The following is a 243,793-nucleotide window of genomic DNA, read 5'->3' as shown; positions in this document are numbered from 1 at the left end:
ATTGATTACTTGTGGTGAGGGTAATTAGAAGTCAGCATATTTTCCAAAAGTTTAGTCTAGTATTAACAGATTTTTTTCTCTTCTGCACTTCAACTTGAAGGCAGCAGAGGGCGCCTGATCACACAAAAGATACACTCTAAGAGTTAGGGATAGATTAAAGATAATCCATTAGTTTCAACGATGTGAATTTTACTAAAATAGAGCCCTGTACTTAATCTTTTGACTGTTTTTAGGATCTGATCTCATTTTAGATGTTCTATTTGCTGTCTTTCTCAGTAATGAGAATTTCCATCTCACGTAAATCACCATGATGCCTGTAATCCAAGAGCCTTCTAATTTAGCTTCAAGCTTCTTTCAGATAATAAAAGTATTAAACCCCGTGTCCACCAGATCCTCCTAAATCTTCCATAGGTCGTACGCTCTGCCTCTCTCCGGCCTGAAGTGGGTGCCACTGTAATGTACTGCAGACAGATGAGCTGTGAATGAAGGGCCTTTCTGCTTCAAGTGCATGGCCTCAGGGTTACCCAGGATTTTTAGAAAAATGTTAAAGGATTAGGTGTGTTCTTAAAGTCATAGCACACTAGAGGGGACAGAAGTATTTCCCCAGGGCGATAGTGAGGAGTTAGCCTTTTGTAGCTCATCATAGAAGATAATCATGCCTGGATGCCCAGGCCGGCTTTCTGTGAAATTCTCCTGCTCCTTTCTGCTCAGCTTCTAACTGGTTCTTTTTTTTTTTTTTTCTCTACCACCACACAGGTTTCCTACAAGCAGTGCTGGAGACCATGGTGGCCTTCAACCCGTTCTATCTTTTCTTCTCATTATTTCCCTTAATTTCATTTTTCTTCTTGAAGAACTAGGTTTATGGACAAGGCTTGGAGTTGGTTGGAAAATCATTCCTCCTTGGCTGCTCGGTGACTAGTCATTGATTGGATCTAAGGTAACTTCTTTCTTTTTTTTTTTTTTTGAGACAGTTTCGCTTTTGTTGCCCAGGCTGGAGTGCAGTGGCACGATCTCGGTTCACCGCAACCTCTGCCTCCCGGTTCAAGCAATTCTCCTACCTCAGCCACCTGAGTTGCTGGGATTAGAGGCGTACACCACCGCGCCTGGCTAATTTTTTTGTATTTTTGTAGAGATGGGGTTTCACCATGTTGGCCAGGCTGGTCTTGAACTCCTGACCTTGTGATCTGCCTAACTTGGCCTCCCAAAGTGCTGGGATTACAGGCGTGAGCCCCTGCACCCAGCCGAGTTAACTTCTTCTTCTTCTTTTTTTTTTTTGAGACAAAGTTTTGCACTGTCGCCCAGGCTGGAGCGCAGTGGCGCGATCTCGGCTCACTGCAACTTCTGCCACCTGGGTTCAAGTGATTTTGCCTCAGCCTCCTGAATAGCTGAGACTACAGGTGTGTGCCACCACACCTGGCTAATTTTTTTTTTTTTTTGTATTTTTAGTAGAGACAATGTTTCACCATATTAGTCAGGCTAGTCTTGAATTCCTGACCTCGTGATCAGCCCGCTTCGGCCTCCCAAAGTGCTGGGATTACAGGCATGAACCACCGTCCTCGGCCTAAGACAATTTATTAAAGGCTGAGTCACACACAAAGTAATAAACTAGATTATTTCCTGATTTATGCTTTCCCGTTGCCAAATTTTGGCTTGTCCTTGTCCTTAATTTGCCTTATTCCTTGATTACCAGTCCAAAGATGACATCTTCTAAGGAATGATAAGCATTTTTACTCTGCTCTTTCAAATCATAACATTCCATACTCTGCAGATGATTTTGCCATTTCTTACATCATTTGAGGGAAATCCTAGAGTACAATTTCCTAGCAGGCATTTGGATCTTGCCCATCTTTATTTCTCAGGCTCCACAAATTGAGTACCCTTGCAGGGTGCTATCATTAGCTCTAGCCTACCAATGAAGAAACAAAAGTCCTCCATGTTAGGATATTTGAGGACATGTCCTTAGCACCTAACGGTGTCTGGCACATTTTAAATGGGAAGGTGGAAGGGGCCGTCTTTTTTCTTTTTTTTTTAAGATGGAATTTCGCTCTTTTGCCCGGGCTGGAGTGAAGTGGCTTGATCTCAGCTCACTGCAACCTCTGCCCCCTGGGTTCAAGCGATTCTCCTGCCTCAGCCTCCCAAGTAGCTGGGATTACAGGTGCCCAACACCACGCCCGGCTAATTTTTGTATTTTTAGTAGAGACGGGGTTTCACCATGTTGGCTAGGCTGGTCTCGAACTCTCGACCTCGTCATCCACTCACCTCGACCTCCCAAAGTGCTAGGATTATAGGCATGAGCCACCGCGCTCAGCCGGGACTGTCTGTCTTAGGGTCTGCAAACTGTTGTAACTGTATTAATTTTTTTTCTAGGAAATGAGGCCACAGCACTCATTTGATTTGTCCAAGGGGAAAAAATAGGGTTAGCTCAAGAGTCACCCACTTAGGCAGTTCTACACAGGGCTAAGCAACGTGCCTTCACAGGGTGCACGTGCACCCTGGGAAAGCTGAAAGAGCGAATTAGCCGGGCATGGTGGGCTCCTGTGGTCCCAGCTCCTCAGGACGCGGAGGTTGCAGTGAGCCGAGATCGCGCTACTGCACTCCAGCCTGCGCAACAGAGCAAGACCCTGTCTCTAAAAATAAAAATAAAATAAAACTCAGAGGGCACGTCTCCTAGGACACGGGGACAGGCTAGGTGGGGGCACAGGGCGTGAGAATGGCGAGCATGGCCCGAGTATGTCACGCCGGGGCTGCCATCTTTTCTGTTTTTTGAAACAGGATCTTGTTCTGTCGCTCAGGCTGGGGTGCAGTGGCGCATTGCTGCCTGGAACTCCTTGACTCAAGCGATCTTCCCGCCTCAGCTTCCCGAAGAGCTAGGACCACTGGCGCGAGACACTACGCCCGTTTAATGTTTGTTTTTTTTTTCTTTTGTAGAGATGGGGCGGGGCGGGGCGGGGCGGGGCGGGGCAGGGGTGGGGGGGTGGTTCTCGCTTTGTTGCCCAGGCTGGACTCGAACTCCAGGACTCAAGCGATCCGCCGGCCAACGCCTCCCAAAGCGCCAGGGTTACAGGCATCAGCCATTGCGCCCAGGCTGGGTCATCTTCTCCGAGGCCTTATGCAGAGTTCGAGACCCGCCAACCCGCTGCGGAAGACCGAGCTCCAAGACTGAACCCCGTAGGGCGCCCAGCCGCACCTCCACCGGAAGCGACTCGAACTCGAGGCCGGAAGTGACTCCATTTCTGTGCGTCGAGCTCCGCCCCACGAGCGCCCGGTTTCGGGCGGAGAGCGCGGCCCGTTTGGTACCTTGGTGTCCTATCGCGGCTTGGGACCCGACAAGATGGGCAAGAAGGGCAAGAAGGAGAAGAAGGGCCGCGGCGCGGAGAAGACGGCCGCCAAGATGGAGAAGAAGGTGTCTAAGCGCTCGCGGAAGGAGGAGGTGAGCGAGTCAGACTGGGCCTAGGGGCCCGACGTGGCGGCCGTGCAGCCTCGTCCGACTGCCAGCTCCGCCCGGGGTTGCGGGTCGCCGTGGGAGCTGCGCCGGCCCCGCGGGAGAGCTGGAGGCCGTAGAAACTGCCCCGGCGCCGCGTCCGGGCAGCCTGGACGGGGCCCGCCCCCTCCCGAGTCTCCACGTGTGTCTGGCCGCTTCCGGGAGAGCGACGGAGCTGCCTCCTTTAACGTGCTTGCTTTTCTTCGTGTGGTGTCACGGGCGTTTTTCTGCGTTTCCTCCCACTCCTCCCTCCCTCTAAAGGTAGGCTGGGTGGTGAGAAGACGCAGGGGTTTGGCGTAGGACGACCTGAGGTTGAGCCTGGGGCTGCCTCTGCAAGATGTGTGGCCTGGGAGTAAGACTCTTAACTTTTCTGAACCTCACCCTTCTCGTTTTTCTAAAGAGGACAGATAGTCATCACAGCGGCCCTGAGGAGTAAGCAGCAGATGGTTAAATGAAGAAGGCCCTGGAGCCACGGGGTATCCCGTAGCAGCTGATGGCAGCCATCACGGTTGTCTCCTTCCCTCTGGTCCTCAGCCCAGGGTCTGCAGGAGGATCCGTCCTGAACTTGGGGTTGAGTGTTCTGCGGCTGCTGCTCTTGGGTTCGCTAACCGGGGGCAGTTTTATGGCCTGCCGTGTACCAGGCACAGCTCCCTGGGCTTTAATCCTCACAACCAGGTCAATTCCCTAGCACTGATATTCCCATTTGACAGGAAGTCAGACCAACAGGTGAACCATGAAGTGATATGGAACTGGAGTGTGACCAGATGTCCTGAATCAGGAGCTCTTGACCACATTCCTTTGTCCCTTTTGTTCCTGCGTCATTGATCTCTCCATGTCCTCATCTCTTAAATAATGGAGTTGGACTTTTCCCCTCACACTCCTCTTAGGCTCTGACTTTTTTTTTTTTTTTTTTTTTTTTTGACGGAGTCTTGCTCTATCGCCCAGGCTGGACTGCAGTAGCATGGCCTGCTGGCCAGGGTTGTGGCACAGGAAGTCAGTTCATCTGTGTGGCATCTTCAGAATGGTGCTTGGCGGAAAGTAAGCACTCAGTAACCAGCTGTTATCTGCTTTCTGCTTTTTTTTTTTTTTTTTTTTTTTTTTTTTTTTGAGAAGGAGTTTCATCTTGTTGCCCAGGCTGGAGTGCTGTGGCGCGATCTTGGCTCACTGCAGCCTCCGCCTCCCAGGTTCAAGCGATTCTCCTGCCTTAGCCTCCCAAGTAGCTGGGATTACAGACATGCACCACCACACCGGCTAATTTTGTATTTTTTAGTAGAAACCGGGTTTCACCATATTGGTCAGTCTGGTCTCGAACTCCTGACTTCAGGTGATGCACCCACCTTGGCCTCCCAAATTGCTGGTATTACAAAGCGTGAGCCACCATGTCCTGCCAGTTACCTGTCATTTTTACTGATCTTCATGTCTCCCTCCAGTGCCCAATACTAAGGTGATTGTAACAGTAGCTTCCCTTAAGAGAGAGAGTCTATCAGTCCTGGGGTTTGTATGTTATCTTAATGAACCCTCAAAACAAACCTTTAAAATAACTGGTCGTCTGATTAGACTAGACCTACAGAAGATCATCTCTTTAAATTCAGCTGTGTCTGTAATGCAACCTAACCACAAGAGTGGTATCCTATTATTTTGCAGTCCTGGGAATTATTGGGGGAAGGGGGACCTTGGGGACAGCTTGGAATTCTGCTCCCACAGAACTCATGTATCAGGTCACCTGGTTCGCACCTTCACTTGGTGCTGGCCTCTGCCTGTCTTTCCACCTGTCTCCCTGGGCTCACTACAGCCACAATGCCTTTATTTTAGTGTCTCAAACATGCCAAGTTCTGTTTGTGGTCTTACCTGTACCCCAACCATACTCCGCCTGACTCGTCTTTTCAGCGTTCAGCTTATTGTCACTGTGGAGAGGCTGTCGCTGACTAGGCCACTGGTGTCACCCAGACCCTGCCACCTTGCTCTCCTTCAGCCCCCCAACGATGATGAGGTTCAGCCCAGGTTAAAGACTGCTGCCTTCCAGTAGCAGCAGCAGAGCTCTCCTGGCGCATAGATGCTGGGGTTTGAACTGTTTGTTTAACCTCGTTGAGCAAAACAAGTTGAAAGAATATACAGTATGATACCATTTAATGACATTTTATTTTTTGTTTTTATTTTTTTGAGATGGAGTCTTGCTCTGTCACCCAGAGCGAGTGTTGCAGTGGTGTGATCTCAGTTCACTGCAGCCTCCACCTCCCGGGCTCAAGCAGTTCTCCTGCCTCAGCCTCCCGAGTAGTTTGGGACTACAGGTGTGCGCCACGGTGCCGGCTAATTTTTGTATTTTTTACTGGAGACGGTTTTACCATGTTGGTCATGGCTGGTCTCGAACTCCTGACCTCAAGCAATCCACCTGTCTCGGCCTCCCAAAGTGCTGGGATTACAGGTGTGAGCCACTGTGCCCAGTCTGTTTAATGACATTTAAAAATGTAAAACAATACTATGGCTGGGCCGAGGTGGCCGCCATAGGTCAGGAGATTGAGACCATCCTGGCTAACAAGGTGAAACCCCGTCTCTACTAAAAAAAAAAAAATACAAAAAATTAGCTGGGCGTGGTGGCAGGCGCCTGTAGTCCCAGCTACTCGGGAGGCTGAGACAGGAGAATGGCGGGAACCCGGGAGGCGGAGCTTGCAGTGAGCCGAGATCGTGCCACTGCACCTCCAGCATGGGCGGCAGAGCGAGACTCGTCTCAAAAAAAAAAAAAATTGTAAAACAATACTATATGTTGCTTAGGGATACACGTGTGTAATAAAAGTGTGAAGAAAAGCTTGAGACCAATAAGCACCGAGTTCCAGGTAGTGGTTACTTCGGGGGGGTGTGGGTTTGTACATGCGGGCGTTACCCTGGGAACGGTGCACAGGAGCCGTCTTGGGTGAAGTTCCGTAACTTGTGTGTTCTAAATATTGCATAGTTTGGAATACTGAGCAGTGTACCCTGCTGCGAGAGCCTCTGGGAGGGATTGACGTTCACCCCGAGACTGAGGGGTGGGCTGAAGGAAGCACGAGGTGGGGCGTGGCGGGCTGAGGGAACCCGGTGTTTTCATTAAAGGAACGGAGAGGACGCCGGTGTAGCTTGGAGAGTGAGGCAGGGTGGGAGGTGAGGTTGGAGAGATGGGTGTGGGGGAGGGAAGATGGTCTGCAGGTGTGTGTAGCTGCAAGACGGACACCGAAGGCTAGAAGGAACTTGAAGTGTCAGGCTCGGGTGTGGTATGGGAGTGTCTCGTAAATGTTGGGAAATGGGCACTGGGACTGAGGCAGGAACACTGGGTTCCAGTGCTGCCCTCTGTGCTGGCACATCAGTGCCTCGAGTCACTCTCCATTGTAGTAAGAATTGACACCATCTTACACGGATCGACTGCAGCAGGTATTTGCTGAGCCCTTGCTGTGCAGGCAGTGTTTTAACCAGACACCGTCTTGCTCTGGTGGAGCTCATATTTTACTATTTTGTTGGGGTGGAGGGATGTGGAGGAAACAAGTGAGCAAGATAAACGTATCAGACCCTGCTCCGGAGACAGGAAGGCATGCAGGTGCGACGGCCCGGGCCTGAGCTCTGAGGTGCTGAGGGTGTCTGGTGAAGTCACGATGGGCTTGTCTGAGTGGAAGGTCTTGCAGGGGGAGCATTAGGGGTGTGGAGTGAGATAGTACTTGGTGCACACATCTACCCTTTAAGCAAACTGCCTTTGAGGTCAACCTCTGGTTACTTGTCAATGTGTCAAACTCCGCATTTCAGACGCAGGCACAGTATGTTACAATTCACAGACGTGACTGAGCCCAGTGGAATCACACTGACTGGGGGAAAGCTGGGCAGGCTGTGGCTCCCCGGCGGGTCTTAGGAACAAGTCTCATCTGTGCCTGCTTGCTTGCCCTAGGAAGACCTGGAAGCACTCATAGCCCATTTCCAGACGCTCGATGCCAAGAGGACTCAGATTGTGGAAACTCCGTGCCCCCCGCCCTCACCAAGGTGAGCAAGTAGCATTTTTCGCATTGTATGTGTTTCCTTTCCTTTTTTTTTTTTTTTGAGACGGAGTCTCACTCTGTCGCCCAGGCTGGAGTGCAGTGGCCGGATCTCAGCTCACTGCAAGCTCCGCCTCCCAGGTTTACGCCATTCTCCTGCCTCAGCCTCCCGAGTAGCTGGGACTACAGGCGCCTGCCACCTCGCCCGGCTAGTTTTTTTTTTTTTTGTATTTTTTAGTAGAGACGAGGTTTCACCGTGTTAGCCAGGATGGTCTCGATCTCCTGACCTTGTGATCTGCCTGTCTCGGCCTCCCAAAGTGCTGGGATTACAGGCTTGAGCCACTGCGCCCGGCCTTCCTTTTCTTCTATGCATTGAAAAACTGCTTTAAATAGCACCAGGTGTTGTAAATGATCAGGCACTTGGAACATTTTCATTATTAAAACCTGTTCTCGGTCACTTCTGAAGAAATGGAATGAGGCTGTTGAGCTTTACTGTCATAGAACCTGGGAGCAGGGCCTCCGGCACAGCCGCTGCCTCTGGACTCCTGTGCCAGCTTTGAAAGCTCCTCCACTGGTCATGATGTGTGGATGAAAGTGTTGACCCAGTGAGCTTTTCTTTGGTTCTTAAGGTATTTTAAAAGTGCGTATTGTAGGCAGAAAGCTGAAAATCACCTTGGTTTTTGCTGTGTTTGTAATGCTTTTAAATTCTCATTTGAAAAGTTTGTAAACATAAATTGAGTATGAGCCATTTTAAATGAATTTGAAAAGTACGTAGAAACATTCCGAGTCTGTAGGATTTCATACATATGTGGGATGAGCTGGAGTGAGAAATGATTTGCTTTATTTCCCTCTGTAGATTAACCTTGCAGCGTTTACCGTCTTAATAAAGCTGCTGCAGGCCTGAGTGGAAGCCGGGGTTGCCCGTCGGGAGTTGGGGGTCTTGGTTGTGCTGCGTTTGCATTAACGAGGCGCATGTGATGGCTCTGGTGCCCAAGTCCCACCCACCGGCCTCAGAGGCAGGGTTATCATCACCTGCCCAGAGGTGGGAGGAGCGCGGTGATCAGCCCCTGAGCAGAGTGAATGGTGTTGGGGCCACTCCCATAGGCCGATGTCCTTCCTGGTTTTCACTTAATATCCAGTAGGATTTGGGTGTTCTTTTTCCCTTTAGTTTGCATGTTGCCCTCAGGGCCAAATGTAAGTTACACATGGTAAATGTACTTTTTTTTTTTTTTTTTTTTTTTGAGACGGAGTCTAGCTCTGTTGCCCAGGCTGGAGTGCAATGGCCGGATCTCAGCTCACTGAAAGCCCCACCTCCCGGGTTCACGCCATTCTCCTGCCTCAGCCTCCCGAGTAGCTGGGAGTACAGGCGCCCGCCACCTCGCCCGGCTAATTTTTTTTGTATTTTAGTAGAGACGGGGTTTCACCGTGTTAGCCAGGATGGTCTCGATCTCCTGAACTCGTGATCCGCCCGTCTCGGCCTCCCAAAGTGCTGGGATTACAGGCTTGAGCCACGGCCCCCGGCCCTTTTTTTTTTTTTTGAGATGGAGTCTCACTCTGTCACCTAAGCTGCAGTGGCATGATCTTGGCTCTCTGCACCCTCTGCCTCCCAGATTCAAGTGATTCTCCTGTCTCAGCCTCCCAAGTAGCTGGGATTACAGGCGCCAGCCACCACACCCAGCTAATTTTTGTGTTTTTAATAGAGAGGGGTTTTGCCATGTTGGCCTGGCTCGTCTCGAACTTCTGACCTTAGGTGATCCACCTGCCTTGGCCTCCCAAAGTGCTGGGATTATGGTCATGAGCCACTGTGCCCAGCTGTAAACGTACATTTTCTTTTTTTTTCTGAGAAGGGGTCTTGCTCTGTTGCCCAGGCTGGAGTGCAGTGGCGCGATCTCAGCTCCCTGCAAACTCTGCTTCCCGGGTTCACACCATTCTCCTGCCTCAGCCTTCCGAGTAGCTGGGAGTAAAGGCACCCACCACCACGCCCGGCTAATTTTTTGTATTTTTAGTAGAGACGGGGTTTCACCGTGTTAACCAGGATGGTCTCATCTCCTGACCTTGCAATCCACCCTCCTTGGCCTCCCAAAGTGCCAGGATTACAGGCGTAAGCCACTGCGCCTGGCCACGTTTTCATTTGAGTTGTTGGAGCAAATGGCTTCTGACGTTCCAGCACTCTCGAGGAAAGCCACTTTGAATGGGGATTGGTTTTATTTATTTTTTTTTTGTAGAGACATTTTTTATGTTGCCCAGGCTGGTCTCAAGTTCCTGGGCTCAGGTAACCGTGCCTGGCCTTTTACATTTTGTTTTGTTTTTAAACGATATTTTAGAATTTTTCCATAAATAATATTGCCTGAAAGTCAGATGTCATGTCAGGATATAATTTAAGGTGTTGGCCGGGCGCGGTGGCTCAAGCCTGTAATCCCAGCACTTTGGGAGGCCGAGACGGGCGGATCACGAGGTCAGGAGATCGAGAGACGATCCCGGCTAACACGGTGAAACCCCGTCTCTACTAAAAAATACAAAAAAATAGCCGGGCGAGGTGGCGGGCGCCTGTAGTCCTAGCTACTCGGGAGGCTGAGGCAGGAGAATGGCGTAAACCCGGGAGGCGGAGCTTGCAGTGAGCTGAGATCCGGCCACTGCACTCCAGCCTGGGTGACAGAGCAAGACTCCGTCTCAAAAAAAAAAAAAAAAAAAAATTTAAGGTGTTGGCAGTTCCCTGGGTCAGCCGGAAATGCTTACTAATAGAAGGGAGCAGTTCTTGAAGCAGCTATCCTGAGATGAAGACCTTTTGCTTGGTAACCTAATAACTTCGAACCTCCTACCTCTTAATCGTATTAGTTGAGAACCTCGTGAGAGTGACCAGTTTCTAAATGAATATACCCTCAGGATTGGCTCTGATGTGACCTACCTGGAAAAGGGATATGACACCAGCTGCCTCAGTACCTCATCTGCCTGTGCGGCAGAAACACCTGGGCTAGTGCCGCTGGTGGCTGGGTGGAGGCCTCAGTTTGGGCCCCGTGTGGATTGTTTCCAAAGTTGTGTTTGGTACTTTTCTGCCAAAATCATTAGGTGTTCAGTGAGAAGAGATTCAGGGTCAGAGGAATTTGGGAAACACTTTATTCTTTTTTTTTTTTTTTTTTTGAGACGGAGTTTCGCTCTTGTTGCCCAGGCTGGAGTGCAATGGTGCGCTAGGCTCACCGCAATCTCTGCCTCACAGGTTCAAGCAATTCTCCTGCCTCAGCCTCCCGAGTAGCTGGAGTTACAGGCATGTGCCACCACACCTGGCTAATATTGTATTTTTGCTAGAGATGGGGTTTCTCCATGTTGGTCAGGCTGGTCTTGAACTCCCAACCTCAGGTGATCCGGCCGCCTCGGCCTCCCAAAGTGTTGGGATTACAAGTGTGAGCCAATGTACCTGGCCAGAATTTGCCATTTTAATCATTAAAACTGTACAGTTCAGTGGGATTACTTAATGCCACTTTGAAACCATTAGCACTATCCAGTTGCAACATTGTTTTATCACCCCAAATAGAAACTCTAGACCAACTTCATCTAACCCGTAGCCCAGGATGGCTTCGAATGCAGCCTGACACATATTCGTAAACTTTCTTAAAACATGATGAGTTTTTTTTTAAGCTCATCAGCTTTTGTTAGTGTTAGTGTATTTTGTGTGTGGCCCAAGATGATAATTCTTCCATTGTAGCCCAGGGAAGCGAAAAGATGGGACAAGTGTCTATACCCTTCAAGGGTCACTCCCTGTTTCCCCTCCCCCAGCCCCTGGTCACTTCTGGTCAACTTCCTGTCACTGTGAATTGGCCTATTCTAGGGATTTTGCATAAGTGGAGTGATAGAATTGTCTTCTTGTGACTGGCTTCCTTCACCTGGTATGTCCAGGTTCATCAGTTCTGTGGCATGTGTGAGAACTTTCTTAAGCTGTGTGAATTTCTTCTTAAGCTGAATCCTGTTCCATCTGTGGATATGCCACATTGAGCTTGTCCACTCATCTGTGGACCGACACTTAGGTTATTTCTCCTGTTTGGCTTTTGTGAGTGAGGCTGTAATGAGCATTGCATACAGGTATCTGAACCAATGCCTAGGAACGAATGGCCGGATCATGTGGTGATTCTTTGTTTAGCTTTTAATACTGGTTTCTTTTCTGCAGAAATTCCCAGCCTGTGATGTGTTTCTATGCAAATAAATCCCCAACAGAAAATAGAGTTCTCAGATTTCCCAAACTCACTTGACCTTGAAACCTGTTTTTCGTTTGAGAAGCATCTTTTGGAGCTGGCATTATGGAGCATGCCTTGGGGAACACCATCATAGAGGATTCTGAAGGGAAGATCTTTCCCAGTGACTCGCCAGATAGTCACTGTGTCTTTCATTGCTTTTGACTGAAGTGGTCCTATGTTTTTATTTATTTCTGTTTTTTTTTTTTTTTTTTTTTTTTTGAGACTGTCTCGCTCAGTCGCCCAGGGTGGAGTGCAAGGGTACAATCTCAGCTCACTGCAACCTCTGCCTCTCAGATTCAAGTGGTCCTTCTGCCTCAGCCTCCTGAGTAGCTGGGATTACAGGTGGCCGCCACCATGCCTAGCTAATTTTTGTATTTTTAGTAGACGAGGTTTCACCGTGTTTGCCAGGCTGGTTTTGAACTCCTCACATCAGGTGATCTGCCCGCCTCAGCCTCCCAAAGTGCTGGAATTACAGGTGTGAGCCACTGTGCCCAGCCCATAATATTATTATATAATTTCCTTATAGCTCTTTTTTTGTTCTCATGTGAAATAAATAGAAAGTTGTTTGTGTTGGCCGGGCACGGTGGCTCACATCTGTAATCCCAGCACTTTGGGAGTCTGAGGTGGGTGGATCACAAGGTCAGGAGAGTGAGACCTTCCTAGCTAACACTGTGAAACCCCGTCTCTACTAAAAGTACAAAAAATTAGCTGGACATGATGACAGGCACCTGTAGTCCCAGCTACTTGGGAGGCTGAGGCAGGAGAATGGCGTGAACCCAGTAGGTGGAGCTTGCAGTGAGCCGAGATCCTGCCACTGCACCCCAGCCTGGGGGACAGAGCGAGACTTAGTCTCAAAAAAAAAAAAAAAAAAAGAAAGTTGTTTGTATTTTCTAGATGGAAGGTATCTGGCATGTATATTGAAATACTTAAAATACTTAGATACTGGCCTTTTTTTTTTTTTTTTTTTTTTTTTCCCCACATGGAATCTCGCTGTGTCACCAGGCTGGAGTGCAATGGCACGATCTCAGCTCATTGCAACCCCCACCTCCTGGGTTGAAGCGATTCTCCTGTCTCAGCCTCCTGAGTAGCTGGGCTACAGGCACGTGCCACCATGCCCAGCTAGTTTTTGTATTTTCAGTTAAGACGGGGTTTCACCATGTTGGCCAGGATGGTCTCGATCTCTTGACCTCATGATCCACCTGCCTCGGCCTCCCAAAGTGCTGGGATTACAGGCGTGAGCCACTGCTCCTGGCCTAGATACTGAACTTTTTAGAACAATTTTGAGGTGATTTGAGAGAATAGGCTCTTAAAAGAGGACAGTTCTGAGGGCCGGGTGTAGTGGCTTATGCCTGTAATCCCAGCACTGTGGGAGGCTGAGGTGGGCGGATCACTTGAGGTCAGGAGTTTGAGACCAACCTGGCCAACACACTGAAACCCTAATCTCTACTGAAAAAATACAAAAATTAGCTGGGTGTAGTGGCGGGCACCTGCAGTCCCAGCCACTAGGGAGGCTGAGACAGGAGAATTGCTTGAACCCAAGAGGTGGAGGTTGCAGTGAGCCGAGATTGTGCCATTGCACTCCAGCCTGGGCAACAAGAGGGAAACTCCATCTCAAAAAAAAAAAAAAGACAGTTCTGAAACATCTGGTACATCAGTAGGGGCATCTGGACTTGTTCCTGCCTGGGGACTTTTTTTTTTTTTTTTTTTAAACAACCAGACGCTGTGCCAGCCCAGTTCCTTGGCTGTCCTTGGAGTGCGGCCCTGGGCACTGGTAGAGGGGTTGGTGTTCACGTGGCACCTTTGCTTCCTCTCTCAATGCCAGGCTCTGCTTTCAGGAAGTGCAGAGGCAGCCAGTCTGTGGTGACAGGATTCTGTGAGGAAGGGGACGGGGCTCTGGTGGTTGTTGGGGGGTGACCTTGCTGACCTGCCGCTTGTGTCTCTTGTAGGTTAAATGCCTCCCTCTCGGTTCATCCTGAGAAAGATGAATTAATCCTTTTCGGAGGTGAATATTTCAACGGCCAAAAAGTAAAGTATATATTTTTTCTTTTCTTCCCATATTGCATGAGTATCATTTGTTAGAAAGTTAACTTAAGGCAGTGACATCAAATACACGTTGGCCCCTTCACCCCCCTCGTATCACGCACTTGAGCTGTGAGGCCTGATGTGAGATGTCGCCAGCATGGTCCAGGCACTGGCATGGCTGTTGATGATGTCAGTGGTCCTGGGGTCTCCGTTCCTCAGACTTAGACTGAGCCCCAGTTCCGCCGTCATCACTCTTGACGGGTGCACCTGTCTTTGTGGTTGTCTGTGCTGTTCTTCCTCCCAGTGAGTTTCCAGGTTTCACACTCAGCTTTCAGGTTGTCTTAAATAGGGAAAGTACTAATAAATTGTAGGGCTAATTTTTATTTTTGAGCAGGCCAGAGAGACCTGTGTTTCACAATTGTGTGTGAAACACCAAAGCAGGAGCTCACCTTCCCTGCAGCCCGGGATGGGCCCTGGGGGTTCAACTGCTGGGGACAAACCTGGGGGTTTGTCCATCTTCCTCTCTCAGTTTTCGTGCATTTAGAAACTAGGCTTGATTGGGTATGGTGACTCATGCCTGTAATCCCAGCACTTTGGGAGGCCGCAGAGCACCTGAGGTCAGGAATTTGAGACCAGCCTGGCCAATGTGGTGAAACCCCGTCTCTACTGAAAATACAAAAATTAGCCAGGCGTGGTGGTGGGCGCCTGTAATCCTAGCTACTCGGGAGGCTGAGGCAGAGAATCACTTGAACCCGGGAGGCAGAGGTTGTAGTGAGCCAAGATTGCACCACTGCACTCCAGCCTGCACAGCAGAGCAAGACTCCATCTCAGAAAAAACAAAAACATAAAAACTAGACTTGAATTAGGAGAATGACCAGTCCTAGTAAACAACAGCAAGGGCTTTCAGTGCCTTCCAGATTCCTGGGCCGTGGGTCGTTTTCATTGTGTCAGCATCCCCGAGGGCCCCCCCGGGGACCCAGTGGCCTCCCTGCATTACTGGTATCGTTTCCATTGCTTTAGGATGTCAGTTTCCCAGGGAACTGTCATGATTAAGATTGTTCTCACCACTCTCTTGGAGGCGTATCGTTTGTGACACATTCTTCTTCCTTCCTGTAGACTTTTTTGTATAACGAGCTCTATGTCTACAATATCAGAAAGGATGCCTGGACTAAAGTTGACATCCCCAGTCCACCTCCGAGGCGCTGTGCTCACCAGGTAATGTCAGCACTGACTCTCAGCCGCCCTCTCTCCTCCCACGTGAGAGTCTGGTAGACACATGGAGAGCTGATAGGCAATGGGCGGCTGGTGCGGAGGCCTCGGCCTCCCAAAGTGCTGGGATTACAGGCATGAGCCGCTGCTCCCAGCCTGAGTGTCTGGATTTTTTCATCTATCAAACAGTGTTGCATTTTGTCCTGGCAAGTGATTCAGTTCCTTGCAGATCATCTGGATCCTTTTGAGACTCTCTCTAGGGCTGGCTTAGCCCTCAGTGGTGGCCTTTCTGCAGTCTTCAGTAAATGAGCTGTGTGGTCAGTGACATCTTTTCACCTTGTCTGGTTGGAACTTGCCTGTTTCTAAGCCCTGTGTAAGCTCAGATAGTTCTCAGCATCAGAAGATGCTTTTGTCTTCACAGTAGTGGTTCCTTGGTCTCCCCCGCCCAGGGTGCGGCTTAGTGTACAGAGACTCCAGGGGACGCCCCGTGCAGATTGCCAGGGCTCTTTCTCCCATGGCTTCCTCTCTCCAGTGCTCTGCCCTGTCACTTTTAGCTGCCTGCATGTCCCTGAACTCCAGTCCTTGTCTCCTCAGCTGTGCAAGACCACCTGCCCTGCCTGGGCCCCTTGTCCCTGCACCAGGGAAGAAGCTGCCTGCAGGGGCCGGAGTCGTGGGTCAGGGCTCCCTGGCATGTTTCCTGGCTCTCAGGTTCGCAGTCCTGCACTTCCCGCTTCCCGTTGTCTGGAGGTTGTTGCTTCATAGGTTTCGTCTGGTTTTTTCCTTGTTGACAGCGGGGAGCTAATGTGCTCCATCGTGGTCAGGAGTGGAAGTTTTACCTGTGGGTCTTCATAGTTTTAATCTTCCCTTGAATCATATTTATTTTGTTCCCTGGTGTTCATTATCTTTGGGGCGTAGGCTATACGAAGCTGTTAGACCGCTGATCAGCCTGCCTTTGTGTGGTCCTCTGGGTCGGACTGGGTCGGGCCTGGGATTCTAACTAAGATGGAGGAGAGGGTGTTAGAGCAGTGCTGTGGGTTACACTCTTGCCTGGAGTTTGACTTCATTTTTTTTGTCTTTGTTTGTTTGTTTGTTTGTTTTTGTGGAGAACAAGGTCTTGCAATATTGCCCATGGAGGTCTCGAACTCCTGGGCTCAAGCTATCCTCCTGCCTCTGCCTCCCTGAGAGCTGAGATTACAAGTGTGAGCCACTGCGCCCGGCCGTTTGACTTCATTTTTTAAGAATGGCTTTATTTTTTGTATTTTAGAAATAGGGTCTTGCTTGTTACCCAGGCTGGTGTCAATGTCCTGGGCTCAGTCCTCCCACATCAGCCTCCCATCGTGGTGGCGTTACAGGCATGAGCCACTGCACCTGGCCAGGAATGGCTTTAGGGCCTGATTATGTAAGTCGTAAGTATTCATTCCGTAAAAAATGAAAAGGATGAAAAGGAAAGTCTATTGTCCCTTCTCCCTAAACTGTGAATTTATATTTTCTGCATGTTTTCTCTGCACGTACAGTTCATATTTCTTTTCTTTTTTTTTTTTTTTTTGATGCACAGTCTTGCTCTGTCACCTAGGCTGGGGTACAGCGGTGCGATCTCAGCTCACTGCAACCTCTGCCTCCTGGGCTTAAGCGATTCTCCTGCCTCAGCCTCCAGAGTGGCTGGGATTACAGGCGCATGCCACCACGCCCGGCTGATTTTTGTATTTTTAGTAGAGACAGTGTTTTACCATGTTGGTCAGGCTGGTCTCGAACTCCTGACCTCATGATCTGCCTGTCTCAGCCTCCCAAAGCGCTGGAAGTAGAGATGTGAGCCACCACGCCCAGCCAGTTCATATTTCTGTGCATCTATTTCATGCAAACTGGAGCGTGCGTGTATGTGTTCTTTCTATAGTGTTCTCTCCCGTTGACGTATTATTGTAGGATTGTTCTATGGCATTGAATAGTCTTCCACGAGATGACATTTTAAAACTCTGTTGTACCGGGTGGCACGTTTGTGCCACCTAACTTCCTCTAGATTCAAAACATTTGTTAAGTTTCGGCCTTGAGCCAGTCATCATGTCCGCTGTGAAGGTGTAAATTGGTCAATTTCTTCCTGTGGGACTATTGGGCTTTTAGAATGATAGGAAACCTGGCCTGTCCTTTTACAGGTCAGTCATCTGTGCTGAGATGACAGATGCAAAGAACAGCTGGAAGTGGGTGGGTTGGAGAGGGACATGCCACCCCTGTGTGCTGCTGCTACCTGCCCCCGCTGTCTGGCCAAAAAGGAACCGCATTGGTGCAGAGGGGTGGCACTGTGGCCGTTTCTAAGTGTGGGCGGGCGAAGCACCACCTCAGAGGTGCTGGGAGGGAGCCTGCTGAGGACCACTGTCTGCCCCACCTGAGCACACTTGGCCTTAGGTTGGCACTCTCATTTGCCAGTCCTCTCTGCGCCCTGTGTGGAACCATTCTTTATCCTGCTAGATCCTCACTCTTACCTCGAAACGAGAGAGAATAAAACAACAGGCTTTTATGAAAGAACCAACTCTGAAATGACCATGGCTGAGCCGGGAAATGGGGCTTCACCTGCTGCCGGGGTGCTCAGGTTGCTTTTTCTCTCTGTCCCTTTTTTTTTTTTTTTTTTTTTTTGAGACGGAGTCTCGCACTGTCGCCCAGGCTGGAGTGCAGTGGCGCAATCTCGGGTCACTGCAAGCTCTGCCTCCCGGGTTCACGCCATTCTTCTGCCTCAGCCTCCCAAGTAGCTGGGACTGCAGGCGCCCACCACTACACCTGACTAGTTTTTTGTATTTTTAGTAGAGATGGGGTTTCACCGTAGCCAGGATGGTCTCGATCTCCTGACCTCGTGATCTGCCCGCCTCGGCCTCCCAAAGTGTTGGGATTACAGGCGTGAGCCACCGCGCCCGGCCTTTTTTTCTTGCTTAATTACACCACCAGGTGCATTGTAGTCACGTGAAGCTGGGCTGCGTGACCTGGGCAGGGTGGGCGGCTCTCACCTGTGGAGATGCAGCACTGAGGGTCCCCCTCCAGCGTGGTTACTGCTACGGACTGCCTAGGAGCGTGCTCTTCTCATCCTGGACCCCGGTCGCTGCTTAACTTGCAGGTTTGGAGGAAAGACCCGGTGGAGTCTGGTCTCCGCCTCTGTTGCTGCCCAGCAGTCAGTCCAGGCAGCTCTTCCCACAGGTGGACGTGGGCCTTCCCCTGAAGCCTCTGCCGCCCGCAGTTCTTGGGGCCCTGAGAGGGAGTGGGCCACGGAGGGCCTCATGTGGAGTAGCTGGTGGTGTCTGATGACCCATCAGGGATGCCCTTGTTTTTGGTTGGTGGTCTGCTGTCTCCTCGGCATCCCCTGCTGCCAGAGTGCCTTTCCGTGTGTGGCCCAGAGGACATGACTCCCACTGCGCTCCTTCACCTTTACTGTGGTGCTGAAGTCTTTAATCATCGTTCATAACGTCACGTAAGGCTGGGTGCGGTGGCTCGTGTGTGTAATCCCAGGGTGCTTTGGGAGGCTGAGGCGGGAGAATTAACTAAAGCCAGGAGTTTGGGACCAGCCTGGACAACATAGACCCCTTCGCTACAAAAAATTAAACAGCTGGGCATGATATCACATGCCTGTAGTCCGAGCTCCTCAGGAGGCTGAGGTGGGAGGGTCACTTGAATCCACGAGGTCGAGGCTGCAGTGAGTGATGACTGATGATTGTACCACCGTACTCCAGCCTGGGCGACAGAGCAAGACCCTGTCTCTAAAAGGAGAAAACATTACATAAACGCTTTCTTTTTTTTTTTTTTTTTGAGACGGAGTCTTGCTCTGTCACCCAGGCTGGAGTGCAATGGCGCAGTCTCGGCTTATTGCACCCTCCGCCTCCTGGGTTCAAGCGATTCTCCTGCCTCAGCCTCCGAGCAGCTGGGACTACAGGTGTGTGCCACCACGCCCGGCTAATTTTTGTATTTTTAGTAGAGACGGGGTTTCATGTTGGCCAGGATGCTCTCTATCTCTTGACCTCGTGATCCACCCGCCTTGGCCTCCCAAAGTGCTGGGATTACAGGCGTGAGCCACTGTGCCTGGCCTATAAACACTTTCTTTTAGGTGCACATTGTACTTGTGAGGCTAATTTAGTTGGTCCATAACAGCTAGGAAAGGGATTAACGAGAGCAGGCAGACAGCTTTATTGTAGATATTACTAAAAGGAAAACGCTGCTAGGTTGCACCACACCACTGTTAATATTTGAAGTAACCAGCTGTGTCCACTTTAAAGGGATATGGCATTGTCTACATTTAAATGGATGTTTATTTTGCAACCTAGGGATCCGTGAAAGTTTGTCAGACCCTTGACTGAGGACATGCTTTCCTACGAGGGTGCTTCTCTGGAATCCTCCCCTCAGAGGCAGGAGAGGACGTGGCTGAGTGTGGGGCCGGTCACGTTGCGGGGCAGCTGAGATAGTACTGAAGCGCTCACCACTGCCGGTCACCCGTGACACTGGCCCTGCTGCTGTGTGGCTGTGCCGTGACCTGTCACCTTTCTTTTCACAGGCGGTGGTGGTGCCTCAAGGTGGCGGACAGCTGTGGGTCTTTGGAGGGGAGTTTGCCTCTCCCAGCGGAGAGCAGTTCTACCACTACAAGGATCTCTGGGTCCTGCATTTGGCCACCAAGACCTGGGAACAAGTCAAGTAAGAAGCCAGATGAGAAGCTGAGCTCCAGGCGTGGCTCTTCTGTGCTTGTGTGCTGAGCCCGAGTGCTGGGAACAGACCTCAGAATACCAGGGCTCAGAGGAACCTGGGTCACAGTCCAGGAGTCCAGCCTCGCTGGGTCCTGGGAGACCACGTTTCTCTGGACCCTTCATAGAGAAGCCTGGGCCAGGTGTAGGGGCGCCAGCTGCCTGGCTTTGTTCTCCAGGTTCCTCTTGTCGTTGGCTGCCAGCCTCTCGCCTGTGTTGCAGCTCTTCTCCTGTGGTCTTCTGTTTACACCCTTGGAGGCAGCTCTGGGTGCCCAGCTTGCTGTAAGGGGAGCCCCAGGGGAGCCCCATAGGGATATGTCATTGACTAAAAGGGTGTCCTCTTTCTGTGTCGAGTTGGTGTAGAAACCGTGGAGCTGGTATGAGACAGGAAGGACATTGACATTTGTCTTTGAACCCCGCTCAGCCTCTGTTGATTTCCACCTCTGTCGGGAATGTCACTGACGGGGTTTCTGATGCACGTTTACCACGGGTGTCTCCCGTTAGTCAAGAGCTGCATGTCTGTCCGTGTAGAGAGCCAGATGGTGTGTTTGCATGTAAGTTAAGAAATCTGGTCGAATGACAGACTGAAGTAGAGTTGTTAGCGTCCTTCTCCTAGGTGTGGCCTGGCTCGATTGCCGCTGCCATGACCCACCCTTACACACGCCATCTCTCTGCCATTAAAGCAGCACAGTGGAAGTGCCCTTGCTTCCGGGAGAGAGGCCGCTGCACGCAGGCCTTCTCCACGTCCCGGGGCTTCAGCTGGAGGCCAGCGGCACTCCCTGGAGCCCGCACTTGGTTATGTCATGATGAGCCACTTCGGGGTGTTTCTTGGAGTTTGGGCTCCGTTATGTTGCGGTGAGTCTCATCAGGATGTCGAGGCCTGTTCTGCTGGCTCCACTGCTCCTCCTGGCTCTAGGCCGGGAGTGTTAACCAGTCAAAGGAAGAGTCCGCTGTGCATGGGGAGGGTGTAGACAGATTCCCTGTGCTGGGCCCACCTGCTGGAGGAGGGCTTGACCATAACCTTACAGTGGGACCTCGTTCCTCGAATGCTTGCTTATGGTAATTAACACAGGAGACTAGTTGTAAAGGTATATTGTAGAAGCTGTTAGACTTTTTAAAATAGTGATCCTGCAAATGTACGATGTAGTTGCCATTCTTAGCCCCCAGTTTCCGTCTCTACAGGGAGTGGTGGGGCAGGAACAGGATCATGATGTGCTTCACTCTCCTCTTTTTGCCAGAATCACCATTTGTGGAGGCGTCTGTGTCTCTCTTTCTGGTCTTGTCTTTCTCTCCTCTCTCTCTGTCTCTTCTCTGTCTCTCTTTCTCCTTCCTTTGTTTCTTCCTTCTTCAAGAGATAAAGTCTTACTCTGTTGCCCAGCCTGGTTACAGTGGTGTGATCACACCTTACTGCAGCCTCAAACTCCTGGGCTCAAGTGGTCTTCCTGCCTCAGCCGCCCTAGTAGCCGAGATTACAGGCGTGCACCACCATGCCTGGCTAATTGAAAAAAAAAATTTTTTTTTCTTTTTTTAGAGAGGGGGGGTCTTGTTAATGTTGCCCAGGTTGGTCTTGAACTCTTGACCTCAAGTGATTCTCCCATCTCAGCCTCCTGAGTAGCTGGGATTATAGGTGTGAGCCACTGTGCCAGGCCGAGCTGCTTAATTTCTGTATTTCTACTGCTCAGCAGGATTCGGTTACTGCTGCTTAACGTATTTGTGATTGGGAGATGCCTAATGTTGAGCCTCGTTAAGGCCCTGACGAGACGTACAACGGTAACAAATGGTCTGCAGGAGATGTTGTTTGACAGCTGATGTCCACATCCCTTTCTGCGTTCTCTCCCACCTTGTAGTCATCTCGGGGTGCTGAGCCCTTGCCCTCATAAACACCAGGCGCCTTGACTGTCCCCACAGCCTCAGCCTGCCCTCTCCCACACTGCCCCGATGTCATCTTGAAGACCTTCAATGTGAGCAACCCCCTCTCTTGCAGTGACAGTTGACTGCAGTCTGTTGTGTACCAGATCCAAGCACATCTTAGCTAAGGTTTTCTGAGCAAGACATTCAGCAGAATCTAGAAGAGGTGGATGGATTTGCCCATATAAAATAGGAAGGCCTGTGTGTGGAAAATGATGCCACAGGGAAAGTTAAAAATAGTGACCGGTGGGGAGAAAGTACCTGCAGCATCAAGCAGAGCTTACATTCAGGGAGGGTGGTGCCCTCTGAAGCAGAGCAGAAGGCGGGGTAGAGGGCATCACGAGGCAGGCCCCAGGGCGGGTGCTGCGAGAGCAGTGCTGGGCAATGGGTGCAGGGTGGAGAGAACATGCCCTCACTGCTCAGTGAGTGGCACCTGTTCAATGGAATTTTAAATGTGCGTGTCCCGTGACCCCCAAGTTTGCTTTAAGGATTATACCCTAAAGAAATGCTTTCTCTTATTTTGTACAAAAAACATGTACAAAATATGTACCAAAAACAGGATGCAGAACAACATATGCTTGGAAAAAAGCCTGCGTGTGTGCACCTGTGTGTGTGTGCATATGATTGCATGCATGTATGTGAACGTGTGAGCATGTGTGCCTACATGTGCCTCTGTGTGCCTGTGTGTGCATGCGTCTGACCATGCATACGCGTGAGCATGTGTGTGTGCATGTGCCTCTGTGTGCGTGCATTGCATGTGTGACGGTGTGTGCACGTGTCTGTGTGTGCATGTGTGTGCATGTGTGTGTGCATGCATGCATCTTTGTGCATGTGTGTGCCTGTGTGATTGTGTGCCCGTATGTGTGTGTGAGCATGTCTGCATGTGTGTGCATGCGTGTGCATGCTCTTGTGTGTACACTTGCAAGTGTGTGTGCACACTCAAACAGTGACCCAGACAACCTGGTGTGTGCACACTGTACGTGCACAGGAGAAGGTCTGTATTTTTGAGGTTTCTTCTGATTCGTTGATCTTTTCTTGGTATCATTCTTTATGCCATTTTAATTATGTAGCTTTATGGTATATTTTGATAGGTTGGAGGATTTTTCTCATTTACTTAAAGTGTATGCTTTTTCATGTATTTTTTTCTCCATGAGCTTTACCATCAGTTTTTCAAATTCTATTTTTTTTTTTTTTCTGAGACAGTCTAGCTCTGTTGCCCAGGCTGGAGTACAGTGGTGTAATCTCGGCTCACTACAACCTCCACCTTGCTGCTTCAAGACATTCTCGTGCCTCAGCATCCCGAGTAGCTGGGATTACAGGCGCCCGCCATCATGCCTGGCTAATTTTTTTTTTTTTTTTTTGAGACGGTGTCTCATTCTTATTGCCCAGGCTGGAGTGCAATGGCATGATCTTGGCTCACTGCAACTTCCACCTCATGGATTCAAGCGATTCTCCTGCCTCACCCTCCTGAGTAGCTGGGATTACAGATTCCTGCCACCACGCCTGGCTAATTTTGTATTTTTAGTAGAGATGGGGTTTCTTCATGTTCGTCAGGCTGGTCTTGAACTTCCGACTTCAGGTAATCCCCCCACCTCGGTCTCACAAAGTGCTGGGATTACAGGCGTGAGCCCCTGTACTCGGCCTTAATTTTTGTATTTTTAGTAGAGATGGGGTTTCACCATGTTGGCCAGGCTGGTCTTGAACTCCTGACCTCAAGTGATCTGCCCATCTCGGCCTCCTAGATTGCTGGAATTAACAGGCATGAGCCACCACACCTGGCCCCCAAATTCTAATTTTAAAAGTCCAGAATGATGATGATGATTTTTTTTTTTTTTTTTTTTTTTGGAGACGGAGTCTTGCTCAGTCTCCCAGACTGCAGTGCAGTGGGCGCTATCTCAGCTCACTGCAAGCTCTGCCTCCCGGGTTCCCGCCATTCTCCTGTCTCAGCCTCCCGAGTAGCTGGGACCATAGGCGCCCGCCACCAAGCCCGGCTAATTTTTTTTGTATTTTTAGTAGAGATGGGGTTTCACCATGTTAGCCAGGATGGTCTTGATCTCCTGACCTTATGATGCACCTGCCTTGGCCTCCCAAAGTGCTGGGATTACAGGCGTGAGCCACCGCTCCTGGCCAGAGTCCAGAAGGATTTTGACTGGATTGTGTTTGCTGATAAATCGCATTTAGGCAGTGACACCATCACACCCCCGGTCCTCCCCTCGGGAGTGTTGTGCATCTGTCCATTTAGTTGAGTTTATTTATTAAGAATTTAAACCTGGGCTGTGGTGGTAAAGAGTGTCAAATCCTAACCGCTAAACCCCCTGGGAAGTTACATTTTTTTTTTTAACCTTCAGTCAAGTTTAAAATGGCCTGAAGTAGAATTGTAGAGTCCAGGCCTGGTGTGGTGGCTCATGCCTGTAATCCTAGCACTTTAGGAAGCGGAGGTGGGAGCATTACTTGAGCCCAGGAGTTTGAGACCAGCCTGGACAACATAGTAACACCCATCTCTAAAAAAGAAGTTAGCTAGGTGTGCTGGTGCGTGTGTATAATCCCAGCTACTTGGGAGGCTGGGGTGGGAGGATCACTTGAGCTCAGGAGTTCAAGGTGCCAGTGAGCTGTGATTGCATCACTGCACTGCAACCTGGGCCACAAGTGAAGCCCTGAGACTTAACAGAACATCAAAATGCAAGGCATATATATTTAGAAAGCCTTTGACCTTTTGTCTAATGGTTCTCCCAAAAGCCTGCAGTTAGTGCCGGTGCTGGCATGTGGAGGGAGGGCTGACTGTTAGCGCTGATGCCTGTGCGGGCGCTCCTGTTTCATGGTTTTCCTCAAGTGTTCTCCGTGCTCATCCTCACTCCATAACTGTGGCAGACGGTGGACTAAGCTGTGGCGCCTTTGCAGAATGAGTCTTGCCTGCCCTGATAGGAGGACGCTGTGGGCAACTCGTCTGCAGGGGCTGTGTTTTGATTCTGAACTTAGAGAACAGTGGGGGGTTTTCCTGGCACGGTGGCCAGCAGTGCCGTCTGCTGGCAGAGAAGAGGACCTTGAGGAGTGGTTCTCCAATCTTCATACTCCACGTAGCCCCTAGGGAGCCCGGGAGAATGCTCCTTCCTGCCCTCGCGCTCCAGACATCAGTCCCATTCAGAGCAGGTTTGATGTGGGGTTGAGGAATCTGTGTTTTACCCCAACGCCTCCTTGTACCCTCTCCACGATCCCGATGCTGACGGCTGGTAATCCATCAGCCTCCATCACTGGTAGAAGGCATGCTTACTTTGAATACTGTTCAACTGATGTGAATTTTTTTTAGCTGCTGCTTGAAAGAAGTAAGAATATTCATGTAAAATACTCTTAGATCCTTAACAATGAAAGTAGTGTAGGTTTTGCTTTTGTAAGTTACTGATGATAGTAGAATGAAAGGATTCTCTGAATGGTTGTTTGACTGGTCAGGCTCTGAGTGCTGTGTGACCAGATCGTCATGGGCTAGTGTAGCTGGGAATGGTACAGGGGACTGAAGGGCGCAGGCGGCCTGTTGATTTCACGGGCTGGGCTGTGGTGTGTGCTGAGAGAGGACTACTCTGGCTGTTTTGCCTGTCATTTTTTTTTAATTGACCTAAAAGGAAAGGTCAGGAGATTCAGCTGCAGTGAAGACGGTTTTTGCCCTTTCTGGGGAAGATTGCTCTGGCAGGCCTCGTGTGGGAATCCCCATGGGGTGGGTGTATGTCTTTTGAGAAGTCCAGGAAGAGCTCGTCAGGAGGCGGAATAGACGTGCCTGCCGCGACGCAGCCCTGCACTGCGCTTTCGTTTTTTAGTGAATATGTTTTACTTCTGTGGGGGAGTTAGTTTTTCAGCTGAGGGACTGAAGTTGGGGGGAATTAAGTATTGGTAGAGGCACACGGAGTCTGAATTCAGTATCTGGAGTAGTCAGTCTCTTCTTTGTCTTTTTTTTTTTTTTTTTTTTTGAGACGGAGTCTTGCTCTGTGCCCCAGGCTGGAGTGCAGTGGCGCGATCTCGGCTCACTGCAAGCTCCGCCCCCCCGGGTTCACGCCATTCTCCTGCCTCAGCCTCCCGAGTAGCTGGGACTACAGGCGCCTGCCACCTCGCCCGGCTAATTTTCTTGTATTTTTAGTAGAGACGGGGTTTCACCGTGTTAGCCAGGATGGTCTCGATCTCCTGACCTCGTGATCCGCCCGTCTCGGCCTCCCAAAGTGCTAGGATTACAGGCTTGAGCCACCGCGCCCGGCCTCTTCTTTGTCTTTTAAGGGTTTTCTTGTAGGAAGGCAGAATAGATTCCCTCCTGTTACCTGGTCATTTTTAACAGTGATGCATATTTTGGGATGCTGATAATCTGATTTGAGTCGGGTTAATGTATAGTAGTGGTCCCCACCCTTTTCAGCACCAGGGACTGGTTTCATGGACGACGATTTTTCCCCCGATGGTGGGTGGCGGGGGGATGGTTTTGGGATGAAACTGTTCCACCTCAGATCATCAGGCCTTAGATTCTCCTAAGGAGCTCACAACCCAGCTCTTGCAACCTGGATCCATCGCGTTGCAGCTCACAATAGGGTTCGCACTCCTGTGAGGGTCTAATGCTGCTGCTGATTTGACAGGAGATGGGGCTCAGCCTGTGATGCCTGCTGACCCTCCTCACCTCCTGCTGTGCGGCCTGGTTCCTCACAGACCATGGACCTCAAACTGGCAAGCAGCAGGGTGCCTTGGCCTCCTGTCTGGGCGAGCACTTGCTGGGTGCCCTCTCCTGCCTGTTGGTTGGTTGGTTGATTGGTGAGTGTTTTTGTAGCACATTGGATGACGAGTGGATACTTCTTTTTTTTTTTTTTAGTAGAGACGGGTTTCACCTCCTTAGCCAGGATAGCCAGGATGGTCTCGATCACCTGACCTGGTGATCCACCCCTCTCGGCCTCCCGCAGTGCTGTGATTACAGGCTTGAGCCACTGCTTCCGGCCGAGTGGATACTTCTTAACAGTCTCTCATCGTCTTCTCCATTCTAGCAACAGACAGGGTGTCATGTGGATACTTTGTAACAGTCTCTCATCTCCATTCTAGCAGCAGACATATACTTGACGTCATAATGGTTTGGAAATGAGGGGGAAGATAGCAGTGCTGATGTCAAGACCAAAACTCAGGCGCGTGAGCATCCCGCCTCATTGGACGGCTGTGTGTGGCCCTCGCAGCTATTTTGAGATCTCTTCAGTCTCTCCTTTGAGTGGGAGTTGCCTGCAAAGCTGCCCCGATCCGACTTTGCAGCATAGATCTCCGTACTAACCGCTTCTTATTTTTGTTTCTGCGTGTTTTAAGTGTGTGCGCGCTCATGTGAGTTTGAAGGGAGTTCAATGCAAAGGCAGGAGCTGTGCCCAGGGCAGTGGTGTTAATCATGGAGGGCGTGGGAAGGGCTGGGAAGAGGAGGGGTTGTAAGACTCCCCTTTTCCCTCCCATGTAAACAGATGCTGGTGACTGAAAGTCTGCAGTTCTTGGCAAGAGTGACTGGACACTGTGAAACACTAAAAACGCCAGTATCTGGTGTTTGCAGAGCATTTTCTTTTAACGAAGGTGTGTCATGGTGGAGATGGGTCACAGCTGGGGGTGCAGGCAGCTGCCAGGAAGGCGGGAGTCACACCCCCTGTGCTGGGCTGGAAGGCAGAGAGACCCTGTTGCCCAGTCTGGCCTGGATCCTCCCAGCATCAGGCTCTGGAGCAGGAGGGGAGGTGGCTGCTCCTGGGAACCCCCCAAAGTAGGGTTTCCCTTCTCCTCACCCCCACAACCTGTCAATCTCCCATTGTGCTGCGCAGCCCGGGGCCTCTGGGAAAGGGAGCAGAGCCGGAGCGGGCGGTCCCCCTCAGGACGCACACATGTCGGGTGGGAGCGCTGGAGCTCTCGTTTGCCTCCTCAGTCACGGTGGGCCTGCCCTGCCTGCTGAGCTTGCGGGCTTGAATATTCACAGCTTGGTTAGGTCGGCCTGCCACACATGACAGCCAGCGTTTCTCCAGGCGCTCGCCACCTTCTCTTTCTGTCCCCTGGAGGAGGTGCAGGGGGTTGGGGGAGATTTGTCTGAGCCAGTGCCCTCTGAGGGATCATCTGTGATTCACAAACCACAGATGGAGGCCAGGCCACTTCGGGACCCCGCCCCATAGGTGTTTCTTAACAGCTTTTTCTGAGATGTGATTCGTATACCATCAAATCACCCTTTCAAATGTATAATTTAGTGGTTTTTAGCATATTCACAGAATTGTGCAACCAACACCGTGATCTAAATTTAGAGTGTTTTTGTCTCCCAAAAAGGAACCCCATCTTTCCTAGCAGTCACCCCACCATCCCCCATCCCTGCCGTCTGCGTCTGTAGATCTGCCTATTCTGGGCATTTCACAAAAGCGGAGTCAAAACACGTGGCCTCTGTGAGGGGCTCTTCTTTCCGCATGGTGCTGTCAGGACGTGTCCTGCTGTTGCGGGCGTCAGCGCTTCACTCCTGTGGCTATATGAGGTGCTGGTGTGTGGATGGATGAGGTGCTGGTGTGTGGGTGGATGAGGGGCTGGTGTGTGGGTGGATGAGGTGCTGGTGTGTGGGTGGGTGAGGGGCTGGTGTGTGGGTGGGTGAGGGGCTGGTGTGTGGGTGGGTGAGGGGCTGGTGTGTGGATGAGGGGCTGATGTGTGGATGGACCACGTTTTGTTTTTCTGTTCTCTGTTGGGCACTTGGTTTCCACTTTTCTGCTATTGCAGTGTTGCTGTGAATGTTCCTGGGCAGTGCATGCATCTTTGTGTGCACCGGAGCACTTGGGAGATGATTGATACTGTTTGGTTGAATGAAGATATAGATGTGATGCGCATGAATGTGTGTGCACATGTGTGTGAACGCGCGTGTGTGTGCGTGCAAGCATGAGCACTCTTTCCTCCTGATGTGAGGAAGGGGTCATCATTTGGTCCTCAGCTAAAGCTGCATCTGAGTGAAAGTCAATTTCCTGGAGAAGGCTCCTGGGCAGGATGATTCTGTTATTTTACGATTCTGTAGTGAAGGACAGCAACGAGTTAGCTAATAGTGACTGGCCTCTGAGAGTCGCAGGCATGAAGTACAGGTCACCACAGGAATGGACAGGCCCTGCTCTACCCTCTGGGCATGGGCGTGGGCGTAGGCAGGTTGGGTTACATGGTCTGAAGCTCTGACTCGCCGGAACCACCTGGGTTCTATCAACAGCAAACAGTAGGAGCTCATGAAGGCAGAAACTGCCCTGCTGGAAAGCCGGGGTGTGTATAGATTCCCCGTTGTGCAGTTTGCTGATGAATGATCATTTGTATCTGTGATAGGACGGAGGCGAGACCCATGTGTACTTAAAGAGACTGGGCTGGGCACGGGCTCATGCCTGTAATCCCAGCACTTTGGGAGGCCAAGGCGGGCAGATCACCTGAGGTCAGGAGTTCAAGACCAGCTTGGCCAACATGGTGAAATGTCATGTCTACAAACATACAAAAAAAAAAAATTAGCTAGGCATGATGGCGGGTGCTTGTAATCCCAGCTACTCCGGAGGCTGAGGCAGAAGAATCGTTTGAACCTGGGAGGCAGAGGTAGCAGTGAGCTAAGATCATGCCATTGCACTCCAGCCTGGGTGACAGAACGAGACTGTCTCAAAAAAAAAAAAAAAAAAAGAGAGACTGATTTGTAGAGAAACCGGGAAGGTGAGCTGGAGTGCAGTGGTGTGATCTCGGCTCACTGCAACCTCTGCCTCCTGAGTTCAAGTGATTCTCCCTCCTTAGCTTCCCGAGTAGCTGGCATTACAGGTATGCATCACCATGCCTGGCTAATTTTTTGTATTTTTAGTAGAGTCGGGGTTTCACCATGTTGGCCAGGCTGGTCTTGAACTCCTGACCTCAAGTGATCTGGCTGCCTCGGCCTCCCAAAGTGCTGGGATTACAGTCGTGAGCCATCGCACTTGGCCTAGGATAGATGGTTTTTGACCCATAAGTTTATATTGGTGCTGAGGCCTCTAACTTCATTTGGTGTAATTTAGTGTCTTAATCAGTGTTGACAGCCAGAACACCTTGGTTCAAATTCTGGCTGTGCCACAGACTGTTTTCGTGGGTTTCTTGACTTGTGGGTCTTGATTTTCTTTCTGTTTTTTTTTTTTGAGACAGAATTTTCGCTCTTGTCATCCAGGCTGGAGTGCAGTGGTGCCATCTCGGCTCACTGCAGCCCCTGCCTCCCGAGTTCAAGCCATTCTCCTGCCTCAGCCTCCCGAGTAGCTGGGATTACAGTTGCCTACCACCATACCTGGCTAATTTTGTAGTTTTAATAGAGGCAGAGTTTCACCATGTTGGCCAGGCTGGTCTTGAACTCCTGACCTCAGGTGATTCACCTGCCTCGGCCTCCCAAAGTACTGGGATTACAGGTATGAGCCACCGCGTCCGGCCGATTTTCTTATCTGTGAAATGAGAATAAAGGTAATGTCTGCACCACGAGTTTGCTGTGAGGATAAATGCACATAAAAGGACTGTGCCTGGCGTAGAATAAACAGAAATTGTGGTTTTTCTATGAGTGGTAGTCATTAAGATGAGACAAGGGTGCGGTTTTTAGGCTACCTGAATTCTGGAGACGGCTACTAATCATGCCACACAACGTGATTAAGTCTTTACTATGCCATCATTTATTACTTGATGGACTTGATACTTGGAAAAGCAGGGTGAAATTCCAAAGGCATGTGTTTGAAATGAAAGGGGAGATGCATGCACACGGCTCCCCCCTGGCTGCACTGTGACTGCTCTTGAAAGACAGGGGTTCTCTAGTCTGAGGATGAGCCACTAGACTGAGTTTCCTGTTGGCTCAGCCCCTGTGACCCGGACTCTCAGGGATCCGGCAGGAATTGCTCCTTTGCTCGGCAGCTGTCTCAAGGCGCCTGTGCGGCAGTGGTCCTGCTGTTGGGCTGCTTCACGACGTTTTTGTCCACAACGCACTGTGCATACAGTGGTGGTCCGCTGAGATGATCAGACTGTGTTTTTACTTCCTTTTTTGTGCTGAGACATATACTTGCCGTTGTGTTACAGTGGCCTCAAGTCTCTGGGACAGTACCATGGTGTCCAAGTTTGTAGCCTGGAAGCAGTGGGCTCTCCCGACAGCCCTGGTGTGTGGTAGGCTGTGCCTTCCAGGAGTGTGTGTGTGCACTCGGACAGCACAGTGACAAGGTCGCCTAACGATGTGTTGTTTCCCAGACCTGTCTCTGTCATTAAGCAGTGCGTGACTGCATGTTGTACAATTTTGTAAGGTGTAGACTAACATGTAGAGAAGCGTTTGCGTAGAGTGCTTAATTCTGATTATACCCTAAGCATGTAGAGTTACCTGGTGTGTATCTGTTTTCTGTAAATGTCACGGCAGTGGCCCAGTCGAGGGGCCTGGTGGTGACACTGCCTGGCAGCTCGCCCTGCTTGGAGCTCCATCCTGCATGCAGCTCCTGAGTCTCGAGGCAGCTGCCCCCACGACATTCCCCTGTATTTTGTGCTGTCCATAGGCCTCTGACTGAGGAGGACATGTGGATTTTTTAAGACTCCATATTTAGGAATGATAGCAGTTGAAAAGCCTGTTGGGGATTCAAATATAAATGGGCTTTTTAAAGTAGCTTTATTTTTCTAAAGAGGGACGTGGAATCTTTTTATAGAAAAATTTTCCCTTTTTAGGTAGAAAGCACAGTGATACTTGGCTACTGCCACAAAAAGTTAATTGAGTCCTTTGTGTCAGCCAGAGGATGAGACTCTGGTGGGATTCCCATGCAGGCAGCAGCAGGAGGCCCTGCCCCAGCACGGTTAGGGCAGCCGGGGGCACCCCTCAGCGACGGGGCTGCTGCAGGCCCCAGGCCTGTGTTCCTTTGCTGGATGGGGATGGCAGTGGCAGCACTCGGTTCTCCTGTTTTTTTTTGAAGCGGACTTGGATGCACACACACTGGTTTAGTTTTATTTTTGAGACGGAGTCTTGCTGTGTCGCCCAGGCTGGAGTGCAGTGGCTTGATCTCTGCTCACTGCAAGCTCTGTCTCCCAGGTTCACGCCAGTCTCCTGCCTCAGCCTCCCGCCACCTTGCCCAGCTAATTTTTTGTATTGTTACTAGAGACGAGGTTTCAGTACTGGTTTAGATTTGGAGGAAGGTCTGATCCTCAGATTGTTCTTATAAAGTAATGCATCAGGAAATTCGTCAGGAGGGGCGTTCGTTTCTTGCTCCGTATGTGTGGGGTTTTCTTCTCAATTGACTGGTGTAGTATGTTTGCTGGATGGCCGTGTCCCTGGGGTGCCCAGCCCGGAGGGGATGGAGCTGCTTTGGAGTCTCTGGAACTGTGAAGTGAGGCCAGCTTGCTGGACTCTAGAGAAACTTAGTGAGCTGAGATCCTGCTAGGTGTCAGTATGTGAGGGGCCACCCCAAAGGCTCTTGCCAGCTCCAGGTTGGATTAGTAGAATTGGTGTCTAGCAAAAGGTACTGACTGCTTCTGGTTGACATTCCATGGATGGGTGTGGTGGTCATTCTGAGTGATACATTAAAAGGGATGCTGATATGATGGAGGATGCTAGAGGAGAGAAGCTGGTGGGACCCTGCGTTTGAACAGTGAGAACCGAATTCATTCCAGCTTGGGGCAAGCAAGGATCCCTAGCAGTCACCCTGACGATGCAGTGAATTCTGTCTCTGAAGTCCAATAAACTTGGATGAGATCACTCAAGCTTCCTTTTACATTTGAGATTCCATGTCTTGATGTGTTTTCTTTGTGTGTGTGTGGTTTTTTTTTTTTTTTTTTTTTTTTTTTTTTTTTTTGAGATGAAGTCTTGTTCTCGCCCAGACTGGAGTGCAGTGGCTCATTCTCAGCTCATTGCAGCCTCCGCCTCCCAGGTTCAAGCGATTCTCCTGCCTCAGCCTCCTGAGTAGCTGGGATTACAGGCGCCTGCACCCGGCTAATTACTGTATTTTTAGTAGAGACAGGGTTTCACCATGTTGTAAGGCTGCGGCTGCTCTTGAACTCTTGACCTTGTGATCGCCCACCTTGGCCTCCCAAAGTGCTGGGATTACAGGCGTGAGCCACTGTGCCCGGCCATCTTGATATGTTTTTTAGGGTACCTGCCCATTGGTGGGCTTTTACATAAAACCCTGTAAGTGGGTTTTGGGGACAGTTGTGTAACATGCACAAAAAATAAATGGAGGAAGAATGCATTACCTAAATAGGCACTGACTTGTGTGATTGAAGCTGTAACCATCCTTTGCAGCCCAGAGTCGCTGTGACCTGTGTGGAGAGGGAGGAGGTCCAGGTGGAGAGCGGGTGTGAAAGCCACAGAGGATCCCAGGGAGGAGTGGATTCCTAAGTAGGAGGTGAGGCGGGTCATCAGTGAGGATCCCAGGGAGTGGCTGTAGTGACTGTGCCCACCAACCCTCCTTAAGGCCCTGCCCTGGTACTTGTGGCTTTAGGAGATTTCCTGGGTAGTCCCAGCACGCACAGCTTGTTCGGGCCGATGTTGCAGCCCAGAGCCATTCCTGTGTGCCCGGCCTCCTCTGTGCCTGGGCGCCCTGCACATCCGCGGCAGGCGTAAGCACCTCTGCGAGCTTTCTGAGCACCTGCTCGCCAGCGCCTCCTCCCCACCCCTCTCTGTTTCATTGCTCCTCTCTCTGGTTGTGACAGTTGTGCCTGTTCACTGGAGGACTGCTGGGAGATGCAGGAAAGAATCAAGATGAGAAAACCACTGAGAACCCTCCATGTAGAAGCTGGGATAGGATTTGCTTTGCACCTGCCTTTTCACTTATAGAAGCTGGGATAGGATTTGCTTTGCACCTGCCTTTTCACCTACTGCGACATGCAGTATTATAAAGAATCTGACTCTTAAACATCTTTGTCAAGTTGATAGAACAAAATGGTATCTCTGCTTTATTTGAAATTATTTGATTACTAGGGAGGTTGATTATAGTTTTGTTTTTATTATTTGTATATATTTTTAAGGTTTTAAATTTGATTTTTGTATTTTTTTAATGCCATGTATTTTTATATCAGTTTTATTGAGGCATGATTACATTAAAATTCAATAAAATGCACATGTACACTTAGATGAGTGTTAAGAAATATGCACACTTGGCCGGGCATGGTGGCTCACGCCTGTCATCCCAGCACTTCGGGTGGCCGAGGCGGGCAGATCACCTAAGGTCAGGAGTTTGAGACCAGCCGGACCAATATGATGAAACCCTGTATCTACTAAAAATACAAGAATTAGCCGGTCGTGGTGGCAGGCAGCTGTAATCCCAGCTACTTGGGAGGCTGAGACAGGAGAATTGCTTGAACCCAGGAGGCAGAGGTTGCAGTGAGCCGAGATTGCCGCCACTGCACTCCAGCCTGGGCAACAAGAATGAAACTCTGTCTCAAAAAAAAAAAAAAAGAAAGAAATATGCATACTTATGTAATTCCCACCACGGTCAAGATGTGGCCCCGTCTCACCACCCCAGAGAGCTGTAGTTGGTTCTCTCCCAGCCCCTGCCCCGGGCAGCCACCCTGGGCCAAAGACGGATCTCGCCTTTAAAACGCTCATGTGCATGGAGTCCAGCAGAACCTGCTTTCTATGTTTTTAAGATTCATGCACATTGCTGTGTGCATCAGTAAACGATTCCTTTTTTCTGAGAAGTCCTCCCCCATGTGGGGAGCACCACACGCTGAGGGACAGCTGGGCTGCTGGCGGTGACACTTACCAGAGCATCTGTAAACATGTGCACGTCCGTCTGTGCGGACCGGTGTTTTCCTTTCTCTTGAGTAAATGTCTAGCGTCAGATTGCTAAGCTGTGCGCTAAGTTTATGTTTCACATGACAAGAAACAGTCCCTGTGGTTTCACTGTCTTAGATTCTCACCGGTGGTTTCACTGTCTTACGTTCTCACTGGTGCCATGGCTCCAGCTGCCCCGTGTCCTTGCCAGCACTTGATATTGTCTTGATCTCAGGTGCCCAGCCACGTGTGGTTGGAGGTCACTGTGGACTTGGCATGTGTTTTCCCTGACCACTCATGATGTTGGGCATCTTTTCCTTTTTTCAATGGCCATTTTCCATCTTTTTTTCCTTCATTTTTCTAACGAACTTTCTGATCAAATTTTTTGCCTGTATTTTTATGGAGTCATTTATCTTACTATTAAGATAGAATTCTGGGCCGGGCAGTGGCTCATGCCTGTAATCTCAGCACTTTGGGAGGCCGAGGCGAGCAGATCACCTGAGGTCAGGAGTACGAGACCAGTCTGGCTAACATGGCGAAACCGCATCTCTACTAGAAATACAAAAAAGTCAGCCGAGTGTGGTGCTGCATGCCTGTAATCCCAGCTACCTGGGAGGCTGAGGCAGGAGAACCACTTGAACCCGGGAGGCAGAGGTTGTGGTGAGCCGAGATCTGGCCACTGCATTCCAGCCTGGGCGACAGAGGGAGACTCCATCTTAAAAAAAAAAAAAGATAGATTCTGGATACAAGTCATTTGTCAGTCATATGTTTTAAAATATTTCTCCCCGTCTGTCGCTTGCCTTTTTATTTTCTGATGGTGTATTTTTGAAGTTTTTTATTTTGGCAGAGTCCAGTTTATAATATCCTACCTAGGAAATCTTTATGCAGTCCAAGGTCTTGGAGGCGGTCTCCTGCTTTATTCTTGATGTTTGAGCATAGCTAGCTGGGCTCTTAGCAGGATGGTTTGGTAGCTCGTGGATCAGATTAAATGGTATTTAATTTGTGAACACTAAGTGCTCACAAAACAGAAATCAGTGTAAAAATTGGGTTTTGTTTGTTGTTTTTAGAGCAACCAGAAATTAAGGAAGTTGATGGTGTCTTTTTGTTTCTTTCATTTTAGATCAACAGGGGGTCCTTCGGGTCGGAGTGGACATCGGATGGTGGCCTGGAAGAGACAGTTGATCCTTTTTGGTGGCTTCCATGAGAGTACACGGTTGGTACCAAGAATGGAAAAATCTTTCTCCCCTGAAGCATTAAGGAATGGGCTTTTTATGGGAAGAACATTCTGAATACATAAGACGCACTCATCCTCCCAAATCCAGCTTCACGGGACTGTGGCTTGGGCAGCCACACAGGACCTTGCCCTCCAAAGGGCCTCACACCGGCTTCATGCTGTATTCCTATTGAAATTCGTAACCATTGTTGAACAAGGGACCCCACATTTTAATTTTACACCAGGCCCTGCAAATGATGTGGCTAGTTGTATCTAAAATGGGGTTTTGGCTGGGCACGGTGCCTCACGCCTGTAATCCCAGCACTTTGGGAGGCTGAGGCGGGTGGATCACTTGCGGTCAGGAGTTCGAAACCAACCTGGCCAACATAGTGAAACCTTGTCTCTACTAAAAATACAAAAACTGGCCAGGCATGGTGGCAGGGGCCTGTAATCTCAGCTGTTCAGGAGGCTGAGGCAGGAGAATCACTTGAACCCAGGAGATGGAAGTTGCAGTGAGTTGAGATCGTGCCACTGCACTCCAGCCTGGGTGACAAAGAGATTTTGTTTGGGGAAAAAAAAAATAAATAAAATGGGATTCTCAAACATTCGCCTGATTCAGAATACCCTGGAGGGCTGGTTAGAGTGCTGATCGCAGCTCTGACTCAGAGGCCTGGAGTGAGGCCCAAGAATCTGCGTTTTAACAAGCTCCCGGGTGATGCTGATGTTGCTGGCCAGGGGACCTCACTTTGAGAGCCACGGGTCTGGGATCACTTCAAAACACTCCTGTCCGGGAGAGCAGCGGCAGCACACCCTCCACAGCGATGCCAGAAGAGGAGGCCTGTACTTCTCTTCTGATGTCACATGGATGTTTGTGTAGCCGGCATGGCTGCCCAGGGTGAGCTGCCGGCTCTCTCATTGTTTTAGGCCTGTCATCTGCTCGCATACCTTCTTGAGCTTCCTTAGTTCAGTCTAGAAAAGCAAGACACGGGGAGCTGGTTGTGCCTGTTTCTGTCCTAAGCACAGTAGCGTTCTAGGTGAAGTGTCGCAGACTCTGTGATCCTGGTGAAGGCTATCTTTGAAGGGCTTTCTGCTGGCCTTGTGGTGTCAGAGACAGTGGCTGTCTTTATCCCCGGGGTCTCGTTTGAAGCTCTCTTTCTCTACTGGTCCCTTTGGAAACAGCATTGCAACTGATTGTGACGGTGCCAGTCACAGCTTTGTTACATTGTGAGTCCAGTTGCATGCTCTGGTGATTCTTGGTCCGTGGTGATAAGTCTGTACAGCTTCCCAAAGTGGTGGGATTACAGGTGTGAGCCACCGCACCCGGCCAGGTTTCAGATTTTCTTCACTGATACATTCTCATTAATTCTGTGAATTGAGGGGAAAAGGAATCCAAATTCTTAAATACTTTGCAAGGGGGAAAATTTTGAAAATGTAATTCAAACTAAAAAATATTTAAGGCTGGGCACGGTGGCTCACACTTGTAATCCCAGCACTTTGGGAGCCTGAGGTGGACGGATCACTTGAGGCCAAAAGTTCGAGACCAGCCTGGCCAACATGGCGAAAACTCATCTCTACTTCAAACAAATTAGCCAGGTGTGGTGGTGCGCACCTGTAATCCCAGGCACTCGGGAGACTGAGGCAAGAGAATTGCTTGAACCAGGGAGGCGGAGGTTGAAGTGAGCCAACTGCACAAGTTGCACCACTGCACTCCAGCCTGGGCAACACAATGAGACTCTGTCTCAAAAAAAAAAAAAAAAAAAAAAAAAATGTATCTTAGTCCATTTTGTGTGGCTGTAACAGAATACCTGAGACTAGTTAATTTCAAAAAAAGAGGTTTAGCTTTATACCAGCCCACTCTCAGGAACTAATGCCATGCTGCAAGAATGAAATCAGAACAGCGCCCAGCCACTCACGAGAGATCGTCTCCTGAACCACACCCCTCTCCCAGCCCCTCCCAGCACTGCCGCCCCCTGACACACACCCCTCTCCCAGCACTGCCGCCCCGACACACACCCCTCTCCCAGCACTGCTGCCCCGACACACACCCCTCTCCCAGCCCCTCCCAGCATTGCCGCCCCCTGACACACACCCCTCTCCCAGCCCCTCCCAGCATTGCCGCCCCGACACACACCCCTCTCCCAGCACTGCCGCGCCGACACACACCCCTCTCCTAGCCCCTCCCAGCATTGCCGCCCCGACACACACCCCTCTCCCAGCCCCTCCCAGCATTGCCGCGCCGACACACACCCCTCTCCCAGCCCCTCCCAGCATTGCCGCCCCGACACACACCCCTCTCCCAGCACTGCCGCCCCGACACACACTCCTCTCCCAGCACTGCCGCCCCGACACACACTCCTCTCCCAGCCCCCTCCCAGCACTGCCGCCCCCTGACACACACCCCTCTCCCAGCCCCCTCCCAGCACTGCCGCCCCGACACACACTCCTCTCCCAGCCCCCTCCCAGCACTGCCGCCCCCTGACACACACCCCTCCCAGCCCCTCTCACAGCGCTGCCATTCTGGGGATCACATTTCAGCATGAGTTTTGGTGGGGACAAACTCAAACCATAACAAGTAATGGTTTTGTGTCCTTGAAGGAGTTGGTTGGATGCAACAGTGCTGTAATTTTGTATGGTTTTTTTAAAAGTTTTTTAAACTTTTTTTTTAAACTTTTTTAAACTTTTTTTTTTTTTTTTTTTAAACTTTTTTAAAAAAGTGTTTTTACACTCAATCTGTTCAAGACCAAGCTGTCACTAGCAGGTCATCATCTCACATTAAAGATGAGGAAGTCAAGGTAACTAATAAGTAGTTGAATAAGTAGTCGAATAATAAATAGTCAAATAATAAGCAGTCGAATAAGAAGTAGTCAAATAAGTAGTTGAATAATAGTCGAATAATAAGTAGTCAAATAAGTAGGCAAATAGTTGAATAATAAGTTGAATAATTTGTTGAATGAATAATACATAGTTGGATAATAAGTGGTTGGATAGTAAGTAGTTAATAAAAAGTTGAATAATAAGTAGTTAAATGAATAACAAGTAGTTGAACTGCTGGTTTTCAGTGGGTCCCATTCCCTGCCCCAGCTGGCTCTGACTTCCTGTACCAGGTGACTGACTGGTTGCTTACTGCCATTTTGGAGAAGAGAGCCTGGGCCAGTTAAAAAAAATTTTATATGACTACATGTAGTCATTTATGTTCATTCTTTTTTTTTTTTTGAGACAGAGTCTCGTTCTGTTGCCCAGACTGGAGTGCAGTGGTGCGATCTCGGCTCACTGCAACCTCTGCCTCCCGGGTTCAAGCAATTGTTTTGCCTCAGCCTCAGTAGTTGGGACTACAGGTGTGCACCACCATGCCCAGCTAATTTTTATATTTTTAGTAGAGACAGGGTTTCACTATGTTGGCCAGTTTGGTCTCAAACTCCTGACCTTGTGGTCCACACACCTCGGCCTCCCAAAGTGCTGGGATTATAGGCGTGAGCCACTGCGCCCAGCCTTGTGTTCATTCTTAAAATTTATTTTAAAACAATTGTCAGAATGCAGACATGGGATTCATGAACTTGTCAGAGCATTAATCCATCACCTACTATGTGTAGGACAGTGAGATTGTACAGCCCCTTCCTCCTTTGAATTTACAAGTTATAAATCAAATCATAATTCATGTTTGTTTTAAGTTGCAACCACTTTAAAATCAGAACTTTGTTCAAAGCTATTGTTATCTCGTTTAAAATTATTTAGATGCCAACTTTGAGTTTTCCTTAAACACTATTCTGCATTTATAGAGAAAATATTCTGTATTTGTCTTATGTGCAAAGTAGAATCTTTGTACTGAAAATCTGCAACGTGAAATCAGAAAAAACAGTGGTCTGTAGCAGTCTTCTAAAGACTACAAGCTTCCACATTTCCACATTCCTCAGATTCTACTTATGTTAAGAGCTATGGTCCTGCAAAGGGTGTGGTCAGAGTTGCAGTCAGCAAGTTCAGGTTATCTTTTCTTTCTTCTTTTTTTGAGACGGAATCTCACTTTGTCACCCAGGCTTGAGTGCAGTGGCGCGATCTCAGCTCACTGCAGCCTCCGCCTCCCAGGTTCAAACTATTCTCATGCCTCAGCCTCCTGAGTAGCTGGGATTATAGGCACCTGCCCTCATGCCTGGCTAATTTTTTGTGTTTTTAGTAAAGAGGAGGTTTCACCATATTGGCCAGGCTGGTTTTGAACTCCTGGTCTCAAGTGATCCACCTGCCTCAGACTACCAAAGTGTTGGGATTACAGGCGTCAGCCACTGCACCCAGCCTGTTCTGTTTATCTTAAGACCAGGTGTGGCAGCTGGTGCTGGGTAGACGCCCTGTGACTTTTCCTGCTTCACACAAAACAGGAACAAACAGAAAACTGGGCAGTGGAGGCTTGGGCTAGAGCTATTTGCTCTTCCATGCTTTCCTTAAAAAATCGGTTTAGCTCTCCTTTTTGAGTAGCTGGAGAGCAGCCTCTTACCCTTTCACAATTATTCTGTCAAAGTTCCACATTAGGACGGGACGCTCTGGGTGTGCCTCTGAGTCTCCCCATGCCTGCAGCAAAGCTGCCACTTCCCTGTTCGGCCCAGTCTGTGTGCTGGGTCCGGCAGGCACTGAGCAGGGTAGGGCTGCGGGGCCTCCTTGCCACACTGTGATCTCTGGGTCCAGCAGGCACTGAGCAGGGCAGGGCTGTGGGGCCTCCTTGCCACGCTGTGATCTCGGGCAGAGGATCGGTTTCTGTGGTCTTCAGTTTCCTGGAGCGCCCAGTCCCTTCGCTCACGCCTCCAGTCCACTCTGGGGCCTTACCGCACTTCCTGCCAGGCTGTTCACCGCTCCGTTCTGATCATTCTGTTAGAGGTGTCATTCATTGCTGCCCTTACAGTTGCACACCTAGTAACCTAATGGAATTATTTGTGATTGTGTTAACTGTAAGAAAATGCAGTATGACTTTCAGATTGAATTCTTCTTCCTCTGTGGGCCAGCATTATTTCCGGTTTTCAAATGCAAACTCACACGTGCTTGTGGTCCTTTCAAATAAATTCAAACTTGAATTAAACAGGTGACTTGGTAAAAATGTTGCGCTGTCTCCAGGTAGATTGCGTCAAGATTGAGTTTGAGGAGACCTGGCTGGTGTCTCTGGCTTGTTGCAGGGAAAGCGCCCATGTTTCTGTGTTGATTGTTGTGTTGGTGTGAGAGCAGAGGAGAGAAATGGTTTGTGTTTTTTCCCAAATAGTAGAAAATTTGGCCGTGCGCGGTGGCTCAAGCCTGTAATCCCAGCACTTTGGGAGGCCGAGACGGGCGGATCACGAGGTCAGGAGATCGAGACCATCCTGGGTAACACAGTGAAACCCCGTCTCTACTAAAAATACAAAAACTTAGCCGGGCGAGGTGGCAGGCGCCTGTAGTCCCAGCTACTCGGGAGGCTGAGGCAGGAGAATGGCGTGAACCCGGGAGGCAGAGCTTGCAGTGAGCTGAGATCCGGCCACTGCACTCCAGCCTGGGTGACAGAGCGAGACTCCGTCTCAAAAAAAAAAAAAAAAAAAGTAGAAAATTTACCTTTAATTTAAATCAGGTTCAGTTTTTAATGTCAGGGCTTTTCCCAGTGTTACGGACCCTGACAGTTGGTGTTACTTCGTTCTAACCAGGGATTACATCTACTACAATGATGTGTACGCCTTTAATCTGGACACCTTCACGTGGAGCAAGCTGTCCCCGTCAGGCACGGGGCCCACACCCAGATCAGGCTGCCAGATGTCCGTCACTCCCCAGGGCGGCATCGTCATCTACGGGGGCTACTCGAAACAGGTAAGGCGCGGGGTGGGGAAACAGGTAAGGTCCGCGTGGGGAAACAGGTAAGGTCCGCGTGGGGAAACAGGTAAGGCGCGGGTTGGAGAAACAGGTAAGGCGCGGGTTGGGGAAACAGGTAAGGCGCGGGTTGGGGAAACAGGTAAGGCGCGGGTTGGGGAAACAGGTAAGGCGCGGGTTGGGGAAACAGGTAAGGCGCGGGTTGGGGAAACAGGTAAGGCGCGGGTTGGGGAAACAGGTAAGGCGCGGGTTGGGGAAACAGGTAAGGCGCGGGTTGGGGAAACAGGTAAGGCGCGGGTTGGGGAAACAGGTAAGGCGCGGGTTGGGGAAACAGGTAAGGCACAGGATAGGGAGACAGGTAAGGCGCGGGGTGGGGAGAGAGGCACTACTGTCTGTGATCTCTTCAGTTTCATGAACGTTGAAACTTTCACATGGGATTACTCTGGTTTAATATAAACAATTCTAATATAAACAGTTCTTTATGTTGAATTAGAAGTAGAGATAGTGTTAATCGGCTCCACCGTGAACTTGGTGCGACTGTTGGGGCTGTGTTCTGTTCTCTACACCCCTCCGCAGTGCAGTGTGAGCGATTCTGTGTTCTGAGGGTCTCCTTCCTGCACCGCGGGTGCTCACTGCTGTGTAGTATTCCCTGTGGAATGAAATTCTCCTCGCTCCTGTTAACGGGCTTGTTTCTTCTGTAGCCTGAGAGCAGTGCTGGCAGGAATGTTCGCGCCCGCACCGGAGCCTCCTGCTGGTGGAGTGTGTGCTCCGCACATGTGCTGGCATCTCCCGCTCGTGGAGCGTGTGCTCCTCACACGTTCATTGCTGCTTCATGCTGAGGTGTTCCATTATGTGACTGTCCCACAGTTGGTGGTTCTGTTTTTCATCGGTGGACACCCGGGCTGTTTCCATTCTTCAGAAGACACAGCCTTTGGAAGCAGCTGTGACTAAAGCTGCTCTGAGCATGTCCATACGAATCTTTTGAGTGGCTACATGCGTTGGTTTATCTTGGGTAAGTGGCTGGTTCCACTTGTGCTGGAAATGTCGGGGAGTTCCGGTTGCTCCCTGTTCTTACCAGCCCTGATGGCGTCAGTCTTTCCATTTTTAGCTATTCTGGTGGATGGGTGGTACCTCATGTTTTAATTCACATTTCTCCATGACTGCTGGTGTTGGGCGCTTTTCATGAGCTTATCTTCCCTGAAGTGTGTGTTCACGTCGTCTGCTGTTTTTAATGGGCTGTATTTTTGTTAGTGAGTTGCAGAAGGTGACATTCTGGATACCTGTCCTTTTCAGGTGTGTGGACCCTTGCAGTAGTGGCATGGCTAGTCACCTTCTGAAGTGTTTGTTGATAAGTAGAAGCTTTGAGTTTTGATAAAATATAATTTATTACGTTTTTCTTTTGTGATTATTGCTGTCTGTGATACAGGAAGACCTTGTTTACCTCCAGTAACAAAGATTTTCTTATATTTTTTCTCTAAAAATTACATGGTTTTACAGTTAGTCCTGTGATCTACCTTGGACTAATTCTCAAGAGTAGCACGAGGTGGGTATTGAGGCTCATCTGTTTCCCCCGTATAGATACTCATCTCAGCATCATCTGTTGAAAAGGCTTTTTAGGCCGGGGACAGTGGCTCACGCCTGTAATGCTAGCACTTTGGAAGGCCGAGGTGGATGGATCACTTGAGGTCAGGAGTTCGAGATCAGCCTGGGCAACATGGTGAAACCCTGTCTCTACTAAAAAATACAAAAATTAGCCGGGCGTGGTGGGGCGTGTCTGTAATCCCAGCTACTCAGGAGGCTGAGGTAGGAGAATCACTTGAACCCGGGAGGTGGAGGTTGCAGTGAGCCAAGATTGTGCTACTATGTTCCAGCCTGGGCAATAGAGCAAGACTCTGTCTCAAAAAAAAAAAAAAAAAAAAAAAAAAAGCTTTTTATTCTCCGTTGAATACCTTAGGAACCTTTGTTGAAAATCACATGCCTGTGGGAACATAGGTCTGTTTCTCCGTTCGGATCCACGTCCGTCCTGACGCCAGTGTCCCACCAGCCTCGTTTTTACGCCTTTCTAGTAACTCCTGAAATACAAGTCATTCAGCTGCTGCTTTTTCAAAGTCGTTTTGACTATTCTAGCTTCTTAACATTTCTGTATACATTTTAGCATGAGCTTATTAATTTCTACCAAAAAGGGGGCAAAAAGCCTTTTCAGAAGCCTGCTGGGAATCTGATTAGAGTTGTTTTAGATCTGTAGATGAATCTGGGGGAGATTTGATGTCTTTGAGTCTTCCAGTTCTTGAACATGGATTCCCTCTCAATTTATTTTGGTTTGCTTTAATTTCTTTCTTTTTTTTTTTTTTTTTTGAGAGAAGGTCTCACTCTTTCACCCAGGCTGGAGTGCAGTGGCACAATCACGGCTCACTGCAGTCTCTACCTGGGCTCAAGTGATCTCCCGCCTCAGCCCCACAAATAGCTGGGACCATCATGCCCAGCTAATTTTTGTGTTTTTTTGGTAGAGATAGGATTTTGCCACGTCATCCAGACTAGTCTCGAACTACTGGGCTCAAGCAGTTTGCCCACCTCAGCCTCCCAGAGTGCTGGGATTACAGGCATAAGCCGCCGCACCCGGCCAGATTCCTTTACTCTCTTTCAGCAGTGTGTTTTTATTTCTCAGTGTAAAGGACTTATATATATTTTATTAAATTTATGTTTATTGATGTGAGTGGAATTCTTGAAATTATACTTTCCGATTATTTCCCGCTAGTGTATAAAAACACATTTTAGGCCAGGCACGGTGGCTCACGCCTGTAATCCCAGCATCCCAGTGCTTTGGGAGGCCAAGGCTGCGGATCATGAGGGCAGGAGATCGAGACCATCCTGGCCAACACGGTGAAACCCTGCCTCTACTAAAAATACCAAAAAAAAAAGAAAAAGAAAAAAAAGCTGGGCATGGTGGCACGCACCTGTGGTCCCAGCTTCTCTGGAGGCTGAAGCAGGAGAGTAGCTTGAACCCAGGAGGCAGACGTTGCAGTGAGCCGAGATCATGCCACTGCACTCCAGCCTGGGCGACAGAAGCGAGACTCCGTCTCAAAAAAAACCCAAAAAAACCCAAAATTAGTTGGGGGTGGTGGCACATGCCTGTAATCCCAGCCACTTGGGGGACTGAGGCAGGAGAATCACTTGAACCCCGGAGGTGGAAGTTGTGGTGAGCTGAGATTGCACCATTGCACTCCAGCCTGGGCAACGAGAGTGAAACTCTGTCTCAAAAAAAAAAAACAAACCACATTTTGTGTTTTTTTTTATATTCACCTTGCATTTTGTGATCATGCTGAATTCACTTATTTTTACTAGTTTCAGATTCATTAAGATTATGAAAGCAATCGTAATAGCGCAAATGGGGCAGTTTTACTTACTCCTTTCTTATCGTTGTGCCTTTCATTTCTTCATCTTGTCTTCCTGCAGTAGCTGGGACTCTAGCAGTGTTGAATGGAGGTGTGCAGAGTGAGATTGCCGGGGCTGTTCTGTCTTTGGAGGGAGGCGCCTAGCCACCCACCGCCAGGACCACCGGCTGTGGCTGCTTCCCAGATGTCCTTTAAGTTCTGTTCTGTTCTTCTATGAATTTCTATTATGAATGAGTGCATAGATTTTGTTAAATCCATTTATTGATTGTATGGTTTTTCTCTTTTGTTCAGTTTTTTAAAACTGTTTTAATTACATTTTACAAGTTTTATCAATGAATTTAAAATATTTTCTCATTTCCCTTGTGGCTTCATTGAACTGTGGATTACTTCAGAGCGCGTTGTTTAATTTCAAGTCATTGAGATTTTCCACAGTCTTATTGGTCGTGACTTCTGCTTATTCCATGGTGACTAGAAAACGTATTGTTTGTGAATTCAGAATGGCATTTCTGCCTGTTGCCAGGATGTTGAGATGCAGCAGCTTTCTGTGTGTTGAGCCTGCCGTCTGCAGCCTGAATGATGGCCAGTTATTCTGTGAGGTTATTCATCTGTGGTCAGTTACTCATCTGTGAGGTGCTTTGAGGTTTCTGTCTCGGTGATCGTGGCATTTGCAAGTGTGTTTCTTCCCCTCCGGTCCTCACATTTGTTCCTTCTTCCTGTCCGCTATGCTGTGTTCAGTGTCCTGAGATGGGGTCTTCCCTGTACACTGTGAAGAAAGGCTGGCCCAATATTTCTGGGCTGATTTGTGAGCAGAGCTCCCTAAAGGAAGACAGCTGAACTCCGCCAGAGTCCACCTAGGTCTTTCTGAGTGGACGTGTCCTCCAGCCTGTGATTGCGAGACCACGGACAGCATCCCGTGCCTCAGTTTCCCTCTGTGTGTTGCAAGTGGAGATGTGGCTCTAAACCCCCTTCTTCCCTATAGTCCTTCCCACCAGGGGATTTGCTTTCTTGCAGCTGTAGAAAAATGGTCTTTGCTTTTTAATTTCATCTGCAAAACGCAGAAAAAGTCGAATGCTTATTTGGTGCACATCAAGTCTTATTTTAGATGGTCAAGTTTAGGATTTTGGGATGTGTTACTGAGTGTTTCTTCATAAAGTGTGGGACTTGGGGTTTCTGTAAGCTTTACATTTCATCCCTGCTTGGCCAAGAGTGCAGCTGAGAGGACCAAGTGAGTACTGACTGCCCTAGAGCAGGGCAGTGCCTTGGGTTGCTGGACCCAGACAGACCCGCGAAGAGGGAGGCACGGCGTGGGCTGGGACCAAGGGGAGAGGGGAAGGAGATGGTTAGGGTGAGTTTTCGAACAAGGACATGTTTATAAGCAAAGGAGCAGGGATGGAAACGTGCAGAGTACGTCTGGTGGAAGTTGGTAAGCCCACTGTGGCTGGAATTCAGAGGTCTGTGAGGGTGGCGAGAGCCCAGGGCTGGGAAGGGCAGTATGTCAGGAGGCATTGAGCTCCTCCCTCGGGAACCGGTTCCAGCAAGGCAGTACCTGAGAGGGAGGGGTGCTGAGCTGGCATCAACAGTGCAGGGTTCCGGGGGCGGGGGCTGGCAGGGCAGATGAGTTAAGGGGCAGCAAGCCTGGTAACGGCCGTTGTGCAGTAAGTACTCCTAGATGAGACTCAAGGAAAGGAGTTGGCTTGGGACTGGTGTCGTGTGTGGCTCTCATGAGTGGGTGGGATGACTGAGGCAGGGAGGACGCCTTTGTACAGGGAAGCTGGCGGGGCTGCAGTTGCTGCCTCTCACCTCATTTCTTAGGCACCAAGGAAGTTTCAGGCCATTCATCTGTGTGAGGCCTGTGTTTTCCTTTTGCATAGTTAGGTAATTATCATCTTGTATTTGTGAGCCATAGCTTATTTGTGTAAGTAGTGTAGGCCCCAGGCAGCAGGACCCTCATGCCTGGAGAGCTCCCGGGGGAGGCGTCCGTGGGTCCTGAGCTGCCTCAGTGGAGAGCATTTCTCCTGGACGGTTCTTTTGACCACTTGGATTCCAAGACCTAGTACTAAACAGAAGGTTTCTGCCATTGCTTAAAATGTTTGCAGTGGGCTGGGCGCGGTGGCTCCTGCCTGTAATCCCAGCATTTTGGGAGGCCGAGGTGGGCGGATCACTTGAGGTCTGGAGTTAGAGACCAGCCTGGCCAACATGATGAAACCCTGTCTCCACTAGGAATACAAAAATGAGCTGGGTGTGATGGTGTGCACCTGTAGTCCCAGCTACTCGGCAGGTTGAGGCACGAGAATCGCTCGAACCCGGGAGGTGCAGGTTGCAGTGAGCCGAAATCTCACCATTGTACTCCAGCCTGGGTGACAGAGTGAGACTGTCTCAAAACAAAAGTTTACAGTGAAGGTAGTAACTGCAGGATCAAGATTTTTTATTTCTGTTACTGATTTTTTAATCTCCTGGAGGAGGGGCCACTCCCTGGCATATGGTTCCAGAAGAGGAAGCAAAGTTTCCTCTCTGAGTGCTGGAGCACGGGCACATGGGCCGCTGAGCCAGGGAGGCCTCCTCAACTCAGACGCCTCAGGGCGCTCCTGAGACCTTGGCCGGTGAATGCACCGTCACGAAACAACTCTCAGGACTCCCCACGTGAGTGTCCTGGGCCCCAGCCTCTCCCACCCCCACGCCAGTGAACACGTGTCTGCAGCACATCCAGGTAGCTGGAGTTCATTCTGCTGCCCTGGCAGTAAAGGATTTCAGCCTTTTAATGGCAGTTGGCCAGAGATTGAACCAAGTTGATCGGAATAAACCGATTTTTTTCTTGGTGATCTTTTGTTCTGCACAGAGAAAATCACCGTATTTTCTGGAGTAGAGGCTGGCATGGGTCAGGCTTGTCTAGATACTCTGGCGTCCGGGAGGGCACCGAGAACAGGCTGACTTGGCCGAAAGCCGGGCAGGATGCCCTGGTCTAGTGCTTTCTCCCAGCAGATGCATCGTAGAGTGCAGCAGGACGGTGAACAACCAGACCGGCTAAGCTGTATCGCTTTCATCAGAATCGCATGTCATTCTCAGCAGCTGCTGTCTGCAGCCACGTGCACCCACCCTTAGTCCGATGGTGGATGATCTCAATCCACTTAGTTCAGTAGCTCTTGGCTCCGAGCCTGTGGCATTTGGAATTGCAATGAAAAGCTTGTCTGTTTGGATTCATGAGGGATTTATTGGAATTAGTAAGAGATTTGAGTTGTGAATGGTATGGAGTGTAAAAAAAGTGGGTAGCCTAAGCAGGTAGTCAGCTGCGCCACGGCCAAAGCGGCAGCCTGCGAGAACTGACGGAAGCATCGGTACATGGCCTGTGCTTGAGCTTGGAGCTGGGGGAAGCTCTTCCTTGCTCTGGCGCCATTACACTCCCACCCCCGTGCTTTGTCCTCTTGGCAGGACCCCGCTGTGCTGTGCTGCTGCTGTGTGGCCCAGGCCAGAGAAGACCCCGCACACCGTGGGCACACGCCTCTCCCCGATGCAGGCCCCATCCATGCTCCCAGGAGGTCCTGCCACCCGCCACCCACCCTCACCTCACATTTCACTGAGCAAGTAGAGGTGGCTTGGAGAATGCCTAACCCCTGCCCGCTGCCACGCACTCCACGCTCCTGCCAGAGCTGGCGCCTCCCCGGGGGCGGGTCCTCCTCTCTCTGCCCTCTCAGGATCACGCCACAGTGCAGCAGCCAGAGTGACCTGCAGAGATGCCAGCCAGGCCAGGTCTCCGTGCAGAGCCCCCATGGTCCTCGTCTCAGCAGGGCTGCCTCCAGCTTCCATCCCCCTGCCTCCAGCTTCCATCCCCTGCATGGCCTTGTCCTTCTGCTTACCGTCCTCCCTGTTGGAGACAGACTTGGCCATTGTCTCCACCTGGAGAAGAGTCTCACAGGGACAGACTTGTCCACTTGTGTGCCTGGTGCCTAGACAGTGGCGTGCTTGACAGTGTTTGATCAGATGAAGGCCTTCTCACCCTGGTTCTGTGTGGCAAGGCTCCAGAGTTTGACACGTTAAGAGCTCGGGTTCATGAAGTGGACAGTAGTGCTCAGAGCCTTGACCTTGGGGCTGTACCTGGCTCTAGATTAAGAGGAACTCACAGACACCTGCCCTCCTTCCTCCTCCTGTAACCAGATCCCATCCCACACTCCTTCAGGAGATGCATCTGAGAAGCCTCGGGAGGACTTGAAACACCCTCCAGGCTCTGGACTGCCAGTATCGTAACCAGGTTTTATAAATTTCAAGTCAGTCTGGGTCCAGCTAGCGCTTTTACTACGATGACTTGTATCCTAACAAAAGAGATGCAGCTTGTGGGACAACAGAGACCCAGCAACATTCGCGTGTGCGAGGACTCAGTCCTTAGTATGTGCTTCCGGTGTCGTGGGAGCTTCTGGAGAGGGGGAATTCTCGTTCCTTTAGAGAATCAGGGAAAGAGCACAGCTCTTTGGAAATGGCGTATGGATGGGGAGGGTGGGGGCATGACACTGGAAGGCTTATCACCTAGTAGTCTCTTTCCATGGACACACAGGGAGCCAAGGGCCGAGTCCTGCTGAGGACAGGGCCCTCCTTCCTGCCTGCGTTTTGACCTCAGTCGTCATTGTGTGCCTGGTGGTCAGGAGATAGCGTCCGTGCTCAGCCAGGAGAGGGCTGTTCTCTGTACGCCCCACTGTTTCCGCGTGGCCGTGGAGCATGCTGGCAGAGGCCAGAGCATCCTTTGATTTGCCACTTGGGAGCTGAGCTCCTGGAAGACTAGAAGCAGACAGAGTTGTTCTGAGTGTGGGGATTGTGTGACTCATGAGATCCCGGCTGACCCCGGAGCCAGAGCTTCATGCCCACCAGGCCCCTGAGCTCCGTGACCAGCTCTCCCAGGTCACCAGCTGCAGGTGGCTCAGCTTGTCTTGTGCTGGGGAATTGGGCATGACAGCGGCTCCTACTTACGTTCCAGTACACACAGACCTGTGGCCACACCTGTTTCTGGGTGTATTTTTTAATGGCGAACCTAAAAATGTTCTGTCTTGGAAAGTGTTGGGAAGAAGTCTCGGCTGTGGGGTGTTCAGTGGCTGTTGACCATTAAGAAGGTGGTCTCAGATGTGGATGGGAAGGTGCCCTGGGGCCCGGCTTCAGGCGTAGAGGCAGGCAGGGCCTTGTCCCGGTGCAGACAGTCACGCAGAGGGGCTTGACCAGGTTCCAGGAGAAAGGACTGAGTGGCTGGAAAGGCAGACATGGTGGGGTCCCAGACTGGCTCTGCAGAAACCATCCTGACAGCAGTGTCCCCAAAGAGCCTGCGGCTGTGGCAGGGGACATGCATGGGCTTCTCGAACAGCTTCCCTGCAGCAGTTTTCAAAAGGAAGCTGACTGGGAGTTGTGCTGATGGAAGTGATGCTAAAGGTAATCGACAGGGTGTTATTTTAGCAGCAGCCCTGCCGAGAGGGTGTGCACGAGTTCATGCTGCTCATGTGACAGGTGGTTGGGTGGGGGTCCTCTCGTCATGGGCACCTCTCCCACAGCCCCGCGAACTGTGCACCAATGTGGCTTGGCGTCTCCGCAGGGGGTCAGCGTCTCCGCAGGGCTCATCACCTGTGGTTGTATGAGGTGAGGAGGGCACAGTACGTGTGGTTGCTGCTTGCCCGAGCTGTGCTCTTGGTAGGCCATTGGACCCGCGTCTGGCGAAGGTGGTTTAGGAGTCGTCCCCGGGCGCGTGGAGGGACAGGCTCAGTGGTATGGGAAGGAGCGGCCCCTGTGGTTTCTGTGTTCACACACGTCCACTTGGAACCGACACAGTCTCCGTGCCTGATTTTATTTTCGGTGAACGTCGGTGCTGCCATCAGCACTGTCTTCTCCCAGGACCACTCCTCTGGCCGTGTCTTGCCACACACGTTCCCCAGCCGTGGAGAGCCTTTATCTACCTACCACTGCATCGCCAGCCCCTTCTGTGACCAGGCCTGAGCCACTGCATCGCCGGCCCCTTCTGTGACCCGGCCTGAGCCACTGCATCGCCGGCCCCTTCTGTGACTCGGCCTGATTTTATCTACCTTCCATTGCATCGCCGGCCCCTTCTGTGACCTGAGCCGGTGACGGGGCCTTGGGACCGCCCTGAGTGTCTTCTGCTCTCCCAATGATTGAAATGGGTCGGTATCTGAGCCGACGTCCAGGTGAGCCAAAGCGGCTGCATTGAGGACTCACTGCAGGCTGAGCTAGGTGGCCTGTACTTCTGCGGGAGGTGGGGTCTCATCAGGGGATGTGGCTGCAGGCTAAGCTATAGATGGCCTGTAGTACGTTGTGCGGGAGGTGGGGGACTGTTGGGACTTGGCGTGTGTGGCTGCTGCTCCTCGAAACGTTCAGGCTCAGCCGTGCTGTGCTCTGGGGTCTCAGCTGGATGCTAAGTAATTCCAGAGCCAGCCCTGTTGCGCTTACCCTCCGTGTCGACACTTGAGCTCTCTCTCAGATGTCTTTGAATTCCAGCAATAATGTATTAGAATGAAGTCTAACTTCTCCAAAAATTCATGCAGATTCTGTTTATTTCTTTAGTATAGTCAAGTTGGTTTTTGTGGAAAGACTTACCGTGTGAATGTGAAGCTGGTTTGGTGTACACTAATAGAGCTTGAGCACAGGTGATCCAGAAAGACAGAGGGCAGCAAGGCCGCTGCTGTTGCTTTCTTTGAGGACCAGATAAGTTTGATTTTGGGAAAAGTCACAACACTTCAAGAAAAGAAACTGCTGTAGAAGGAGGAGTTAGAAGCTGTTGAGGAGGCTGACCCGTGGGCCCTGTTAGAGGGTGTGGCCGCCAGCCATGTTCTGGAAGGAACCTGTGGACCCGTGTGAGCAGAGCAGGCCTTGTGAAGTGCTCCAGCTCTCTGGCTTGCGTGGTCTGAAGGGAAAGTACTTAAATATTGTAGCATAAAAGATTCCCCCATAGCCTCATAGCCTGTTAATTCTAAGAAGAAAATGTTGCTGTCAGCAAAACGAGACAGTTCACATAGACAGGTGCAGGGTTCTACAAGGAGACAGAGACCTGCTGAAGCTGATCAGCGGTTTGAGTTTCTGGTGACAAAGAGAGACGTCACCGCATTCCTTCCTTGTCCCCCCACCCGATGAAGACGTCACCGCATTCCTTCCTTGTCTCCCCACCAGATGAAGTCTCTGGGTGTCAGTTCAGTTCCCAATAATGCTAGGCCTTTAGGTTTGGAAAAGCAGTCACGGAAATGACAGTCATTTTCTATCAACCTGCTACGGAAAGAGACTAGTCTCAGTCACTGTCTGTGATGTGCAGAAACTGCATCACTTGAATTGCACAGATATTTCCAGAAGGAGAACAAAGGAGACCCAGACCCAGTTTTCACTTCCTGAGATTCAGGTCACTCTCCGTGTGGCCACTGTGGAGCCCTCTTGGTTTTAGGACACTCAGGCCCAGGTGGAAATAGGAAGGCTCTGTGGACAGTGGATCATTTCGTGTTTCAAAAGGAAAATGTTTTTCTTCCATAATAGTAAACACAGTGCATGTTAGCTATAAGAAAAATAGCTATAAACAAATGCTTGCTTGCTCTACCAGATGGGAGGGCCTAGAAACAGTACTACCCGGGAGCCGTTCACACATCCATGCCCAGATCTTGGTCTTTTTCTTTAGTTTGTTTAATTTTTGAGACGTCTCACTCTGTCATCCAGGCTGGAGTGCGGTGGCGTGATCTTGGCTCACTGCAGCCTCTGCCTTTCAGGCTCAAGTGGTCCTCCCACCTCAGCCTTGGGAGTAGCTGGGACTATACATGCATGCCACCATGCCTGAGTGATTTTCGTATTTTTTGGTAGAGATGGGTTTTTGCCATTGCCCAGCCTGGTCTTGAACTCCTGAACTCAAGCAACCTGCCCACCTTGGCCTCTCAAAGTGCTGGGATTACAGCAAATCTTGGTTTCTAAGACCTTTCTGCAACAAAGGGAACCAGGACTCCCTTGAGAAATGGCTAATCATAGGGCTGAGCAGGGGGTATGTAGGAGGAATTGAGCATCTTGTGGTGCCAGAGCCTGAGGCAGTGCTGAAAGAAACCCACATAGATGGTGCAAGTCACAGGGACCCAGGAGTAGCTGTAAAGGCTCCTAGTGGCAGCCGTGTGTTATTGAACAACCCGAGCAACAAAGATGGTGACAGAGCACAGCCGAACTAACAACTCGAGCAACACAGATGGATGGTGACAGCACAGCCGAACTCTACGTCAGTATCCACGAGACAGAGTGTACCCAAAGTCTACATAAATATCCTAAAGACCACAGCGTGTACCCAAAGTCTACGTCAATATCCACGATATATAGAGCGTACCTGAAGTCTGTCAGTATCTACGAGACATAGAGCCTACCCGAAGTCTACATAAATACCCACAAGACCTTAGAATGTGCCCAAAGTCTGCGTCAATATCCATGAGACACAGAGCGTGCCCGAAGTGTGTGTCAGTATCCACGAGACATGGATCAGCACCCCTGCGACCACAGTAGCGTGGCCAAAGTCTGTGTCAGTATCTGTGAGAACACAGAGCATAGCTGAAGAGAAACTGTCAGACACGACCTCAGCCAGGCGGTGTCGGGGTCAGCGTCCACTGTGATGAATCCTGTTGATGGTGTGGACCCTTGATGGGACGTGATGAGATGGGCACTTCACCCCTGGGGTCGTCCTGATGATCCATAACCCCAGTCTACTGAGAAGGACAGCAGACAGTCCCAGTGGAGGGGCAGTCTGTAAGACACCTGGGCCATCCACACAGCCATCACGGTCCTCAGAAACAAGGAGAGTCAGAGACGCTGCCCCCAGCAACCTGAGGAGGCGAGAGGACAAAACGGCTGGCGGGACCCTCGATGGGATCCCTGGGCAGGGGGAGCTATGGGGAGCACTGGGGGCTCTGAATGAAGCGTGGGCTGCAGTCCCGGTAATGGGTCGGTGCCGGTTCCTGAGCCGTCACGAGGGCATCAAGGAGAGGAAGGTATTCTTGCCGGGGGGACACTGGTGTGGGCCCGTGGGAGCTCTCGGTACTCTCCCAATTTTCTGCAAATACGAAACTTCTAAAATAGTGTATTAAAAATAGAGAATTGAAGTGCAGACAAATACAAAGATGAGATGGAAATGGATGGGGGCCCTCCACCCAGGGTGAGCGTTTTGCTGGCTATCTCCCTCACCACCATAGGTCCCAGGTAAGGGGTGTGGCACCAGGACATAGGGCATGGGTGCTGGGGAACAGTGCGCCTGGTCCGGCTGAGGCTCACTTGAGGCAGAGGACCAAGGGTTAAGGGACATGGAGCTCGTTGTTTTCGAAGCTTGGAGAAGTCTTTCAGTGGGCAGTGGCTGCCCTCTGCACACAGTAGTAACTTGATTTCTGCTCTGAAGCCTGAATCGTGTTATTTGAACGGCGGTGGGAATTGAGAATCCACCGGGATCAGGAATGAAGAGTGACTCTGTAATGGTGTCAGAGACCCCGTGGCGATTTCCACACAGACCAGGGCTGCTGTGGAAGCTGTGTGTGCCCTGACAGGAGCTCTAGTGTACTGTGTGATCGTGGCCATTAGAAAGGTGGCCTCTTCAGATGGACCCGTTCAGGGGATAAAGCCCATCGGGTGGTGCTTTATCAGGGGATAAAGCGTACTTTGGAGCTTCGGGGCTGGTCTACAGGGAAGGCTTCCAGCCCCTTCCATCCAAAATGCGCCCACAGCGTGGGGGGTCTGTAAGCAACCACTGTAGCTGCCCCCAGTTCTCACACAATTCCTTTCTTTTGCAGAGAGTTAAGAAAGACGTGGACAAGGGCACGCGGCACTCGGACATGTTCCTGCTGAAGCCGGAGGACGGGAGAGAAGGTAGAGGCGCTGTGCCTCCCGGGCGGGAGCTGGCTGGTCTGCCTGTGGCGGGAGGCGGAGCCCACACCCTCCCATGGATGTGGGGCTGCCGGTGAGCCCCTGCACCCTGCCCAGAGCGGAGGGCCTGCTGGAGATGGCCCATTTTGGGGTGGGCTGGGCGGGACAGGCTCCATAGCCCTGGTGTCTGCAGACAAAGGAGCGCCTGCTGGGCGATCACCTCTGGGGGCATTGATGACGGACTGACTCACACACGGCTGCTATTACCCTGCGGATACCCCACAATGGAGCAGTGAGCACAGTGCCGCTCAGCAGCTCCTGATGGGCGCCTGCAAGGGTCTCGAGCTCTCGAAGGGAGAACCATCTTGGGCCTGAAGTACAAGCCACCTGGAGTCACTGGGGCCTCCTGGCATTGTGCTGACAGGGCTCGCTCTTGGAGTAGTTGCGGGCAGCAGCTGGGCAGGCTGGGTGTGGGGCTGCCCAGCCAGGGGCCAGTGTTGCTTGTCCACAGAACTTCACAAATCATCACCGAGACTGCTGTTGGCCCTCACTGGGACAGCCTCCAGGAATGGCCGTGGCCTCTGTCAGCTTGAGTCACTGAACTCGGAGGGCTGTCAGAATGCCTAGATTTCTAAAAGCTTTTAGCTAGACTTGGATCTAAGAATCAAAAGTTTCTTATTAAAGCACAGGGGAACAATCATTGTTCTCTGGGACTTTTTAAAAGGATGACATGGGATGACCCAGGGGACACATCCAGAGGGCCCAGGATGTGTCAGCCACTCACCACCACCTTTTTTTTGTTGTTGTTGAGATGGAGTCTTACTCTGTTGCCCAGGCTGGAGGGCAGTGGTGCGATCTCGGCTCACTGCAAGCTCCATCTCCCGGGTTCACACCATTCTCCTGCCTCAGCCTCCCGAGTAGCTGGGACTATAGGCACCCGCCACCACGCCCAGCTAATTTTTTGTATTTTTAGTAGAGACAGGGTTTCACGATGGTCTCGATCTCCTGACATCATGATCCACCTGCCTTGGCCTCCGCAAGTGCTGGGATTACAGGCGTGAGCCATCGCACCCGGCCTACTCTCACCACCTCCTATGCATGGGCATGGGTCATGTGTTGAGATAAACTGTTGGTGGCGTTTCCTGCCAGTGGCTGCCCATTCGTTCTCACCTCTGAATGGGGAGAAGCCCTGCCTGTGGGGAGCGTGGACCGTCTGTTCTCATAGACCTCTGAATGGGGAGAAGCCCTGCCTGTGGGGAGCGTGGACCGTCTGTTCTCACAGACCTCTGAATGGGGAGAAGCCCTGCCTGTGGGGAGCGTGGACCGTCTGTTCTCATAGACCTCTGAATGGGGAGAAGCCCTGCCTGTGGGGAGCGTGGACCATCTGTTCTCAGACCTCTGAAGCGGGAGAAGCCCTGCCTGTGGGGAGCATCGGGGGGGATGGGAGTGGGCTGCTACTTTTCAATCATTAATTTCTTGACTTTGAAAAAAATTGCATTTGTTGTTGGCTGGGTCCAGTGGCTCATGCCTGTAATCCCAGCACTTTGGGAGGCTGAGGTGGGAGAATTGCTTGAGGCCAAGAGTTTGAAACCAGCCTGGGCAACATAGTGAGACACCATCTCTTAAAAAAAAAAATGTAGCCAGGTGTGCTGGCACGCGCCTGTAGTTCCAGCTACTCGGGAGGCTGAGATGGGAGGATTGTTTGAGCCCAGGAGGTGGAGGCTGCGGTGAGCTGAGATTGTGCCACTGCACTCCAGCCTGGGCAACAGAGCGATGTCCTGTCTCAAAAAATAAATAATAAATAAAAGGAGACCATGGCATTTGTTCTGCTCCAGAGCAAGGGAGTGACACCAGGAGGTACTGGTCGAGGGTGTTTGCCATGGAGCTTAGCATCCCCAGTGCCGTTAGGAAACCAGGGGACAGCTCTCATGGGAGGCTGTGGCTTGGGACCGGCGGGCTGGGCTAGACCCAGGAGACCCAGTGCCTAGGCCAAGTCTGCTTTTGTGACCCACAGCAAGTTCTCCAACCCAGGAGAGGGGACCATTGTGCAAAGTGTTTTTACCTCCTTCTTGCACTAAAATTCCTCAGGCTGAGGCCTCAGAAATACCTGAAGGGTTAATCTGAGTTCACACCCCCTTGCCTGTCAAAAGGCTGAGGTGCCTCTGCCATGGCCCTGCCTTACCGCACCCCTGGCTGATGAGGGCAGACTCGTTCTTCCAGTCATTTTCCCAGCTCACACCCCAGTGAACTTGAACCTGGATGCTGGACTGTTTCCCGCAGGGCGGCCTTGAGCCTGTGTGCTCCGCTCCTCAGCCCCCAAGAGGAAAGCACCGTGGTGAGGAGCGGCACACCTTGTGTGCATGGGTTTCTGTCACTGGAGAGGGTCCTGCCCTGACTGTGTGGCGAGTTCTTAATGTTGGTCTTACCTGTTTCTTTTTTTTTCTTTTTTTTCTTTTTTTTTGAGACGGAGTCTCGCTCTGTCGCCCAGGCTGGAGTGCAGTGGCCAGATCTCGGCTCACTGCAAGCTCTGCCTCCTGGGTTCACACCCTTCTCCTGCCTCAGCCTCCCGAGTAGCTGGGACTACAGGCGCCCGCCACCTCGCCCGGCTATTTTTTTTGTTTTTTTTTTGTTTTTTTGGTAGAGATGGGGTTTCACCGTGTTAGCCAGGATGGTCTCAATCTCCTGACCTCGTGATCTACCCGTCTCAGCCTCCCAAAGTGCTGGGATTACAGGCTTGAGCCACCACGCCCGGCCGGTCTTACCTGTTTCTTAACACAGTCGTGTGCTGGTGGGAATGAGGCAGGTGGCCCCGGAGCCACACCCGCAGTGGGCATGGGTAGGTGGTATCTAGCACCACACAGAATATGGCCATTTGCTGCTTCTGGTTTTTTGTTTTTGTTTTTTTGTTCGTTAGAGGAAAAAAATCTCCATTCTTTCTCCTAGAAGTGGTGGGAAGACACCACCTGCACACCGGGCTCCGTTGGAGGGTTGGCATGTCACATAGGTGTGGGCCAAGAGAGAACACAGGGCAGACCCCTCCTAAAGTAGAGCTGGCCACACTGCAGGCCCAAGGGGGACTGGCACAGGCCAGCAGGTCCCCGTGCAGGGCGGAGGGTCCCCGTGCGGGGCGGAGGGTCGCCGTGCGGGGCGGAGGGTCCCCGTGCGGGGCGGAGGGTCCCCGTGCGGGGCGGAGGGTCACCGTGCGGGGCGGAGGGTCCCCGTGCGGGGCGGAGGGTCACCGTGTGGGTGGCCTCCCCACGGAAGCCCCTCTGTGTGTCTAGCGTGTGTGCTGCTGCTGCGCAATCCCTGCCTTTCCGCTGTGGCTTGAAGCTGCCCGTGGTCAGAGGTGCTTGGGGTGTGTGGAAAGCTGTTGAATGCCAGCTCTCTTAAGGAGAAGGGTGGAACTCAAGGGGCGTCGAATGGTGTCTGTTCTGCAGCGGGAGCAGGGTTTTTGCCTGCAGTCTCACGGCTTTCATTTACCCCGTTCTGGGGGGCCCCTGGGGTCCTGGGTGTGTCCTGGACTGGCTCTCAGGGTCCTTCCTTCTGTTCTTATCCCATTTGCTTGCTCTCTTTGACAGACAAGTGGGTGTGGACTCGGATGAACCCTTCGGGGGTCAAGCCCACCCCACGGTCTGGCTTTTCCGTGGCCATGGCCCCGAATCACCAGACGCTGTTCTTCGGGGGTGTCTGTGACGAGGAAGAGGAGGAGAGCCTGGCGGGCGAGTTCTTCAACGATCTGTACTTCTACGATGCCACCAGGAACCGCTGGTTTGAGGGACAGCTGAAGGTAGGGCAACCTCTGAGTGGTATGTGCCGTGATGCGCGGCCCTAACTCGGTCCCTGCCTCCCTCCAGCAGCTTTGGGTGTCGGGGCCCCCAGAGCCCGTGAGCTCTCTCAAGAGGGGCCGGGGTTCTGTCTCTGCCTGTGTCCTGGGTGACTAGGCTTGGACAGCCCTTGGTCATGGTCCCCTCAGCCCATCCTGGATGCTGGCGGTGCTGCTGCCTCAGGAGCCACTCTCCCCAGACTGAGGTGCCCGGGACCTCCCTGGCCCTCTGTGTGAGAAGGGTTTGCTGGAGGTCCTGGTGCAGACCAGCCTGTGATGTTATGACATTTGAGCTCCCCTGGTTTCTGGCACCATCTTTACTGTCCGCATGGGCACAGCTGCTGTCCAGGGCCAGCCCAGCACAGGCACAGCAGTGGGTGACAGTCCTAGAAGGGGATCCCCCACTTGGCCTCAGGGTCTCCGAGTGTACCAGGTCAACTGGACCCAGAAAGAGCCAAGGAGGGCTGGTCCCTGTTGGTGGCAAAGAGCTGCTCTTGACGCGTGGTGGCACCTGGGCTGGACACTGGGAAAACACAAGGGTTCGTTTCTGGATCCACAGTCCACCTTGCTCTTTGACTTTAGGAGGAATTACTCCAAGCAGAGTCTGCACAGGTTTCCCCTGTGGCTTTTCTTCAGAGAACGTTTTGACCCCAGCTAGTGTCACAGTTCTCAAACTGTGTCATCACAGGGCCCTTGACATTTCCCGGGATCACGGAGGACCTCAGGGAGCTTTCCCTTTCGAAACTCATTGTTGGAGAGTACAGATACAGAGTGGGTCTTAGAAGTCTAGAATGTGAAGCTGACTTTGAGTTGATCTGGAGGTAGTGATCCTTGGAAAATTTGGAAATAACCTGGCAAATGTCACCTCGTGAGTTGGCAGCATTTTGTGACAAAATGGCAAAGGCTGTGACAGAAGGGTCCAAACTGACCGCTGCCACACAGCCAGGGAAATGGGACAGAGAGGGATGGATGGCTGTCCTGCAGGAGGCACCCTGACCTAAGAGCTCCCCTTTAGAAACGTGGTGAGGAAGGGCCCCTCTCCAACTCGCCGTTTGTAGTAAATGAGCTGGGGTTGCGGGCCTGGCCATTGGTCTTCCTTGGGAAAGGGGAGGAAGCCCCTCAGCCTGGCTTCCCCAGCCCTTCCGGGAGCTAGCACTGTCGGTGGATTGGGTTTTCCCAAGGTGAGCGTCGGAGCCCGAGGGGCTGGTGCACTGGGTCTGGGGTCTGGTGGCCTGTCCACCTCTCAGTGGAGGTGTGGAGCCGCCCCTCAGTGAGGACATGCGATGGGGGGTTTTCTCCCCCAGCCCAGGAGTGAACGGCGAGGCCAGTGCAAGACAGGAGCGTGCTTCTGCTGCCGAGTGCCTGCACCCAGGGCAGTCAGGGACGGCGCCCCCCTGGGTCACATACTCCCCACGCTTGTGGGTGGTCCCCGCAAACTCTTGCCTGGTCTCGTGGGCATAGCAGGACCGACCGCTGCCTCGCTGAAGCTGCTGCTCTCTGCTCCCTCGGTCTATTAATAGGGGCCCAAGTCTGAGAAGAAGAAGCGCAGGCGGGGCAGAAGAGAGGAGCCCGAAGGTGGCAGCAAGCTGGCGTGTGGGGGAGCTGGCACGCAGGCGCCTGTGGAGGTGGTCAAGGAGGTGGTGACCGAGGATGGGACCGTGGTCACCATTAAGCAGGTGCTCTCCGCCCCAGGCTCGGCAGGGCAGCCCCAGTCTGAGGACGAAGACAGCCTCGAGGAGGCCGGCAGCCCCACACCTGGGCCGTGTCCTCGCTCCAACGCCATGCTGGCCGTGAAGCACGGGGTGCTCTACGTCTACGGGGGCATGTTTGAGGCTGGCGACCGCCAGGTCACCCTCAGCGACCTGCACTGCCTGGACCTGCACAGGATGGAGGCGTGGAAGGCCTTGGTGGAGATGGACCCAGGTGAGCCAGGCGACTTGGTGCCTCCGTGCCTGGGGGCGAGAGCCCACGGTCGTGTGTCGCGTCACTCGAAAGCAAGCCCTGCAAGCCGCCCAGAGGCGGCCTGTGCAGATGCTCCTCACAGGGGCCTGTGCTCCTGCCTCCACGGTCAGACCTGTTGTGGAAAGGAGGGCCCATCCTGGGCACGTCCGTCCTTTGTCCCAGGTGCTGAGAGGAGCTGCAGTTCTGGCGGCACAGGACACGGGCGCATCTGCTGCTCTGTCCACAGCATGCTTGTTTGTGGGCGGCCGTCTGTGCCGGGCCCCAAGGCCCTGGGTCTGAGCTTCCAGCCTTGCTCTCTGACCCAGGGCCCCTCTGCTGCCGTAGTCACACGTCCCCTTTACCCTGATTGCTGCTGGACTTGAGTCACCGTGCAGTTTCTAAAGATCTGAGATGAAAGCAAAATCCACAAATCCAGGGAAAGATAGTGAACCGTTGGCGCAGGATGTTTGCTGTTTTCTGAGAGCACCGTGAGCCAGCGTGGAGGGTGGCAGGAGGCCCTCTTGGCCAGCCGCTCCCTTATGGGGGTGCTTTTGCATGTTTGCCGTCTCGGGTCTCTGCCTTGACGCCCAGGGGAACACAGTCTGTTTTATTTGTGGATCTGAAGGGGGCCGGGGAAGAGGAGTTAGGTTTCTTTTTCTTTCTTTCTTTTTTTTTTTTTTTTTTTTTTTTGAGGCAGAGTCTCACTCTGTCGCCCAGGCTGGAGTGCAGTGTGCGATCTTGGCTGACTGCAGCCTCTGCCTCCTGTGTTCAAAGGATTCTTCTGCCTCAGCCTCCTGAGTAGCTGGGATTACAGGTGCCCACCACTACACCCAGCAGAGACAGGGTTTCACCATGTTGGCCAGGCTGGTCTTGAACTCATGACCTCAGGTGATCCACCCACCTGCGCCTCCCAAAGTGCTGGGATTACAGGTGTGAGCCACCGCGCCCGGCCAGGAGTTAGGTTTCACATCATGGTTCTTAAGTAAGAAGATGGAATCCCCCCAGTAAGTAGCCACCACTGTCCCGCAGCCTCCCCCGCCTGCCCCAGCTGTGCTGACATCTGTGTGTGTTCATTCTGCTTTTGAAGAAACTCAGGAGTGGCTGGAGGAGACAGACTCGGAAGAGGACAGTGAGGAGGTTGAAGGTGCTGAGGGTGGAGACGAGGATGAGGACGAAGACAGCGGAGAGGAGAGCGGTGCGGAGGACTGAGGTGAGCGGACTGGAGCTCACGGGTGGTGTGGCTGCTGGGTGTTGGTGAGAGGCTTTTCATGTTTATTGGATTTTCATTAGAATTCAGCTTTGTTCTGTAGATGCCTTGAGGCAAGTTTAAATTCTTAAAAACGTATGTGGAGTAATTTCGGCAGCTTGCTGATGAGTGGGCTCTTTGATGAGGTCTTCCCTGAAAACCCGGTGTTCTCTCTACCCTCCCTGCACAGGCATCCCCCTCCGCTGAATGTGTTTCTCTCTCATTCCTTCCTCCTTGTGTATCAGAAGAGCCCTCTCCAGGGGCGCCTGGCAAGTGCTGTGCCTACGTCCGCCCAGGACCCAGCCATGTTGGTTGAAGCTCTCGGGGCCAGCCTGTGCCCTGACACACAGGAGAGAGCTGAAGGTGGGTGGCCCAGGCCAGGGCGTGAACTTTCTCCCATGATTTAGTCTTTGATGCGGCGCTGGGCCAGAAGCTCAACTGAGTGCAGTGCGGGTGGATTCCCTCAGCAGCCTGTGTGTTGTGTAAAATAAATTGGACTTGAAACAAGATCACCGCGAGGTTTTCTTCTGTGCGGCCCTAGGCACACCCAGTCTTCCTGGGGCCTCTGCCCCGGGCCAGGGCTGGCCTAGGGCAAGACTGCCCCACACTGGAGGGTGGAACTTTGGACACGAAGGACCCTCGAGAAGCAGGTTTCTGCACCCGAAACCCCGGAATATGCTGTGCTTTGTGAGCCTTTCCTTCTACAGACCCAGAAGAGGGCCCTGACTTCCCATCCATCTTCATACTCGGATCAGCCTTTGACGTCTGGAAACTGAAAAGCAGGCCAGGGCCAGTGCACACCTTCCCTGTTCTCGTTCATGTACGGCACCGCTGGCCGACTCCACACGGGGATCTCCTGGTGGGTCCCTCGTGCAGCGGCCTCACTCCTGGGAGCCCCGTGCCCCCGCATGGTCTCTGGTGAGGCCCTGGTGGTCCCTGTCGGGTTTAGGATTAGCATTTGCAGAGCGACAGGATGGGAGGCCGGAGGCTGAGGGCTCCCAGAGTCCCCATATGGCTGCCACCAGGTATCTCCGGCCAGCTCCTCCTGGCTCCCGCGCTGCAGCGCCCTTGCCCCCGAAGGCTGTGGTGCGCTAACCCCCACCCGAGGCCTGCTCCAGTCCAAGACTGAAGGCCGGTTCAGATTTGCATAATTGGGGTCAAATGTTGAGCACTGAAACCACACCCGGTGCAGTTTTGTGGGTGTCTTAAATATTTTGAACAGTGGGAATATAGGATCCTTAGCTTTCTGTAATGGGCCAACATAACTGTGGTCCCTTTTCTTATCTGGGAGTTCAAAACAAGGGTGGTGGGGAGACTCCCCTCCTGGCGGAACCAGTGTTGAGCGGAGAGGACTAGAAGCTGACTTGGCAGCGAGCAGCTGTGAGCGCCTCCCTGCTCCCTTGGCCGATTCGTCCTCATGGCTCCAGGTGGGCCCAGGAGTACCCGGGTCACCATGGGGCAGTGGCTTCAGAAGCGTCATCTCTCAGGATCACCTCAGGGGCACTTGGCCAGCTCTTCCCCAGCAGGGGCACGTGCTGAGCTCCCTGGTGAGCCAGGTGTTCAGGAGGCCTCGGCGGGCGGGTGGCACTTGAACTGGCCCCGAGGGCCCTGCCCGCTGCCATGGGTGTGACCTCACTTCAGGCTTCTGTGGTCACTTGACCGAAAAGCTGATCAGAAAGGGGAAAGAAAGGGGAAGGCTCTGAGCACTGCCCGTTCCCTGGTGGGGACACCTGTCTGGTGCGTCTGGATGTGTGGGTGGCACTGCCGACGGGTGAGGCTGCAGGCGTAGCCCCCCTGGAGGGCTGTAGCTCGTGTTTGCGTTGTGCTGGCTCCCCTGCCAACCCCCGAGGGCTGCAGCTCATGTTGGCGGCGTCGGGCTTTGGTGGCCGGTTTGGGCACTTTGTCTCGAGTGCGGGGCAGGCAGGGCTCTTTCCTCACGCTCTCGGCTGAGCTGGTTGGGAGAGGCTCGGGCAGGGCTGAGAAGCCGGAGCGCAGGCAGCAGCGTCCCCGCCCCCACAGGCTCTGCGGCTCTGGCCCTTGTCCAGAAGATGGACCCCGTTGTGTGGCCGGTTCGGTCTTCCCTCCTGCTCTTGGAGGAAGGAATGGAAAGATCTTGTTGGCTTCAATGCAGTTGTCTGTTATCAGAGATTTTCTTTCAGAGGAGCTTGTAACTAATTAAATGGGATTCCCAGGAAAAAGGTACTTTTGAATCAACCAAGTTGAAAGACAGATGACAGCAGCCCTGAGGAAGAAACTTCTTGTACACTTTCTTATACAGAAAGCATTTTGCTTTTGTTGCTAAAGATTTGATTTGAATGAAAGATGCTGATCAGAACCAGTGGGGATCAGACAGACAAGCTCCCAGCATGGAGTGGCTGCCACGGCCGTGATGAAAACAGCAGCGCCCCTTCAGTGTGGAACCGCGGGAGACGCAGAACGCAACACAGGGTGGTGGCTTCCTGTGCAGGCTCTGCCTGCCCCACGGGCCTGTGGTCTGCTTTGTCTGCTAGAGCCCAGTTTATTGAACCACTTGGTGGCCAGGCAGCCGCCATAGGGTGTGAGCAGCCGGCATGAAAGCCCAGGGCCTCTGTCTCCCGGGAGCGGCTGGGACAGCGCGGCTGGGACACGCCATACTCGGTGCCACATTCACCTCCAGTTCCTCGGTGTGGTGAGCTGCTGGCTGTTAGGAAGGCTTTCCCTCGGCTCCGGCCACCCCCCCACGGCTCCTGGACCCCAGACTGCAGGGTGGGCGGGCATGTCAGGTGAGGCGCTCTGGCCGGCCCACTTGGCAGCAGGGCCACAGCTCCTCGCAGGGCTTTGTGGGATTTCGAAGGATGAATCATCTTGTTCCCCATTCTCCCCCTGCTGCCCATGCACGTCATGCTCTGTGTGAGGATGAACTGGAGGGACTGGCCATGCTCGGTGGCTTTTTTCGTGGTTGGGGCGGGGGGGTGTTGGGTGGAATGAACATCAAGGGAACTACCCATTGAGCTTAGAAATCCTTGCCAGGCAGTTTGTGTTTGTTTTTAGACGAGAGTAGTGTTGACTGCAATTTGACATCTGATTTTTTTTTAATTGAGTTGGTATAAGCAGGATGTCATTGGCTAGGTGACAGTTACAGAGTCACTGAGGGACCAAATGCCAAGATGCCTGTTGGTGAGAGAGACCCTCTCCAGAGTTTTCCAGAGGCGCCTCCTTCCACGTGACGTTCAGGACCCTCTCCGGGGCTTTCCAGAGGCGCCTCCTTCCACGTGACGTTCAGGTAACGAGGTGGGACCCCGCGCTGGACGTGGTGCTCGGGTGTTGGTGAGGAGGCGGCGCCGTGTGCTTGATGGCTTCCATCAGAGAAGAGTCTGCTCTCCTCCAGAAGGAGCAGGGGGTGGTGGTTCCCAGCCCAAAAGGAAAAGGGGCCGAGCTCTAGCTGTGATCACGACCTCAGCCTGCCTGCCTTTGTGCGCGGAAGGAACTTGCTAGTGACTGCCGCTCTCCTGGGCAGTGTAAGAGTGTTGTGTGGAGGCCCATCTCGTTTTCATAACCCAGATGGCTCCCAGCGCAGGTTGTGGTCACCTCCGTTTCTCTCTGACGAGAGAGCTGCAGCAGTGCCATCCAGGGCCTGGCCACGCCTGGTCACTGGGGTCCTGAACAGTGGTGTCCCGAGGCACACAAGCAGTCCCTGCTGGACGCTGACGCACTGTCAGGGCCAAGGGCCACAGTGCAGGTACCACAGCGACCCGCTTCCCTGAGTCCTGCTCCTGCCCCTCATTTTCCTTGTCTCAATCTTCAGAGCCCTTCCAAGCCCCCACGGCTGCAGCCCACCCAGGGACCCAGCTGTAGAGGCTGGACTCGGGCGTCTCTGAGGTGTGAGAGGCGCAGGATCTCTGAGGTGTGAGAGGCGCAGGTTTACAGAACTCTGGCTGGAAGAAAGAGATTGAGTGACCACTCCCTGAGAAACAGAGACAGGGACATTTAATTACACGAACGCGCGCATTTAAAAACCGCCTGTGCACTCCCGGAGGGCAGAGCCTGCCTCTCTGGTGATTTTTGTGTCCCCCATTCACTTACAGGCTGTGACAAACCCCGTGCCCACACTGCCTGCACTGCCGGGAGACTCAGGGCTGGGGGAGGCATGCCCCGGCCACCACTGCCAGGAGACTCAGGGCTGGGGGAGGCGTGCCCCGGCCACCACTGGTGAGCCAGCGAGACTGAGGACCCCGCACGTGCTGACCCAGGGACGCCGCGGAACTCACTCGAGACTGAGGACCCGGCGTGTGCTGACGCAGGGATGCCACGGAACTCACTCGAGATTCCTGCTCACAGCACGTTTCCTGCTCGGAAGCCAGGAGAGCCTCCACGTGCCACCCAGCTCTGTCCACGTGTCCATCACACAGCTCTGCAGCAGAAGGAACTTCAGTAAAGACGCTGGTTTGTAATGAGACAAGCGTTCCAAAGTGTCACACGACATTGTTTATTACTAAAAGGAGCAGAATTTCTCTTTAATCTCAACAGTGTTCCTTGCTTTCGTAACAGTAGGATTTAAACTGTTACATTCATTTAGGAAAACTATTTGATTTTCATTTTGTAAGTAACCAAGCTATCTTTCCAGCTTAAAAGCAAAGAAAAGGCTGGGCGCGGTGGCTCAAGCCTGTAATCCCAGCACTTTGGGAGGCCGAGATGGGTGGATCACGAGGTCAGGAGATCGAGACCATCCTGGCTAACACAATGAAACCCCGTCTCCACTAAAAATACAAAAAAAAAAATTAGCCGGGCGTGGTGGCGGCGCCTGTAGTCCCAGCTACTCGGGAGGCTGAGGCAGGAGAATGGCGGGAACCCGGGAGGCAGAGCTTGCAGTGAGCCGAGATCGCGCCACTGCACTCCAGCCTGGGCGACAGAGCGAGACTCCGCCTCAAAAAAAAAAAAAAAAAAGCAAAGAAAAAAGGCTCAGGGTAACTTTTTAAACCACTTTTTAAACTTCAATAAGAGAAGTTCTGTTTTTGTCACTGCACGGAATGATTGTACACAGTGTTAGCAGACAGTTCACATGCGCCGGTCCGACTTGGAAGGAAACGCAGGTTAACACCGTTTTCTGTCCGAGTTCACAGAGGTGTTTGCAGCAGGCTCAGTTGCTTCTGCAGCTGGAACGAGGGGGCCTGTCCCGCGTGGCTCCCCTGAGCCGAGAGGCTCCTGAGGGTTTTTTCTCCACTGGGCTCTGGGGACGGGGTTTCTGTGGAAATGGCAGATGGTGCACATGAGCAGAGTCCTGCTAGAGAGGTCAGCTCAGCGTCCAGGAGGGGCTGCCATCGGCAGAGTGCCTGCGCCTGAGGCGGCCACGGACGTGCCTGGAAAGGTGCTGCCCGAGAAGTCTGCTCTGATGTGGCCGCACTTGGGCATGCGGGCTCCCCAGAGGCCCATGCGAGAAAGCCGGGGGTTCCCAGGCTGTGGGTGCAGGATGGGCCAGGCACCACCCTGCAGGGCCCACCCCCCTGCCCCCGCACCCTCACACCCATCTTCCTCTCTCAGCCTAACCCCAGGGCCTGGGAGTCCCCGGCAGACAGGCCCTCCTTGCCCAGCAGTGGCTGCCCTTTATGGACTGGGCGCCTGGCAGAGCCGCTGTGGAGGAGGAGTTGGTTGTCATGGTCGGGAGAGGCAGCCCTTGGGCTGGGTGCCGTTGGTGGTCAAGGTTGAACCCATATCCGGTGGAATCTCCTGGTCTGTTCCACACACAATCGTGCGGGAAGCTCTGGGACCCGAAGGCTGTTCTGATCTCGGGTCACAAGTTCTCACAGCAGCCTGGGGTCACCAGGGACTAGACCCAGCATTAGGCTTTTTAGGAGCTGCCTGGCTGCTGGGCTGAGCTTCATTGCAGGCCCAGGAAGATAACCAAGAAGGGCTGAGCAGAGCCCCGTCAGCCACTCCTTGGGCTGGAAGTGACTTCCTCGGTATGGATGGCAGCTGTTAACAAGCAGTGGTGGTTTGGCCGGAGGCCTCTGTGGGGCACAGACACGGCGTGCACGCTCAGGAGGACAGGCAGGTGGCATAGGCCTGAGCAGGTGGCGTCGGCGCACGAGAAGGGTGTGTCTGAGACAGGATGTTTATCCCAAAGGCCAGGAGTGGACGAGGCGGACGAGTGGCCATGAGGTAGGCGTGTGAGGTTGGCGCGTGAGGTTGGCTGGTCTGCTCCGCCACCCCAGAAACCCAGCGGCCTGGGCCCAACACCCAGACACACGGAGTGAGCTCATGCCCAGGCCGTGACCTGTCCCCGTCACGGGGCCACTTGCTTCTCCCAGGCTTGGGAACAAGCCGGCACAGAACGCTGTGGCTGCATTCACCGCTCAGGCACTTCTGCTGGGGGTTCATGAAGAAACAGACTTAGAAAGCGTTTATTTGTTCCTGACGGGTGGGCCGAAGTTTGGGAGGAGCATTCAGCTTCTTTGCAGAGCTCGGCCTCGCCTGTCCTGAGCGCCCTGCGACCCTGTTGCTAGCCTGGGGTGCTGAGGGCCTCGGCTCTGGGGGCGCTGACCGCCCCTCTGCAGCCGGCGCCAGGTGCTGGTCCCCGCCTCTTTTCATCGGGAGGCGCTGGCCTGCAGGGCCTTCGTGGTTTGCTGGAGACCCTTGTTCCGTCCCTTCCCAGCACCCACCCCCAGCCCGCTGTGTGTTCCGTAGTTCATTTTCCAGGCAGGGGACGTGTGGTGAAAATACAGCCTGGCTTTGTTTCTTTTCAGCGATGGCAGCCGCACTTTTCCTCGCTTGTTTTGAAGGCCAAGCCGGCGGCCTCCTCGGCAGCTGGGGACAGTTGCTTCCTCAGCTTCTGTGTGCCGACTGCCTCACCTGACACACAGCCTGGGCGTGAGAGAAGCCAACCAGGTGCCTGAGCTGACTGACTCCCTCCTCCCTCCAACCTCCAGTCTCCTCTCTTCCTCCATCCTCCTCCCTCCAGTCTCCTCCATCCGCCCTCCTCCCTCTGCCTTTTCTGGAATCGGGGTCCTGGTCCTGGGCTAGAGGCAGACCCTGGCCCGGGAGAGGTTCTCAAGGCACTGCGGGAGGGCAGCGTCATGATGTCCTGAAGCTTGCCGCGTCCGGTGCTGTCAGCCGGCTGAAGGGAGAAACTGTCACAGCACCCGCAGCTATGGAAGGTGACGTCCGAAAATCTGTTAGGCAGCTTGATGTCAAGTTTCCAAGACCAAAGGCAAGAATAGTCGGACCAAACTTAGGAAGAGTCAGAGAAACTGAGCGTGACCTAGAAGAGGCAGATGGCCCTTCCCCTCCTCTCCTGCTGATTGTTCTGTCGCACACACGACGTGAAATCCACACTGCCCTGTGAAGACTGAGGGCAGGTCTTGGATGTGCCGCCCTCACATGGCCCAGGAGCGCCAGCAGCTTGGGGGCCACCACAGGCCCCAGGGCCTCTTTACTCCCACGGGTTCAGTGGACAATAAAACTTGCCAGGGAAGGAGTAAAGGACGATCAAAAACCTGAACTGAAAAAGTATGAAAAACATTTCATTTCCCTCGGGTTCTCCCCACTAGGTCTGCAGTGCCTTGGGGGTGACTGATGGCCCTCAGTGAGACCGGGTGGCTGTGTGGTTCTGAAAGTGAAAAGGAGCAAGTGTGGTTAGAGCCAGGGGCGTGGTTAGAGCCTGGAGTGTGGACACCCCGTGGACCGCTGGCCCATGGCCTGGCTTGGGGCCTCCCAGGGGAGCGAGTTGAGTGCATGTGGGGAGGGCCTGTCATTCTACGATGTGTATCTTTGTTTTTGTTTTTGAGACGGACTCGCTGTGTCGCCCAGGCTAGAGTGCAGTGGCACGATCTTGGCTCACTGCAACCTCTGCCTCCCAGGTTCAAGCGATTCTCCTGCCTCAGCCTCCCAAGTAGCTGGGACTACAGGCACTTGCTACCACGCCTGGCAAATTTTTGTATTTGTTTTAGTAGAGATGGGGTTTCACCATGTTGGTTAGGCTGGTCTCGATCTCCTGACCTTGTGATCCACCCGCCTCGGCCTCCCAAAGTGCTGGGATTACAGGCATGAGCCACTGCGCCTGGCCCTGCCCAGCTTTTCTGCATCACCACCGTCGTGTCAGTTAGCTCGGCTCAGGCATTGCACACCTAATCTGTATCTTTGGGAATCCTGTGAGCTAATGGTTCTAGATCCAAAAGAATGGATAAAGAGAATGTTTCAAGTTCCCGAAATTATCCAGGCACATCCTGTGCACTACTGAACTTCCGAAAGCACCAGTCCATCCAGTGTGCAGAGTCTGGTAAATGGGCCAGCCGTGGGCACACACAGGCTCCCCAGAGACCCCGGGGCAGAGGGTCTTCCAGCTCTTCCAGGACAGGGCTAATCCGTTCCTGGGCCAGGGGTGGATCTGTTTTGCAGGTTTGCAAGGGTGGGGAGACGCCAGCCTGGCCCATGGGCTGTCCATGCCCACCCCCCACAGACCATGCTGCCATCCGGAGGGGATGCCACTTTCTCCTGGCCTCGGGGATGCACAGGTAAAGCATGGAAGCAGCTGCTGGGGAGGAAAATGGCTCTCACCAGGCTGCTCTCGGGCTAATGAAAACTCATCCGGTTCTCCATGCAGCAGCAGCCAGCCTGGCACACGCTGCCCTGCCCTGCCCTGCCCGACTGTGGAGGTGAGCGGGTCCCCCCGGGCCTGGGTGGAAGGACTGCGCGCCTGTCAGGGAAGGCCGAGGCTCTGGACAGGTGGGAAGCAGCCTTCTCCTTAATCACCCCATGTGGAAACCAATGAAAGGTTTGAGTCTCTCAGACCCGGGGTATTTTAGCCTTGGTTGAATCCTCCTGGAATTCACAGGGAAGTGGCTTTGCCCTCTGCCCTTGCTGCTGGAAGGCAAGGGGCCAGCCTTGGCTTGGTTTTCTAGGTTGTGTTACGGCAGCAGCTGACGGCCCCTAGGCCTGGATCCGCACGGCTTTGCTCAGGGACACCTGCCTCCGTTCTTGTCTGATGGTGTGAACGTGTCTCCTGCTCACAGGTACCATTTTGTGTCATGGTTACTGGAATGTACAAAAGCAGCTGTGATGTTTGCAAAGAGTTGCAAATTACAAAACCCATCTCCCAGCATGCGTGATGGTGAGAGCTGCAAAGAGCAGGACTCTTTATTTGGTTCACTTCCGGTCTGCAGCAACCACTTGATATCAAAAAACGGAAAAGATGTACAAAAAGATGTCACATCCCTTTAGAAAGCGACATCATCAGAAACGTATGTGACCTTCAGTCCTCCCTCCCTCTCCTGTACCTCCCCCAGACCAGGCTGCGAGAAGGAACGGGGAGTGAACATATAACAACGGAAAACAATAAAACTGAATTTAACTGGAACATGCTCTAATCTTTAGTTTATTTCTGGTTAAAAATATAGCAATCCAGTGCAGTGTAGTAAAGAAGTCTGCTCGAAAGGTAGCAGAGAAACAGCTAAACATAAGCAAAGCAAGGCAGAGTCCATAAGACAGGCTGGCCCCAAGGCGACCGGATGGGGAATCCCTGCAGTGCCTCCCCGGGCACAGGAGTCCTGCATGTGGCCGTGCCCAGACCCCTCAGGCACGTCCATGCACACGAGGGCCAGGGGGCACTCGGACATCCTGGCAAACCTTGTTCTTTTGTTTGGGTGATGGAGTAACCCTGGTGGAGAAGGCAGAAACATAAGGAACCTGTTTTTGTTGGACTGAAACAAGTTACATTGTACATTTTGGGGGGTTGGATATGCTACAGTTTCTCAGGAAGTTTCAAGCCACTGGGTTTGAACCGCATTCCTGTCTTGGGACCAGGCCCACTCTGGTGTAGCACTGAGGCATCTGGAAGGAATATGCATATCTGTTAGGGGAAGTTGAGGCAGGCACAGTACAAAGATGTGAAAACCCGTGGAGGTCAGTAACCATGGGAGAAGGCTTCCTTTAGGGCCCTTACTCCTGGGGACACGGAAGCCCATGCGTCCACCCTGCACACCAAGTGCACACACCCAGAGCCCCGGCGCGAGGCCAACTCCACGGCACAGCCCCTCGGCTTCCATGCTTCGCTGAGCCCAGGCAGATTGGAGTGGGCCCCGGCTTCCCTGGGGTCTGGTGGGGGAAACGGCCGAATAGGGCCCACGGTGAGTGGGCAGCAGAAGAAAAGGGCTTTGCTTTAAAACTCGGTGTGGGGAGTCGGCTTCTCACGGAAGGCCGGGGGCAGTGCCGAGAAGAGGGAAGGACCTGCATCCGTCTCACGGGGAGGAGGTGGCCGACCCCTCCCCTCCCTCAGGTGTGCAGCACAGCTCTCACACAGAAAACGGCCGGGCTACTGCCCGCTGGGGTGGGCCACCCTGCCCCACGCCTCCCGCCCATACTTGTCACCTGTCTGTTCTAGACAGAGGAAGCAGTGAATCCACTTTTCCAAGCTCATGGCGACGGGAGCCAGCCCTGCTGCTCAGGGGGTGTGGGGCTGGGGCTCCTCCCCGGGCTGCCCTCCGTCCACACCCAAGGAGGGACATGTGACCACAAGGACGACGTCCACTGTTACCACTGACGTGCCGGGATCCCTTCTGTTTCCACGTGGAGCTGGAGGGGCTGCGTGCTGGCCTCCTTCTGCCATGCCACACAGCAGAGTGTTATACAAGCAAAGAATTTTGGCTAAAATCCAAAAAACATTACCCAGAAAAAAAGGCAAACTGTGAGTGATACCGAATCACGTGGTTCTTCTGTGAGAGGACTTGGGAGCCGCTGGGCTGTCCGAGTTGCGGTCTTTCCCTTCTTGTGGTTTTGCTTTTAATGTCCCCTTTTCCTACCCTTTCTCTATTTTTGCTACCGCGACAGTCTCATCAGATGAAAAAGTTAATAAACAGAATGGCGACTCCGATGTTGAGCAGGATCACCATGGCCACCAGGATAGGAGCCGAGCCCTGGAAGAGAGCGAGGAGAAAGGTGAGCAACTGCCACGGGGGCTCTGCCTGGGCCACCACGCCTCCCAGCCACGTCTCTCCACCAAACTGGCAGACCCTGGGGGTGGAGGTGTGCAGGAGGATGTTTGAAACGGTTGGACACCAAAGGCCCACTGGAACCTGAGCCCCTCGAAGTCCAGACTGGGGAGGAAGCCACTGGCCTGTAAGTCTGAAGTTGTTGGTCTTGGAATTCCCTTGCAGCCCTGAGACCCTGAATACCAGCTCTCCCGGGGTCCCCTTGGAGAGAACCACCCCGGCCTCTCTGTAGGCAAACGTCTCAGTGCGTGCGGCGTGTGTGCCAGTCAGCAGGTTTCTCCTGCTCTGTGGAACTGGGGCCTTGGAGCACTGTGATCAGAACCGCAGAAGCGCCTGCATGGCTGCCACAGCCAGTGTCAGATGCAGCCCAGCAGAGAGGGCCCTGGGACTCAGCAGAGGCCTCCCAAAGTCTGTGAGCACAGCTTCCTCAACGAACTCCTCATGCCAGCTAGCTCTGGAGGGCTGTGTCCAAATGCAGGCTGCCTCGGACTCAGGTCACAGTCCCGAGTGCTGCTGCCACCACCTCCCTGAAGTGGCTCACGAGTCCTCAGCCTCTACCAGAGCCCCAAGTGCCAGGCTCTCCCTTCAGCCGCACAGCCCGGGCACTTGGACCAAGCTGCCACCTTCCCTGTGCTTGTTGGGGCCAGGCAGGACACGTCTCGCACCAGAGCCTCTGCCCGGGGCACCCTTCTGCAGCGATTCTTGCAGTCCCGCACCCCACTGTCTCAGGCTCACACCAGGCAGGGGTGAGAGGCAGTGTGGCCCCTCTGGGAAGCCCCCCGCCTCTGCTGCACAGTGAACGGGTGCCTCCTGGAAGATGGCCCGCCCCATGAACGGCAGGGGGTACCCACTCCAGCCTTGCCCAGGGGCTGCTTCTAGAGGACACTTGCCCCTGACCCCCGCCCCTCCCCACACTCCGCATCTCACAGCTGCCTGGAAGGAGATGCAGACCCCACTCAGGAAAGGAGCTGTATGGGGACCTGCCCAAGGCAGGAGGCTGCTCAGAGAGCCCGGTCCATGGAGCCTCCACTCAAAACCTTGTGTGCGCACACACTCCCCGCAGCAGGAATCAACAGTCATGAAGTGGAAGCAAAGCCAGCCGTCTGGTGGCGGATGAACGCAGCCAGCAAAACGGGCCGTGCAACAGCAGACGCCAGCCTGTGGTCCCCTTGCCTAGCCTGGATGCCACATCCCGCAGGAGAGAAGCAGCCTCCTGCTGGACTATCTGGCCTGGGGGCCCTTTTGTCTCCCGGGTCAGTTTCACCCTTTCCCAGGCTGTGCCCCCAGTGAAGCAGCGTCGTAGCCAACGTTGAAGGCCCTGATCCCAGCACCTAGGCTGGTCTTCCCCGGGCACCCGCTTGAGCACGTGGCCCAAAACAGCCATTGCCTGGGGCACTCGGAACCCATCACGCCCTCGCCCCTTCCCAGCCTTCCGGCCCCATGGCAGAGGCCCTGCCTTGAGCAAGCTGCGGCCCCTCCTCCTGGTCCAGTCCCGCCCACACCTGGGTGCCCACCTCCCCTCCCTGTGGTCTCCAGGAGCTGCCCCCACATGCCCTGGGCAGCACTGCTCATCGTGGCCCCATCTGTGGCCTGGGCAGGCTATAGCCACTTCTGCGTCGGCACGGTTTCCTCGGGAGGCCCCTGCCAACAGCCACTCGGCACGGCAGCGGCAACGGGAGGGAGTACTCGCCTCTGCCTGGCCCCAGCTGGTGGTTTTCCATTTGGATTCGGGGACAAGCAGCCAATGAGCCTATCTCATTCCCGTTAAACGTGAAAGAAACACGTCCAGATGCCATCCTCAGGTCTCTCACAGCCCCGCGGGGCTCTGTACCACACCTGCCAGGGGCACCTCCTGCTGTGTCCCGGGTATCAGCTCCCAGGCCTAAGCGCCTCTCCTCACACTGGGGACTGGAGCCCTCATGCCCTAGAGACACTGGCTTGAGAAACTTTAAGATGGAATCTTTTTTTTTTTGAGACGGAGTCTTGCTCTGTGCCCCAGGCTGGAGTGCAGTGGCGCAATCTCGGCTCACTGCAAGCTCCGCCTCCCGGGTTCAGGCCATTCTCCTGCCTCAGCCTCCCGCGTAGCTGGGACTACAGGCACCCGCCACCACGCCCAGCTAATTTTCTTATATTTTTAGTAAAAATGGGGTTTCACTGTGTTAGCCAGGATGGTCTCGATCTCCTGACCTCGTGATCCATCCGCCTCGGCCTCCCAAAGTGCTGGGATTACAGGCTTGAGCCACTGCGCCCAGCCTAAGATGGAATCTTGTTCTTGCCCAGGCTGGAGTGCAGTGGCATGATCTCAGCTCACCACGGCCTCCACTTCCTGCCAGGTTCAGGAGATTCTTGTGCCTCAGCATCCCAAGTAGCTGGGATTACAGGTGCATGCCACCATGCCCGGCTAATTTTTGTATTTTTAAGTGGAGGCGGGGTTTCACCATGTTGGCCAGGCTGGTCTCGAACTCACAACCTCAGGTGATCCACCTGCCTCGGCCTCCCACAGTGCTGGGATTATAGGTGAGCCACCCTGTCTGGCCAAGAAACTTTTTGGAAAAAAGTTTGCTCAACAGACAAGCTGAACCCCAGTCAGCAATGGGCTTTGTAAACTGTACCCCTGGGGATGCAGCTCAGAGAGGAGGGTCCTCAGAGGGTGATGTCCTGCCGAGGGAGGCACCTGCAGCCACAGCAGCACCAAGCCAACCCCCCTCCACAACCTCCCAGCCCATCAGGGACCTGAGGCACAGATGGAAGTGGAGGTGTGGACACAACGAGGGCCTCCACTCAACCACAGAGAAAGCTGGCCCGAGCCCTCTGCACCAGGGGCAGCGGCCTGAGCCCGGCTTCCCGTGGCATCTTGGCCTCGGGCAGATACACTGTGAGTCTTGGGCCCTGTGATAACTTGGTTGGGCCAGGCCAACCCGCAGGGGGGCAGAGAACAGCCAAGGGCCCAGCCCTGTCCACTGATGCCACCCCTCGTGCAAAGCCCCACCATCCCAGCTAGGAGGAAGGGCTGGGTGTTAGTCGGCCTACAGTGGGGGAGCAAGATGGAGTGGGGTGGTCAGTGGCACCTCTTCTGCCACTGTCCTGTCCATGCTCTGGGCCAGGAAGCAGATATGCATGCTGTTGGCGAGGGCATGGCTGCCTGCAGGAGGGAGGCTCCTGTCTACCCAGCCATCCCCTACCTTGGACCTCCACCAGCAGGTCATAGCTGTCATTTCACCAAGAGGGAAGCTCAGCCAGGACCACAGAGTCACCGGCAAAGCTGTAGGGAGAACCTGTGCTTCTGTCCCACGGGACTTTGCGCTGAACTGCCAGGGCCCTATGCAGGCCAGAATCCCAGGCCCATCTGTAGCCAGTGGTACCCAGGACCTCTGGCCTGTGAGCTCTGCAGCACGTGGCTGTTGGGGGGCTGGGAATGGAGGGGGATGGCCAGAAGACGGCCCCCCAGACCCTGCTGGTGGCCCAGGGAGACACTGTAGAGAGCTGCACCCCTGTGAGTGGTGACACTGAAGGCACCTAGCCCAGCCTGGCACCCAACTGCCCTGACACCTGTCCCGACATGGATGCCGGCTGGCACAGGCCCCTCCTGCTTCCCACGGATGGGGCGTGGAACAGTGCTTAGGAGTGACCACGCCTCTCTGCCCCATCTCCCCTCACAGACCTGGCAGAAAACACAGCTCCGAAGGTGTGGGGAGGGAGACGGGGAGGGACACCTTGTTTGTACCAGCACCAGGTACCCCGAGGGCAGCCACCTCCAAGGAGCTCGGCTGGCTTCCTCCAGGGCGGATGGGACCTCCCAGACCAGCCCCGGCTGGAGACCGGGCAGGACCAGGGCAGCATGTAGCACCCTGGGTGTCCCACAGTGAACTCACTCCCGACGCCAGCTTGGCACCTGATGCCAGCTTGGCACCTGTCCCCAGCTTGTGCATTGACCCCAGGGAGGTTCATTTAAAAGCACCCAGAAGTGCCAGTGTATTAAGCAGGCTAAAAAGAGAACCCGTCCCTACACCTCCCACCCTGCCCACTGCTTAGCTGTTACTAAAATAACCGCGCGCGCACAGCCACGCACACGTCTCCGGCTGCGATGGGGAAAATCAGGTTGTAAGTGTGAGCTGGCATTTTGGTCCCAGCAGGAGCACAGGGGCTGTTCTCTGTAGGCATTTGGGGAAGGGGGAGGCCTTTTAGGAACCCGACAGCAGGACAGACAGACGTCTGCAGTGGTGCTAAGGAGAGGCAGAAACAGGCATTGCTGCCCGGCAGGGCGTGCCCCTTCAAAGGGGTGTCACTCTTTGACTCCTCTGGGGGTGGGGCTGGCAGAAGAAAACCACAGCTCCCCTGGGTCACGGACGGGCACAGACACCGACGCCTGCTGTGGCATCAACAATAAACCTACCGCTGGCCCCCCTGCCCGCCCCACGTGCCCTGAGCACCCCACGCAGACAACCCCCTGCATCCTCACACCCAAGGGGCAGATGGGCTTGCGGCACTTCTTTTCAGCACCAAGCACTGCCTGGGCAGCCATGGGCGAGCAGAGCCCTGCTGGGGTGAGGGCCTGGCCGTGCACAGATCCCACGTAGCCACCATCCCACAGCCCTTCATTCCCTATGGGAGCAGGGTGGGATTCGCACAGTGAGGGTCCCTTCAAGGGGGGGGGCCAGCCCTGTGTGAGGCACCAGGACCCCCAGCCTCACACTGAGCCTAGCCCAGGACCCCCAGCCTTGCACCGAGCCTAGCCCAGGGGACACTGTTCTTCCCTCCAAGTCACCTGCCCTAGAGGAGCGAATCTGGGGCTGGGGACAAGGGGTGCTGGGTGAGGCTCAGGGGAGCCTCATGGGAGCTGGCCCCAACCTCAACACCCCCATGGGCAAGAGAAACCTGGACTGGCAGACCCCCCACCCCGGGGTGTCTGACCTGACTCCCAGCCCCAGGCCAGCCCCGCCCCCAGCTATTTCTAGGTCTCTGGGTTCCTGTCCAGGACACAGGACACTCAAGTGGTCATCTCACAGTCCAAGGCCACTGACCAGGGCACAGACTGCTGAGCAGCTGGGGTTGAGCCAGCTGCGGGAGTGCAGGCTCCCATGCTGCCTAGGTCAGGAGGTTCCTGTGCTTTCTGGACAGCCTGGGGGCAGCCCTCTCACGGAAAAAGGTGTGATACCTGCCCCTACCTGGCTTCCCAGGGGATGGTCCCAGCTTCCCAGATAAACTCCCAGTGACCTGAGGGCTGCCGCTCCCAGCTGTACCCCAGCCCCACTCCACCCCTGGAGAGGAACGGGGGAGCAGCGACCGAGCTGCAAACTCAGGAAACCCCAGGTCAGCAGAGAGGCAGATGTCGCCGCCACTGGCATCAGCCCGGTGGCCGCCCACTCACCGCACTGGACTTGAGCTCATCCCCATTCTCCTCGTCGGACTCTAGAGTGACAGGCAAGGACTTCTGGGGCGGGGAGAAGGTCAAGTCCCAACGCAGCAGCCGGGGCTCGGCCCCGCCCAGCCGCAGGCTCGCCAGTTTCTGCACCGCGGGCTCCGCGGAGGAGGCCGGCCTGAAGTTCTCCTTGTTCTGGGCCTTGGACCGCAGTCTCTGTACCGCGAAGCCCCGGTCCTCGGGGCGGTGGTCGTCCCCCGAGCCCCGGCAGGCGCCGCCCTTGCCGTAGCGTCTTTTCTGGGGGTGCGTCTCCATCCTCAGCAGGGGCTTCATCTCCATCCGGTAGTTGCTCAGCTTCTCCTCCTGCAGCTCCAGCAGCCTGACGCCCGCGGGGCTGTGGTTGCTGACCCGGTGGTGGGAAGTCCACGTGAACACCGGGGGCGACTCCGTCCGCCGCTCCCGCGGCTTGGGGTTCCCGGGATGCTTGCGGCCCGAACCTCGGGTGCGGAGGTCGTCCACGGGCAGGCCGCCGCGCAGGGCACCGGTGCGGACGCCCCTGGGGCCCCCAGCCTGCTCCTCGCCCCAGCTGCTGCGGGCGCAGTCCCCTGCCCGGCCCTCCAGGAGCATCTGGATGTCCCCACCCCGCTCCTCGTCCACTGACAACTGCCGCGAGAAGTGGGCGACCTTGTTCCTGGCGGCGGGCGCAGGCGGCGGGGTGGCCGCGGGGCTGGCGGGGAAGCTCTGCAGGGGGCTGTCGTCGGGGGTCAGGTCGGAGGGGGTGGTGCCCTTGCGGTACAGCTCGGGGCTCTCCTGCTGCAGGGGCGTCCCGGTGGACAGCACCTCGATGTCATCACAGGAGGTCTGACGCTTGGGCCTCTGGTACTCCAGCCCTGTGTGGGGAAACAAGAGGACACCGGGGGTGTTACCCAGCACGCTCTGCAGCAAGGCCACGGGTCCTGGGGCCAGGGCGCCAGGCGGACACTCTGGGCAGCAGAGGTGCTTCCCACTCACCGAAAGGCTGCAGGCAGGGAAAGGGAACTGGGGACCGTGGCTCCCAAAGCCCTCTGGGGGACCCCCGTGGTCCCCACCCCACAGACACTTGGAGGGAGGCTGGCTGGGCTCAGGCACGACAGGAGGGGCGGACAGCAGCTCCCAGGCCACCAGGGAGACCCAAGGCTCGGAAAGCGCGTGAGGACGCTGGGGTGTGGACTCAGGTCCCACCAACCCTGACTCGCCTGTCCTGAGGGTGAGAGGAAGCCCCTCACCCTGGCTGACCACCTGCCTGGGGAGGCCGAGCTGTCACAGCAAGGCTGCTGCCACCCCTACCGCCTGGGACTTTGTCTCGTGGTGCTGGGACAGTTTTGCTGAGAAACAGCCAGTGCCCGGGCCAGCGTGACTGCCCAGGAGCCAGCTTCCCTCCCCACCTTTAGAGGCTGACGGGGCTTCGAGTCCTAGGGCGGGGCTCCTCTTCCCCTGCAGGGAGTCAAGAAGCCCCTGGTCTCCAAAGAGCTGCAGAGGCAGGGGGCTCCTGGGAAGGGGAGGTCCCAGCAGGACCCAGGGGCCAACTCTGCAGCCAGCAGTGCCCCCGTCGTCTGCCGGTGGCAGCGCCAATCCCAAGGCCTGGATAGGGAGGGGCAGCATCGTAGGACTAGCCCCAAGACTGCTCCGGAGCTCCCAGCAGGAGCCGAGAACCAAGAACATGATTGGGATCTCATTTCCTGCCAACGCAGGGACACGGGAGCCGTGCCCGACTGTATTCCATTAGGAGAAACCCAAGAATGCGGCGCTTCCTACCCTCCAGGGAACAGAACCGTGGGACCCCCCGACATCCCTATCCTGCCGGAGCTGAAATGGCGCAGAGCCTCGTGGGAGTTTGGGGTACCTTCCCTCTGGGGACGGAGGTCTCAGGGCTCCGCCTGGGGCTGCCACCTCATGAGACCAGCTCAGACACCAAGAGCCGCCCCCCACCTTAGAATCTCTGATGCTGAGATATCCTCCTGGCCTGTACCCTGAGTCTGACCCTTGGGCAGGAGATCTGGGAGACACAGCTACCCTCAGCGTGGTCAGAAACGCTCGGTATGGCACCGGATAGGCCCTCCATTTGAAAAGAGACATTAGCAAGCAGATTCGGGGCATGCTGTGTCAACACGAGGCTGGGCTGCGGCGTCCTCCTCCTTGGTGGTCTAAGATGCAAGGCTGAGCAGAGCGAAACTATGGCCCTGGCATGGGGCTTGGGGTGCAGCTGTGTGGCTCTGGGTGGGTGGCCAGCCCTCTCAAATCTGAGTCCACGTCACACGGGGGTGTGGGCGGGCCATTCTAAGGTCTCACTCAATGACTGTTGCTCTGTGGTCACTCCCTAGAAGCAGGGCTGGCCTGGTTGGGTGTCCTGCCAACAGAGCAGGCAATGGGCCAGCGAGGGTCCATGTAGAACTGCACTGACATCTAGGTACCCACCCAACCCCGCCCCAGGCCCTCCCACCACCTCTGTCTCCCTGTGAGGGTCCCATGTGGAGGGCAGCCCTGGCCCCGTCAGAGGCCCCCGATCATGCCCACGGATCACCCACATTGCACCTCCTCCTTGGCTGGGATGGGGCTTCCGAGGGGCCCGCATTCCTGTGCCTTAGACACTATGGACCTAGCAGGCTGGGATCAAGGCCCTCCCGCATGGCATCCCGGTCTTTCACATGAGGCTGGCCCAGCACACCCCACCCTAGAGGGGGCCTCGACTCCCAGCAGGAGGGCACCCTCAGCTAAAATGAGCTCCTGAGCAGGTAACGTTCCTAGAAGCATCGTGGTGAAGACTCAGGGTGGGTCCTCGTGAAGCCCCTGCAGCTCCGTTCCTGTGCCTTCAAGCTTCCAGCTCCTTCCGAGGGGCACAGCGGGAGCTGCCATTTGTGACGCTGTCCAACCCAGCAGCCACCGGGTGTGTTTAATCATAGGTCAGTTCACATCAAAGGCAGGTCAAGAGCCAGCACCCCAGACACACCCAGCTAGTGGCTGCCACACTGGATCCAGCAGACAGGATAGTTCCATCGTGATGAAGAAGGTTCCAGAACAACACTGGGGGAGGGCGGCAGGCAGACAGTACAGGCTGGGCAGGTGGGCATTCACCGTCAGGGACAGCCGGCAAGCGACACATGGTGCCACAAGGACGCAGCTGTGGGAACGGGAGAGACCTGCCGAGACACACGACCTGCGTCCGGGGGAGCCGGGCCAGGCCTCGGCACAAACAGGCACCTTCCGGGGGAGAGGTGGACACCGGGCAGGGGAGCAGCTGGGGCCGAGCCCACCTGAGCCTGCCAGCCCCGGAGGACGCATCTGCTGCCAGGACTGCCCAGCCATCCACGCACCCCCCTCCCTACGATGCCAGTGTCAGGCCAGGCGAGACTTACCGTTTTCCCGGTGCTGGAAGGAAGGGGAGAACTCTTTGGCAGTGATCCTGGCGATCCGCGCCTCCTCCTGGGCTTTCTGAGCCGCTGTGAGGGCTGCCTCGGCCTTTGCCCGAGAGTGGGAGGTCCTGAGGGAGACAGGGAGGACAGTGAGGGGGGCAGGAGGCACAGCTGACAGGGGTCTGGGTCGAGGTCCTGCGCCAACCCCCCAAGAACGGGCTGGGCTAAGACAAGATGCCAGCACCCCGTGTTTGCCCTCAGACCTCTGGATCTTGTTCGTTTGTTCGTTCATTCATTCATTCATTCAATGAACATTGCTGAGCACCAACCAACCAGGCTCAGCGCACAGGACGTGCTTGAAAACACCCCAGGGCGGGGCCTGGTGGCTCACGCCTGTAATCCCAGCACTTTGGGAGGCTGAGGCGGGCGGATCACGAGGTCAGAGGTTCAAGACCAGCCTGAGCAATATAGTGAAACTCCGTCTCTACTAAAAATTACAAAAATTAGCAGGGCGTTGTGGCGCATGCCTATAGTCCCAGCTACTCAGGAGTCTGAGGAAGGAGAATTGCTTGAATCCGGAAGGCGGAGGTTGCAGTGAGCGGAGATCACACCACTGCACTCCAGCCTGGGCGACAGAACAAGACTCCATCTCAAAAAAAAAAAAAAAAAAAAAGGAAACAAAAAAAGAAAATGCTTCTGTTCTAATTATCATCAAACATCAGCACATGGACAGAAAGAGTCCAAGCCCAGAAGACCCACCCACAGGGTAGACACGGTGCCAGCCCACTGTGCTATGTGTGTCTGTGCTTCCTGCCGCTGCCCCGGTGTGGGTCACGGGACCACCTCCCTGCCCAGTAATCCCAGCACCTCTGACTTGGGACCCAGGGCTTGGGCAGGTGGGCAGTTCCCTTACCCAGCCAAAAGATGACATGCCACAGGTACCGTGGCATGAAGGAGCCACGGTACCGGTGGGCGGCCAGGCACATGGCCCCTCTGGCCTCTCCCTGTCTCTGTTGAGTCCTGCGGGGGACCTGCCCGCCCTTTGTAAAACAAGGGACTAGATGGACGCCCCGAAGGCAGAACATGGGGTTCTGTGCATTTCAAAGGCGTGGGGCTTGCATTTCTTCCTACCTGGTGTGCTGGCTCCAGGGGGGGCCTGCCAGTGCTGTGGGCACCACTTCCCTGACACTGGGGAAACTGAGGCACAATGACCAATTCCCCCACGACCAATCCCCCTCCGAGCGACTCCCTGGGAGGTCTCCTGCTCACGGTTCCTGACTTAGCCTGTTCGGGCTGGAAAACAGCACTGCAGCTTGGGCGGCTCATGAATAGCAGACATTGCTTTTCTCCCAGCTCTGGACGCTGGAAGTACAAGATCAAGCTGCCAGCAGATTTGGTGTCTGCAGAGGACCCACTTTCTGGGTCCTGGACAGCACCTTCCTGCTGGGTCCTCATGTGGTAGAAGGGGCAAGCGTGCTCCCTGAGGCCTCTTTCCTCAGGGCACTAATCCCCACTATGAGGCTCCGGCCTCAGCCCCGTCACCTCCCAAAGGCCCCACATCCTAGCACCATCGCCCTGGGGGAGAGGATTAACACATGCACCTGGGGGGCGCAAACACCTTCTACGCAGCCTGACCCCCCATCTTTGCCATATACCTGTCACTCCAAGTCCATGGGCTAAACCTGGAATCCACACACTTCATGAAAGACGGCGTTCTTTTTTCAAAATTCCACTGTGCTAACTAGGAACAATTTTACTAGAAGAAAATAAACCTATGACATTTACATACAAGGAGTAATATAAACCACAGCCAAGAACATGTGTCCAGGAAACGAAGCAAGCTGCTGAGAATGCTCCATCAGGGCTCCAAGAGCCAGAGAGTGCCCCAAACGCTGGCCCAGAGAGCACACCGCTGTCTTGTGGGGGCTCTGATCCCAGGCCTTTGGGTGGTCTGTACATCCCCTGAAACTGTACTCAAAATTTTCTGCACGATCCCCTGCCAACAAGCAGAGGGTCCACGGCTTTCATCAGATTCCAGGAGGATTTGTGATGCCCCAAAACTAAAGATGCGCAGTCTGAACACAGCTGGCCCTGGACAGAGAAGCCGAGGCTCAGCCATGCTGCAGCACCCAGGACAGCCCACTCCCAGCTCCTGCCCGAGAATCAGCCCAGGACCCGAAGGAAAGCAGGCTCCGAGCTCCCCGGAAGCCAAGGAAAGTAGGAAAACATCTCCTGCCCTGGGGACACCTTCCAGAACTATGACTGCATGCACCTGACCTTCCAGAACCATCACAACCCTATGCACCTGACCTTCCGGAACCATCACGACCGCATGCACCTGACCTTCTGGAACCATCATGACTGCATGCACCTGACCTTCCGGAACCATCATGACTGCATGCACCTACCCTTCCGGAACCATCACGACCACATGCACCTGACCTTCTGGAACCATCACGACCACATGCACGTGACCTTCCGGAACCATCACGACCGCATGCACCTGCCTCCTGTGCTGGGTGATTTTCGTGAACGTCTCCCACTCCCGTAAGCTCCTGGAGAGGATGGGGTCTTGCACCTCCCTCCCCGGCTGTTCAGACCTCGACCACCACATGCGGCACAAGGGACCAAATGGGAAACTCCCCGGAGGGGCCCGTATTTGGTTCTCACATCTTTGCGTAGTAAAAATACCACCAACATTAACTCACCAACATCATACGTATATTTACATATGTACGTTCACACATATATAAAAAGACGATGTGGTGCCAACACTAAAATAAAACGAATCCAGACAAGCGCATCGCACGAAGGAGGAGACTCCCAAATGCACTGCAGAGGTTCATTATGAGACACCAGGCCTCGGCCAGGCGCCCAGTTCTCCAAGGGGTAATGGCTCCTGATGCCTGTGGCTCCCACCTGTGGAGGGTCAGGCCGCGGTGACACAGGCGAGGTGGGCATCTGAGCTCACCCGGGGCCCCCCACACCTGCACCGTGGCTCTGTGGCGCCTCCACCTGGTCACGTCACAGATCCCGCCTTTTTTGCAACCTTCCCCGGAGGAACAGGTCGTGATGTTTCTTGCCCTGCCTGGCCCTGCATGTGAGGCTCCCATGACCTGCTCTGACTCAGAGGCAAGTGCCAAGAAAAGGCACGGTTCCTGGGCCACTGCTGACCACAGGCCGGCTAGGCCAGATGCCTGGGCTCCTCCAACCTGGGAGTGGAGTGGATGCCGGCAGGATTCACTGCCCAGGCCACCTCTGCTGTGGACGGTACTGAGGACATAGATGGTAGCTGACAGAAGACGAGGCCACAGATACACACGATGGAGGGGCAGGTGGGGCCTGAGGGGACTCCTAGTCCTACCGTCAGCACCTGCACTGGATTAAGTGGTGTCCCCCCAAAATATTCGTTCATCCTGGACCTGGGAATATGACTTTATTTGGAAATAGGGTCTTTGTAGGATGGGATAAAACCCAGACAGCCCGACCCACTCCCGGAGTGTCTGATTCCCCAGGTCTGGGTGGGGCCTGGGAATCTGTACTTCTATCTCCCAGGTGAGGTGGTGGCCCCCGCTGGTGCAGGGACCTCACTTGGAGAAACACCGAAAGGGCAAACTCCAGAGTTCTCAGCCTGTACCTTGCCCGGCAGCTCCTCTCTCCTGCTGGATGGCGACTCTGCTAGAAGCCAACTTCCCATCCCCGCCGTCCCCCCGCCATGTCCACTCACCCACACGCAAGGGGAACCAGCCCAGCCACACACTCGACGCACGCAGCCCTCCTCCTCCTCCTCTTACTCCTCAACTCCTGAGCTGAGGGCTCCTGCCCTGCCAGCATCACTCCCATGGTGCTTGGCTCTCCCTGTCTGCTGTAGGAGGGCCACGAGATCCCGCAGCCTACATCCCCACAGTGGGGTCCCCGCCCCCCACACCCTGGCCCAGGTCAGAACGTGGTATTCCCCACCGCTGACGGCTCCTTGTTGAGTGACAGCTCCTTGGCTCAGGTCCACTGGAAGATGCGAGTCCCAGAGCCTCCATCTCAGGTCCTCATAGCACGTGGCCCCTGCATTCCCAGCTGCCACCTATGCTGATGACCCAGGGGCCAGAACGGGCCTGGGGCTTCTCCTTGGACCCCTCCCATCCACCCAGCCTTTATCTGACACTGTTGGGCCCTTACCGTGCCGGCTGGTGCCCCAGGGGCCCCGGTGAGCACAGAAGTGTGCTGTGAGGATGGGGCTGCAGTGGGGGCTGCAGTGGGGGCTGCAGTGAGCCAAAGGCTGACCAGGACATTCTGGAGGGAGGAGGTTGATGCTGGGTGGACAGAGGTCACCCGGAGGGGCCCCTGTCCTGGAGGATCACCCCCAGGCTGGGGAGAGCCAGAGGAGCAGGTGGGCAGAGCAGCCAGGTGAGCACTACTGTGAAGTCACGGAGTGTTTCCTGGAAGAGACGGCATCTGAGCTGAGCTGACGGGGGAGCCAAGAGGTCAGGAGGTGGCTCCTGATGAGGCCTGGAGTCACTGCTCACCTCTCACTGGCCCTCAGCCACTCCCCTCCAACAGGAAAGCTGGAGGTCAGGGGTCTTCCGCACATCTCAGGTGATAGCTGGGCCCGGGTGACAGCCCCCAGCTTTCCAGAGGGCCTGTTCCACACCCGTGACAACCCTGAGGATCACTCCTCTTTGACAAACGAGGAGATGAAGGCACCAAGACTCCACCTTGGCAGCCCAGGTGGTTCCGAGCCCCACGGGGGTCTCACAGCTGCGGGATGGTGGCTCTGGCCCTGCCCACGTCCCCATCTTCAGGTGGTCAGGGGGTCAGCTCGATGTAGCCTGGACCTCCCCTTCCAAGTTGAACTGACCCGAGCCTCCAAGTCTACCCCCGGGCTGGGGGCAGGATTTCCCCTGACAATGGGACTCCCTCTTCTTACTGAGCCACAAGACCACTGGCTGGCCAGGGTCCAGAGGAGACTAGACACCTGCCCCCAGGTCAGTGGAGCGCCTGAAATCTCCACGGGCCCTTTCTGAGTCAGATGCAGCCAGGTGGGTGGCAGGCGGGTCCCAGGCCCGAGCGCCACCCTCCATCGCAGAGATCCCAGATGCATCTCAGAGAGCCCGCGTCCCTGGTGGATTCTTCCTCATCTTGACAGCACACGGGCAGTCACGGCGACATTTCTCCTGGGGCCGGGCATAAGGCCGACACAGCCCGGTGCACCAGGCCCATCTTCTCTGGGCAGCAGGTACCAGCCCAGTGAGGCTCGGTCTGTCTGGGTGGTGAGGGCACAAGCCTCCTGCAGCGGTCACCCATGTGACCACACGCTGGGTGACCTGACACAGAAACGTTCCTTCTCACGGTTCTGGAGGCTGGAGGTTCCACCCAGTGTCAGCAGGGCTGTGCTCTGTCCAGAGGCTCAGGGGGAGACTCCTTCCTATCTCCCAGCTTCTGCGGGCTCCTAGCGTGGCTTGTGGCTGCCTCACTCTCATCTCTGCCTCTGTCACCATGTGGCCTCTTCCCTTCTCAGAACACCCGGATAATCCAGGATGGCCTCATGATTCCATCTGTGAAGATCCATGCCAGCCTCTCCCTGCCCAGCCCTGCCTTCCTCCCTCCTTCCAGGTTCATCTCCAGCAGGGGCCCCAAGCAGGCGTGCAACAGGGAGGCACGGATCTGGAGAGAAGGCTCCAGCAGCCCAGGAGGACCCCAGCATGGGTGACTGGGGCGCAGACAGCCCCTGGTGGCCATCCCCACGGAGACTGCGAACCTGGCGGAGGGGGGGGTGCTCTGCTGATTCTTGAAGGGTCCAAGGGGCCAGAGAGCTGGGAAGACTGTGGCCACGGGAGACTCTGTGGAGGCCACTGCCTCATCCAAGAGACGACGACAGTCTAGGGTGATTCAGGGTGAAGTGTAAGAGCCAAGGGGCTTCCCTGGCAGCATTTCGGGAAACCCCCACCTTCTGTAGCCAGGGGCAGAGGGAGTGCAGGGCCCAGAAGGCCGGACTCAGCAGGGCAGCGTCCCGTGCTGAGGCCAGAGCCGGACAAGAAAGAACAGGACTGGAGACTCAGGGTGGAGGGACCGGGGCAGACAGAGCTGAGGGTCTGACCTTCCCTCCGGGGCCTGCAGTGGTGACCTTCGCCCCCTTGGCAGAGACCAAGCAGCCCTTCCTGCTGGAAGACCCCTGCAGAGACTTCCCCACTTGAGCCCTGCCTCCCAGGATCTCCCGGCTCCCCTCCTGACACCAAACCAATCACAAGGGCAGATCCCTGCACACCCCAGGGAGGCGCCAGGCTGGCTCTGGTCAGCGTTCCCAGCAGGATTTGGCCAACAGGGGCCAGGAGGGGGCTCAGGATCCATCCCTAGGCTGCTGGATCCAAGCACAAGTAGAAATGGGGAGTGGATCAACACAAACTTGCTCTGCCGAGACCCAGGCGTTATTACCCTGGCAAAAACTCCGTGGGACCACGGGCGCCTGCCGGTCCGCCAGGGAGGCTCTCGGAAGCTCTGGGGAGGGGGTGGCCTGAGTCAACACTACGGCCCCACGGTGCAGGTGTGCGGCTGGAGGAAGGTAGCCATGTATGGCTGGCACCGCCGGGAGGCACAGGTGAGGGCACAGAGCTGAGGGGCAGCCCAGGGAGGGGCAGGGCTGGCAGGAGGAGCTGGAGCTCCTGAACCACCTCCCTGATAGCAACGGGACAGTAGGAGCCGAAATCAGAGGCCAGCTGAGAACATTTCACCACCAGAAGCTGGGTAGGACCCGTTATCAATGGGAAGTAAGGTCAGAGGACAGCCAGGGCCCCCTGCAGACAGCTGGGGGTCAACAGGACAGGGCAGGGCATTCCTAGACACACAAGGGTCGCAACAGGGGTGCAGCCGAATTTATACAACAAAAAGAAGGGTGGGTGATCCGGAGGCTGGGAGTGGCCTCCGATCCCCCCCGAAGTCCTGACCCTCTGCCCAGTTTCAAATCTGAGTCTCCAGGAAGCAGGGCGTGCAGCCCCGCGGTGTGTGCATATGGTGGGACCGACCCCCACCCCATCCTTCCCCAAAGGGAGCGCTGACACACGGGGCTGCTGGGCGCTGTATGCAGATGCGACATGTGCATCCACATCAGACTATCACCTGTTAGCATGTTCACGAGATCCCCCAGGTAACCACCGAGAAAATAATTCAGAGATTTATAGGGAAAGGAACAGTGATATTCTAGAAAATACCACTCCAGCAGTCACCAGAAGGGAGCCGAGGTGACCACACTGATCAAAGGGTCCCTCCGCGAGACCCGGGCGTGCATCAGAACCCCTATAGAGAACGTGCTGAAACGCAGGGGCCAGGCCACGCACCAGGGTTTTCTGATTCAGGGGGTCTGGGGTAGCCCAGAGAATCCGCATCCTAACAAGTTCCCCATGGGGCTTTTTCAGGATCTGGAAAGGCTGGAGCCAGATTCTCCGTGGGGCCTTTAGGAGCCAGCCCTGCAGATGCCTGGATTTTAGACCCGTGAGAGCCACGTCTGACCTCTGACCTCCCGGACTGTGAAAGGACAGTCTGTAGTTCTCAGTCACTGAATCTGTGGCCATCAGCTGCAGCTCCACAGTCGCCGAGGCCCTGTGAGGCCCAGCCCTGGCCTGCTCTCCTCTCTGCACCCACGTGCATCCCTCGGCAGGCGCGACCCTGGGAAGTGCTGTGGTTACAGCACAAATGTCTTCCATTCGGCTCTGGGCAATATGGGGTCCCCGGCACCTGACAACCACTGGGCAGCTCCCTTTCCCTAGCCCCCTCCTCTTTGCTCCCCATCTGGGGGGCTTCATTTAAGTAAGGGGCAGAGCCCATCCTCCCCACGGCTCCAGCCTCTCCTGCACTCTAGGCCCACTTGCCTGGCAGGCTCTGCCCCATGGTGCTGGGCTCACGGCTGAGGCTCAGGGTGAATTCTGGGGCCCAGCCAGCCTTCTGGAGGGAGGCACACGAGAAGCCGGAGGCGTTTTGCTCCTGGCACTGGCCTGGACCAACATCAGTGGCTGCCTCAGGAGGAGCCACCACAGGGGTAAAGGCCAAGAGCAGGGCAGCCAGGCAGGCAAGGCTGCCCCCGTCTCCTGACAAGGAAGGTTCTGGAACCCGGGGAGCATCCTGGAGTGAGGAGTAGGCTCGGACGCCCCAGCAGCCTTTGCTTCCTGATCTTGTTTGTGTCTCTTTCCCTGAGGGCAGGACAGTGGCTTCCCGGGTGGGAAATGAACGCTCTGGTGATGCCTGGCCTCGCATCGCACACTTCCTGTCTTCCTCGGGCTGCACAGAGCCCGGGCCGAAGGGGCACTGAGGGGCCCTGTGGCCCCATTCGCCACCAACTGACACCCTCCCCGAGGGCGTTGGTTTCTGGCTGTGCCCCTCCAGACTCTTACAGGGATGCATATCTGGGGCGTTTCCACGTCCTGGGCTCTCTGCTGATCAACACGAGTGCTCAGAAAGCTACATGAAACCTCAGAGGCCATCTCAGCACAGGAGCTTCGGCCTCTGTGGGGTCCTCAATGGTGAAGAAAGGCTGGCCTCATGGAATCGGCTGGCCATGCAGGCCTCTGGCCCTTCCTGCTCCTGGAGGAACTCTTCTCAGGCAGCCTTTGTCCCTCCCCCGGCTCATTCATTCCCCTCTCCGTGAGGACACCTCTCCCTGAAGCCTCCGAGTACCCCGAGTTGAGTTGGATCCCTGCTGCAAGCTCCCGAAGCCCGGCCTGCCCCAGTGCAGACACTCTGTCTGCGTCCTCCTGGCTGTGAGCAGGGGCCTCAGGGGACCAGGCGTCCTCAGGGCAGAGCCCATCACTGTAGTTCCCTCGGAGAGAAGCTGGCGGACGAGAGCCAGAGTTCAGGGAGAAGCAAATGCAGATCGATTCCCCTTTGTGTAATGCCTGCCCTTCCCAGGCGGCTGGCTGGTACACTCACTCTTTTTATGCATTATTAATGCCTGCAGCCTGAGACGAACGTGTCTCAATAATGATCAATACGTGGGAATGAGATGAAGCATGGGGCGTCATGGACGAGAACTCAGCATCTACGTCCCAGAAAAGCCCTCATCCATTGGGTCCCCACCGATGAGGCTGAGAGCAGACGAGTCAGCCTTTGGCTTTGGTAGGAATCATAACATTCACTGCTCCTCCTTGGCCGTGTACTGAGTGTCACAGCGCTGCAGGAGACGGCCCCGCAGCCCCTCTGCAGAGCCCTGGTGGGCAGCTTGGCTGTGCTCTGACGCTCCACACACATTTGCCATTTGACCCTTCCCCCACTCCATGAGGAATGTAAGACCCCCATTCTGCAGATGAGAAAACTCAAGGCCAGACTTGAGCTACTCGCCTGGGGCCCTGGGGAAGTGGCGTCAAGAATCCAGACCACACGGGACAGCTCAGGGCACCACACCCGTGTCTACACCCTTTAAAAAGCCTGGCCTTGGCCGGGCGCGGTGGCTCAAGCCTGTAATCCCAGCACTTTGGGAGGCCGAGACGGGCGGATCACGAGGTCAGGAGATCGAGACCATCCTGGCTAACACGGTGAAACCCCGTCTCTACTAAAAATACAAGAAAATTAGCCGGGCGAGGTGGCAGGCGCCTGTAGTCCCAGCTACTCGGGAGGCTGAGGCAGGAGAATGGCGTGAACCCGGGAGGCGGAGCTTGCAGTGAGCCGAGATCGCACTACTGCACTCCAGCCTGGGGCACAGAGCAAGACTCCGTCTCAAAAAAAAAAAAAAAAAAAAAAAGGCTGGCCTTGAGTTTTCTTGCACTGAGTCCCCAGCCCTGGGGGCACCGGCCAGCCAGCCTTGGTGTGGTCAATGTCCTGGTGTCTCCCAGGGAGACATTTTACGTAATGGACAGAAGGACTGCCGGCATGTGCCACTGTGCCCGGCTAATATTATTTGCATTTTTTGTAGAGAGAGGATCTCGCTATGTTGCCCAGGCTGGTCTCAACAGACCCTCCCACTTCAGCCTCCCAAAATGCTGGGTTTATAAGTGTGAGCCACTGCACCCGGCCTTACATTTTCAAAGGGGAGTGACATCGTTGAACAGAAACAGGCTCTGCCTGGGGTCCCTCTTGAGGCTTCTCAGGTGGTCTCAGAAGGTCCTCTGGACTCAAGCTCCTATCCCTTACCACCCCCACCTACCTGTCTCCCTGTCCACACCCATTGCAGGGGACACTGGCCACACAGGAGTGCAGAGGCCAGGCTGGAGATGGAGGGGCTGGTCATATTTACAGACTGAGAGACCACGGAGTGGGTAGCTCCAACGTGGCAGGATGGGAGCCAGACTGGGGGAGCGTGGGGGGAGGGTCGAGTCCCCCCACCACCCATTTCACAGATGAGAGGAATAAGGCCATGGAAAGGAGGGGACACGCCCAGGCTCACACCGGGGGCCTCAGGGTCTCAAACCTAGGGGCTCATGGCCCCCATGCGGCCAATCAGGCCACCAGGTGGCTGCAGCCAGAAGGCAGGTGGACTTTCCATGTTTCTTTTTTTTTTTTTTTTTTTTTTTTTTTGAGACGGAGTCTCGCTCTGTCGCCCAGGCTGGAGTGCAGTGGCCAGATCTCGGCTCACTGCAAGCTCTGCCTCCTGGGTTCACACCCTTCTCCTGCCTCAGCCTCCCGAGTAGTTGGGACTACAGGCGCCCGCCACCTCGCCCGGCTAGTTTTTTGTATTTTTTTAGTAGAGACGGGGTTTCACTACGTTAGCTAGGATGGTCTCGATCTCCTGACCTTGTGATCCGCCCGTCTCAGCCTCCCAAAGTGCTGGGATTACAGGCTTGAGCCACCGCGCCCGGCACAACTTTCCATGTTTTAAACTGTGTGTTTCTCTCACTGCAGGAAGACCTTTCAGCTCTGCAAGGTGGGGACACACACGTGACGGGCTGAACCGCGTCCCCCAAAACAGACAAGTGGCGTCTGACCCCCAGGGGCTAGAAGGCTGACAGACCTGCCCGAGCACAGCCAGGGACTCCCATCCAGGAAGAAAAGTGGGCACAGCTCAGTGGAGGCCATGTTCAGGACAGGTGGAACCCACAGGGGTGCCCCCACCTGTGCAGTTCCCAGACCTGCAGCATTACCTGGGGAGGGTTTGTGTGTGTTGAGGGGGGAGGGTGCATCACAGAAATGCAGATTCCCAACCCTCCGAGCAGAGGCACTGGGAGCTCTGACCTCAGCCTCCTCCAGGGGATTTATTGCTGCGAACCTGGCTGAGTCTGTGTCCTGTGTGGGGCGATGTCCTGCATGTCAACCCTGATGACACTAAAAGTTGGGGACACAGGAGGAGCCACATTTTGTAGACCCTGAGGCTTACATGCCTGGGGGCCTCCTCCTTTGAGACAAAAAATAGAAAATGCAGACGTGGACAGCTGTGAGGCCCCCGGGGCCTGGAGCACCAGCTCCATTTGCTGCTGTGTCTGCCTCTGGGGCTGGCATAGAGGGAGGCTGGGAGGGAGGAGGTGCAGCCTAGAACCAGAGGCTGGGCCTGCCTGGGACACCTCCAGGGGCAGATGAGCCCACGTGATGACCACTGGTGCAAACCTAGCTACACCCTGAAAGGTAAGCCCAGGGAATAGAGCAGGCGAGGCCCAGGTAGGAGCCGCCCTGCCCATCCCTCCAGGTGGGCCAAGCTCTGTCCAGCCTGCAGATGATGGTGAGACACGGCCGCGCAGCTGGGGTTTGTACTTTGGGGCTGTTCTGAGAGCTGGGTGCCTGTCCCAGGCTGGAGGCTGTGCACCCCACAGGGCCTGAGTAAGGCCCCTGCCTGTGGCCGTGACCCTGGCTCTGCATTCCTAGTAAGGATGCTGAGACCAGAGTCAGGAGAGGGTTCTACTTTCACTCACTCTGGTAGCCGCCTTCCTTGAGCCCCTGGGAGGGAGGGAGGTGGACCCAGCCCTGCCCCCAGGAAGCTCAGTGGGTCAGACAGGCATTGACTGGCCATCACCATTGCCACTGGGTGGAACTGTCACGCAGCCTTGCAGGGGGCAGGAGCGGTGCTAAGAGCCTCCATAGAGACTCTCATGTGGTCAGGGAGGGCTTCCTGGAGGAGGTGACAGTGAGCTGAACTTTGAAGGGTGGGCAGGAGAGTAATACAGGTTGGAGGTACTTGGGAGACTGCATTGGAGGCCTGGGGTGGGATTGGGGTACACCCAAGTCTAGAGCAGAGGGCGGGGGCTGCACTGAAAGCTGGCCCACACAGGCCTCCTCCCAAGACCAGCTGGGGGCCTCTGAAGGGCCATGGGCAGGGAGGGACCAACTATGACATGTGTGCTGAGGGGGCCCCTGGCCAGTGCCTGGAGGACTGGGGTCAGAGAGCACACGGCCAGGCCTCGTAGATGGCGACCATCAGGACTGAGGCTCTCGTGGGCCCTGGCCCAGGAGCAGGTCAACACCCAGGCCAGACCCACATGTGTGTACACGGAGAGCCGGCACAACCCAGCCCAGACAGTGAGCACCAGCTTCCCAAGCCCCTGGCTGAACGTGTCCACGGGGACAAGGCAAGGATTGGCAGGGTTTTAAAAACCATTAAGGTCAAAGAAGAGCTCAAACGGCTCAAGGGGAGGAAACTTCGGTAACAGTCTCTCCCTGCAATTATTTTAATGGGCTTTTCTGCCGATGTCAGGATGGAAGAGGGAAGCTTCTGCAGAGCCCAAGCCAGCCCCATTCCCTGGAAAGTACATTTCATCAGCTCAGATCCAGGCTGGATTGTTAAAGACAGGAGGTCTGCGATCAGAGCAGCCTAGAAAGCCAGAGAACATTCTGGATCCAGCCCTGACAGGTGACCCCTCTCTTTATCTTTAGACCGAGTCTTCCCTTAGCCCCATTTTTCATTTAAAAATATTTTAGAGGCCGGGCGCGGTGGCTCAAGCCTGTAATCCCAGCACTTTGGGAGGCCGAGACGGGCGGATCACAAGGTCAGGAGATCGAGACCATCCTGGCTAACACGGTGAAACCCCGTCTCTACTAAAAACACAAAAAATTAGCCGGGCGAGGTGGCGGCGCCTGTGGTCCCAGCTACTCGGGAGGCTGAGACAGGAGAATGGCGGGAACCCGGGAGGCGGAGCTTGCAGTGAGCTGAGATCTGGCCACTGCACTCCAGCCTGGGCGACAGAGCGAGACTCCGTCTCAAAAAAAAAAACAAAATATTTTAGGCCGGGCGCGGTGGCTCAAGCCTGTAATCCCAGCACTCTGGGAGGCCGAGGCGGGCGGATCACAAGGTCAGGAGATCGAGACCATCCTGCCTAACACGGTGAAACCCCGTCTCTACTAAAAAAAATACAAAAAACTAGCCGGGCGAGGTGGCGGGCGCCTGTAGTCCCAGCTATTCGGGAGGCTGAGGCAGGAGAATGGCGTAAACCCGGGAGGTGGAGCTTGCAGTGAGCTGAGATCCGGCCACTGCACTCCAGCCCGGGCGACAGAGCGAGACTCCGTCTCAAAAAAAAAAAAAAAAAAAAATTTTAAAGAAAGAAAAAGAGGAACCCAAAGCAATAAAGGAAGTGGCGTCCTGGCCACGGTCAGGTCCAGCTACTCAGACTCCTAAGGGTGGCCGGGACAGGCGGGAGGTCGAGGAGCTCTCAGTTGAGCCTGACCAGCCGGGGGACGGGCACACGGGGGCCCCACTGCCCAGGTCTGCGCCTGGGGTTGTGGGATGGGGAGGATTTGAGGTGTGGGGTTTGTGTAAGTGTCCCGGCTGCAGTAATGAATGACCACTAACGAGGTAGACTTAACACTCACTTCTTTTCTCACCGTCCTGCAGTCCCTGAGTCCAAAATCAAGGAGTCACGCCACCACAGGAAAGGCTTTAGAGAATCCTCCATCCGTCCCCTCTCCAGCTGCGGGCAGCTGCTGGCATCCTCGGTGTTCCCAGGCTCGTGGTGGCCTTACTCACAACCCTCAGCCTCTGCCCTCACGTGGCCTCCTCCGGCACGTGTCTCTCTCCTCTTCTGCCTCACAAGGGCACTCATCATTGGACTGGGCTCCAGCCTGATCCAGGAGAATCTCATCTGCGGATCCTTAACTAATTCCATCTGCAGAGACCTTTATTCCAAGAAGGTGGAAGTGAGGTGCCAGGCAGACATAGCTTTTGGGGACACCATTCAGCCCACTAGAGAGAGTGTGAGTGTGTGTGTGTATATATATATATATAATTTTATTTTTTTCAAATAGAGTCTGGCTGTGTTGCCCAGGCTGGAGTGCAGTGGCGTGATCTCGGCTCACTGCAACCTCTGCCTCCCAGGTTCAAGTAATTCTCCTGCCTCAGCCTCCCAAGTAGCTGGGACTACAGGTATGTGCCACCAAGCCTGGCTACTTTTTCTATTTTTAGTAGAGACAGGGATTTGTCATGTTGGCCAGGCTGGTCTCAAAACCCTCAGGTGATCCAACTGCCTCCGCCTGCCAAAGCGCTGGGATTACAGATGTGAGCCACCGTGCCTGGCCAGTTTATAGTTTTATTTTTTAGAGACAGGGTGTCCCTTTGTCACCCAGGCTGGAGTGCAGTGGCACGATCACTGCTCACCGCAGTCTTGAACTCCTGGGCTCAAGCAGTCCTTCCACTTCAGCCACGCAAGTAGGTAGGAGGACACCACACCTGGCTAATTTTATTTTTGTAGAGATGGGGTCTCACTATGTTGCCCAGGCTGATTCCGAACTCATGGCCTCAAGCATTCCTCCCACCTCAGCCTCCCAAAGTGCTGGGATTACAGCAGGAGCCACCACACCCGGCCCTACGTACAGGGTCTTCATGTTCAGTTCCTTCGTGACTTTCAATCCCAGGCCAAATGTCACTCCTCGGAAAAACAGTCCTGACCTTAATCCCCATCCCCACAAGCTCAGGCCTCCAGCTTTACCTCGTTTACACAATTCTGCGATTGTGGTCCATGGAGGCAGGAGCGGGTCTCCCTGGCACACACTTGTAGGTGGGTGTTCAGCTGAATGAATGAGGAGTGAATGGGCAAGTGAGCTCTTCTGTAAGGAGCCTTCCAGCCCGGCCAGTTCCTTTGGATCTCCGCTCTCCAGACTCCCTGGACAGCGTCGTCAACTGGCGAGAAGGTATGACGGGGGCCCCGCTGTCCACGTTCACCAGCTGCTTTACCTGGGGCAGGCTGTATACTCTCTGGGCCTCAGTTTCCTCACCTGTGCAGGGGGTCTAGTAAGAAGGACCCTTGGAGAACCCCTGCAAAGATTCACGGGATGAGGTGCAGACAGCACACAGCCCAGCTGTGCTTGTGTTGGATAAGACACCTGATGGATACTTGGTGGGTGAGTTTTACTTTTTTAGCAGCTTTATTATCATTTATTTTGTTCATTTGTTTTTTTGAGACAGAGTTTTGCTCTGTTACCCAGGCTGGAGTACAGTGTCATGATCACAGCTCACTGCAACCTCTGTCTCCCAGGTTCAAGCAATTCTCCTGTCTCAGCCTCCCAAGTAGCTGGGATTACAGGCGTGTGCCACCACGCCCAGCTAATTTTTGTAGTTTTAGTAAAGACAGGGTTTTGCCATGTTGGTCAGGCTGGTCTTGAACTCCTGACCTCATGTGATCCGCCTGCCTCAGCCTCCCAAAGTGCTGAGATTACAGGTGTGAGCCACTGTGCCTGGCTGAGCTATTTATTTATTTATTTTGAGATGAAGTCTTGCTCTGTCACCCAAGCTGGAGTACACTGGCGCGATCTCAGCTCACTGCAACCTCTGCCTCCAGGGTTCAAGGGATTCTCCTGCCTCAGGCACCAGTGTAGCTGGGATTACAGGCACGCGCCACCACGCCCAGCTAATTTTTTTATTTTTAAGAGAGACGGGGTTTTACCATGTTGGCCAGGATGATCTCAATCTCTTGACCTCGTGATCCGCTCGCCTTGGCCTCCCAAAGTGCTGAGATTACAGGCGTGAGCCACTTCCCACCCCCGGCTGAGATATATAATTTATATACCATAAATGATATATTTATATACCGTAAACACGAAGAAGGAAGTCTGAAGTGACTGACAGAGCGACTTAATGCATTTATGGATCCACTCGTTTGAAAAGATGTTAAATTGAGTGTCTGCTACAAGCTAAACACACTGTTGTGTGTTAGGACATAGAGGAAAAGGGAGAGACAACCTCCTTGCTCTGACATGGATTCTGGTCTCATCGAGCAGACGGCTGATAAAAAGGTAAACACATAAAAAGAGCACATTTCCATAGCCACACGTTCTATGAAGACAGCAATTACACTCCAGTTGAGAATATAATTCATTGGTTTTTAGCACATTTACAGAGGTGGGCCGCTGCCGCCGTGATCTAATTTTACAGCACTTTCGTCCCCTGCGACAGAAACTCCATATCCATCAGCTGCCCTCTCCATCCCCTCTTCCCAGCTGCTGCCAACGGCCGATCTGCTTTCTTTTTGCTGTTGTTGTTTCATGGAAAGCATTTCTTTCAGAAAGAAATTACGGAGCGAAGGGCCAGCAGGGCAGAGGCGCAAGCAGCCTGGTGGGTGGGGTGGGAAATAGGATGGGAGTGGGTGTGTGTGAAAGGTGAGGAAAGGTGGTCCCCTCCCCAGCCCCTCCTGGGTCAGAGGCGATGCCGGGGAACAGGGCCTGGGCAGCAGGCGCCCCACACCTGCTCCTGCTGCAGCTGGGACCACCTCTAAACCTTCACTGTGGAGTCCCTTTTTGAGTTAACAGAAACTCTGCTATAAAATCAGACAAAACTCTAAAAAGCCACGCTCCCAGAGCAAAACAGTAAAACCCAGAGCAAGAGTGTGGAAAACACAGCCCAGACACAGAAAGGTCCTCCCACAGCACGGCTGTGCCACTGTGGGCTGCCGGCCGCCTCCAGCTGCAGCAGTGTCTGTCAGGCTCATCTGTCCACTAGCCCGGTACACACAGACAGGGCACATCCACATGCTGGTTATGTGCAGGTGCCAGGGCCTCAAAGCACAGGGCAGGTCCTGCCCAGGAGCAAGAGGAAGGCCGGAGGGGGAGGCTGGTCTGGACGGGATCACTGGAGTAATGAGCATCACCAACACTCTGGGTTGGTGCCCAGCATTAGCCCAAAGGAAGCAGGCGTGGCTGAGGCCTGGGAGGCAGAAGGAGTTAGCAGGGGGAAGAGAGCTCCAGGAGGCAAAAGGCCCAGGGGCAGGGGAGGGGTCAGCGAGTCGGGAAAGGCGGGGGTGGTGAAAGCTTCTGCCAGCTGGGGGTGGAGGCATCTGCTCGGGGGTGGGGCATGGGGTGGTAGAAACCATCCTTCCACTGTCTAGCTATTCTCAGGGATTGTGGCTGGATATTTTATTTTTAAAAATATACAAAAGTTGGCCGGGCAGGCCGGGCGCGGTGGCTCAAGCCTGTAATCCCAGCACTTTGGGAGGCTGAGACGGGCGGATCACCAGGTCAGGAGATCGAGACCATCCTGGCTAACACGATGAAACCCCGTCTCTACTAAAAGATACAAAAAACTAGCCGGGCGTGGTGGCGGGCGCCTGTAGTCCCAGCTACTCGGGAGGCTGAGGCAGGAGAATGGCGTGAACCCGGGAGGCGGAGCTTGCAGTGAGCCTAGATCCAGCCACTGCACTCCAGCCTGGGCGACAGAGCAAGACTCCGTCTCAAAAAAAAAAAAAAAAAATTTGGCCGGGTGCAATGGCTCACACCTGTAATCCCAGCACTTTGGGAGGCTGAGGCGGGTGGATCACCTGAGGTCAGGAGTTCAAGACTAGCCTGGCCAACATGGCGAAACCCCATCTCTATTAAAAATACAAAAATTAGCTGGGCGTGGTGGTGGGTGCCTGTAATCCCAGCTACTCAGGAGGCTGAGGCAGGAGAATTGTTTGAACCCGGGAGGCGGACATTGCAGTGAGGCAGGATCTTCCCACTGCACTCCAGCCTGGGCGACAGAGCAAGACTCCATCTCAAAATAAATAAAAAAATACATACAAAAGTAATATATCAGTTCTTTAGAAAAAATTTTAAAATGTAGAGAATCAAAGTAAAACTTCTGCTTCAACCCAATTTCACATGTGTTCAGCTTGCCACAGAAAATGACTCTTCATTCTGATCGGTTCTCTTTCGGTTCCTCTCCCATTGATTGATCAACATACACACCTTATTTTTGCCACACAAATGGGGTTATACTCTACATATTTTTTCCAATGACTTGTTTCTGCTTTTAGTATGTCACGGGTGTCCCTGTTTAGGAGTTTACCAAGATACCTCTTGTTTTTCATGTCTGCACAAAACTCCATCACAGGACAGGCTCCAGTTTTCAAACACTCTCACATGCTAGAAACCTGGATACAAGTGTTAGGCCACCACATGTGGTTCTGCCCCCGCTTTTGTTTTGGTTTTTTTAACCTAACACTGTATCTTGGATATTGTTCCATATCAGCAAACACAGCTTTCTTGTTCTATTTATTTATTTTTAAATTATTTATTTATATTTTATTTTTTTGAGACAGGAGGTGCACTCCTGTCACCCAGACTGGAGTGCAGTGGCACAATCTCAGCTCACTGCAACCTCTGCCTCCCGGATTCAAGCGATTCTCCTGCCTCAGCCTCCTGAGTAGCTGGGATTACAGGTGCCTGCCATCACACCCGGCTACTTTTTATATTTTTAGTAGAGACAGGGTTTTGCCATGTTGGTCAGGCTGGTCTTGAACTCCTGACCTCAGGTGATCCTCCCGCCTCAGCCTCCCAAAATACTGGGATTACAGGTGTCAGCCACTGTGCCCAGCCTCTTGTTTTTTTTTTTTTTTTTTTTTTTTTGAGACGGAGTCTTGCTCTGTCACCCAGGCTGGAGTGAGTGGCACGATCTCGGCTCACTGCAAGCTCCGCCTCCCGGGTTCACGCCATTCTCCTGCCTCAGCCTCCCAAGTAGCTGGGACTACAGGTGCCCGCTGCCATGCCCGGCTAATGTTTTGCATTTTTAGTAGAGACAGGGTTTCACCGTGTTAGCCAGGATGGTCTCAATCTCCTGACCTCGTGATCCGCCCACCTCGGCCTCCCAAAGTGCTGGGATTACAGACGTGAGCCACCGCGCCCAGCCGCCTCTTGTTCTTTTTAATGCCCATGACAGAACACATGAAGTCCGCCCATGCTGATGGACATGAAGGCTGTCTTCCATTTTCTCCTATTACAATTCACAGTCTAATAATAACCTTGTAAATTTGATATTTCACAAACAAATCCATCTTCAGAAGATACTTCCAAAAGTGCAACTGCTGAATCAAAGCTATAGTTTAAATGATCCTGGAGTCTGAACTTTGCTAGAGATTCACAATTTTCTCTCCAGGGAGGAGAGAACATTTACATCCCCACGAGCAAAGATGAGGGGGCCTGTTTCCTCGCATCTTCTGTAATTCAGTAGATCGGTATTTTTTTTTTTAATCTCTCCCAAGACAAGTGAAACCCAGCATTATCTCATTGTCTCATTGTAGTTTTAATTCACATTTCTGTTATTAAGAGTGCGGCTGATCTTTTTCTTGTTGATTTGTAGAAGTGTTTTATGCAGTAAGGAAACCAGCTTTTATTACGTTTTACACTTAAACTTTTTTTTTTTTTTTTTTTTTTAAATAACAGAGTCGCACTCTGTCGCCCAGTCTGGAGTGCAATGGCGTGGTCTCGGCTCACTGCAACCTCCGCCTCCCGGGTTTAAGCGGTTCTCCCGCCTCAGCCTCCCAAGTAGCTGGGATTACATGCATGCGCTACCACGCAAAGGTAATTTTTTGTATTTTTAGTAGAGATAGCGTTTCACCATGTTGGCCAAGCTGGTCTTGAACTCCTGACCTCAGGTGATCTGCCCACCTCGGCCTCCCAAAGTGCTGGGATTACAGGCATGAGCCACTGCCTGGCCTACATTTAAGCTTTTTATCCACCTAGAATTATTTTGGTATGAGGTAGGGATCCCGCCTTACCTTTTCCCGATGGTCACCTGAGTGGCCCAATACCATTTAATGAGGCACCCATTCTGCACCCACCGCCCACTTATAAATGCCACTTTTATCAACTAAACGTGGCCCGCCACGTGGACGCCCTGCTCTGGTGGTCTACTCCTACTGCGACTATGTCCTCGTCACCCACACCAGTCAGAGCCTTCACTGGCCCCATCGCTGCCAGCACTATGAATATCCGGCACAGACCTCAAGCAAGCCCCATTCTCCCCCGACACGGGATGAAAGTGATGGACGGCTGTGGGGCCACAGTCTGTGCGGCTCTGTGCTGAGGAGGCTTTGCAAAGCTGCCCATCATCCCCGACTCCTCACAGTGAGAACACAGAGGCCCCGGGGACGGAACCCCTGCCAAGGGCGCGGCTGGGGTGTTTACCACCCTCAGCAGGGGTCTGGGAGCAGGTCCAGGCCAAGAGAGAAGCCATTAGCCGGGGACCGTCTTGTTTCTGGGAGTGGGGAGGGATGGAGAGGGACTCTTGACAGTTTCCATGCAAACCGCAGGGCTCCCGGCACGTTAGAAACGGAGTCTCTTCAGGAGTCGATCTCGCCCTCCTTCCCGCCATCTCCCCTCACCTACAGGCCGCAGCCTATGTTTAGATTCAGCGTCCCCCTCTTCTCCCTCACCCCACACTCCCGCCCCCACACACTGGGAATAGCAGGGGAACCCCGCCCCGCGAGGAGCCTAGACCCCGGCTGGGCGAGGGCACCGTGTCTCCACCTGCCCAGCCCCACACCTGCCTGGGACTGAACACGGCACGTACCCCGTCAGGCACCCGAGGCGAGGCTGGGCACAGCCACACCCCATGGACGAAGATGCATTTATCTAAAAACTGGTTTTAGAAGCTGCTGCATGAACAACCTTCCAGTTCACCTTTTCAGTGCCCTGCTGAAAACTGATCTTCAAACTAACTCTGCTCTACTCAGTGAAGAAGGAAGCAGGTCTGTCCCCTGTGTCTGGACTGGGTTCAGGACCCCTGTGTCTGGACTGGGTTCAGGACCCCTGTGTCTGGACTGGGTTCAGGACTGGCCCGGCCTCCATGCATCAGGGAGGGAGGGGATTCTTGAGCTCCAGGAACCTTGGGGTCAGGGAGGATGTGGCAATACCAAGGGGTGGGAGACCCCAGCACTGGGAGCTCAGGTGCAGGGCTGAGCTAGTGCAGGTGGCCTGGACCCCAGAGCTGGGAGCTCAGGCGCAGGACTGAGCTGGTGCAGGTGGCCTGGACCCCAGGACTCGGAGCTCAGGTGCAGGGCTGAGCTGGTGCAGACAGCCTGGACCCAGGAGCTGGGAGCTCAGGCGCAGGACTGAGCTAGTGCAGGTGGCCTGGACCCCAGAGCTGGGAGCTCAGGCGCAGGGCTGAGCTGGTGCAGGTGGCCTGGACCCCAGGGCTCGGAGCTCAGGTGCAGGGCTGAGCTGGTGCAGATAGCCTGGACCCCAGGGTTGGGAGCTCAGGCGCAGGGTTGAGCCGGTGCAGGGCTGAGCCACTGCAGGTGGCCTGGACCCCAGGGCTGGGTGCAGGCGTTGTGTGGGTGACTCCCACTGTTAGGGCCTGGTGGTCACCTCCCTCCCTGGCCTGTGCCCAACCATGGAGGACAGCAGCAAGCACAGTGGCTGCTGCCCAGGACACACCAGGTGAGGCTGGTGAGTGGCCCCTGCTGAGTCACCTGTCACATGAGCCTGGCGCTGTCATCCGGGGTGGGTGGAGTGCCCAGCCCTAACCAACCAGGCCCTCGGGGCCCCTGATGGGGCAGAGGGCAGTGGTGGCGTGTGGGGCTCCCTCCTCCAGCACGATCCAGTCGCCACCTTGGGGTGACAAAGGGGCCAGGTGGGGCTTGGTCTCTGGGGCAGGCAGCTGAGAGGCTGCGGGAGGCGAGGAGCAGAGAGAGGTGTCTGTGCATGGGCCGAAGCTCCAAAGACCCCCGCACATACCCCATTGTCTCGCTGGACTCCTCAGCACAAGTTACAAAGACACAATGATCAGGAATTTCAAGGTGGGGACCTCAGTGTTAAACTCTGGGTGCAGGGCCCTGCTGGGCATGGGTCCCAGGCGACTGTACGGGCCACAGCCCCAGGATGCCAGCCCCAGGCACCACCCTGGCTACCCTCACCTGGCAGGAGGGGTCACACCACCCCGATTCGGGGAGGGCCAGGACTGATTCCCGCTCTTGGGCCTCTGACCAAATGTCACTTCTCTCGAGAAGCCTGTTCCTGACCCCTCCCCTCCCCATCCCTCCCCTCCCCTCCCCATCCCTCCCCTCCCCTCCCCATCCCTCCCCTCCCCTCCCCATCCCTCCCCTCCCCTCCCCATCCCTCCCCTCCCCTCCCCATCCCTCCCCTCCCCTCCCCATCCCTCCCCTCCCCCTCCCCATCCCTCCCCTCCCCTCCCCATCCCTCCCCATCCCTCCCCTCCCCTCCCCACTCCCCCATACAAGCTGCCGGAGCCCGGGGGTCTCCACCACGTCCACACCAGGGGAACACAGTCTTCGTCTCTCACCCCAAGAACAGGGCCTGGCACAGGGCAGGCCCCTGAAGTGACACATCAATGTATTTCCGTGGTTTTTCACCAGCGCTGTCCCCGCTGGCTCCTGGAGAACCGGTGCTGTGTGGTGCCCTGCGTCCCATGTGCAGTGTGTGGCACCCTGAGAACTGGTGCTGTGTGTGGTGCCCTGCGTCCCATCCGCACTGTGTGGCACCCAGTGGGTGCTCCAGAGATTTGTCTGAGGAGCGCTCGGAGGAAAGGCGGATCGCACAGCCCTGGCATGGGCTCGGAAGGACGATCGACAGGAGGCTGACCAGGGCCTGGGGAGAGGGACAGGCCGCTCGCTGGGACAGGCCCTGGCCCACAGTCCACTGCTTGGATCCTGGTGCCCAGTGCAGGGCCATTGATAGAATAATTGGTGGCGAGGCCAGGCAGGACCACAGGGAGCAGCAGGGTTGTCAGTCAGGCCTGGCCGGGAGAACCTCCCCCCGCACCCTGCAGAGGCCACACGTGGGTTTGCTTCTCCCAGGACCCTGGTGACAGGATGAACAGAGGCCAAGGTTGTGCGCAGGAGGCACCACCATTCTGGCACATTCCAGCAATGCTGGTGGCTGCGGCCGACACCCACAGAACCCCACCCTTGCTGCTGGGCTCCGAGGGGCGCAACAGCTGCCCACATCGGCCAGTGCGGACCCCGCCTCACCCTCTGCTCCTGAGGGGTGGGGAAGCCTCCATCAGGGCCTTGGAAACGGCTTCCTCCCGGTCACTGTGGAGTCCCCACCCTTGTGTCCCTACCTGTGAAAGGAAGGATGAAGGCAGAGCTCCCACAGCCTCGGGACTCAGCCTCAGACTACCCACGCCCCCATGGCTGGTGCTGGCGCAGGCGGGCAGGCACGCCTACAGCCTCTGAGCCCCACGTACAGTCCGGCCCTCACCGGGAGATGCTGGCCGGCTGCTGCAACCTCTCTGCTCCCCCGGTCCCCTAACACACGACAGAGGGCCTGAGAGTCCATCCACACTGGCTGCCCATGGGACGCACTCACGTCAGCAGTGATGGCTCTTGGACTTCCTGTCGTTCGTTCCCCTTTTTCTGCCTGGGTCCAGCTTGGTTTTCATCTCCCTACGGGGTCCCGCCTCCCGCTCTGACCAGGCGGCCCTCACACTGTCCCGGCCTCCACCCCACAGGCCAGGCCTCTTGCTGATGTGGAAACTCGGCGTGGAGCAGACACGTAGCTCTCACCACAGGCCACTGACCCACATCTGCACTCCCACGCTATCTGTCCGTGAGCACTGTGCCAGGGTCACCCCACTTCACAGAAGCACACTGAGGCTCAGAAGCTGCCAAGCAACGTGTCCAAGGTGACAGACAAGTGGCCAGAGGGGACAGAACCCCAGGCGTGTGTTGCAGAGCCCTGCTCTTCCCTCCTGTGAGATAGCACCAGGCTTTTAACCTAAAGATGGCCAAGTCTCCTTCCTTTTCTCGGCCCCTCCCAAGTCAGGTGTGGAGAAGCCCAGACATCCCTTCTGGGATTTCAGCCTCACTCAGCACCCCATCCTCCACAGCAGGCAAGCATCCTGAATCCCAGATCCCACTAACATGCAGATTCCTGCAGGACTGGGGCCAACCAAGGGCTTTAGACCACCCGGCCCTAGAGCAGACTGATGCCTGCGCCTCCACGGCAGAGGACACTGCTCTGAGGACCCAGGATTCAAAGTGGTGCCAGACAGGAGGCCAGCCGCACCTCCATGACCCTGTGCCACCTGGAGACGCAGTGGCAATTTCCTTGCTAATTCTCAGGGCCCCAAGGGCAGGGCTGCCACAGGCCTAGCCTCACAGGAACTCTGAGAAGATTAACGAGATGTTTGTAACATGTGTGCAGCTCCCTGGAGTCCACATCGAGACAGGGAGAGGAGACTCATGGAGTACGGACTCTGGGGCAGCCGGAGGGGGTGGGAGCTGGGGGTGGGGCGGTCTAGGTCCCAGTTGGCGCTCCACAGGGATGTCCCTCCCCATTTTCACTGTGGAGATGGTAGAGGAGGCAGTGTCTGGAATCCAGTTCTTTGGCCTGTGATGGTGTGGGCACCAGGGCTCAGAGCTGGGCACAAAAGGTCCCATTTAGAGACTCTGACAGCAATGGAACCAGACGAGGTATCTGGCCAGACTCTGCCAAGAGCGGGCACAGGACCTAACACTCAGCAAGCTCCGCCCGTGCCCTTGGTTCAGCTCATGGAACTCTAACGGACACTCGGCAAGGACAGGTGATTTTCTCCCATTTATAAAAGAGGAAACTGCATTTGTTGTGAGAGATGCATGATGAGTGTGACGGGCCACGCCATGCCGAGTGGAGCTTCTCCCTAACAGGGAGGCATGAAGGCTCAGTGACGGGAACTGACTCACCCAAGTTCCCGTGAGTAGGGGCAGGATTTGAACAGGATCTGGAAAGGGAGTTTGCGGAGAGGTGAAGGACACAAGCCTGGGAACTGCCTTCAGGCAGCACAGAGAAGGAACAGGCCCAGACGGGACCTCCAAACACGAACCACGAAAAACAAGAGATAGCAACGTTGCTGTCAGACACGTTCGCCGGCTCCAGCCTCTAGATCCAGCAGCCGCGCAGGGCCGGTGAAGAGGCCAGAGCCTCCCAGAGGACCCGGAGTGGCTGGAGGGGCAGGGAGAGGAAGGAGGAACAGGCTCAGGCAGGGCAAGACACCAAATGTGGGCGCACACAGCTGGGCACTGCGCTCTGCTCATCACGGCAGTCAGAGGATGCCGGATTCCCAGGGCAAACCAGCCAGATCGACGGAGCAAAGAGATGAGTTTCTGAAGCTACAGAGCCTGTTCAGAGCCAGTGTGCGCTCAGCATTTGCAGGTGGAATCAGAGTGTCCATCAAGGGCAGGGGTCTGTGCGCACCACCATGGGCTAAATACAGCCCAGTGGCAGCCACGGCCTAGAGCTAGGAATGGGTTTTGCGTTTTAAAGGGGTGGTAGGAAAAACAAAAACAGCCTGCAGAGGGGGCATGGCTCTGCCACACCCTGGTCTCAAACAAAAAGAAACAAAAAACAAAACAAAACAAACAAACAAACAGAGAAGAGTATGTGACTTAAACCACAGGGCCAGCAAAGCCTAAAATACTCTCTAGTCCTTGATAGAAAAAGTGTGTGATCCTACGCGAGGGGCAGCTCCAGGAGGCCAGTCTCTAACCCCTTCATCTTCAAGGCCCAGAGAGAGGTGGGACATTGCCCAAGTCCCCCCGCTGTCACAGGCGAGGACTAAAACCCAGGTGTCCCAATGCCAGGCCCTGCCTGTGATGCTGTCCTGCGCCCATGAACCCACCTGGCCTCCAAAGACCAGATAAAGGGTCCTGACCTCCGACTTCAGCTTAGGGTGGAGCAGGATTTCCTTCTGTCTTTCTGAACAGGGCTGGGAAAGTAGGGTGGCAGAGAGAAGGACGATTGTTCAGATCAGAGCATGCCACTGTCTCGACTGCCTGTGCTTGCCAAAGACTGTCTCTACAAAAAATTTTAAAGAAAATTAATAGGGCATGGTGGTACACACCTGTAGTTCCAGCTACTTGGGAGGCTAAGGCGTAGAGGATCACTTAAGCCCAAGAATTTGAGGCTGAAGTGAGTCATGACTGCGCCACTGTACTCCAGCCTGGGCAAAAGAGCAAGACCCTGTCTCCAAGGAAAAAAAAAAAAAAACAGGCCAGGCGCAGTGGCTCACGCCTGTAATATAAGCAGTTTGGAAGGCCGAGGGGTCTCGGGAGTTTCAGACCAGCCTGACCAACACGATGAAACCCTGTCTCTACTAAAAATACAAAAATAAGCTGGGCGTGGTGGCGGGCACCTGTAATCCCAGCTACTTCGGAGGCTGAGGCAGGAGAACCGCTTGAATCTGGGAGGCAGAGGTTGCAGTGAGCCAAGACCATGCCGCTGCACTCCAGCCTGGGTGACGAGCAAAACTCTGTCTCAAAAACAAAAAAAACAAAAACAAAAAGAGGAAAAAAAGAAAAAAAGAATTCCCTGTTATTTATCTGATATCAATATGATGGGCATCCGGCACTAGCATTTGCTGATCTGCCTCATGGATTGAGCGGGACCCTGCACACCCTGGTTTAGCAGCTGGTGAGGAGGTGCCGGCTGCGACCAGGCTGAGGTTGGCAGAAGCCGGCCAGCTACCTGGGGGGCAGCGATGGGATCTGACTTCAAAGCTGAGGACAGGGCTGTGTCCCGGTGACCAGTGTTCCAACCAGGGACAGAACATTCTGGGAAGCAAAGGTCTTGGTCACACCAGCCTCATCAAAGAGGGAGAGGGACGGGCTGGGGAAGGAGGCCGGGCCTGACGGAAGCTAGACTGGAGGCAGCTGGGAGGAAGAGGAGGTACTTCTATACCATGCTGAACTGCGGGTGTTGCGTGCCTCTCCCACCCTCAGCTTCCTAGGACCCTCATCTGCAAGTGAGGCCGGGCCTTAGAGCTATGTGGGGTGTGGGGCTGGGAGCTCCACGCCTCTGGGCCTGTCTCAGCATCTGTGAGGTAGGGCTCACCCCACAATGTTGGGGGGCCTTGGGAGGCTCAGAGAAGGTCGTTCACTCAGAGCTCGGGTCCCAGAATCAGAATTCTCCAAAGATCACTCCCGCAGACCTAAAGCACTAAGTAAACTGTGGGGTCAGTAGGGCACAGCGGGGCTGGGCCGGTGCTGTTGGTTCTCCAGGGTGACCTGGCTCAGACTCTACCTCAAGACCCTGCACGTCGGGGAGAAACCAAAACCCAGGGAAGTCAGCCCAGGCAGGGGCTTTGCAATGGGAGCCCCCAATAAAACGGAATTTCCCGGGCAGCTGATTGGCTCAGGGGTCCGGCACTGGGGGTCCCGGATGGGACGCCTATGAGCTCGCCCTGGGGAGAAGGTTCTAGTTTGGCTTCTCCACCGAGGGGCAGGCCAGTGATCTCCCCCATAAAGACTGTGGTGCTCATGACCTCCCTCCCTGGAGTCAAAGGGATGAGCTCAGGCAAGGAAGAGGGTCGGCTGGCTCCTGTTTATCCATTCAAGAAGCAACCACTGACCGTTTGTCAAACAGGAGTAAACAGACAGTGGAGACGCCTCCTGCTGTGAAGATGCACACAGTTTTGTGTGGTGGTGGTTTCAGGGGATGGGCAAATGCGCTGGGCAGGGGCCAGGCTCACCCTGGAGATGCATTGGTGACCTGGGTCCTCATGACGCTTCCTCGGGCCTCTGCATGCAGGTCCTGCTCTGCCACCTGCTAGCTGGGACCCTGGCCAAGTCACACAGCCCCCGGGGCCTCAGTGTTCCCACATGTGAGCTGTGGGTCATACACCCACACTGCCACACTGCAGCAAGGATGAGGAGGGCCAGTGGCCTTCACTCGGGGGTGGTTCACCGTGGCTCTCCTATTCCACCCTGGCACCCGCCTCCACTGGCCGAGGAGACGGCCGAATTATTACTTTTTGAGGCGGAGTTTCACTCTCATTGCCCAGGCTTGAGTGCAGTGGTGCAATCTTGGCTCACTGCAACCTCCGCCTCCCAGGTTCAAGCAATTCTCCTGCCTCAGTCTCCTGAGTAGCTGAGATTACAGGCGCCAGCCACCACGCCCGGCTAATTTTTGTATCTTTAGCAGAGACGGGGTTTCACCATGTTGGCCAGGCTGGTCTCAAACTCCTGACCTCAAGTGATCCACCCACCTCAGCCTCCCAAAGTGCTGGGATTACAGGCGTGAGCCACTGCACCTGGCTGGCCGCATGATTTTTTATTTATTTATTTTTTTTATTTTTATTTTTTTTTTTGAGATGGAGTCTCGCTCTGCCGCCCAGGCTGAAGTGCAGTGGCCGGATCTCAGCTCACTGCAAGCTCCGCCTCCCGGGTTCTCGCCATTCTCCTGCCTCAGCCTTCCGAGTAGCTGGGACTACAGGCGCCGCCACCTCGCCCGGCTAGTTTTTTGTATTTTTTAGTAGAGACGGGGTTTCACCGTGTCAGCCAGGATGGTCTCGATCTTCTGACCTCGTGATTCGCCCGTCTCGGCCTCCCAAAGTGCTGGGATTACAGGCTTGAGCCACGGCGCCCGGCCAATTTTTTAACCCCTGAGTACTTCAACACGTATTTCCTCGAAACAAGGCCGTTCCTCACATGAGCACAGAAGAGTTGATTCCGCTACAACTCAACATCTGCGTTCCTAGAAATCACTGCATGCAAAACCGCACAGTCAAAACCACAGGGCTTGTGGGGAAACAGGGTTAGGGGAAGGGCACTCAAAGCAGACAGGAACCCTAATAAAAACGGCAGCACAGCTTCACACGTTAAGGGGTTCAGAGACACATAAACATGGCACTTGGGCTTGGAATGCTGTAAGTTTACCCAGGGAGGTGGGCTGGAGAGCTGGTGCAGAGTGGCAGAGGCAGGTCAGTGGAGACAGGAGGAAGTTGTGCCCTGACGAGGATGGGGTGCCCGGGGCAGCTGGGGCTGTGTGAGGTGCGCATGCATCCTGTGTGTTCCTATGTGAACACAGGTGCATCAGGCCGGCTGGGGACGGTGGCTGTGTTCACCCAGTGCTTCTGGTGGGTGAAATCTCGCAAAGGAAAACAGGAAACTTGTGTTATCTTCAAACTGTTCCCTGCTATATCAATGATGCTGGAACCAGTTCTCATTTTTTTTTTTTTTTTTTTGAGACGGAGTCTCGCGCTGTCGCCCAGGCTGGAGTGCAGTGGCCGGATCTCAGCTCACTGCAAGCTCCGCCTCCCGGGTTCACGCCATTCTCCTGCCTCAGCCTCCCGAGTAGCTGGGACTACAGGCGCTGCCACCTCACCCGGCTATTTCTTGTATTTCTTAGTAGAGACGGGGTTTCACCATGTTAGCCAGGATGGTCTCGATCTCCTGACCTCGTGATCCGCCCATCTCGGCCTCCCAAAGTGCTGGGATTACAGGCTTGAGCCACCGCACCCGGCCAGTTCTCATTTTCAAAACAAGCTTTGTAGCAAAACTGACTGTCCAACTATCACTATCAAGAAATTAACCTTGGCCGGGCACAATGGCCCACGCCTGTAATCCCGGTAGTTGGGGAGGCCAAAGCAGGTGGAGCACTTGAGGTCAGGAGTTAGAGACCAGCCTGACCAACATAGTGAAACCTTGTCTCTACTAAAAATACAAAAATTAGCCAGACATGTGGCACGGGCCTGTAGTCCCAACTACTTGGGAGGCTGAGGCAGGAGAATTGCTTGAACTCAGGAGGCGGAGGTTGCAGTGAGCTGAGATTGTGCCACTGCACTCCAGCTTGGGTGACAGGGCGCAACTCCATCTCAAAAAAAAAAAAAAAAAAAAGAAAGAAAAGGAAAAGAAAGAAATTAACCTTGAAACAATACAACCAGGAAATCTGTAGCCCTGGATCAAAACTTGCCTACTTATCCTGCCAACCCAACATGGCGTTTTTATGGTCCAAAGAGACAGGTTGGTGCCCGACAGCACGTGATGGCTGAGATTAGTGAGCTCGGGGCTTACAAACCAGGCAGCAGCAGTCCCCATGGGGTGCTGGAAGTCCATGAAAGGAGGCTGTGCTTTTCCGTGCAGGCAGTGGAAGGCCTGAAAGGTTTTAGGCAGGGAGGACCATCCCAGGTCCCAGGCTGCCCCGTGGAGGGCGGATTTCACAGGGAGACAGATGGAGGACGTTGCACCCCTGCGTGGGGGCTGAGGAGGGTCTGAGCTACATTTTAACTTCAAGGTGAGCCAGAGGAAAGCAGCCTGCCAATTAAGCCCCCAAGGCAGGTATGCACTTCTCCCAAACTCTCCACATAGCTCAGTAGGGACAGGGGTCCATGACCAGGACAGACTCTGGAGGGGCCACCAGGGGGCCAGGAAAGGAGGGCAGAGCCTCACTCAAGCCTGGTTCTCCCGCCTCATCCACCCCAAAACCCTTGACCCCAAAACAAACATCCCGGAAAACAGATCGGGACACTCCACCAAACTCCACTATAAACAACCGTAAAATAAACCCAGGCCCATATGCTGACGATACTGAAAGAATCAGACACGTGCCTAGTGAAGTCAGGCAGCGGGGAAAAATCTGGCTGTCCTTTCGGTTTTGGTTTTAGGAGATGCAGAAAGTGCTGCTGACAGAAACTATGCATTTGGCACCCACCGACCCTCAAACATCGACAGAGAACACCGGGTGCCTGACACTCGCCTCTCCAGGCATGGGGGCTGCTATCTCGGCAACGTAGGGTATCTTGCCTCAAGTCACAGAGAAGCAGCAGCAGAGCCCGGGCTCTGGAACCGGGGCTTCGGGATGTCCCTGCGCCCAGGGCAGGCAGGGGAGGCCTACGGATCCCTCTTGAGGGATGACCGTAGGTACAGAAAATAAAAGGTACGGGGTTACAAGGGAAACCAAGCATTTTGAAATGTTAAATTGCTTAAAAATCAAATTTGTGAGACAGCCATGCATATCCTTCTGAATTAACATACTAAATAACAGGATGAATCCGTGAGCGTAAAATCAACTGTCACTTAGGAGTAGTGGAGGCGTCAGTGCCCCTTAGCGAATGGGACGTGAATGTGATGTAATGAAATACCCAGGCTTCCTGCTGGGGGCCAAGGCCCTGGCTTCGTAACTGGGGAAATGCTGAGTTTCATCCAGAGGCAGCGAAAACCACAACGCTGTATGTTCCCCATCTAAGTCCAAGCCCCATGAATTCTCTCCCCGCCCCGCAGCGGCCTGTGGGGAACTCTCCGAGGTGCTGACCCCGGCCTTGGACGGGTCTTGGCTCTTGGACAGGGGCGTCCCGTGACTCTTCGTCTCTGAGCAGGCACAGCTGGCCTTCCGGAGAAAGTGGGGTGTGTTCTCGGGTCTCCCCCAGTCAGACCCTTGGCTTTCTTGCCCAGCCTCCCTGGACAGTCACACACACTGGTGACCCATGATGTCGACTCCTCCCCAGTCCTGGACCCCTTCAAAGTCCAGCCCATGCTCAGAGCAGGAGGCTTTGCTTCCCCTAAAGTCCACTATTGTCCTCAGGTCCAAAAGGCAGGCGCAGAAGAGGGCGTGACCGGCAGAATCACGGCCCTCAAAGATGTCCCTGTTTTGAATGTGTCCCCTTATGTGGCAAAGGGGACTCTGCAGAAATGACTGAGTTAAGGATCAGGAGAGGGAGAGATGACCCTGGATTATCTGGGCGGGCCACCCTGAACCACAAGGGTCCTTGTAAGAGAGGGACAGGAGGTTAGAGAGGAGAGGAGACAAGAGGCTGCCCTGCTGGCTCTGAAGGCAGAGGAGGGGCCTTGAGCCAAGGAACACAGGCGAGGCAGCCTCTGGAAGCTGGGAAAGGTGAGGAACGGATTCTCCCTGGAGCCTCCAGAAACTTAGGTATTACAAATTTCATGTTTAGACTTGGGTCCCATCCCCACGATATCTCACTATGTGCATACAAACATTCTACAACTTAAAGCCAAGATCTGAAACACTCCTGATCCCAGTCATTTCAGATAAGGGATTCTCACAGCCTGTACCATTGTCATTCCATTGGACAGATGGAGAAACCAAGTCTCGGAGGAATCGTGATGGGCTATGGGAGACCTGCCTGGATGTGTCCTGGAGGGCACGGGAGGGACTCCCATAACTGGGTAGAGCTGTTTGTCTCCAGCCTTATGTGGATGGCCCATAAGGAGGTACCCCCTCCTACAGACTAGCACAGTGAGGCTCAGACAGGCAGTGTGACAGTGTGACTGGGGGTCCATCCGCGGAACAGGCAGCTGGTGGGGAGGCAGGGACTCACCTGTCCACTGAGAGCTGTGGCTTCCTCTACAAAACGGGGAGACTAGGGGGGCTGCGGTGACTACAATGGACACGTGCCAGACCCCGGTGCACTGGTCTGTGCTGCCCCAGGACAGGAGCATGGGCAGTGGCACCCAGTCCTGCCTGTGGCCCCTGGTGGGAGCGGGTGAAAGGGGAGCATGGAACTGAATTCGCTTGGCCACTTCGGGACAGAGTCCTGGGAGAGGCTCTCTGGGAAAGCCCCTTTCACTCCAGCCGTATGGCAGAGCTGGGACCCAATCTCAGGAAACCTCACTCGCAAGAGTCCTCTGTGTCCTCCCTGCAGCCCCCTCTGTCCACCCGAGACTGTTTCAAAGCGTCTGGTCTGGGGAAAGGCTCAACTCTCTGACACAGAATCCAGGGAGTCCTTCTCAGAGGGATGCCATCGGCCTGGAAAGTTCTCTCCATTATTACTGAGACGCACAGCTGGTCCCTGTGCACCACTGTCTCTCCCCAGCCTCAGAGGCAGGTCCTGTCCTCAGCTCCTCTTTACAGATGAGGAAACTGAGGCACAGGGAGGTAACGCTGCTTGCCCAGGGTTTCCAGGTGGCAGGGCTGGGGAAACCAGGAATACAGGGACGAGGAAAGGAATCCCCTTCACAGCAGAGCTCAATGGGCCCAGAAGGGGCGGAGCAGGGCCATGCTATCCAGCCCCAGACAGCAGCTGCTAAGTGCTTAATCCCCAGGCTGGGGCAGGGAACCCGGGAGGGGGAGTTAGTGTTTGAAGGGCTTCATTTCTGCAAGGTTCAAGGTGAAAGGGGTTCTGGAGACAGATCGTGGTCATGATTGTACAATATGCTTAACACCACTTACTGTACACTTAAAAATGGTTAAAATCATACTTTTTTTTTTTTTTGAAATGGAATCTTGCTCTGTCACCCAGGCTGGAGTGCAGTGGTGCTATCTTGACTCGCTGCAACCTTCGTCTCCTGGGTTCAAGCAATTCTCCTGCCTCAGCCTCCCGAGTAGCTGGGATTACAGGCGCCCGCTACCATGCCCAGCTAATTTTGGTATTTTTAGTTGAGATGGGGTTTCACCATGTTGGCCCAGACTCGTCTAGAACTCCTGACCTCAAGTGATTCACCCATCTCAACCTCCCAGTGCTGGGATTATAGGCGTGAGCCACGGCCTGGCCAAAATCATATATTTTATGTTGTGTGTATGTAGTTTTTTTTTTTCTTTTTCTTTTTGAGACAGAGTCTTACTCTGTCACCCAGGCCGGAGTGCAGTGGCACGATCTTGGCTCACTGCAACCTCCGCCTCCCGGGTTCCAATGATTCTCATTCCTCAGCTTCCCGAGTAGCTGGGATTACAGGTGCCTGCCACCACACCTGGCTGAATTTTTTTTGTATTTTTAGTAGAGAGGGGATCTTGCCAGGTTGGCCAGGCTGGTCTCTAACTCCTGACCTCAAGTGATCTGCATGCTTTGGCCTGCCAAAGTGCTGAGATTACAGGCATGAGCCACCACACCCAGCTGCTCCAGCAGTGGTCGTGACAAGGCCAGGCATGGGGCCGGCTGCGCAGCTTTCGCTGTGGCTGCTGCAGCTGTCCCGGGCTAAGTGACAGTCCAGGTCTGCAACTGTGCCCCTGACTCCAGCAATTGCACCCTTATTCAGCTGCTTATTACCCAGCAAGGCACCAGCCAGTCAAGCTGCCCTGCTGGGCACACAACTAATTGGGATGGTTGGGTTTGGAGAGGAGGAAATGGGGGCAAGGGAGCCACCCACCCCTGCCTCAGCGCCAGTCGCACAGCAAGCCCCAATCCGCCATGTCCCTCTCATCAGGCCCCAGGTGAGGGATGCCTGGAGGAGAGAGGAGCTCAGGAAAGGCAGCTCTTGACTCCCCAGTGCAGGGGGTGAGTCCTCCTACTCCACCTGCTGGGGCCTCCTGCTTTACAAACGCCCACACGGGTCACCTGGACACCTCTGGGGCCTGCCTTCCACTACATCATGCCCTGGGTCTGTTTCAGGAACCCACAGGTGAAGAGACAGAGAAACGCAGGGGTAGGGGGGACAGAGAGAAGGGGGAGCAAAAACAGAAACAGTGACAGAGAGTGAGAAAAAGAGACAGGGAGGGAGGGAGATGGAGAAAACTAGGAGAGAGAGACAGAAAGCAAAGCAGGGAGAGAGGAAAAGAGACAGGGAGGGAGGGAGATGGAGAAAACTAGGAGAGAGAGAGCAAAGCAGACAGGGAGAGAGAGAGGAAAAGAGGGAGGGAGGGAGATGGAGAAAACTAGGAGAGAGAGAGACAGAGCAGACAGGGAGAGAGAGAAAAAAAGAGACAGGGAGGGAGGGAGATGTAGAAAACTAGGAGAGAGACACAGAGAGCAAAGATAGGGAGAAAGAGAGGAAAAGAGACAGGGAAGGAGGGAGATGGAGAAAACTAGGAGAGACAGAGCATAGCAGATAGGGAGAGAGAGAGGAAAAGAGACAGGGAAGGAGGAAGATGGAGAAAACTAGGAGAGATACATAGAGAACAAAGCATATAGGGAGAGAGAGAGGAAAAGAGACAGGGAGGAAGAGAGATGGAGAAAACTAGGAGAGACAGAGAGCAAAGCAGATAGGGAGAGAGAGAGAGAGGAAAAGAGACATGGAAGGAGGGAGATGGAGAAAAATAGAGACAGAGAGCAAAGCAGATAGGGAGACGGAGAGTAAAAGAGACAGGGAGGAAGAGAGATGGAGAAAACTAGGAAAGAGAGACAGAGCAAAGCAGATAGGGAGATAGGAAAAGGGAGGAAGGCACAGAAAGGGGGGAAAAGAGAGGGAGGGACAGAGAGGGAGGAAAAGAGAAAGGGAAAAAGAGAGGGGGAGAAATGGGGAGAGGGAGGGAAGGAGGAGAAGAAGGGAGGGAAACAGAGAAAATTCCTGTCCTAACTCTCCCACCCTTTTCTCAAAGGCAGAGAATGCAGAATCCCCGCCAGGACACCCAAGCTGGGGTACAAATGCTGTGCATTGTTTGGTAGCCCTGCGACCTCAGGAGGTAGCCAGCTCCCAGGTGTCCATTCACCGTTTGCTGCACCGAGATTGGTGTTGGGCCTGTTAACACACAGGCAGTGTCTTCACACCGAAGCGTGGGCCGCATGGTGCCTTCTGGAGTAGGGGGCCATCTTGTGAAGACCAGGATGTGGGTCCCCAGTCCCCTCCACACTCAGGGAAGACTCTGCCACAGAGGGGACATGTATGTCCTGGAGCATGACCACTGTGAGGCCAGGTGTGGTGGAGACAGCTGTCCATCCCCTGGCAGCCACCACAGCTTCTCCTCTCCCACAGCACTGAAGCCCCATTGTCAGCCAGGCACATGCCCCCTCCCAGATAAGGACTACATTTCCCAGCCTCCCTTGCAGCTAGGTGTGGTCACGTGACTGAGTTTTGGCCAACAGAATGTGAGCACTGTTCTGGGGGCAACTCCTAGGTTGCATTCTTAAAAGACCGGCTCATGGTCTTCCTGTGGTCATGGGGGTAAGCTAGGGTCACACCCCAAAGATGGAGTGGCTCAAGACAGAAGAGGCCTGGGCACAGTGACCTCACAGAGCAGTCACCACACTGAGTGACTGGTACTTGAGAGAAATGTGTTTTTCTCGTTTAATAAAACATCCTTTTTATATATGATTTTTAAATATAACATAAAACTTGCCATTTTATCAATTTTAAAGTTCACAGTTCAGTGGCATTCAGCACATTCAACGCTGTGCATCGGTCACCTCTACCTGCTTGCAGGGCACTGCCGTCGCCCCCACCAGAAACCCTGCACCCAGGAAGCAGCCACTTCCCGTTCCTCCCACCCCAGCCCCTGGTAACCCAGTCCACTCCCTGTCCCCATGAATTTCCCTGGTCTAGAGAGTTCACATGCCACATTTGTCCTTTTGTGACCGGCTTCCTTCACTCAGCATCACGTTCTCAGGCTCATTCATGCTGCAGCCAGTGTCAGACCTTAAGATGCTGTTATTTTAGGTCTGGTCAGTTTGGCCTCCTCCTTTATTTTTATTTTTTACTGTTCCTTGAGAAGCAGGCCTCACTCACAGGCAGCGTGCTCAGCACTGGCCTGGCCTCCTCCTAACACACCAGGTGCTCCAGGCTGAGTCCCCCTCAGGTTCCCAAGTGAAGCCCCCACTCCAAAGGTGCTGTATGTGGAGACAGGGCCCTTAAGGAGGTAATTAAGGTTAAACGAGGCCCTATGGGTGGGGCCCCAATCTGATGGAACTGGTGGCCTTCTAAGAAGATGAAGAGAGGGAGATCCTCTCCATGCACCAAGGAAAGCCTCGTGAACACAGCGAGAAGGAGCCCAAGGAGCGAGCCCCCAGTGGAACTCCATAGGCACCGTGCTCTTGGACTGTCCAGCTTTCAGAACTGGGAGAAAACGCACCCAGTCTACGGTATTTTGTTATGGCAGCCCAAGCTGAGCCATGAGGCAGAAGAGAAAGGCGAACGCCCGGAGAAAGAAAACCATACGCCCAAGGCACATAGGGGCCCGCGTTCCTTTTCCTCCTCTGTCCTAACCGCCCCTGACCCACCAGCTGCACGTTTTTCCTGCAGGCTTGAACCCAAGCCAGGGCCTTAACTGTTCCCAGGCACTGACTGATTCACTTATGCAGGTTGCAGCCCCCAAACACTGGACGATGAAGCCGGGAAACTGGCCTCGGCCCTGAGCCAAGTTCCTTCACCCTCATATGAACTCCATCATCCGACCCCGTCGTTGCAGACATACCGGGACAGAACATCGCTCATCTCCCTGTTCCCACGAGGAAGCTGCAGCCCCCTCTGTAAGTCCCCCAACAAATGCCACGGACTGTCCACCCTGGTGTTCAGAGCTTCCTTTGCTGGAATCCTAACCCACCCCTATCTCAGGAAGGTTTACATCCAGTCCTTTGTGGGAACTCTCCTGCCTGCGGCTTTTGGGGTGACTCCAGCTGAGGGTTCGGCTGGAGGGAACAGCATGAAAGACTCTGTTTCCTGGGCTGTACAACAGGTGTCACGGCACCTGCAACACTGAGTGTTCTCTGACATAGGCAGGCAGAGATGCCTGCAGGGCTCTTGGCTCACAGCACATACTGGGCTGACCAGCTCAGGAAGGGAAGTTGATGCCATGCACCCCGATCGGTTAACTTTCAAGGGGTGCAGCTTGCCAACAATCCCCCGAGACCCACTATCGAGCTCCACTGCCACGCAGCAGTGCCCCACCCCCAGCAGTCCCACTCGGGACATCAGTGCAGAGGCCAGGAGGGCACGTGGGCAAAGGGAATGGCATGGTGACAGCAGCTGAGCGGCAAGTGAGACCCCTAGGCAGACTCAGGGCCAGGCTCACAGTCAGCACTTTCTGTCGAACCTCATTCAATCCAGAGCCTCCTATGAGGTGGGCAGAGCAGATGTGGGGACCATGAGATGGCCAGACTGGTTCCCTACACGGGGGGCCGGGACGTGGGCTGGTGCCTGCACTGCCCTGGTTACATGTTCTGAAGATCGCCCTTGGAAACAGTTATGACTATTTAGGGAATATAGGAAATTAAAATAGAACATTATTGGCTGGGCGCAGTGGCTTACACCTACAATCCCAGCACTTTGGGAGGCTGAGGCAGGAGAATTCTTGAGGCCAGGAATTGGAGACCAGCCTGGTCAACATAGTGAGACCCCATCTCTACAAAACATAAAAATATTAGCTGGGCGTGGTGGTGCATGCCTGCAGTCCCAGCTCCTCAGGAGGCTGAGGTGGGAGGATCATTTGAGCCCAGGAGATTTGAGGCTGCAGTGAGCTATGATCTTACCACTGCACTCCAGACTGGGGGACAGAGCAGAACAAGACCCTGTCTCAAAACATAAAATTATTTGTTTTGTAACCAGGGAGAAAGAGGTTCAACAAAGTGAAGCCACTTTCTCTGATGGCCACGCAGGGAGGCCGGAGGGCCTGGTGGGCTGTGTGCCTCAAATATGCAGCCCAAGGGCCCTGGCAGGGTGGCGGGAAGGCTCAGGAAGCCCACAGCAGCAGACTTGACTCTCCCATCTCCACGGTTACTGCTGATGCAGGGTCTGACCCTGCCAGGCCTTCAGGGAGAAACCAAGCAGGGCCCCACTCAAGACACTCAACCCCCAGGCGCTGCCTGCTGACCTCAGGCAAACTGGATCCTGGCTAAGGAAACTCGCGGGGCCTTGCCCCTGGACGCCTCCAACAAAGAGGAGCTGGTTTGCAGTGACAACGTTTTCCCGGAGCCGAACTCCAGCAGGGATTTATCACACATTCTTGTTGAAGGCCACCAGGTGACCAGTGGACATGTGTGGTTACGCCCAGGCCGAGTGGCCACCAGTTCCTGTGAGAAGAGGCCAGAGCGGCGGTCAGAGCTCATGGGAGCAGCATCTCCATGTGGCAGGCGGGCCTCAGAGGTGCTGCTGGAGAAGCCCCGGCAGGTTGCTGCACAGCCAGTGTGCGGGGTTTGCAACCTGCCCCTGCGGACCCCAAGGTCAAAGCAGCGAGGCTGAGACGTTGATGGTCATGACTCTGGGGACTTTCTGGTGGCAGGGACAACCTGAGCAACCCAGGGCTCCTTCCCATCCCATTCCCCAGCTGCCACTGGGAAGCAGGAGTCTAGCAGATTGTCGTGCCTGAGGCTCAGATAAGAAAACCGAGGCTCAGACTGGTGAAGGCTTGCACCAGGTTGCACAGGCACAGGCTGGTCTGACCACACCTAACCACGAAGAGGTGTTCAACTTTATTAGAATGTTCCTCTCCTTCCCTCCTCCCCCACCGCCTGCTGAATGCTGAGAAGGAAAGCTGACCTAGCTTCAGGGAGCTCACAATTCCAACAGTACCGAAAAACTGTACTGCAAGATAAATGACCACATAAAGACGGAAAAGTAAGTGTTTCAGGATCTGAAAAAGGGAGCAGCCAACCCCATCTGGGAGCTGGGGATGAGTTCAGAGAGGCGCATCTGAACTGCGTCTTGAGGGATGCATGGGAGCTCACTAAGAAGGAAGGGTGGCCGGGCGTGGTGGCTCATGCCTATAATCCCAGCACTTTGGGAGGCCGAGGCGGGCGGATCACGAGGTCAGGAGATCAAGACGATCCTAGCTAACACGGTGAAACCCCATCTCTACTAAAAACACACAAAAAAATTAGCCAGGCATGGTGGTGGCGCCTGTACTCCTAGCTACTCAGGAGGCTGAGGCAGGAGAATGGCGTGAACCCGGGAGGCGGAGCTTACGGTGAGCCAAGATCGCACCACTGTACTCCAGCCTGGGCAACAGAGCTGGAGTACAAAAAAAAAAAAGAAAAAAACCAAGAAGGAAGGGCATTCCCAACAGAGGGACCCGCATATGCAAAGAGGAAGGCACCATGTACTCGTGGACCGTCCAGAGGACGGTGGGCAGGTGTGCAGAATACCGGCCAGGCGACAGCCAAAAACAAGGCCAGAACTCCAGGAGGACTGCACGTCTTGCTGGGGAGCCTGGTCTTTATCCCAGGGACTCTTACGCAATGGAGCAGAGTGATCAGACTGCTGCTCTGCCATTCTGTCGCCTGCAGAGATGACCGCACCAAAGATGGGCAGCTAGGTGCCTTTCCAGAGGCGAGTGTCCTGGGCAGGGGTCATGCCCCACTCTCCTTGTTGTCTCCTCTGCACAGGTGTAGACAGCAGGCCTCTGTCCCACGTGGCCTTCTCTGTGTGTGTCTGTGTCTCTTCTCCTCTAAGGACACCAGTCCCACTCGACTCCAGTGGGACCTCATCTTAATTAACTACATCTGCAACAACCCTATTTCCAATTACAGTCATGATCACATTCAGTGGCATAAACTTTAGGGGCATGATCACCCCTGTGATTGGAACTGTGCAACCTCCTTCATATACATAACCCCGCAGCAGCTTCAAGGGTGGGTACTCTTATCCGCTTATGGGGGGGTGGACAGGGAAACTGAGGCCCTGGATGGCAGAGCCAGGGCTCTAACACCCAGGCTGTTTCCTTATCTCCTCCCCAGGAGTCCAGGTCCAGCGGTCCCAGGAGCCAGAAAGGTAAAGGTGAGCCGGGAAAACGTCACCCTGGGGCCCCCTGACACTTCAGCAATTTCCCTAGTACTTGGGTGGCACGGGAAGGTTCAGGGACCCGGGCAGCTTTTGCCTTTCCTGCAGAAGGCAAAAGCTCGGCAGGCTCTGCAGCCACTCCCTCTAGAAGGTGAGCTCATCAAGTACCAAGTCTCCCATGACAGCTGCAAAAGCGACGTGCGCCCGGGGGCCGCCCTCAGGTTTGGCCCCAGGGTGCGCCCCGCCCCTTCTTTTCTGAGACGGTGCCTGGTGAGGAGGGCTTGGAGCCAGGCGGATAAATACCCGGGACCAGACGCACAGCCTCATCCCTCAGTGCCTACCCAAACTCACAGCCCAGACCTCTCCTGAACACAGAACCAGGCAGGGCCCTGCCCTGGGGGAGCTCGAGGTCTCAGGCAGAGAGGCTGATGCTGACAGAGAAACACACTCAACACTGAATGAGATGCAAATACTTATGAAAAACCCAAGCTGTAGACTTTTCACTAAAGTAGATACACAGTGGTCCACAAGCACAGGGAAAGGTGCTCACCGCCATCAGCCTCCAGGGAATGCAAATCACAGCCACAGCGAGATGCACCTCACAGCCCTGAGCATGGCGGTAAGCAGGAGGCAGACAGCGGTGAGTGCTGGCGAGGACAGGCCACGCTGGAGCCCTCCGGCACTGCTGGTGAGAACGCCAAGGTGCAGCTGCTGTTGGAAACAGTCTGGCTGCGCCTCAGGAAGTTAAACTCAGAGTCACCACAGGTCCCAGCAACTCCTCTCCTGGGTGTCTACCCGAGAGAAGTGAAAACACACAGCCACATGGAGGTGTGTACACAGTGTTCGTAACAGTGTTATTTGCAAGAGACAAGAGCTGAACAACTCCAATATCCATCAACTAATGAGCAGATGAACAAAACGCAGTCCATCCACACCGGGGCTATCGCTCAGCCACAAAAGCGAGGGGAGCCCTGACGACGCCCACTATGATGCAGGTAAGCCTTGAAGGCATCGCACAGAGTGAAAGAAGCCAGCACAGAAGAACGTACTGTCCGGTTCCAATCACACGGAAGGTCCAGGATACATAAAGCCAGAGAGACAGAAAAGAGTTTGGCAGTTGCCAGGGGCTAAGGGAGGGGCAATAGGGAGGGAGATGGACCGTTCATGAGCAAGGAGTTCCTTTTTTGGGGTAAAGATGTTCCAGAAGTAGACACTGGCAAAGGTTGCACAACTTGGTGAATGCACAAGAAACCACCAAATTGTGTACTTTGAGAGGGCGAATGTCATGGTATGTGGACATACCTCCATAAAAAGAAAACTGAGCCAGGCCCAGTGGCTCACGCCTGTAATCCCAGCACTTTGGGAGGCCGAGGTGGGCGGATCATCTGAGGTCAGGAGTTCAAGACCAGCCTGGCCCACATGGTGAAACCCTGTCTCTACTAAAAATACAAAAATTAGCCAGCCGCGGTGGCATATGCCTGTAATCCCAGTTACTCAGGAGACTGAGGCAGGATAATCACTTGAACCCAGGAGGCAGAAGTTGCAATGAGCCAAGATTATACCACTGCACTCCAGCCTGGGTGACAGAGTGAGTCTCAAAAGAAAAGAAAAAAAGAAAGAAAGAAAATTGGGCCAGCTGTGGTAGCTCATACCTTAATCCCAGCACTTCAGGAGGCTGAGGCAGGAGGATTGCTTCAGCCAAGGAGTTCAGGACCAGCCTGAGCAACACAGCCAGATCCCTGTCCCTACAAAGAAATAATAAAATAGAAAAATAACAGAATAAGACTACAGGTGGGGCGCACCTGTAGTCCCAGCTACTCAGGAGGTGGAGGCTGCCATGAGCTGAGATTGTGCCGCTGCACTCCAGCCTGGGCAACAGAGCAAGATCCTGTCTCAAAAAAAAGTAGAGAAAAGCAGAGAGGAAAGAAAGAAAGAAAAAAAAGGAGAAAGATAAGAAGGAAAGGAAGAAAGAAAAAAGAAAACTAACAAGGCGCCGGCACATTCCTTGTGAACGTGAAGAATGAGCTCCCACACCGCTCCCCCTGGGCTTGGGACAGTGTTTTCAGTGTCCTCTGAGAACCATCCTCTGCCCGTGTCCTAGGGGAGCTGCTGGTCAGCATGTCCCTCCCACAACCACCTGCCCTCACATCTGCAGTGAGCACGTGCCCGGCCTGGTCAATCAGAAATTACATCCCTCATAGGCAGAGATCAGGCACGGAGCTTCAGCGGAGCCCATCGAAGCCTTTCTAGGCCCTGGAGAAATGGGTCTCTCCCCGGCTCCAGGACTGAGAACCTTAAGGACTATGTGAGCACAGACACACCGGCCTTTCCTAACACACATGGAACACCTGCTGTGGCATGAAATTAAACCCAAGGAGGAAAGCAGAACCAAGAACGGGAGTGAGGGAGAGCATGCTCTGACACTGTGGGCACCTGGATCCAGCTATGCCTGCAGGTACCCAGGGAATAAGAGCCAATGAAATCACTTTTCACTTAAGCTAATTTGAGCTGTGATTGTGCCTCTTGCAACCAAGTCCTGATTGACAGTCAGCTCACATTTTACACAGATGTGGATATGGAGGAAACCTCAGGGGTCCCAATCACTTTTTTTTTTTTTTTGAGACAAGTTTCACTCTAGTTACCCAGGCTGGAGTGCAGTGGTGCAATCTCGGCTCACCGCAACCTCTACCTCCCGGGTTCAAGCGATTCTCCTGCCTCAGCCTCTCAAGTAGCTGGGATTAGAGGCATGCACCACCACACCAGGCTAATTTTGTATTTTTAGTAGAGACAGGGTTTCACCATGTCGGTCAGGCTGGTCTCGAACTCCTGACCTCAAGTGATCCACCCACCTCAGCCTCCCGAAGTCCTGGGATTCCAGGCATGAGCCACCGTGCCTGGCCCCAGATCACTCATATAAAGGTCTGTCAGGGCTATGTGTGTAGGAGCTCTGCTCTGCAAAACACATAGACCTTTAAGCAATGGACTCTAGCGGAGCAAGACGCTAGGGAGTGAGGTCTGTCTTGCTCCTTTCTTCCCTGCCTGTTTCTTTCTTCTGCCTCCAGGTGGGAGGGTGGAACTGTAAGCTGAGTGCTCGAATGGTGTGACTGCCCAGGCACTGGGACCCTAATGAGCTGGAGGGTGAGGTACGTGATCCACCATGCAGCAGAGTCTCCTGTGTCCCTGGAGAGACAAAGCAAGGCCCAGGGCCCAGGCTGGGGATGCAGAGGTGGAGGTGGGGGCAGCGCAGAGCCACACATAGAGAGGGTGAGGGGCGTGTGAAAAGCGTGGCATCTGAAAGCAGGCATGTGTTCTCTTGGGGACCGAGCCAACCCACCCTCCACTTGGCCGAGCCATCTGTGAAGTCGATCGCACACATGTGCTGCCGAGGGTAGTTTCTCCACGGAACACTGTCATGGTCAGCAAAGCACCAGGTGTGCGGACACGGGGGCCACAGGCGTGGGGCACCACGGTGAGCACACAGGAGCCTGAGGACAAAGAAAATCTGGTGGGGAGAGGAGGGGGAGGGGCTGAGCTGACATCCAGGTTATACCAGGTAAGTGGCGAGTTCTGAACACACCAGGGAACACAGGTGAATCCGAGGTGGGGGCCGTGATGGGCAGGGGGTGAGGGGGAAGGTCAGCAGCACAGGTTTCAAAACCCAGGAGAGGGCTGGGCACGGTGGCTCACGCCTGTGATCCCAGTACTTTGAGAGGCTGAGGCGGGCGGATCACCTGAGGTCAGGAGTTCGAGACCAGCCTAGGCAACATGGTGAAACCCCACCTCTACTAAAAATACAAAAATTAGCTGGGTGTGGTGTGGTGGCGGATGCCTATAATCCCAGCTACTCGGGAGGCTGAGGCAGGAGAATCACCTGAACCCGGGAGGTGGAAGTCACAGTTAGCTGAGATTGCACAACTGCACTCCAGCCTGGGCAACAGAGCAAGACTCTGTCTCAAAAACCAGAAAAACAAAAACAAAAACAAATCCCAGGGGGCAACCTGGGCCACAGTGGAACCAAATCCACACCTACCAGGAACCCGACTGTGGCCTTACTAGAGATGGGCCCTCTGCAGGTGGAATAGTTAAGATGGGGTCACACTGGAATAGGGCAGGCCTTAAATCCAATGGCTGTTGTCCCTAGGAGAGGGAGACAGAGACACACAGAGGGAAGACAGCCCTGTGAACTCAGGGTGGGAACTGGGGTGATGCGGCCACAAGCCAAGGAATGCCTGAAGTCGCCTGGAGCTGGAAGGGGCAAGGAGGGTCCTCCTGAGAGCCTTGGGAGAAAGTGCAGCCCTGATGATACTCGAGTTTAGACCTGTGACCTCCAGGGCTGTGAGGGAGTGCATTTCTGCTGTTCTGAGCCGCTTTGGGGTGCTTTGTTATGGCAGGGGCAGGAGACTCACACGGGGAAGATGAGGCGTGTCCTGGAGGAGCAATGGTCCTCTGTGGCTGCAGCCCACGGTGTGAGGATAGCACATGGACAGGATTCTCCTGTATGCCTTCAAGAGCCACCCACCAGGCCCTGCATCAGTCAGCGGCTGTCACAGCAATGCCGAGTAACAAGTCCCTCCAAGAAACAAAGAAACCCCACTAGGTGGCTCAAAATAGTAAGTTATTTCCATGCACGAATGGATGCCCATGCTCGACCCATTTTATAGAACTGAAAACAAGGCCCAGAGAGCGGAAGCTCCTTGCCTGGGGCCACACAGCTAGTAAACAGCAGAGCCACTGCCGTTTCTCAGGAACACCAATGAGAACTGGGCTCCAGCTGCCACAGGGGTTTCTGGGGTTAGATTTGTGGAAAACGTGCCTGGCAGTCACCAGGACCTGGGACAGACTGTCAGGAGCATTTTGGAGTTTCGCTCCCTGGGGCCTGTAGGGAGGGAATGGGCATGTCCATTCTAGAAACGGGAGCACCAGAGGGGACAGACCTGCCCCAGCCAGAATGCAGAGTGTACGGGTCTCGGGAGCTGCCAAAAGCGACCACACACAGTGGCTCCAAACCACACACACTTATTCATGTAGAGCTTTAGAGGTCACAAGTCAAGAGGAGTCTTATGCGGCTGGAATCAAGGTCTTAGCAGGGCTGCCTCCCTGGAGGAGAATCCGTTTCTCACCTTTTCCAGCTTTTAGCAGCCACCTGCACTCCAGGCCTCGTGACTCTCCCTCCACCTTCCAGTAGCATTGCCTCTGCTTCCGGGGTCCCTCGCACGGACTCTGTGACCCTCCCCCAAAACCCCCGTGATTCTATTTGCCCATCTGCGTAATTCAGGGTGATTCCCCCGTCTCAGGTGCCTCGACTCAGTCACATCTGCAAAGTCCCTCTTACCAGGGAACGTGACACCCACAGGTTCCGGGATTAGGATGTGGACATCTATGGGAGTCATCATTCCTGCGGCAGGGAGAAGCCCCTCAGTGACACAGCAGTCAAGGCCACCCAGTCACCTCCCCCTGGAGCCCTCCCTCCCAACCAAGGCAAATCAGGACAGCCCTGAACTGGGTAACGAGGCAGCATCTACCCACAGCTTTGAATGCACACATCACCTAGCCAGCAACGCCTGCTCTAGGAGACCAGGGTGCAGAATTCCCCAGGCTAGCAGCAAGGGAGGGTGGACTTGAACAGCTGTTGCAGTCTTGTGAGACTGAAAGATCAGATGTGTCCAAAATGCTCATTACTAGGGTAAGGCTAGGACGACACGGTGCATCCACGCTGCGGAACATGACGTGGCTATTAAGGAAACACACACATGTAGATACCCTGACGTGGAAAGATGACCTTGATACAAGTGAGGAGGAAAGAAAACAAGCTATAAAGCAATATGCACGGTACGATTTTATTTCTACAAAAGGGAATGGCGTAGGAGTGACATGGATTTGACGACGTGCTGAAAAAACTCTGAAGATGCCGTAATGGCCTCTACGGGGGTGGACAGTGTGCAGTGGGACCTGGTGACTTTATACGCATCTGTCTCACTGTTTTAATATTTTTACGAGGATGTGTTATAATTTTAATGAGAAATAATTTTTAAAAATCAAAAATATCCCCCTCCATTTCAGGTCCTTAAAGGCTGCCTTTCCTAGATGGTCCATCAGAGTGTCCCCGGTGACTTTCCTGTAGATAATTCACCCTCACCAGGGCCCACCTGTGGGGCTTCCTGCTGGGCCTCCCTCCACCCTCAGCTCCAGGCATGGCCAGCCGAGATCCCTAACTCACTGGAGAACTCTGCAGCCAGGAAGCCACAGCAGAGAGCAGAGCGGGGACAGGCAGAGGCCCCAAGGCACAGCTCGCAGACTCCAGCTTGGGCCAGGCACACAGCAGGTGCTGGAGACACAAAGGGATCTGGAAGCCCCTTTCTGAGCAGGTCTTACCCTGGGTTTTGCACACCCCCAGAGCAACGCTGTTTAGAGGACATTTCAAGGCCGTCATCAGCAAGAATTCCCAAGCCTAGCCTGGGTGTGAAGGGTGTGAGAGGAGGAACAGGACTGAAAGAGACGCCTGGGTGAGAGTTCTAGTCCCCCCCAGGCACTGACCAGCTTGGAGACCAGGCACTGCCCTTCTTAGCAACCAGGCCCCAACTTCCCCCTGCAGTTCACTTCCTGCTATGCCTGCAGGACAGTCCTGAGCTGCTAGAAGGACCTGCCTGGCGAGAAGATTCTGAATGTAGCCACCAATTAGCTGTGTCTGTAGTGGGTACAGGGCAGGAGGAAGAGTGGCAGAGGTGCCCGGGATGTGTCACCTCTGATCTACATGCCCAGTCAAGGCTACACTCACAAGGAAAAATCACAGACAGGGACATCACCTGACGACCAGCACATGAGCCTGCCACCATGGTCCTGCTGACTGCCATGGAGATCCAAGGGCCTCAACTCACAAGAGTAGGTACCGTCATCCAGGTGGCCACCTCCGTAAGCTCCGCACCTGCCTGGCCTCCAGGATAGATGGGGGCTGACCCCACCCAGGCCATCCTAGCCCAGCTGTGTGCACCCTCCCCACACACTGAAGACCGAAGCAGGAGGATCACTTGAGCCTGGGAGGTCAAGGTTGCAGTGGGTCATGATGGCACCACTGCACTCCGGCCTGCGCAGAGCAAGACCCTGTCTCGAAAAAGAAAAAAAGTTATATTTCCTGTAATCCCAGCACTTTGGGAGGCCGAGACGGGTGGATCACAAGGTCAGGAGATCGAGACCATCCTGGCTAACACGGTGAAACCCCGTCTCTACTAAAAAAAAAAATACAAAAAACTAGCCGGGCGAGGTGGCGGGCGCCTGTAGTCCCAGCTACTCGGGAGGCTGAGGCAGGAGAATGGCGTAAACCCGGGAGGCGGAGCTTGCAGTGAGCTGAGATCCGGCCACTGCACTCCAGCCTGGGCGACAGAGCGAGACTCCGTCTCAAAAAAAAAAAAAAAAAAAAAAAAAAAAAAAAAGTTATATTTCTACTATATTGTAGTCTATTAAGCGTGCTATAGCATTATATCTTAAAAAATTACGAATCTTTTTTTTTTTTTTTTTTTTTTGAGACGGAGTCTCGCTCTGTCCCCCAGGCTGGAGTGCAGTGGCCGGATCTCAGCTCACTGCAAGCTCCGCCTCCCGGGTTTACGCCATTCTCCTGCCTCAGCCTCCCGAGTAGCTGGGACCACAGGCGCCGCCACCTCGCCCGGCTAATTTTTTGTGTTTTTAGTAGAGACGGGGTTTCGCCGTGTTAGCCAGGATGGTCTCGATCTCCTGACCTAGTGATCCGCCCGTCTCGGCCTCCCAAAGTGCTGGGATTACAGGCTTGAGCCACCGCGCCCGGCCACGAATCTTAATTTTAAAATACTGTATTGCTAAAAAACGTGAACAACCATCTGGGCCTTCAGTGGAGGGCCTTGGCTTGGCTGTGGATGATCAGCGTGGTGAGCGCTGAAGGCTGAGGCGGCAGCTTCTTAAAATAAGACAACAATGTTGGCTGCATCAATGGACTCTTCCTTTCACAAAAGGCTTCTCTGTAGCATGTGATGCTATTTGATAGCATTTGATTCACCGTAGAGCTTCATTCAAAACCGGAGTGAATCCTCTCAAACTCTGCTCCTGCTTTATCGACTCTGTTGAAGGAATATTCTAAATCTTTGCTGTCACTTCAACAACGTCTGCAGCACCTTCGCCAGGAGTAGATTCCATCGCAAGAAACCATTTTCTTGGCTCACCCCTAAGCAGCAACTCTGCAGTCTTTCAAGTGTGATCGTGAGCTTGCAGCAATGCAGTCCCATCTGCAGGCTCCGCTTCTAATTCCAGTTCTCTTGCCATGTCCACCACGTTTGCAGTTGCTTCCTCCACTGAAGTCTTGAGCCCCTGAAGCCGTCCATAAGGGCTGGAATCAACTTCTTCTAAACTGTTGTTAATGTGGATATTCTGACCTCCACCCTTGAATCGCGAATGTTCTTCATGGGATCTAGAATGCTGAATCCTTTCCAGATGGTTTTCTTTTTGTTTTTTTTTTTTTTTTTTTTGAGACGGAGTCTCGCTGTGTCGCCCGGGCTGGAGTGCAGTGGCCGGATCTCAGCTCACTGCAAGCTCCGCCTCCGGGGTTTACGCCATTCTCCTGCCTCAGCCTCCCGAGTAGCTGGGACTACAGGCGCCCGCCATCTCGCCCAGCTAGTTTTTTGTATTTTTTAGTAGAGACGGGGTTTCACCGTGTTAGCCAGGATGGTCTCGATCTCCTGACCTCGTGATCCACCCGTCTCGGCCTCCCAAAGTGCTGGGATTACAGGCTTGAGCCACCGCGCCTGGCCTCCAGATGGTTTTCAATGGACTTTGCCCAGATCCATCACAGAAATCACTATCTATGGCAGCCTTACGAAATGTGTTTCTTTTTTTTTTTTTTTTTTTTTTTTGAGACAGAGTCTTACTCTGTCGCCCAGGCTGGAGTGCAGTGGCGCGATCTCGGCTTACTGCAAGCTCTGCCCCGCTGGGTTCACGCCATTCTCCTGCCTCAGCCTCCCGTGTAGCTGGGACTACAGGCGCCCGCCACCACAACCGGCTAATTTTTTTTTGTATTTTTAGTAGAGATGGGGTTTCACCGTGTTAGCCAGGATGGTCTCGATCTCCTGACCTCGTGATCCACCCGTCTCGGCCTCCCAAAGTGCTGGGACTACAGGCATGAGCCACTGCGCCCAGCCACGAAATGTATTTCTTAAATAATAAGACCTGAAAGCTGAATGCTGGATGTTGTGTTAGCAGGCACGCAAACAACATTCATCTCCCTGTACATCTCCATGGGAGCTCTTGGGTGAGTAGTAATATTTTAAAAGGAATCTTTTTCCGAGCAGTAGATCACAACACCGGGCTTAAAACTATTCTGGAAACCATGCTGTAAGCAGACGTGCGGCCATCCAGGCTTTGCTGTTCCATTTCTAGAGCACAGAGTAGATTTTACACAATTCTTACGGGCCCTAGGATTTTCGGAATGTTCAATGAACACTGGCTTCAAGTTAACGTCTCAGCTGTGCTAGCCCCTAACAAGAGAGCCAGCGTGTCCTTCAAAGCCAGCCATTAGCTTCTTTCCAGCATGAAAGTCCTAGACAGCATCTTATTCCAATGGAAAGATACTGAACATCTGTTTCGCGTAGCCACCTTCACCAACAATCTTAGCTAGATCTTCTGGGTAACCCGCGGCCTCACCTTGCACTTTATGATCTGGATGCGGCTTCTTTCCTTAAACCTCATGAACCAACTTCCACTCACTTCCAGCTCTTCCTCTGCAGCTTCCCCACCTCTCTCAGCCTTCATAGCATGAAAGAGTTGAGCCTTGCTCTGGATCAGGCTTGGGCTTAAGGGAATGTTGTGATTAGTGTGATCTTCTCTTCAGAGCCTAAAACTTTCTCCATATCAGCACTAAGATTGTTTCGCTTTCTTATCATTCATGTATTCACCGGAGTAGCACTTTTAATCTTCTTCAATAACTTTTCCTTTACATCCAAAACTAGGCTGCCTAGTGCATGAGGCCTGTCTCAGCTTTCGACACACCTTCCTCTCTACACTTAATCATTTCCAGCTTTTGATTTAAAAGGGGAGATGTGAGTCTCTTCTTTCACAGGAACACTTAGAGACCACTGTAGCGTTATTAGTTGGCCTAATTTTAATACTGTTGTGTCTCAGGGAATAGGGAGGCCGGAGGAGACAGAGGGATGGGGGAGCGGCTGGTTGGAGGATTGGTCAGAACACAGAGCATTTATTAAGTTCACTGTCTTATGTGGGTACAATGTGTGGCATCCCAAAATAACCAGACATAATCATGAAAAAGCTTGAAATACCCTGAGAATTACCAAAATGTGACACAGAGACACGAAGTGAGCATGTACTGCTGGGAAAATGGCACCAATAGGCTTGCTCCACGCACGGATGCCACGAACCTCCAATGTGTAAAAACACAGCCTCTGCAAAGCACAATGAAGCGAAGCCTCCTGAAACAAGGTGTGCCTGGCCCCCCGAACAATCCCTCCTCCTCCTCCTCCTCCTCTCAGCTGGGGTTTCTGCTTTGCAAAACCCCTTGGCATCTCTTCACAGCAACGTTTACAGGAGACGCAGCAGAGGGGGGGTCCCAGCAGAAACGACGCCACCAGATCCCGGCTGAGCTCTTGCAGGCTTTGCGGGGCTGCAGGAGGCACAGCTTTCACATGGGCCACCCTGTCTCTCCCTCTCCCGCAGCAAAGGCAGCCAGTGGGTCACACTTGAGATGCCTCCTGGGCCATGAACCTTCACCCTGGGGTTCTGAGCAGGTCCCAGGGGACAAAGTGGCGATGGGAACAGGAAGGAGAAATGGGCTACAGTCTGCCCCATCGCCCCCCGCTCGGCTTCTACCAGAGCTTTCTGCCTTTATTTGGTGTCCACAGTGGGTAGGGATGAGGGGGCTGTGAGAGCTGCTGTGGCAGAGGGGTCGGCTGTAGAAAATAAAGCCATGCCACACTGTGGGACTTTCCTCTCGACGATGGGTGACACATTTACATTGTGATTCCCAACCCAAGGCCTCTAGTGAGCAGCAGATCAAGGAAAGCAATTGAATTTCATCTTCTAGAGCAACCCAGGCTTTGAGGACCGCGATGAATTCCTTATGTCCGCCCGGGGACAGCGAGGGGTTCAGGACAGGCAACGCCGTGCGAAGGTGCCCTGTGTGTGCCCTCCCGGCAGGAGATGCGTCATGAAAACATCTTGAGTGTGTGACGGCAGGAGGGGCCAATGCCCCGTGGTCCACTGCTAGGTGACACGGCAGGATGGAGCCATCTCAGACTTTCACCAGTGGGAGCTCCCACTGGAGTGAGGTGGACCCCACAGGAGAACAGCACGGGAGACTGCAGCCCCTTCTCACCTGACCTCAGCTCCGCGGGGCCACCGGCTCCTGCCCCTCTCTGCAGCAGAGGGTCTCACCCAGACAGAACCTCTTGGAACCACCTGCTTCACCATGCCCCCCCCGCCATCTCCACGGCCACACCCTTGCTGGGTTGGACTCTGCCTCCAACCTGTGTTGCAGCTGCCTGTGCGATGCCTCATCTCCCCGCGGGGCCAAGGCCCCCCCCCCCCCGGTGGCAGCACTCACACAAGACAGGAGAGAGCCAGGGGTGCTCAGGACAGCAGCATTTGCATCCTGGGGACCAGGTCAGATGCAGGTGTTGGGGTCCCATCTAGATATGAAGAGACAAAGTCCAGGGCCTGACCACCATTTTTACAAGCCCTCCAGGAACCTGGAGAGTGTGGAAGGCTCTGAACCCCGGGCGCATCCCAGACAATGATGTCACATGGCCGGGGAGGGCATCGTGTGCCTTAGAACCCACAGTGACTCCAGGGCCTGGGGCTGAGACCCGGCCTAAGGAGGAGTCCTGGATCCTACCCTCCCAGCCGAGGACCAGGGCCAGTCCCCTTAGCAGCACAGGACCTCAGTCTCCCCCTCTGCCGAGTGGAAACAACGGCACCACCTCTCAGATTCCGAGTTCCACACCTCTCGCCCCGTTTTCCAAGAAAACCCACATTCCATCCTCCTCAGCCTTCCCTGCAGAGCTGCTCTCAGGGGAAGGGCCTAGCACTCTGCGGAGGACACAGCAAACCGTTTCTCACTTTGCGCAGCCTGACAAGCCCTGCCGGCCGGGGCGGGCGAGGACAGCGCCAGCTGCCCTACAGCTCCCTCGCATCTCTAGGTTGTGACAGTGGCAGGAGCCCGCCCGGGGCCAGTCACTCCTCGGCCCACGTGGTACGGCCGCTCTCACGCTCCAGTGGAGGGTTGGCCCCGGGCTGTGGGCGCCTGAGCCAGTCATTCATTGGCTTCACTCTCCAGGGCAGCGGACTCTGTTCCCTTCTTTTTTTTTCTTTTTTTCCAAATTCTAAGTCCATTAAGAAAGCACAACTCCAGGCCCTGCAGCCCAGAATGGAGGCTCATCCCCCATCCTCTGATGACCAAAAATACTGTGTAGCCTCCCGCCTCCGAGGGTCACACCAGTGAGCTCACAAACACACGTGCCTCCCATGCTTCTAACAGCAGGGCTGGGGGAGGATGACACCAATGGAGACGGTGCAACCACAGGCCCGGCCCCACGCCGAGGCTACTACAGGGAGAAGGGAGCCCCGCCCCCCTTCAGTGGGGAACCCAGCCCAGAGAGGGGAGGCGACCGGTCTGGGATGTGCGGCCACAACAGCCCAGGCTGGATGTGGGTCTGCAGGTCTCAGAGGCAAGGGTGAGAAGCCGGTTCCTAGTGCCCATTTGAGGCGTGACACCTCCTCTCTTGGACACTTTAAGTGCCAGTGACCTGGAGACCACCCAGGCCATACACCCCCACCTGGGCGCACCTGTGCAGCTGTACACTCTGGCTCCATGGGTGAGCATGGATGTGCAGGCTGTGCACAGCGGTGTGGAGGCCGTGAGTGGTGTGCAGAGCCATGTGCGTGGACAGCAGGACACAGCGGGTGAGCCAGTCCCTTTCTCACAAAGGAGCTACACTCCAAGACCCTGGTTGTGTGAATGCAGAAGCAGGAACCCCCTCCCTCCTCACGGTGCCTGATTGGGCAAAGGGACGGAGTCAGCTCGGACTCCACCAGTGCAGAAGGCAAGCCCCGACCCGCCAGGGAGCACAAGCTGCTGGGTCTTGAAGGCTGTCGGGGGCAGGTTGGGGGTGGGTTCCGTCAGTTTCACAGCTGCACAGGCCTGCAAACCCTTCCCTCTCACTCCCTCCACCCGTCTGCCAAGGCTGGCTGGCCAGTGCCCCAAGGGCTGGGGACCCAGTAGGAGCCGCGCCCACCCCACCCTGGTCCCGGCTCCTTTGCATGGGTCTCAGGTCTCGCCCTCCCAACCCAGCCCCTGGGCTTCGTGCCAGCATGGTGCCCACTTGTACGTAGGCATCTCCCCCAACAATGCTCCCACAGAGCCCCTGGGACCCCGAAACCCCAGGAAGAGGCTGGATGCCCCAGGAAGGGAGTTGCTACCACCTAAGCTTCACAGGCCTTCAGAGATTAGAAGCCGAGGTCCAGAGAGGCTGACAACCCGCCGTGGGGCAGCTCTGCACTTGCGCTGCGCCAGCCCTGTCCAGGCCACCTTGGCTCCATACCAGGAACCTGCTTCTCTCAATGTCTAGGGGAATTCGTCTGAAAACTGTCCCAGGTCCCACGTCCCCCCAGTCCTATAGACATCCGCCCAGTGCCAGAGCTATGAAACAAGCTCAGTCCTGCAGAGCACTGTCTGCGAAGTCCCCGAGCTGCTGAGAACTAATGAACTGATGAACTCATGAACCAATCCGCAGGTCACACAGGAGCTGCCACGAGCTTCCTCAATTCCGTGACGCTGCTGTCCCCCAGCCCCCAAAACTGCTTCTTGTCCACTAGGGTCAAAAAAGCAACTACACAAAATAGAAAGGGTCGAAAAACGAAACACAGAGGAAAGAAATTCACCAAAATGCCACAGAGAGCGCTCGGCCGATTCGTCAGACCAGAGCTAATGCTGCTTTCCCCCTCCTCAGTATTACTTATTTTCCTGTGGAACGAGTATTACATTTATGATGGAAAAAATAACCACTGATTCTAATTTGTTCTTAAAATCCCAGGTGAGTAGTCACACGTGGGCTACTGTTTATTTCCCTGCCTGAATATTTCTGGGGGAGCAGGGAAGGGCAAACAGAGCAATTTTGGACCTCAGTGTCAGGTGGTAATTCATGTTTCTTTCAGCTTCTTAGAATCAATCTTGTTTCCCTCTAAAACGACCGAAGTCACGAGTGACATATTCTGCCAACAAACCACAGCCACCATTTTTGTTTTTCACTGTAGATCAAGGGTCACTGAAAATCAGAACCAAATGGGCTGAACTTTAATTAGCGACAGGTCAGGAAGGGCTGAGTCGCACCCAAGCTGGGAGCTTTCCTGGAGGAACTCCACGTGTGCCCCAGCTGAGAACACAGAACCATCCAGAAAGACACAGGGAAATGTCCCCCAGGAAGCCTCCTGCCTGGGCAGCCCATGGCTTCCCACGCAGCTTCCAGATCCCTGCCCCAAGCCTCTCCGGGCTACCCCAAGGGCCCTCCTCTGGCCCAGGAAAGCAAACGCCGGTGGATAGCAAAGGCTCTGGGTTTTCTGAAACACCTTCCCAAGTCTTGACAAAGCCCTTTAGTAACCTCAGTTACTTTAGAACCCAAATGTCTACCTGTGGGACCCGTGGCTTTTCACAGGGGAACTTCCTCCAACCTGCAGCAGGCGGCTCCTGCCGGCCACAGCCTTCCTAGGACCAGCCCCTTGCTCACACACTCACCCACAGGAGCCAGACCCTGGGTGCCTTCCTCCATCCCTGAAGGCCCCACCCTGCACCCACTCCTAAAGGTACCCACAAGCCATGTGGACCCCACCCACAGTCACCTCTGAATCCATTCCTTAGGGCCTGGAGGCCCCACTGGACCCCAAATTCAGTAAGTCATGCAGTGATTTAGACCAGCGGCTGCCCCAAAGCACCAGGCCTGTATGAGCCCCTTGCCAGGCACCCACAATTGGCCTCCCAACTGCTGCCATCTCCCAGGGTCCAGGAAGAATCCAGACCTCAGGTCTGCGTAGCAGAGGCAGCTCCTAGCCGCCTCCTACAGCCCTGCAGTGCTGGACCTGCCACCCCTACCTGGTGGTGTCTCCCCTCCTAACCAGCACAGGAACGCTCCAATGCATTACACCAACAGAACAGACCACCTTCTTTATCCACCAATATTTTACACTAAACATCACCATACAGAACAGAGAGACACTGCTCGGTTTAAGGAGGCTGTAGGTCTCTGCACCCTCACAAATCAATCATTCCTCTGTACCAATCCCACCCACAGTCACCTCTGAGAACCTCCAGGGAACTCTAGGGTTCCATGGGGCATAGTTGGACAAACACCAGCGTATGCCTCAAACTGGGCCCAGCCCAAGGCGGTGAGCAACAGCAGGACTGAACAGACTGGGCTCACAAACACCTTCTGGGCACCAAGAAGGGCCCCCGCCCCCTCGCCCTCCTACCTGGAAGCCGCGATCTCAGCCTTCTGCTTGGCGATGGTGGCAGCCCGCTCAGCGGCCTCAACGGCGCGGTCCACCTTCTCGCGGATCTTGCTGGCCCGCAGGGGGATGAGGTTCTTGCGCTTGCCGCTGACGAGGATGTTCTGCTTGTACTTGCCCTCCTCCTTGGTGCCGTCCGGGAAGGTCATGCAGCCGTAGCCGTGGCGCCGGTTGCTGGCCCACTCGCCCTCGTACTTGAGCCCGTCCGAGCGCTGGCTCACGCCGAAGCCGGAGCGTTTGTCGTTCTTCCACTCGCCCACGTAGGTCTCGGTGGTGGTGGCGTCGATGTCGTCCTCGATGACCGCCAGCTCGGCCTCGGCCTCGCCCAGGCTGATGGTGGAGTGGATGTCGCTGGCCGTGGAGCTGACGGTGCTCATGCCCGCCTCGCTGCGGAAGGAGCTCTGCTTGCTGCGCTGGCTGGCCAGGCTGCTCTTGGACTCCGACTTGCGCAGCTTCAGCCCGCTCAGCAGCGAGCGCCGAAACAGCCCCTTCTTCTTGCTCTTGAGGATCTCGGAGTCACTGTGGGCCACGAGCACGAAGCCCCCGCGGGACACGGCCGGGCTGCCGGCCACCGCCGGAGAGGCGTCGGGATGCAGCGCCGTGCCGTTGGTGTGCTCGCTGCGCAGGGAGTTGATGGACGTCCTCAGGGGCGAGCGGATGACCGCAGCCATGCCGTACGGGACGCTCTGCCGCACGCCATAGCCCTGGCGCATGCCACCGACCCACTGGCCCTGGTAGGTCCCTGGGGAGAAAAAGAGCAGGGTGAGTGCCTAGCGACAGAGAAGAGGGCACAGCCTGGCCACGGACAGGGTGGAAGCGGCCACAGTCCTGTCTGAGCTTCCTGTTGTTTTGTTTTTTTTTTTGAGACAGGTTCTCGCTGTGTTGCCCAGGCTGGAGTGCAGTGAGGCCATCACAGCTCACTACAGCCAGGAACCCCTGGGCTCAGGCGATCCTCCTGCCTCAGACTCCTGAGCAGCCGGGACTACAGGCACGCATCACCATGCTCTGCTAATTTTTAAATTATTTGTAGAGATGGGGTCTCATTATGTTGCCCAGGCTGGTTTCTAACTCTTGGGCTCAAGTGATCCTCCTGCCTCAGCCTCCCAAAGTGCTGGGATTACAGGCATGAGCCATACCACTCCTAGTGTGCTTTCTATCTTGATGAAACCTGGTGAGGTTTGTGTGGAGGCAGACAGGCCATGGTGCCTTACAACTTCTATCACGGTGCCTTACAACTTCTATCACTAGTGGTTGTTTCTGAACACAGCTCCACCCTGCCACCCTGCTTCTCATGGCTAGATCTTGTTCTCTCTTGGAAACCGGGGAGAGAGAAGGGAGGCATCAGAGTCTGTGGTGCAGAGTGAGGACCACAGAACCCAGAGTGAACACGGAGCCCCCCGCCATGGGGACAAGGAAACATGTCCTGGGTCAGGAGGCCAATGAGTGGCAGCTACAGGGACACAGGTGTGGGCTACACACTAAGCACTGAATGGGCTGCTCTGGGAGGCAGTGAGCTCCCCACTGCTGGAGGTATCCAAGAAGCGTGTGGAAGACCACACAGTGGACACACCACGGAAGAGATTCAAGGGCATAGGGAAGAGGCAGTGGCCCATGACCTTCAGACATAAAGTCAGCAGATGCGATATCCCCAAAAGAAGGGAGGGTGGGGACTGGAGCAGCTGCCTATGCACCTGGGTTCTCAGCAGCACTGTTCCCATGACTGGAAAGGTAAAGGCAACCCACAAGTCCATCACCCAGTAAATGGACAGACGCCATATGGTCTGTCCATACAATGGAACATCATTCAGCCTTGAAAAGGTAGAACATTCTCACACAGACTGCAACGTAGATGAATGCCAAAGACATTACACAGAGTGAACTGAGTCAGGCACAAAAGGCCACATACTGGATGATTCCACGTACACGGGGTCTTTCGAGTAGTCACGCTCAGAGGTGCAAAAAGTAGAGCGGAGGGTGCAGGGGCTGGGGCTGGGGCGGGGCGTGTGGGGTTAGTGTTGAATAGGGACAGAGTTTTGCAGTGGGATGAGGAGAAAGTCTTGGAGGTAAATAGCGATGACAGCTACCTAACACCACGAATGTAATTAATGCCACTGAATTGTATACTTTAAAATGGCTAACGCGGTACATTTTGTATTTCTCTTACCACAATAAAATAAAAAGGAAACCCGGTCAGCAGACCTGTGCCCATGTCTTGCTTTGTGCGCTGTGACTTCAGGCAAGTTTCTGGGCCCCGCTGGCCCTCAGTGTCCTCATCTATAGAGTGGAACCAAGACTCCTCATGCCACAGGTCACCGTGAGGACGACTGGGCCTCAGCACGGTGCCCAACGCGGCAAACCTCAGGCCTCAATTTGTCATTCGAGCTTCTCATTGCAGCCGGGCACTAACGGAGTGCCCCTGGAAAGGGCTTTTGCGGGGAGAACAGAGGGTCCATCCACCACTCTTCCAGCCACGGTAGCACAAGCTACAGACCAGAGGCCCGGGGGCCGAGACTTACTGATATGTAGGTTTTATTCATTCCCCGCTGTTTTCATAAAACATTGGAATTACCTGCCAACATCTCAAAACCAAGAGATTTTACATAAAAATTCAGCTCTCTCATGCCTCCTGAAAAATGAGAACCTGGCCACCCCTGACCTCTCTGTTAAGAGGACAAAACGGACAGGAGCTGGCAGCAGCGGCTCCCGTCCTGCCAGTCACTTTTTTTTTGAGACAGTCTCTCTCTCTGTCGCCCAGGCTGGAGTGCAGTGGCGCGATCTCAGCTCACTGCAAGCTCTGCCAGGTTCACACCTCCCAGGTTCACAACTCAGCCTCCTGAGTAACTGGGACTACAGGCGCCGCCACCATGCCCGGCTAACTTTTTGTATTTTTAGTAGAGACGGGGTTTCACCGTGTTAGCCAGGATGGTCTCAATTTCCTGACCTCGTGATCCACCCGCCTCAGCCTCCCAAAGTGCTGGGATTACAGGCATGAGCCACCGTGCCCAGCCCTACCGGTCACTTTTTAAACGGAGAGGCTGTAGCAGGTGGCAGGTACCGCCATCTCTTGGAGTGAAGCAGCCCCTCTACTCCCGGTTGCCCCCCACCTTCCCTACCCAGGCCCCCCCACACACGCGCCCCTCACCAGAGGGCGGGATTCAAACTAAGTGTGGAATTCAAAGTCCTGTAGCCCCAAGTGCCCTGTCCATCCCCAGGGTATCCCCACACCCTGCCACCTTCACTCACCACCCCCCAAAGGGTCCTGATCCTCTCAAACTTTTCTGTCCAAGGCTCTGTTCACACACTCTCCTCTCTCAAACTCCCACCCTCTAATCTAATCCCATGGGCTCCAAGCCAGCCCCACCCCTCCTCCACAGCACCTCCAACACCCCAGTCCCCAGGCCCACAGCCCCCATGGCATCCCGACTCAGGACAGCGGCTGGGGTCCTAGATGTTCCAGAATGTATCTTCCAGCTCAACCACATCACAAGCCCCCAGAGGGACTTGCGGTGCAGGCCCCTCATGCCCCACATGGCACACGGCCCAGCCAGGCAGAGGAGGGGCGTGCAAGGATCACCAATCAGGCTACAGCCCCAGACAGAGCCCCTGAGGCTGCCTCACTCCAAGAGATGGTGGCACCTGCCACACAATGCAGCTTCTTTGTTGAAAAGTGATCGGCAACACGGCCTCTGAGGGCAGCTTCTCCAGGAGCAGAGCCTGAGCTGGGGGTCCTGTGAACGTGACTTATTTGGGGCAGGAGAAGGCGGGTGCCAGGAGGAAGGACATGGCAGCAGGGGACCGGGCTGAGTGAGGTGGTCTCAGCGGGAGGTCAGCTTCAGCCTCATCCCACTTTCAGGCGAGGGGGTCAGACGTTTGTACTCCCACACTGGTCGGTCATTCTGTACCCCCAAAGCTGCTTGGGGAGGCAGCTAACCTGGAGGCAAGTCCATGCCATCAACATCAGAAGCGACCTCCGACTCCAGTGATGGGGCTCCTGCCCTCCCACCCGCCAGGCCGTGGCACCTTCTCCTGCAGGAGGCCGAGAGCCCTGCAAGCAGGGATGTGTGTGGACCTGACGCCAGGGACCCCATGAGGGATGTGTGTGGACCTGACCCCAGGGACCCCACGAGGGATGTGTGTGGACCTGACCCCAGGGACCCCACGGCACCGCTGCACACCTTTCCAGAGCGTCAGCCTCAGAGGTCCCAGCACTGGGGGCAGTTGTGGTGGGCACGGGGAGAAGGCAGAGGGGGCAGCTGACTCAGAACCACCCAGCACCCCAATGCGAACCACACTGGGGGGAAACCCTGTGGCTTGCTCCATACCCAAACGCCCTTCCAGGCTGGGGTTTGTGAGGGGGAAACTGGAACTAGGCTCAGTGGGTCTCAGGGGGTGGCCCTTTACCGAGGCCAGGCCCACCCACACAGTGGCTTTCCCATGGCCAGTCCAAGCTGGGCACAGGCTGCATCACAGGGACCTTCACCCCAAGATTGCACCCTCAGCGACTGCCCCTTCCATGTGAGGGCTGTGGACAGGGCTGTCAGATAAAACACAGGACACCTGGTAACATCTGAGTTTCAGATGAACAACATGTCGTTCTTTAGGGAACACACTGCATGGGACATACTTATATTTAAAAAGCATTTGTTGGCTGGGTGGGGTGGCTCATGCTTATAATCCCAGCACTTTGGGAGGCTAACACAAGCAGATCATCTGAGGTCAGGAGTTAGAGATCAGGCTGGCCAACATAGTGAAATGCTGTCTCTACTAAAAATACAAAGCTAGCTAGCCATGGTGATGGATGCCTATAATCCCAGGTACTCAGGAGGCTGAGGCAGGAAGATCACTTGAACCTGTGAGGTGGAGGTTGCAGTGAGCCGAGATCATGCCACTACACTCCAGCCTGGGCGACAGAGCAAGACTCAGTCTCTAAACAAATAAATAAATAAAAATAAAAAGCATTTGTTGATTACCTGACATGCACATGTAACTGGATGGCCTATTTTTTGTTTTGTTTTGTTTTTTTGAGATGGAGTCTCACTCTGTCTCCAGGCTGGAGTGCAGCAGTGCAATCTCAGCTCACTGCAACCTTTGCCTCCCGGGTTCAAGTGATTCTCCTGCCTCAGCCTCCTGAATAGCTGGGACGACAGGCATGCGCCACCAGGCCCAGCTAATTTTTTTGTGTGTTTTTAGTAAAGACAGGGTTTCACCACGTTGGCCAGGATGGTCTCGATCTCTGGACCTCGTGATCTGCCCTCCTCAACCTCCCAAAGTGCTTGTTAAATTGGGCCGCCCCTCAGCTGAAAGTCCAGGATGGTGGGCTGCCCCTACAAAGTGGAGGATCACCCTGGAAAGAGGAGAGGCTCACCCACTCCCCGACGTCCCTCCTCCATCAAGGGATGCTCCAGCTTATAGACACAGATGGGAACAAGAGCTGAAAAGTGAAGGCATCACGGATAAAGTGACGTGGTCCCCCCATACAGTGGAATGTTCCTCAGCCCTAAAAAGGAAGGAAAGCCAGGCACCTGCTGCTTCCTGGATGAGCCTTGAGGCCGTCATGCAGAGTGGAATAAGCCAGGCTCGAAGGGACAAATCCTGTGGGATTCCACTCTCATGGGGTCCCTGGAGTCATCATATTCACAGACATGGAAAGTAGAACGGAGGGTGCCGGGGCTGGGAGGGAGGATGACCAGTGAGCACTTAGTGGGACAGAGTTTCGGTTTGGGAAGATGAGAAAGTTCTAGAGATGAGGTGATAATGGCACCCACCTCTAGGTTTAAGTAACGCATGAGCTGACGGAGCTCTGGCCATGCCTCCTGGCACGGAGTAACGAGGGCCGCTGGGACCTTTCCTGCCCCGTGTTTGCAACTGCACGGTGCTGGGTTTTTGCCCCCCGTGGGAATATTTTATTGATATAAGAAAAGGGCTTTGGCTACACGAAAGCACATGGGCTTCATTCAGTTCTGTCGTGACTGCTTGCATAGCCTGACCTCACCACCCCACAGCAGAGGGCACCAAAGCGCCAGGGACAGGCAGCGAGGGACAGGGCTTCCCCCAGATGGAAGCTCTGCGGGCTGGGCCTCCACACTCACCGCAGTTGCTCCTCTCCCTCCCTCCCTCAAAGCAACATCCACTGTGATGGAGCTATTGAGCGCACGCGCCTGCACCATCAGCTCGGCCACCCCCAGCCCTTTGCATTTATGCTGGATTAAGTAAACAAAAAGTCTGGGCTCAGTTTCTTTTCTTTTTTTTTTTTTTTGAGACGGAGACTCGCTTTGTCGCCCAGGCTGGAGTGCAGTGGCTGGATCTCAGCTCACTGCAAGCTCCGCCTCCCGGGTTTACGCCATTCTCCTGCCTCAGCCTCCCGAGTAGCTGGGACTACAGGCGCCCGCCACCTCGCCAGGCTAGTTTTTGTATTTTTTAGTAGAGACGGGGTTTCACCGTGTTAGCCAGGATGGTCTTGATCTCCTGACCTCGTGATCCGCCCGTCTCGGCCTCCCAAAGTGCTGGGATTACAGGCTTCAGCCATCGCGCCCGGCCTGGGCTCAGTTTCTTGGTTGTGCCAGCGACACCCTAGTGCTTGGCGGCTACCTGCAGCTGAGGGCAACTGAGCTGGATGGCGCAGATGCAGGACACCCCCCACCCCACCCCAGGGCACATGGTGGAGGCCTCTCCCAAGGTCAAGATCCAAAGCAGTAGGGAGCAAATCCCAGGCAATTCCCAAAGCCTGTTCCATCGAACCCAACTGGTCACCTGCAGAACAGACGGCTTATGTGCAAAAAGACAGGACCCAGTGCCGGGGGGACAAAGCTGCCCCGCCAGCTACCCATCCCTATGGGCCGCCGAGAGGGTCTGTCTCGGTCAGCATGGCCCCCAGAGCTAGATAATGTTCTGTGGGCTCCAGTTGCCCTGGTCCTGGGGCCCCGGAAGACAGCCCAGAGGCAGGTGGGTTGACAGGGTGCCCTGCTTCCTTCCAGACCCTCTCAGGAGGGTGTGGCTGCAGGGGATGTCGGTGCTGCCTCCACACACAGGTACCCCAGTTCTGCTGCCGCCACCTCACCCACCGATGGCCCAAACACGGTGAGACGGAGTCAGAAGATGTGGGTGGACCCCAGGTGAGGACCAAACCCCCTAAACCTTGCTGGTGAAACACTGACTAGAACCACCACAGACTCACAGAGAGCAGATGAGATGAGGCCACCAGCAGGTGTCACTCGAGCCGCAGCTGTGTCCCCGCAGGGCTGTACCCCTCCCTTCCTGTTCTGCCAGGCTGGCGCCGCCTGAGAAGCTGCATTCCTAATGCTCAGGGGACCCGCCTGGAGATCCTCTGGGACGGTCACTCAGCACCTGGCCTGCGTGGTCAGCAGCATTGTCTGGGTCCGAAAGCCAGAGCCCAGGGCCAGCACAGCCCCTAGGCGGGCCTTGCGGGTAAGTGCGGCCAGCAGGCTCTTGCTGTTGCCTGTCTCTCGCCAGGGCCCGCACATCTCACACACTTGTTTAACATTTTCCTCCTCTGAAGCCCCACCCGTCAGCTGACATTCTTCCCAAAACATTAGTTTCGGAGCCCGGGCTCCCAGCTGGGGAGAGCACAGCCCCCACCCTCAGAGTGACTCAGAAGTGGCTCCTGTGGGCTTCCCATGGCCTCCCCGTTCCCAGATCCGACACCCCTCTGGCCGGCCCATATCGACCAGCACCCATCTTCCACTTGAGCCGCTTTGGCTGGGTTTCTGTCCCCTGTACCCACTCTCTGCCCAAGATGCCCCGGAACAGACCCCTGTCCTTGGGGTCTTCGCCTGTTGTGCCCCATCCGGGACCCTCGCAGCAACCAGGCCCCGGGCACAGGTCCAATGTGACGGTGAGAGCCCTACACTGGCCCACAGAGGGCATTCACAAAGCTCCAGGGCTTTTTCCACGGATGGCCCCCATGCCCCGCGCCTGTCCCTCCTGCGTCTCTGCACCTGCTTTGTCCCCAGCTGCAGGGAGCCCCATCCGTTGCATGGCTGTTTCACAAGCACATCAATTACAAGCTAATCCTATGCCGCAAGGTATTCAGGTCACTCCTCCGTTTTCATAGCTAATCTTTACATGATGTTAAACTTTATCCTTTGGATAAATTCCTAGAATGAAATTGCTTGGTCAAAAGAAGGTTTTGGGGTTATAGTTTTTAAGAAATTACCCTCAGAAAAGACTCTAAGAGAGAATGTCCCCTACATTGTTACTACCAACACTAGATAGTTTTTTATTTTTCGAGATGGAGTCTCATTCTGTCACCCAGGCTGGAGTGCAGAGGTGTGATCTTGGCTCCGTGCAACCTCCGCCTCCCAGGTACAAGCGATTCTCCAGTCTCAGCCTCCCGAGTAGCTGGGACTACAGGTTCCCGCCACCACACCCAGCTAATCTTTGTATTTTTAGTAAAGACAGGGTTTCAACATGTTGGCCAGGATGGTCTCAAACTGCCCTCAGGTGATCCACCTGCCTCGGCCTCCCAAAGTGCTGGGATTACAGGTGTGAGCCACCGCGCCCGGCCCATCAGTTTTTTTGTTTTTGTTTTTGTTTTTGTTTTGGTTAATCTTAGTGGAACTCTGAATAGTTATGTCTGCTGGAATTTGCTATGGGCTTAATTGCATTTCTCCAAAATGCATATGCTGAAGTCCCACCCACCCATCCCCCCACCCTCTGCCACCTTAGAATGTCACCTTCTTTGGAGATAGATAAGGTCTTTAAACAGGTGGCTGAGGTAAAGATGAAGGCACTGGGGGCCCTAATCCAATAGGCCTGGTGTCTTTCTAAGAAGGGACTCAGAGGTAGACAGAGGGACAAGCCCATGAAGACAAAGAAGAACCAACTCTCCCGGCACCTTGACCTTGACCTTCCAGCCTTAGAACTGCAAGGAAATAAACTGTGGTTTCAGCCACGCTGTCTGTGGCATTTTGTGATGGCAGCCCAAGAACACAGAATTCTTAGTCTCTAGCGAGGTGATTAACTATATAAATAATGAAACAAAAGTTAGGACAGGAGAGGTGTAGTGGCTCACACCTGTAATTCCAGCACTTTGGGAGGCTGAGGCAGAAAGACTGCTTGAGCCCCAGAGTTCCAGACCAGCCTGGGCAACACAGCAAGACCCCGTCTCTACCAAATTTTTTTTTCTTTTTTTTTTTTTTTTTGAGACGGAGTCTCGCTCTGTCACCCAGGCTGGAGTGCAGTGGCCGCATCTCAGTTCACTGCATGCTCCGCCTCCTGGGTTTAAGCCATTCTCCTGCCTCAGCCACCCAAGTAGCTGGGACTACAGGTGCCGCCACCTCGCCCGGCTAGTTTTTTGTACTTTTTAGTAGAGACGGGGTTTCACCTTGTTAGCCAGGATGGTCTCGATCTCCTGACCTCGTGATCCACCCGTCTCGGCCTCCCAAAGTGCTGGGATTACAGGCTTGAGCCACCGTGCCCGACCTTTTTTTCTTTTTGTTTTTTTTTTCTGAGACAAAGTCTCACTCTGTTGCCCAGGCTGGAGTGCAGTGGCATGATCTCAGCTCACTGCAACCTCCACCTCCCAGGTTCTAGCAATTCTGCCACTTCAGCCTCCCGAGTAGCTGGGATTACAAGTGCACACCTCCATGCCTAGCTAATTTTTGTGTTTTTAATAGAGATGAAGTTTCAGTATGTTGGCTAGGCTGGTGTTGAACTCCTGACCTCAAGTGATCCACCCGCCTCGGTCTCCCAAAGTGCTGGGATTACAGGTGTGAGTCACTGCACCCAGCCACAGTTTTGTTTAAATTAGTGTGTGTAGTGGTGCACACCTGTAGTCCAGTTGCTTCAGCCCAGGAAGGGCTGGAGCCAAGGAGGTTGAGGCTGCAGTGATCATGCCACTGCACTCCAGCCTGGATGACAGAGCAAGACTCCATCCAAAGTTAGGACAAACCAAGAAAAAGGATAAAAAGCCAGATTGCTAGGCCGGGCGTGGTGGCTCACGCCTGTAATCCCAGCACTTTGGGAGGCCGAGGTGGGCGGATCACAAGGTCAGGAGATCGAGACCATGGTGAAACCCCGTCTCTACTAAAAATAGAAAAAATTAGCCGGGCGCAGGGGCGGGCGCCTGTAGTCCCAGCTACTCGGGAGGCTGAGGCAGGAGAATGGCGTGAACCCGGGAGGCGGAGCTTGCAGTGAGCCGAGATTGCGCCACTGCACTCCAGCCTGGGCGACAGAGCGAGACTCCGTCTCAAAAAAAAAAAAAAAAAAAAAAAAAGCCAGATTGCTGAAAAATATAAATAATGAATGAAAGGTAGAGAGTTTTTTCTCCTTCTGCAGAACCCAGGAAGAAAAGTTTCTAGGCAAACAGAATCAGACAAGCCTACCCCAGGGGCACCAGGCAGAGGAGGGTCGGAGGAGGGTCGGGGGAGGCACAGGAGTGCTAGGGAAGTGCTCTTTTTTTCGCCAATGCTTCAGCAGGCACTGAGAAAGTGCTCATTCTGAACTGAGAGACCCTGCCTGCTTCCCCACCCAAACAGGAGAATTACTTCATCCAGGAGAGAGATGGAGAATTCCTCTGAAAAAACAGACTGCAGCCAGAAGCGAAGGCTGCCACACAGTTTCCACTCAGCTTTTTGGTACCTCACTTTCATACATGAACAGTCAACCATCCTCAGACATAAGGAGAAGCCTTGGCAGGGAAGAAAAAGACCAAAACATACAAATAAGTGGGAAAAAAAGGGGGGGAATCAAAAAAATGCAGCAGGTGGGAGAAGACATCAAGGGACCAGGGTTTAAATCCTCAGGGATAAAATACAAAATGAGAATAAAATGCTATTAAAAAGGAAAGACTAGGGAAAAAAGCTCCTGGAAATTAAAAGTATAATAGCTAAAAGAAATATTTTGGTAAATGAGCTGGAAGATAAAAATCAAGAAAATCTTTCAGAAACTAGAACAAGAAAAGAGGTGGGCAAAACAGTAAGAAAATTAAAGGATTCATCCAGAACACCCAAACTCTAAATATCAGGAGTTCTAGAAAGCAGGAAAGGAAAATAAGCAAAGATTTAAACAAGAAAGTCTCCTGGAATGGAGGGGTGTGAGCGTCCAGACTGGAGGGCTCACAGATACCACACAATGAGGGGAGAGACACCCAACCAAGACACAGTGGCATGAAATTCAGAACTCAAACAACAAAGACCCTAAATGCTTCCAGAGAAAACCAAAAACAGATCACAAATGAAGGACCGAGAATCAGAACAGCATGGGCTTTTCAAGGGCAACACTGAACCTAGAAGTCAGTGGGAAACTGCACCTCCACTGCCCCAAATCAAGAGCAAAAATGATTTTCAACCTAGCATACTATGCATACCAATTTATCAAATAATCAAGCCACAGAAACTCTATCTTCCTTGCATCCTTTCTTAGGAAGCTACTCCAGGATGTGTTCCACTCAAATGAGGGAGGAAACCATGAAAGAAGACATGAGGAGGCCGGGCGCGGTTGCTCAGAGGAGGTGAGACACAGGAGAGGTGAAGGAAATATCCAGGAAGACAGGGGAAGAATTGGGAAGAAGGCAATCAATCGATAAACAAACGTATTTGTACGTTTGTGTGTATTACTGAGAGAATCTGGCAGGTTTGCTCAAGTGCAAGCTGCATTTGAGAGGTGTTTCACTGAGCAGCTGGAAGCTGAAAAAAGAATTAACTGGTGATTTAAAGAAAACTGCAACTGAAAAAAAAGCGAGACAATTACTAACTCAAGCTATGCATGAGAAGTGTACAGAACCAGACTCCATTGCCTGGCTCAGCAGTAAGCAATACTCACATAGTCATAATGAAAAACACTGAGTTATGGATTTAACAAAAAAAAAGCAACATAGCAATATTGAGATAGCGGGGAGAGGATGGGGGTCTAAGAGATTGAAAATCTCCATCTAGGCCGGGCGTGGTGGCTCAAGCCTGTAATCCCAGCACTTTGGGAGGCTGAGACGGGCGGATCACGAGGTCAGGAGATCGAGACCATCCTGGCTAACACGGTGAAACCCCGTCTCTACTAAAAAATACAAAAAACTAGCTGGGCGAGGTGGCGGGCACCTGTAGTCCCAGCTACTCGGGAGGCTGAGGCCGGAGAATGGCGTGAACCCGGGAGGCGGAGCTTGCAGTGAGCTGAGATCCCGCCACTGCACTCCAGCCTGGGCTACAGAGCGAGACTCCGTCTCAAAAAAAAAAAAAAAAGAAAAAAAAAAAAAGAAAATCTCCATCTACTACAGTAGGAAGTCAACAGATAATGGCTAAAAGTGAGCATGAGCTCAGGAAGCGGCAATCACACACACTTGGAAACATGGTGGTCTCTGAAAACAAACGATTTTTGCTCCAACCTCTAATTTGTTTTTAGCACCAAATGACACCTTAAACTATGGGCACATAGTATCTCAATAAGGATTAAAAATATTAGAGGAGGGGAAGGAAAGATGCATTTATGAGAAGATTCTCACAATAGTGATAGTAACCTCATTTTTCCAGCCACAGAAACTAAAGCTCAGAGGGGACTCATGTTGTCGAGGTGGGTGAAGACCTGAGCCCAGCCCCGATGCACAGTCCTGCTCCCCATAGAGGACTGGCTGGCAGATGCCCTGTCCTTGCGTATTTGGAAGTATGCTGGGGAATGCCAGGAAGGGGCAGGTCCAGGATCTCCTCAGAAGGACAAGGGGAGAGGAGTCAGCAAGGGTGGTGTCAGAAGGTCTGCAGATGAGGGCGAGGAAGATGATTGTGACAGGGTGCACATGCCAGAGGCCAAAAGCACCATGTGCAGACACCATCTCCCTAGGGTGGGAGGTGCCAGGAACAGCAGCTGACCCCAGAGGTGGGCAGCAAATAGGACCCAGGTGTGTCTTCACCCCGAGGAGAGTAGCAAATAGGACCCGGGTGTGTCTTCACCCCGAGGAGAGTAGCAAATAGGACCCAGGTGCGTCTTCACCCCAACCAGGTGAGAAGGGATTTGGAAGGCCAGTGCCTCCAGTGTGGGGGCTAAAGGTTCACTAATCTGTGCTGTGGGGACGAGAGTCAACTGAGTGGAGCAGCCACACCCCAAGCGGCTTCCAGAGTGGACTCTGGGCAACGTTTTTACCTTGCTGCTTCTACTCTCCACATTGGTTCATCGCACTAGGTCTTTTTTTTTTTTTTTAACTTTTCCTTTTTAAAAAATACTTTAGAGCAGTTTTAGCTTTAGAGAAAAATGAGTGGAAAGTACCGAGAGTTCCCATCTACTGTATCCCCTCGCCCCCCACTTCCCCTGATATTAGCATCTTGTACATCTGTCACAATTGATGGGCCAAGACGGATACGTTATTAACCAGAGCCATGGTTTTCATCAGGGTCCACGCCTTCCATGGGTGTGCACAAAGGCATCCAGACATATACCCGCCATTAGAGTATCTCAGAGGAGTTTCACTGCCCTACAAATCCCCAGGGGTCCACCTGTCCGTCCCTTCCCGCCCCCAACCCTGGGCAACCACTGATCTTGCCACTTTCTCCAGAGTTCTGCCTCTTCCAGAATGCCATCTAGTTGGAACCCCATGGGATGTGGCCCCTTCACACGGGCTTCTCCCGCCTCCCGCTGAGCAACATACATCGAAGGCTGCTTCGCATCCTCACGGCTGTTTGCTTATCCACTTCCCTATTCAATGGCAACTTTGTTGCTTCCGACTTTGGGCAATTACAAATAAAGGGAATGTCTTTTTCACATCCAAATTTAAAAAAAAAAAAAAAACCCACAAAGATGGGATGGCCAAATCTCAGAATAAAGAGCATTCTTTTAAATCAAATGTACGTTATCTTTACCGAAACTCCTGCGTCAGCTGCTTTTTTGTTTTGTAGCGGGGACAGAAAAACCTTCCTGAGCCACCCCAGCAGTAGCCCAGCAGTCAGGAACCCCAGCTGCCGTGTCTGAAGGACACGGTCTGCTGGCATTTGCTGAACACTTGTGAAATACCAAGACAGCAGCAGGCATGGTGTCACTTCCCCATGGCACACAGAGGCTCAGAGAGGTGAGGTCACTTGCCCAAGGCCACACAGCAACAAGAGGTGGAGACCTGAGCCCTCCCCACAGGGTTAGCCCTGGAGCCTGGAAGGAGGCTTGGAGACTCTGGACCCAGCCCTTCTGTTTCCCCCTCATCCCTGACATGGAGGAAGCCCCATACCCAGTAACCCTGGCTGATTTGTGGACCCAGGGCAAGGCTTAGAAGTGGGGCTCATCTATAGACCCTACCGGACACCCTGTCCACTGGGAGCACAGTGACCCCCAATATTCCCACCAGCCCTGAGCATCCTCCCAGCCACACCTGCTGGGGACCGACTCTGCTTTCTCTTACCCCGATCTCACCCGGGAAGGCTAGGGTCTCCCACCTACCATGAAGGCTGATGCCGCCAAAGCCACTCACCATGCATCCGGGCCATGCTAGGGGTTTCCAAAGGCCACTGAATCGATTCTCGCACAGCCCCGCGACGGAGACATTAGCATGTTATTGTGCCCATTTTACAGATGCCAACACCGAGTGATGAGGTTAAGCCACTTGCCCAGGTGCTAACATCGGGGAAGCATCTGAGCCAGGACCCCTAACAGGCACGTCTGCTTCCAAAACCCACACTCTGTATGAATATTCTTTACTGTCACCGGGCAACAGAGCAGGCGAGGCCAACACCCACGAAAGGCCAACTCCGGCTCTGATCACGACCCGGCCCCACCCAGCCCCTCCCTCACTCAAGAGGGCAGACACCAGTGAGGGGGGGCTCACTCGGAAGTGCGGCAGCTGGGGAGGGCACCGCCCAAGGTGGCAGCCCTGTGCCCAGCATGGGGGCTCTGGTCACTGAGGGCCAGCCTGTCCTGGGCCATGGAAGGGTCCTGCTGCTTCTTCTGACCCGCCCACGCCAGTGCCGTCCTCTCCCGGGTGAGCAGATTAGATGCACAGGCTCAGGAGACCTGGGCGTCCTGCTGGCTTCTGAATTTTAGCCTCGTGCACGCCTGATGGGGCCTGGGAGAGCAGGAACTGCCCCCCCCTTGCCCCCAACCCGGGCTTTCTCCCTCCTCCCTGGGGTGTGAACCCAGGGAAGGAAGGGACAGGATGCAGCACAGAAGGGCGCCCCTCCCAGTCCTGCCCCACCCTGACCCATGCTCCCCTCACTGCCCGCTGCAGAGCTCTGATGTTGGGAACGCTCACCCAGGGGGCGGTGGGGTCCACGGGCTGGCCTGGCAGATAGCAGGGTTAGTGGAAACCCCTGCGAGGCGCAGGGTGGAATGCAGGGTGCCTGACTGGTGCTGTTACCTGTGCAGAGATGGCGCCATGGGGCAGGACTGGCCCCTCTCCAAGGAGAAGATCCCCCAACACACACACACACCACCCGCCGGCATGGGCGGAAGTCAGGCAAATCTGAGCTCGGCTCCTGGCTGTTAGCTTCCTAGCCACGTGACCTCAGAAACTAGTCCTTGACTTCTCTGAGCCTCACTTTCCCCATCTGCAAGATGGGGATAAAAATCAATCCCTCCAAGCTACAAAGGAGCACAGCAAAGGGATGAGAGCCTGGGAGCTGCAGCCAGATGCCTGGCACCAACAGTGGTCACAGTCCCCTCACTGTCCCTGCCTATAAAACGGGGACCACAATCTCCACCTCCAAGGGCACTGGAACGGGTCTGCATTTACACAGCACGTTAGACACACTGAGCACGAGGCCCGCACCGTGTGTCTGGTACATAAAATCCACGGGTGGTCTCGGTGGTCTAACCCGTGAGCGCGTAGAGGCCTACAGAAGGTTCTGGAGACTGCTGCTGTTATCATGACAGTGGCACCACCTGGGAACTCTGAAATGCAGGCTCTGCAGCGGATTTTCAGCTCACTCCAACAGCTGCATCCAGGAACTGGGGCTGGGGCCCTACAACGTGGGTTTAACAACCTCCAGGAGCCGCGACGATCCTCAAGCTGAGCCATGGCTCTAGCGCAGAGGCTTGAACTGGAATCACCTGGAGAACTTTGGCAACTAATGACAGGCCTCACCGTCCCGCCCAGAGATGCTGATTCGGCGGGGCTGGGGGAGGCCCAGGCTCAAGGCTTTTAAGAGCTTCCCAGGTGATTCTTATTTCAGAACCAACCACGTTTTTAAATTGTCTTTTAAAAAATACATTTTTAAAAATAAATAGAGATGGGCCCTCACTATGTTGTCCAGGCTGGTTTTGAACTCCTGGCCTCCAGACATCCTTCCACCTTACCCTCCCCAAAGTGCTGGGATTACAGCCATGAGCCACCATGCCCTCCTCTATTTACATGATCTTTTAGGATCAGCAGTCTTGTGGCTGAAGAGCTGTGCCTGAGTGAAGCTCATGTCTTCTCTCGAGAATCCCTTGGCCCCAGCCGGCACCTGCTCCCGCCACTTTCCCTCGGAACATCTGCATTTCCAACCATCCCAACCTTCCCAAGGGTCAGGGTTCTGGACATGCACAACCCCATAGGCTGGGTGGCTCTGTGTGGCGGCCTCAGGCTGAGGACGGCGTGGGAGGGAGGCCGCCCACTCGGGGCGTGGCCTGGAGCAACAGACTTAGGCAGGCCCATGGGTATGGGGAGCTATGAGCCGGCACCTTGGGGAAAACCCGGGCACAGAGGCCCCCACACCACTAGGAGCCTGTCTCTGGGCCCCAGGTGAAACCTCACAGGCCTCAGTCTCCTGGGCACTGGGCTCAACGGCCGTGGTGGTGCTGGGAGGAGAACCCAGTCCTCTTGGAGGACTCGGGGTCAGAGACAGAGGCAGGCTGGTGGGAGTTGTGTGCTCAGGCTCTGTGCAAAGCCACCAGGGTACAAATCCCAGCTCCATGGTGATAACCATGCAGCCTGGGGCTAGTTAAGCAACCTCAGTCTGCACATGTGCAAAATGAAATATTATAGGATAAAAGATTCTTACCCCACAGGGCTGCCTTGAAGACCAGTTACTAAGCACAAAACAACAGGAGTGGCCTCACAGACATTAGACCCCAGCCCCGCTGTTGCTCTTGGCACCCCCAAGGAGGCACCTCCCCCACCAAACACCTGTTGTAGGGTAAACGTCCCAGATAGCAGTAACTTTCGCATAATCCAAGAACAACCTGAGCTAAGGAATCCGGGAGTGGCCAACCTGGAGAGTCCCTCCTTGGCTATGAGGAACCTCTGAGCCCCCAGCCTGTCCCGTGGAACACGCGCTGTGCAGGGGCTTGAGGCCCTGAGTTTTGGGTTGAATGACGGTTGCCAGGTGGAGGTTGTTAGGGGAGGGTATGGGGTGAACATGCCATGTGAACTTCATGTGAACTGCAAGCCGCTGCAGTTCTCCCATCGCCGCACTCCCCTCCCCACCCGTGGCCTGCAATAAACCCCGGGTCTCCTTTGCTAGCCCTGGGTCACTTCTTCAGCCCTTGAACCCTGTGTTGTACCCACTGGTGTTGACAGGGGTTTGGCACAACATTTGTTACAGCCTCATGAAGGTCCCCCAGGAATCCCCATTAGATCCTCATGTCCCCCTCCGGGTCTGTGCTCTGAGACAATGGGCAGCAGGTGGGACCGGTCCTCCTCCTCCTCCTCCTCCTCGCCACTTCCTTCTCAGGACCTCGGCTGCAGCGTGCATGCTGGCCCTGCTTCTCCTGCTCAGGGGGCCCCTCTGTGAAAATGGCCAGTGACCCTGCAGCACCGAGGGCAGGGTTCAGACCTCTCACGTGCGTGCCCAGCGGCTGACGATGGGGCTGGGTCCAGGCAGCCTGCGAGCTACTGGGGGCTGGTGTGGAGGAGAAGGATAGCAACCGGCCAAGACCCCTGAGGAGGGAACACTGAGGGTTCGAGAATGGCCCACCTGCCCAGCACCGACTGTATGCTCCAACAGTCACAGCTGTCACTGTCACCCCACTTCCTCCAAACACAGACCTCAACATGCCCAGTGGTCAGTCCCCAGGTGGAGCCCTGGAAAAGACTTCCCAGCTTCCAGAAGTCTCTTTTTAAAAGAAGCCATGGGCCAGGTGTGCTGGCTCATAGAGGGACTCCGTCTCAAAAATTTTTTTAAAATAAGACCAGGCGAGGCAGCTCATGCCTGAAATCCCAGCACTTTGGGAGGCTGAGGCAGGTGGATCACTTGAGGTCAGGAGTTTGAGACAAGCCTGGCCAACATGGTGATACCCTGTCTTTACTAAAAATACAAAATTAGCCAGGCATTGTGGCGCATGCCTGTAATCCCAGTTACTTCTGAAGCTGAGGCAGGAGAATCCCTTGAACCTGACAGGCAGAGGTTGCAGTGAGCCGAGATCGTGCTACTGCACTCCAGCCTGGGCAACAAAAGTGAAACTCCGTCTCAAAAAATAAAATGAAATAAATAAAAATTAAAAGAAGCTGTAGGGTATGTGTTTAACAGCTCTTCTCAGAGAGTTGGACCCAGAGCTACCCAGCAACTCAGCCAGGTCACCCCCGAATCTCCACCCAGGAGGAAACGAAATCACGCAAACGTTCTCAGCAGCACGACTCAGGACATCCCACAGGTGGAAACAGCCCAAACGTGACCCGGGGCTAGCAAACAGCCCACACCTCTGCCAGGTTTGAGCTGCTTCCACCTGTGGGCTGTCCAGAGTGATGACAGATTCACACAAAACGCGGTGCCCCCCATTGGAATATCACTCAGCGATACGAAGGAGTGGACTCATGCAGCCCCTACATGGGTGAATCCTGAAAACAACGCTGGGAACAGAAGCCACACACAAAAGGCCACTCAGCGTATGACTCCATGCATGCGAAACGTCAGGAGCAGGCAAACCCACAGAGACAGGAAATGAGTCGGGCCACCACAGGCGGGGAGCCGCGGGAATGGGGAATCGATCGCTAGCTAGAGGGTTTCTCCTTGAGACGATGAACATGTTCTAAAATTGATTATGGTGAGAGTGACACAACTCTGAATATTCTAGAAACCACTGGACTGTACACTTTATTTATTTATTTTTTTTGAGACGGAGTCTTGCTCTGTCGCCCAGGCTGGAGTGCAGTGGCGCGATCTCGGCTCACTGCAAGCTCCGCCTCCCGGGTTCACGCCATTCTCCTGGCTCAGCCTCCCGAGTAGCTGGGACTACAGGCGCCCGCCACCTCGCCCGGCTAGTTTTTTGTATTTTTTTAGTAGAGACGGGGTTTCACTGTGTTAGCCAGGATGGTCTCGATCTCCTGACCTCGTGATCCGCCCGTCTTGGCCTCCCAAAGTGCTGGGATTACAGGCTTGAGCCACCGCACCCGGCCGACTGTACACTTTAAATGGGTGAATTGTACGGTGTGTGAAATAGATGTCAGGAAAGCTGTATTTTTTAAAAGTCAGGCTTTTTGGAGCCCTTTTTCTGCAATCAGAGAACAAAGGGGACCGTCCATTTGGGGAGCAATAGCTACAACCTGGCCTCTGGAGGCTGCCCCAGCCTCAGCCCTGGGGAGGGCCGCACAGTTGCCCTGTCCCCTCCCAGCTTGCAGGGACACACCTGGACTTCTGGGCAATGCCAAGGCCATGTTTGACAGCAACACCCCCATTCCCGTTATGGGGGCTCCACGGGGGGCTCTCACAGGAGGAGGATTTCCCAGAAAGCTTGCTCTGAGGCCTCGGGGGACCCCACAGCTGGACATGTGGTCCCCAGGGAGGACCCCACAGTTTCCAAGCTGTGCCCCTAAACCTCCACAGACACCCCAAAATCTGCCCAGAGGGTCCCTGCAGCCCATGCGACGTGGGGGAGTGTTCGGGCCAGGACTAGCGCAGGACTCAGAGACGGGGCCTCAGACTAACGCACCACTTTCGCTCCGAAAGGGGGTGAGGTGAGGGGGCCGGAACCTGGGATCTGCAGCTCCCAGGGCATTCTTTCACAGAGGGAATTAGAGGTTGTTTTGTCATGGAATGAAATCGTGTCCTTATTTTCACTAAGCTTTACTTGAAATTTGGCGTTTCCTTAAACTAGAAGATGCCTCAGCCCACAGGGGTACTGGCCACATCGGTGACTCTGTCACTCATGGAAACGGCATGTCCCCGCACAGCAGGATCTGACACCCTAGGACAGGTTACCCCAAGGCCTGCTCTGGCTGCGGAGCCCACCACGAGCCTCATGCCCACCCTGCCGCACGTCAGAGCAGCCAGCCAGGGAGGAATGAGCCAAGGACAGCAGTGTCCACCCTCGCCTGCCCCTGCAGCCCTCCATGGACACTGGCTCCGAGTGTCAGCCAGGCCTTGGGGGAGGGATGCCCAAGGCAAGGAAGGTGCTGAGGATCTGCAGTGTGCAGGACCACACAGCTCCCAGGAGGCCAGGATGAGAGCCCGGCCCACACTGGAACCCAGGCTGGCCGGGGAGTGTCTGGGGTGGGCAGAGTGGACCCCTCCATCAAGGCCCCCACTGCTGCCTCAGAATCTGTGGGGCTGGCCTGGGAGGGGCCTGGACACTCCTGTGGCTCCCCTGCCCACAGCCGACCTCCACCAGGTCCCCCTCTGGCCTTACACCCCTGCGGGACCCAGGTAGTAGCGGCCATTGCAGAGAACGCAAGTCCTCCAGTGACCCTGGGACCCCAGGGCCCTCTCACACCCCCAGTGCCTTGCCAGCACTGGAAGGGTGACCAGAGGATGAGTTGGGTACAGGGCACTGGCTACACCATCTCCCCAGCCCCAGCCCTTCCTCCTGGTCTACTCCAGGTTTGGAGCGGGACCAGGCCTCTTGGGGGGGGTCTGATTTATCAGAAGGAGACCCTGACCATCTCTGGGGCTCCCCCAGACCCCATGCACTCTCAGCTCCTCCTGCAGGTCCCAGCCCTCAGTTCCTCATGGAACTTCTTCTGAGCCTGCCTCTGGCAGACCCCCACCCCAGCCACAGCCTCACAGAAGGGAGAGCTCTCCTCCCACCCCAGCCACAGCCTCGCAGAAGGGAGAGCTCTCCTCCCACCCCAGCCACAGCCTCGCAGAAGGGAGATCTCCTTCCCGGTCCTGTCACAGCTGCTGCTTGCCTCTGCAGCCAAGGGCCACAGCACCTGGTGGTCACTGAGAACCGGGAGCACAGCTGAAGACATCCCCCGGCCCTGCCGAGGGTCAGCAGCACCCGTTCTCACTCCGGCCACTCTCTACCCTCGCTCAGAGGCTTTGGTGCCCCCTGGGAAGCTGACCTCAGACCCAAGCCCAGGAGGAGAGAAGGAAATGGCTGGGCTTTCTGGAAACTTCCCCTGAGCCATCACCCAAGGCTCAGGGGAGGACTCGGAAGGCAGGTGGCTCTGGGGCAGACAGTGGCAGAGAGGTAGCTGATGGCATGTGGCTGGCTCTGAGGTGTCCCCTGCACCCCAAAGGGGCCCCCCTATACCTGGAGCTCCCACCAGGCTGCGTCGTTCCTCTGTTGGATATAAACCATCTCCCAAAACACCACATGTGGACAAGGTCACTCTGAGATCACAGTGGAGTGAGACAAAAACAGGTCACTGTGCCACCCACAATCACCAATCATCCCCTCTCTCAGCTAAGATGAGAGACGGCTGCTTCTTGACCAATCTCCGCATTATTTTGGTGCAGGTCTCCCATGTCCACGGGCGATAGTGACCGAGGTACCCACAAGAGAATCGATCCCTTTCTAACAGCACCTGGTCTAGTGAGCCCCACATCCCTAGACTCTCCCCTCCCCACCACCCACCCAAACCCCAAACCCTCTCGCCCCGTGGTTCCTGGGGGAGCGTCTGCCCTCATTGCAGGGAGGAACAAACCCGGCCCTTCAACCAGAGCCTTCTAGGGGCTTGGTTGGCTGCATCCACTGTCTGAGACAGTCCTGGGTGTTTGCACAGCAAGTGCCCCCGCAGGCGGCTGTGGGTGGGTGTGTTTCTCTCAGAGGAGAATCGAGAGGGGACGCCCTGGGGCCTGGGGTCAGTCAACACTCCTGAGAGCAAGAAGGCACTGGTGGGATCCAGAAGCTCCCAGGCCCAGCCCTGCGGCCTTGGATTCACAGAGCTCAGAACCAGGCACAGACCACCCTGGAGCCCCTTGCGTGGCTGGGGATCCCAGGTCTGGGCTGTTCCCGCCCCGAACTCCCCTCCTCCTGTAGGATTTTGCAGTGGCCACCTCCTCCTGCCAGCAGCCCCTCCCGACACAGAGCAGACGGGGGCACTGGCCCTGGCACTCTGGACCAAGTCGGGTCCAGCTGCCAGAGTGAGAAGTTCGTTGTTGACCCCCGTGCTCCAGGGAACCAGTTTCTTTTTCTTTTTGAGACAGTCTCGCTCTGTTGCCCAGGCTGGAGTGCAGTGGTGTGATCTCAGCTCACTGCAACCTCCGCTTCCCAGGCTCAAGCAATTCTCCTGCCTCAGCTTCCTGAGTAGCTGGGACTGCAGGTGCGTGCCACCATGCCTGGCTAATTTTTGTATTTTTTGTTAGAGATGGGGTTTCACCATGTTGGCCAGGCTGGTCTAGAACTCCTGACCTCAAGTGATCAGGCCTCAGCCTCCCAAAGTGCTGGGATTGCAGGCGTGAGCCACTGCACCCAGTTCAGGGACCCAGTTTCTATCAAATGCTCCTAACAGTCCTACGAGACCTCTTCACAGGGCCGGAAACTGAGGCAGGTGGGCAGAGAGGCCCAGTGCCACCCCAACAGCCGGACAGTGCGGTCTCGGGAAGTTTGCCGCATCTCTGGCCTCAGTCTCCTCCTCTTGACAGCAGGAGGACAGCGCCTCACAGGGCTTCCATGTGGAATCCAAGGAAAGACGCAAAAAGAGCTGTGGTGTAAACGCAGGGAATGGTAGTGTCAACACCTGGAAGGGGGGAGAGAGGAACAATGCGCACCCCTCCCCCACCCCCGCCCAACAGCAGGACTGACGTTTGCCCCTCTGCAGCCCCTCCCCCCCCTCCTCACAGCCCCCCTTCTCTCTTCCTGTCTCTTCTTTCTCTCTTCTCTCCCTCTCTTCTCTCCTTCTCTCTCCCTCTCTCCTTCTCTCTCCCTCTCTCCTTCTCTCTCTCTCCTCTCTCCTTCTCTCTCTCTCTTCTCTCTCCTTCTCTCTCTCTCTCCCTCTCTCCTTCTCTCTCCCTCTCTCCTTCTCTCTCTCTCTTCTCTCTCCTTCTCTCTCTCTCTTCTCTCTCCTTCTCTCTGTCCCTCCCCTCCCACCTCTCTGCTAACCACACCCCCATCCAGGCTCAAATGCTCCTTCCCTTTGCTCCTGTCACTCTGGCCCAGGACACCAGGACCCTGCTCCTATGGGTGTCTCCTGGCCGCTGTCTCTGCAGCGCCTCCGCACTGGCCTCTGCTGCACTCTTCCACACAGGAATGCACCATAAACCGACTCAGGATGGGTCTCTGCAGTGTGGACACGGCCGCTCGGGCTCAGTCTGTGCTGGGATCCCAGTCCCCACTGCTGGCCCAAGGGACCCCAGAGCCCAGGTGACTCCCACACTTCTCCCTCCCATGCAGTACCGTGGGCTGGGACCTCCATTTCCCAGAGGGTTTACCTCCTGGCTCTTGTTTTTCTTAACAACTGGACTGGCTCTGGGCAGACCCAAGGGTGAAGTGTGAGGGCCCCTTGGGCTCCTTGTGTGCTGGGTCCCAGGGTGGTCCTGTTCCTTCTGCCCCTGGTGCTCACAGATGCTCCTCCTGACGTCTGGAAGGCCCCAGGGTTCCTCCCCGACCCGTTCACCAGCCTCACTCCCCAGAAGGCATCTCCAGCCCCTCCTTGAGCCCCATCCGTGCCCCGCCCCATCCTTACCCGGCAGGGAGTTGTGCAGGGCTGACTGACAGGTCCCACTCCCCCAACCAAGAAGTCCGAGGGCTCTTTGTTCACCACTGTCCCCAGAGCCAGCTTGTTGCCTGGGACACAGTCGGCGCTCAATAGATACTTGTGTGGCCCAACATTCCCCCAGACTCCGTGGCTCCTCCCTCTACCTGCAGCCATTGTGGTATCTGAGGACTGGAGCCGGTGAGCAGAGCCGGATAGCGACAGCCGGACCCCAGACCCCTCCAAGCCACAGACTGTGATCCTGGCTCTGTCCTGTCACCGCTTACTGAGCACCTACTGTGTGCATGGCACCGTGCCTGGTACTCTGGAGCCAAGACAGACACCCAGCGCAGTTTATCTCAAGAAGTGCAACCTCCAACAGAGCAGTCAGCCTGCAGCTGGGCGGGCCGGGGTGCAGTGGAGCCGGGGGCTCACAGGGGTGTCTACGGCCTACGAAAATGTCACAACTCAACAGTAAGAAGACAAATAATCCTTCTTTTGTTTTTTCTCTCTTAAGACAATGTCTCGCTCTGTCACCCAGGCTAGAATGCAGTGGCATGATCATAGCTCACTGCAGCCTTGATTTCCTGGGCTCAAGTGATACACGTGCCTCAGCGTTCCTTATAGCTGGGACTATAGGCACCACCATGCCCAGATAATTTTTTGCATTTTTTATAGAAATGGGGTTTTGCCATGCTGCCCAGGCTGAAAACCTCCCCCCCTTTTTTTTTTTTTTTTTTTGAGACAGAGTCTTACTCTGTTGCCCAGGCTGGAGTGCAGTGACGCAATTCCGGCTCACTGCAACCTCCGCCTCCCAGGTTCAAGTGATTCTCCTGCCTCAGCCTCTGAGTGGCTGTGTATACCACCATGCCCAGCTAATTTTTGAATTTTTAGTAGAGATGGGTTTTTGCCATGTTGGTCAGGCTGGTCTCGAACTCCTGGCCTCAGGTGACCTGCCCACCTCAGCCTCCCAAAGTGCTGGAATTACAGGTGTGAGCACTACGCCCCGACTGAAATAACCCAATTTTTAAAGGGGCACGGATCTGAACAGACATTGTGCCAAAGATGTACCCATGGGCGACAAGCACATAGAGAGACTCAGCACCAGCCTCCAGGAAATCCATCCCAGAAGCCACTGCAACCAAAAAGACAGGTGACGACAGGTGCAGACTGAGGACGCAGAGACACTGGAGCCCCCATGCTGCTGGCGGGAACGAGTAAACGGTACAGCCAGGTGGAAAAAGGCTGGGGTGGAGTTAGTGCCACACGACTGTCACTGTCTCTCAGGCCTGGGCTACACCGTCTGTAAAATGGGCACGGCACATGGACGCACCTGGCCTCACGGGGCTGTAGGACAGCAGGGACGATGGCCAATGGCCTAAGGGATGAAGTATTTGCCACAAGGCCAGGCACAGGCCAGTGTGGCGTCTCATCCTGCCTTTGCTCCTGTTCCTGGCGCATCCACACCCTCCTCCCCAAGCTGCTGCCTGGCCTCCCTCCCTCCCTCCTTTTCCCTCCTCCTCTTCCTCTGCCCAGTTCTCGAGTCCTGGGGCTCCCCTAGGCTCCATCCTGCTCATTTCTCACCTTCCACTTTCTGTTTTCTTTAAATAATATTTTTTCCCTTATTTCCAAGTTTTCTTACTTATTTTTTTTTGAGACAAGGTCTCATTATGTCGCCCAGGCTGGAGTGCAGTGGCCTAATCTGAGCTCACTGCAACTTGCATCTCCTGGGCTGAAGCAACTCTCCCACCTCAGCCTCCAGAGTGGCTGAGACTACAGGCGCAGGCTACCATGCCCCAGCTAATTTTTGTATTTTTTGTAGAGGCAAGGTTTCGTTATGATGCCCAGACTGGTCTCAAACTCCTGAACTCAAGTGATCCGCCCACCTCAGTCTCCCAAAGTGCTGAGATTACATGCATGAGCCACCGCACCCAGCCACTCCCCTCCCACTATTCAATGCCACGGGGAGTGGGAGATGCCCCACCCCTTCCACCCAGACACACCATCCCCACCACGGACACACCCCTGCCCCGGCTGTGCACAGCTTCTCTGCTGAGCATGTTTCACAGCGCGACTCTCAGCCCCGGCACTTGCACCTGCTCCTCCTCCAAATCCCCTCAAAGACAGGACCACCCAGCCCCAGACCCCTGGCCTCTGCCCTACCGCGCAGCCCCCCATCTCCACAGCCCCCACCAGACCCAGCCACTATCTCCACTCCTCGGACACAGGCACCCCTCCCTAGAGGTGGCATCCCTCCCACGACCCCCAGCTTCCTCTCTGCCCCCCCTTTTCCCTGTCCTCACAGCACCAGAGTGACCACCTGAACTCACCCATACAACTCCCACGCGGCCCAGCACCAGCACTCCTGGCATCCACTGTGGAGAAGCGAAGACGTCTGTGCACAGAAAAACCTGGACCTGAGAGTTGGCAGCAGCTTTTTAAATTCACAACATCCCACGCTGGAGACACCCCAGATGCCCTTCGAGGGACGGACGGTTAAACAAACTGGTCCATCCACACCGTGGGACACTGCCCAGCAGTAAGAAGTAAAGGACTATTTTATTTGTTTTTTTTTGTTTGTTTGTCTGTTTGTTTTTTGAGACGGAGTCTCGCTCTGTCACCCAGGCTGGAGTGCAATGGCGTGATCTCGACTCACTGCAACCTCCGTCTCCCAGGTTCAAGTGATTCTCCTGCCTCAGCCTCCTGAGTAGCTGTGATTACAGGTGCGCACCACTGCACCGGGCTAATTTTATATTTTTAGTAAAGACAGGGGTTTCACCATGTTGGCCAGGCAGGTCTCGAACTTCTGACCTCGGGTGATCCACCCGCCTCAGCCTCCCAAAGTGCTGGGATTACAGGCATGAGCCATCCAGCCCAGCCTGGAACAAACTATTAATATAGGCAACACATGCAAGAATCTCCAGCGAATGAGGCTGAGCGACAAAAGCCAGGCCCAAAGATGACGAACTGTGCGATTCCGTTTACAGAGCATTTTGGAAACGATGAAACTGAAGGAATGGAGAACAGCTCAGAGGCTGCCAGGCGGGGGCAGTGGGTGTGGCTACAAAAGGGCCACACAAGGGACCCGGGGGCGGGTGCTCCCCATCCTGACCGTGTCCATGTCAATATCCAGTTCCGACATGCCATCAGTTCACAGGATGCTACGTCGGGGGAGACCAGACGAGGGGGACACCAGATCTCTGATCTATTCCTCACCACTGCCTGGGAATCTACAGTGATCTCAAAATAAAAAGTGTAATTACAAAAATACGAAACCTGGCTGGGCACGGTGGCTCATGCCTGTAATCCCAGCACTTTGGGAGGCTGAGGCGGGCAGATCACGAGGTCAGGAGATCGAGACCATCCTGGCTAACACGGTGAAACCCCCTCTCTACTAAAAATACAAAAAATTAGCCAGGCATGGTAGTCCCAGCTACTCGAGAGGCTGAGGCAGGAGAATGGTGTGAACCCGGGAGGCGGAGCTTGCAGTGAACCGAGATCGCGCCACTGCACTCCAGCCTGGGCGACACAGTGAGACTGTCTCAAAAAAACAAAACAAACAAAAAACACACACAAAAAAACAGACTGTGTTGCTGTTCTGCTTAAATCAGACGTCCTTCCCAGGCCCTGGACAAAATTCAAAGTCCCCGGACCCCGGGGCCTGGAAGCTCTCTGTGCTCAGACCCCGTGCCCTTCTCCCAACTGCAACAGCCAGAGGGCTCTCTGAACACCAAGCGGGCTCTGGCTGTGGCACCCCTGCATGCGCCGTCTCCCTCCTGCAGGCTCTTCCTCCCTCTCTCCACACTGCTGGCCCCTCCCGTCCCTCAGAGCTCGGCTGATTGACCACTCATTGATCCATCCAGCCATGACTTCCGGAGCTCTCCTCTGCTGTCGGGCGCTGTGCCCGGGGATGACCCCGACAGACCTGGTCTCTGCCCCCACCTGCCTCCCCCTAGCAATGCCTCCTCTGCTTGTTTCCAGAAGCAGAGAAAGGAAGGCGACTATGGCTACTCAAGGGGCGGTCCCAGCACCACCTGCATTGAACGGCCCTGGCTATGTGATCCTCCCAGGCATTCCCAGGCTCCTTTCTGGGCAGCCTAGGTCAGGGAGGCCGGGTCAGGCGACCCAGATGTGCACAGACTTTGAGACTCGTGACTGGAGTTATGGAGTCCCCGCTCCATCACCTCCCACTTCCGTTGCCTCTCTGAGTCTGTTTCCCATCTGGAAAATGGGGGAGACATGCTTTCCTCACAAGGAGATGAAACAAATGAACAGGGAAAGCTCCAGTGCCCGGCCCCACTCTCTGGGCAGGAAAGAACCACAGCAGCTTTCACTCAAGTCCATGCCAAGCTGGGGGAGAAGGGCTCAGGACAAGAAAGAAGCTTCTGGGCATCTCACACTGCCTGGATGCTGACCCCAAGGGTACAGGGCCTCTGGAAGGGGGCGAGGTGAAAGACCAACTCTGCCTGGGTCTACTCCAGCCCAAGCCTCCACCAGGCCTGTAGGAATCTGCTGACTCCGGACTATTTTTTTACTCACTGTGCAAACTGAGATCTGGGCACACTTAGGCCCCAGGGAGGATGGACAGGCTCTTATCTGGGGATCTGTGGATGGGTCTCCAGGAACCCATGAACCCTCAGGAGAGCCACCAACCCTCACGTGTGCAGGGACCTGTCTTTATCCTGGGAGGGGATGCGCGGCTCCTCACGTGTGCAGGGACCAGCGTTTACCCTGGGAGGGGACACACAGCTCCTCATTTGTGCAGGGACCAGCCTTTATCCTGGGAGGGGACACGTAGCTCCTAATGTGTGCAGGGACCTGCATTTATCCTGGGAGGGGACACGCAGCTCCTCATGTGTGCAGGGACCAGCCTTTATCCTGGGAGGGGACGCGTAGCTCCTCGTGTGTGCAGGGACCAGCAATCATCCTGGGAGGGGACGCGCGGCTCCTCGTGTGTGCAGGAACCAGCGTTTACCCTGGGAGGGGACACGCGGCTCCTCGTGTGTGCAGGGACCAGCGTTTACCCTGGGAGGGGACGCGCGGCTCCTCATGTGTGCAGGGACCAGCGTTTACCCTGGGAGGGGATGCACGGCTCCTCATGCGTGCAGGGACCAGCATTTATCCTGGGAGGGGACGCGCGGCTCCTTGTGTGTGCAGGGACCAGCATTTACCCTGGGAGGGGAGGCACAGCTCCTCGTGTGTGCAGGGACCAGCGTTTACCCTGGGAGGGGATGCAGAGCTCTGTGTCCACACCACACTGGCATTCCCCTAAGTTTACAAATTGCTGGGCAGAACTCTCTGTCCCTGCTTCACTGTGAGACCTGGGGCAGGGCCCCTCCCTTGATAGGCCTCAGTTTCCTCATCTGTAAAGCAAGGGGGCCCCTGGAATGCTGGTTCCATCACTAAAGGCATCTCGGGGCACCGGAAACAATTCTGCAGCCGGAAACGACTTTGCAGCAGCGTGAACTCAGCAAGTGTGACCCCGTGAGCCTCACCTTTACCGTCTTTTAAATGGGAGCGGAACGCCTTATCTCAAGGCATTATCTTAAGGAAGGAAAGCCATAACGTCTATGACAAAATGCCCAGCACAATACTTGGAACGAAATAGATGTTTTAGAAAGAAAAAGTGTTTTGCTTTCAAAGGAATCCCCTGGCATTGCAGTTCTAAGTTATCAGACACAGTCAGCCCTCTATAGCTTCAGGTTACGAGTCCACAAATTCAAGCAACTGCAGATCAAAAATATATTTAAAAACAACACAATAGGCTGGGCTCAGTGGCTCACACATGTAATCCCAGCGCTTTGGGAGGCTGAGGTGGGCGGATCACTTGAGGTCAGGAGTTCAAGACCAGCCTGGCCAACATGGTGAAACCCCATCTCTATTAAAATACAAAAATTAGCCAGGCGTGGTGGTGGGCGCCTGTAATCCCAGCTACTCGGGAGGCAGAGGCAGGAGAATGGCTTGAACCCAGGAGGCAGAGGCTGCAGTGAGCCGAGATCACGCTACTGTATTCCAGTCTGGGTGACAAAGTGAGACTCCATCTCAGAAAAAAAGAATAACAAAAAAATAAAAATAAAAGAATAAAAACAACACAATCAAAATAACTGTACGACAATTAAAATAATACAAAAAAAACCCAACATGGTATAATTATTCACATTGCATTTAGGTAGTATTAGGTATTATAAGTAATGTAGAGATGACTGAAAGTGTATGGGCGGATGTGTGTAGGTTATGTGCAAATACTATACCATTTTCTTTTTTTCTTTCTTTCTTTTTTTTTTTTTTTTTGAGACAGAGTCTTACTGTGTCACCCAGGCTGGAGTGCAGTGGTGTGATCTCAGCTCACTGCAAGCTCCACCTCCCGGGTTCACACCATTCTCCTGCCTCAGCCTCCCGAGTAGCTGGGACTACAGGCGCCCACCACCACGCCCGGCTAATTTTTTGTATTGTTTTAGTAGAGACGAGGTTTCACCATGTTAGCCAGAATGGTCTCGATCTCCTGACCTTGTGATTCACCCGCCTCGGCCTCCCAAAGTGCTGGGATTACAGGCGTGAGCCACGGTGCCCGGCCTATACCATTTTCTATGAAGGACTTGAGCATTTGAGGATTTCAGTATTTACAGGGGGTCCTAGAACGAATCCCCTGAAGATGCCAAGGGACAACCGTATGGGCTTCGCAGCACTTTCCAACCAACATCTGGAAGACACCGTAGTGAGTAGAATCGTGTCCCCCAAAAGATATGCCTGGGTCCAAACCCCCAGCACTTTATTTGGAAAAAGAATCTCTGCAGATGTAATTAAGTTAGAGACCTTGAGATGAGATCATTCTGGATTTAGGCTGGACCCTAAATCCAATGACAGGTGTCCTTGTAAGAAACAGAAGAGGAGACTAGGTGCAGTGGCTCACACCTGTAATCCCAGCACTTTGGGAGGCCGAGGCAGGCAGATCACTTGAGGCCAGGAGTTCGACACCAGCCTGGCCAACATGGTGAAACCCTATCTCTACTAAAAGTACAAAAATTAGCTGGGCATGGTGGCAAGTACCCGTAATCCCAGTTACTTGGGAGGCCAAGGCAAGAGTATTGCTTGAACCCGGGAGGCGGAGGCTACAGTGAGCCGAGATCGTGCCACTGCACTCCAGCCTAAGCAACAAAGCAAGACTGTCAAAGAAAGAAAGAAAGAGAGAAAGAGAGAAAGAGGAGAGGACACAGACACAGAGGAGAAGGCCACAAGATCACAAAGAAACAGAGCAGCATTTATCCTTATAGAAATGTAGGTATCGTCTGGGCACAGTGGCTCAAGCCTGTAATCCCAGCACTTTGGGAGGCCGAGGCGGGCGGATCACGAGGTCAGGAGATCGAGACCATCCTGGCTGACACGGTGAAACCCCGTCTCTACTAAAAAATACAAAAAACTAGCCAGGCGAGGTGGCGGGCGCCTGTAGTCCCAGCTACTGGGGAGGCTGAGGCAGGAGAATTGCGTGAACCCGGGAGGCGGAGCCTGCAGTGAGCTGAGATCCGGCCACTGCACTCCAGCCTGGGCGGCAGAGCGAGACTCCGTCTCAAAAAGAAAAAAAAAAAAGAAATGTAGGTATCGTCTGGGCACAGTGGCTCATGCCTGTAATCCCAGCACTTTGGGAGGCCAAGATGGGCAGATCACCTGAGGCTGTGAGTTCGAGACCAGCCTGGCCAACATGGTGAAACCCTGTCTCTACTAAAAGTATAAAAATTAGCCAGGCATGGCGGCGTGTACCTGTAATCCCAGTTACTTGAGAGGCTGAGGCAAGAGAATTGCTTGAACCTGGGAAGCGGAGGCTGCAGTGAGCCGAGATCGTGCCACTGCACTCCAGCCTAAGTGACAAAGCAAGACTGTCTCAAAAGAAAGAAGGAAGGAAGAGAGGGAGGAAGGGAGGGAGGGAGGGAGGAAGGGAGGGAGGGAGGGAGGAAGGAAGGGAAAGGAAAGGAAAGGAAAGAAAAGAAAGAGGAAGAGAGGACACAGACACAGAGGAGAAGGCCACAAAATCACAAAGAAACAGAGCAGCACTTATCATTATAGAAATGTAGGTACTGGCCAGGTGCAGTGGCTCATACCTGTAATCCAAGCACTTTGGGAGGCCAAGGCAGATGGCTCACCTGAGATTGTGAGTTTGAGACCAGCCTGACCAACACGGTGAAACCCTGTCTCTACTAAAAATACAAAAAATAGCAAGGCCTGGTGGTGGGCGCCTGTAATCCCAGTTATTCAGGAGGCTGAGGTACAAGAATCTCTTGAACCTGGGAGGCAGACAGAGGTTGCAGTGAGCCAAGATCATGCCACTGTACTCCAGCCTGGGCGACAGAACAAGACTCCATCTCAAAAAAAAAAAAAAAAAAAAAAAAGAAAAGAAAAGAAAAAAGAAAGAAACGTAGGTATTGTGCTTGGAAATTTTCTAGTCTACTTTATTTTAATGTACTATATTCATTTCATGAACCATTTGACCCAGAGTTTGAAAAACTCTACCTACAGCTGCAGCTCTAGGACCTGCTTGCTGTGACCAAATACTCAGGCCGAGGCCCCAGCCTTAAAGTTTCCAGTGTCAGTGGTCTTGGATGGATCCTGGCATGGGTCAGTTATCAAAGCTCCCAAGAGATGTCCAGCTACAGATGCTCCGGAGGAGTGGTCCTCAACCTGCACTGAACCTTAGAATCACCTGGCATGTTTAAAAAGGAATCCCAGGCCAGGCGCAGTTGCTCACACCTGTAATCCCAGCACTTCAGGAGGCCAAGGTGGGCGGATCGCTTGAGCTCAGGAGTTTGAGACCAGTCTGGGAAACACAAAAAAACCCCGTCTCTACAAAAAATACAAAAATTAGCTGGGTGTAGAGGTGCATGCCTGCAGTCCTAGCTACTCAGGAGGCTGAGGTGGGAGGATGGCTTGAGCCCAGCAGGCAGAGCTTGCAGTGAGCCATGATCACACTATTGTACTTCAGGATGAGAGACAGAGCCAGACCCTATCTCAAAAAAATTAAAATAAAAAGAATCCCAATGCCCAGACTGTACCCAGAGGACCTCAATCAGCACCTATAGGTGGGGCCTGGGCATCTGCATTTTCTAAAGCAACCTAGATGAAGCCCATGCACAGCTAAGATTAAAGTGAGTACACTAAAGCAGTGTCTCCTGTATTGGAGCCACCTGAGCATCTCCAAACACATATTCTGACCCTGGAGGTCGGTGGCAGGCCTGACACCCTGCATTTCTAACAGTCTCCCAGGGACACATTCTTGGCGACTCGAATGTGTAGCCAGACTTAGGAGGTACAAGCCCAGGACTGTGGTTCTTAACGTGAGGTCCCCAGATCAGCAGCCTCAGCATCACCTGAAATTTGTATGAAATATCAATTCCTGGGTGGCATCCCAGGCCCAGAGACTCAGGGGTGGGGCCGGCAATCTGTGTCTTGACACACCTTCCAGGTGGTTCTCATAACACTCAAGCTTGGGAAGCACCTGCACAGAGCAGCAGACAGAGGCACGCCCATGTCCTGCCCATCTCACACTCCACCAGCAGCAGAGAGAGCAACTCTCGCTGTTTTTGGAAAGTGTTTGCACCAGAGACCCTTCCCTGGGTCCAGAACGACACCTATTACATTCATAGGAAGCAGGGAGGTGGCCCATGTTGAGAAGGAAAAAAAATGTCATGACTAAATCATAGAGACGGGGAAGCTGAGGCTGAGGGAGACGTGGCTTCCAACAATCTGCAGCCTCGGGCTTGGGATAACAACTCTCACCCTGCCGCCCTTCCAGACTCCACTCAGGCACTGCCTACCCCCAGAAGCCTCTGCTGCTCCTGCAGGGACACACACACCTCCCCTGCCCCTTCTCAGGCCCCGCCCTGTGATGCTCCCATTCAGGATCCCCACTGTGGCATGAAAAACCCTGAATTATTCCATATATCTCGGTTTTGCATCCCTGTTCAGACTTCTTATTCTTCCAGGTAGAACACAGGACTCCTATTTCTTGCATTTTCATTTGTTTCTTTTTTTCCAATCTTCCACATTACCGCAGACTCTGTACCGCATACACAGTGAGTGCTCAGCAAATACTTACAGGCTGATTCACTGAGGTTGGACCTGAGCTTTTCTGTCTTTGTGCCTTGAACACAGTCTGAACTGGGCAAATGCTTCTCCAATGACTGAATGAATCAAGCCAAGGAAAAGCAATAAAAAGACAGTGAGAAATTAAGCAGACTGGAGGGTACTCATCTCTCTGTGGGTCTTTCTTCGCCCTTTGCAATGAATGCTACTCATTAAATCGTGGTCCAAAAAGGCCTCCCAGTCATGACTGCTTCTCATCATTAGAATGGTATCACTCCGTGATTCATGGCATTCAACACCATCGTCTTTCTCATATAAAACACTGGCAGTCTCTTAAGGAGCAATGACAAAGCCAACCACAAAACAAAACTGATCAAGGAATTTGAACAGGCATGTTTTAACGCTAATTGTAAAGTGAGACTGACCTGTGGACATGAGGGTCTCAGGGGAAAACTTCCCTTTAACTATGTCCAATTCTAAGGTCTTGCAATGAAACAGGCATATAAAATAATGATGGTAAACAAATTACCAAATACTACCACATTTACTTGCACAATCCATTCATTCCACAAATATTTATTGACTACCACGTGCCAGCACTATTTTAGTCACTGGGCACATGGCAGTGATCAGCATGGACACATACCCCTTCCTGTATGGAGCTTACACTCCAGACCAGTGATGCTCAATAAAGCTTTCTGCGCTGATGGAATGTTCTAGATTTACATTGTTCAATATGGTGGCCGCTAGTCCCATGTGGCTGCTGAGCCCTTGAAATGTGGTTGGTCCTGGTTCGTGGCCTGTTAGGAACCCAGTCACACAGCAGGAGGTGAGTGGCAAGTGAGTAAGCAAGCAAGTGAAGCTTGGTCTGTATTTACAGCCACTCCCCATCACGTGCATTACTGCCTGAGCTCCGCCTCCTGTCAGATCAGCAACAGCATTAGATTCTCATAGAAATGCAGAGCCTATTGTGAACTGCTCACGCCAGGTATCTAGTGTGCACACTCCTTATGAGAATCTAATGTCCGATGATCTGTCACTATCTCCCATCACCCCCAGAGGAGACCATCTAGTTGCAGGAAAACAAGCTCAGGGCTCCCACGGATTCTACATGATGGTGAGTTATATTATTACTTCACTATATATTATAATGTAATAATAACAGAAATAAAGCACACAATAAATAGAACGTGCCTGAATCATCCCAAAACCATCCCCCAACCCTGGTCGGTAGAAAAATTGTCTTCCATGAAACTGGTCCCTGGTGCCAAAAAGGTTGGAGACCGTTGGTCTAGAGGATTCACCATTGAGGCAGATGTAAAGAGAACGGTGGCCAGTCTCACTGACTGATACAGACAAATCACTCCTTTGCCTGCCTTCTGCTGTGCACCTATGACCCCTATTATGCTCCAGGAGAACTGAACACACACAACCTATGGCAGGAATACACCTTAGACTTCAGAGCAACTTCTATACATCTTACTAAAGTCTCACCCCAGGTCGGGCGCGGTGGCTCACACCTGTAATCTCAGCACTTTGGGAGGCCAAGGCAGGCGGATCGCCTGAATTCAGGAGTTCAAGACCAGCCTGGCCAACATGGCAAAACCCTGTCTCTACTAAAATACAAAAAAAACTAGCCAGGTGTGGCGGCAGGTGCCTGTAATCCCAGCTACTCGGGAGGCTGAGGCACAAGAATCGCCTGAGCCCAGGAGGCGGAGGTTGCAGTGAGCCAAGATCACTCCACTGCACTCCAGCTTGGGCTACAGGGTGAGACTCTGTCTCAAAATAGATACATAAGTAAATAAATAATGCAAAAAAATAAAGTCTCACCCCCAAACCCACCTCCACAAGCTGAGAGCTGCTCTCCCAGTTGACCAGAAGAGGATGTGACCCCAGAAGACACTCACTTCTTCAGGAAGGACTGACAATATGGGGGTGAAAAAATAGGCAGGCATGCCAAGCGGTGGCCCTTCCTAGAGCACAGAATCCATGCACTGACCGAGTAGGACCAGGCACACTTCTTTTTTTTCTTTTGAGATGGGGTCTGGCTCTGTCAGCAGGCTGGAGCACAGTGGCACCATCTTGGCTCACTGCAGCCTTGACTTCCGGGGCTCAAGCAATCTTCTCTCCTCAGCCTCCTGAGTAGTGGGACCACAGGCGTGCATCACCACACCTGGCTAATTTTTGTATTTTTTGTAGAGACGGGGTCTCACAATGTTGCCCAGGCTGGTCTCAAACTCCTGGGCTCTAGTGATCCTCCCATCTCGGCCTCTGAAAGTGTTGGGATCGCAGGCGTGGCCCCCATGTCTGGTGCAGGTATAGGCACACTTCTGGTGGTTGAGTGTGCTGGAGGGTCCAGGGCCAGGCGGTCACCGGCAAGGAGAGGCGGTTTGGCTTGAAGAGGATGCCTAGAGGGAAAACGAGCCCAGCCATCCACCAAACCCAGGCAGGCCAGGCAGCAGCCGGGAGCGCTCTCCAAGGTCCTGAAGGGACTGCCTCTCTTCTCTCCTCTCCAGACTGGAAGCCAGCACCTCATTCAAGTTCGAGCCAGGACCCCAGTGCAGCAGTAGTAGCTCCATCCACCATGTGGCCTTTCACAGCCAGGAAGCTACCAGCAGGGGAAGTGGCCAATCCACCGAAAGACGGACCAATGTGGAAAATTCACACCAACATCACCCTCTCCTCTAGTACTCACAAGTCTTTTTGTCATCTAAGGACACAAAGGGCGTTACATTCAACATTATTAGCTCACAGTTGAGAGTTCGTCATATTTAGAGTCGTGGAGGCTTGGGGAAAACAGGAAGAAAAAGTCTTGGAGAGGAACAGCAGAGGCTCCTGCCCCCACCCTCACACCCCACCCTCTCTTGCTCTCTCCTGCTGGATGTCCTCAGAAGAGAAGGGGTCAGAGTTCTCTCTCTCCTTCTCTGTGTCAGCTAGGACTGCTCACTCACTACTCCAGATCGCTGCTGTAGGTGGGTGCTGGTCCTCACTCCCTGGCCAGCTCATCTCAGGATTCCTCATATAAAGCCCGTCAAACGGCCTGAGGGCCGACGTGGGTAGGGGTGCTCCTCAGCCACATTTGTTTCTCAGCTATAACCGGCAACAAAAAAAACTAGCTGTTTGCTTCTTCCCTTCTCTTTTCACCTTACGGAGCCTTTCACCACCCGCCCCCCAAAGTAGCGGAAAGAGAATCTCAGAGAAAATGCTTTCATCTCCAACTGCTCAGGGCTTACTTCTTGTTTCTGAAATGAGTTTCTGTTGGCATAATCTCTGCACCAATGAACCTGATTCCTCCTAACCTGGGCACTCATTTTAAAAAGAATTTACTTGTCGCATAGTCATAGCCAAGCACAAAGCATATGCCCAATGGTAGTTTATTTTGTTTAGATGAGGGATTTTTCTCCCTAAAAGGGGCTAAAATGGAAATGAAGCACATAACTGCCTCTGTCATCTGAGCCTGGTTTACAGGCCTGGTGGAGATTCAGAATCCTTGGCCAGTGGGGAGCAAGCAAGGCCGCGAGGGCGCAGTGGCTGCGTTTCGGGGGACAGAGTGGAAAATGTCTCCGGGTGGCAGGTGTTTTGTGCGCGTGTGTGTGCGCAGGCGCCTGGGGGGATCTGAAATCTGACTGTGGGTGTGTGTGATTTGTGTGGGTTGAGGAATCTGGGCCGGTGAACGGGACCTGCGTATGAGGGGGAGAGGCTTGGGCGTGAGATGACTCATATCTTTCAGGGTGTAGGAGGGCTTATTGGAGGGGATAACTTTTGATTTGAGGGGTTCTGTGTACACAGCACCCAAAGGAAAGATCTACCCGTACAGTGCAGCACAGGCATGCATGGTGGGCCCCAGGGGGCCAGGGGTTCTGGGCAGGGTGTGGATTTGCCTGTCTGTGCATGGGCATTCACCTACAATTCCGGGCCACTGTACACACATGAGAATGAGGGATATAAAGGAGACGAAAGAACAGGAGGTATTTTTGCACAGGGGCATTTAGAGAGAGGTGTACCTAGCAAAAGCCCAGGCTCTGGGACGGCTGTCCTGAGCATGATGCCTGCTGGTTCCTCCCAAGCCACACCCACTCAGAGCCTCCACTTCCCAGTGTGGAAAATGGGAATAACAAGAAAATCACCCTCTAGAGGTGTAAGAATTAAGGGCTATAATTCATTTAACACTTGCCACATGCTTGGCAGACAGTAAGTATCTAACGTTGCTATTTATCATCATTTACATGATCACCAGTCTCATGTCCAGATATTGGTTCTAATAATGATCATTGTAAGTGACATGCATTGCCTGGAAACTGTAACGATAGAACTAATGGTAAATAATAATGTATCCTTACTATATTCCTGGCATAGCCACACACACCATTCTCAGTTAATCCTCACCCACCTTATAGGTATTGTTATCAACCTTTTGTAAAGATGAAGAAACAAGCTCAGAGAGGTTAAGTAACCCGCCCAAGGTCACAAAACAGGGCATGTAGGGCAGGGATTCAAGCCCGGGATGCAAGTTGGGGTTGTGACTTCAAGCATGTGTGCCTGTACCCCACACCCCCAGGCCTCCCCATGCAGACAGTAGAAGCTCCTCAGCCCCATCAGGGAGTACCCTAAGGGGAGGACACACCTGGAGAAGGAGGAGTTGGCACAGGTGTCCCCAGCTGAAATTCCACACCAATTCCAGCTACATGTGGAATACACTGGCCGCTGGTGCATCATTCCCCAAGTCAGCGCCGAGAGCTGGGCTAAGGTTCCGGAGCTTTGCTGATGGTTGCCCAATATTCCCCCACTTCTTGTGCAAAGGAAAAGTCGGAGTGGAGCTGGGGCCATTAACTCCTTCCTCACTGCCCCTCGGACACGGCTGTCACCACCCACCAGTTGACTGGGAAGGAGGCATGGAGGCCTCTGCCCCATTCCGGGGATCCCCATATCCTGTGGGCTCCCTCCATGGGCTGCCTGGGGACACTCAGTGCCACAGTCACCCCTTTCCCAACAGGAAGCTGGGAGCCCTCCAGAAAAATGGCCCAGATGTCCAGGCCCGAGTCCCCAAGACCAGAAGGGTTAATTCTATTTCCCGTCATGCCATGTCGCCAACCAAAAGGGAGAGCCGGCCATGCAGCTCCCCATCTGCGTCCCTGCCTGGCTTTGCCTATGGGACAGCTGAGAACCGCACATCCCTTGAGAGGATGGTGAAAATCTGGGCTTCTTCCATGCAATGTGATGCCGGAACAAGGGGGGTTTGGTCCCAGACAGATCAGGGATCCCTGCAGACAAAGGCTGGGACTCCTGAATCACACAGCCCAGGCCTTACTGGCCTCATCTGTAGAATGGACACGATCAGGCAGGACCACAAGGAGGGGAAGGGCGTAGGGGAGCAGGACGCTGAGGGAGCTGGCTGGCTGGAGTGGAGAGCCCAGCCAAGTGGACCCATGGCGAAAAACATCTCTCCCCTTAACCGGTCAGATCCTAAACTCACGGCCAGCCACAGAATCAGATCCTTTCTTCCCCAAAAAGCCACAACAGAATCGCTGCTCCCTCTCCCTCAAATGTAAGCTCCATGAGGGCAAAGATCTGTGTCTGCTTTGCTCAGTGTGGTGTTCCCAGAGCCTGGCACACCTGGCTCATAGTAAACATTCCATTAGTATTTGTTGAATGAAAGAAATGATTCCTCCGGACACTGGAGATGTCTGAGGAGCGTGGGCAGAGTGGGGTGCTCAGCCTCACCCCCAGATATTCTCAGGAGTTTCAGAGACGACGAAAGGCCTGGCTCCTCTCTTCCCCATGCCCTGCGTGAGCCCAGCCTGCACAGTCCTTCTGGAGCAGGCTCAGCCGGGAGCACCTCTGGAGGACAGGTCTGCAGAGCCTGGTGGCCAGAGCCTGGGGGTGACAGCAGCCTCTGGGCTCCAAACAGCCCAGCTGGAAGCGCCAGGCTGCCTGCCTGTCTCAGCCACCCACATCTGCTGCCCGGGCCTCCCTGTGCCTGCACGCGCGCGCACACACATACACACACACACAGGCCCACAGCCTGGAACCAAGGGAGCACCGTCTGCTACTGCCTGGCCCTCAGCGCCCCAGGGTCAGGGAAGCTCTCCAACCTGCCCCATGAAAACAACAACGGCACAGAAAAGGCCGCCTGAGACCGGGGCTGGGCACAGCTTTGACAGGCAAGAGCATTATATAATTAACTGCCCCAGACTCCTCCTCCTCTTCGGGTAATAATGAACCCTGCTTTTCAGTTGCATAAGCCAAAATAATAATTACTCTCCAGCCCCCTGCCACTCCTGGATGTGGCCGGGGAGCAGGTGTTTCCAGCTTTCTTCATGAGACTCGCAGGCAGCCAGCGGGCGGGGAGGACCAGACCACACGTACGCTCTGGATTTTTATTCCCGGCAGAAGCACAAGTCATCGCTGCACCTCACTCCCTTCCCAGGCATCCATGCCTGAAACAGGCGAGCCGCCCGAGGGAGGCAGGGGACCCAGGGCCTCTGAGGATGAGCTCCCACATGGGGGTGGACTGGTCGGGGAAGCCAGTCTGTTTGTTTGGGGTCTGGCTTCCAGGAAAGGACCGGCTCCGTATGTGTCAGGTGCACTGAGGAGTGGATATCGGAGTATCCAGGCAGGCGGGCAGCTGCAGAGCCGGCCAAGGCTCCCTGCACAGAAACCATCTTACAGCAGCAGCAGCAACAGCAGCAGCAGCAGGCAGCTCCCTGGCTTCCGGCCCCGGCTCTGCCCCGAATGTGGTGGCATCTTAGAATGAAAGCACAGACCGATTCCCTCAACTAATGGTGAAAATGATGCAGCCACTGAAAGGCGAGATTCCTGGGCTCTCACTGAGCAGATGGGCCTCCCTCCTCCCTCCAGCAGCCTGCTTCGACAGCTCTAGTCCGCGTCCAACCACCTAGAAGTTTATTGCCTGGCTGTTTTGGTTCGGGTTGGCATCCCCCGCCCCTAGCGCTCCCCATCACTCCCTTTCCCTCCGCTTGGGCAGATTCGGGGCTGAGGAAGGCCCTCGGGCGCCGCAGGAACACTAGAAGCGAAGCTGAGGCCTGATCGAACGGCGGCCTCCTGGGTGGGGGGCAAAGCCAACAGGGGGAGGGGCCCTTTTCCCAGCCCCCTCTGTCCTTGCTGGGTTCCCCAGGGCCGCGGGCCCAGCCTGGCCCTTCCCGCAGGTCTCCGGCCTGCTGTGTCCGACGCACGGAGGCTCTGCTGGGCCCCGCCTGACTCTGCCCCTGGAAAGCCCCCAACACCCTTCAGCTGGCACAGGGGCACTGTCCCCACCAGGCAGCGGGGCAACCTGTAGCCAGGAGCCTCCGTGGCCTCCAGGGAAGCCCGGGAAAGGCCCCTGGTGCCCACGGCCCAACCGGAGGGCGCAGCTCAACTTCCCCGGAGATCCACAGAAGGGGCGCGATCGGAAGCAGGTCCCCTCCCGCCCCGGCCCGGCCCGCGGCACCTACCTCCGTCCGAGTAGGTCTCGGTCCCGTAGCCGTCCTGCAGCCCGTTGCTCCAGGTCCCTTCGTATTTGGCCCCGTTGCCCGCGCACTCCCGCACCCCGTAGCGCCCCTTGAATCCGTGCGTCCACTCGCCCTTGTACACCCACTTCCCCTTGCTCTCCAGGCCGATGCCGTGGCGCTTGCCCTGAGCCCAGGTGCCCTGGTACGTGTTGCCGCTGGGCCAGGTGTAGACGCCCAGCACCTCGAAGCCGTGGCTCCACGAGCCGGTGTATTCGCCTTGGCCCTTGGGGCCGGTGCAGACGCCATGGCCGTGCGCCTTGCCGTCCTCCCAGCCTCCACAGTAGGACCCTCCGTCGTCAAAATTAAACCTGCCCCCACTGGACATGCATGTAACTCGGTTCCAGATCCCGCAAACGGTGAAAACGGACTCAGGCGATCGACACAGCGGAGTCGCCGCCGCCGGCGGCCCTGGGTCGCGAGCGTTTTCCGGAGGAGAGGAGGACGCGGCCCCGGAGCGCGGTCTCGGGCGCGGGCGGCCGCGGCGCCGGCTCCGGAGGAATTTCAGTCAATCGGGGGCGATTATTCCTTTTCGAGCTGCGCCGCGGAGCCTGACCAGCGTCTCGCGCTCCCGCTGGAGACAGGACCGGAGGGGAGGGGGAGGGGAGGAGGGAGGGAGGGGGCAGGAGCGGCGGCGGCGGGGCCCGCGGCTCCACCTCAGCGGTGAGAGGGCCCCTCGCCGGCAGCCCCGCGGGGAGGGCGCCGCGCCGAGGCCGGGCGGGGGGCGGTTCAGGCCCGGGCCGCGGCCCCCCACCTGCGGCTGCCGCGCTGCGGGCGCCCGAGGGCGGCGGCGGGGCCCGCGGGCGGCGGCGGCACGGGCGGCGGCGCTGGCGGCTGCACCATATTGGGGGCCGCGGGCCGGGCGCGGGGCGGCGGCGGCAGCAGCAATGCGGCGGCTCGAGAGGCGGCGGCGGCGGTGGCGGCGGCGTGCGCTCCGGACCCGGCTCGCGCGCTCGGGCCGCGCGGCGCGCGCCCGCACCCCGCCCGCCCGCGCGCCCCCGCCCGTCCCCCGCCCGCGCGCCCCCGCCCGCCCCCGCCCCGGCCCCCGCCCCCCGCCCCCGGAGCGCGACGGTCCCAAGAGGGGCGCGGCGGGGCAGGCTGGGGCTCGGCGCGCGGGCGGGGACCCTGGGCGCCCCGCCCTCCGCGCCCCCCGCCCCGCGCTCCCCGCCCGGGGCTTCCCCGGGGCCCCCGCCGGCCTGGAAACCGGGGTCCAGCCGGGGCGCCCCCGCCCCCTCCGGGACTGGGATTTAAAGGCACAGGAACTGCGTAATGGGAAGGCGCCCAGCACCCAGGGCGCCCTCGGCCCCCTCCCGGGAGCCGGGCGGTGAGGCTGGCAGAGGAGGCCCTGCGAGCTGAGCGCCCCTGCCCCTGCCCGCTCACGCGCGTCGCCCCTCCCGCCGGGTTCGGATCTGCCCCGCCTGCCCCTGACTCGACTGAGGCCCTTTGCAAACCACAGGTGGTTTTCTCCGGTGACAAACACTCTTTCCTTCTTCCTTCCGGGCAGCTTGGGTCCAAGGGTCGGGGGAGGGGGGCTTACCCCAGAAAACAGGGATTTGGCGAATCCCTCTCCCCTATAAATTAAATGAGAGTGGAGGCACACGCACGTATCTTGGAGCAAAGTCACCCGAATTCCGTGCGCCCTGGCCAACAGGTAGCCCCCCACTCGGGGAACGGTCGCGCTTTGGGGGAGCAAAGTGGGACCGCCATTCGGGCGTTTCTAGGTCTCTCTCCAGACATACTCTCACCCTCCGCCCCACCCTCCCCCAAGAGACAGTGTCTGATTCTTGGATCCGAGCATCCTGGGACCCATTTAAAATGCATTTCCTGGACCATAAATCCTCAGGCAGAAGCCGGCGTCCCCAGCCCTCCTGGAATGCGTGCGGGAAATGGCAGGAGCCCGGTGCAGTGGGCTGATCGGGGTGGGGAGGCTGCCCAGGGTCCTCGCTCCTGGGAGCGTGGGCCGGTGACTTCGCGGCGCAGTGAGCCAGGAACTGCAAGCCAGGCCTGGAGTCTGAGATTAGGACAGGAGAAGAGGTGCGATTCGGAGCCTCCAATCAGCCAGGAGCCCTGCTCAGATCTTCCCCCGTCTGAGAGAATCACGATGGTCCCCACTCTTGGCTCACTCTTGGCTCATGGGGCTATCAGGAAAATCAGCCCCTCCTGGGAGTCCCAGAGTTCAACCTCAGTCTCCTGCCTTGGGCACCAAAGCCTCCTCCCCAGGGTCCCAGCAGCCAGGAGGACAGTCACCTCTTTATACACCCACTGTTAATGAGGGACTTTTAGGGCAGTCGGCTGTGTTTTGTGCAGTTACAGTGATTCAGTGAACTTCCCAGAGCTGTCTCCCTGTGCCCCTCTACAGAAGTTCTCAAAATGTCTGCGGTGGCATCATGGGACCAGCTACCTCTTGGACTTTATTGGAAGCTGCCAAATTGCTTTCGAAACACCTGGAGCAATTGACCTCTCACCCTTCAGTGTGCCTGGGTTTGTGGTTCTCTATTTCCTGGCCGGCACTGGTGTCCTCAAACTTCTGATTTTCTTTCCATTTATTTTACTTGATTCATCTAAATAGGTATGAAATAATATCTCTGGGCTGTTTCATGTCCATGAAAATTTCTCTATTGTAAATGTGTGGGCCAAAGGAACAGCACCTTGTCCTCAAGAGACTCGGGTTCAAACCTTGGCTCCAGGGTCCACCAGCAGTGTGGCTTTCGGCAGTCACCGAATGTCCCTGAGCTCAGTTTTCTCATCTGTAAAACGGAGATGACATAGTTCCCGTAGGGTTACCGTGGGAATTCAAAAGCCAGGCGCCCAGCACTCAGTAAGAGCTCAGGAAGTGAGAAGTAATGTTACCAGAAGCCAGCCCCCCAGGGAGGGTCATGGATTCCTGCATGGAGACGCCCAGCCCTCTGCCTGTTGAAATAAACATTGCCACCACTCATACGCTCTACTTTCCATTTCTTCCATTTTATTTCCAACCCTTTTGCTGCTGAATCAGCAGCCCTCCTTCACACAAGCAGTGGATTGCAACTGAGATCCTATTGAAACACAGTGGTTTTTTCCAAGCAGTTACTGGTCAGCACCTTCCACCCTTGGCCAGTGTACCCTCTGCTCCTGCAGTTCCAAGCCCCCCACCCCTACCGCCAACTGATCCTCTCTCATCTCCTGCAGTCAGTCACTCCAGCGGTGACAGGCTCTAGTCTCTGAAATGCAGATATTAGAGGCATTTATTCTGTGCAATTTGGAAATCACTCCCCCATAAAGTAGGGCTGGCAGTATTGATTTCATTTTGGAGGAAACTCTCCAAGCCCATAAACATCATACCACCCAGCAATTTAAAAACAAAAACCAGGGAGAAAGACAAAAAAGCTGTAACCCACATGTGAGCCAGGCATGAGGATGAAGACAGCATGTTAGTCATCTTGTGGACTGAGGAGATTTGGAATTACACTCTCCTTTTTAAAAGACACACTTTTCTCCACCAAGGTAAAGTGCCTTGCCAGAAGGAAAATAATGACTGGGCAGGATTCAAGCCCAAGTCTGCCTGGCCTTCCAGCCTGCACCCTTTCTGGCCTCCAGCATGGGTCCTTGCTGCTTCTTTTGCCTGGTGCCTCTTCCCATGACAGTATAGCTTTCTGGTCTCAGCTCCAGAGAGGCTTCCTGACTGTACTGAAGAAAGTTAGTTCCCCCTTCATCCCCACAAAAGCCTATTGATCTCCCTCAAAGAACTGAGCCACAATCAACTTATCTGTGCTTACCTTCTTGTCTTTGCCTGTGTTTACCATAACACTGTGAAATGTCCACAAGGTCCCCCATTCCACGTGATCTTCTTTCAGGGTGGTGTTGACACCCCTCCTGTTGAGGGAGTGCTTTGGGGGAGCAAAGTGGGACCGCCATTTGGGTATTTCTAGGTCTCTGTTGAGAGATGGGCTTTGCATTCCCTTCCCTTGACTCTGGGCCAGTGTGTGATTATCACAGAAGTGACATGATGTGACTTCAAAGGTCAGTTCATAAGCAGCAACACAGCTTCTGCCTCATGCTCTTGGGGTGCTCAAGCTTGGAACCAAGTTGCCATGATGTAAGGAGGTTCAAGAAGCCCCTGGACATGCCAACAAGGAGAGATACAGGGTCCTCCAGCCTACAGCTCCAGCCAGACTCCCAGCCAGCAGCCAGTACCATTTGACAGCCATAAAAGTGTACCATCTTGAAAGTAGACCCTCCAGACCCCAGGCAGGCCACCCCAGCTAAAGCCACATGCAGCCGAGACAAATGTTCCCCATCAAACCTTGTCATCATTTCAATTTTCTGAAAAAAAAAAAATTGTTGTTTTAAGCCAGGCATCACACAAACCATAACCCAGAGGTCAAATCTAGTCCACCGCCTTTCATAAACAAAATTTCACTGAAGCACAACCATGGCCATTCATTTGTGTGTCTGGAGTGGCTTTTACACTGCAACGTAAGAGTGGGGTCATTGTGACAGACACCATATAGCCTATAAAGCGTAAAATATTTACCATCTTGTCCTTTACAGAAAATGTTTACCAAGCCCTACGTACTAGTCTTCGAGGGCCAGCATAACAAAATTCCGCAGACTGGGTAACTTAAACAACAGAAATGTCTTACAGTTTTGGAGGCTAAAAGTCTAAGATCAAGCTTCTGGCTGATTCAGTCCCTGGTGAGAGTTCTCTGCCCAGCTTGCAGATGGCCACCTTCTCACAATGACACGACCCAAACCTCTCTATTTTACTGGGCCCTACATCTCTGCTCTCAGCCATCCTGCCTTGTGTTTCTGCCTTCCATAGACCAGCTTTATCTGTTGCAATCTGCTCTTCCCATCCTGACAGTCACTAACCTGAACTCTGGGGATCCTGATTCCTGAGTCTTAGGAGAGACATTCAGCTTGGGTCAGGTGTCCCTTTCTGACTCGATTAGCTGTGGTCAAGTAGTGGGGTCCAGGGTCCTCCCTCGTGATGGCAGAAAGATGTGATCAGCATTTCTAGTACAAGTAGAGGAAGCAAACTGAGCCAAAAATTGGGATATGGGGGTCTGTCAATAAGACATGATGTAAAATTGAGAATGGAAGAGCTTTGACAAAATGATAAGCGTGATTTTACTTCCTTACTTACTAAGATCTAGAACTACCCATGACTCCAGATAGTGCTGTCACTGGTCATTCAATTTCAAGATGAAGATAATTATGAAAAGAGAGGTGGGAGGAAGGAAGAAGAGGGGGATAAAGCAGAAGTAATTTGTATGGATTAACACGAAGAAAAAATAAACTTGTGATTGTGATGATGATATAAAGGATAATGAAGATGATGATGTGTTAGTGATGATGATGGGGATGATGTTGGTGGTGGTGGTGATGGTAATAAGGGTAATGATGATGATGATGGTGATGGTGATGGTGGTGATGATGGTGATGGTGATGATAAAGATGGTGACAATGTTAATGATGGTGATGGTGATGATGGTGATGGTGATGATGGTAGTGATGACGATGGTGGTGATGATTATAATGATGGTGATGGTGACAGTGATGGTGATGTGATGGTGGTAATGGTGATGGTGGTGATAGTGATGGTGATGATGGTGATAATGGTAGTGATGATGGTGATGATGGTAATGGTGGTGATGGTGACGATAGTGATGATGGTGATGATTATAATGATGGTAATGGTGGTGATGATGATGGTGATAGTGATGATAATGGTAGTGATGATGGTGATAATGGTGATGATGGTAATGGTGGTGACGATAGTGATGATGGTGATGATTATAATGATGGTAATGGTGGTGATGATGATGGTGATAGTGATGATGATGGTAGTGATGATGGTGATAATGGTGATGATGGTAATGGTGGTGAGGATAGTGATGATGGTGATGATTATAATGATGGCAATGGTGGTGATGATGATGGTGATGATGATGGTAGTGATGATGGTGATAATGATGATGATGGTAATGGTGGTGAGGATAGTGATGATGGTGATGATTATAATGATGGCAATGGTAGTGATGATGATGGTGATGGTGATGATGATGGTAGTTTGTGATGATGATAGTGATGGTGATGAGGATTATGGGAATGGTGATGATGGTAGTGATAATGATAGTGATAATTATTACATGTATGTGCCTGGCTCTGTGCTGAACCTATATTATCATATTGTATTTAATCCTAAAGCAACTTTATGAGGCTGGTAGTATTATTACCCTCATTTTACAGATGAGGAAATCTGAAGCTCATAAAGGCCAACTCACTTACTTAAGGTGGAAATGAAGAAGCAGTTGACAGCAGAGCACAGGCTTGCAGCCACCACACTCTTCTGTCTCAAGTGTGCAAATGTCCCCTCGCTGGGAAAAAAATGAGTTGTCTCTGGCCAAGCCACATATTTATATAATTTAATGAATATTTAAATAGTAAATGCTCAGATAATGACCACCCAGGTCAAGGAATTAGACATTATTGGAACCCCCAAAACCCACTGTGTATCCCTCTCCAATCATAACCTTCTCCTCCCTCCAGACAGAGCCATTCACCTGAACTTATGATCACTTTTGCTTTTCTTTATAATGTTACCACCTGTCTATGTGCATCTTAGGCACTGTGGCCTAGTTTTCCTGTGTGTGAGCTTCGTGGGACTGGAATCCTACCAAATCCTTTCTTTTCTGCCCAACATCGTGCTTGGGATTCATTCCTGTGGCTGGGTCCCTTAGGTTCACTTGTTCTCTTTGCTGTATAATATTCCATCCTATGAATATCTCCAATGTGACTGATCCCTTCTACTGTAGGTAGACATAAGAGTTGCTTATGGTTTATGGCTGTTTTTATTCAAAAGAGCTGCTTTCACTTTCTTGTCTGTGTATGCTAGAATGCGTGCACACATCTCTTTCTTGCAGAACACTCATTCACTCTCAGCCTTCACCATAAACACCCTCTCCAGGGGTCCCCTGGAGCCACTTTAGGTGTCTCTGAGCTCTGTCAGCACCCTGTGCACCCCCATTATAGCCTATACCGCTCTGCCACGTAACTATCTTCTAACTCATGGTCTCATCCACTCAAGTGGGGAGTGGGGAGCGCTGCCAGATTTCTCTTCTTCTCTCTCCTTCTCTCTTCTCCTCCTCAGCACCTGGCACAGTGTCCAGCATGCAGTAGGAGGCAATCGTTACATTTTTGAGTGAATGATAAATGAACAAACAAAGACATGACTGGGAAGTCAGCCTCCCCTAAACATTTGTTGAATCAATGCTTGTCACATGAAGTGAAGGGTGTAGTCTGAAAGTGCTTTTAAGACACTCGGCTGTGGCTATTTCTGTGATCTATGTTTTGACCTTGTTTGACATGAGCTGATATTGCCAACATGGCACTTGGGGACGGCTATAGAGAGTTACAGAGGTCCCACTCACCCCTTCCTGCTCAGCAGATGATGCCAAGCATATAAAGACATCCAGACGGGGCGCGGTGGCTCACGCCTGTAATCCAAGCACTTTGGGAGGCTGAGGCGGGTGGATCACTAAGGTCAGGAGTTTGAGACCAGCCTGGCCAACATAGTGAAATGCTGCCTCTACTAAAAATACAAAAATTAGCCAGGCATGGTGGCGCACACCTGTAGTCCCAGCTACTCGGGAGGCTGAAGCAGGAGAATCGCTTGAACTTAGGAGGCGGAGGTTACAGTGAGCTGAGATGGCACCTGTGCTCTCCAGCCTAGATGACAGAGTAAGACAACGTCTCCAAAATAAAAAAAAAGAAAAAGAAAAAAAAAAAAAGAAAGAAAAGAAAAAAGAAAAAGACATCCAAAGAAACGCTTTCCCGGATGGATTGCTTTTATGTCTTCCCTCCTCCTTGTCTGGCTCCCAGGGCTAACAACTATGATTAGACCTCGTTAGAATGAGGTAGCTAGTGGTTTCCTCACACCTTTGTCTTACCTATCGTGAACCCGTCCATCCCCGTGGAAGGTCACTGAGCAGTGTGGGCGGCAGGAAGAGGTTCGTGAATCTGCTGGTTCATCCAGGAAGGCAGCGGCAGTCGTAGAGTCTGGGCAAGGCTTTGGGAAGGGGCTGAGCTACTCCAGGAGGGTGGGTGCACCCAAAAGTCAAAGCTAGGGTGGAAAGGCTCAGAAATTGGGGAGATGAACCCAAAAGTCACAATAGTGCACTGAGAGTCCTGGCCAGTGTAAACCAGCTTCCTGCAGCGTGCAGCGCAGCCCAGGCGAGTTCCCACCTGTCCCGTCAAGGCGGGTTTTCATCAGTGCTCACTGGCCTCAGGATAACTCCCGGTCTCCTTCACACGGATCCCAAGGCTCTCCCGAACTACTGTCTGCCGAGCCCTCTTGCCTCCCCATCTTCACCCCATGCTCCAGTTCTCATATCCCACCTACTTGAGCTGGCTTCTGCCCGTCCATCCTCTGTTCCCTCTGCCTGGTGTATTCATTCAGGTCTCTCCTTCTTTCAGGAAGCCTGCCCGGCCTCCCACCCCACCCAAGGCCAGGATGGGTGCTCCTGCCCTGTGCTCCCATCACCTCTCAGGCCATTTGTATCAGTGCTTGGCACCCCTGTGGCTGGGTTTGTGTCATCATCAATGCTTGTCACTAAATGCTTCAGGCAGGGACGAGATCTGCTGTGTTCACTTTCTCTCCCCAGGGCAGTAAGTGTCTGTATACACTAGGTACTCAACAAATATGTGGGGGTGACCAAATGAATGAATATGGTGGGGAAGAATTTTCTTGGGATCACAGAGCAGCTGAGAGTAACAAGGGACTGAGGACAGCTCCCTTTCTCTCCCAGAACTTCCCCAACCTTGCCTTCTGCCTGGACGGGCCGGGAAGGCCTTGCCCTCCTCCTCCCCTGTGCCAGTGCAGCCTGCAGGGGGCTTGGGTTGCCCAAGGGCAACTCCCCTTTACTGGGGCAAAAGCACTCAGGGGTCTCCGTATACTCAGCTGTTGTGTGGGATGGGCTTGGCCTGGGTGCTGACAACCTGTTTCAGACCCTGGATCCAGCAGTACCTGAAGCCAAACTACCTCTGAACTGACCCATTTACCAAGGAATAGGCACCAACAAATTCCCTTTTTGCCTAAATCACTTTAAGTTGGATTTTCTAGCATTTGAAATTGAAAAACTTTTTTTCGAGACAGAGTTTCACTCTTGTTGCCCAGGCTGGAGTGCAGTGGCATGATCTTGGCTCACCACAACTTCTACCTCCCAGGTTCAAGCAATTCTCCTGCCTCAGCCTCTTGAGTAGCTGGGATTACAGGCATGTACCACCACACCCAGTTAATTTTGTATTTTTAGTAGAGACGGAGTTTCTCCATGTTGGTCAGGCTGGCCTCAAACTCCCAACCTCGGGTGATCTGCCCGCCTCAGCCTCCCAAAGTGCTGGGATTGCAGATGTGAGCCAACATGACTGGCTGAAAATGAAAAACTTTTAAAAAACATTTATTGAGAGAGAATTTACATTCCATACAGTTCACCTGTTTGAAGTGTACAATTCAATGTTTTCAGTGATTCATCAAGTTGTAAACTATCACCACAATGTCATTTTACCTTTTCACTACCCCAGAAAGAAACTCCATACCCTGCCAGGCGCAGTGGCTCACGCCTGTAATCCCAACACTTTGGGAGGCTGAGGCAGGCAGATCCCTCGAGCCCAGGAGTTAGAGACCAGCCTGGCCAACATGGTGAAACACTGTTTCTACCAAAACCAAAAAAATTAGCCGGGCATGGTGGCGCGTGCCTGTGGTCCCAGCTACTCAGGAGGCTGAGGTGGAAGAATCACCTGAGCCCGGGAGGTCAAGGCTGTGGTGAGCTGTGATGGCACCACTGCCCTCCAGCCTGGGTGACAGAGTGAGACCCTATCTCAAAAAAGGAAAAGAAAGGACAGGAAAGGGGAAAGGAAAGAGGAGAGGAGAGGGAGGAGGGGAGGGGAGGGGAGGAAGAAAGAGAGGGAGAGGAAGGCAGGTAGGCAGGCAGGCAAGCCCATACTCGTTAGCAGTCCCTCCCTCCCCACAGTGCCCTCAGTCCCTGGCAACCACTCACCTGTTTCCTGTTTCCCGGGATTTCTTAGTTCCAGAGATTTCCTGTGAATATAACTCTGTGATATGTGATCTTCTGTGTTGGCTTCCTTCACTCAGCTAGTGTTTTTGAGGTTCCTCCGTGTTGTAGTGTGCATTGGTGCTTTCGTCCCATTTCTGTCCAGTTCATCTTCCACTGCGTGGCTGGATCACACTTTGTTTGTCCATTCATCAGTGGATGAAATGTGGGGTGTTTCTAGCTTGGGGCTATGATGAACATGCATGTACAAGTGTTTGGGTGGACATACTTTTTCAATTTTCTCAGGTATATACCGAAAAGTAAAATTGCAAGATCACATGGTAACTGTGTGCTTTACTTTTTAAGGAGCTGCCAAACTTTCCACAGCGGCTGCATCATCCTTCCTTCCCACCAGCAGCATACAGGGGTTCCAGTTCCTCCATATCTTCTTCGACACTTGTTTTTGTCTGTCTTTCTGATGACAGCATCCTCACTGGTGTGGGGGCATCCGACCGGTGTCCCGGCTGGTGTGGGGGCATCCGTCCGTCTGGCATCCTCGCTGGTTTGGGGGCGTCCTGGCTGGTGTGGGGGCATCTGTCAGGCATCCTCGCTGGTGTGGGGGCATCCTTGCTGGTGTGGGGGCATCCATCTGGCATCCTGGCTCGTGTGGGGGCATCCGTCCGGTGTCCTCGCTGGTGTGGGGGCATCCAGTTGGGTGGTGATTTGCACTCCCTGATGATGAGAGATGCTAAGCATCTTTCCAAGTGCTTATTGGCCTTCTCTATGTCATCTTTAGAGAACTGCGTGTTCAGATCCCTTGCCCATTTTATTTTACCTTTCTACAAGTTATTGGTAGAGACTTTGCCCATTTTAAAATTTGTACTTTTATTACTGAGTTATGGGAGTTCTTTTTTGGAGTTCTTTTTTTTTTTTTTTGAGATGGAGTCTCGCTCTGTCACCCAGGCTGGAGTGCAGTGGCGTGATCTCGGCTCACTGTAAGCTCCGCCTCCCGGGTTCACGCCATTCTCCTGCCTCAACTTCCCGAGTAGCTGGGACTACAGGCACCCACCAGCAGACCCGGCTAATATTTTGTATTTTTAGTAGAGACGGTGTTTCACCGTGTTAGCCAGGATGGTCTCAATCTCCTGACCTCATGATCCGCCCGCCTTGGCCTCCCAAAGTGCTGGGATTACAGGTGTGAGCCACCGCGCCTGGCCTGAATTATGAGTTCTTTATACATTCTGGATACAAATATCGTATCAGATACATAATTTGCAAATGTTTTCTTCCATTCCATGGGTTGTCTTTTCATTTTCTTCATGGTATCACTTGCAGCACAAATTTTTAATTTCGACGAAGCCCAGTCTAAAATCTTTCTCTTTTTTTAGCTCCTTCTTTGGATGTTGTGGCTGCAGGAGCCTAAGTGAAACACTCACATTCTTTGTGAGGATGTTCGCCCGCATCCATGCTCCTCTGCTCCGTGCATTCACGGCCCTGTGAGGACAGGGAATACAGCGTGTGATGCCAACCCCTGCCATTTCAGATGTGGCAGCCCTGCCTCTCATATGAGAGCCTTGTGCCCTGAGAATGGGGCATGTGTTGGAACCAAGACATGAGTCTCATCCCACCCCCATGATCTGTTCTTGAAGAAAGTGACTCAGGAGCCTGGACAGACCAGGATAGACCTGGCTCGGAGACACTCACTCCTGCCCCACACTGTGGCCAGAGCTGATGGGATATCTAAGGGCTTCCTGGAGGAAGGACTGGTCCCAGAATGGCCATCGGGGAGTGGAAGACATGGTTAAGGGGGAGGTCACAGAATGAGAGCTCAAGTGGAACCCCACTGCTTTGGGGGCCAAAGACCACAGAGCTCCCTTAAGCCTCAGTGACTCACCCACCCCATGACGGCTTCTGTGAGCTCCATCTTATCCAAGAACATGTCTTGCCTTGGGCTAGCAGGAACGAGTCTCTGCCCTTCACCAGGTGGGGAGCTGGGCGGGATCAAGGCTCTTCTTTATGCTCCCACCCTCTCCCCACCCACCTTGCTGCCCCCAAACCAGACCCTCCACCCTGAACATTCAACAGCTCACTCAGTATTCATCCAAGAAACACGAGGCCAGGGCTGGGAATGCGATGAAGAGCAAAATGGATGCAGACCTTACCCGTGTGGCTGGCGCGTGACACCACCGTAGAAGCTCAGGGCGTTCGGTGGGCCATCGGTGAGGACAGTTGCTGATGACTTGAAGACTGGGTCTGGCTGGCAAGTAGTTACGTCAGTTTCAGAATCTCTGGACTGACTAAGAACTAAAGAACTTCCGGAAGCCCGAAGTGAGCTCTGAAGATTTGTGTTCAGTCCTGACTCTGCCCCTTGCTAACTGTGCGGTCTTGGGCAAATCACACAGCCTTCCTCAGCCTGTGAGTTGTCACCTGTCAAATGGGAAGGAGACAACACCCCCTCCTCTCTGCACAGAATGAGGCTGTGTGCACACTGCAAATGTAAGTGACCGTCCCTGTTAACAGCAGCAATCCCTCCTGTCCATGTACAAGTGTGTACCAGGACCAGGGCTGAGCACAACTCCGCTGTATCCACAGAGCCCCACTCGGCAGGCAGGACCAGGGCTAAGCACGAATCCGCTGTGTCCACAGAGCCCCACTCGGCAGGCAGGACCAGGGCTGAGCACAACTCCGCTGTATCCACAGAGCCCCACTCGAGAAGCAGGACCAGGGCTAAGCACGAATCCGCTGTGTCCACAGAGCCCCACTCGGCAGGCAGGACCAGGGCTGAGCACGACTCCACTGTGTCCACACAGCCCCACTCAGGAGGCAGGACCAGGGCTGAGCATGACTCCGCTGCGTCCACACAATCCCATTTGGGAGGCACCTCCAGGAAAGGGAACAGAAGCCTCAAGAGGTGGGAGAGGCAGAGCCACTGGCCTGGGAGCTCTGTGTGTTTCCTGGAGAGTTGGGTAAAGAGAACATGAACGTATTACAAGGCAGGGTGGTACTCATGCCCCAAAGTAAAGACCAGGACGCGAGTCGCATAGACACGCCTCACTGCCTCACGATTGTAAATAACGCCATTGCAGGGACCATGTGCGCACGGAGGCTGCGGAGGCCGGTGGCGGGGACAAGCGGTCTAGAAGCCAGCTGTCTGAATTAAACTCGTAATGCCACTTCATCCTGGCTGGGCAGCCTGAGGCTCCTTAGGGCCCCAGAGCCTCAGTTTCTTCCCTGTCAGAGCAGCCACCTCCCAAGGTTGCTGAGAAGACGAAATGGGAGCCTCCACCATGGCCAGGTGGACCTCTGCGGTGAGCACGGAGTCACTCTTCCAAATGTTTCCGTGTGTGTGTGTGTGAGTGTGTGTGTGTGTGTGTCTGCTTCCTTCCGATAAATCCCAAAAGGTGGAACAGCAGAGCATGTGCACTTTGCAAACCCTCTGTCTGTTGCCTGGTGGTTCTGTGTGTGCCAGGCTGCCCAACCTGCCCACATGCATCAGAGTCCCTGGACTCTTGTTCAAATGAAGGTTCTGGTCCAGGAAGTCCGTGAGGGGCCCGAGACTCTGCATTTCTATGGTGGTGCTGATGCTGCTGGTCTGGGGCCCACATTCTGAGTGGCCAGGGCCCCAGGTGTAGAGGTCTCCCCCTACTACCCCTCTTGCAGGAAGCCGGAGGCTGATGACAGCCCAGGGCAGTGTGTTCATGGCCAGGCTTGACATGTGGTCATCAGGCTGGAGAAGCCCATTCTTGGGACGCTGCCTGCGTCTGGGCAGGGCTCCTGCCTTCTCCATGGTACCTGAATCTCTGCCATCAGCCGCCAGTTCAGCCAGGCTGTTGATGCAGCCAATTCCTGCCAAGCCGATCGGCCCCAGGGAGGATCAGAGCCACCCGCTCTCCGTATGGAGACCAGGCAGTGAAGGGCCTGGCCGGAGGCATCGGGAAAGGCCGGAGCCCGGCGCAGAGGGGCTGGAAAGCTCTCCTGCAGCTTCACAGCCTGTGGGCCTCCATTCCTGAGGCCGCCTGGCGAGCAGGCCCAGAGAGGATCGCGGACCAAGGGAGACCCCGTCTGGACGGCAGCGACCGTGCAGCACTGCAGCCGCCTTCTCTCCATGGAAATTCCCGTGTTGCCAATCCCACCCCCCAAAAGGCTGCAAATACCTGTGCACCCCCCGGGCTTGGGGGGAATAATAACCCAACTTCTTACCCATGTGAATGTTGGGGGGAAGAGTGCAAAATATTTAGTTTGTTTTACTTTTCAAATGAACCGTATGAAATCGTCAGCATTTGGCCGTTTTACATCTCTTAAAGGGCAATTTCGCATGGTCCGATGTGCACCCTCCCAGCAAACCTTCAGGGTAGTTTTTGTAACTACTGCATGCACAGGACACACGATGCTGGCAGGCCTGTGCACAATCATCGTCACACAACTGCCGATGGCCTTTGCCATACCCTCTATGGAACCTAAGATGCCGCCAAGCGTGAGGGGCTCTGGGCCCCTTTGCCTGGTGACAGCCGAGGTGAGCCGCTGACCGAGCTCTGCAGATTTGCAAACAGTTTGCTCTCCCCAGTGTTTTAGGGCTGCTGTGCATGCCCAGAGCCACACACCTGTGAGGACTGATGAGCTGGCCCAGGAGAAAGCATCCCCCACCCACCCAGGAGTATCTGCCTCCTGCAGGCAGGGGCAGTTCTTACCACCGAGGCCTTGAGGGGCAGTCCTAGGGAAAGCCGTGGACTGGGGTGGGGAGAGGGAGGCCGGACTGCAAGCTGTTAGCGAGGAGAGGTTTCACCCAGGGGCTGGGGCCGAGCTGAGGCTGAGCTTAGGAGACAAGGGCGCCAGTGCCAGCTGATGGAGGCCTGACTCACCTGGCCCTGACCTTTCAGAATTAGGAGGTGAGTGCTTCCCAGGTGTCAACGTGCTGTGGCCACACCGAGGAAGTGGAATGGCGCCCCACCAACCCGCAGTCAGATTTAGATGTCACGACACACCAGGACGGGAGGGAGAAGCATGCCTCCCACAGAAGGAGGCTCTCCGGGAGAGGAGGCCGGCTGTCCAAGCCAGGCCAAAAATGGCTACGGGAGCAAGAGACAGAGACCCCCTTGGGCTGTGGTGTGGTTGGCGTGTGGGGCGGGTGAGGGCTTCCGCACACGTGGGAAGGTCTGAAGCTTGTGCTAGCACCAGGTCTAGTGGGGACACCTGGGCCCTCTCATCATCTTGCCCGGGTCTGGGGCAGAGAGCAAGGGGCGGTGAACACGTCTGTGTTCACACGTGTGTCACTGACGGAGGATGACGGCCCCCGTGAGCCCTGGCACTTCAGCATCCCCGTCAACATGGGGGTGTTCAACGCAGGCCTCTCCCTAGAGCATCCTCACAGCAGTGAGCCTGTCAAAATACACTCACGATTTCCAGCTATGAACAGTTCAACATGTACCAGACACCCCTGTACCACCCCCCAGATTTAACAAATGTTCATCCTTTCCATATTTGCTTTTGAGTGTTCATTAAGGAGATGAAAGTTAGAGTTGCAGCTCTTCCCCCCTCGCCCTGTCCCCGCACAGAGGTCACCCCTCCCTGAAGCTTTGCGTGCTTCTCACGCGGCTTTGCTTCCATTGCTCCTATGCCAACACCTGGAAACCACGCAGCACACGGGATTCGTGTAAAGGGCATCACACTGTCAAATCCTTTAACAACTGGCTTTTTTCTACTCGATATTACGTTTTTGTTTGTTTTCTTTTGTTTTTGTTACGAGATGGACTCTTGCTTTGTCACCCAGGCTAGAGAGCAGCTGCATGATCTCAGTCACTGCAACTTCTGCCTCCCAGGTTCAAGCGATTCTCCTGCCTCAGCCTCCTGAGTAGCTGGAATTACAGGCACCTGCCACCATGCCTGGCTGATTCTTGTATTTTTAGCAGATACAGGGTTTCACCACGTTGGCCAAGCTGGTCTTGAACTCCTGACATCAAGCCATCCGCCTGCCTCAGCCTCCCGAAGTGCTGGGATTATAGGTGTGAGCCACCATTCCCCGCTGATATAACATTTTTGGTTGATCAACATTAACTCAGGTAGCTCTCATTGTTCACCTGAAATGTGGCGCGGGATGCTTCTCCACCTGCAGCTACGCCACAGCTCATGCACCAGCCTCCTTCCTCCTGGCAGACAGGTGGTTTCCACTTTTCCCTTACAGTCCTTGTTTTCAGAGGAAGAGCACAAGGCCACTCAGCCAGGAAGTGGCAAGACTGGGACACACACACAAGGCTGCAGACCCCACATTTCCCATTCTTGCCACGTCATAGGCCAGAGTTTACACAGCAGCTCACAGAGCCTGGGTGAAACTACAAACCCCTGGCTGAGCATACCCCTGGTGCTGGTTTTAAAGACAGGTCCGCACATTCCTGGGCACTCTGCTCCTGAAGACGGAGAGCTTAATTCTCCTGCCCCTGAGTGCAGGCTGGACTTAGTCATTCACCTTTAACAAGACATTACGGCAGACATGGAGCCATGTCGCTTCCGAGATGAGGTTACAAAAAGACCGTGGCCTCTGCCTTAGTGCCTCAGCCTCTCTCGCTCTCTGTGGGAAGCTGCTGTCATGCTGTGATCTGCGCTACGGAGTCCCAGGTAGCAAGAAACAGACACTTCCCGCAAACAGCCAGCAAGGGCGTGAGGCTTGGCCAACGACATGGAAGTGGGTCCCGCAGCTCCATTTGGAGCCCTGTGACCCCGGCCCCAGCCAATGCCTTGACTCTGACCACATGAGATCCCTGGGCCAGCACCACTCAGCCAGGCAGCTCTACATTCCCAACCCACAAAAACCATGAGATGATCAATGTGTATTGTCTTAAGCCCCCGAGGCTGGGGGTGTGTTAGGCATCAGCAGATAACAGATGCATGTGTTCATCACAAGGAGGCCAGGCGAGGGGACACAGATGAACTTGGGCCCAGCAGGTTCCACCCCCAACAGCCTCGAGACGTCTCTTCCCCATCATGTCCTGGCCTCAGAGGGCATGTGACAACGCACATCCTGGGCCTGAGGCCGCAGCCACCGACATGGACCCCATCACAGTGTGCTGAGCTGTGCCCACGCAGGGGCCGACCCCCAGCACATCCATTTGCACAGGGATATGGGGATAGTGAGCGCCTCCCTCTTGCAATTCCCCTCCCTCTCCCCGGGTCAGCTGCCCTCTCTCCCCCATCCTCTGCCAATTCCCTCTCTGCCTTGACTCTGGAATCAGCACAGAGCCAGCCCCGGTTTGGAGGGAGCCATCCCCAGTTTGGAGGGAGCCAGCCCTCAGTGGAGGTTTCCTACTGAGTCTAACGTGCTGACACCAAACCCAGCAGCCTTCGCCACAGGAGGGGTTTGGGATTCCCCTGAGTGCTGAGGGGCTTGGGAGTCAGACAGACCTGGGTTTCCCAACCCGGCCCACCACCCTTCTCCCTGAGCCTCAGGCCTCACTCCCCTCATCTGTGAAGTGGGATCAGTCAAATACCTACCTCCAGATGACAGAGATCCCGGGAGAGGAAGCAGCCAGTGCATAGGGCGTGCCAGATCTCAGGTCATGGTCCAGGCAAGCTTGGGGATTGGCCAGGGAGGCTCCCTCTCGCACCCCTCCTGCTGTGTACAAGGCCTTGCTGCTGCTTTGGGTGCCACGCTGAGCAGCGCCTCTGTCCCCGGGCCCTAATGATGCCGATCCCTCAGACTGGAATTCCCCTGCTCCCTACTAACTCTTTTTATTTAGGCAAAATTCACATAACAAAATGTATCATTTTAACCATTTTGTTTTACTTATTTGATTTCATTTTTTTATTTTAGAGATGACATCTCACTCTGTCGCCCAGGCTGGAGTGCAGTGTGATCACAGCTCTGACCTCCTGGGCCCGAGTGATCCTCCTGCCTTGGCCTCCCGAGTAGCTGGGACTACAGGCATGTGCCACCACGCCTTGCCTATTTTAACCTGAACAATACAGTGGCATTTCATACATTCACAGAGTTGTTGCAACCAGCAGCACTGTCCATGTAGCACCAGAGCATTCCTATCACCCCAAAACACCCCGTCCCCGTTAGCAGCCACTCCCTCTTCCCCTCCCGACCCCTGCCCCACGCCCCTGGCAACCACTCGTGAGCTTTACGTGTTTATGGATTTGCCTATTGCAGACATTTCACATAAATGGAATCACAATGTGTCATCATATTTTATGATTGCATCACAGTTTCCAGGCCATGTTGCGGTGTGACTCAGAGCTTCTCTCCTTTCTGTGACTGAATAACACCGCATTGTATGCATGCCGTGTTTATCTGTTCATCCATGACAGACCCTTGGTAGTGTCCGGCGTCTGGCTGTTGTGGATAATGTTGCTGTGAACACGGGTACGCAGGTATCTGTCTGAGCGCCTGTTTGAATTCCCTTGAGTAGACACCTAGGAGCAGAATTGCTATGTCATAGGATGATTCTCCATATACTTTTGAGGAACCACCCCACACACCCAATCCTTACCCGTCCCTCAGAGCTCACTGCTGTCTGGCCTTTGTCCATCTCCTTCATATCCCTCCCCCATGCTTTCCCATTCTACTTGGCTTTGTGGAACCTTCTGGATGAAGGGGGTAAGCCTCCTGCAGGCACGGCTGTGTGCCTCGCTCCCCTGAACCCTGGCCTGGCACACGAAGGCCTGCATTGAGTATCTGTTCACCTGTGAATAGAGGACCACGTGTGAGCCAACAGTTGTGCAGAGATGTCTCCAGGGAGCCCGTGAATCTAAGTGAGGGCCACACCAGAGTCTGGGCACAGGGTAGGCTGGAAGTGCTGGGAGTTTACACCCCAAGAGCAGCCCTCGTCCAACAACAAACAGGAGTCAAGGTTTGCGGTTTGTCCTACGACCGCCCCTGCCCCCACCCTGCAGCAGGACAGAGCCCCAGCTGCTCACTGCCACATCCTGTCTGGCTCCTTCCCTTCCCCACCACGCCCCCGCTCTCCCACTGTGCTTCTTGGATCCCCTCCCGACAGACTCTTTCTACTCAGATCCCAGCTCCCAGGGAACCGGCTCCCCAGAGAATCCAATCTAAGACAGCAGGGCCAGCCTCTGGCCCAAGGGAAGAACCGCTTTGTCATTAGTAAGAATGAATAATAATTTAGAAGGAGAATGAATAACAAGTAGGAGACCTTCCCAAGGCCGCTGCACCAGGCAAGGCAAGATTCTCCTTCTCTAGGGCTGCACGTGGCCCTGGTCCAGATTTTAGGTGACTCACGTGTGCATGTGTGTGTATGTGTGTGTCAGAGTGTGTCTCTGTATGCATGTGTAAACATGTGTACACGTGTAATGTACATATGTATAGATGTGTGCTTGCATGTGTATATATGTGTATGTGTGTGTGTGAATTGTCCCTGTATGCATGACTGTGTATATGTGTGTGTGTACTGGTGTGTGTGTACATGCATGAATGTGTGCGTGTGTGTATTAGTGTATGTGTGCATGTGTGAGTTTGCACACCTAATAATACTTATCAATTATCATGAGCCCAATATTGTTCAAAGAGTTTTTTTTTTTTTAACCCACTTAATTCTCACAACCCTATAATTCAGGTCCTACAATCATCCCCATTTTACAGATGAGGGAACTGAGACTCTAGAGGCAAAGTGGTTTTCCTACGATCACACAGGTGGTGGCCAGCGGGCCTGGGATGCAAAGCCCTCCGCTGGCTCCGGACCCACCTCCTCCTGAGCCTCCAAGGCAGATCCTGGAGATGTGAGCAGAGCTGCTTCCCCTGAGCCACACGGCAGAGGGACGCTCTGGCCCGCCATCTTTCCCCTGGTTCTAGCTCCTTCCCACTCTGGGAAGGCGAGAACGCCAGCGTGTATGTAGGGCGTGTGCGCATTCCACACTCAGGAGGAAGGACTCCAGGAGGCAGGCGGCTCCTGCAAGCTCAGGGCGCGTGGGTGGTGTGGGAGACGGCGAGGCTGTAGAACGCCTGCCCGCAGCCTGGCCTGGGAGGGGAGGGCGAGCCCCACATGTCCTCCGAGCTGCAGAGCCCTTCCCGTTTCAGCGAAGTGCTGGGAGCTTTGCTCCAAAATCACCCGAGGTCTGCGTAAACGGCACGTCTTCTCCGACCGCCGATGCCTGGCAGGGCCGGCTCTCTGGTCTGAGGCTGCCCGGCCCCGGCTCTCAGGCTCTCTCCGGGCCTCCTCCTGCCTGGCCTTGGCTCTTTCCGGGGACCTGCCTTTGTTCTCCCGAACCTCCTCCGGCTTTACTGGGAAAGAAAAGGGCCAGGAGAGATCCACAGGCTGGGAGGAGCCTCCCGCACGTATATTTAGCCGGAGTTGGGCTGCCTCCCGCCTGGCTCCAGGCCTCAGCTGCCTGCTGGAGCTGGATCATGGGACCCCAGAGGACGCCGCCTGCGGTGACGCTGCCGACAGACAGGCTGGCCTAGGCCAGAAATGGTATGTTTTGCAGCTTTTCCTGGGCCGGAGGTCCCAGGACAGCGCTGGGTTTTTGCTGTTGGAAAATCAACTGGTTTTTTTTTTTCTCCATTTGATTTTTGAAAATTTGTTTCCTTATGCAAGCAATATATATTCACTGTAGAGAAATGGGAAATATAAATCATCATAAAGAAAAGTTGAAATCGCCTCTACTCCACTATACAGCAAGGAAATGAACAGCTTCGTGCACACACAGCAAGGATGACTCTCACAGCATGAGTCTGTGTGCAAGAGGCCAGACCCTGGGAGGCTCCGTTTATGATGACTCAGAGACCACAACCTTGGAAACTAGCCTGGGGCATTCGGAGCTGGGCTGGCCACCCTTGGGAGAAGAGGGAGGGCCTGGAAGCAGGTCTGGAATGTTCTATGGCTTAATCGGGTGCTGATTATACGTGGGAATTTCATTTGTGAAAATTCCTCAAGCTGGACGTTCACAATTTGTGCACTTTTCCATATGTCCGGGCAATAAAATGTTTACTACTATTTTGCTAAAATTTCCCCCCTTTCTATTCTCAAGGCAATGCCACTATTAATATTTTGGGGTGTTTCCTTATACACATTTTTCCATGCATATACACCACATTTTTTTTTCACAGAAAGATAAAATCACCTTCTACCTCCTGTGTCGTCACAGGAGGCAATACGTGCTGAAGCCACACCGTGGGGGTCCCTCCCGAGTTGCTGACGTGTGGGCAACTGTAGGAACTCCATAGCTGTGAGCTCTTTAACTTGCTTTTTTCACTGAATCTAATGCAAACATCTTTCCAAACCAAGAACTAACACTTGTGCCTTACACACAAGGGAACCGTAAATACAGGGCAATGTCCAGCTGGATCCTCCAAAATGTTCTTTATCCATCTTGAAGATGTAAATGTTTTGATTGTGGATGGAAAAGTCACAAGAGTGCTTATAAAATATAATTCATTGATTAAATTAGAAATGCATTTTGAAATCAAAAGTGAGATAAGATAGGATGTGGGGTAGAGACTAGCCAGTTGTTCATCAAATTGCTTCCTCTTACTCCTAACAATACAGGTTGTCTCCATTTCCAAGCCTCCCTTGCAGTCAGGACAGTCACATGACAGAGTCTGTCCAATGAGATTGGGACATAATGGTGGGCGCTGCTTCCATGCCTGGCCTTGGAAACTCCCCACACCCAACCTTCCCAAGTCTTCACCATCTGCTGGCTGGATGCTGGGAATCTCCCCAGACATCCAGCCAGCAGATCCAGAGCCTAGGTGATGGTGAATCCACCACAAGGAGAGGGACTGGGCCCTGAGTCACCATGTAGAAGACCACCCACACACACCCAACTAGAACTTGTGTGAAGAAGAAGCCCACAGTGTCACCTCTCGTAAATGTCTGGGTTGACAGTGCAGCGGTTGACTCACCCTCATGCAATGCATTGATTTAGAAGACATGCTTCTTCTGCGTCACATACGGGTCCCTTTATTCCCATCCATCACCTGTGTCGTCAACATCGGTGTCACTATCTTCAAGAACCACTTCTTGAGTCTTCCAGCTCTGTTTTCCGAAGCACATCATCTTCTTTTCGCTTCTGAGTTCTTTGAGATTTTAATCCACTCGGGGCACTGTTGAGGGTCATTTTGTCAAGACACAACTCTCTGCCAGGCACGGGGGCTCACGCCTGTAATCCCAGCACTTTGGGAGGCCGAGGTGGGCAGATCACGTGAGCCCAGGATTTTGAGACCAGCCTGGCCAACATGGTGAAACCCTGTCTCTATAAAAAATATAAAAATTAGTTGGGCATGGTGGTGTGCACCTGTAGTCCCAGCTACATGGGAGGCTGAGGTGGGAGGATCTCTTGAACCCGGGAGGCAAAGGTTGCAGTGAGCCAAGATCGCGCCGTTGCAGTCCAGCCTGGGCAAAAGAGCGAGACTTCATCTCTGAAAAAATAAAAAATTACCACAGGTTTTATTCCACGCCCCGCCACCCACCCACCCCTGCTTTTTGACTTACTGGCTGGGGTTCTGCTCCTCACAACCAGTGTTTCTTTTTTTCCTTTCTTTCTTTTTTTTTTTTTTTCAAGATGGGGTCTCACTCTGTCACCCCGGCTGGAGGCAGTGGTGCAATCATGGTTCCCTGTAGCCTCGACCTCCTGGGCTCAAGCAATTATCTCGCCTCAGTCTCCTGAGTAGCTAGGACTACTGCTGCCCACCACCATGCCCAGCTAATTTATTTTTATTTTATTTTTTGTAGAGAGAAGGTCTTGCTATGTTGCTCAGGCTGGTCTCAAACACCAGGGATCAAGTGATCACCCTGCCTCAACCTCCCAAAGTGCTGGGATTACAGAGGTGAGCCACCGTGCCTGGCCCAGTGTTTCTTTTTAAAGACATGTTTAAAAGGCTTATTCATGTCAACATCTACACTGGGAGCTCCTCACCCAGGAAGAGCTGCTGAATTTGTAGGGTGTTTTTGTTGTTGTTGTTTTTGGTTTTGCCTCCTTTGTTATTGCTTCCCTCAGTTTCTCCTCAGAATTTCTTAGTAGAGCCTCATTTGAGGTTGTTTCAGAACAAGGTGTCTTCCCCAAACAATACTTGGTTGTGCAAAGTAAAATCATTAAAAGACTAACCTGTAAAGACTCAATTATGAGATGACTTTCTTTTTAAACTGATATAGTTTGTTTTTATGATTATTTCTTTTTTATTTTGGAGATTTGCAAGCCCATAAAAGGGTAGTGTCAATAGTATAATAAACACCCATGGCCAGGGCAGTGGTTCACGCCTGTCATCCCAGCACTTTGGGAGGCCGAGGTGGGCAGATCACCTGAGGTTGGGAGTTTGAGATCAGCCTGGCCAAGATGGTGAAACCCCATCTCTACTAAAAATACAAAAACTAGCCCAACATGGTGGTGCACACCTGTAATGCCAGCAACTCGGGAGGCTGATGCAGGAGAATCACTTGAACGTGGGAGGTGGAGGTTGCAGTGAGCTGAGATCGTGCCATTGTACTCCAGCCTGGGCAACAGAGCAAAACTCCTTCTCCCCCTCCCCCCCCAAAAAAAAAACCCCACGTACCTGCCACTGACCTTCCATAATGATCAATACATGGCCAGTCCTTTTTTTTTTTGAGACAAAGTTCCCCTCTTGTTGCCCAGGTTGGGGTGCAATGGCACTATCTCAGCTCACTGCAACCGCCGCCTCCCGGGTTTAAGCAATTCTTCTGCATAGCCAGTCTTGTGTTAGCTCCACCACATCCACCACACCCCTTGTTGAAAGGGATCTGTTCTGGGAGTGGAGGGAAGCTTTCCCTTATATTTAATGCTATCTCATATGCTTACTCAAGATCATTGAAAAAAAAACCATTTACTATGGAAAATGACAAACATGCATCTATCTAAGAAGGCAGAGTGTAATGAACCCCGTCTGCTCACCTAGGGTGCCACCTGGGGTGCCCACCTGGGGCCTATCACCAGCTTCCACCTGGGAGCCATCTTCTCTCCTCCATACCCGCATTCTACCTCCCCCAGATTGTTCTGAAGCGAACGCCAAACTAGCTGTCCTCCATCCAGGCAGCGTCCCCACTGATGGCTGTCTCTGTGCACGTGCTGTTGGAAGATATCAACGGGACAGCCCTGGAGATATTCAGGGTTTAGGTCTCAGCTGTGTGGCCTTGGGCAGTGACTTTCCATCTCTGAGCGTTCTCCCTGCAGGGGCTTCCTCATGAGGGCTCTGTGTGAAAGCGTCTGTGAAATATGGAACACACGAAATTCTGATTAGTGTTATTCATGTACTTATTTATTTTTCTGAGACGGAGTCTCACTCCGTCACCCAGGCTGGAGTGCAGTGGCATGATCTTGGCTCACTGCAGACCCCGCCTCCCGGGTTCAAGCAATTCTCCTGCCTCAGCCTCCTGAGAAGCTGGGATTCCAGGCACATGCCACCATGCCTGGCTAATTTAAAAAATATTTTTGGTAGAGACATGGTTTCACCATGTTGGTCAGGCTGGTCTCAAACTCCTGACCTCAACTGATCCACCACCTGTCTTAGCCTCCCAAAGTGCTGGGATTACAGGCATGAGCCACTGTGCCTGACCTATTTTTGAGACAAGGTCTTACTGTTGCCCAGGCTGGAGTGAGTGGCACAATCACAGCTCACTGAAACCACCTGGGCTCGAGCCATCCTCCTGCCTCAGCCTCCTGAGTAGCTGGGAGTAAATTTTTAAATTTATAATGCCAGCTAATTTTTTTTTATTTTTTATTTTTTACAGATGGGGTCTCTCCATGTTGCCCAGACTGGCCTCACACTCCTGGGTTCAAGTGATCCTCCCACCTTGGCCTCCCAAAGTGCTGGGATTACAGGTATGGGCCACTGTGCCTGGCCTGATCAGTATTATTTCTTGATAACTGCTTTTTAAAGTATTTTAAGGCCGGGCGCGGTGGCTCCAGCCTGTAATCCCAGCACTTTGGGAGGCCGAGATGGGCGGATCACGAGGTCAGGAGATCGAGACCATCCTGGCTAACACGGTGAAACCCCGTCTCTACTAAGAAATACAAAAAATAGCTGGGCGAGGTGGCAGCGCCTGTAGTCCCAGCTACTCGGGAGGCTGAGGCCGGAGAATGGCGTGAACCCGGGAGGCGGAGCTTGCAGTGAGCTGAGATCCGGCCACTGCACTCCAGCCTGGGCTACAGAGCGAGACTCCGTCTCAAAAAAATAAAATAAAATAAAATAAAAATAATAATAAAGTATTTTAAAAGCTGAGGAGGGGTAGCTGGTGCCACGGTGTGGAGGACAGGCTCCTTCAGGTGCAGTCTGTGCCTCACAGAGGGGTGGGAGGGGTAAGCCCCTCATTCAGCTGGGAGGCCACGAGACCCCCCCACCAGTGGATGAGTGGGAGAGGGTACCTGCTGTTACCCAGGGAATATGACATGCTAGTAGCTGCCTTGCAGGTGTTCAACTGCAACACCAGGCATTCCTCCCAGGGCGCTGTTGGCATATTGGGGCAGACAGCATGAATCACTGTGTTCACCCCCACAGGCTGCCTGCCCCATAGATGCCCACGGTGACTCCAAGTCCAGAAGACTGGGATTAGAGAAAGAGGTTGGGTGCGGTGGCTCACGCCTATAATCCCAGCACTTTGGGATGCCGAGGCAGGCGGATCACTTGAGGTTAGGAGTTCAAAACCAGCCTGGCCAACATGGTGAAACCTCGTCTCTACTAAAAATACAAAAATTAGCCAGGAGTGGCGGCGCATGCCTGTAATCCTAGCTACTCAGGAGGCTGAGGCAGGAGAGTCGCTTGAACCCGGAAGGTGGAGGTTGCAGTGAGCCAAGATCGCACCACTGCACTCCAGCCTGGGCGACAGAGCAAGACTCTGTCTCAAAAAAAAAAAAAAAGAGTTGGGGTCCTGTGGTCATGAGGGTGGGGGCCACTATTGCCCACACTTGCTTGCACCTGCCATCTGGGTCACCCCCACCAAAGCTTTCTGTACCCAGCTCCGTCATCCACCCAACCAGCCCGCTGTCCACTCCCTGACATGGGGGAAGCTATCATACGAATTCCCCCAAGTCATAACCCCTGTACCTCTGAATGTGACTTTATTTGGTCATAACCCCCTGTACTTCTGAATGTGACTTTATTTGGTGACAGGGAGGTGATCAAAGTAAGATGAGGTCATTAGGGTGGGCTGTAATCCGATATGACCAGGGTCTTTATAAAAGGGGGAAATTTGGACACAGACAGGCCCTGAGAGAAGACGAGGTGAAGAAACACAGAGAGAAGTTGCCAGCTACAAGCCGAGGAGCGCAGCCTGGACCAGGTGCCCCCTCACTGCCCTGGGAAGGAACCAGCCTTGCCCGCGCCTTGATCGCAGCCTTCTGGCCTCCAGAGGGAGAGAATGATTCTTGTAGCTTAAGTCCCTGGCTGTGGTGTTTGTTATGGCAGCCCAGGGAAATTCATGCACTTACAGGCCAGGACGATTCCTGCCGGCTGCGGGCAGGCGGTTGCTCAGAGAGGCTGGTGGACGCCAGGGAATGCCTCCTATGGGTCCAGGCTTTGAGGAAGCGGCCAGTCCCCCGGCTCCCCCTGTGGACTCCTCTCCCCTGTCATACCCAGCGTGGGCGTGACACCATCATCTGTCCTCACACAAACCAAGACACTTGCTGGAAAAAAATACCAAGCCCATTCTGGTGACAGCATGATCCGATCTGGGGGACAGGATTTCTGTCTCCCGCCCCTCCAAACCCAGCTTGGGAATTTGAATAAATTGAGGCTTGCTGGAGGGCTTGTTGTTATGGAATTGGAGCAATGAGAAGGAAAAACCATGGAGATGGCTATTTTCTTCCTCTTTTTAAAAATTTAAATTGAATAGTTCATGCAGGGAATGCACACAGATTGGGAAGCATATCCTTAGAATTCAGACATGGGCCTTAAGATTTTCACTCTCACCTCTACAGTCTCACACCGTCTGCCTTCCAGAACAAGGAATCCTTTTCAGAGCCAGTTCAAGAATAGGCCACTGAATGAAAGTGGCTTTAAATTTAAATTGTAAATAATTTAGGTTTTAGGGAAGAGAGGCTCCTACAGGTTTCTTTCTTTCTTTATCCTGCTAAACATATAGCATAAGGTTTGGCCAACTTTTCCTGTAAAGGGCTGGATAGTGAAGATTTTTGGCTTTTGCACAAATGGTCTCCGTTGCAACCCCTGGGCTCTGCCATTGGAGAAACAGAACGGCCATAAGTAATATATCAATGCACAGGTGTGGCTGTGTTCCAATAAAACTTTATTCACAAAAGCAGGCTGCCGTGGGATTTGGCCCAAGGGACGTGGTTTGCCGAACCCTGATACAGCTCATCTAAGCTCGGAGGAATTCCAGTGTCCACCCGGATCCCGCTCTCTCAACCCTAGGGGAAAAAACAGCGTGACCCTGAGGCCCTGTTGGGTTTGAATCCTGCCTCCGAGGGTTCATTTCTGGGTGACTCTGGGTATGTTACCGACTTCTCTGAGCCTCGTTGATAAAAAGGAAATTGCCACAGTCCTCCTCTTTCTGGAGCCCAGCGTGGCTGGCTTGTAAATATCATTCAGGAAGGGGACCAAGGAGCCCTCCCTTAGGCTGGGGAGTCGGAGGTGTGGGAGCTGGAGAAGCTGGGAGGCAGTGGTAATTAACCAGGTGGCCCGCTGGGGGCAGGAGGAAGGGATCAGTGCAGGGAGGAGGGAGCAGGCAGGGGGAGGCACCTCACCTCTCAGCAGAGTCTGGAGTGATCAGACACTCTTTTTCTAACGCTTGTCTCTGCTCTCTCCTCCTCTAGACTCTGCTGTCCACAGGGCAGAGACCAGAGTCATCTTCAGGAATGTGCCCCAGTCCTTAGCACGAGGTGGGTGCTCCTCGAATCTTGGTTGGATGCACAGATGGGAGATGGGAAGGCCGCTTTGCACAGGGAAAGTGGGTGTCCCTGCTGTCTTAGGGTGGGGTAGGCTGGGGAAGCGGGGAAGGGGCCAGGGAGGGAAAAGCAACAGAACCACAAGATGCATGGCGTGGATAATATTTGGATCCTAATTTTAAGAAATCACGTAAAAACATCACTGGGAGCTGGGTGAGGTGGCTCACGCAGAGGCGGGAGGGTCGCTTGAGGCCAGGAGTTCAAGGCAGTAGTGAGATCCCATCTCTGCAAAAAGATTAAAAATTAGCCCAGTGTAGAGGCATGCACCTGTGGTCCCAGCTACTTGGGAGACTGAGGTGGGAGGATCACTTGAGCCTGGGAGTTTGAGGCTGCAGTGAGCTATGAATGTACCACTGTACTCCAGCCTGCGTGACAGAGTGAGACACTGTCTCAAAATAAAATAAAAATAAAAAATAGCCCAGGCGTGGTGGCTCATACCTGTAATCCCAGCACTTTGGAAGGCTGAGGCAGATGGATCACCTGAGGTCAGGAGTTCCAGACCAGCCTGGCCAACATGGTGAATCCCTGTCTCTACTAAAAATACAAAAATCAGCCAGACTTGGTGGCGGGCACCTGTAATCCCAGCTACTCAGGAGGTTGAGGCAGGAGAATCACTTGAACCCTGGAGGCAGAGGTTGCAGTGAGCTGAGATCGCACCACTGCACTCCAGCCTGGGCAACAGAGCGAGACTCCATCTCAAAAAAAAAAAAGACTTTGAGGACAGATCTCGTACTGTGTTCTTACCACAAATAATGTGGTTCTTACCACAAATAATGGGGACATGGGGAGTGTTCTGGAAGTGCTGCATGTGTTGATTTCCCTGATCATGGTGTTGGTATTATGACTGTTTGCCTATGTCCAAACTTACCAAATTATGCATTAAATATGTGCAGTTTTTTTTTTAAGACAGGGTCTTGCTCTGTTGCCCAGGCTGGAGTAGAGTAGCATGATCTTGGCTCACTGCAACCTCCACTTCCCAGGTTCAAGCGATTCTCATACCTCAACTTCCCAAGTAGCTGGGATCACAGGTGTGTGCCATCACACCCGGCTAATTTTTGTATTTTTTGAAGAGATGGGGTTTTGCCATGTTGGTCAGGCTGTTTTCAAACTCTTGATCTCAAATGATCCACCCACCTTGGCCTCTCAAAGTGCTGGGATTACAGGCATGAGTCACTGTATCTGGCCAGATTTCAATATATTAATTACACCTCAATAAAGCTGTAGAAAAAAAAGCAGTGGCTGAGCTAAAAAAAATTTTTTTAAAGCATTCAACCAGCCCCAAGGGTGCATCTGCCCTGCTGGTAGTGTTCAACCCGACAGATCAACCTCCTTCTTTACAGCACATAATTTTATATGTCGATTGCTATCCTGAAATGAAATGCATGAAAACCTACAAAACACCTTTTTCAATAATGCCCCAACTGAAATATGCAGCTGATCCGAAATGAATAAACATAAATATAAAATAATGGGTTTTCCATGCTGCCCCGGGGAAGAGAACAGGGCTGTCATCTACTTGCCACAGTGGCCCACAGTGGGCATGACAGCAAACAGCGGCACCCAGCCCCAGGGCGGCGCCTGGAGCACTCACCTACCTGACACCACTTGGCCACTGGGGATGTGGTTTTCCAAAGTGTGAAAACCTCCGTTCTGAACACAATGCAGTCTCCCCTCCATCGGCAAAATCCTTGCATTCCTGGTAAAGGGTGGAGTAAAATTGTGCAGCGCACATTTGTGTGTACGACGAAGTTTGGTCCTAGACAAACATGGTTATAGACAGGTTTCTCACCTGAGTGGACATACGAGAGGCAGAACCTGGCTGAAGGTCAGGGGGCAGGTACCCCAGAGACTGCAGAGAACCAGGTGGGCCAACTTCTCAGGGGCATCTTCCTGGGGAAGGGAGTGTGGGTGGGAACCAGAAGCATTGGGCAGACCCCAGCCCAGGCAGCAGAGCCATGCCAGGGGTCCACTGTATTTTTAGTAGAGACGGGAGTTTCACCATGTTGGCCAGTCTGGTTTTGAACTCCTAACCTCAAGTGATCCGCCTGCCTCAGCTTCCCAAAGTGTTGGGATTACAGGCGTGAATCACCGCGCCCAGCCAATGCCTTCAGTTCTATATTGTGCAACTTGCACCCTGTCATCTGTCTCTCCAGCAGCCTCCTACCTGGACTCACGAGGCGTGATCCTCACACGGCCTCCAGGCTTCTGGCCTCGTCCCCGGCCTCCTACCAGCAATAATCACAACCCCACCAGGGCTCATGGACAGTGCACAGCCTGTAAGTAAGGCACAGGTGTAGCCTCCTGCATGATGGCAGGCGCCTGTAATCCCAGCTACTCGAGAGGCTGAGGCAGGAGAATCGCTTGAACCCAGAAGGCGGAGGCCGCAGGGAGCCGAGATCATGCCACTGCACTCCAGCCTGGGTGACGGAGTGAGACTCCATCCCCAAAAAAAAAAAGAACTGAGGGCATTAGAATGGCCTTGAGCAGTCATAGATCTTTCCTGGCCCAGCACAGCCCCACGGTGGGTCTCAGCCAAAAAATGACCTGGATCTGGGTTTCCCAGGACGTCCCCTGGCCCCTGCCTCATTCATCTTCCCTCTGCTGGGGCTGCTGTGCTCGTCACCTCTGGTTAGATTTTAAAAATCCTGCTCTCTCCGCACCATGAGGCCCCCAGGGCGGAACAGGCCTCACCAAGCAGCCAGCTGTCCTGTGGTTCACAAAGCAGCTTAAAACTCCAGTAATAGATGGCCTCGTCCAGGCTCGAGAATGTGACTCAGAAGAAAAATGAAGACGGGTGTGAATGGCATTCAGGCGAGGGAAAGGCGACCCCCGCACCCAGCACTGTTCCCAACAGCCTTGCCTCTGTCGCTGGGCAGGAGTCCCCCTCATGTAATGATGGTGCTCACCTTTCCCTCCCCACCTCCCCAGCCTCCAGGTGAGGCCATGTCAGGAGCTGTGAGCACCTTGTGCCATATTGTCACCCCCCTCCCAAGGGCGCTGTGGAGGCCACCCCAGACCGTGCTGGCAGGACACGGCCACCAGAGCCGGCATTTAATAAACAAGCTTTGGGCTGCCTCTGTGGCTGCAGCTTCTGACTGTAAGATTTCAGTCTTCTTGATTGAATAAGCAAATGAATGAATCCATTCATTCGATAAATATTTGTTAAACTCCTGGTAAGTGTCAGTCCGTGAGCTCAAAGCTGAGCAAATAAAGGAGGGAAGGGGAACCAGCCTCCATGCTTGGAGCGAACCCTCATGCCGATCACAATGAAGACGCCTGGCATTTTCCAGCGGCTGTTCCTTCTCCCTCCTCACCACTGGGAGGCCCAAGGGCTCTGTGGACACGGGGCAGTCTCCGGCCAGGGTGGCTGGCCTTCACTGCCAGGCGTTCTTAGGCTCTGGAATATAGACTGACACGGCGTCAGGGACAGCCACCACCTGGCAAATGAGCCTGGAGGATTTTTACCCCAAAAGAGCTGGCTGCTTTGCAGTTCATCCCAGCTTCCCCAGAGAGCTCAGGGCAGGGAGAGCCCTGGGCATCGCTAGGTGTACCCTGCGCCCCACTGATGGGCATGCAGAGACCCAGGATGGGGAGGGACTTGCCCAAGGTCACCCCTCCTCTTGTTCTGGGGAATTTCTCCATTCCAAAGGGAACTCTCTGGATTACAAGGGACTAAGGACCAAGGGCTGTCTGAGGGCCCCCTTCTCCAACGGACTGGAGTGGGCTTTGGGCACACATGGGTTTGGAACAGCCCATTGGGCAGCCTCTGTGAAATTCCCTAGAAATGATGAGACTTATCTGCACCCAGCCCCCACCCTGCACGGGGAGTTCACACCAATTGTTCTTCCCCAGAGACTCCTGCCAACCAGGGAACGTGACAGTTCACAGTGAGGGGCCCAAGGCTGTGGGCAGCAGGTCCTGCTGGGGACTCTGGGCAGGATGCCACCTTGAGATGCCGCCATGGCCACAGTATTCGTGCCAGACCAGCAAGAGTGTCCTGGACACTGCCCAGATGCTGACCCCGTCATCAAAGCAGACACTGGACACTGCCCAGGTGCCGACCCCATCATCGAAGCAGACACTAACTCGTCCCCTCCTGCCCCTTGGACACTGCCCAGATGCTGACCCCATCATCGAAGCAGACACTACCTCGTCCCCTCCTGACCCCAACAAAAAGATGCCAAGTCCGGCGAGTTTGCCTGTGCTCAGCACTGTGTGGAGGAGCGGTGTGTTTTCTCGGCACACAGACAGCTCTGGTGAGGATGTAAAACAGCGCAACTGCCACAGAAAGCCGTCTGGCAGTTCCTCAAACAGTTTAACCTAGAGTTATCACATTTTGTGCCCCCTGCCATGCCGGATATCTACCCAGGGAAATGGAAAACATCTGTCCGTCTAAAAGCTTGCAGGTGAATGTTCACAGAAGCCACATTCACTACAGCCAAAAGGTGGAAGTAACCCAAATGCCGATCAAATGACAAATGGTTAAACAAAACATGATCTATGCATGTGATGGAATATTACTCAGCCACGAAAAGGAATGGATCCTTACACGTGCTACAGTGTGGATGAACCTTGAAAACATCATGCTGGGTAAAAGAAGCCAAACCAAAGACAAATATCGTATGATTCAATGTGTATGAAATGCCCAAATCGTAGACACAGTGCTGAGGGATGGAAAGATTGGGGGTTGACAGGTAGCAGTTCAGGAGTGATGACAATGTTCCAGAGCTGACTGTGGTGATGACGGCTGCACAACCCCATGAATCCACTAACTGCTGTTGGCCTGTCAACTTTAAATGGATGAATTGTATGGTATGTGAATTGTATTTCAATAAAACAGTTTAAAAAAATTAATGGAAGGCAAGAATGTAGAACAATTGGAACTCTCTGATACAACTAGAGGGTCTTTACTTGCAGGACTTTGTGGAACTGGCAACATCTATGAAAGCTGACCACGCACAGCCCGTGACTTCAGGTCTTACTCCCAGGACTCAACAGATGTGAGTGCATTTGTCGACCAAGAGACATATGCAGGAATATTCACAGCAGCATGAATGGTGTCAGCCCTAACTGTGAGCAACACACACAAATGAATACCCTGATTTGGTCTATTTGTACCATGAAATATCAGGGAATACTATGCAGCAACGAACATGAATGAGCTAAAACAGCATACAACAGCATGCGTGACTTGCACAAACATAGCAATGGGCGAAAGAAGCCAGACATAGCAATGGGCGAAAGAAGCTAGACACAGAAAGCACATGCTGTCTAATTTCACTTACGGAAATCTCAGGGATAAATCTTTTTTTTTTTTTTTTTGAGATGGAGTCTCGCTCTGTGGCTCAGGCTGGAGTGCAGTGGCGTGATCTCGGCTCACTGAAAGCTCCGCCTCCTGGGTTCACGCCATTCTCCTGCCTCAGCCTCCCAAGTAGCTGGGACTACAGGCGCCTGCCACCACACCCGGCTAATTTTTTGTATTTTTAGTAGAGACGAGGTTTCACCATGTTAGCCAGGATGGTCTCGATCTCCTGACCTTGTGATCCGCCCGCCTCGGCCTCCCAAAATGCTGGGATTACAGGAAGGAGCCACTGTGCCTGGCTTTTTTTTTTTTTTTTTTTTTAAGATGAAGTTTTGTTCTGTCGCCCAGGCTGGAGTGCAGAGGCTTAATCTCAGCTCACTGCAACCTCCGCCTCCTGGGTTCCAGCAATTCTCCTGCCTCAGCCTCCCAAGTAGCTGGGATTACAGGCACACACCACCACACCCAGCTAAATTTTGTATTTTTGGTAGCGACAGGGTTTCACCATGTTGACCAGGCTGGTCTCGAACTCCTGACCTGAAGTGATCCACCCACCACGGCCTCCCAAAGTGTTGGGATTACAGGCATGAGCTGCTGAGCCCGGCCTAATCTCAGAGATAAAGCTGATTAATGGTCAGATTACTGGTTACTGTCAGGGAGTGGACAGCCTAGGAGGGGACATGAACAGGTCTTCTGGGGGCCGGTAATGCTCTGTTTCTTTACCCGGGTGCTGTTACATTTCTGTGTTCACCCTGTGCAAATTCAGCTCATGGTGCATGTATGACTCGTGCAATTTTCGCATGTATGCCATATACTTCCATTAAAACTCTACTAGTACAGGGCCGGGCACGGTGGCTCACGCCTGTAATCCCAGCACTTTGGGAGGCTGAGACGGGCAGATCACGAGGTCAGGAGATCGAGACCATCCTGACTAACACGGTGAAACCCCCGTCTCTACTAAAAATACCAAAAATTAGCTAGGCATGGTGGTGGGCACCTGTAGTCCCAGCTACTTGGGAGGATGAGGCAGGAGAATGGCGTGAACCCGGGAGGCGGAGCTTGCAGTGAGTTGAGATCACGCCACTGCACTCCAGCCTGGGCGACAGAGCAAGACTCTGTCTCAAAAAAAAAAAAAAAAAAAAAAAAAAAACCACTCTACTAGTAGAAATATGTAGGCTGGGCACGGTGGCTCATGCCCGTCATCCCAACACTTTTGGAGGCCAAGGCAGGTGGATCACGAGGTCAGAAGTTCGAGACCAGCCTGACCAACATGGTGAAACCCGTCTTTACTAAAAAATACAAAAAATTAGCTGGCATGGTGGTGCACGCCTGTAACCCCAGCTATTCAGGAGGCCGAGGCAGAAGAATCATTTGAACCCAAGAGGTGGAAGGTTGCAGTGAGCCAAGCAAGATTGCACCACTGCACTCCAGGCTGGGTGGCAGAGCAAGACTCCGTCTCAAAAACAAAAAAATAAAATAAAAAGAAATATGTTTTGGCAGTTAATGAAAGAAAACAACCCAATGTCCTTCAATGGATGAGCAGATAAGCTGTGGTCTCTCCATACCATGGAATACTATTCAGCTGTAAGAAGGAACAAAGCACCCACACACTACAATATGGACGGGCCCTGAAAACAGCGTGCAAAGAGGAAGAAGCCACACACACAAACTCACACAGTGTGATTCTGCTTACATGAAATCTCCAGCACAGGTAAAAGCCGACGAGGGGTGGCCTAGGAAGAGAGGGGACAGGGAGGGACTGCTCGTGAGGACAGAGCTTCCGTGCGCGATGATGAAAAGTTCTGGAATTAAATACTGGTAATGGTGGCAACAACTCTGTGAATGTACTAAATGCACACGTTAAAAAGAAGTTAATGCAGTACCAGGCGAGTAGCCCAGTATAAGAAGGGCCTGGACCCCTCATGGACAGGCCGCTCTTGATAACACCTTGGTGTGTATTTTTATTTGGGGTCCTCACTGTCTGCCAGGCTATAGGATAAGCCCCTTTCCTACTGCCTTAGTCCATGTTCTGTTGCTTATAACAGAATACCTGAAACTGGGAAATTTACAAAGCAAAGGAATTTATTTCTTACAGTTATGGAGTCTGAGAAGTTCAAGGTTGTGGGGAGCCTTCTTGCCGGTGGGAACCCTCTGCGACGCCCCGAGGTGGCACAAAGCTCCCCTGGTACAGGGGCTGAGCGTCAAGCTCAGGTCTTTCGAATAAAGCCACAGTCTGCTTCCAGGAGAACTCACTCCTCTGTTAACCCATTAACCCAGGAATGGCACAGTCCTCACTACCCAGTCACCTCTTAAAGGCCCCACCTCTCCACACGGCTGCATCGGGGATTCAGTTTCAACCTGCATGTCAGAGGGGACAGACATTCAAACCACGGCACCTGCAATCTCTTGTTTCATTCTTGACACTGTCCTGGAGGCATTGCCTCATTTTACAGAGGAGTCAGAGGCCCAAAGAAGCCGAGCTTCCTGTCCAGTCACAGAGGGCAGAGCCAGACTTGAACAATTCTGCCAAAGGCCACGCTTTAGCTGGGCTGGGCTGCTGCCGCTCTTGGTCTATACAGATACCGGGCTTCCTACCACCGATGGGAGATCAGGACTAGGGTTCCTCAATCCACAGCTCACCTGGGATGGCGGCAGGGTGAGCCACTCGCTGAAAAGTAGCAAGAAGATAGGTGGATTGTACGGCCCCTGGCAGAACACCACCTCCCCACCAAAGCCTTCCCCTGACGGTGGGGAAAGGGAGGAAGGCGGGACTTGAGCCAATTCCTTACAATAAATGCCTCTACACACACACGCACGCACACACACACACGCACACACACACGTGCACACACACACATACACACATACATACACACATATACACACACGTGTGCGCGCACACACACGTGCATGCGTGCACACATACACACACATACACACACACATACACATATACACACGCACACACACATATACACACATGCACACACACATACACACACATACACACACGTGCACACACACACACGCACACACACATATACACATGCACACACACATATACACACACATGCACGCACACACACATACACATATGCACGCACACATATACAACACATGCACACACACATACACACAAATACACACGTGCACACACATACACACACATACACACACGCACACATACACACACGCACACACGTATACACACACATGCACGAACACACACACGTGCACACACACACATACACACACATATACACATACACGTGCACACACACACACAAACACACACGCACACAGGCACGCACAAAGATGAGGATGCTGATGGCCGTGGCAGTGTTTAGTTCATAGATAGCCCTCTACACCCCAGGCCTGCGGCAGACGGTTCCTGCCTCCTTCCCTTTGGTTCCCACAGCAGCCTTGGAAGCAGGTCCTAGTGTTTTCTCCATTTACAGCTCAGGATACTGAGGCCCAGGGAGGCTCAGCCTGCCATGCAGAGTGGGGATTCCAGCCAGACTTGGACTCCAGAGCCCCCATGTGACACCACCTGCCAACAGGGAACCTGGGCCCTGAGTACTCCCCTGCGATGGCCAGGTTTGATCAGCATGGTGAGCCTTGGAACCCTCCCCAGGTGGCAGGTTACATAATGAGAGAGAAACTAAGCTGCAGGCTCAAGGTCAATGTCTAAAATCAAAAGGCTCCATAATTCCTCAGGAAGTGGTTGTAGGTGTTCAGAGGCCACCACCTGTGAGGAACAAGCTAGCAGGCTTCCAGAGAGGCCACCAGCATTCTGGCGGGAACTGGAGATGCCCTGCAGGGCTGGGCACAGCTGCATGCGGAAGCAGCGGGCAGGAGTCAAGCTGGCCCTGGCCTGGACTCGTCTCCTCCAGCAGGGAGCAGGTAGGAGCCCAGGACTAAGGCCACAGCAAGAGGCGGCCACCCGGGCAGGTGCTAGCCATGGGCCACAGGGAGCTTTTTCAGATCTGGGTTCATGCCCATGAATGAGGAATCTGCCCTAACAGAACCGGGCCTTGCCTGGCCCCAGGAGGGTTCATTTAGTCATTCAACAAGAAGTTACTGGGTGTTGTGATGGTCAATTTTATGTGTCAAATTGGCTGGGCGATGGCGCCCACATGTTTGTCAGACGTTATTCTGGATGTTTCCATGAGGGTGTTTTGGAATGAGAGGAACATTTTGATTGGTAGACTTTGAGTAAAGCAGGCCGCCCTCCAGAACGTGGGCCTCATCCAGTCAGTGAAACAAAAAACACAGAACAAAAAAACTGATATTCCTCAAGCAAGAAGGAATTCTGCCAACAGACGACCTGGGACTTCAGCTGCAACATCAATGCATCCCTGGGTTGTCAGCCTGGTGGCCACCCTGCAGACTGTGGACTTGTCAACCTCCACAATCACTTGAGCCAATTTCTTAAAATAGATACCCCTACACACACGCGCATGCACACACACGTGTGCGTGCACAAATATACACACACATGCATGGACACACATGCACACACACACGCGCACACACGCGCACACACGCACACATGCATGGACACACATGCACACACGTGCGCACACATGCACACACTCCCACACATACATGCACACATATGCACTCTTTTGGTTTTGTTTTTCTGGAGAACCCCAAAACAGACACCTACTCTCTGAAAGGGCTGGAACTCAGAGTGGTCACCCAGCCCCTAAGGCCTCAGTCCGCCCTGTCTGTTAAAGGCGTGTAACAGCACCAGACCTTCAAATACGTTGCAAGACCAAACAGGACAGGCCACGCTCAGTAGCTCACGCCTGTAATCCCAGCACTTCAGGAGGCAGCGGTGGGTGAATCACTTCAGGTCAGGAGTTTGAGACCAGCCTGGCCAAAATGGTGAAACATCGTCTCTACCTAAAAAATACAAAAAGTAACCAGGCGTGGTGGTGGGCACCTACAGTCCCAGCTACTCAGGAAGATAAGGCAGGAGAATCACTTGAATCCGGGAGGCAGAGGTTGCAGAGTCGCGATCACACCACTGTACTCCAGTAACAGAGCGAGACTCCATCTCAAAAAAAAAAAAAAAAGACCAAACAGGACAGAGCAGCTGCAAGGGCTTTTTTGGCCCAGGAGGCCAAGGCTGTCTGCCAGGTGCAGGCTCCTCCGGAAGCGCTGTGTGACCTAGACCACGGGACTGCACCTCTCTGGGCTTGCATTTCCTTGTCTGTGAAATGGGGTGGTGATAGTTTGGCCTCATGGGTAGCGATCCTCCAGTGAGGACCAAACAGAACAGCGGGTGGAGAGCTGTGCCCACCCATAGAGGCGCCCAAGAAACTGCATCTGGATATAAATCTGTAGTCAAGTCAGGGACTTTCTGCATCCCGGTCACCTGGGAGCTTGTCTAAAAATGCAGGTTGAGGCCGGGCGCAGTGGCTCACGCCTGTAATCCCACCACTGTGGGAGGCCGAGGCGGGCAGATCACCTGAGGTCGGGGGTTCAATATCAACCTGACCAAAATGGAGAAACACCATCTGTACTAAAAATACAAAATTAGACAAGTGTCGCGTGGCGCATGCCTGTAATCCCAGCTACTCGGGAGGCTGAGGCAAGAGAATCACTTGAACCTGGGAGGCAGAGGTTGCAGTGAGCCGAGATCGCACCATTGCACTCCAGCCTGGGCAACAAGAGCAAAACTCCGTCTCAAAAAAAAAAAAAAAAATGCGGTTTGCTGAGCCCCTTCTGACCCACCAGGTTTCAGTCTCCGGGTAACAGAGCCTGGGATCTGCATCTGAAGCACATCTCTGGCTGACCAGGAGGCACTTTTTATAGAGGGGCAGCGAGGACCCTGCATGCAGACAGTGCTGTGCTCTCTCTAAGTGGCAGTAGCAGCCTCCAACCTGGGCCGAGCTGAGTTCTCAGCCACAAACAAACAACGCCTGATAATGAGCTACCTCATTACTTCCCAGACTGGCACCCCCCTCTGCCACCATCTGCCATCTCACCTGTCACCTGGCGCGGCCCCCATCCTCCCGTCAGCAGGAAGCAGGGCCCTGCTGCCTCAAACCTCCTTCCACCAAGTCGTGCCTGCCTCTGCTGCCACAGGGGGCGGGGGGTGCTGCACCAAGGCCGTGCCACAGACATGAGCTGGGGGTGCGGATGGGGGGGACAAGTAGTTGGCTCCCCTGGGCACGTTCTCAGCCATGGTTCCTTGGCTGATGTTGAATTTATTAGGCAGGGAACTGGTTACAGAGTGCAAAATTCCCGAGGTGCAAAGGTGCCAGCCCCAGCTCCACGCTCCCTTCCTTCCTACAGAGCTCCAGCTCTGTCCAGCGCACCAGGGTGCTGCTGAGACATGACCTTCTCTGTGGCTGGCAGGGCCATGTGCCCAGCGCTGCCAGTGAGACCTGCAGGTCAGTTCGGGGGGCTTCTGGAAAAGCCTTTACCTCAGCTGGACCATGTACTGCTCTCCCTCCGGCCTGGTACACTTCGTGACCTTGGCGGTGGAGCCACCGTCTTGCAGTCAAGAGGACAGGAATGGGTGAGGTCGCTGTTCCAGTGGAGTTGCTGCCTGGCCAGGACTGCCTGTGCCTGGATGCCACCGGTCACTGGACGAAACACTCACCCTAGCGCACTGGGCCCTGTGTCTGGTTCTGTGGCCCGCAGCCACACGCAACCCGGGCTGGCTCAGGACTAAAGCGAGAATGAAGTGAGACGTCTCCTTCACAGCCCTATTCGGCTCCCAGCTTCCCAGAGGCAAGCAATATGACCAGTTTCTTGGGGTCTTTCCAGAAATTCTGGACTCATAGATAACCACACGATTCTATGTTGTTTTGCTTTTGTGCCCACATGGTGGCATAGAGCATGCAGACCACGCTGTCTGCCCTCATACCTTCTACCAGACGTTGCACCTAGACGTCCTCCACAGGGACAGTTACGCTGGCTGCGTATCACTGCACGGTGTCAGTCACCTGAATTGGTTTAACCCGTCCCCTGCCGATGGTCGTTTCCAACCGTTGGGAGCAAACGCTTTGGCAATGATTTTTAAAGGTACTATTTGGACAGATGTTGACGAAAGACGAAGGCGCCCTGTGAAAAGCAGGCTGTGAGGCTCAGCCAGAAGGCCAGCAAGGAGGCGTCCCTTTTGATTTCCTTCTCCAACCAGGCGGTGGCTTGGCCCTGCCTCTGGGCTCGGCCCTCCCCCAAGCGTAGACCCGCCCCAGAATTGGCTCCACCCCCTGGACCTCCCTTAGCTCCCAGAAGACCGGGCCCCAACCCTACTTGGCCCTGCCATGGGACAACTGGCCCCTCAAGCATGGCCCCACCTCCAGGAATCCTGGCCCCACCCACAGGCCTGGCCCTGCCCCTTGAGGCCTGGCTCCAGCCCCAAGATCCTGGCACCTGCCCCGGTCCTAACCCCACCCCTAGGAGATGGGGTTCCACCCCAAGGAGATCTGGCCCCTCCTACAGTCATGGCCTCATCGCCAAGCAAGGCACCACCCCAGGAGGCCTGGCCCCACCCCTTGAAGTCTGGCTCCTGCTCCAGGCCTGGTCCCATCCCCACGAGACCTAGTTCTACCTCAGGGAAATCTGGATTCTACCCCGTTACGGCCCCAACCCCAGGGGACTTGGGTTCTCTGCAGGAGCCTGGCTCCGCCCCCAGGCCTAGCCCCACCCTAGAAGGCCTGGCCCAATCCATTGAGCTCTGGCTCCTGCTGCAGGCTTGGCCCCATCCCCACGAGACCCAGTTCCACCTCAAGGAAATCTGGATTCTCCCCTGAGTTATGGCTCCAACCCCAGGGGACATTGGTTCTCTGCAGAAGCCTGGCTTTGCCCCCAAGCCTGGCCCCACCCCCAGGAGACCTAGTTCCACCCCCAGGAGACCTAGTTCCACCCCACGGAGATATGGCTCCTCCCACAGTCATGGCCCCACCCCGGGAGGTCGGCTCCTCCTCCAAAAGCCTGGCTCCGCCCCCAGGCTCTTTCTCCCTCACTGGGTGAGCCCCCACGGCCTAGTTCCTGGGCTGCTGAAACTGCCTGCCTGCTGGTCTTTTCGTCCCCACTCCTGCCCCCTTCTCACTCCCCATCCATGCCACTCAGTCTTCTTAAAACCCTCCAGGGGCATTGCGCCCCCATGGTGAGGACCAAGCCCCAAGACGGGTTCTGGGGCTTTGCGGTACTTGCCTCCCTGGCTTTTCTGTTACTACACACGTGCTGCTTCCAACCCCGCCACCTGCTGTGCCCTGCTGTTCAGAGCGCCTCCACCCTGCGGACCCTGCTTCCAACGGCAGGCGAGGTATCTGCTTCCCCCGCCCCCGGGTCCCCCAGCCAGAACCAGCCACTCCTCTGTTGCCTGGTGCCCCCCTCCTCTTTGGAGCTTGCAATTCTAAGAGCTGACGACGTCCACCGCGCCTGCATTTTGCTCGGCGTTTCCTGGCATTGTCCGTCTCACTTAATCCTCAAACCGCTTAGGGAGGTCAGACCATTGTTACTCTCGCCCCAGAAGAGGAGACGGGGGGCTGTTTGCATCCGTGTTCCCTGGACCCAGCACATGGGAGTTTGTTGGTTGAAAGAATGTGTAAATGGGGTGGGCAAAGGAGGAAAAAGAGGCAAAGACAATTCCAGTTTCCATGGCAACGGAAAGGCTACAGGACCGTGAACAGAGGGGACCGAGGAGGGAGGTGCCCTGGGGAGCAGGATCAACCGTGGAGTTTCAAGGTCCAAGGGACTGTAGGTTTCCTCTAGTACAGATGTTCTCGCCTGGGGTCAAGTTCACCCCCCAGGGAACATTTGGTAATGACTGGAGGCATTTTGGGTTGTCATTTTGCTTAGGGGGTGGGTGCTACTGGCATATAATGGATTGAGACCAGGACTATGGCAGGATGCCGTGCGGTGCAGAGGTCAGCCTCCGCAACAGTTATCCAGCCCAAAATATCAACAGTGCAGAAGCTGTGAAGCCCCGATGTAGTTCAATCCTGTTCTGGGTTAAATTTTCTCTACAACATTCTCCCACCCCCACCAGAGCTTCCTTCAGTCTTTGCTTAACCACTTCAAGTGATGGCGAGCTCACCACCTCTAGAGGCAGCTGGTCCAAGGTGATGAGTTTGCACCAGTGCCAAAGCTGATGAGGCGCCCAGGGGAAGTTAAGTAAAAGCCTCAACTGCCAGAAAAGCAAGTGCTTGGCTGTCACTGAAGGGCTTCAGGAGGAGCAACCCCCACCTCCACTGCCCAACTTCAGGCTGTCCTTATTCTCCTCCATAGAGGGGTCTCCAGAAACCAGGGGCCTGGGAGGAGTTTAGACGGTTCTGCTGGTTCTTGCCCTAGGATATCTCAGCCTGGAGAGGCAGGGTGGGAGTAGGGAGAGGCAAGAAGGAAGCACGACTTGGCCACCTTAATACCTAGAAGTAAAATTAAGTTTCTGAAATATTAAAGCCTGATTAATGATTTGCATGTGGAAGTACTTAGGGGGAAATGTATGTATTCTGAAACACATCAAAAAATAAAATGGATGGGTAGATGGAGTGATGGGTGGATGGGTGGATGGGTGGATGAGTAGATGAATAGATGGATGGGTGAATGAATGCGTGGGTGGGTAGGTGGATGGGTGAATGATGGGCCAGTGAATAGGTGGATGGGTGGATGGATGGATGGATGGATGAGTTGATGGGTGGGTGGGTGGAGGAATGGGTGGATGGATGGGTAGATGGAAGAATGGATGGATAACTGGATAGATGGGTGAATGGATGGATGGGTGAATGGATGAATTGATGGGTGGGTGGGTGGAGGAATGGGTGGATGGATGGGTAGATGGAAGAATGGATGGATAACTGGATAGATGGGTGAATGGATGGATGGGTGAATGGATGAATTGATGGGTGGGTGGGTGGAGGAATGGGTGCATGGATGACTGGCTGGCTGGCTGGTTGGATGAATAGGTGGATGGGTGGGTGGGTGGATGGATGGATGGATGGGTGAGTGAATGGACTAATGGTTGGATGGGTGGGTGAATAAATGCATAGATATGTGATCAGGCAAATATGAAATATTTTTTATTGTTCTATGATTAAGCCTATATCACAGATAAGGAAACAAGGACCAGAAAGGTTAGGGAAATCACTCAAGGTCACCCAGCTAGTGAATCATGGGGCCAGGATTTGCACCTGGACTGGATTTGCAGTGCCATTTCTGCACACCCCTCTGGAACTCACCTCTCCCATAGGTGGTTTTTGAGGGACATGGCTGCTCCAGGGTTTATACGGGAGAACTGTCCTGGCAGCAGCCTCACCAGAAGGGTTTGTCTTGAGGCTGCATTTGCAGGGCACTCTACAACAGCTTTGATGATACTGATGGAGATAGTGGGGTGGGAACAGGAAAAAGGTGTAAACTTAGGGAAATCAGATGCTCTTCCTGACCAAGAGCTCCTTTAGATGCCGGAACAAGAGACAGGCAGGCCCCGCCCTCATGGAAGTCGCACTGTGTTTTCCACCTCCTCATTATGATTTTACCAGCAGGTTCTAAAGCAAGGGTTCTCAACACTATTCATGCCATGGATCCTTTTGCCATTCCACTAAAGTCTGTGGATCCCTGCCCAGAATAATGTTTTAAATGCATAAATAAATGCATAGACTATAATCAAAGTCAGTTACATATATAACTAGATGGAGATTTAGTGATAGGGGTTTCTTTACAGCACATTAAATAACCAGCTCTAACCATCCCATCTCCTTTGTTAGAGGTGGGCCTGTGTGGGGCGGTCTGCCGCTGTGGAATCCTGCAATTCTGGTTTAGTGCATTAACCCCAGGGGCTCAGATGGACCTGGGCTCGAATACCAGTTCACAAGCTGGGGAACCCTGAGTCATGGCATCACCCAGCCTGGCTTTTCTCATCTGTAAAGTGGGGGTGATCACGGCGCCTGCCTGGAAGAGGAGGTAAAGACCGTGCTGCTGTGAGACGTCTCTCTGGACAATAGCTGCGGGATCCCTGTCGAGGTGTCTGTGAGCAGCAAAGTCACAGCTGACTGATCCCCCCGAGTCCAGGGTCTGTGTGTGTGAGTTAAATGTTGTTGAAAACAAGTACATACATTTTTCTTGCTAGGTTCACAGGCCCGCAAAGTCCTCCAGGAGTCCCACAGAAATCCCTGCTCCTGGGGGAATCAGATATCCACTGCCTGCACCAGCAGACTCTCTTGGGCTGTCCTTGTCCTCCAAGCAGTGGGAACTTTTAAACCTCTTGAGCTCAAGTGGCTGCAAGAATGTCCAGGCTGTTAGAGGGCAGTGACCCCCCCCCAACCCCCACGGGCCAGCAGGCTGATGTTTTGCTTTCTGTTCAGCCTGGAAGGGAAGCACAGCCAGCCCTGAGCCGGGGACAGGCCTGTCAGGGTCCCTCAGACCTTGAGCCGGCAGCTGGGGAGAAGCAAGGCTGTTTTTGTGCCTGCTGAGTCCCTGGGGCCAACCAGCCAGGAAGGCCACCCAGGGCCAGGCCCCTCTACTCACCAGCCAGACAGCTGTTTTCTTGCAAGTCCTGGCAGCATGGAAAAGTTCTGGCCCAGCTGGGAAGTGGAGACGTTACCCAGCTGAGTGATCCCGGCTGTGGCTGGGGGCCTGGGCGTCTGTGATGTGGTCCGAAGCTGGATGTCCACCTTACCCGTGGGGGAAGGAGTGGTGCCCACTCACCTCCCTGCCCCTGGGGCCCTGGCATCCAGCCCTGCCGCTCCTGCCCCGACCAGAGGGGAAAATCGAGGGCACTCGGGTAGGGGAACAACCAGGCAAATGGCAGGGGCCGTCCAGATTCCTGGGCGGGAGGAGATTTCGCTGACCAGAGAGGAGTGGCCCTTCCAGGGAGACGCAAGCCTTGTGCAGCCTGTGCCACCGGAGTTCAGCAGGGTTCAAAGCCTGTTTCTGGCTGAGCGGTCGGGGACCAGTCCTGTAACCTCTAGCGTCCTTCCTCATTCGGTGGGGATCGTAGGGCATTCAGTCCTAAGAGGGAGCAGGTGCAGCAGGGCCTGCGTGGGGCGGGGGAGAGAAGCGTGCCAGCGCTGATTAACAACAGGCGCCCTCTGGGCCTTGGCTTCCCCAGTTGTAAACTGGGAGAGCTGACCTCTAGAACTGACCTGACCCCTTCCTCTTCCCTGGAAACAGAGCCCAGCCTCCTCCCTGGCCAATCATGGAACCTCCTGCTCTCCTTTAAAAGCTCATTTGGGATCAGGTGCAGTGACTCATACCTGCAATCCCAGCACTTTGGGAGGCCAAGGCAGGAGGATCGCTTGAGTCCAGGAGTTCGAGACCAGCCTGGGCAACATGGCAAAACTCCATCTCTACAAAAAATACAAAAAGTAGCCGGGCATGGTGGCACATGCCTGTGGCCCCAGCTACTTGGGAGACTGAGGTGGGAGGATCGCTTGTGCCCAGGAGGTCAAGGTTTCAGTAAGCCGAGATTGTGCCACAACACTCCAGCCTAGGAGACAGAGCGAGACCCTGTCTTAAAAAAAAAAAAAGCCTGTTTGGTTTAGTTTTGCGCATGCAATGTGGAGAAAGAACAAAAGCACCACTCCCCACGTGGCCTCCACCCCATCGGAGTTCACTCCCCCGATTCATCCCAGACAGGGCTGCTTCCCCTCACACATGTCCTCACTCATCATCACACCCAACAGACACTCACAGTGGGCACCGGACCGCTTTTCCCACCTCATGTCGTGCCATGAAGCAGCAGTGCGTGTTATGCTGTAATTCTCGTAGACACTGCTTGTCCTTGCACACATTATTTATTTATTTATTTATTGCAAAATAGCTGTTTTTCTCATTGTGAAAGCCGTACGTACTCATTGCAAAATTTTCAGAAGATTGAAAGTGTAATGAGAGGAGGGAGGGCAAGAAGCCACCATCATCTCATGGCCCAGGAGTCATCACTGCGAGCCGTGGTGCGCGGACCGCCAGATCGTGATTTTCAGAACTCTCCACATAAATGTATTGAATGATCAATTTCCAAATGTAAGAGCATACCTACAGATCTGCTTGCTGCTATATATATTCTTACATCATCTGCATGGGTATGCACTTATATATTCACACTCTACATCTATGCATATAATGTTTTTATTTCATTTTATACTCTTACAATTCCACTGAGATTAGGACAGCGAGCATACTAAAATATGTCATCTTCAGAATTTCTGGACACACACGGGCACATTTTCAGATGTGGTGCCATCTTTCTGGCTTGCCCCTATGTGAGGCCTCTCCTGCCAGCCCCGTTACTTCCAATCTCCTCTCTTTTCCACCTGCCACGTGCTCTGGAGGCTGACCTACCCCACCCCACTGAGCCCTCTGCCTTTCAGTTGGATTTGGCCAACAGGAGACTGGGGCAGAGAGTGGGAGGAGAGGGGGGGCGTGCCTACCCCCTGTCTCCTCCTGGTTGCTGGTGGTGGGCGGGGGCCTCCTTCCCTTCTGAAAGCCTCAGCTCTGTTTGGGCCCACGGGTGGTCCCAGCTACCCTCTTTCCAGTCCTGCGCTGCTTCCTATCCTTCCATAACCTCCTTTCACCCCCTCCTCAACACACCTTTAAAACCCACCCCTTCACTAGGTCCTTGAACTTGCGCATCTGTTTCTAACCTGGTGCTATCACTGCATTCCATTCTGTGCAAGTTCATCGGTTCAGGTCACCAAGCCTCTACGGAGTGACTGTGAGTGGTTTCCGAGTTTTCGCAATAATTATGAAACCCCATTACTCTTGTTTCTTCATACTTGCCCTGTGCCTGTCTTTGGGATAAATTCTGGGAAGTGAAATTGTGGGGTTCGGGGGTAGGCACATTTTAACATTTCTAACCATCGCTCTCTCCTTCTTTAAACCATCTCTTTTGATGATCTCACAATATTCCATCTAGAGAAAAAGGCGTCATTTGTTCTTCCATCTCCTCTTGTTGGATGTGTAAGTTGCTTCCAATATTTTCTATTGTGAATTACACTATGATGAGCATCTTTACGTGTGAAGCTTCGTCTGTGCCCAGGATTGCTTCCTGGCTGTGTGGTTTTGTTGAATAGGCTCAGAGACGACACACGGGGACCTTGAAGGCAGTGTTTCACGGTTCATTTAAAACAATCATACTTGGCCGGGCACGGTGGCTCACGCCTGTAATCCCAGCACTTTGGGAGGCCAAGGTGGGCGGATCACGAGGTCAGGAGATCGAGACCATCCTGGCTAACACGGTGAAATCCCGTCTCTACTAAAAAAATACAAAAAATTAGCCAGGCGTGGTGTCAGGCGCCTGTGGTCCCAGCTACTAGGGAGGCTGAGGCAGAAGAATGGCGTGAATCCGGGAAGCGGAGCTTGCAGTGAGCCAAGATTGTGCCACTGCACTCCAGCCTGGGCGACAGAGCGAGACTCTGTCTCAAAAAAAAAAAAAAAAGTATACTTGCCAAAGGAATTCAACTCTGACCAAGTGACAAAAACTAACAATTATAACTGCTTTATCTCTAGATGTCTGTGTGTATTAGTCCACGTGGACTGCTATAATAAAAACTCCATGGACTGGGTGGCTTCTAAACAACAGAAATTTGTTTCTCACAGTTCTGGAAGCTGGGAAGTCCAAGATCAAGGCCCTGGGAGACTCGGTGTCTGGTGAGGGCTTGCTTCCTGGTTCACAGATGACGCCTTCTCACCCTGTCCTCACATGAAGGAAGGGGGGCACGAATCCCACTCACAAGGCTCTACCCTCCGGACCTCATCACCTATCACAGGCCTTACCTCCCGACGCCATCACTTTGGGTGTTAGGATTTCAACATAGGAATTTTGAGGGGGACACACCCAGCCCATATCACTGTGCGTCCATTGGTATCAAGGCCATAGCACCTCCACTAGGAGAACAGCACACACAGTCACACAGAAATATGTAACCTTCAAAACATAAAGAACTGGCCAGGCACAGTGGTTCACACCTGTAATTCCAGCACATTGGGAGGCCGAGGCGGGTGGATCACCTGAGGTCAGGTGTTTGAGACCAGCTGGGCCAACAGGGCGAAACCCCATCTCTCCTAAAACTACAAAAATGAGTTGGGTATGGTGATGCCTGCCTGTAGTCCCAGGTACTTGGGAGGCTGAGGCAGGAGAATCACTTGAACCTGGGAGGTGAAGGCTGCAGTGAGCTGAGATCGCGCCACTGCACTCCAGCCTGGGTGACAGACCAAGACTCTGTCTTAAATAAATAAATAAATAAATAAATAAATAAATAAATAATCAAAAAAATCTAACCTAAAGCTTCCCCCAGAACTGCTGCTCCCGCTCCCTTTCCTCCTACACACAGAAGCTAAACATGCTTGGCTGCTGTGTTCTGGCCAAGCTAACAGCGCAGGGAAAGGCCTGGGCTCAGGGCCTCTATTTGGTGCCTCTCCCTCGTGGGGCTCCTGAGCCCTCTGTTCCGGGAACAGAGCCTTTGCTGGTTACAAGGGGTCTGTCATCCGTCGCTCCTCTTGGCATGAATGAATTTCAGGACTCATTGAAAAAGTGAGTCACTGGCAGGGAATCTCTGCCACGTGCTGCAGAAAACCTCGTGATCCAGCGTGCACCTTTCATTCCACCCGATTCAGAAATCCTCCTGCTGGATCCGACGCCTCCAAAGTGCTCATGTTCCCCATTGGAGCCTCAGAGCATCAAATGTTCATCTGACTCCAGCGTTCCTCCAGCAAAACCTTTGCTTTCTCTCAAATACGTGGGTGTTACGTGGACTCTCCCCTCTCTGCCCTTGAGGAAATCTTGTCCCTCTGAGGAAATGCCAAGCCAGAGCCACACGCACATCTGGGCTCTGATCCCACCCCCCCACTCCATGGAACCCTGCTGACAGCCCCCCCTACTCCAGGGCTGGGGCACTTCCCAATGGAAACCAAAGGGCGGGTCCGCTTTGCATTCATTCATCCATCCTTTTCAGAAGCGTTTGTATGTGTGAGCCACTGAACCCGGCGTTGTACATATCTTTTTAGGGACAAAATTCCCTTCTCTACACCCTCCAATAAAAGCAGGGACGGTCTGGTCGCGTGCCTGTGTGGGGAGACCGGTGCCTTTGCAAGGCATTCTCACACCCAGTCAGCCCCCCCACGACCCTCTGTGGTGGTGACCATCATTGACCCACTTGAGAGGACACGCAGCCTGCCCATGGCCACACAGCTCGAGCGTGGTGGAGCCTCGTGGACAGGGTGTGCGAACCCTGTGCCCCCACACTCGATCCACCAGGATGGGCTGCCTGTCCCTGAAACACACGGAGGTGGAGGAGGCGGGACCTTCGCAGGGGTTTTCGGGCTAACAGGAGAGGTGTGCGGTGCACAGCAATGGCTGTGTAGGCTGCAGGGCGTCCCAGGGCTGCAGACGCTGGGGGTCTCACGTGCAAACTGTGCTGGGTGTGGGGTGAGTGGCAGTGTCTCAGGGTCGGGCGCTCCCCACGGGATGCATCCAGGTGTCCTCACTGGGACGCAAGCTCCGGAGGGGGGGGCCCCGTCTGTTCTGCTCACCATGGCTCCCAACCCCAGCACCCAGCCAGGCCCCACAAGCACGTGGACTGAGAGAATGGATTCTCTGGTGCTCAGGGGAAGGAGAAGTCCAGCCTCAGTTTCCCCGCCTGCAAAAAGGGCGGGCGGGACGCCTGATGTCGTTTGGAAACTGCCCGGGCGCGCCACCTGCTGGACGGAAAGGGCAGCACACGCGGTGGGAGCCGGCTCCAAAAAGCCCCGGGTGCTCCTCCTGGCCGCGCATGGCCCACCCTTCCCTCAGAGGCCACGCCCTCGGGCAAAAAAGGCCAGGAGCCTCCTTCCTCCCGAGCCCCCGGTGGCACGAGTGGCCCCATGCCCTGTGACAGGCAGGGGCCAAAGGGGGAGTCAGGACCTGAGCAGTGGCCCAGAAAGGACACCTGCATCCAGGGAGCCTTGAAACCTCGTCCTCGGCACACTTATACTCACACTCATCATCACACACCACACACTCAGACCCACACAAACACTGTCACACACTCACACAAACACGCCTTTCACATACATGCTGGCACACGTACACGGCCACACAATCACACATCCATGCGTGCACACTGCCACAAACACACATCCATGCATGCACAGTGCCATAAACACACACATGTGCACACATACTGCCACAAACACACATCTATGCATGCACAGTGCCACGTGCTCACACATACGTGCACGCACTGCCACAAACACACATCCATGCACGCACACTGCCACACTCACACATCCACGCACGCACACTGCCACACGTTCACACATCCACGCACGCACACTGCCACAAGCTCACACATACGTGCACGCACACTGCCACACTCACACATTCATGCACGCACACTGCCACATGCTCACACATCCATGCATGCACCGTGCCACTTGCTCACACATACATGCACACACACTGCCACACACACCCTGCTCTACCCATGCAGTTCTCCCTGAGAAGGGAAGTGAGGAGCAGGAAGGAGCTCCCAAGCTCCCATGTAACTCCCGACCACCTTTCCCGGGCATGGTTCCAGCCCTGTGTACACAGAGCTGTGCAGCATCCACCGTTCAGCCTTTATGCCTTGACATTCTGCTTTGGACCTGTATCCACGTAGCCTTAGTTCATTTCTTGTCATGGCTCCAGTGTCCCATTGTGTGAATTTGCCGTAATTTATTTTTTTCATTCTGTCAATGGATGCTTCCAGGTTGCCTGCTATCCTGGGTGACACTACTGTGAACAATAGAGGCTTATGCTTGAAAGAGGGGCATCTGGCCGTCCGCTCCACTGGCCGTTGCATGCAGCCACCCTCTTTTCAGCAAAGTGCACGATGCCCGCTTCCCTTCCTCCCCTCCATCACTGGGGTGGCAAGGTTTTTAAAGTTTTGCCAGTGTGCTGGGTGCGGACAAGCATCGCGTTGTGACTTTGACTTGCAACTTCTCAGCCAGCAAAGGCACTGGTTCTTCAGACATTTAGTAACCACACACGTTTTCTCTTCTCTGACTTGCTTGTGGCTCCCTTTGCCCGCCTTCCTTTCTTCCTTTCTTCCTTTCTTTTCTTTCCTTTTTCTTTTTATTTTTTTCTTTCTTTCTTTCTTTTTTTTTTTTTTTTGAGACAGAGTCTCACTCTGCTACCCAGACTGGAGTGCAGTGGCACGATCTTGGCTGACTGCAACCTCTGCCTCCCGGGTTTAAGCGATTCTCCTGCCTTAGCCTCCTAAGTGGCTGGGATTACAGGCATGCACCACCATGCCCAGCTAATTTTTGTATTTTAAGTAGAGATGAGGTTTCATCATGCTGCTCAGGCTGGTCTTGAACTCCTGAGCTTAGGCGATCTGCCCACCGTGGCCTCCCAACGTGCTGGGATTACAGGCGTGAACCACTGCACCCAGCCTCCACCTTTCTATTTTCTTGCTTGTCTTTTATGTGTAGATGTTCAGAAGTTCTTTACAGAGTGTGGACACTTACTCTTAGTCCATTACTTGCATTGCAGATAACTTCTAATCTGTGAGACTTGTATTTTCATTTTATTTACAAGAATGTTTTTTAAACAGAAGTTTTAAAATGTTGACATCAAAGTCCTCAGTATTTTCTCCTACAGTTTGTGCTTTGGAGATCTTGTTAAAGAAATCCTTTCCTGCCCCAAAGTCATAAAGATATTATAGTTTTTCTCCAAAAAACCTTAATGTGTTTTGCTTTTTGCAGTTAGAGCCCTCTTTGCTGTTAATAGCCAACTCACCAGTAGAGGACCATCTGGGACTGCGGGGTACTTTGCACTCCCAGCCCCCTGCCCTCTCCCTGGTGCCTTCTCCCCTCTCTCCACCCCCATTTTCTCTTCCTTCCTCCCTCTGATCCACACCCCTTCCCCCCTAGGCTAGAGTGCGGCACAACCCCACCCTCCCCAGCACTTCCTCCCAGCTTGGCTCCAGCCCACACCATGGTCAACAAAAGCATGGACTGCAGACACCGGCCCCAGCCCAAGGGAAAGGCAGGGTGGCTTCAGATTGCAATTCCTGCTCTGTCTGCTACAGCAGGAAGGTGGCACTTGGAGGCAGAAAGCCCTGGGTCTGAGCCCAGCTCCATTGCTTGCCCATAGTGTGATCTTGGCCACGTTTCCTAGCCTGCCACCAATGTGTGCCACAGAACATGCCACCACCCACTCCAAATGCCCTGCCCCATGAATGCCACAAAACATGCCACCATGCCAACTCCGAATGTCCTGCCCCATTCCAGCCACAGAACATGCCACCATGCCCACTCCAAACACCCTGCCCCATGCCTGCCACATCATAGGGAGCCAAAACCACCAGGGGTCCTGCGCCCCATGCCTTCCATTGCCCTTCACATCCACGTCTGCCCCTGCCCACTCTGTTCTCTGCTCAAGGTGCTGACAGCAAAAGTAGACCCTGCTGCCCCCTGGCCTCTGGCTGGCTGTGGGGCGCCCTGGCATGAGATCAGCACAGGACAGCAGCAGGAGGGCTGGTGTTTACCTCCCCAGAGCCCTTCTGTCCCTCCCTGAAGGTCACGCCCTCTGCAGCTCTGAACTCCACACACCTTCCCCTTCAGGTTCCAGCGCCACAGCCTTCCTCCCTCAGCCCGAGGGACAGCAGCTCTGCAGCCAGCTCCTGAGCGTCCCTGGGCCTGCTGTGGTCCCCACCACCTGCTGTGGTGCCCTTACCTGGTAACCTGCACCTCTATAAATCATCCCCTGGGGTGGTTCTGAAGCAAGCGTGCCAGGCGTTTCCTGACCAAGGGACCAACACCGTCTTTCTCCTTCAGAGACCTCCAGTCCCTACCAACCCAGAGATACATGCCCCAGGAAAGTGAGAAAGGCCTGGCAGTGGGTGTCCTAGGTCTCAGAGGCAGCTAATGCAGTGGCGGATGATGCCTGTATGTGTCCAGGTCGGATCACTGTGCTCCCCAAGACGGGCTGTCGTAAAGATAGACACCTGTGGTCGGCACACTGGGGAAGCCTAGGAGGTCAGACCAGCCCTTCTCTGCCCTGAGTGCTGATGAAAGCAGCAAAATGGGGTGAAGGGAGGGGTGGGAGGCATGGGGAATGAGGGCCCGGCTTGCCGAAGTCTGCCCTGGCACTTCATCAAGGTTAAAAGGGGTAGCCTCTTCCCACCATCCCCCTGCCTGCTGGAAAGCTAGATTCCATCAGGGAGCAAGGACAGTAGGAGAGAGGGTGCCGTAGCGGGAAGGGCCTGGCTCTGAAGTCCTACCTGCCCTCACTGAGCTCCCCGCTATGGTTTCCTACTTGGGTGGCTTGGGCAGGTCCCTCAGCCTCTCTGAGGATTACACAAAAAGTGTCTGTGAAACATTCAGCCCACGCGAGCTCTCAGCCACCCTTAGCTTTCACAGCTGCAGTTGGGAGCATTCCTACGACTAACATAAAAAAACAGAGCTCAACATGTTCTCTGGACACAAGAAAAACAATGCATCAATTTCAGTGTTGAATTAATGACCACTGACCTCCATGGCTTATGCTGGACAGAGGAGGACATCAAGGCCCAGCAGAGGTGAGTGGCTGGCCAGACAGCACCCAGAGGGCACCCAGTGGCAGCAGAAACGGGCTGGAAGCACAGGCCTTTGGAATCTGTCCTCACCATATCAGGGAGTGTCAGACACATTCCAGGGTGACCCTCGGGGAATCACACCCTGTGTGGTCCCCTCACCTTGAGAGTGAGCAGGGCCTGGAACGTGCTTTTGAACAACAGAAAGTGGCAAAGCGAGGGGCAGCTCCTGTGAGCACGTTCCATTACGTTAACTCCATCTCAGCAGGCAGGAGTGAGGAGCTCTCCTGCCAGCCTTGAGGAAAGAAATACCCACATGGTGATATGCCCTTGGAGGGGGCCACATAGCAGGGGACAAAGGCAGCTCCCAGGGGACAGTCAGTCATGAAAGCAGACCCTCAGCCCTACAACCACAGGAAATACATTCTGCTAACAGCCTGGATGAACGCAAAGCAGACTCTGCCCCATTCGGGCCTGCAGATGAGAATGCAGCTCAGCAAACACCTCAAATACAGCCTCAGGAGACCCTGAGCACAGACCAGCTAAGCTGTGCCTGGATGCCTGACCCACAGAAATGGTGAGATCATAAATGTGTGTGTGTTTGTGTTTTGGTTTGGTTTTTTGAGACAGGGTCTTGCTCTGTCACCCAGGCTGGAGTGGAATGGTGCAATCATATCTCATTGCAGCCTTGACTTCCTGATCTCAAGCAATCCTCCCACCTCAGACTTCCAAATATCTGGGACCACAACCACAGGCACGCACCACCACACCCAGCTAATTTTTTTTTCTTGTAGAGACAAGAGATCTTCCTATGTTGTCTGATTTCAAACACCTTGGCTCAAGCCATCCTCCTGCCTCAGCCTCCCAAAGTGCTAGGATTACAGGTGTGAACCACCCCGCCTGGCCGTGTGTTGTTTTAAGTGGTTAAATGTGTGATACAATGCAGCACTGGAAACAAATACCCACAGGATCACTCTGTGTGCTCCCAAGCCAAGAGAAAACATCCTATTCTTCCTACCAACAGCAGGCACTCTGCTCCTAATCTCTCCTTTGCTCATGCACTGATTCCCGAGCACCGAGGCGGTGGGCTGGCTTGTCTAGGTGCCAGGTGTTACGGTCTTCCCGTCGAGCTCATGGTGAGACAAACCCTGACTTCTAAACAGGTATATGGCTGCACCCCACAGCCTCCCTCGAAGGTAGATGTGGCCACATGATAAGGATGAGGATGAAAAGTGATGTGTGTACCTTCTGAGCCTCTCCCTGCACAGACTGGGGAGTCTCCCCCTCCGCTGCCCCTTCCTGCTGGCTGGAGTGTGGTCCACTCTCAGCACTCTCTGGGAATTACCCTTAGCAGAAGAGAGCTGGCTTACATAGAGGCACACCTACTCTTAGGGGGGCTATAGAGGCCAAGCCCCTCACCCCCACTTGGGACAATTGTGATGGCCCATGCCAGCCTCAGAGCTCCTGTGGGAGCATCTCAGCCACCTCCTCCCTCTGCTGGTCCTGCCTCTCCCCAAGAGTATGCTCAGGTCCTTCCTGCATGCAAATCTCCACTGCAGATCTGCTTCTCAGCACCCTGCCCTGCAGCACATGGACAAGGACCACACACAAGGGGAATTGTGGAATGACAAATGGGAAGGTGCCCAGGCCACACCAGCTCGACCCCAGCTGTGAGAGACAGAAAGAAATCACCTTCCACCTCTGGCAATCTCTGCCACTTTGATTGTCCTTGTTAGAGCACCCAAACCAATGTCCTCATTAATATCCCAGGTTAATGATGCTTGGGTGGTCAGCATGGATGGAGTCCCAACCACCCTGGGGCACCTATAAAAATCCCCCCACGCAGAAGACTGTTCCTTTCCAGGCTGAGTCCACTCAGATAGGGAGTGCTTCCTTAGTCTGTTTTCTGTTGTTTATAACAGAATTCCTGAAACTGGGCAATTTATAAAGAAAGGGAATTAATTTCTTACAGTTATGGAGGCCCCAAGAGGCACAGGGCATGTGGAGGCTGACTCTGCTTACTCAGGTCTTTCTTCCTCTTCTTATGAAGCCACCAGTCCCACTCCCATGATAACTGACCCACTCCTGGGATAACCATTAACCCATTAACCCGTTCCCCCGTGAGTCCACCAACGTTCACCCGTTCCCCCGTGAGTCCACCAACGTTCACCCGTTCCCCCGTGAGTCCACCAACGTTCACCCGTTCCCCCGTGAGTCCACCAACGTTCACCCGTTCCCCCGTGAGTCCGCCAACGTTCACCCGTTCCCCTGTGAGTCCACCAATGGATTCATCTACTGATGACAGCAGAGCCCTCTCAACTCGATCACCTCCTCAAGGCCTCACCTCTCAATACTGCCACTGTAGGGATTCAATTTCAGCATAAGCGTCGGAAAGGACAAACCCTAGCATATCCCTTTCTCTAATTTGCAGAAAGACATCTCATACCCTGGCCAAGCCCCCACTTCATGGACTTGAAGACCCACAAGGGAAAAGGCAACGAGGGCCCCTTCCTGCCCACAGGAGGCACAGACTTGGGAATACAAATGATGTTGGTCATGACACAAACAGGTGGCCCAAAAAGAGTAGGAAATCCTTATAAGGAACTTCCTACACAGCCGCGTCTTGGCTGAGAAGCATGCGACTCACACAGAACTGTGCGGTGCCTGCCTGAGCGTAAGGTTCCATTTTTAGGATGATTTTCGGACCATGCGCGGCAGCTCTATGTGGGAAGTGCCAGAAAGGGGCTCCAGAGGCCGTTAGGAGGCCTCAGATCGTGGAATCTGCGCCAGCACCTTCAAGGGCTCTGCTTATGGGAAAGACCTGAAACTTTGTAGAAAAAACGTTGGAAACGTATTACAAAGTCTATTACACCAATACACATATTTTGTGCTGAACGCACAAACAGAGAAATAAAACTTGTTGATGAGCAGAGTGTCCTCTGCAGTGCTTCTCAGTGCACCTCAAGGTCAGGAGGTGCAGTGAGGTCGTGTCATTTCTGAGGAAGCTGCAGCAGGGCTGCGAGCACACAGGGGCCACCAGCTACCTCCAGCTGCAGGGGCCCTCGGCCCTCTCCTGCCCAGTGCCACACCCGTGGAGGAAACGCACTGGGGTCCACACACCTGGGACTCCTTGGTCTAGCCGGGGCCTGGTTCATGGAAGTGCTGAGTACATGGGTGATAATTTGCTCACGAATTGTCTCTAAGCCAGGGCAGCTCCCTGTCAGAACCAGTTGTAACAGAATCCATTGGAAACATGTATTGGATAACCACAGGGCCCCTGCCGGACCCCTAGATCCCTTTTTACCATTTTTGTGCACTCCAAAGCTTTGAGCGTTTATACCTCCGCCAGCCAGCACCAGCAGCTGCTGAAAGCAGTGGTTCTCAAACTTCTTGGCACCAGGGACCAGTTTCATGGAAGACAATTTTTCCATGGACCAGGCAGGATGAATGGTTTCAGGATGATTCAACATATTACACTTACTGTGCACTTTATTTCTATTGTTATTACATTGTAATATATAAAGAAATAATTATACAACTCACTATAATGTAGAATCAGTGGGAGCCCTGAGCTGGCTTTCCTGCAACTGGACAATCCCATCTGGGGGTGACGGGAGACAGTGACAGATCGTCGGACATTAGTTTCTCGTAAGAAGCGCACAACCGAGATTCCTCGAATGACAGTTCACAACAGGGTTCGCATTCCTATGAGAATCTAACGCTGCAGCTGATCTGACCAGAGGGGGAGCTCAGGCCGTAATGCCAGCGATGGGCAGCGGCTGTAAATACAGAGGAAGCCTCACTCGCTCACCTGCCACTCACCTCCTGCTATGCAGCCAAGTTTCTAACAGGCCACAAACCAGTACCAGCCATATTTCAAAGCCTCAACAGCCACATGGGACTAGTGGTCACCACATTGGACAACGCAGATCTAGAACATTCCATTACTGCAGAAAGCTCTATTGGGCAACGCTGGTCTGGAGTGTAAGCTTCATGCGGGAAGGGATGTGTGTCCTTGCTGGTCACTGCCGTGTGACAGATTATCAGGCATTAGATTCTCATAAGCAGCGTGCAACCTAGATCTGTCACATATGCAGCTCACAATAGGGTCCACGCTCCTCTGAGAATCTAAGCCCGCCACTGATCTGACAGGAGGCGGAGCTCAGGCATTAACGTGAGCCATGGGCAGCAGCTGTAAATACAGATGAAGCTTTGCTCACTCATCTGCTGCTCACCTCCTGCCGTGGCCCAGAGGTTGGAGACCTCTGGTTTAGAGGGTGGCCCGTGGGCTCCCCGAAGCCGCTTCGTCATCATCATGCATGGAAATGCCTGGGAATTTAGACCTTCCTAGACCGCCCTTAACCAAAGACAGGTGGGTTCTGGATGGGTATATGAAGCCCCCAGCTCCCTGGTCTCAGGCTGGGACATCCCAGGGTGTGATTGACCCTCCACAGTTCCCCTGTGGGGTTGGGCATGCCCCGCCCGCCCCAGCTCCTTCAGGCTGCGGAAGGACTGTGCCCACATAGCACCCTGCTCAGCTTCCTTCCTTTTCCAGTCCAGCGTCCCACCCCCAACCTGTGTCCCCAGGGAGTACTCCCTGAATAGTCACTGCAAACCCATTCTCATCCTAGGGCTGCGTCTGGGCAACTGCTCCTAGGAAAAAGGTCTGGTTACGCAAGCAGATTCCTTGGCACACCCACCCATAGGAGGGAACCCACGCTGTGCCGCCGTACAAGAAAAAAAATAAAGAAGCGGCAAATTTGGTGACAGCTTTGGAAAATAGCATTTAGTGAGAAAAGCAAGGTGCAAAAGCCTGGCTGTGGCATCTTTATTTTCTGAGCGGGGAAAAAGGTAAAAGTGGACCGTATCTTGTATTTGCTGCCTCCCTAAAGAAAACAAGCCGGAAATACAAGAAGCCAATGAAAGCGGACGCATAGGGCGCCAGAGTGGGGTAAGGGTTCCCAGGCTCTCTGTATGTTTGGATTATTGAGTCATGTGGATTTGCACAGATCCCAAAACCAAAACACAGATCCCTAGGCCCTGCCGTCCGGGAGTCTGACGCAGCTGCTCTGCGGTGAGGAGTCGGAGGCTGTGTTCCCGAGAGGTTCCATGGGGGACGGGAGCACCTCCAGTCTTGCGGAAGTTGTTCTAGATGATTTCTTGGAGAGGTCTGAAACAAAATCGAACCACTCACCAGCAGCGCTGTCTTCCTGGATGCAGCCAGCCCTGCTGGAAAAGGGTGGGAAGCCTGTCTTCTTCGCTCCCGGGGGTCTCTGACGGCGGGTGTGAGTCAGGGGCTCCTGGTAGAAATCGACCGCCCTTGCCGGCCTCCACGGGCCCTGGAAAGCCTGAGAGCCTGGCGCTCCTGCCACATCCCCATTGCCATGGCAACAGCAGACACAATGGTTTCTGTGGAGTTCGGATCTATAAATAATTTCTAGATCAGTCTTGGCGAGGTGGATGGGGTGGGCACTGAAGGGAGGTTCCTGGTGGCTGGTGGGACAGGCCACTGTCCACAGGCCATGCCAGGCCTGGGGCAGCGAGGTCACAGCCTCCTGGGTCAGACGCTGTGCCCTGGCCAGCTGGCAAGAGTGGCCTCGGCAGGCTCTGCCGCCGTTTCTGCCCCAGAGAACATGCGTGGGACAGTTCCATCTCATCTGTGCGTCCCGGAGATGCGTAGACCCAGATGGCTGCACAGGACCCAGGGTGGCTGGGTGGAGGGGCTGTAAAAAAGTCCCCGCTGGTGATTTGGGGACTAGGGAGGCTCAGGTGTGGGAGCTGATCACCACCATTTCTAGGCCCTCAGGAGGGCCCTGTTCAGTGTCTCGGTGTTGCTGGGTGGACCCTGGTGGGGTGACAACAGGGTCCGAGTGTCTGGACTCCATTCTCTCTGCTTCCTCTGTCCACGTTTTAGGGATGCCCTATTCAATGAGCCCTTTCTCTCTCTCTTTCTTTTTGTTTTTTTTCTTTTTCTAACAGTGTTTCCAGGGAAGGGCTCATATTCCCCACACCAGGGGCTGAGAGGGTAGATGTTTCTGGGTAAATCATTTGAAAATCAAGCAGATCCAACATATTTGCTGTCTCCAATTAGACTGAGCTCCCTGGGAGGGGCCCCCAAAGGGCTCCTGAATGGCTCTGTGCTGCCTGGCATTAGGAGTGAGGGGCATGGCCTGACATTGGGAGGACAGGCGTGTGAACAAGTGCAACCTATGGGGAGGCAATTTACCCACAGCCCAGCACGGACAGCGGCAGATCCTCGTGCGCAGCGGTTCTCCTCCGAGGATTCTTGCTGACTGAGGCACTGGCACAGGGGCACACAGGCATGTATGTGCCAAAGGCATGACCCACGCCGCACGTTGATTACAGCAGAGACAGAGCAGCCTCATGTCTGTTGGTGGGGAGTTGTCGAGGACAACCTAGTCCCCATGCACTGACAGCTCATGTGCAAAAAGAGTGGTGGCTCCATCCAGGTGGACACAGAACAGCTTTCAAGAGAAATCAGAAGGGCCGGACATGGAGGCTCACGCCTATAATTCCAGCACTTTGGGAGACTGAGGCGGGCAGATCACCTGAGGTCAGGAGTTCGAGACCAGCCCAGCCAACGTGACAAAACCCTGTCTCTACTGAAAATACAAAAATTAGCCAGGCGTGGTGATGGGCACCTGTAATCCCAGCTACTTGGGTGACTGAGACACGATAATCGCTTGAATCCAGGAGGTGGAGGTTTGCAGTGAGTTGAGATCGCGCCAGTGCACTCCAATCTGGAAGACAGAACAAGACTGTGTCTCAAAAACAAAAAAAAAGAGAAAGAAATAAGAAGAACCAGAGGCACCCAGTGCATGGGCTGCTACTGTCTGTGTAGGAGGCCGTGTAATGTATCACACATGCACAGCTAAGTGTCCTTACACATACATGTGTGCGAGCACATATGCACACACATAGCTAGAAAAAGGGGGTCTGGGACCCTGAAGATTTGGGATGGAAGGAGGCTTGCTTTTCAGGGCATCGTTTCCTGTATTGTTTGGTGGCTTCTTTGTTTTTTTTTTTTTTACTATTTTCATATGTTAAATTTTCAATTAAAAGTAGATGAGCAAGGTGTGGTAGCATGCACCTGTCATCCTAGCTACTCAGGAAGCTGAGGTGGGAGGATTGCTTGAGCCCAGGAGCTTGGGTCTAGCCTGGGCAACATAGCCAGACCACATCTCCAAAAAGAGTTTTAGGGCCGGGCGCGGTGGCTCAAGCCTGTAATCCCAGCACTTTGGGAGGCCGAGACGGATGGATCACAAGGTCAGGAGATCGAGACCATCCTGGCTAACATGGTGAAACCCCATCTCTACTAAAAAATACAAAAAACTAGCCGGGCGAGGTGGCGGGCGCCTGTAGTCCCAGCTACTCGGGAGGCTGAGGCAGGAGAATGGTGTGAACCTGGGAGGCGGAGCTTGCAGTGAGCTGAGATCCGGCCACTGCACTCCAGCCTGGGCGACAGAGCAAGACTCCGTCTCAAAAAAAACAAAAACAAAACAAAACAAAACAAAACAAAAACAAAAACAAAAAGAGTTTTAAAAATAGATGAATGGAAGTTTGGAGAAAAAGGAAGGAAAAAGAAAGGAGGCAGGAGGAAGAGAGAGAGAAGGTGTACCCCGCACTGCGGAGGGAGCAGGTCCTCACCCAAATCCGGCTCCCCGTTTCCCAGCTGGGTGGCTGTGGGCAAGTCACTCGGCCTCCCTGGGACACCACTTTCCTGCCTGTGAAATGGACCCATGGATGAACCAATCTCACCAACTTGTTGCCAGGATCAAATAAGTCACAAATGAGAAAGGCTTTAGGAATCTGCAACGGGCGTTTTCCCTTGAAAATGGTCCATGACTCTTGCACACACACGTGTGCCAAACAGCTCAGATAATGATGTTCATTTATTCTAATCCTCAGGCTGCCCGAACTGGCTTTCAGGGGTACGCTGTGGGAAGATCTGAGCACACAGGCCCCGCCGGGGTTCAGATCTGGAGACCCAGCAAGGGCTAATACAACACAAACTTAATATTCTTCTGGCCTCCCCCAGGGAGTGTTTATCTCTGATTCCGGATCGGCCCTCGAGCTGTTGGAAAACATCTTCTGGGGACAAAGGGCAAGTGGTGAATTTGTGTCCCCTACAGAGACGAGGGCTGGAGTTGTGGTCCCCTAAGAAGCCGCATGAGCCAGAAGCAGCTCTCAGGGGCGGCGGCGTCTGCCCTCAGCCATGCTGGAGTCCACCCCAACTGGCAAGTGGAGAAAAGGAAGGAAAACATGAGTCAAAAGGAATTGGAAACTGTGTTGCTCACATTCATAAAATGAATGTAGGTCTCCAACATACGCTCAGGTCTGGAGAATTGCCGTCTCTGCGTTCGTAGCTGGGCATGGCTGTGTTGTCAGTGACGGAGGAGAACTCACGGCAGTGGTGAACATCAAATGTCAAGTGTCATTAGAAACCAAGAGGGGGGTGGATTTAAAAAGAAAACAAGCAGGGAAAACATTCCACCTTTAAACAGAAGCCTTGGGCAGGGTACGACGCTCGAATCTCATACTTCAAAATGTTTTTGCATCTTCAGGAAACCGTACAGGAACTTGACTGTGAGCAACTACAGGGCTGCCTGGTCACTTGGATGTGGCCATGTTCACATAAAGACTCAGTACTCATCAGCTGGAGTTTTGGATTCAGGGAGGTGGAAACAGTTTAGACTTGGGAGTGCTTGTGGTCAGCGGTTAGAAGTGAGTCTCAGGGTTTTTCCCACAGTTGATGAAAACAGTTTCTCTGACATCAAAAATACATATCTATTTTGAAACAGGGTCTTGCTCTGTCCCCCAGGCTGGAGTGCAGAGGTGCAATCATTACTTACTGGCGTCTCCAACTTCTGGGTACAAGGGATCCTCCTGCCTCGGCCTCCTGAGTAGCTGGGACCACAGGCGCGTACCATTTCCCCTGGCTAATTTTTTAATTTTTTGTAGAGATGGGGTCTCACTCTGTTGCCCAGGCTGGAATGCAGTGGCATGATCTCAGCTCACTGTAGCCTCTGCCTCTGGGTTCAAGCAATTCTCCTGCCTCAGCCTCCCAAGTAGCTGGGATTACAGGCGTGTGCTACCACATCCAATTTTTTTTTTTTTTTTTTTTTTTGTATTTTTAGTAGAGACAGGGTTTCACCATGTTGGCCAGGCCAGTCTCAAACTTCTGACCTCAAGTGATCCACCCGCCTTGGCCTCCCAAAGTGCTGGGATCACAGGTGGGAGCTACCATGCCTGGTCTATATATATTTTTAATGCAGCCACTGGGCTCTGTCACCAGGGCTGATCTAGTTAATCTGGGACGAAGCTCAGGAAGCTCCATTTTAAGAGTGACACAAGTGACTGGGATGCATGCCAATGTCAGAGAACCCCAGGCTGGAATAGGGGGACCCCAAACCCCACAGGGCATGCAGGACAATCCACTGGAAGTGTGGGAGAAAACGATTATCATTTCAACTTCAATTTATCTCATCCTTTTACAGTTTCTCTTTTCGCGTTTTATGATGTGCGTGATCAGCTGCAGAGCCCAAATGTATATTTTATAAATAATGATGATAATAACCCCTGCACTGCCACTGTGCCACAGCCCTGTTCTAAGCCTTGTAAGCATATTCACTCGTTTACTCCTTGGGACTCTGGGAGATATTATTACCCTCTGCTATGAATTATGTGCCCCTAAAATTCATATGTGGAAGCCCTCACCCCCAGTATGACTGTTTGGAATAAGGAAGTGATTAAAGTTTGCCGAGGCCATGAGGGCAAGACCCTGAGAAGGTAGGGATTAGTATCTGTATTAGTGTGTTGTCACACTGCTATAAAGAAATATCCAAGACTGGGTAATTTATAAAGGAAAGAGGTTTAATTGACTCACAGTTCCACATGGCTGGGGAGGCCTCAGGAAACGCACAATCATGGCGGAAGGCAAAGAGGAAGTGAGGATCTTCTTCACAAGGCAGTAGGAGTGAGAAGAGCAAGAGAGAGCAGGGAAAACTGCTTTATAAAACCACCAGGTCTCGTGAGAACTCCCTCACTATCACAAGAACAGCACGGGGAAAACCACCCACATGATCCAATCACGTCCCACCAGGTCCCTCCCTCAACACTTGGGGATTACAATTAAAGATGAGATTTGGGTGAGGACACAGAGCCAAACCATATCAGCATCCTTGAGGCAGGAGAGTAGGGTCTAGAGGCAGGGAACCTAAGGCTCTCTCACACTGACTTCCTAGAACTAAATTGAAAGGAGAACCCTAACTTTCCACACCTAAGTAATAAAAGGACCAGAGGCTACCCCTTTGCAAACTCTCACCTTTTCTGCCAGGCAGATGGGAAATTGAAAGTACCTCTGATTGGTTGGTTTTTGCAACCAATCAGACGTTTGTATAGGAGTGTCACTTTGTAACTTCACTTCAGCCTCTGATTGGTTGCTTTCCACAACCAATCAGATGTTTGCCTAGGAGTGTGACCTCACTTGTAACTTCACTTGACCAATCAGACTGATTGCAGGCTGCCACTTCATTTACATGGGGTGAACACCAAGTGGCCACAAGGAAACCTATAGCGGGTATTTGAACCCGAGGAGATTCTGTATCTGGGGTCCTTGAGAACCTATGCCGGGGCCTGCTTTCACCCTGTGGAGTGTACTTTCATTTTCAATAAATCTCTGCTTTTGTTGCTTCATTCCTTCCGTGATTTGTTTGCATGTTTTGTCCAATTACTTGTTCCGTCTCCAGAACTGTGAAGTCTAAACCACTCAGTCTATGACACCCGTATTATGGCAGCAGGAGCTGAGACATCCTGCATCATGCAAATGAGGAAATAGAGGTGCAGAGAGGTGAAGCAGATTGGCCGAGGTAGAACAATGAGGAGGCAGGAGAGCTGGGATTTGAATTGAGGTAATTTGGCTGCGGGTCCAGGCTTTTAATCATGTATTTGGGGCATGCTCCTTTAAAACAAGCAAATAAAAACTCCTAGAGGAATGTGTTTGAAGGAGTCTGGAGTGCTCACTTCGGCAGCACATATACTAAAATTGGAAGGGGTCTGGAAACGCCTGGGTTGGAAGGAAAGGGTATGAGAGTCCAGACAGAATAGTGACCCCCAAAGATGTCCATATCTTAACCCCCAGAACTTGTGGATATCTACCTTGTCACGTAAATTACCAAGTAATTTACCTTACTTGGCAGAAGAAACTTTGCAGATGTGATTTAAAAATTTTGAGGTGGGGGGATTATCCCGGATTATCCTGGTGGCCCCAATGCCATCACAGGGATCCTGGTGAAAGGGGGGCAGAAGTCAGCAAGGAGAGAAGACACCACTCTGCTGGCTTGGAAGATGGAGGAGGGGCCATGAGCCAAGGAATGCAGGCGGCCTCCAGGAGCTGCAGAAGGCAAGCAGACAGATTCTCCCCTGGGGTGTCCGGAAGCAGCAGGCCCGTTTTAGACTTCAGAACTCCTAAACTTTAAGATTACAAATGTGTCCTGTTTTAAGCCACTAGTTTGTGGTAATTTGTTGCAAAAACGATAGGGGAGAAATGCAGATTTGGAGGGCAGATGACTTGGGGGATGATGTGGTTGGGAGAAAAGTGATTCTTGGTTTGGAGCTGAAATAAGTTGGCCTGTATACAGTTTCCTTTGCAATGTGACTTAGCAAATTTGCAAAGGGCTTTGTGATATTGTGATATAATAAGAAATATATATTTGGTCTCCATCCTGGTTCCGGACACAGAGCTCCTAAAATCCTCAGAATTCCCTGAGCGATAAGGGTGGGAAGATCATCTTTTGTTATTCATAATGACAACTGTCTTCGTCCATTTGTGTTACTGCAAAGGAATACTTGAGGCTGGGTAATTTATATAGAAAAGAGGTTTATTTGGCTCACAGTTCTGCAGGCTGTATGGGA

General features: G+C 53.8%; 3 protein-coding genes, 2 long non-coding RNA genes and 1 pseudogene across 20 annotated transcripts; 4 read left to right on the top strand and 2 right to left on the bottom strand.

Annotated features, from left to right (window-relative positions):
* The first annotated feature begins 3,235 nt into the window (after positions 1-3,235).
* KLHDC4 (kelch domain containing 4) lies at positions 3,236-65,997 on the top strand. 8 transcript variants are annotated; one of them, XR_012428669.1, is made up of 14 exons: positions 3,236-3,430; positions 7,386-7,477; positions 13,643-13,721; positions 14,835-14,933; positions 19,450-19,586; positions 35,365-35,457; positions 41,106-41,265; positions 54,425-54,500; positions 58,076-58,284; positions 59,841-60,243; positions 61,349-61,471; positions 61,753-61,870; positions 62,215-64,769; positions 65,572-65,997. XR_012428669.1 is itself a non-coding variant. In XM_015443023.4 (12 exons), the coding sequence occupies exons 1-11, from the start codon at positions 3,332-3,334 to the stop codon at positions 61,468-61,470; spliced, it is 1,569 nt and encodes a 522-aa protein (XP_015298509.1). In that variant the 5' UTR covers positions 3,236-3,331; the 3' UTR covers position 61,471; positions 61,753-62,014. The 8 variants fall into 8 exon arrangements, 5 of the variants coding, with proteins under 5 accessions (XP_015298509.1, XP_015298508.1, XP_073882734.1 ...); XR_012428668.1 differs by having other exon boundaries at positions 61,698-61,870; XM_015443023.4 differs by lacking the exons at positions 62,215-64,769; positions 65,572-65,997 and having other exon boundaries at positions 61,753-62,014.
* A 610-nt stretch (positions 65,998-66,607) lies between these two features.
* LOC107128406 (uncharacterized) lies at positions 66,608-67,782 on the top strand. Its single transcript, XM_074026634.1, is given in 6 exon segments — positions 66,608-67,163; positions 67,165-67,274; positions 67,276-67,331; positions 67,334-67,388; positions 67,390-67,508; positions 67,511-67,782. Coding segments are annotated over 6 exon segments (891 nt in total). The 5' UTR covers positions 66,608-66,743; the 3' UTR covers positions 67,642-67,782.
* A 1,394-nt stretch (positions 67,783-69,176) lies between these two features.
* On the top strand, positions 69,177-70,681 carry LOC141409240 (uncharacterized). Of its 2 annotated transcripts, none has more exons than XR_012428671.1 (4): positions 69,177-69,993; positions 70,083-70,253; positions 70,381-70,491; positions 70,579-70,681. It is a non-coding gene; the product is annotated as an uncharacterized lncRNA (long non-coding RNA). The 2 variants fall into 2 exon arrangements; XR_012428672.1 differs by having other exon boundaries at positions 69,855-69,993; positions 70,083-70,204.
* A 143-nt stretch (positions 70,682-70,824) lies between these two features.
* Positions 70,825-179,102, bottom strand: JPH3 (junctophilin 3). Of its 2 annotated transcripts, XM_005592738.5 has the most exons (5): positions 178,128-179,102; positions 136,878-137,655; positions 81,217-81,341; positions 77,834-78,714; positions 70,825-72,390 (listed from the first exon to the last, which is right to left on the bottom strand). In XM_005592738.5, exons 1-5 carry the CDS (start codon positions 178,507-178,509, stop codon positions 72,310-72,312), a joined length of 2,247 nt encoding a protein of 748 aa, XP_005592795.3. In that variant the 5' UTR covers positions 178,510-179,102; the 3' UTR covers positions 70,825-72,309. The 2 variants fall into 2 exon arrangements, with proteins under 2 accessions (XP_005592795.3, XP_005592796.1); XM_005592739.5 differs by lacking the exons at positions 70,825-72,390; positions 77,834-78,714; positions 81,217-81,341; positions 136,878-137,655 and adding an exon at positions 177,042-177,420.
* LOC141409239 (uncharacterized) lies at positions 72,385-76,480 on the top strand (annotated as a pseudogene).
* A 16,861-nt stretch (positions 179,103-195,963) lies between the features above and the next one.
* LOC102130606 (uncharacterized) lies at positions 195,964-237,200 on the bottom strand. 7 transcript variants are annotated; one of them, XR_012428664.1, is made up of 8 exons: positions 224,020-224,098; positions 222,855-223,363; positions 207,861-207,961; positions 207,667-207,767; positions 205,871-206,106; positions 204,599-204,793; positions 202,067-202,378; positions 199,999-200,264 (listed from the first exon to the last, which is right to left on the bottom strand). It is a non-coding gene; the product is annotated as an uncharacterized lncRNA (long non-coding RNA). The 7 variants fall into 7 exon arrangements; XR_012428663.1 differs by lacking the exons at positions 199,999-200,264; positions 202,067-202,378; positions 204,599-204,793 and adding an exon at positions 205,397-205,534 and having other exon boundaries at positions 205,871-206,296; positions 207,663-207,767; XR_012428665.1 differs by lacking the exons at positions 204,599-204,793; positions 207,667-207,767; positions 207,861-207,961; positions 224,020-224,098 and adding an exon at positions 195,964-196,618 and having other exon boundaries at positions 200,064-200,413; positions 205,871-206,296; positions 222,855-223,133.
* Between the last annotated feature and the right edge of the window lie 6,593 nt (positions 237,201-243,793).

The sequence above is a fragment of the Macaca fascicularis genome, chromosome 20, assembly GCF_037993035.2.
Source record: "Macaca fascicularis isolate 582-1 chromosome 20, T2T-MFA8v1.1".
In the NCBI taxonomy this organism is placed as follows: Eukaryota; Metazoa; Chordata; class Mammalia; order Primates; family Cercopithecidae; genus Macaca; species Macaca fascicularis.
Note: the sequence above shows the minus strand (reverse complement) of the source record. Positions and strands in the feature narration are given on the sequence as shown.

Excerpts from the sequence above, each read along its gene's own strand:
- KLHDC4 (XM_015443023.4), top strand. The coding sequence starts at position 3,332 with ATGGGCAAGAAGGGCAAGAAGGAGAAGAAGGGCCGCGGCGCGGAGAAG. Across the intron at positions 54,501-58,075 it reads GCCGGAGGACGGGAGAGAAG|ACAAGTGGGTGTGGACTCGG; the intron begins GTAGAGGCGCTG and ends TCTCTTTGACAG. Across the intron at positions 58,285-59,840 it reads GGTTTGAGGGACAGCTGAAG|GGGCCCAAGTCTGAGAAGAA; the intron begins GTAGGGCAACCT and ends GTCTATTAATAG.
- JPH3 (XM_005592738.5), bottom strand. The coding sequence starts at position 178,509 with ATGTCCAGTGGGGGCAGGTTTAATTTTGACGACGGAGGGTCCTACTGT. Across the intron at positions 137,656-178,127 it reads CGAGACCTACTCGGACGGAG|GGACCTACCAGGGCCAGTGG; the intron begins GTAGGTGCCGCG and ends TTTTCTCCCCAG. Across the intron at positions 81,342-136,877 it reads GCTGAGATCGCGGCTTCCAG|GACCTCCCACTCTCGGGCAA; the intron begins GTAGGAGGGCGA and ends TGTCTCCCTCAG.